We start from the raw sequence: 272340 nt of genomic DNA, 5'->3' as shown, positions 1-272340 counted from the left end.
GCGAAAATACAGAGACGCCTTGTAAAAATATCAGGCTTGTAATTAATAACTTCACGCATATTTAACATCCTCTTTATTCATGAGCACCTGCTTCCTTTGACCTGAGGGCTGCGCAGAATCAACCTGCATTTTAAACATTTGCAGTCGCGAGACTAGATGCGGGAGCCAAACATTTTAGAGATCTAAAACAGCTTGACATGATTCGTTTTGACAGTGCCATTACGTGGTCATTTATTCTCTCTGAAACACATCCTGCCAAATGATGCTCACTCTTTGTCAGTAGTCAAAGACATTTTAATATGCTTAGTGTTCGAGTCACGTAACCATCCGAGTCTTACATATAAGCCAAGTAAGCCCGAGCCCGAGCTTTACTACAAACAAGACTTTTGACCTTTGTTACATTCTTCATTCTCCTTTTATTTGTCTGCTTCTCTCTGCTGTGTGACTCTTTAAAAGAAGAAACGCCAGAAAAACAATGTAAAACACAGCAGCAGATCTATTTGTAAAGCTACACATTATTGCACATTTTTTATTCCAAGTAGACTAATTTCTCTTGACCGTTTGCCACAAAAAAATTATTCTCTAAAAAAATCAAATCAAATAAATACTGGGTTAACTATCTGGAAATAAAATAAATTGAATGCTTTGTACATGTAAAATTAAAAAAAAAGAACAAAAAATTTGACACCAAACACTTCAATAACAATAAAATCAAAATTGGCGTATTGATTAAAAAAAAGAGTGATTCAAGTGCTCCATTGTGCTTTGAAGTGCAGTTGACAGAGGCCGCTGATTACATTTGCATGTTAATCTCAATGTTTGGACACCAAACTGCAGTACCATTGGGAAAGATAAAAAAATGATGATATCTTTTTTTTTAAACGTGAAGTCATGATATTGTCATTCTATGGTAATTGCGACTTGATTAAAGAAGGAGTTTCATTCATTTTAAAGAAAATGCTTGTTCACTCTCCTGTCATGAGTTAAACAAGGAGACTGATTGCACTATTATGTGTGTGTTTAGCCAGACACAAAGCTGGTTAGCTTATCTTAGCAAGCAAGTGTAAATAAAGGGGCTGTCTTGTGTAGCCACCTTAACACATTCACTGTTTCCCTAGTTTATGTGAGCTTGATTAATTTAATCACAGTTTGAAAGTCATCGTTTGCAGATGCTAACTGATCTGAAATGACTGGAACCTGGGGGGCAAGGAAGTCAGTCCTGGCAAGAGTACTAGAAACTCCGAAAATTGACCTCTTTGATGCCATAACACACACTGTGTTTGGAGGTCAAAAGGCACTGCCTATCACTCCAAAAGCACCACACCAACAGTGAAGTTTGAAGGTGGGGACATCATGGTGTGGAGCTGTATTTCAGCATATGGCACTTCCTTCATATAATTAGAGCAAGGATGAATGGACAGATGTACAGAGACATTCTTGATAAAAGCTGCTTCCATCAACTAGGATGATGAAGATGAAATGAGAGTGGACGTTTCAGCCAGAAGACGATCCCAAACACAGCCAAGGAAACTCTCAACTGGTTTCAGATAAAAATAAAGGTGATAGAAAGGCCGGGCCAATCATCTGACCCGAATCCAGCTGACGATCTACAGAAAAAACTAAAGCTCAGAGTTCATAGAAGGGACCCATGAAAGACTGTTTGTGTGGAAGAACACCTGAGCAATGCATTCAGCAGGTTTCTCCATACAGGAGGCTTCTCAAAGCTGTCATCACCAACAAAGGCTGCAGTACTAAGTAATAAATAAATCTCAGTAAGCGTGTTCTATACTATTTCCCTTATGGACATCTATGGTTTGATTTTTTTTTTTGCATGTGTGGATTGGATGGGCTGTTATTGACGTCGCCTTTAAAATATATATTTACTTAGAAAATTGGTGACGTGTTTAATACTTTTTTTAAACCTGCTGTAACTACACATTGCATCAACACAGCTCACACCAAGCTGACTGATTCTTCTGACTCCATGTTTCTAATTGACTGGAAGAGAATAAATTAACTCAAACAGAGAAACTCTACCAACAACTAGTGTTTTGGCAACAAAATTAATGAACAACAGAGGCAAACATCGTGTGAATGCTGGCAACAGTGTCAGCCACTTTTGTGTAGGCTCTACTTAGACACATCCCATAATGATAAATTCAGCTTTATATCATAATCCAGGGCATGACGGCACACACGCTAAAGGACAGCCTATATGGAAATGTGCCTTGTCAGTTGGTTTGACTATGTGGTACTCATTTATGCCCCAGGGTTGAGCATGGTGCGGGATAATGGAATCTGAAGGGGTGTTATAGTAGGAGATTGATCTGGTATGTTGTAAAGGAGTGACTCATTAAGTCTGACATCAGCGACCCGTAAAGTTTCATGACTGTATCCTTAACCGTTGCTATACTCCCAGACTGAAGTTACACCTAGTAAAAAGCTTTGCAAAAGCAATGCTGTGTCTAGCATCGAAAAAGGTTGCTGTTGACAGCAATGGCAATAGGTCAACAATCAAGGATGTTGTTTACTTCAAACAATTATTGATCATATTATTATGCTTTTTATGAAAACTGAGATAAAGCTGAGGATAAGGTTCATCAGAGATGATCAGTTTGGAAGGATCTTTTACAAACATTACGAGATGTTATTCAGTGCCTAAATCTCTGATAGCTACAAACATGTGCCGAAGAACTCCACCAACAACCACCTTTGCTGTAGTTCCCCCTACAGTAGGTGTGCTCACTTTTTGCTATGCTCACACATATACACGCACACACACACAGCAGTGTATGAAACTGCTTAAGTCTGAAAGCAAATTCTTCACCTGTCAGACTTGATGTTTTCTCTTAGACCAGAAAGGGAGCATGTTTTTACTATCAGGTTAGTTTTTGATGCACTTGTATGTAGTTTAATTCTAAGCTACTTACCACCAAAGCACACACACCCAAACTGACAAGGTAGGAAAATCAAATACAAGCTTGACTCCAAAGGTAGCAAAACCTACTGGCAACTGTAATAAGCTCACTAATTCACATACAGAATTTCATTTGTTTATTTTGTGTATACACACCGGCATCATGTACCACTTGTAGATAAAAGAAGTGGGTGTTATTGAAAAATCCTACTAGTGGCTTGGCAAAGCTGGACTGAAAGCCAGAACAAAGGCTCCAAACATGGCGGCACAGGAACAAACACAAGTTTGATAGACACGGGGTCTACCACACCAGGTAAGATCTCAGGTGCAGGCTGCAAAGATCCCTCTGAGACAGTCTGGCACATAGAAGCAGGGTGCAAAATGCTAGCAGGCAGGGAACGCCATAACCAAGTAGCGAGCATAGTGTACAGGAACATCTGTACCGAGTATGGCCTGGAAGTACCAAGGTGTACTTGGTGACCCCCCCAGGGTGGTTGAGAATGACCAAGCTAAGATCCTGTGGGACTTCGAGATACAGACGGACAAACTGGTGATGGCTAACCAACCAGATACATTAGGAAGAAGGAGCATGAGAAGCTTTAGAGATACCAAGGGTTGAGAGAGGAGCTAGAGAAGATGTATAGGCTGGAGGCAACAGTGGTAATTAGAGTACTCAGGGCTCCTAAACTGGGCGAGTGGCTCCAGCAGATTCCAGGAACAACATCCAAGATCTCTGTCCAGAAGAGCTCAGTCCTAGGAACAGCTAAGATACTTCACAGGACCCTCCACGGGCCTCTCGTGGAGGAGCCAAGGTTAAAGACTACAGATATTTTTAATATATATCAGAACCCCATTTAGAATTACGTGTTATGCAACACAACAGTATGTCATATGAAATCAGAGTACACAGCAGGCATTGTCTTAAAAAAGACTTAACATTGCTGGAAAAGCACAATTAGCTTGCTGGGTAACTTCAATGGAATGAAACCCTGTTGTTGTTACCTGCACGTTCTCCTGCTGTGACATGTCAAAATATTTGCTGGGAGAAAGGTTTACCAGATAATTTAGACCAAAGACGAAAAAATAAATGTTTCAGGTGTCAGGATTCAGAGTTTCACGCCATTTATAGAAAACGGTTTCGGTTATTTTTGTTGTACTTCAAACACCTTTGCCTGTGAGTGCTGCAGCCTCAGCGCTTTAAACCTTATCAGACAGAAATGATTAGCTTCAAATCCAAATCAATACTCAGCAAGAATTTCATTATAATTCCGACAATCAATAATATTTCCCTGCAAACAATAATTAGCGGCGATCTGTATTATACAATTCCAGATGACTTTTTAAATAGTTAAAGCAACAACTCACAGTTTCAAAAAAACTAAGAGAAAGAATTGACTGCTCTTGCCGGCCATGATAAAACCTTGATCTTGCATGTTTTGAGGTAGCCCATGGAAGATTCCTGGCTGTTTTGGATCATTATCACAATGTGATCCTTCCAGAATTTTGCTGGTATTAATTGAATCTATCCTTCTCTCTACCATTGCCACAGGCTGCAACTCAAGCCAACAGCCCGACTGATTCAACCCCATGCTTAAACCTTGGAGAGATAATCTTTTCCTGACATTCAGCACCATTTGCTTTGAAATTTTCATAGCTTGGCCTTTCCTTATAATGTTTGTTAACAAGCCATAGCCCTAACAGGCTAATTAGGGTCTGAAAACTTATCTAAAAGCTCAACTCTCATAGGGTTCTCAAAATTGTACATGGTGTTCCTTCCTTTTTTCCTTTTTTACCCATTGAATTATTAACTTTTATCCCTTTCAGAGATTACTAGCAACAGGAAAAACTAGCTCATATCTCTGCTAGCATGAAGAGAAAAAAAAGGCAATGTTTATTGTTTTGAAGGAGACTACACTTACACAGCATTATTAAAGTTGAACGGTGTAAGACTGTAAAGGGCATCTCTAGGACTGAGGCAGCAGGTTTTGTCCTTGCTTTTCTTATCACCGTCCTTGGTACCTGCTCAGGTCTTTGAAGCCATGTAGCTGGAATTATAATGATAAATCCAAAGTGCTCTTTCTCCCCTGCACCACTTTCTTTCAGCTCTATTTGCCCAAGCTGAAGTGACAGATGTTTGAATGCGAGTGCAGATGTCTATGAGAGGAATTTAGCTATGTTAGGACTATTGAAGTCATGTGCAAACACTCTGTCACTGTGTTCACTCATTCTGAGCCCCTTCTGTAACTCCTTGGGACTCACGGGTGTTGGTTTTCCATCCTCACAGCTAGTTAATTACTGTTAATTACACTCACCTGGCATCCCAGGTGTAAATCAGTCCCTTATTAGATGGGTAGAGAGGAATGAAAAGAAGCTCTGCAAGAAGATAAAACCCACCAATGCAAACCTGACATTCTAGCAGCGGGAATTAGTCATTCCTTGGGTGCACAATCCATCTATGATGTCCAGGGCATTGCAGGAGCTATTTTTGGATGAAGTGTTGTAGCTTTTTTTTCTTTTGGTACATTCAGTTTTCTTTATCCTGCGTATTTATTTTATGCTGCATTTCTTTTTATGGTTTACAAATTTGCTACTTGTTTTTCTAATTCAGGCGCTACATCTAACAAAAAGGTGTTAATCCTTAAGCTAATAAATGGTCCGTATTTAAAGGTCAGTTCAGGTAAATGTTGCTATCTAAAAATTTAAATAGCATATGAGTATCTTATTTCCAGATTGGCTACAAGTATGTGCTAGTATAAACAACAAGCCTTCCAATTTAAATAACAAATTATGCTAGTACCTGCCATCCAGGATAACACGTTTATGCCACTCGGGGACCTCGAGCCTCACAGCTTTGGTTTGAATGTGCAGGTGGAAAGAACAAAAGTAGAAGCAATACAGGAGGAACTGCCTCTTCCATCTTATAAGCAGACATACTGTTTATTATGGCTCTATTACGTTTGAGCAGGTACTGCAAGAATTTTCCCTGTTAAATTACAACATTACATCTTTTTACTGTAAAAACAGTTACAGTACTCTGTTGTACAGTACTGTTAGCTGTTTGTTAGAGGTGGTACTCCTACTTTAGTGTTGCTACTGTACCCTCCATAAACGTTTTTTTATTGTAAAATATAACTGCACATCTTAACTCCTGTTACCTGATGCCCGGTACACACACACATGGGTATTTTTGTTAGCTTAGCTTTTCTGTGTGTTTTACACCTTTAACCCACATGGAAACATTTCAGTACAGTTAGGGATAAAAGACTTTTCTTTGTCAAGTTCTTGACATCATTATGGATGAAGACGTTTTATGGGGGGGGGTTTTTCCAAGGAAAACTTCCTGTTTAAAAGACACCCATGCATGTGTAGAAATAAATTTATACACCAATTTGTGCTTCTTGTAAGACAGATATTTCAATATTTCACTCTTTTGTTTTAGCTTTATTATCTTTTGTAAGATGAGACACCAGAACCATGGAGACTAGGTACAGATAGTATTTCAGGGTGGATGTTTCCTTTGCTGTGGAAAACAAAACACCCTGCATTTCCAATTTGATATAAGAGACACACTGGAAACAGTTCAATAAATTATAACATAAAAATCTTAGCTCCATAGAGTAATGCGGCTCCTTAAGCCCTAATTCGAAGGCAATAACTGAAAATGTGAAATATTCTTTCATTCCCTCTCGGACTAACCTCGAGTGACAGAATCTATTGGGGATATAAGCGGGCACTGTTTGGGGTGTTTATAGTGTGGAGATAAAATACAGAATTTACTGCTATGCAGAGAGGCAAGCAAACAGGGAGGTCTTTCTTTGTAGCTCAAACCTCTGTGATGCTGGCACTGTAGTGAAGACAACCTCAAAACACATCCAAGGCACAGGGGAGCTGTAATGCACTGATAGTTGTTTTGTGTGTGTGTGTGTGTGTGTGTGTGTGCGCACTGCATCGGTGTGAACTTTTTTAAACAATATTTCCTCTACAAGATCACAGAATACTACACACACTCATCATTGTGCATTTGATTCCAAGTTTCTGATCTCGCTAAGGATTTCATGGTGGCTTCTCCAGAGATCCTTTGAGAACCATTTGCTTGGAGGGCTAGTGAAAGGTGAGAACCCCATCATGCCTTTAGGGCAGTTGTGAAAAAGCTCAACGCTTATAGATTGAACAAAATGCACAACATGAAATTTCTGAATTGCTGCAAAGCTTTTCTTTTTTCTATCAGTGCAACCTCTGAAAGCTAAATTGTTGGGATGGCACTGTTCTCTTCTGTAGGTTGGAGGTCTGTATGTGGGCTATGTTAACAGAACCAGGACTATCGTGAGCCTAGCCATTTCACTTCCAGCCTACGGATAATAAATTAACACCACAGTTACGTGAGTGGGTTAGCCACATTTGCATGAGTTGCCATAGGCAGTAATATTAATAGGTTCCACTCTGCAACACCATGGAGACAAATAATTGTATTAATCTTGGATTTTGTGATATCCTCTTACAAAAGCTGAAGATATAACAGGAGATCCAACTCTCCAAAGAGAAATAATGTTGCTGCAGCAGGAAGTCTGCTCGTCATCCAGCAGCCTCTCACCCTATCATCCGCCCATTCATTATCTCGAACCCTAAATAGCATTTAAAATTATTTAATATTCACTTTACAGAGTGCCATGGCAACAGCTGTTTCTCCAGTGGCATTAATATTGCCTCTCCTCTGAAGTCACAAGCCTGACTGGAAACACAAACACCTGTGAGAATCGTGCTACGTGGGCTCCACCTAGTGGTACAAAATGGGAAATCAAAGAGCACAACAACTCTGACAGTGCCAAGATAGACTTACGATCAACTTATTGATCAATTAATCTGCTGTAATGGCCTATCTTTGAGAAACGGGAGTCTCCAATCAAGTAACTTTACAAATTGAACAATACAAATCAACTCTCGGAGCCTGGAAGCCACAGCCTATGATCTATTTTAGATAAAACTGTGAGCATAGAAACAGAGTGGTTGGAAAAACCATTACAGTCTATTGACAGTTTTCCTACAAAAAAAACAAACAAAAAAACCACACTTAGAAACTTCAGAGTTACTACATGAAAACAGCACTGTCCTCAAATTCTCCAGTCGTTCACAGTGCTTGGCACGCATGCAAAGCACTCGCACAGAACAAAGACACATGAGTGCAGTTTAAAGAACGTCTTTAATTAAATTAGGAGTCTTATCAAAATTGTTCAAGTTTTCAGGACAAACAACAGTGCAATCATTGACAGATGAGTATCTGTACACACAAGATACACAAGATACTATAGTCTAAGACAAAGGCCACAGCTTCAAGTAATGTAAACAGTAACAAGAACATATATACACACACACACAACCCTGCAAAAACAAGCGGGGCAAATTTCATACTTTTTATATTTCAGCCATCGACACAGACTAAACTATATGATGTCTAAAAGCATACAAACATTTTAACAGTAAGCACCAACTGAATGCTTTTCAGAATGTAAATGCTCCTTCTCCATTTTCATATAGGCTGGTAATGTATGAACAAAATGTTACATTAATTAATACCCTGCCATTGTGCAGTGCAACAACTCCTAAAATAACACTTTCCACATGCTGTTAAAATGCCATTTTCAGCCATTTAGGGAGTGTTATTTATTACCCTTTGAAGCCTGCATTATTCATTTTGTTCATTTTGCACTTGCCACCGTGCCCTTTGGAAGAATATTGTAGTGGTTTTACACAAACACTAATGTGTTCAATGTTCCTGGCCCATCACCACACATAAAGCACGTTTTTGCCTTTTTTTGGTCATCCACAATTCGCACTCTTTTGCCGGATTCTCCTTTCATTTTGTATCCATGGACGAGTCATCAAGACATTCCATTATCCTCTGCAACTCCTGTATGCAGGGAACAATTGACTGGCTATACAGCTGAGCCATCTTCAGTCTAGAGACAAAAAGATTAGAGCCATCTGTTAGTTAGGGTTGATCCAAAAGCATCTAGTCACACTTGCACTAATAACTTTCCTGATATATATATATATATATATATGTTTTTGCTCTAAAAATAATCTTAAATCTATAAATAAAAGCTTTTTGGCTGCCAAGTTTATTGAGAGTCTACATAGTGCCAACAGAACATTAGCAAATGTTAGCAACAATCTCAGAACACAAAGTGAAGCTCAACTCACTTTAGCTGCTAAAATGACTGACAGGCGTATGGAAGAAAGTGGAGAGGCAAACACATTTGTGATCTGTGGATCAGTGTTGAAAGGTGTGTAAACTTGCACTCAACAGGTGGCATACTTTAGTAGGATGTCCATAATGCTTTGCTTAAACTTGATATTCAAGTCAATAGTTTGTTGCCAGCCCATCAGCAGAGAGGTTGTGGAAAGCCGTTGGTGTATATAAACACCACCCACATGCATGTACAAGTATTATGTACTAACCAAACTGAGGTGTTTATAGTGCAATCCTCTGGTGTAGCGCTGCCTAAACCTCACTACAAGGAAGGGGGCGGGTGGGTGCCGTGGCATCCCGCATCAGAGCAAAATGAGTGTTACCTTCTGAGCAGCTCGCGTCCTCTGTTGGGTTCGGGGGAATAGTGCTGGAGAGCGGTGAGGCTGTGAGCCGCCAGGATGCTGTAACACTGCTCTCGAAGGGCGTTGTGGCTTGCAGTGTCCCACTGCGGCAGCTCGCTGGTGTAACGCCACGCCATCAGCGAGTGCTCCAACACAGCGTCCCAATCTTTGTTCCTGAGCAGAACTTGACCCCACTCCTGACACGAAACCTGAGGTGGAAGACGAGGAGGTGTTTAATGTGACATAAATGTACTTAAGAATAGCATAAGGAGATCTCCATTGGACACAAATAGTAGCCTTAAAGAACCAACTTTTAAAAGCCTAAAAACACAACTGTGCATGACAAAGACTCACTTTGAATGCCACCAGGTGAGGGTACGCCTTTCTGTAGCAGTGAGCGTCCCTGTTGGATCCAAATCGTGAGTAAGGTATGGACCTATAAACATTGGCCTTCTTTAGCTGCAGGTCTTCCTGTAGATACTTCAGGTCTGATGCCATGATCCTGGGCTCTTGGCTCTAGGGTACAACGGGAATGCATGCTTCGTTAAGTTATGTCAATCACAGCGTTTCTTCAAAAACACTGCCGCATTAGCTTTACTATAAGTTCAATTGTCCACTGATGAATACCTGTTCGACCAAGATGAGGGATCTAATGAGCTGCACAAGCTGCTGTTTGGAGAGCGGTGTGTGGTGCTCGTCCATCTTCTCGCACTGCTCCTCTAGCCTTCCTCTCCACGCCCCACCAACTGCCAAGTCCACTGCAAAACAAGGGAACACCAAACCAAGTTAGCCCTTAACTCCCTTTCAAGCACGTTTTGTTTTGGGTTTTGTTTGTTTTTTTTGCCATGTAGCTTCCTATAAGGTCAGATCACAAAATCAACCGCATATCAGCTCAGCAAGTATAGCTACAATTAATTTAAGTTTAACAGCGGAACTTACATGACTGCATACGCTTTGTGTTTGCGGCTGTGTTTCTTCCTCTTGGAAGTGGGGACGGGGTCGGGACCATACGTGAACTTAATATTTCCAAGTAGGACCTCCTCATTCGAGCTGTAAAAAATTGAATATTTTTAAAGTTGCTTTGTTAAAATATTTAACATAATTTTACACTCAAGATGATACGAAACTACCAGAAATACTTTTAATATATATATATATATATTTTTTAAATTTGGCGCTGTTATTAACACGTAGTGGGCGCGAGCGCCTCGATAGCTCGAGCACGGTGGCGCCTCTCTCCAAACAACAAGTTAAACATGTTAAATGAAAATCTAAAAACTCACCGGCAATTTTGGGCTGTGGAGCAGGTATTTCCACCAAGGCCCGTCGTGGCTGGCACACAGCTGCCATTGCGACCTAACTTAAGGTTTATAACACGCAGAGCTTACAACCTGCTTCGGCCTGGGGCGCTTCTGTTAGCCGAAATTTAAACCCCACGGAGTGGCGAACAATAACTTCTCCAAGCTGGTAGCAGTTTAAACTCGGCAGCCACGAGCTTGTTCCGAAGACGTCCTTGCAGTTTTTTGAGCTCTGCCTGAGTTCAACTTGCTACACAAAAAGTCCTCCTGTCAGGTAACCCTGCTGAAACGGTGACAAAAAGACGCTTGTAACTTTGGGTTCTTTCACTTGCACACTAGTACAATGCTGATTGTGAAGCGCGCGACACGAGTTACCGCGCGGGCGTGGTTTGCGGGATTCGCTGACCTGATTGGTTAGACGTCACGACATGCTCAGAACAGGCGCCCAGTATGCAAATAAAACATACTTCCCCGTCCTGCACGTACTCTTCTCTACTTCTCTTTGGTTCCCTGGGAAAACATCACGTGAACGAACTGCCAGCGGTGGCTGAACCCAGAGCCCTTTAGGTAGTAAACTGCATGGCTTGAGACCCGCGTGCATGATACATCTCTGCCATGGACGGAGACAGGAGGTGCAGTACATATAGTATATGTGAGGCAATGCTTACTTGTAGGCCTGTAAGAATCCTGCAGATTTGAACATTTGATATGGAGATAGTTTTGCATGGCGACCCCGAACGTCCATTTGGTTATTATTATTATTGGTATTTTTAAATGTCATACCTCTGCTCTTACACACAGACATATGGTTACAGAGACTATAGTCCAAACAAAATAAGGTTTTTAAGACTGACATCAATGCCGAAATTTGGTGATTTAAAAATTGGATACTCCAATATATTGGCCGATTTTCTTTTTCTTTCAAACACACAAAACACAAGTAGATTTCCCGACTGTTCTTTATCTGTAGCTATTTACCTACTGATCGCCTGGTTGTTGTTTTTGTAGTATTACAAACTTGTATTCCCAACTAGGAAGTTGCAGAGTGACCTCTGGTGGACAAATTATGCAACAATTGGGGTCAACGCTCACAATATGTTTGAAGAGTCTTTCTCCTGTCTCTTCTCTACTTTTTAATTTCCATTTATGGGTCAATACTGATAACATCAGCTGTTCTTATGGGGTTCTAATAGAGACACTTGGTTAGCAGAGATCTCTTCAATCAGGAGTGTGTATGATCGTCAGAAGTAGTTAGATACTTAATTTCTTACCTTACAGTTACAGTTACAATAACCAGATTTGTAGTTTTAAAACTAGCTAAACTATACTTGGAATGTCTTTTCGTTTTAATGCTACTAGGCTGCTTTTGACCAAAGTCAAACTGGACTAGAAGGATACTGCAGGCACATTAACCTGGGTTCTCCGCTGGAAGGTCCGTCTGTCTCAGCAGGATGAAACTATCTCTCCTCTTCTCCGAAAGTTGATTCTGTTCATCGGGACATGGCGTTTTCAGTGGGAAAAACATTTCGTCACTCATCCAAGTGACTTCTTCAGTCTCAGCTGACTGCAGGTTTCCCCAATCTTATAAACAGTACATTTGCACAATGACTGAAACTAGCACCACTGAATGAACAATGGGCTGGGAGGTCAGTTCCTTCATCATAATTATGCAAATTCTCATGACCATTGATCAACAACCACTGATCAAAGCCCACTAATCAATGGCCATGAGTACCATTCACAGAGAGTTGGGGAATGGCTGCAACCACAGCATTGTATGATGGTGAAAGATGTACCCTTAGGCCCCCTCCTCGATTCAGAGATGGTCTTTCCCTTTTCACGTAAATGGCCTCCTTGACTCCGCGCTCAAACCAGCGTTCCTCCCTGGAACAGAATCAACTTTTGGAGATTTACTTACGTGGATGATTGAGGATGCATCAACATATCACTCCTTCTTCTTTTGGCTCCTCCCCTTAAGGGTCAACACAGCAAACTATCTGCATCCATTCACCCTATCCCTAGCATCCTCTTCTGTCTGTACCAGTAGATTGTTGATGCATGTATGTCAAATTACCTGTTATATATAGCAATACGCTTTAACGCCAAATCCATAGCTCTTCAACTGATATAAAGACTGAAATATTACTGTGAAAAGACAACTTAAAATTTCCACTGTGTGACAGAAATATCAGGAAAATGAGTAGTTTTACACTAGACATTAGTTTATATAGATTCACATTTCGCTGTCAGTTTAAAAAGGTGGGTGTTTTAATATATCCCCCAATATATCACCTGTAAACTGACAGACAGTACCTTTTATGAGACAGACTTTAAAATGACTGGCTGTTGATTTTAGGATGGCAAACTTTACAAAACAAATCACAGCATGATTGCATGGTGTAGTAACTCATTCAAACCAAAAGATGCATGGAATAAGACAAGTTTTTCTGCAAAATATCTTTTAATAGGTTGGTGGGTTGCTGAAAAAAAAGCAGTGATTTCTTCTTTGTTGAGAGACACAACCACATCTTGATACACAGCGTGGTTTAGTAAATCATTCACGCACAAAACTCATTCCAAAAGCGATGGTAATAAAAAAACAAACTAAAAAATAATCGGATATAATCCACACAGTGTGCTCAATCTGAAATATGTCTTATATATATTTATTTGATAATATTTGATGTTGGGGGAAATAATATATTTCTTTTTTTAAATATATATATAACAAAATAATCTAAGTGGTAGAATACAAAGCGGTTGTGTGAATGAAGTGCAATTTTTAGTGTAACCTGTATGTTCAACACTTTTACTGAATTTTCCAGTCATCTTGTAAAATAAAACCAAAGAAAGAAAAACAAGCATCATAATGTAATTGGTTAAAATCAGCTCACTGTTACACAGTCATTTTAGAGCATGTAAATATAACTATACTGCTTCCTCACTGGACTGACAATGAAACTTTTTTTTTTTACTTACATTTCTAGAGGTACATTTTCTTTTAAAATAAATATAGTTATTGTAAAACTGCCACTCGTGAACTGATTGGACTGAAAGTGAAGTCACCTCTAGCCCTGCACAGTATCAAAGCAAATTAAACTGAATACTCGATGGCTTCTTGAAACTGCTACAGTAAATTTGATAATTAATTATGTACATTATATACACATTTTCTAAATAACTTACATAATGCACACTTAAAAGGGTATAATTTCTATTAGGTACATATCATATTACAAAGGTCTGTGACAGTATGGCTTTGTAAATATGCATTACAATATTGTCATCAGAAAAAAAAAGCAAGTGCAGTCAGAGGGCTCTTTAAGCATCTTATACATCTATTCATTATGAGTGTTATGTAACTTTAATGTTTAGTCTAACTCCTGCCTTTTGCTTTTTAAACTTTGATATGGAGACAGCTCTAAACCTTTATGAAAAATACATAACTCTTACAGCTGACTCAAAGACGACAAGACGCTTAAAGACATACTCCCGCTGACAGCAGAGGCCACACTATAAATTATAAGGAGTAGCCTCTACTTGCTAAGCAGCGTTTTAAGGGAGCGGGTGAGTGCGTTAGCAATGGCTGACATGGTACTAGAGTGGCGGACCAGGGCTTTCATGCTGTGCTCCCCTGGCGCTCCAACAGTGGCAGCCTCAGCTGCTTTGAGCAAACAGATATAGTTCATAACAACCTCATCAACCTTTGCCACGACTTCTCTCTGTTGGTGTGAGGCTGAGGCTCCGAGTCCCCTAACCAGACACATGCAAGCTTCGCAGAGACAACATAGCACCTGAAAGCTACAAGTCACGGCTAGCAGCATTTCCTCTGGACTGCTGTGGGCCTGTGCCATCCTCCGGCATGCCCGGCCTAATTCTTTTGACTCAACGGAGAGGAGCTGTTTATACTGTGATACATCCTGGTTAGGCATCTGGATGCCGCGCTCACAGCGACCTATGCTGGATCTCACTAATGCGATGAGCTCGCTGGCATCGCGGCGGGCATCAGTGAAGCCGGAAGGGAAACCGTACATGCGGTCTTTGAGGGCGTTGATTCGTGCTAGTCGGTCACTGAAGCTCATGTTATTAAGGACCTCACCATACAGCTGCTCGCCAGCAGCGTCCAGTGCGGAACCGCAGGGGAATATGGCTGAAGCAGCACCGTCATCCTCGAAATCGGGTCCACTGCGACTTCGTCTGGGCCTCTCCCATTCGATCTCATCCTCTTCGCCCTCACTCTTACGTTTAAAGAAACAGTAGCTAAAGGGCCCATTACATCTCCAGGGACTTGTGTCCAGTTTTTGAGAGCCCTTCATTTGTTTTGCATCTTTCTGCAATGGAAAAGCCACTGATGCCCTTCTACTGTCTACCCTACTGCCTGTGGACCAGCACGTGGTGTGGGAAGATACAGAGCCTTGGGAGTAGCTCTTGGAGAGCCTCTTCCTAGTTGGTCTCCGCTGGACTTTGGTGTCACCTTGCGGGGGCAGAGACAGTGACAGGGGCTGCTGGCTCCGGCTTCGGGTGGGCTTCTCAAATAGAGCTTCAACACTACCAGAACTTGCAGTTACATTGCTAGAGCTCCGTTTAAGCTCCCGGCCCCGTTGCAGGCTACTGAAGGGATCTGTGTGTGGTAGCGTCGGGGTGACAGCCTGAATGTGGTTCTGACTCTGCCGGGACTGGACGGAATGATTGGGGTCCTGTGTGCATCCTGAGTTGCTGGAACTAGTGTTGACTTGAACAGGCTGGGAAAAAGAAGGAGGTGGTGGGGGAGGTGGATTCTGGGGATTGGGTGTTGGAGATGTAATGCAAGCTCTTGGACCAGCTGATGCCTGCCTGACAAAAGCTGAAGGGTGGTCTCCCCTTCCTAGTGAGATAGTGTTGAGGTCTACTCTTTGACCACTAGGGGCAGCAGAGAAACAAAGAGACTCGTTAGGGCGGGACTGACGAACTGCATACTTTGACTTCAGGTCTGATCTGAACCATTCCTCTGTGCTGCTAGCTTGGCTTCTTGATCGAGGTGGATGACGGCTAGTGGTACCTCCCCCCTCACGGTTTCCGCCTGTAGCAAGTCCTCCGTCGCCGCTGTTACAGCCCTCTCTCTTATAGAGGGACAGAAAGTGCTCTGGGTCCAGACCACTCCTTTCTAGCTCACTTTCTAGACCAGAAAAGGAGCTCCTCCTCTCAGAAGTAGCTTTCCTGAAATCTAAAGTCTCATTCCTTCTCTGAACATGCATGTCAGGACTTCTCTTGAGTTTGGCAGGAAGTGTTGCAGAATAGTATGACCGTGCATTTTTGTTTGCTGCCTGCATGGCAGCAGCATTAGGGTTAACTAAATTTGGGCTGAGGAATGGAGATGATATAGATGAAGGCATACACGGGCAGCGAGCGATGGTGTTCCCCCTATTTTTAACCATTTCAACAAGCTGGGGGTTGCTAGTAATAAAACGCCTTGTGTCCTTTTTAACTCCTCCTCCCATGCCCGCACTCTGCAACTTCCCTCCCTGATGCATCTGGCTGACTGTTAGATAGTTAATCAGTTGCCTGTAGGCCTCGCTGCCTTCCTTCTGGTTCAGCCCTTTCAGACAGGCCTGTTGTTTAGCATGCTGATCATTCTGGAGTCGCTTATTTCCTAAGGGGTCTTTATGCTTAGATGGTGTGGCTGAGGACGGCCGGCCCGGTTCTGACCCAGGGGAAGGTTGGTGAATATTGGGCAGCATTTTCCGAAGGAGGGCAGGATCTGCATGAGGGTGGAGGTCTTTTCCCTGAGTACTCTGGGCAGGGGTGCCAAAGGGGGTTCCGGGTTTGTTATCTTCGTAGTTTAACACCCTGAGTAACGAGGAGGAGGAACTAGAAAGCGGGTGCCTTTGCAGATGGTGGTGTTTTGATTCAATGGCACCAGGGCCAAGGGGCGAATCATTTGGGGTAGCACAAACGCTACTGTTCGTGCTGCCACCAGCATCCAGTGATGAGCACAGAGAGCCCTGCAGTGAACTGTGTGCTTCTCCTTGCAGATTTGAAATCCTTTTTGCTAGATGGTATTCACACAGCCGGGCTACACTCTGTTGTCTCGAAATGGGCTGATGGTCACTCTGTATGTCTGATCCCTGGTCTGATCCCCCTGATCTAGATTTTTTGGTTGGGGATAGCAACGATGCTACAACTAGATGTTCATCTTGCTCAACAGCTGAAGCTCCATTATCTGCATCACAGCCCCCCAAGTTGACAACATCTGAGAAGCGGTCAGAGATAACGGAGGAAGGGCGGGGACTTCTATGATGGTCACGAGGGAGGCTGTTGACTCCATGGCTCTCGGCTACAGAGTTTTCTGCTAAAAAAGAATTCTGCCTTCTTTGGCTGTCCTCTCGTTCGCAGAATGAGGTGCGCTGGTCCAAGTCAAGATGGCTGCGGCTCCCAATGCTCTCTCCTCGATATCCTTCCCTTGTGCTGAAGGTATTATACTTTCCGCTGGAGTCTGCTGATTTTTTATGGTGCTTGCCTCCCGGTGTGGTGGAGCTTGGGCGCTGAAGAGTGGCTGAGAGATTAGTCTGGGGCCTTACTTCTGAGCTGTCCGGCCGTGATGATGTGGTGCTTAACTGGGGGCTCCGTCTTGGAGGAACTGCTGGAGGCTGAAGGTGTCGTGTTGGACTGCGAGGTTTCTTTTGTATTGTTCCTCCTGTACTGGGGGAGACAGGGAATTCAGTTTTTTCTTCAAGTAAAGGTTGGTATCCTTCCCTTGTGGCCACCAGAAGACGCATGTGGCTCTCACTCAGTCGGTGAGTAGCAGCTAGTTCAGAGATCTCAGTCATCTCTGAGGAGTTGGTCTCATTACCAGAGTCTGAGGATGACTCTGGACTAAAGCCATGAGATATATAAACACCTAGATGATAAGAGATCAAAGCAAAAAAGCAAGCAAATGGTAAAACATTTAAAATAGTTTGCACTGATATATGATGTAAATAGATACGTAGTGGTCAAAAAGTAAGGAAAATGGCTGAAGTAGTTTGATGTAGTAGCTAAAATTATCGTTACAAAAAATAAAATGCAAGCTAAATATACTAGAAATTGACATAGATGTCTGAAAATAGGAATATGATTGATTTTTAATTTTTAAGCAAAGGTATGGCTAACTGTCGAAATACCTAGCTAAATGTCTTGAGAGCTTGAAAAAGAAGGCAACTGTACTTCTTTAGGTTTGTGAAGATGTTTCACCTCTCATCCAAGAACCTTTCTGAGTTCTATAAAATGGTGTAGAGTCTCAGGTATTTAACCCCTAGTGGGACTTGTCCCCTTTGGAAGTAGTCCTGAGCACTGTAGATCATATGAGTCATCACATGAGCTGAGGTATGAAAAAGGGCATGAGTAATTATCATCACATGGGGGTTATGGGTGAAAGACCTTGCCCCAATCCATCATGTGGCCTATGGAGGTCACTGAGGCAACATATTGGGGTCGCTGAAGGTTGACACTCCATTATTTTTTAAGAACTAATGAAACTGTCCAGTTGTCTTCTTTTTCAAGCTCTCAAGACTACTATGCCCTGGATGACTGGGAACCTAGACTGACATAACTATTTGTTTTTGCCAACTAGTTGGGGAATATGCATTTTTCCTTAGTGACAGGTGGATGCCAAGAGGTCATTGATCAGTCTGTAGGCTTGCGTGACTAGGACTTGAGCAATAATTTTCTCAGAGACTGCCATTAACTTCCAGCAGCTCCATGTGACCGTTTGAGAATATAAATTTTTTCCTCATAATCGGTGGTTTTCAGAGGGTTGGACCAGTCTTTAGACCTTTGCGACTGGGATCTTACATGCTTGATCCCACAGTGTCATCATGGTTGTCACACATCCAAAATGGTGGGCAAGTTCATGTCACGCGGTCACTGGTCTGCAAAACCTTAATTAGCTAAATGTGTAGCCAGCAGTTGAAACTGAGCTAAAACAGAAGATGAACATATGAAACTTTTAGCAACAAGTAATAGTTACGCTTTTTAAAGTATCAGTAAACATAATTAACAGCTTAAATGGATGTTGAAGGTTAAGTGGAACTGTAACTAAAACTAGTGGATTAATGTTTGAATTACTCCACTAGCTGCTACTCAATGTTGACCAAGCTAGTAGTTATGGATAATGATTGATGCAGTTTACAAACCATAACTGCAAAATATGTAATTGTTAAGACTAAATTGTAAGCTGAAAGCAATTCATATCTAGTTTAAAATGAGTTTAAAGTCCATTTGACAGGGCTAGGGAGGGAGAATTTAAGACGAAGAAAAGTTGGTAACCACTGGCTCAGTCTAAGTAAAAGTGCTGTAAAATCAGTGCTAAATAAAGGCATAAACATTACTTTGCTGCATTAGTATTCAACAGACCTGGATTGTTACTGCTGGGTGGTGGCGGGGGAGGATTCTGTTCAGAGACCGAGAGAGCTTGCAGCGCTTGCAGTGTATTCATAACCGCATTTTCCAGTCCTCTCTCCCCTCCCCTGCTCCCTTCCCCCTCCCCATGCGTTGGAATGGCATCGATTAGTGAAACTGGAATATCGTCATTTTCACGTGTGCTTAGAGGCCTTCCCTCGGGTGCAACGCCCTCATCCAAACTGTCGCGAAAGCCTGGTGGTGGTGCTGCAATCGCAAGGTTGAGCGTCTGCAGCAGGGTGTCGTCTTCATCATCGTCAACACCATCATCGCCCTCGGGAGGAGGCAGCGACGTCAGGTCGATAATGTCGTCCGTAGAACCGGAAAGTGTGAGAAAGGTAGCTTTGCCGGCTACTGTGGGTAGGCCCTCCCCTTGGATACCATCATGTGTCTCATCACCCACTGGCGTCCCCCCAGTGGAATCTTCTTCACAAGAATCCTCGTCTGGATCGCTTGTATTGCCACGATAAACTAGTTCCCTTAGCTCCTCACTACTTTCCTCGCTTATGATGTTACTATAGACGTGCTGAAATGGCTCTCTGTCCTGTTGCTGAAAGTATGTGTTGTTGTGCAAGTAGGGCGGTCCGTGGTTGGGTACCTCCGGGCTCTCTAACAGTCTTTCATAGCGTAAGTTCTTAAATTTATTGAGGGGTGGGTTCCCCTCAAAAATAAATGACACTTTGGCGCTCCGAGGTGAGTCTTGAGTTTTGTGTCTGGTAGCCGGAGGCAGAGGAGGGGGCAACGGACTCCTTCGGTTCTCAAGGTCTCTGTCAGGGTTTGGTGGTTCGTGGAAGTAAGGAGAAATGCTGTTTTCCCTTTGCCCATTGTCTGAGTACTCAGAGTCTCTGCTGTAGATCTCTACTTGACCAGGCTCCTCATTGTCCCCAAAAGATGTGCTGTAAGGCCACTCCAGGACACGTTCCTGACCTGCAAGGAACACAAGATTTTATCACTTTACCTGTTTTATATTTGATTTTGATTCAACTGTAAAGCCCTGTTTCAGTTAAGCGCTCTATTTCAAAGCAGGTTTTTTGCAGCATTGTAAAACATCAATTTTTAAATGTGTGACCTCGCAACAAGTTTTCATAGTTTCATGTGGAGTATTTTTCCAGAGCATCAACATCTACTACTCAAGTGAAACTTTAGATATCCACCAATTTGTCCTAAACAGGTGGCTTAGAGGGACCAGGCTTTGTAATCCATATTATGTCACATACACACAGATATGGATCATACTTACTAGGGTCATCCACTCCTGTGCTATTGCAGTGGGCCATGCTGAAAATAGATCTTCTCGAGTCCACTAGGAGGCGATAGTATCCTGCTGTTAGACAAGCCAGGTTCATTGCATCACTTGACTCCATGATCAGTGTGATGGGCTGTGAAAACAAAAAAGGGAGGATGTGCAGAAAAAAAATAGTTAAGGAAAACAACAGATGCTAAAATTAATGCAAGGCAATGTTTTGGGTGGGAGGGGGACTTGTTTTCAAAGACAACTGCACTCTGCTCTCACCCTGACGTCCAGAACATGCAGCTCCAGCCGGACATTGGTCTCATCCTCAGTGAGGATCTCAATGCGATTCACATGACTGAAGTCAGCCAATAGGGCCACCAGGTTTGTGCGGGCATTGATGACGTGGCTGATGCCGTAACGTGGGCCCACTAACAGCGTCACCTCTGTCTGTTTCTCACCTTGCTGCGGATTTCAAAACAAACAAACAAATTAAAATCAGCGAAAAGCTCAAGACCTCACATTTACTCTCAAACTTTTCACAAGCCTTTCTGGATAAAATCAGCTTACCAACAGTATTGATTTGAACTCCCTCCCTCCAAAGAGTCTGAGTTCACTGAGGTACCTCAGGTAATGCACCTTGGCCTGCAAAGCGGTCAACTGTGCAGAGAGGAGCAAGTACATTAGTAAGCATCTGTAAAGGAAATCGCTTTCACCACAAGCACATGCATTTGTCTTCTAATGTCAGGATGTAAAGCACTCTTAAAACCATTTTGATCTGGCCCGCTGATTTTCCATTATATCCCATCATGTCATTTAAATCTGATAATGTTCCAAAGAGCTGCTCCACAGCAGTGCCACTCTTTACACCCTGCTTTTGTGGAGTTGTGCCTCTCCTGCAGCTGAGAGTGAGTGTGATTTAAACTCGAGATGCCAAAAATTACAGCTGCTTTCATTTTACTCCAATGTTCATTCATTCATGACCTGAGGTTTTATCCCTTCACTCTTAATTCCAAAGTGTAGTCCAGCAATATTTTACTGTGCAGTTAGCCTCACATAGAAAACGCTAATGGGAACGTCTGATCTCTGTGAATACAAATGATTAGCTAGCGCTAATCGAGCCACTTGGTCTTGCTTGGAATATGTGTATATGCACATGGACTGAAGCTTAGGTGTGTTTCAACTACATTCATCACCTACAACATAAAGCTGCATTACGTTGATTAAACTGCACAACTGAACTGGAGTAATATCAGTTATCCTGCTGATAAGTGATGTCGCCAGCATTCAGGTTCTTTGCCCACTCCTGCTTTAGAGTGGCTCTTTGTATATTATGACGTACAGACGTGTAACAAATCAAAGAAGCACAGGCACTGTGCCTGGCTTAGTGCTTTTTGAGACCCAGCCCACATTTCAACATGCTTGGGAAGTTGTACTTGAGCTTATGATGTGTTCTGGAGTGGAAAATGGGGGTCATTTCTGTGAAAAAAAAAAAAAATCATGGTGGACATAGCCTTTGCACCTTACTGTTGGTTCTTCAGGTCTCTGATGGATTAAATCAAGGGTGGTAAACATATGACCCAGGGGCTAAAATCAGCCCAGCAAAGACTCCAATCCAGGCCACTGGATAGCTTTAGGAAAATTTTTGTATTTGCTTAATTGAAGTTTTAAAGCATTTCCTGCTGATAAAGGTGGCCCGCGTCACTATTTATATTACAATAAAGTACCAGGACCTTTTCTACAATTTTACACATTTAGTTCTTGCACTTTAAGCCCAGAGCTGTCAGAGTAATTTCATTTACTACAGCATTTCTTTGTCATGTAGAAAAACTGAGACATGCTGTTAAAATTGTACTTTTTAAGTTAAACTTCTGGAAAATGGGAGTTTCACTGGTCTCACCCACTTAAGATCACAGTGGGCTCCATACAGCCCATCATGTAAAATGAGTTTGACATCCCTGGATTAAATGACGGATCCAAGACTAGACAGATGACACACTATTCTTCTAGGTATTGCCTCACTTTGTGTTTAGATAATGACAGTTGGGCCTATAATGTTAGCACAAAATGCTCCCATAGCACAAGACAGCCCTTAAATCCCCTTCCTGTAGGAGTCAAAGGTTCAGGTTTTGCTTTGATTTGTCTGTCAGATGCAAATGGTTTCATTTATTAGTTTAGAAACCTGAGAATTTGACTCTAAATATGCATCATATTTCATAGCAAATAACAGAAATGAATGATCAAGAGCTTGGCTGCAATATGAGACTTGTTTTGTGGGGTCGTAAAATGGTATGAAATATGTGTATCCTAGAGGAGAAACTTGTGCATGCATAATATTGAGTCAGAGTGAATACATGTTTGGTGCTCCAGTGAACATTTGTGGATACTCGACTATGCATGTGAGATCAGCTGTGAACACACTTTGGGATATATGTTCATCGCAATAAATGAAAAATTCCATCAGTGCAATGCTGTGGTTCATCCATGTGTTTTTAATTGAATCAATTTAGCTTTTGTTATGTATAGAAATGAGCTACAGCATGGGTTATTTCAGTGTAGGTATTGTTTTTTCATTGGATTTGGCAAGAAGAACATGCAGACTATAGGTAGCCCCATTCTTTAATTTTGCAGACTTAACATTAGTTCAAAAACAATAGCAGCTTCCACATGCATTAGCCCACCTAGAGCAACTATAGGCAGACTAGTGCAACTTAAACGGTGCACACTATGTGAGATTTGTCCATTCTATGTGTACAAGAGAAGCCATAACCTGATATGGGTTAGTATCGAAATCAGCTGATCTTCTGGGATTGTGGCTGAACTTGAGCTGGTGGTCCGTCTGAACTAATGCCATGCTCAACTTGCTGTTTCACAGCATTGTTTTGGAGCTTTTTTAGAATTTAAGAAATAATATCTACTTCCTACATCATGCATCAAATACAACATGTCCAGCGTTGGTTTACGTAGCGAGGCTCAGAAATGTGAGCCTATGGCCTATCCCATGACTCTATGGGACAATAAAGTCTACTGCAAGAACTCACAAACAAGTGTCGATGGCTTACCATGAATACACTCTATCTAACTCTGATTCAGTAACAGAATTAGCATGACAGCTGATTGTAAATCACTGGGTACCGCTGAAACTCTTGCAAGGGTCGGCTGCTGATTTGTACTTGTCAAAGTTAATATGGGTGCTGGAGAATGAGAAGACCAGCAGCTGCTTGCATCATTAAAACAGTTATTTTTTTTAAAAAAAGCTACAAAGTTCAGCCCAAGTTAGATTAGCTGTCCCTGACTGGAACATGTGCGCGCTTTTAAATTTAAATATCTTATTATGCATAAAGTTTGACAATCCATTGTTATTCACATTAGCTTTCAAGGTCTAGCTTGACAAAGGGTCTTAGGTTGACAAGGGTGAGAACCTTTACAAGGTTGAGTATGGCAGCGATGCTATTTTAGGATATTGCGTCAGAAAACAGAGCGGCAGTGTGTTTGCGTGCATGTGTGTGTGTCAGAGTCTTATTAACAAGGGCAAGGAAAGACAAAGAGAGCTGGTTACTTTTTTCCCTGGAGGCACGAGGTTCTGGTTGGTTTTGAGGATGTGTGTCAGAGCCTTCTTGATGTTTTTCTCCTTCATGCTGGACAGCACAGCGGGAGGCAGAAACAGTGACAAACCCCACTCTTTTCTGTTGAGAGAAGATTGATTTCAGCATAAAGCAGCCCTTAGAAAAAAAAATCCTTCCGCAGTGGTTAAAAAACAGCTACAAATTGGGAGACGTTGATTTTCAGACAAGCTGTTAGTAACAGAACAAAACGATGAATTGACTTTCAGGTGGAGAGCTTTGTCAAAGGGGAAAGTGTTTCCTCAACAGGACCTTAAAAATGTGAGAGAGCTATCTGCGCTGAGACCCTAATATTTACAGTGCTTTACTCAGTGCTGGAGGACAAGTTATATAAGGGCAGCCAGGCAGATTCCCTTACTTACACTGGGACTGCACAGGAACAGATGTGTCAACATTATATTGCCATATAAAAGTACAATAACAGCATTTTCTTGTAACTCTCAATTGATTAAAAAACAAACTGGTTGGACTGGTTGCCAAAGTCATGCTTCTTCTAAAGGAGACCGGTCGTGCTCATTTACAACTCTATTTTTTTGTTCTTAGACTCTACTAGGTTAGCTTTGCATGTTTCATAATTCAAAGTACTCTTCATTTTTCTCACACTGAGCCAATGTCTCCTGTTTTAGCTCCTCTCCCTTTAAGGCCACCCTGCCTCTAACCCAGGTTTCTCCTAATTGGCTTCCTAATTGATGAGCGGGGCTTCCTTAAAACTTTCATATTAGGGATATACACACTGAGTGACATTAAATAAAGTGTGAAACAGAGTGAAAGGGCAGTTAAAATCCAGCCGCAACCTGACTTCAGCCCATTTGGGCAATATGATGATGTTATTATTTGATCCTTTGGCCATCTTTAATCTGAGCATCCACCATTGAAAATAATTGTTTAACTGTTGACAAAAAACACGCAGGAAAATTACAATTTAAAAAGGTGTTTCCAGTGTTAAAATATGTCTATGTGGGTAGTAGTTACAGTAGTTACTCCATGTAACCCCGTTTCTGTGAGTATGAGCACTGATTTCTTTTACCTTTGTTGTGTCGGGTGGCCAAACTTTATTGTATCGTGGTTCCTTTGGCACTCCTTACCTTGATGCATCATCATTCTACCATAACGATGTATGTATGTCTATATACTCGTTCCCAGACCTCCTAGAACTGGCTCAATCTTGATGAAACTTGGCCTATAAACTAGTTTGGGTACCAAGATTCATAACATCAACATGGTGATTGATTAAAGTATTTATTTCACATAAAAAGTAACTGTCTCTTTTTATCTGTATTTGGATATAGAAGTTGCATGATTAAGGCAGGTTCAAGAATCTATGCCATTTTCATGCAAATCAAACGTAGCATATGCAGGTCTGTATGCATGTTACAGGTATGTTTTAATAGTCACCCCAGGGTTTAAGTTTTAAGAATTTCCTATGTGGCTTTGTCTGACATTGCTTTTACCTTTCAACACCATTAACTGAGGGTGAAAGACAGTCACAACAGATGGCAGAAATAGGGCAATCTTTCCAGACATTTGCATGTTACATTCAAAGAACCATGATTGACATAAAAGGCCACAAGTGGTCGCCGCCAACAGTAGGTTTGACCATTTATTCCTTTGCGATAAAGTACTGCCTTGCCTCTTCAGTAATTTCCATCTTAACTTCTGTGTTTACAATTATAAGTTGTTGAAAGTCGTGCCCTTTCTACCTTTAGTCACAGTGTGAACATGTAGTTTTAAGCACTGCTCAAAATCACATTTAGCAGTAATTTATTAGTAATTAAGCTCTTAAGGCTTTATGGGTAGATCATGCAACAGAAAAGATATCTATAACAATCAACATAAATAGCTGACAATATTGGTTGTACCACATACACAATGGGGTATGACTACTATTAAGTTACATCTTCCTATTGTATTTCTAATGGGTCCAAATTGTTGGTAATTGAATAGACTTCGATTACAATTCTCAACTGTAACTGTATCAAGTTTTTAGAAGAGAACTTTTTTTAGCGCAAAACTTGCCCGTACGGAAGATTTTTGCATCAGTGGTGATTATTACTTATGACGACTTAGAGGTGGGTTAATATCTCAACACTGAACTTCAGAATACTGAAAAAACATAATTTAAGACACTAGAAAATATTACCTTTTAAATTCAAGTCTCTTCAGTATAGGTGAATATTTTCTAACCCTACACAATGTGCTCACTGCTAGTCATATATCCATGTACAAAGATTATTTGAAAATATTTTTGTATTATTTGGAGTTTGATATTACCCGTATCATATTCAAACTAATAATCAGCCATGAGTTTTGATGTAAGCACATCTGAGAATGCCATAAATTTTCCCAAGTTGCCATTAACAACAGTCTGACAGTGTCAGCAAACTATTCGAGGAAACATTTCTTTCTGTTATGTGATTTTTTTTGTTTAGCCAGAAAGATGCATTCAACCAAGAAGGGAACAAGGGCAACGAATTCTATTATGCCAGATAAACTTTTGCAAAACCATCAGAAAACTTTTAGAAAAAAACTCTGTTATTTATTATTAATGATGAGCTGCAGCCTGTACAAGAGTTTAACATTACCAAACATGTTAAGAGTGTCAAAAACACACTCGTACCCACAGCTGCATTTACATGCACACTTACTGGATGTATTTGAGGGAGACCTTCTGACTCTGTCTGGTTGTCATGGTGAGGATGTACATCTGCAATGCAGCCAATCGCAGCGCAGCATCGTACTTGAGCTCCTGGCCAAACCGCTCTAAGACCACATCGTTACAACTCTGCAGCAAAGGAGAAAGCAAAGTTACGTAAGAGTCCTTAAGTTTTTCGGGGCTTGTGAAGCACATTTCATCTCTACAAAGAGCTATTTGAGCACCAGCGCATCCCCACTGAGCTGTAATAAGTTGTTCACAACCTCTGTGGCTAGAGATCCCTTCAAAGGGATGCGCTGTAGCTTCCAGTCCCAGATGAAGGACTCGGAAACACAAAATGGTGAACTCTGACAGAAAGAAAAAAAGATGATTAACTTGCCTTCTCTCAGGCTATTTCACTTGACTAATTATCAAAGGAATCCTCAGGAAGCAATTTATTATTTCAGAGGGAAGTAGTTCATACAACAGTTGATATAAAGACTTTATTTGCAAATGAGGATTTTTGTCTTGAAAAGATTAATTCTGCACAAAACTAAGTAAGTCTGTAAATCATGAAAAATCATTTCCAAACCATCTGGCAGCAGAGGATTTGGATGTATTTATATTTAACAGTCAACAAGTCTCACCTCGTGCTCGTGCTGCTACTGTTGCCACCGCTCACCTGAACATAGAGGTATTCAAACGCAACAGCGTCTCTCCGCAGCAGCTCCACCGGGTCCCTGGGAACAAAGCTGATTCTAAAGAAACACTTCATCTTGTCACAGCCGGGTCTCTGAGTCACCTGGAGTTGAAAAACACAGACAAAGAGAAGCGTGAAAATACAGTAAACAAACTATGTGTAAGTATGTGCAGAAACTTAAGTTGTTCAAAAGGTCATGTCGCATCGTTACGAGCGTTGAGAGTCATCGTACCAATCACTATCAGAGGTAATGTGTGGTTTTTCAATAAGTGCAATACCCTAAATCATGTCCCGTTTTATTGTCTTTTTTCTTTTACATGGGACAAAGACGAACATCATCCTTTAATAAAAAAAAAGACTTGAAGCTAGTTTGATTTAATAAGACTGGCTTCACGTCTTATTAAATAAGATCATAAACCCATGAAGAAAAGTCTTATTGCTGTATCCATTCAAGTGAGAAGAAGGGTCATTTTTAAAAGGAGATTCAAAGGGTCAGTCACTGGTTCCTAGGCCTGTGTTACTGGGGCCTAAGGTGTTTAGATATTCTTTTAATTTCAAAAAGAAGTAGTTAAAAAGTAGGATGAAACTCCATTTAAGTCTTCTTCCCACATTTAGGGAATGCACAGACGTCCTATTATCTTATCCTGTGTTTGTATATGTATGTAGGTATGGGTGGGCCAATCTGAACCAAGCCTTTCACAGACGTCGTCACACATAAGCTATTAACATCTATATGTTCTTAAAAACGAGTTATCATAAATCTCAGTTCTTTTGATTTTCCTGTATATTTAGTTTATTTCATCATCATAACCAATCAAATGTTAAGTTGCTTTCCATATTGTTCAAATGTCCTTCGTATGTCACCCGTTCAAAACTTCACATTTACTAAAATTCGTATTTGCATATTTCCATTTCTGGTTTTGTGTTTATATAGAAAACTAACCAAGAAATTACGTTAATAAACAATTATAAAAGAAAATAAGTTAATAATTAATAATGATTGCATGTCAGCTTAAAAGCTCAGAATCATTTTGTGACAACCTATAGGGTAGTTAACTGGTTTTTACCAGGCTTACCATCATCATTGTCAGATTTTATAAACTAATTAAAGAGTTTGTATGTAAACTCTGAAAAACACCCACTTATAAGGGGTGTCAAACCAGTGCAAAATCAAACTGCTGAAAAATGTAAATCTTCAATTAAAAGTCTTACATTTATGAATACATTTATGACCAGTGGTGAACATATATAGCAGTGGATGCAGAAACATTAGTAATGGTACGAAAGCAACGACAGTAGCAGCAGCACAGTTTTTTTTGTATATTCATAGCCATATTAGTTGTATTTAGACCACTTTGCAACCTAAAGACATGCTTGTGCAATCCAGCAGCAGTAACCTAGAAAAACCTCACTTTGCTTCCATCCTCTATTCAAGACAAAACCACAAGGCATCGTCTTTTAAATATTGATCATATTTTGTAAATGATTTAATATTGTGTAGTGTAGAAAGGGCAAGAGGTTTTTTAAAAAAAAAATCTATACACTTCAAGAGTTACCAGCTTTCTTGAACACACCTGTCCTCAGTATTGACACTCGGGTGTATTACAGTATAGAGAATGGTTTTCAGACTCTCAGAGTCTTCAGCCATTGTGTGTGCCACGTGCAGAGCTCTTCACATCTGAACTGTGTGGCATGAATATTAATATTGTCCTCCTGTGATGAACCTCATTAGAATGTACTGGGCACTGTGTGTGTGTGTGTGTGTGTGTGTGTGTGTGTGTGTGTGTGTGGTTGTGTAGGTGTAATGTGAGCTGTCGCCCCTGCTGTGCAAGTCCTGATAAATGACACTGGGGTCTAAATGCTGCTTGAATACTGAGCAGGAATGTGCATGTGTGTGTGTGTGTGTGTGTGTGTGTGTGTGTGTGTGTGCCAGTTGTTGAGTGTGAAAGACAGAAAAGAAGGAAAAGAAAGTGAAAAGAACAAGGCAACATCTCCGACCTGAGTAAGCATCTCCTGTTCGTGCAGGAGAAGCAGTTTGCTTTCAGAGCCTTCGGTCCTCTGCTCCAACACCAGGGAGAAGTGCTCGATGCATTTGATTGACAGCTTCTCTTGCAGGGTCAGAATAACTTCCTGAAAGAATAATAGAAAAACTCACAATAACGGATTTTAACTGTTGTTGAAAACCTTCCTCAGGATACCTTTAAAATAAAAAAGACTTTTAAGTACATTTAAAAGTGACCTATTACGCTTATTTCCAACTTTATATTTTAAGTCTAGAGTTCTGTTGAAGCTTTTTATTCTTCATTGATTATTAAAAAAAACCTATTGATCTTATACTGGGTCTTGGTGAGCCCATGCGACTCAAACATAAGACATGAGGGCCATAATCGGCCAGACAAAGACACCAGTCCGACCCACTGGATTGTATTACAAAATGTGACAAAGGTGATCAAAGGTTTTCATAAATGTTGGACCTTTAACTGTGTTTTCATATGTTTTACACATACTGTTAAATTTGCACTTCTTTTTCTTATATTATATTTCAGAATTTAAATGTGTTGTTAAACTTCTTCACACTGACAGAAAGAGTGGTTTCACTAATTTGGCGAGTCTGAAATAAGTCTTTTTTTATCATCCTTCCCTTTAGGACAACTATCTTCCGATTTCCTGCCTGTTTGTGAGAGTCAGCCAATCAGACGATTTAAAGCACAAGTGGGTGAGGGTTCCACACACCCAAAACTATGTGTCTTATTGAGATTGCCATATTGGAATGTCTGCTTTCTATGACATCATACATAGCCAAAAGAAGAAAAACGGTCTTAAACTGAGTGATGAAGAAAAGTCTGTAGAAAACTCTTCAACTTTCAGTACATCTGTTGTAGATTTATTGCCATGCCTGGGTTTATTGTCCCATTGCATGACCTAATTTGGCCAAGCTTTAGCTGTTGAACAGATATCCACATATTTGACTCTAAAATACTTTGGTATACAGAGACGTTCATGGCTGACTCAGTGACTGCAAGATACCCAGGTCCTGTAGTTCCAAAACAAGCTGTTGTTTGGTTATTGTTTGGTTTTCACCAGACATGATGCTGTGCATTATGGTAAACATCTCCATTATGGTCTCATCTGTCTGAAGGAAATTGCTGTCGAAGTCTTGTGCATGGTGAATCATTGCAAGGCCTGACCCTAGAGTGAATATATAGAAGTGCTCATACTTGTTGATGATTAGCATTTGATTAGTAACACTTGGCTGCTAATTACCCTCTTAATTTATTAACATATTCTGCACTGGATTACAATATAAGCATATCTAAGTGTTTAAGTAGGTCATGACTACAAAGTTCCATGTGAGGAAAGATATGTTGGCATTATGCCTGAATTTTATGCAAAACTGTTATTTTTCCTGTGTTTGTAACACAAACTAAATGACAGAAGCAACAAAGCTGTGTGGAGTGCAGGATAACTTATTCTGGTGGTAACTTTATATAAAAAGGTCAAAGCATGTTTTAGTAAGTAAGGTGTCTTGCTCCCAGCAGGCCTGTCACTCATCTGATTGCTGCTTGTTTTTGGAGCTTTGGTAGTAACACATTCGCATGAGGTGTACCTCAACAGCAGCAGTACAAACAGTAGTAGTGTGCAGAGATCAAATAGGTGAGCTCAGGTTAAAAACAAATGTAGCAGCTGTGACTGAGTTCATCAAAGAATCGTCCGCTTTGACCAGGTGCAGCACCTCATTCTGATCCCGAAAATCTCGTCTTTAGTCAGTAAATGCTGTCTCCTATTCACTTTGTACCCCAGCTTGATCATTTGGCATCACCTGGTAGCTTTATTCTACTGGTCATTTCTGTCCCACCCACTGGAGAGCGGTGAGTAAGAAAGATAAAAGGCAATTTTTGTCCAGGTTAGGATGACATCCCTTGCTGTGAGGCTGAGAAAAAAGAAAGTCATTATGCCTCTGGCTTTCTGAATACGCTCTGGGAGCTTCAGAGGATCATAGCTGAATAAGAATTAACAAGTCAAAAAATGAGAATATGCTCTTTGTCGCATTGACTGAATAAATAAAGAGCTCAAACAAATGGAAGTGAATTTCACGGTCCGCGCGTGTGTTAAGACTCACTAATTTGGACTCTTGATAACATCCCCCTACTGTAATTACAAATGCAGCAGAAGCTGCTTATTTCGTGACGTAAGACTTAAGTTATTGCACATGCATACCTTGATGGAGGTACTACTGTCAAAGCGAAAGGACTTTGTCTGCCCATTCTCCAGGTAGACTTTTAGGACATTTGGCATGAACAGAAGAGAGTTGTCCTTCATCGGGTTCTGCAAAGGAGGGACAGGATTAGTCTTTTCATTCTGTGCACGTGCAGTCGGTTCAATACATGGAAGAAATTCATAAAAGTGCCATGTCGTAGCTCATTTATGTGACTGTCTTACATCCATTGAAATCTCTGTCTAAAGTGGAAACCAGCTGGCATTGCCTATATAGGTCATACAAGCTTGTGTGCATGCGCAACTGTGTGTGTTTGTGTGGTAGGACTGACCGGAACCTGGCCATTTATAATGACCTCCTCAGCAAAGCGCACTTTGACCGGATTGGACTTGAGCATGGCTTTTTTGGCTGCACTGATGAACGCTGATTTAGGGGACTAGGAGGCAAGCGTCCAAAGAGTGATAGAGAGAAAGCAAGCAAGAGAGGAGAGGAAGGGAAGAAAGAGACAAACAGATGGAGAGAAAGAGATAAACAGGAGAATCGATGTTCAAACAAACAAAAAAAACCTGTTTTCAGTCCCAGTTTATGGACTATAAGAGCTATGTTTGACTTTTTTTTTTCCAAAATCAATCAAAAACAGCACTTTTACAGCAGACTCTTCATACTTTATTTAGCAGAAATGCAACCCAGGAGGAAATTCTGAAGTGTTAGGAAATACAGGATCATCACTTCCACTCCTTTAAACGATAAGGCTAGCACTGCGCTATATTGTTCCTGACGGTAACAAACGCCATGAAATAACTGAAATCATAACTCAACAACCTTCCTTCATGTTACATTCCACCTAGAGCACATTTCCTCCAGTGGAAGGAGGAGGAAATGTTTTCTTTAAAGAGAAAGAAATGGTGCAGTTGTTAGGAGCTATTTTCAGGGGGGGGATTGATACACAGAATACTGAATTTGTGGAGTGACTCAACATAAACAGTCTTTACAGAGGCTTTGTTATTAACCTTGGAAAAAGCAGAGAACTAATAGCTGATGGTGTTGTTATTCAAATGCCCTTGTTAACCAGAGTATTTACAGGACTTCTTCTCTATGCTGGCTGAAAGCTGAAGTTTATTCTTGCCATTAGTTAGTGGAAATAAAAAACTAGGGGCCAGATTTACTATGTTTTACAAAAGTTGCACTATTTTCTAAACCCAAGTGAGTCCCAGCACACCAAAAAAAAGACAAGCCTTTCCCCCCGCGTTAAATAGCAGTAAATTATTCTCCAAATTATTTAGATCTTGAGAAGAAACTACCAGAAATACACATAGAACAGGGTAAGTCGCAAAAATCTCTCACAAAAATTTGATTTTCTTCCACAATTCTCACTTTTTTTTTCCTCTTGGAAGACTCTTCTTTATCCTGAACTTTATAGGCCTAGTTAACTGTTAGCTTGTTAGCTGTTAGCTAGCAGAGCAACTCCTCTTCTCTACTTGGTTGTAAAATACTACCATTTTGTCAATGCTAGTGACACTTTAGACAACTAAAAACAAATCTTTTTAGAATTGCATTTTGTTAACTTTTGTCTGTTTTTGTTTTATACTTTGTCATTCCTGTGTGAAGCACTTTGTGATCTTTTTATCTAGAAAGGTGCTATATAAATAAAAATTTTACTTACTTACTTTTTCCAATTAAAACTCCCAGAAATACATGTGCAACAGGGTGAGTCGCAAAAATCTCCCACCTTTTACACACAACTTTGTCACTGTGCTCTCTTTGTAAATACCAGCAACATTTTTTAATGCCAAAGCCCAGTTTGTGCTGGTGCAAGACATTTGTAAATGTGGCCCTACTTTCTAATGAAGCGATCACAGACAAATGGGATGACTCCATTTTCTGATTACGCTGAGGTAATACACTGGAAACTTCTACTGTTAAAGACAAGGTTTGACTGACCTGGGGCCAGAAGAAAAAAGCACATCAGGCTAGTTCGCTTGTCATTCCTGTTTGAGTCAGTGATGCTGTTTCTACCAATGACAGTCAAATAAATTGCTTTAAAAGGGACAAAGCCCTTCTGGAAAAAGTCTAGAAGGCGGTACACAGTACTTGAGCCATGCTAATTTCTTTATAGTTTGCTTCCAACGAGTCAGACTAAAGTGGTCTTGGGCAATAGTTCTCCAGGCTTTCTCAAAGTCTATCAAAGTTTGTTGTGGTGGGGCGTGGCCTGCGGTGCCGTGCAGGGAAGGCAGACGCACCTGCACGGCATCTGCAATCACGCCCCACCGACTTAAATATTGTACTGGGTCCTGTGGTTGGGGTTGTTGTGGTAATGTTGAGCGGGCAGCGGGAAAGCTGCAGCTCTGTGTGCATTGTGAACAGCAACCGTGTGTGTCAATAAAAGGAGCAGGCGGTGGTGTGGCGCCGCCGGCGGGAAGAGCTGCAGGACCAGACTGAGCGCCACCTGCAGAGGATGGAGTATCTGAGACGTGCTCGCCAGACCGGCCTCACCCCCACCAGAGGCTGGTGCCCGCCAGACATCTGCCCAGCCGCCTGCGAGCTGGGGCGCACGACTGTGCCGGCCGCGCCGCATCCACCTGCCACGCCGCCGACCTCCGGACCAGCTTCGCCGGCGCCGCTGGGTTCTCAGGGGCGGCCACCTGAACTCACAACTCCCCGTCGCTTGGCCAGGGCCCCGGGACGCCGACGGTCCGGGCTGATCCCCTCTCCCGCTCGCGGTGGGGTGAGTAGGTTCGGCTGGATGGCTCCCCGGCCTCAGTCAGGCGATGGGGGTATGTGGCGTGGTCATTTACATTTGTCTTTGGACATTTTCAGAGGAATATTTTTCTTGATTTGCTTTTAAGCTACGTAACACTGACCTATGAATCACTGAAGAAACACTTAACTCAAAGTATGAAGCAATGATGTCACTACATGTAACAGACAACTTGCCAGAAACTTAGCATATCTTGGTGTCCTAAAAGAATTCAGGGTGTGTTAAAGAACAAAGTTGCTCATACCAAATAGTGACTTTGTAACTCGTTAGAAAAAAAAATACTTGCATTGATGATAGCACATGTTTGAATAAACTGGTGCAGGATCATTCAGTCTCAAATCAGCCAATTTTTAGATCCTTTCCTGCTCAAATCCAATTTGCATAAAAATTTTATGGTACAAAGTTTGATTATAGATATATATATATATATATATATATATATATATATATATATATATATATATATATGTGTGTGTGTATGTATGCTGTGAACTTTTAGCTTCATATATCAGATAGTTTCCATGATATATTTTTTTGAAAAAATGGTCAGAATCTGCAATGGTAGAATCTTTTGTTTCTGTAATACAACTTGTTATATTTGCTCAATGCATGAACTCCACGCATGAAAGTTGAACGACGGATTTTTTTTCTTTCATATTTTAACCAGCTGATGCGTAAACATTTTTATCTGTTTCAATTTACATTTTCTGACTCATTTTGTTGGTAAGAAAGAGAATTTTCAGGCTTTTATGTTTTATATTCATATTTAAGCAGTGCCTCAGATTTCAATTTGCAAAAAAGAAGAAGAAGTCCTGAAAGTGTTACCGGACCAGTCTTCAAAAATATCTTAAAGTATAAAGATTTTCTACCATGAAATCTGTATGCACGAGAGACAGTCAAATAGAAGGTTTGGTTGATTTGAGACAGAATGACCCTGCATCAAAAGAAATGGGGGGTGGCTCAAAGACCTTTGCACAGTATTGCACATACCCATTTTAGGCATTTTGCTGGATTCATTCCTGTTAATTGAAGACTATCTTCTGAGCACCCTCTTCTATGCCCTTGGCTGAATTGTAGCCAATTTTGGCAAAATTGGATGAATAAGAAATAGAATGGCTCCCTTAATTTGGCTCCACACATACACAGTGGGCAGCAGAGAGACCTTCATGGGGAAAAGAGCCACTAACAGCCAATCTTTTCTCCCGGTACCATCCAACGCTGCATTGTTTTGCATAGCAACAACACATCTGAATCAGGAACACACTAAAGTAGCACTTAAATTACTCATAATCATACTGTAATGGGTGTTTATGATTATTTACAAGAGCTGATTTCACTGTGTTGTCTTTTCACTGTTGATTTTGGTCTCTTTATGTAATTTGTTGTCAGCAATAAAAACATTGTATATCACTATCACCTCACTGTTTAAGGTGAGTTTTAGAGGCCTTCAGAAGGGTGTCTTGGGTGATTTAAAATGTTTTTTTTTTTTGGTTTTTTATTTGGTTGAACATTTTATAATTACATGAAAACATCAATAAATTTAACAAATGATGAAGAAACGCATTTTTAAAATACGAATGGATGGAAAAAGTGGTTTGTGTATGTGTCACCAAGAAAAAGGACATTTTTCTAGATTTATAAATCATCCCAACGCAATTTGACAAATGTATCTGTATATATTGGGAGATCTACTCACGGGATAAGGTTGGACAACAGTCAACATGATGGATTCTTTGCAGCTCCTGGAACAAGAAGACAGAAAACCGTAAAGTCAGCAAAATCATGAAAAAAGAAAAAAAAACAACAAAAACCCAATGATTCCACTGAACAACAACGGCAAACAAACAACAGGATCTTGATTAGCCTGGGTGAAATGGAATTGAACGCCTCGGGCAATCACTGCTTACAACAGACACTGTTAAAACCAAAAGCACACAGACACCCATTACTTTCCCCATTTAATTACAAAAAAAAGGGGTTGTACTTCCTATGAAGTGAAACACGATTTGTTTCGTCGAGCACTGTTTTCATTGAAAGAGCGAAAAGATTCTAATTTTTCTTGTTATTTATTCAGAATATGTTGAGGTGACAAGCAGAACTGAGTTAACTAACTACTGAGCAGGCGAGTGGAAAGCATTGCTAACACTTGGAAAGAAACTTCATAATTTTAAAAGCAAACTAATGATAATGACTTTCGTTTCACCAATGTTGTTGTGTTTTTGTAATTAACTTAGTTTTTTCAACCTGCCATTTAAAGGGACCCTAAACACTTTACCTGGAGCTTATTTATCTTTTTGTTTCAATTACTTTTTTTGGCAATCTAGTCCAGAGGTTGTTGCATAATGTGACATTATGTTATACTACTCTGTGTGACTCTGTCAGATGTTTACAGTATAAATTCTCCCATATTGTACTCACTTTATCCAACAATGTGATCTATCTGTATGCTGCTTCAGACACAGTCACTTTGAAAACTGCTGAGCCTTCCAATGCAGGCAGCAAAGTCTTCTGATTATAACATTCATATTCTGTCATATACTCTCACGTGCTAGCATAGGTTGTACTTTATAACCTTCAGAACTGCCTTATTTTTTTTTGTGTCATAGATTTAACACGATGCTGGAAACAGCTTTGGTCCATATTGACATAATACTGCACATCCATACCTCCATCTATACACTGGATTGAGGTCTGGTGACTGTGGAGGCCATTTGAGATTAATGAACAGGATGTTTGTAGTCCTCAATTGGTACTAAGATGCCCAAAGTTTGCCGAGAAAATAATCCCCACACCATTAAACCACCAGCAGCAGCCTGAATAGTTAACAAGAATCCGCATGGATCCATGCTTTCACGTTGTTTATGCTGAATTCTGACACTACAGCCTGAATGTTGCAGAAATTGAGATTCATTTTCCAATTTTGGTGATCTTGTACGGATTTTAGTTTCCTATTTGGGGCTGACACTGACTGGGGCCCGATGTGGTCAGAGAGTATTTTCCACTTGCGTATCTGTGTGATGTCAAATAGAGGTGATATCCATAATAAAGTCATCCAATGGAAACTGTTCTAGCTTTGAGCTCAACAGCCCCACCCACTGGCTGTTCAGACTTGTCATTTAAGAGGGGCGGCCAATCAGAAGAAAGTTCCCATCAAAGGGAAAGGCAAGGCAGCCAAAAGCAGCAGTGGATAAAGTGTCAGGGGGGCAAGTGTTCTCTAAATGTTATTTTTCACCAGTCTGGATTTTGTATCTACCTGACAAGATCGATGACTCGTTCTCTAGGAGCCGAACTGACGGGTTCGTCGTTTATCATGATGATCTCATCACCCGGCAGCAGCTTCCCCTCCGATGGACCACCTACCAACATACAAACACATGCAAACAAGCAACAGCTGATCAAAGCGCTCCATGACAGCAGCAGGCAGGCAGATGTAGTCTAGCCAGCCAAAGATTACCTGCAAATAAAATCAAGAGTAATTACAGCTAAATTGACACGGTGAATGAGTGTGTGTGTGATTTTTGCAGATGCGAAATGTGCAGCTAATCAGCAAAGACACGTGTAATAGGTGTAAGCATTAATCTACTCTCTGCAAGCACATGCGTTTCCTTCCTTGGCCAACCATTGTAAATAGAATATTCATCAGTTCAATTGTCTGCTTAGGATTCAGCACTGATCGATTATTGAGATGCCTAATCACTGTCTGCATCCGTGCAGCCAATGGAGCTGACACTTAATAAGGGTTTGTGAACTGTTTGTTTGGCAGCAATATTGCAACCTGCCAGTCAAACCAAAGTTTTAGCGGAAAAAAAGACTTCCAAACATGAATTTGTGTTCATGCTTTTTTTGCCTGTGGCTGCTTACTTGAGGCGCAAACAGCCCAACAGAGCGCACGGTTTCCTTCAGCAGCGGCCATTTGATGTGCTGATCAGAACCAATCAGATGGTGAGAAAGAACTAACAAAATAAGTCAATCTGCACACTCTCAGACGACTACACTAGCTTAGCTGGAGGGCTCATTTTCCTACTTTGTTTATAAGTTATATTATTGGCTTTCTTATCAAATCTTAGCAGAGGCAGATTTGCTTATAGTAAGTGGATCTGAGGACTATTCTCGCTTTACATCACTGGACTTCTGACTTTGCACAGGGAATGAAGTTTTTGTTACTCTAAATGCTTCATTGTGATTTTATATTTGTATCTTATTTATTATAATATTAAATCAATTATTTAGACCGCTTTAAGCTGAGACAAGTGGTAAAATCCAATCAAAACTGACTCAAATATTCCAAAATAAAAAGACAATGTTACACTTAATAGTGCACAAAACGTCAGGTCTGTCTGGCTAAGCCTAAGGAAAAAAGCACAAATAGACGAACATATCGTATTGTCTCTGATTATTTGACATGTGACTGACAGCAAGGCGGTGTCCCACAGGCATGCCGAAACAGTGAGACAGAGCCAAAACTCCCACAAGGAATAAAGCTGTACTTGTATAGTAGAGGTGTATCACTGACTACTGTGTTAGGGGTAGGCAAGTGTACAGTTAGTTTGCATAATCTAAATAAAAATATAACAGTTCCCTAAATGAATAAATAAATGTATTCATTTTAAAGATTGTCAGTTTAAGCCAATGATGACACCCACCTGGTGTAACAGAGCGGACTACCACCGGTTTCTCACTGCCTGCCACAAAGCCGAAGCCCAGGACAGGGTCCCGTCTCATCTCCACCAGACGAGGGGCAGGAGGGACCGCATCTAGGTGGACCTCCTCCAGGGAGCTGCTCTGCGATACTTGGCTGGAAAATACAGAACAGGAGGAAATTCAAGTAAAATTCCAACACTAATAAACAGTTTTCTGATTGATGTATAGTACTGTGCAAGCGATCTTGAGCAATAGTTCTCCAGGCTTTCTGAAGGTCTTTCAGAGGTTTTCTTTGGACTTTCCAACTCACTATTCCCATTTTCCAATTTGTTCCCATTTCTTTAGTTTAATCTATAAACATGTCAAAGACAACGCAGTTTGACAGACATAAAATACTATTTTTATATCTACAAAAGTATTTTCAAAAGCTATTTACTGACACTTGGTATATGTCTGCACGGTGCAAAAATTAAAAAGCGCCCTAGAAACTGAAATTTTATCTTAAAGGAAGACACTATAGACCACCCCACGTCTGATTGTTGGAGTTTTCTCTCTCTTACCTTACCATTTAAAGCACCTTGAGGTGACAGCTGTTGTGATTTGGTGCTATATACAGTAAATAAAAGTGAACTGAACTGAATTATAGCAGACATACAGCTGCTGACTGGTTTTCAGCCTCATTTAAAGGAGAAGCAAAAAATTCAATTCAGTCAAGGCTCATGGGTATTGTATTCTAGTACTAAGTGCTATTATGACATAAAGAACATTACTTCTAAATGTTCTAACAGTTAGAAGCCATGGTCATTGCCAGGGGTGCCACCAAGGTGGGTCATTGCCGGGGGGGCCAAACTCTTTTTTCAGTGATATAAACTTATATTAATAGCAGGAAATCAACTAGGCATATATTTTTTTCTTTCTCTCTTTCTTGACATATTTTTCACGTAAACTATATTTGACAACAGCATAATAAAACTGGAAATTCTGTTTTTGCTGTTCCACCCCAATATTTTTAGTGGCCTCCATCCGGGCACCCAATGGAAAAATTCTAGAGGTGCCCCTGGTCATTGCATGAGATAATAGAATAGTGCATTTATTCGAGAGACTCCAGTTAATTCTATGTTCAGCATTATTTGAAATTCCAAGTGAAAAAAAGCGATGGGGAAATTATTCTGCTACCCACGAAGCTGCCTGCTTTGCAATTATATTGAGTAAATAAAGGAAGGTTACTGTTTGTTGTTTGGGTGTAAAAAGATTGGATGGGATTATGTAAATTATGTAAATGTACCCCACAAAAAAACAAGCTTATAAATATCATTTTGTATAATATAATTTTCAATATCTCAAATTTAATTACACTATTTAAAAAGAAGAAAAAATAAAGGACGCCTTTCCTTTAACTTTGGCTTTAATTCACTTTCAGTTCAGACAATTTGCTGACCTACTTACGAAGAGTGACATAAAATAAGTTGCCAAATAGTTTCTCTTCACGATGACATAATGGGCACAATGACTATTACAGGGATCAAATCTGTCCCGCAGGATAAAGAAGGTTTTCTTGGAGAACATGAATAAATGCACATTAGAATTCAATCACTAAAATTCAGTTGTACAGAAGAAATCATTTTAGCTGAGACATAGATCCTTAAACTTGGAATGAATGATATGAGCTGTGCAGTCAGCTGCTCATAAATCAGTGCTCTGGCTCAAGTTTCAAACATTTTATGCTTAAAAGCCACTTATAGAGGAGAGTACAGGTCTTCTGTTCACTTAATCGCTCAGATTTGCAGTCTGGAGGCAATTTGTCTTTTGAAGCTGTATAAAAGTCTGCAGGCTGTTCAGGATAAGAACAGTTGGCAGATCTCTTTCATAGATGACCTAAGCCTTCCTGAATCCTTCTGAGGAGCGGGAAGCACCAGTTCCAAACTAACATAAGCAACAGGGACACACGGATACAGCTCAAGAGATAACTGAAGTGGAAAACTGTTTGGAACAGGGACAAAGTAAGGAAATGTAAGTATTGCAAAGAAGGGATCAAATGTATTTATCTTTGTTTTATTTTGGAGCAACGATAACTAATGTGGTTAGTAGATGGTTGTGAACACACATACACAGACTAGTATTACAAAAACACACGTTTAAGCTATTTATATTTTTTAAGTGGTGGACCCAAAAGTTTGAAGTTTTGACTTTGATTTTTTTTTCTTCTTATTCTTTTTAATCAGGGAATTTTTTATTTTGTTTTATTCCAATCAGTAATGTGATAGCAGAAAACAGTTCTTTAGCACAGTGCATGTTAGCTTTCTATTGCTAACAAGGACGTCCAGACAATGTTTAAGGAGCACCTTAACTACCATAATTCTATTAAAAATGCTCTTAAAACATACCAACAGCACAATCTCAATGGAGCGGTCCAGTTCAATGAGTTAATTAGGCAGAAACTCCCTGGATTTTAAGCCATAAGAAAATCCCAACTAGTGAGTTATACAAAAATGTGGCCATTAGGTTTAGTTTTTCAGTAGTTTACTCAAAGTTAGTACTTAGTCATATCCTTACTCCTTTCTCACATTTACTGTGAAATAAAAGGATTTAATTCTCTCCAAAAAGCTTGAAAATGCAAACAACCAGAAAAAAAAGAAACATTATTAAGAAACTTGCCCTGTGCGTTTAGCAGCAGTCAGCCACCACGTGCCCCCCAGGACCAACACTACTTCTAAGCGAGGGCTTTAGTGCATGTTTTGGCGCTTGGAGAGGAATCCAGTGGGAGCACAAGAACATGCAGATCCAAACAGAAACACCCTGCACCAGCCAGATCTTCTTGCTGTGAGTTGATAGTTCTCTGCTGTTGGCGGCCATATGCGGTCACCTCTATTAAATATAGGTTAATATTAAAATTTTCACATTGCCATTTTCTTTGTTTTATTGCAAGTCATTGCACTCGGGGTGAAAGCACCACTAAAATGGAAATGTACTGTATTAAATTACTTCTTGCCCGCTGAACCTCAGACGTCTGTCTCAGCTGAGACACTGAGAATGCAGACTGCCTGTTAATTAAGAGCTGATATACACTTTCAGTGGGGTTAACTCATTCTTTCCATCTCTATCCTAGCTTCCTTTCTCTTTTGCAGCTTAAAAGGCTCCCTTGGCAGCTGCTGCTTCCTGTCTGCAAATAAAGTCCAGTGCAGGGTGTCTATTGTTGCCTGGCCAGCATCCATCCCATTGTTCAGTGCCTACAATCCATACAGTAGATCACATGAATTTTCTGCCTCGTGCATACTGACATTTATTTGCAACTATATGAATACTCACAAAAATCATTTATTTTATTTTATTGTCTCAGGTGGTTTGAGACTTTTATTTAGGAACCAGTGAAATATATCTATCTATTATAGCATATCTGCAGCTTTGCCTAAATCTGCTCAGAGGATGAAACACGTTCCAAGCATCCACAGTATACCTTCATCTCTGACCAATCTGGATCAATCTGAATCTCTGCCCCACTTCTTTTATGCCATTTATTCCACATTCTCATTCCCTAACCCATTATCACATTGATCTCTACTGTTCATTCAGCACAGAAATCTCCGAGTAAATCTGTCCGTGACAGAGGATGTTCCAATCTGCGATGCCGGCTCATATTCCCCGTCAGGGTCAGCGGGGTTTAATCCCGCAGAAGGAAAGACGAAGGCATCACGGGGTCAAGGGAAAGCTGGAAACAAAAGGTCAGATCCTGGTAATGTTGCTGAAATTCCAGGTTCTTGCCTTACGGCAGCAGTGGTCATAACTGAGGTTTCTACCACTAGGCCCCAGCCTAGTGTGACACATGGCAATAGATGCTAGAGAAATAACTGAACGATTGAGCAAAAATAAAATAATGATAATTTATGAAGTTTATTTAAAAAAAACATGATTCCTGGAAGTAATGGTTGGCTCTCTTCCTTTCAAGCGCAGATTTAAGTGAGTGCATTTAAACAATAGAGTCATCTTTCATCAGATAATTTCAATAGATACCCAACAACTGGGCAAAAAAATGTAATACAGTCAAGAACAAAGCAGAGCATATTAGAGTTATATAACAGGCTTAACAGACCCAGCTAACCTAGTCTTGACTATCAGGTACCACACAGTTTAAAGGTGTATGCTGCTATAAAGACATGTGAAATTATTCATTCAGTTTTTCTGATCTGTTTAAATGATTGGGATCGATTCACTGGACATGACTTGACTTATTGATTACTAAAACAAAAGAAACATCTTGTCCAAAGAAAGCAGATTAATAGTAGAAGTTAATAGAAAATGCTATGGTTTATAAAATACACACTACCGCAAAACCAGTTCAAAAATATGACAAGTATATACTGGCTGATAGAGACAAACTCATTTGTTATTTGGATTTTTGACATTATTTATAATTATTTTGGGGAAACGCAAAGGAAAGGACAGCAGGGATGGGTGAGTGATGAGTATATCTGCAACTTGGCAGCTCATCTCAGAGCAAGCCACGACTCTTCTCTTCTCTTGACAGGCTGCGCTTCATGAAAGCAAAGTTTGCGGCGAGCTTTGACTTACTTCCAATGCCTCATACTATAAATGAATGAAGGAAAGGGCAAAAGGCCAGTGTGATCGGCAAGAAGAGGATGTGATGATTTATTCATTAAATTCATTAATTTCAGATTTTTTTTCCTATTTTAAGAGGACGAAACCAATCCAGCATTTTATTTTTGAGTTGATCACACCTGCTTTTTTATTTTACACCATGGCTAAATGCAGGAGGACTACTTATGCATCCAAATTCAAATTTTTAATAGGAAAAACAATGTCTTTCTCATTTTTTATATGCAGAAAAAACTATATATTTATAAGGTTTAGAAAAATGGATTTTTCCATTTAGAGAACCTCCTGTTCTCTAAACTAAATGATGCGTTAGACACTGAAACAAACATTATCTCTCATGGATGAATCTTTGCCTCAGTGCAGCTACCATATTGTTACAGGATAGTCACGTCTTCTTATACACATTTATGGAGACAGGCAGTGTGTCCTTAATTAAAAACAGTATAATCACTGAAATGTAATTAAGAAATAGTTTAGCTTGCTATTTATTGCTAATAGTATTTAATGGTTCTTGGGGAACAACTGTAATAATCTAAGTTTTCAAAATCCTGAAACCTAAAGCCCTCGTAACCAAAAAAAAAAAAAAAATCAAACAACCCCCCTTTGATCAATAACTTGGTGACAGTGGGAAGGAAGAACTCCCTTTTAACAGGAAGAAACCTCTGATAGAACCAGGCTCAGGTCTGCTGTCTTGGGTGATGGGAAGATGACAGTATATAAGACACACTGCGGAAGACAGCCAAAGATTCATAATAACTAATGATTAAATTGATTGTTAAACCAAACTACAGGTTGCTAGGGAAAAATGTATTGCCACGGTTGCCTGTGGTTTGTAGAGAAATCGCCAAGTTATCTGCAAACACTTGCCAACTGCTAGCTTACAGGTGGTAAATTTGTGAAGGGTATGACGCAAACAACAAACAGACTGTTCACCTTCAAAGTAAAAGCTGGGCCTTTTGAAATGTGTTGGCAGCAGTAATAAGGCACAGTTTTACTGTGAAGAAAGACTCGTGTTTTCTGTTTCTGCTTTGCTTCACACGTTTTAATTTTTTAACTATCATTCAGTGAATAGTTGACAAGTGTTTGCAGACAGTATCTTCTACACAACCACCTTTTTACCACCGATTTCAGCCAGCAACAGGCAGTAACCAATCCCTAGCCAGTTGGGAAAATATACATTCTTCCCCTAGTAAATGGAGGTTAAAAGATGGTTAAAGAGATCAGTCTCTAGGTCTGTGAGACCTAAGGGACTCGTTTCATGTTAATAGAGAAATCAGAAATCTTCACAGAATCCCACAGACTCTACACGCAGCTGAGCATGTGCATAGTGTTCTTTATGCCAGCACCTCGCTGCCAGTGAGTTGAGCATGTCCTTATGGCAGGAGGTGTCTTCCTGCATGACAAATTTGCAGAGACAACAGCCTGCATATGCACTGATGGAATGCAAATTACCTCAAACAATGGCTACTTTCATAGGCCGCTGAAACAATGCCCACCCCACTGCTTTGGGACTGTTACACTGCTTCATGCATACTGCATTTGCACTGTTGTTTATATTCCTTTTTGACAGCTATGAAAATATATAACTGTTCATATATATATATATACATTAGTGCTGTCAGTGTTTTTTTTTTCTTTCTTTGTGCTGTCAGTGTTAATCTCATTAAAATGACGTTAACGCCATAACCGCATTAATGCGGCAAATTTCCGTTAACAAGTTAACGCTAATGGTTTATATACCATAAATTCCACATACTAGTCTTTTTTCTCACAATTGTGATGTTTTTTATATTAATAATTCTGTTCACAACTCTTGGTAAACTACTCTGAAACTGTTACATTGTGATGTTGTATACCAGCACTTCCAAACTAGCCTACTACTCGTTTGGGCTCCATCACAAAGACTGCTAGTTTCATGTCATTTCTATTTAAAAGTAATATTCCCATTTCACAACATTCTAGGCCTATCCATCCATTTCCACTTATTCAATTAAACCTATCCCAACTGCCATAGGGCGAGAGGCGGGGTACACCCAGGACAGGTGAGATTCACATTCACACCTATGGGAAACATAGAATCATCTGTTAACCACATTCTAAGTCATCAAAGCAATTAGCCATATGAAGGTAACTGCACTGCAAAAACCTTAAACATTTAGAATTCACTGAACATGACTTTTTTCACACTTATGGTTCATATACTGTAGTTTTTCCATGATGCACCCACATGTGATGCACTCATGCAATGATTTATGCACAATTATTGCATGAGTGCATAATTATGCATAAACAGAATGGCACCACACATTTAAACACATGCATGCCAGTGCTTATCATCATACATACTTGGTGAGGCATTCCCGTCCCTCCCTGGCGCTGTTCATGCTGTCCCAACTGTATGGGGGCCCCTGTAGTCCTCCCCAAGAGCCTGGACCAGGAGGCGGCCAGCCTGATGTTTTGTTCTTATGGCTAAAGAAATGGAGCAAAGGAAAAGCAAGCACATTTTAAGAGATAATTAAAGCAAATAATGTGTTCCAGACTAAAAATAACTGCTCGATTAAGTATCGATTGGCTTTTGTTTTGGGTAATAAAGACAAACAGCGACCATCATCTTTAATCGAGACGGTGAAAACCTGGTAAGATGGATAGCATTACTGGATTTCAAGACTACTGTGTACCTGTTTTACCCAGATTTTACTTCATTTGGAAAATGCAAACATCATACAGCATTTAAATGAAACTAGTATACTTAAAATAAACTCTCAGAGACACTTTGTGCACCTCCAGTTTGATTTCGCTCATTCCAATTAGTAAGACTTCTTGTCTCCCAGTGTGAGATCGCACTGCTTAGTGCAATCGACCGCAGTCAAATAACAGCTCATCGACTCCGCAGATAGGCAATCGATGGCTGCACGCACGAGCGGCTCCGCGGTGGTCGCTCAGCAGAACGGTACGCACGCGGTGAGGGAACGCACTGATGTGACAGCTGATTCTCTTATTGCAGATTAAGCTAACAATGTCATTATGGGTTTCAGGAGGGTGGGAGTGCACGGAGTCAAAGGGGAAGAGATGGGAGAAGAGCCACTGTGGCACCTCAGTGGGAATTATACCAGAAAAGAAAATGATGAGAACTGGACGTATCATCCTAGTGACTCAAATATTTACAGTAAGTCTCACATGCTACAGTGACTAATCACGCACAGATCATTAAGCACCCATCCCCCTAACTCTCCACGGAAATAACAAGCAGCATCTGCAGGTGCTCATCTTTACCGTTTGATTTATTTTGTTTAGACTACTCCCTCCCTCTGCCACAAACCAGGAGAAGTTTATGCCTGTCGGAGCAAGTTGATGCATAGCTGCGGTAAGAATTAGAGGCTTAACGGCATTTCAGTGGCAAAATGCAGACTCGTATTTGAATGAACAGCTGATTCTCCAGTGCTTTCTGCACATTTAATGTTCCCGCTCTTGCTTTTGTCAAAAGTGACTGAGGCAAGCTGTTCAGTCACCATCTGACACACATTTTTAAAGCAGATGAAAATGCATACTAGATGAGGACGTCATCGCCGTACGAGTCCAGCCAATCCATTCCCATATTGTGCTGTTGATGGGTTGAATACATCAGTCAGTCATATCATAGTGTGCTGTATACGAAACAGAAAACTGTCCTTAGACTGAAAGCGTATGATGGCCTTAAATAAAGTCTAAAAGGGATGTTTCAGCTGTCTCCAGACAAATATTTTGCATTTTGCAGAGCTTAAAAAGATGATTTTGGAGTTATCCTTAGGAGCAACAGATCCATTTCAACACTTTCCGGCTTTTGAGTTCCACTCCTCTCTATTCGGTTTCCTTCCATGGATTACGCTTAGATGCTTCTGTTTCTGCTGATCTTCAGTCATCTGGAAGAAAAACATATCCACTCTCCACTTTAGAATCCAAATCAGAAGCTCTTGCACCCAGAAGACACTGGCCGTGGCGTTAACGGCTGTGCAGATCTCCAGTGTGCAGCCAGACATTCATCTGTTTGTCATTGTGCTGCTGCTGCTGCTGCTGCTGAGAGCAGCTTTGGTCCAACCTGAACTAAACTGCTGTGGCCTCGTCTCCTTTATCCCATAATCCCTCTCATCACAGAGAAAACAAATCCACGCTGTGTGTGTCTGCGAGTGTGAGCATGAGTGTTTCTGTGTGTGAGCGTGTTCAGCTGTGTATAACTATGTGAGGATGTGTGTGTGTGTGTGTGTGTGAGTGGGGGGGGAGTAAGAGGATTTTGGGAGACCAGCACCGCGTGTATGGAAACACCACTCCAGCTGAGAGCTGGATTGACAGGACAGGAAGCAGGAAGAGGAAACTGAAAGTTCACCTGGATGCCATCGCTGCTTTACTCGCCACTTTTGGTCTTTTTGCAGAAAAGGGAAAACCCCCCAGATCTTTTCCTAACTAGACAGAAATGTTTAACAATAAAACTAAAAAGATGAACGAGTTATAAAATAAATGCTAGTGTTAGCATAACAAGTTAAATGTGCTTAGGATGACAATGCTAGCATGCAACTCTTTAAAAGATAATGATTTAGCAATTTTAATTTGATTACTTAGCGTGAAACCTCTGGTAATACACAGCGGCCAAAGTACAGCCAAGACTTACGGGAACATGGTGAGTTTTAATGGCTGAAAAGCAGCGTTAGCTTTACTAAAAGTGAAATGTGTAAAAAAAACAAAAACACTACCATCATTTCTGTATTATCTGTCCTGTTGTCTTAAACATGTCAAACATACATACTGTGAATGAGTACTTGCCCCATTTCTTATTCCTTATTGTTTTGATAATGTCATATCAAACACATTTTTAATAATCATCAAAGATAACCTGAGTAAATACAAAATGCAGTTTCTTAATGCTGATTTCATTCATTTAATCCAAGCCTACGCGGGCCTGTGTAAGCCAAGTAATTGGTCTCTAAACCTAATAACTGGTCCTGCCACGCTTGGCAGGAGGAACTGCAATCAGGTGTTTGCTATAACTGGCAATGAGTCTTTTACATGACTGTGGAGGAATTTTGGCTCCCTTTTCTTTGAAGTATTGTTTTAATTCAGCCACACTGGAGCTTTTTTTGTTTTTAACATGAACGGCCTGTTTGAAGTCATGCTAAAGCATCTCATTCAGATTTAAGTAGTAATTTGATAGTCCACTCCAAAACCTTTATTTTATTGTTTGTTTATTTTTCATAAACCTTTCCAGACTGATGGATGTCAGTGACTTTGTTTTTCAGCTGTTTCTTTAGAAAGTCGCTTGATGTGTTGCTTTTTGAGATCCTTTAGCTTATTTCACTTTCATTCAACAGGGCCTGAGTGTAGCTGGTGAAACTGAACTTTGCTTACAAAAAAAAATTTGATTAATCACAAAGGGGACAATTGCTTTTCCATACAGGGTTGGTGGGTTTGGATAGCTTTTGTCCTTTAATAAATGAAGCAACAGCCCTTCCTCCTTCTACTCCTCCTAATATTGAAATTTTGTCAACACTAGCGACACCTTTTTAGTCACTGTTACAGTAACTTACATTTTACACTGTTACTTTCTAACTAACTTTGTACGTACGGACGACATGGACAGTTATAAATGATCCTTGGGTATTTGGGTATTTTTTAACACATATTCTTAATGCTATGAAAGGGAAACTCTAACCCAAACCATGAGCCTTTGTACAGCTAACCAAGCAGTTCTTAGCACCTAAAATTAACCTGTGGGTAAAAATGAAAATAAAACAATCACTAAGGAGGTGATCGAGTGGGATTATAGATACTGTCAACTGCTGCTAAATGAGTCTTTCAGATCCTTCAAAGATGAAAAATGTCAACTTGCTGGGAAAGGTAAAGCCAGAGTTACTGAAATTAGGGAGCATATATCTATCTAAAAAAACAACAACTTCAGTTACTGTATATCAGACAGTTTTATAGACATTTAAGTTTATAACCAAACTCTAACATGGAAAATAAAGCTAGCAATCTTATTCGGTCCAGCCTGGCTAAACACCTGGACCATTACTGCTCTGTATCAAAATCTGTCAAAATAATTTTTCAAAATGGAAAATTATAACCTTTTAATTCTATGTTCAATCAATAAATTACCATTCATAACTTTGTTGGCATCACAAGTTTTACAGCAGCATGTTTAAGATAACATTTTTATTATTAAACGCACTGAAATGTTTTCTATCTCTACGGATGATTCAGGCTTCTTTATTGCTTCTATCAATTCCTCATATTTCCAAAATGGAAGGGATTTCTTACTAAATAACGTCTGTGGAGAAACTTACAAACACACATAAAAATGAACCCTGGGACCAGACCGTACCTCTGTCTAAATGAAGTGGTAAAACTTAGTTTGTGTACACAAGCCCCCACTCATCCCTGTTTCCTCTTTTGAAGAGTTTTACTTCAACCTGCGGTCAATCCAATATGCATTCAAAAGAGACAGCAGGGTCCTTTGTTCATAGGTTTGCCTTTGCTGAAAAGGACAGTGTATTGACTTCAAAAAGGACTCTTTTCTTTTAAATTGATCAACTCATGTTTCTCTCCAAAACTTTATCCAAGGGATTGATTTCTCTCAGTCATTCACACCACTCCTCAAAGTCCTTTTACAAACTCCATCAAAGTCTTTCTCAGTCTTTCAAAAATGTGTACAGGCAAAAACTGTATTTAGTGAAAGAGCGTTAACCACAACTGAATGAAAAGACAATTTTCAGACTTTATCATGATAAGACCATTAAGCATGAATTAAAATTGTATTAAACTGTAACAATATTGTATTGATTAAATCATTTTAGGTTGAGTAAAATGTTTATAAATGGACCACCTTTACACTAGGCTAGAGCTAAATGCTACAATTAGCATGTTTTCTACGTCTTCCATTTGAGAATCTCTTCAGAAATATATCACTTTCTAAATTATTGTATTTGACATCAAAATGGGGAAAAAAATGTTAGTTGTGAACATATCTGTAAAAATATTCAGTAATGTCAACACACTTAATGTTAGCATGCTATTATTTAGCTCTACTAATGGTCTCTTGATCAAAAATACTAACGTCAGAAAATTTTCAGGCTTTTTTTCACTTTTAGTATGACAATGCTAATGCTAATTAATGCTAGCATTAAAAAACACAGCTGTCTGAATGCATTTAGCATTTCTGATAACCATGAGCTTTTTTTTTTTTTAAGTTTTGACTTTTTTAACACCCAATGAAAAATGTTATCTACAAAGGTTATTGAAATCCATCATGTGGGAGATTATGAATATCACATTTGGTGACAAATTTAACCAATTTATCTTAAATAAATATTTTACCAAAAAGGTTAACCCACTTTTGATGGTAAAAATAACAACTTTTATTTACATTTTTTTTTTTTTTCATATTAAGCTCCTGAATTTTATAAAATCAGTAAAGTTTAAGGCAAATTATACAGTTAGTTGCCTGATAAACAAAATCACACTAGAAAGACAAAATCTACAGATTTTAATAGAGGTAAACAATATTTTTCATCTGCTGCCTAACGTTTAGATGACTGTGAGTTTTAACTTACATCAGTTTTATCGCAAGGTAATCTGTTAAAAACTAACATGAACAACCCATGCTAACCCATGAGATGTTGCTAGCTAGAATTATAACATGAATGCCATATTTAGGAGGAGTTCTACTGGATAGAATTACAGCTACCTTTTACTCTACTGATAATATATTTTACTATTAGAAAAAAAAAAGAATACATTTAAATTTAAAATAACACTGACAATGAAAATAAAACAGTGTGTTTTATATGCATTAAAAACATCAGCCTACATATTGATATATATTAATATATCATTCAGTATCAATTTTAACACTCTTGCTAAAATGAACACTGTATTTTTGTTCTTACTGAAAACATATAATTTGTGCTGTTAGTAAATATATATGTTACTTTTATCAAAAGATGACTAGTATAGTTCAAGTCATCTGCGAGTTACAAAAAAATTGAAAAATATTAAAAGTGCCCCCACTCTTCTCTACTTAAAAGGACTTACATAGAATATTTCTTAATTAATTGTTTGTAATTTGGCATTACGTAATCAACACGATTATGGTGGTGATTATTATTTTTGAGTGCATTAGAATCCCCTTGCTTGCTTCCTGTAGTTAATCTCTGCTGCCAGTGATTTGTTATGGCCGGTCTTTCATTGACTCTCATTAAAGATATCGATCCTCTCAGTCTTTACATTAGCCTGTTTTAAACACTAAGAACAAAGAGTGATTTATTAGACTCAATCTATATCCTCGTACATATACAAAGTCACAGTATCAGTTTGTGGGACCTTATTACACCTGTATATATTTGCACACATGGTGAATAAATGTCTGTGCTTGCAAAGTAACAAAGACTGCAGTTGGTCAGATTGCTTTTTGCTGTATCATATGTCAAACCCCCACGGAAAACGGTCGAGCCAGCTGGCACGGACTTTGCTCCTCGGCCACATGCTCCAGTCAGCAAGAACGCACAGCCCCAAACACTGCGCTCAACAAATGTTTCATTTCTTATGTCCTGCAGCGATGATTTGGGCTGTTACTGTCCAGTAAAATAATCCTTAAGGGTCAGGCAGCACGTATGCTTTAAATACAGTAGTCTATCAGATTGAATTAAAATGCTTCTTTTTTTTCTCCAGTATGATTGTTGAAGAGTTCGTATAATATCGTGCAAACCAAAAATCACTAGAAAATAGCTCAAATGATTATTGACTACTTAGGCTTAGGCTTGGGGTTAGAGTTGGGCTTGTCTAAGAAATTTATGACATTCAACATTGTGTCAGAGTTTTAGGCGCTTCAAAGGTTTTGATTCTTATCCATCAAGCAATACTATCACAGAGCTCTCTGGTCAGCATCAAATTCATCCAGCAGCATGACAGCAACCCCAAACAATCAGTCATAAAAAACAATTTCACCGACAAAAAGAACAAGAAATTCTACAACAGATGGTATGGCCCCCACACAGCTCTGATCTTAACATCCTGAAGGCAGTCTGGGATTATATGAAGAGACAGAAACAGCTAAGACCAACTAAATCCACAGAATCGTAAGACATTTAAAGGCATTACTTTAAGATCAGAGATCAGCCATACTGTGATTTTCTTTTCTTTTTTGTTCTCTTCAATTCTCAATTACGTTATGCTTATGTGCCGTGTCTAAGCGGGTTCTCTGCTATTCGCTCTTACCTTATATGTGCGCGCTCTCTGCTTCGGACCACTAAACCCTGACATTATCGGTCTCTATGTGACACTCTTTGAAGGAAAATGGGGTACAAAGAAGGGTCTGAGTCACTGAGCCATTTCTACTTTGGCCTTTACTGACACACAGTTTCAGCTCTGACTTTGAATCAGCAGAATTATGATTCAAACAAGATGCTGTAACATTTCAATGATCCCGCCTCAAGAATGAGGCCATCTGAAGGACCGTCACTGCCAGTGGCCTGTCTACTTATTACTGCATGGAGTGAAAATAATTTTGTTTGACCTCCCTTTTTTGAATAGACTATAGACGCACACACACGCACAACCACAACGGGAGATATTACATTTTCAAATCCCCTCAAGATCTTTAGGTAGACTGAGTGAAACTGCACAAAAGGCAAAGCTCTCCCAAGATGCTTTAGCCTACATTATAACAATACTTACTGCAGTCAGTAGGGTAAAATCCACCTCCCCCAGCTTGAGTGGCCTTGCCAATTCCCACCACTTTACACTCTACAGAACAACTAGGGTAATTTCAGATCAAGCACACTTCTATGGGAGACTTATTTTCTTCCTTTTACAAGCTGAGCAGGATGCGTCTCAGAATACACAGATGTGTAGGTGAAGTGGTCGGGCGGAGCTTTGTGAGTTCCCTTCATCTTCAGTTCCCTCACGTTATAACATGCCAGCCGAGTCTTCAATAAAAATTGTTCATCGCAATCTTTCTTTCATAGACAGAGAATTATTTAAGTGATTTAGGAAAAAGTCTGATCGAAGGTATTTCACCTGAATGGACTTGAGATGGTATGCAAAGAGAATGTCTTTTTACTTGCTGTGATTTCGCACTACCAAACACGCAAAGGCTCCTTTGCAAAAACTTCACCATTAGCCTGAAGTAAGTGTGTGCATGTTTCGAGAACACCTTCTTTTAACTCAGCAGGAGGCTCCATTAACAACACCCTGGCTCTGGTTTAGAGGTCCTGCAGAAAAGCACGGGATGAAGGCTGGCTGTCTTTCTTCTCGTTTAAAGTTTCAGAACTAAAGAGGAGTGAGGGAAGCAGACTTAAATCCCATACAGACTGTGATAACAGCTTGTGGGTTCGTTGCGTTTTACACTGTGCGAGCGAGCACCGTGTAATAAAATCTTGGTCACAATCTGTGCCGTGTTGTGCTATAAATTTTGGAGCATGTCAGATTGTGTGATGGATGCCTGGGAAATCGAAGCTTGACAGCATCACTTAGAAAAATTGCAAACAGAGACGTATCATAATATCATCATCTTAAATCATCCTTTGGCTCAGTAAAGTCTATCAAAAGGCAACTTTTAACCATCGCACCTACATTACTATATGTATTCACATATGAGCTGTGTATCTGTGGTCATTTTGGATGATCTGTCTGTTTTTAATATCAATCAACATTAATCAAACTGTTCGACTGTTAATGAACATCAACTCAAACAACCACTCATCGCAACCAGTGTATGCAGAAGAGCATCTCTAAATGTACAACATGTCAAGCATTGAAGCAGATGGGCTTACAGCAGCAGAAGAGCACACAGCCAGAAGTGACCATATTTGGCGTGCCAAGTTTTCAGTTAATGTTAGCAAGCTAGGTTAGTATGGTGAATCAATAGAGTGTATGATTACAACTCAGAGACATAGATACCTGCTAATTAGTACTAAGCAACATACTACACCAATAAAATGGTAAAATTTCTCTCACTTCTTGGATGGTCTGTTTGTAGAATTAGCAGGCATAAACACAGAAAAAGGTCCAGGTCAGTGATTTGAATTAACTGTGAGTAATCACTCCCTGTTTCTGCTCCCACTTTTTGTTCCATTAGTTAGGCCAATTTTAAGCCTCAAACCATTTAAATGAGGTGGTTGTCATGAAGATGACCCCCCCATACTTTTGTTCTAAACAGATGAAATAGCTACAGAGATGGCAATCAGGCAGTAACCATGTAACTTTAATTTAGAAAGTGTGTATGTTGAAATACATTTGAGGCTTGAGTGGCTTTTGAAGACAGCCTCATGTGGCCATTTGAGGAACCGCAGGTAATATTTTATCCCCGATAGCTGTACCCTCGTTCGATGCGTCATATCTACCTTTAGCGAAAAGCAGAAATATTGATTTCCTGATCTAACATGCTATTGCACAATATACACTGTAAGTCTGGTGAGAGCTGTCAGTCTCATCAAAGATGATGTGTTTGCACAAGGGCTGCAATGATTCGTCGCCATAGTCGATGACGCTGACTATAAAAATTTGTCGATGTGGAATTTTATTGTCGGCACGTCACGTAAATGTGTTTTTGTAACTGCAATACACTACAGGAAGTTATGGGGGCAGTAATGCCTATATGGTCTACCAAGACTGCACGCAATACTAACGAAGCAGAGTGTAGCGAGAATGGCAAAACAGAAGGATGGAAAAAAAATGGAAATGAAAATTATAAAAACTGTTAAAAGCATTTTACAGAAAACAAACAAAGTTAAATGCAGACTGTGTAAAGCAGAGCTTTCCTTCCATGACAGCACTACTGCAGTGCACGAGTATTTAAACGCTCTGCTCATGAACCTCTCAAATGGCTGAAGTCATGACAGAGAGCATCTTTACCATGGCTACCAGCAGCTGGGAACATCATCCAAAAGATAAGAGCAAGCCTCACTCCAGAGCATGTCCACTGCAATTGTGGATTCATGAACCGAACCGTATTACCTAATATTTTGATTTATTTCATTTTTATCCTGACAGTCCCATTGAATAAAGTTAAAAATGCATTTGATTATTTTCAAATTCCCGGGTTATTATTTTCATTTGCTGTGGGATGAGATAACAGGGTGATATTCACAGGTGGGCAGGCTGGAGCCTAGAACAGGAGGTTTGCCCACCGGAAGCGGAGATGAGAGTTATTGAAATGATTGTTGACCAATCGAATAATCGAAGAAAAATTAGGCAGATTAGACGACTATCAAAATAATCGTTAGCTGCAGTCATACTTTGCACACTGCAGTCAAGCTAACATCTCATCTGAATTAACTGGATTTGCACTACTGTCAGTAAAACAGGAGCGTCCATTGATCCGGCATCGATCTGTCACTCGAAATTTCTTAATTGGCTTGCTAATACGGCTTCTCCCCTCTTAGTCTTCCTGATTATACTCATTAAAACTCCAAGTTTGCACAGTCTCAGGTCCTAGTCAGACAACTCCAGCCATTGCCTGAATGTCCTCCCGTGCCATCCTCACCCCCCTCTCCTCTCTCATTCCATTTGCTGCCTTTTTTTCCCCCATCTCTCCTACTTATTCGGTCTTCCCGCTGTTCATAAATGAAAGATTGATGAACGCTGTTAAAAGTTGCCCTAGAAGTGCTCTCACTTTATACAGCTTTACTATCTGAACACAACATGCTTCGGCTCTCAGCGCATTTTCCACACACGTGCGCACACAAACGCCTTCTTTTTGTGTGAGCGGTCGAATATTAAATCTCCATTCAGAAAGCTCCCCCAGTATCTTTCAGAGTTTGCTTAAACAAGCATAACAGAATTTAAAAAAAAAAAAATACATAGCACACAGACACACAAAACACTGCAAGAGTTTCACAAAGTTGCTAATTTTCAGCAAAGGCTTTAGAAACTCATAGAAGTTACACATATGCAAATTCAGTGAATGCAGGAAGAACTATTTTATTGACTCATCAACTCCACGGTTAATGAATTAATACATCCAGATGATCCCTGCTCACCTTCCAACCAACAACCAGCAACTTTACAACCATCCAACATCACAACCTCTCAATCAGGCCTCTCAACTATCCCCAGATAAACTGTAGCCTGATTATGCTTTTGTGCATCTTGCTTAAAACAGCCCAACCTGGATCTTATAGCCTAGACCTGTCACCTTTATGTGTTGGTTGCTACTACCTTTCATACCAGTGTCTGGAACAGGAAGCTGCTGTCACAATTTGCAGTTACACAAACAAATAAGCTATAATATGACTGTTTTGCTGTTTGTGAGCAACAACACCAGAGCTACATAAATCACCGAAAAACAATCTGCAGCAATTTTCAGTGGACTGGAAGAGGCTGGTGTTAAAGCCATTTATCAAAATGTTTTTTTACTCTAACAATAAGGTGATTTATTTCGTTTTGACCATGTCCTCTCAGGCTGCCATGACTCTAAACGACCAGATACAATCATTTGTATTTCCCCGTCAGCCAACCAAACTGCTCGGTCTGTAGCCTAGCAGCACTAAGTGCCGAGGCAGTGAGTCACTGCTCTTCTGCTGTTTTATGGTCACAGGTGACCATTGCATTTTGGGTGTCGCGCCGTGCCGCAGTGGTGCACAATAAAGCCGTCCCTCTGCAAACGAACTGTCCCCGCCGATCATAATAAATGCTGAACTTTACTTGCAGTTATCAGTTTGATTCGCGTCATTCTATCCTTTGGAGATGAAACCGGGCTCGTTACAAACCCTCATTAGTCTCACTGATGTGGAAACATGCCAACAGCCTGTGATGATGGAATCAATTAATAGCTCGCCATAAAAATGCTACTCCTTACAAAGACATCAAAGCAGGCGGGCGGGGGGAGCTGCTTCTATTCAGGCTTGCCACTCAGACAACTTCAGGACCAGGGACAGCTCCCGTCTTATTCCGCGGTGCGTACAGAATGTGAATGCTGGCCGTTCAAGTCGATGCACATACGCGTTGTATAAGCAGACAGAGATGTCAGGGTTATGTCAATATGTACACAGTCAGCTACATCAATCACAGCTGTCCAGCCCGGTGAAACCTCGGGGCACTGCAGCCTCATTTAACAATGAAGCTCGTGCTGGACAGCAGGCCACAAGTATCACCTCAGACAGCGTGACAGCAGCCTCAACAAATGCCACATTGGGTAAACTCTTTTTAAGGGCTTCACTGCTATTTGTTTGCTCATTCTTTATCTTTTCTGTGCCTTTGCAGTTTTAGTCACACCGAGGACGCCCCGTCCTCTCCCTGTGTAAAGATTAACTGCAATAAAAAACACGCGTTTATACACAGATCTTTGCTCGGGGACTGCCTTTAACTGCACTGCCAAATGTCATTTTACAGCATTTGGCAAGTGTCAGTTTGTGGAAATGTCACATTTCTACAAGGGAGTGTCCAGTTATAAGACATGAGGAGATCACTGATGAAAGCTCGAGATCCCAGTGAGGGAGTTAAGATGGAAAGGATAGGGTGGGTGAACACCCATGTGCACTTTTTAGATACTCTTATCTAGGAGGACGCCTTAGTAGCGTCCTCCTAGATAAGAGTATCGAACATAAGGCCCAAGGTCCTTAAACGACCTGGCAGAGTCTGGCCCACTGGACAGTTTTCAAAAATGTGAAGGAGGGCATAGTTTTTTAGACTTTTAACTATATTTTCACAAGTTTTGCAGCTTTTCCTGCTGATAAAGACCTCTCTCATTGTCATTAATACAATACCAAAGTAATTAATGATGAATAAACAAGGAAGGTGGAGTTCTGCTGGTCGTTTAGCCCACTTAAGATCAAAGTTGGCTGTATGTGGCCCATGCTGTAAAATGGGTTTGCCATCCTGCCCTAAGAGTTCTCTGATGACAGAGTCACACTCAGGAAAACAGTGGTTGAAGACCACAGCATGATCACAGTAATTATTGAAATTGAAACATTGTTGCCAATGAAATGATTGCTTTGAAAAATCTTCAACTGCTGGTTGAAGATGGCAGTTGGTGTACCAACTCAGAGCCATCAGTCTGCTATCAGTTGGCAATCTGTGATAATACAGCAATTAACTATAATGAATACTCGAGAATCACAAATCAGTTGCTGTCTTATTAAACAGAAGGAAGATAAGACAGGACGTGAAGCTTCAGAATCCATGTAAAGTTTCTAAAAAGGGGCTGAAAGCTCACCTGGGGTTTTCTTTACATTTTAAAAAAACATGCCCTATAATGTTCCCCCTAAGGGTCCCATAAGAATTTATATATTTTTGTGTTGTGCTAATGATTTTTTTTATTGAATTTTAATGCTTCTACTACATGTACAACACTTACACAGGAAGTACTGTAAATTAAACATGAACTTTGCTTGGTTTTAACATGCCAACCCCATACCTGTGTAAATATACATTTTGAATTCTTGTAATGTAATATAAATGTAAAAGGGCAGCTGCACTATGGGCTCTGTGTAAGCCAAAGCTTGGTTAGCTAACAGGATCATCTTAGTGTGTTGAAAATGGGAGCTGAAACAAGGATCAATAGGCAGCATTCAACAGGAGGTCATTCCTGTTTAGCAACAAGTATAGCTTTAGATGATATATTACCTCAGCATTCTGATATAGATGGCTCTCCTTTATTTGGACCAGAATGAGTGGTTAATGAATAAAGTCAGTAATCAATAATTAAAACGGTGATTAGGAAAGGCTTAGAGAATAAGTCTGAAGAACAAAAACAGAGCAACTACAAGGACAACAGAGAATAAGAGTAATGCCTTAAGTTGTATCTGGACAAGATAACGGTGATGCTTGTTCTTGTGTCTACACTGTGTCACAGCGTGGCACGCCGATAGCTCCCTCTGTATCAGCAGCAGACCCAAAACACTTTACAGCGTCGCTTTTCAACCTTTGCGGCACAGCAGTGCGTCTCTGTTGGACAACAGAGTCCACAACACAACACCTCATTGATTCTCTGTAAATGTCACGTAGAGCTCGGTGGAATCAAGGGGCAGAAAATACAAAAGGGCAGCAGAGCAAGTTAGAAATGATAGTTTTTAAAATGATATTTCTGCAGTTGGTGGATCAATGATTTCTACATTTGGCCGAAACACCCTCTGGAGTAACACTTGAACTCACCGAGGGCAAAACTAGGATGATTACAGAGATTTTATTCCACATCACAAAGCACCAGTGTTGTTTGAAGTTAGAATAATTGCCAAAGCCTTAATTTACAATAGATTCAGAGAGTAAATTGCTTTAACCTTACTGTATGTGTCAAGCTAGAGGAGAAAATCAAAACCTGTAATGAGATTCAGCATTTTGATTGCAGTTTGCACCCTTATAGCTGTCCATTAACCGAACCAAGAGTAAGAAGAAGCTTAAACACTGAGAGCCCCAGAGGTAATTATACTCACCAGTCAGCTTATTTTCACACTTTGTGACGACCAACCTTGAAATGCTTTTTAAGCCTTAGTATATCAATGTTATTCGGTTTTTGAGACTTCTAGATCATCAGTCTGATTCCTCCCAGATTGGACAATACATTTTTAAGCAAAAAATGAGTTACTATGATACAATTTAAAACTCATATATATAAATAAATTTTTAATGTTTCTTTTTACCATGTCAGAAGGTTCAAGAAATACTCCACATTTAAAACATTTGAATATTTTGGAAATTAAAAGTCAAGTGCAGCTGGTTTGCTCTTAGATTCTCAGAAAACCACACGTATGAAATAATTATGTACGTTTTTGTAATTGTAATAACTGCATAATTTCTGTAAGTACGCATTTCCTAAAATTGGTTTTAACTCTTTGTATTTGTTCTAGATCTTCTTAAAATCCATTTTCCGCCCTGTGTCAGAGCTCTTTATGCTCTTAACTGAGGCCATGCCTGTGGGGAGTTTCACTACCACTATGTTTCTGGTTGGTTGGCGGCACTCGCGTGATGCAACGCCGACCAAAGCATCGACTACCCTCCGTCTGTTTGGTTCAAGTCAATTGGAAAGGTTAGCGGGAGAGCGAGCGAGGGAGCGCATGTGAAAGAATCCATAGCTGCAGAATGTGCAAATGTACGGCGCTAAATACGATTGAGCAAAGCTGTTCGTCACCGGGTGCATTCAGTCCACGTCAAAACACACGCGGGCTGCAAAACATTATAGCCGACTAGAACATCTGCACCCAACAATGAAGCATAATTCCCCAGGCTAAAAATACCCCCGAACGCTCCCTAAATAAGATTACTCGGGAGAATGGGGATCATTAGGATGAATGAGGAACACTTATGTTCATGTCTTGCTTCTTGAATCGTAATTTCCGAAAGAAAATCTCTCTCCACTTTCGGATTGTGTTTACAGAAAAAAAAGGCAAGAAAAAAAAAAGACAGAGACAGAAAATAAAAACTGCAATCAAGTAGGTTATGTCGTAGATAATAATATGGCAGATGAATCCCATCACAGTGATGAAACCACAAGTGGTCCCATCAAAATCTGTGTTTAATAAAAATGGCAAAAATTCAACAAGTTTATACAGACAAAATAGTTGCTCCCCTATATTTAGGATCCTATGCTAAACTATGTTGAAAGATTTCTAACTCCATATACTAGGAATCTGCTGTGTAATGAGGTGTTCTGAGCTTTTCTGCTTTCATTCTTGTGTTAAATCCAGATGCTGTTGGAGTGTTACATGCTTTTCTAGTCAGCTGGGAACACAATGCCTAGAAAACCATGCGCTTGTTATTGTGCCAGGTAAATCTGTGGAACACAGGACCTGGAGAACATGACTGTCTGATGAAACTGCAACTTATATATTTCACAAATGACGATAAAGGTACAGCTACTCGATCTCTGTTTAACTCATTTCCAGTCTCCTGCTTGTACCTGACTATTTTCAGAGGACTGTTTTTTTCTTTGTTATGTCTGATGTACAAATCACTCAAACATAAAAATCCACCTAACTCAAGTGATGAACTAGTGTTGTGGCTACACACAGCAGGTGACTTAGCAATGAACCAATTTTAAATTGTATCTTTAGGCACTTTGTTACTATCAGCCTGTCACAAAACAGATGTTTTCCCATTTCTAGTTGAGTCTACAAAAAATGTCAAAGACAGCCTAGTTTGACGGGTGAGTTCCAGAGAGCTACTAGGTGAAAACTTGGTATATCTCGGCATTGTGTGCAGTGTGCCCTTAAATAAATTTGAGGGCACTGGACAAATGAGGGACAAAAGAGGAAGTGACAGGCCTAACAGCTATCTACAGCAGATGAGCAGTACCTGAAAGTCATGTACTTAAGAAATGGGAAATAATCCAGCAAAGACCTGACACAGGATCTGTGTCACATGTGACCTTTCAGTTGATCCATCTACTGTTTATACTTCATCAGTAATGTCTCAGTGGAAGGGTGGCTGTCATGAAGCCATTCTTAAGGAAGGAAAAAAGTTTTGGGGCTGCATTTTAGCCAGTGGTGCTTGGGATCTTATGAAAATGGATGGAATAATGAACACAGAAAAGTACCATCAGATATTGATCCACCAACCAGCATTTGATTGGCAATGGCTTAATTTTTCTTCCTGAAAATAATTTTAAAATGTATTAAAGCATATCTGGATAGAAAAACACACTATCTGTCATGGATCGGGCTCCCAAGAGCTTGGACGTCAACATTATTGAAGCGGTGTGGAATCATCTTGAGAGAGAACGGGGAAAAAACACCAGCCAACATCTAAAAAAGAGCTTTAAATGTCCTTCAAGAAGCCTGGACAACTACTTCTGATGACTACAGAAACTGTGTGCCTATTTTATTATGTATATGCAAAAGTCATAGAAGTGTAAGCAACAAAAAATACAATAATCTCAGTAATATCAGTTTGCGCCTTGAGGCAACTGTTTTGTGATTTGGTTTCTATATAAATAAAACTGAATTGAAGTACCAGTCTGGTCTTATGTGGAATCATTTTTCATAACAGTTGCCATTTATGGTAGTTGACCCATAAAAAGTGGTAAAAGAGGGTCTGTAATACCTTATAACACCACAGATTTTGATTGAGTGCCTCGCTAGGAGTTTGCTTTGCGGTTTGTTTCGGGTTTCACGTGTCAGCTGTTCCGAACCCAACATTATGGAGTTTTCCTCGTCTTCCAGTTTGTTGCAGGGACACGTGAAAAAATGAACTTGCGCAGTAACTTTGATACGTTTTCAACCAGCCTCACACTGACACGGTTAAAATGTTTGGTTCGGTTTTTCAATTTACCCGAAATTCAATTAGTCAATTCATTTAAAGCTAATTAGGGGAAATAGCGGTGCTCAGTCAGTAGGGAAAGGACTGTGTGCTTATACCATCACACGAGGCTGTGTGATGTGAGGGCTCATGTGTGCGAACTGTACGGCAGGCTTACAGTACATTTAGTGTGTGTGTGTGTGTGCGTGACCGTGCTGCTCTGAGAGTACACATTGGCACTTATGTATTATGTGATAGTATTTGGAGCAGAACTAATTCTTCCACTAGCCTCTTTTTTGAAAACACACGTATTAGCAAACAAACAACTGGCTGAACTCAGGGTTTGGTTTATCTTTAGCTTCTGTTTTACTCACTGACTGTAACAGGACATTTTTAAATTCCATTTAACCTTCACTGAATCGGATTCTTTGACTAAATGAATTAGCAGATGAACGAACTGAGTCAAATGACAGTATGTGACACTGACGCAGCAAACCCCTCATCATTATAGGAAACGACACGCTCAATGCAAATGCATAACAAGTTTATGTAACTTCATAAAAACATTTCCCCACTTGTACATTTGACGTTAAAGATAAATGACAAGCGCTTGTCAAGTGCACATTTTGCTGTCACGTTTGATTCATTTGTTTCCCGGTGCCTGACTGAGACAGGAATTTGAAAACGTGCAACATACAAGATGTTTTGCACTTTGCTTTTCCTGCTAGGGCCTCAGAATTGCTCAGTGCGCGGAGTAAAACCAAGCCAAAGTGATGAATTATTAACCGTCCGCGCTGAAAAAAAGGATGTGTTGTTCTGTTTTTTAAAAATGTATTTGCAAAAAGAGAATTTATGGAAAAAAAACAGAAAGATAAGTTATTAAGATTGTGATAACGGTGTGGTGTGCTGGTGTATATCTGTGTGTCTGAGGTGGGATTATTTATTGTTTTGAGTTGACGTATCTGCCTGAGCGAAGCAGCGTGGAGAGAAATCAGCCGCCAGGAAGGAGATCAGGTCCTTTAGAGATGACGACAGCTATGTGTACGGCCTGTAAACATATCAGGGCGGTAGCTTATAGATAACTGTGTTCTGTCTTTCCAGTTGAGTAATATGTTTTGGGGTTTGTTTGTTTTTTTTCCCTCGGCCACTGCTGAAGTTGAAGTTGAAGATTTGTAGATGCTGTGGGATTGTAAGTGAGGAAATATTGACTGAAAGGAAGACTGAAGGTGAGATGGGAATACTAAGCATGTGCGGAGCCAGAACGCATGGAAGCAGTAGTAGCAGTAGCCCACTGCAGTGGAACATTGTGTACAAGAGCTGTGGTGTGTGATGCTCAGAAGCTCACAACTCACAACATGACTCATGACTGCTTTAGTTTCTGGTTGTCAGAGAGGAGTGAAGCAAAAATATACTAGTCAAAGTTTTTGTTTTAAATAGCTTAAAATAGATTTTTATAGAGGAACAATGTCTGTATATACGTGATGCAAGCAGTCATTCCTGTTGCTCTCATTGACATGCAAGGACACACGCCATTATCAAGTTTAGTGGCAGCGTGGGGCACTGATGGTCACGATGTGCATACACTGGTTTTTTGTGTGTGTAGGTTCAGAGGCCACTGGCTTAAGAATAGAGTAAATGCTCAGAAGCTCAGAAGCAATTCTGAGGTGTACAAGTGAGTTCATTTATGTTTGGTAAAGGTCAGAAGGAGCTGCTCTGTGTCTTTGTGGATCTACAGGACGCATATGATGGGGTGCCAGGAGACGAACTGCGGTGCTGCACAAGGAAGTCGGGGGGATGAGTTTTGGGAGTGATTTGTGACAGAAGGATAGGAGCAAGAGTGAAAGGGATGGTTTAAAAGATCTCAGTGAGACCCGCTATGGTGGACAGGTTGGATTCACGCTGACAAAAAGACATGAAGCTGAGTTGGAGGTGGCAGAGTTGAAGACACTAAGATTTTCATTGGGAGTGAGCAGGATGGACAAGATTAGAAACAAGTACATCAGAGAGACAGCTCAGGTTGAGTCGTTTTAGAGACAAAGTTAAAGAGGATGGTTTCGTTTCCAGTGGTTTGGAGATGTGCAAACGAAGGATATATTGGACAAAGGAGCTGCCAGGAAGAAGGAAAGAGCAAGACCACAGAGAAGATTCATGGCTGTAGTGAAGGAGCACATGGCTGGTAAAACAAAGAGGGATTCTAGAGATGGAGTGAGATGGAGGCAGATGATTCAGGTGACCATGACAGGAAGCTGCTGAGAAAAGAAGAAAAAGAAGAAGAAACAAAGAACCAGTATGGACACTGAGTAAAACCAATCAGCTTAAAGATTGAGAACTATTCACACAATATGTCTGGGTTTATTATAAGGGTTAAAATGACTTACTGAGAAATGTATTTAAAAAACACATTTTCTTCTTAAAATAGTAGATCTAAAAGTGACAACACTGGGCTATGCCGTACGCATGCTTAAGTAAGGTCAAAGGTCATGACAGAGCTAGTACTGAAAAGGGTTGCCTATCATGGTCACCCCTCTCCATTTCCATGCAGTGACGTTAATGAGCTCTTTATTGATTTTAAACACAGAGCATAAGTAGAAGGCCATAGTTTCAGGTTAAGTATGCAGTTTGCTTCCAGCAGGCAGTGAAGGTGGTGTTTATAGTGTAAATCTGAAGCAGCTGTGGGACTTAATTCACTAATACAGAAACGCAATATGCTGAATGGGGAGACACTTGCAGATGGTGTGTTCAATGTCAATCCAAGGAGTAATAGAGATATTTGTGCAGTGACAAGTGTAGTTAAGTTGGTGGACAGAAAAGTAGTAAAAATTCAGTGCCATACTGTTTTAGAGAGTAGTTATTTTAATCGTAGATTGTTTGTCTTTTCAATGCAGTTTATGTCCTGGTGGATTAACAAAAGGTGGATCCCGTTTAAAGGGAGTGACGGTAAAGTAAACTGAGTTAAACTGAGTTTAAATGTATACTTTTGGTCATGTAAAAATATAGATTCTGAGATAAATAAATGAATTGGGTTGTATGGTTATTGTTATGATTAGGTAATGAAGTATACAAATGGTCGACTTGCTATATATAACAAGGTATCATTGGGATATAGGCTGATTTTATGATAATGCGGAGTGGTTTTATGCTAATTTTTTTCACAGCTACACTTAAAATAAAGCCAAGATGTGTAATCATTGGACACATTTCAGTTTAAACTGTGATGACCAATCTTTGCATATTTCTAAGTAATGTTTAACTTTGGTTAAAGGTTTATTATTCACCTAACACACCTCACTAATCACCTGAGTATTGCAAACTGGCATTAAGGAAATGAGAAGGTGGTCTCAGCACATAGGCTGGCAAAAAGGCCGTTATCCACTGATACAGCAGAGACCTATGTGCCCATGTTTCGTTAAATATCACACCAAGCATCCTTATCAAGGCTTCTATGCAGAACACATAACACATGAAAGAGCTAAAAGAGAAACAGATGCTTCTGTGTCACATCTGCAAAACGCATGACGCACACCTCTGCGCCAAAGCTCAATGAAAATGTCACTTTTTGCGTCACTGATGTTATTTTTCAGTTTCAATGTGATTTGAAAATAAAAGTGTAACTGCTTGCTCTGAAAACCATTTGTTTTTGTGAAGCAGAGACGGGGGAAATTACAATCTGAAAAAAAAAGAGAGAGTTATGCTTCATTTGCATAACTGATCGAATTTGGGGGCTCATGTCAAAGAGGAGCGGAAGCTGACGCGCATCACTACAGCCATTCAGTATTATCTGCTGTGAGAAATGAAAGGAATTATGGGAAAGAAAATGTGGTAATCACGGCATAAGAGAACATTAGTGTTCACCAGGAAATGAATCCCTGCAGAAGACACTGTTGGGAATGCAGGACTGATTAAAGCATTTCATTTCAGAGCTTGTATCTTTTATCAAATAAGCACTGACAGATAACTAATGTGTAATAGACCGGGATGGAATTAAACGTCTGAAATAGGGAAAAAAAGAAAAACACAACATCACATGTTAAGATAAACAAAAAACATCTTAAAGTAGATGTCAACACGCTGATAAACTCAGAAACAACCTCACTTTCAATTTGAAAGGTGCAGCTCACCTGCGAAGCGGACCTGTGCCTGGTTTAAATTACAAGCTGGTAAAGTACACGGATAAGTGGATGGATGGGCTGTGATATAAAGCAGACAGAGAGGTAAGAGTAAGACAGAGATATGTGGCGCAGCCCCTCACCACCCCGCCCCCACCCACCCCACGCAGTGATCACCGACCAAATCCCTTAGGAGGATTATCCAGACTCAAATCAAGAAAAACGTGCAACTTTAAGGGTTATAGGCAGAGAGTGAGAAAGGGAGAAATTGAGTGGGGGTGGTTGCCCTGTAGCTTGATGTTATTTTTCCCTTTCCAGTATTTGATTTTTTTGTGTGAGATACTGTACAGTATGTGCTCTGTGCCATCCAACAAACACCTCTGAATTTTAGGAAGCAAACACTGTAAGCTTTGTGCCTCAATCACACAGGAGCAAAAATAAGACAACAGCCTCCTCGTGACTAGGAGAAATCTGTCATTGCTCAGTGACCGGACTGAGTTTTTTGCATTCTGCCACTAAGACGACATAACAATCTTCAGCTGGAAGTCAGACACAGAAAAACTGATGAGTATTTTAACCTGCTTTGTAAATCCACTTTAGATTCATCTGCACCTTTTAAGCCAAGGACTAGACATGGTACTCAGCGTTACCTCGAATTAATAAGACAATGCTGGAGGGCAGGAGGTGGTAGAAAACAAATGATTAAAAACTGAAAGCGGCAATGCTTTCAGTGAACAGGTTAAAGAGGAAAGGACCAACTAATTTTCTCAACTTTAATTCATTCTAATAAGCACAGCCACAAGCTCACAGTGGATTGTCTTCTAAATCCTGTATGTTAAAATCAGATTATGGCAGCAAGTGGGGAATGTCTTCACTTTCTATACTTTTTTTAAGGACAATGACATAAAATCCAAATCAATAATCTCTTACTCCATGATATTTTATCTTTTTTTTAATGCCACTCTCTATGGATTAGCTTTTTAAGTGCTACACAAATAAACTTTATTATTATTTTATGATTAATATATAGCCATAAGTGTTTTTGCAACCACAGGACTCGCACCCTGCTGGTCAACAGAAACAGTTCAGGGCTGGTGTGCATTGGCTTTTTATAGCTCATTTTGAGATATAATTCCATTCAATTTTATTCATATAACACCAAATCACAACAACAGTCAGCTCAAGGTGCTTTAATCATAATTATTAATAGATTTAATAATCCATACATTGACATGTTCTATTTTATTTTTTGGGAACTTTTAAATCTGACTCAAGAACAATAATCAGGAATTCAAGATTTTCAAAATACATTTACTTAATAAGGTACAGTAAGGTTTCTTCAGTCTTTAAGTGCTTACCAAGTTTGGTTCGAAGATAAAAGAAAATAGGACACTAAGTGGGCATTCGACATATGGATGGGCAGATATATTGTCTTTAGTTACACTATATTGACAAAAGTATTCACTCAACTATCCAAATCAATGAATTCAGGTGGCCATAGGTCTATAAAATCAAGCACCTAGGTGTGCAGACTGCATCTACAAACATTTGTGAGAAAGAATGTTTCGTTCTCAGGAGCTCAGTGAATTCCAGTGTGGTGCCGTGATAAGATGCCATCTGTGCAACAACTCCTGTTGCAAAATTACCTCCCTGCTAAATATTCCACAGTCAACTGTGGGTGGTATTATAACAATGTGGAAGTGACCCTCTATGAACAACTTTGGCTGCAGTAGGAAGGAAAAACTCCCTTTTACCAGGAAGAAACCAATGGCAGAACCAGGCTTAGTGAGGGGCAACCAACAAGTTGGGGGTGAGGGGAGGAAGACCAACAATGTTCTGCAGAGTCAGTTGCTACAGACCTCCAAACTTCATGTGGCCTTCAGATTAGCTCAAGAACAGTTTGTGAAGAGCTTCATTAAATGGGCTTCCATGGCTGAGGAGCTTCAACAATCCTTACATCACCAAGTAAAGCATCAGATGCAGTGGTGTGAAGCACACCACCACTGGACTCTTGGAGTGGAGATGTGTTCTCTGGTGATGAATTTCTCCGTATTTCTCCGTCTGGCAATCCGATGGACGAATCTCTGAATGCATTGTGCCAAATGTACAGTTTGGTCAAGGGGGGATTATGGTGTGAGGTTGTTTTTCAGAAGTTGGGCACGGCCCCTTAGTTCCAGTGAAAAGAACTCTTAATGCTTCAACATACAAAGACATTTTGGACAATTTCACACTCCCAACTTTGTGGCCCCTTCCTTTTCCAGCATGACTGCTCTCCAGTCCACAAAACAAGCCTTACCAGAAGAGTTGAAATGGTTAAAGCTGCAAACCCTATGGATTAAGAATTTGATGTCACTCAAGTTCATATGTGAGCGAAGGTAGACAAGCAAATAATTTTGGCAATATAGTGGATGTTTGAAAATATGTCAGCCCACACTGTCATGAACTAAGTGGCGATACCAGTTTCTAGTCTTTATGCTAAACTAGGCTATATTTTCATGATGTTAGTTTATTTTTTGCCACAATATCTCTCAGAAAAGAAATGTTGCATATATGTTATACATATAATAAACATTTCTTTTTTTTCCCAATTTATATGTGCTTGGAGTCTGAAACACACTGCTTCAGTAATGCTGAGAGTCGGGCTCTGGGGAGGCCAATCCATGACTAATACTGTCCCACTGTGTGTTTTTCTATCCAGTTATACTTTTACCTCATAGGCAGCGTTTTGGAGTTGTTGTCATACTGAAAGCCATCGATCTCCGCCCAAGCCAGACACTTTCCATTTGTTATTACATAATGGATCAAAATCTAATTGTACTTTTCAGCAAGAAAAAGTCTGGCCCCTTGGAAGCTAAACATAAAGAAATGAGGCATGGCTCAAGACTTTTGCACAGTACCGTACAAGGCTGATACTAAATAAGAGAATATTTCATATGCAGACAACTACGTGTGGGTGAATGAGTGGAATTTTAAACACAGAAATTCCAAAGATGCAATCGAGATTGTTAATAGTTAAAGGATTATGGGTCATTTTATGTAATGGAGACCTTGAATTACTGAAAAATGAATAAACTATTAGGATGCCATGACTTGTCAGATGGCTCTCAGTACAATGGAACTATGCCCTCTGAAGAAGCAGCATGCACTGGCATAAAGCAGACGGCAATTTGGCACGGATAACTGTAATCTGATATTCAGAGCACAAACAAGCACTGCTGGCTAGTTTCACTGCCAAATTCCAACACACTAAAGCCAAGATTTTCCCACACTATAAACACTGATAAAGGTCCTGTGTTTGTCTTCACAATGCATGCATTGGATTAGATAAGACAGACTGGGTTAATGTTCCTGAAATAGAGCCAGATGTGTGACGACAAAACTCTCATTAGTTCCTAATTAGAATGAAGACAACAAACACAAACAGAAAGATCCCCGATCCCCTCACCTGCTGCAGCTGCTTTACTGCCTGTCTTACAATGAATGATTTATAACAAGCATTCAAAGGTGATGAAAGATCCACGACTCATTAAAGTTTATGGAGCAAATTTAGCTTGTGCGCCATCTGCAAACAGAACGCTCTGACACTGTATTGTGACAGCTCATGGATACACACCAGCCATCTGGGTATACGCAAAGTGCAGCACTCTCTTGATGCCCGTTAGTGTTGTGCTTTTATTAATTTCTTGCTATTTTACCTTCTGTCTACAATATATGAGCCCAATGTGTAAAAGTAGGCGTGCCGTACATTGCGACTGGCTGACAAAACAGTCGAACATAAGGAGTTGTGCAATTGGCTGCTTAGGTGAAAAACACGGGGAGGGGAAATTGAAGCTATTTATTTAAATTAGACACCATATTAGGATGAAAATGCAATCGCGTGCAAAACATGGACTCTGTAGGCAGTTGCTTCTGTATTGCATCCATCCATACAAATGCGCCAAATATATGTTTTTCATTTTAATTATAAAAGCACATTTTGAATGTGTTGAGCTCTCAGGATTTACAAGGATAGTTTAACACTGTGTTTTGGAAAAGTCTGCAGGAGCACGGTGCCTTCACTTGATTTTTGCTGTTATTGCTATAATTTAATCAGGCAGTTGTACAGCAGCATACCTTAGCTTCAAAAGCACCAGTGTACAGAGGCTTAGAGACGGCCTGGCAACCACTGGTCACTAGGGAAACGTGAGTATTCCCCAACTAGTTGTGAGGGGTTGGGGAATTGATTTCTAAAGCCCCACTCACACAAGCCTAGAAGCTGGTCAGTGATGGATTGTTAATCATCAGTTGCTAGTGATAAACGTGTATTCTTCAGCCAGCTGGCGACTGATTCCTGGAAGTTCAGCACCGAAATACTCCCAAAGATTGACTTGATGCATACTCAATCATCCAGGTAAGTAAATCCCAAATGGTTGATTCTGTTCATCTGGACGTAGCGTTTTCAGTGGGAGAAACGTATGCCAGGCCAGCAAACAGGCCAGTGGACACTCTTTCAGTGATGAGGATGTACACATAGTGAGGAATGCTGGTTTGTGCGCGGAGTCAAGGAGGCCATTTACGTGAAAAGGGAAAGACCATCTCTGAATCGAGGAGGGGGCTTAAGGGTACATTTTTTGTCATCTCACAATGCTGTGATTGCAGCCATTCCCCAACTCTCTGTGAATGGTACTCACGGCCATTGATCAGTGTTCTTTGATCAGTAGTTGTTGATCAATGGTCATGAGAATTTGCATATAAATGATCAAGGAACTGACCTCACAGCCCATTGCTCATTAAGTGGGCTAGTTTCAGTTATTGTGCAAATGTACTGTTTATAAGGTTGGGGAAACCTGCAGTCAGCTGAGATTGAAGAAGTCACATGAGTGATGAAATGTTTATCCCACCGAAAACGCTACGTCCAGATGAACAGAATCAACCTTTTGGGGTCCCAAAGATTGAATTGGTTGCTAGTAAATTGCCACTGTCTCCCATAGTTTGTATGGAAGACACAGATTTGTCTGCAAACACTTGCCAACTATATAGTGTAACAAGTGAGTTGCAGTGGCCCTGAGAGGTCAAACGCACTGCAACTTAAGAAAAATGCTGCAAAAGCACACAAAACACAGCAGTGGACATTTTTTTTAAAAAATTCCACAGTAGCTCATGAAAAAAGACGTAAAAGACAACAGAAGTGTTTTTGGGGAAACAATAACATGATGGACCAGCTGCAGAAGGGACAAGCTAACGGTAAACGTATTAAACATTTTACTACAGCATTTTATGAATCATGCAATTAAAACACCAGTTACCGTGACGTAAACCGGGAATGGCAGCCGTTCAGTGTCAAAAGGAAAAGCTGTACCTTTTAAAATATGTTAAAACATTCTCTGTTTCTGATTTGGGTTGCACTTTTTCCAATTTTACTACAGCTCAGTGGTTAGTTGGCAAATGTGTGCAGATAAATTAGCATCTATCATGCAGACTACAGGCAACCACATCTACTGAAGCAATCAAAAATGGGTTTACATCTTTACCTTGTGACCAGAGGTTGCCACAGGGTTGCTGACCAGTCTCTACACCTGTGTGATTGAAGCCTTAGTGCAAGAAATATACGAAAGGTTTAAAATCTAAGTGTCAAAGATTTAATGTTACCTTGCAATGCTTTAGAACAGTTGCTAACAGTGTGTAGTATTTCCTTTCAGACCCTTGCTAAAGAAGACTTGGCAAGTGTCTTAGCAAGTGTTTGTTTACCAAATGACTTAGCAGCATATTTATTAAAAAAACAAAAACCTAAAAACCAACTTATCCTTAAATTTATACTCCAGCTGCTCTTGATGGAAGATCTTTTCCATCATTCATGCACTTCTGATGCTAAACACAGAAAACTTAGCATGTCTTTGCATATTAGTTGAAAAGATTGGTCATAAGCCACATTTGGTGGACTTAGTGATGTGACGATACATGAATCAAGGATCATGTGTATCAGTGAGTGTGAGCGACGGACACACAGTGAGTCACATTAAGCAAGGAGTTGGCTTTCTAATGTTTCCTCACACATTAGCTCAATTCAAACTCCTTGATACCCGCAGATACTCAAATATCACTGACATCTGTAAAGACCAAAGACATATTTGCCTTAAGGTGAAACTTTTAAAACGACTTAATGCTTTTTTTCATTTCTTCTTCTTTTTTTTTTTTTAATTGATAAAAGTCATTGCATCTGCAGACACTGCAAATTCATCCTCCTGTTAGTAAGATCAAAATGTGAGGCTGCATGAGACCTTTTTCCAAACTGATTTCCCATATGAGGTCTGACTCTTCTACCTGTGAACTCCCAAATACCTGCAGCAAGTACATACATTTAAGGGGATTCAAAACCCGTGCTTCTTTTTAAAGTACTTGCCAGTCTCGTTTCAGCTCTTTCTTTGCCTCACACACCTGGCTCACCACCCTTCCTTTTTAGTAACTGTCTGTCCTCTCTTGCTTATCTCTTCCCTAATCCTTTCAAACATCCGGAGACTCCTTGTACTGTAGTCTGTGATCCTATTCCTGCTCTCATTTCCCACATTTCCCCAAACCTTTATTTTTTTTTATCACTGAGTATTAAAACGAGTCAGAGGCTACCTTGGAGAGTCCCAAATGAGGATTGCTTAGTCACTCAAACTCAAATAATAGAAAAACAGAATAAGGAGAAAAAAACACCTCTCCCAAAGACACAGCAACCTGCACTAGTTATGCCCTCTTCTTTTTAGCCTTGATACCAAGCTGTACTTCACTGTAAAGGTCCAGAAAGTTTTTTTTTTAACAAACAATAAATTGAATGCAAGGTTGATTTTTTTGGGTGCAAACTTGAATAAGAATGGAGACATGCTTTTATCAAGAAGTACTTCTTTCACAAAATCTGAAAAAAGGCTATTTGTGTGATAACCTGCAGCCACGTGAAAGCAAACATGTGAATTCCAGGTGTAAAACTCCAAATGCGCACTCACCCAGACAGCTTTGGCATCTTGGAGAAACCAAACATGTCCCAGAAGGTTTACGTCCCAAAGCTCAGGTGCTCCACATCAGTATTCTAATCCACACCCAATTCCCCTCACAGTTAAAACCAGGACAATCCAGCGTCAACCTGGATCCATGTCCGGAGTCAGCAAAAGTCTGTTGAATACCTCGCAGTTACAGGAAACAAGCGGCAGCAAGTATCACCCTTGCTGAATGCCCCATCCAGGGTAGAGTGTCTTAAGTGACGGCAGAGACAGCAAGGGTCACCCTGCACCTCTCTCCTGCTCTCTGTAGGACGAGTCAGTCCGTTCTGCAGCTTTCCACCTGGATCAGTTGGGCTGCAATGAGCCCTCTGTGTGTGCTTCCCATCTCAGCGCACGCAGAAGTGCAGTGATCGTAACCGTGGCGAGGGAGGGAGAGAGAACAGGAGAGGGAGATAAGAGGGAGGGAGAGAGAGAGCAAATGGATGATAGAGCCTCTCTGGCTCTGGTTTTGCCCCCCCCCCCCCTTCGTTCATCGGGGCTGCGCGTCTCTTTGCAGGGCAAAGGAGAGGACGCATGGGGGGTACAAGAGGAGGAAAACAAGATGAGAGATGGAGGAGGGACAGAAAGGAGAGTTAAAGTGGATTGGTTGTAAAGAGAAAACAAGTGATGGAGACAGAAGAAGGGGGGCTAGAGTGGTGATGGGCAGAGGAAAGCTGACTCTGCAGAACAGGACGCTGATGAGAGCGGGACCCCATCGCTCACGGTTTGCCCGTTAGGTTTCACAACGTGAGCTAATGCATGGGCACTCTCATCCGGAGCGCCATCACCATGACGCAGAACACAGACGGCTTCCTGGTTACTCATCAGATTAAACATTTGGCTTTCCATCAATTTTAAGGCGTGTCGCAAAATGTTTTTCAATTTAGCCTTTTTTATTAAAAGAATGCAAATTATGTGGAAAAGTTAGTCGATCATTGATTGTCTCTGACAGGAACGATAAAAGGCTCTTGTTACGTTACATCCCATCATGTGATGAAAACCTATCAAGTCAGGTCTAACAAGTGTGTGTGTGTGTGTGTGTGTGTGTGTGTGTGTGTGTGTGTGTGTGTGTTAAACGCACACAGATGGTTCAGTTTTAACAAGATGCTGCTCCTGATGGCCCCACGTCACAAGAGGTGAAAGAACAAACACAAGTGAGATAAGGACGAACTGAGCTGAATGCAAACAAGTGTGTGCGGGGGGGGGGGACTTTTTAGCATCATATGCAGTATAACATGCATGTTTTTTGTTCTTTAGTTGAAGATGATAAGGATCGGTTCTTTCAGACCGTTGTTTCTCTCTGTGCCGACTGTAGTAGGCGGAAGTCACTACGTCAGCTGGTGACCAATTTTTCATTTCTTTTTCATTTCTTCTGCTCTTCTTCATCATCTTCTATTTGGGTGCTAGTCTTTTCTTTTAATGGCTTCTTTGAATTAACTAATCAGCTTTGAGGCTGAAGTAGTTCACAAGTACTATCCTGAAATGCGCAAGAAGTGTGAAAAAGTGCTTGCTGCCTTCCTGATTTCCTATGTCTTTGTGTTTGTCACACTTTTTTATGTTTCAGATCATTACATAAATTTAAATATTAGACAAAGATAACAGAAGTAAACACAAAATGCAGTTTTTAAATCAAGGTGTTTATTATTAAGGGAAGAAAAAAATCAAAGTCTACATGGCCCTTTGTGAAAAAGTGATTGTCCCCTAAACCTAGTAAGTGGTTGGGCCACTCTTAGCAGTTACTGCCAGGTATTGCAAACACTTGCTTGCAGTTGTGAGTCTTCTACAGCACTATGGAGGAATTTTGGCCCACTCATTTTTGCAGAATTGCTGTAATTCAGCCACATTGGAGAGTTTGACCATGAACTGCCTTTTGAAGGTCATGCCACAGCATCTCAATCGGATTCAGATCAGGACTTTGACTGGGCCACTCTAAAGTATTCATTTTGTTTTTCCTTCAGCCATTCAGAGGTGATATTGCTGGTTTGTTTTGGATCATTGTCCTGCTGCTCAACCCAAGTGTGCTACAGCTTGAGGTCATGAACTGATGGCTGGACATTCTCCTTCAGACCATCACTCGATCATTACCATATTTTACTGTTAGTATGATGTTCCTTCTCTGAAATGCTCCGTTAATTTTACGTCCGATGTAATGGGACTCAAAAAATCTAAAAAAGTATTTTCCCAAAAGTCTTAGTTTTTCCAGAAAACATCTTGATAATCTCTGAGGCAAGCCTTCATGTTCCTTTTGCTAAGTAGTGGTCTTGTCTTGGAATTCTGCCATGGCTGCCATTTTTGCTCAGTCTGTTTCTTATGCTGGAGTCATGAACACTGACCTTGATGCAAGTGAGACCAGCAGTTCTGGTTTTCTGGGGGTCTTTTGTGACCTCCTGGATGAGTTGTCAATGCGCTCTTGGAGGATTTTGGTTGGCCTGTCACTCCAGGGAAGGTTCACCACTTTTCCATGTTTTCCTCATTTGTGGATAACGGCTCTCACTGTGGTTCACTGGAGCTACTCTACTCCATTTTCAGGCCGTCATATTTAAGTGATTTATTAATTGAGAACAGGTGTGGCAGTACTCAGGTCACAGTAGTGTGGCTAGAGAAATTGAACTCAGCTTTCCAAACATGTGATACTTCACAGATAATTTATGCTATAACGGGAGGGGCAGTGTACACAGGGCCATGTCGGTTTGTTTTTTTCCCCCCTAAATCATAAACACCTTCATTCAGAAACTGCATTTTGTGTTTTCCTGTGTTATCTTTGTCTAATATTTGAGTTTTTTTGATGATCTGAAACATTTAAGTGTGACACAAAAACAGGAAATCAGGAAAGGAGCAAACACTTAAACATTACTGTATTCTGAAGTGGGCTATGGTCTCGTTACATTTATATAACTATTAATAGAAATGTATCCAGAGCAATGAAAGAAAAGTCAGCAGCTCCTGTGATATTTGTAAATACTTATCATATCAAATATCAATGGGAGTCTCTATAGCTGACAGAGAAAGGACATGGATAACGATACACTGGATGGCATCTTTTGGAAGGCAAATATTCATTCAAACTTCCACAAGGCTTTTATAACAATGCCAACATTCTTGCACAATGCAAACACATACATTTTTATAGTCAAAATGGACTTCTACCCTGTAGCAATGTGCTGTTCACTGGTGTGTCTGTGAATTAGAGGCATCATATGTGTCGCCTCTCTTGCTCGGAGTGAGAAGCAGCAAAGACATAAAGCAGGCGGTTTTCATCAAGCAGCTTTGATGCAAAGACTCTTTGATAGCCTTCTCTGTCCCTTAGGCACACACTGAAGCACATGCATGCATACACATCAAACATACTTTTATGGGTGGCAAGATACAAAAGGTTTTCGTTACCCTCTCATAATTTCATACTGGTTTAGGCACAAACCCATCTCGGGCCAGGAACGACACAAATGAAAACCCTCTTTATCTGTTGGTAGATTCAATTTCCTGGATGCATTTTATTAAAAACTAGAAGCTATTTTGGGGGTATTTGGTGTTGTGTATCACTAGGTACTTTCAGATAACAATTTCAGAAATCAATCATACTAGTTTTGAAATAATGGGACTTTTTTGGTGAATAAGCAACCCAAGTGGGTTGCTGTCTCTCTAACGGTGATGGAAGTGGTGATGTGTGATTTGTCCCAATGAGACAAAAGAACAACCACTAGAGCAGGGCACAAGTTCTTAATAGGGCTTCTTTGTTTTTAACAGCATGACAGAATCTATTGTTATCCATTGCACGTGTTCTGAAATATAATGATAAGTCTCTTAAGACTTCTATAGCAGTAGACAAAGTTCCTGTCCATACAAAGGCATCCAATGAAGACAAGGCATTGCAGATAAAACATGGAGTTCAGATGTTGTTGTATGAGGTGCTGGTTGGGTGTTCTTGTCAGTTTTAGAAGTTGGAAAAACCATACTTTACAAGACAAGCTAATTGGATTGCAACTTGCAGAAGCTTGTGACAAACAATTGGTTCTTGAGTGGGAAAGCAAGACAAGTGGTACCTTTAAGCTTAAAAGATTGGTTGAAGTAATTGATGAGGGAGCTGCCTAACTTTAAATTGACAGGATTATAAAAGGCGAAGGGATTCAAGAGAATGGAAAGGAGCCAAGAGGTTCAAGGACTGAGAGAGAAGGAATGACTAAGGAAGTTTGGGAACGTGATACAACTTTGCCAAGGTCTTCAAATTTCTATTTTATCATTTTGACTTGTTCTAAGGAGATGTTGTTTTTTTTTCACTGACTTCTATTAATGAAAAGTATGTTGGTGCCTGCCATAAAAAAAGATCTTACAAAGGTAACCCTCATGAAGTTTGAAAAGGGTTAGAATACAGGGAAATTCAATTTATTCAGCAAACCTAATTTAGAGCCAAAATGATTCTGATTTTGTGCATCATCCTAAAAGGAAAAAAAGAGCAATTCAGTTCACCAAAGCTCACACTCTGGGGCAGAAACACGTTATAAATATGCAAAAGGATGAAAAAGATGGTTTATTAAATAAGTCTGCATTCTTAACTTTTTGAGTGGGGGTGTTTGAAGGTCATGCAAGACCTTTTACATCCAAACTTGTAATTTGCTTCCGCACTTCACTGATTCCACCTCCAGTGGCTTGCAGAGCCATACAACTTTCAAAGCTGTTCCATCTCAGAGGGACTCTGAGTGCAAACTTTGATAAGTGCTATATGAAAAGTAAGCTTTCTTACCTCAACAGACAAAACAAAAGAAAACTCAGTGTTTTCTTTCTGCCTTTTGCTGTCTTGAAACCAGTTATTGTTTCTTGACATCTTGTACAGTAATCAGTGTTATAAGTCTGATTATTTTAAGCTTTAAAAAAAGTAACTCAAGGGTGCCAGTTTAGCTCAGTGGGCGAGCAGGCGACCACATGCCACATGGCCAGAAATCAGCGGCCTGGATTCGAGTCCGACCCGCAGCCCTTTGCTGCATGTCTTCCCCACTCTCTCTCTCTGCTTTCCTATCTTCACTATCCAATAAAGGCAAAATGACAAAAAATAATATAAAAAAAACATAATCAAAAAGGCTTCTAACACAACTTCAGTATACCAATGCAACACTTCCCTCGATCTGTTTTGATAACAGCTAATCATGTTCACATGAACAAGGGTGTATTTAATATTGCAGACAGAAAAGCTCTTAGGATCACGAAAACAATGGAGGGTAAAATATATGTATGTGTAATGATTTTTTTCTTTTGAGAAACATACCGTGTGCAAGTCTTGAGCCAACCTTTGAAACATATGGATTTAGTATATAGAGCAAAAACAGACTTGATACAATTCTAACCAACTCCAAAGTCAATATTTGGTATGACTGTGGCTTAAAGTGAGCCAAAAAAATCCTCAGTGATGCTTCGAAACATTCAGATAATGAGCAATCAAATATAGCTAGGTATTACTGTCTATTACAGGATTATTACTGTTGAATGAGTTAATCATTCACGCCCTGAAGCCTTGTGTTGCTTCCAGTGACAGCATGCAAATACTACATGGAGATAATATCACTCATGGTCCTCTTTTCTTCACAAAGACAAATATATGACACTGCAAAAATTGTCATTTTGGTCACAAATGTCCTTACATGAACTTAAAGCTTTGCAGTGTAAAGTCTGTTAGTGACATAGACTTATTAGCATTTAACAAGACTATCAAACCACTGAACAGATGCTCTTTGAATGGGTCCTGACTTTGTCCCACCTCTCGTCCCTTATCTATAAAAACAACATGATTATCAGCTCTAATATCCTTTTGTAACTCTGCAAACAATTCCTTTGAAAAGCGACAGACAATAATCCATGGATGTTATATCAGACCAAACGCTGATATGAACAATAAAAAGCCAGTTTTTGTATGTATGTCAAATATTTTGTGTTTCCCTCGCAGTCTGAACAGAAAAGAAAATTAATTAAAGAGGGTTTAAAAATTAATTTTAATGTAACACCTGACAGACAGGATGGCGGGACTTTTTGCTCGAGGCTAACGTGTAATCTCAGCTGATTTAAAACAGCGATGCTTATTACAGTGAGGACAGATAGCAAAGCCACTGGCATCCCACTGCTGGTTTGTGTCCCATATAGATAAGAGAAGGAAAGACAGTCTGCCCGCCTCTGTCAACTAATGAATAACAATATAGCCCAAGGTCACCATTCCACTGTTAGCGACTATGAGTGTGTGAGCGAAAACTGAAAAAGGCAAAACGTGTGTGCTGCATTATTAACGCCACGCTGGCGTTCAGCACACCTTCAGTTTCGAGTTAATCATTAATCCGTGTCTGTTTGTGTGCATTTATATCTAGATATATCTTTTGTCTCCTGTAAAATACCAGAGCACATCACATCAAACAAAATAAGCTTTATAACAGTACTGCGTGATGAGATTTTCACTAGAAGTTGCTTCAGGAACAAAAAAGTCACAGAGCTGAAATGCTTTGTGCTGAAGCATATCCATCATGCTGTAAATCCAGTGATGATAGATAATGGAAGTTATGTCTCATCTTCAAGCACACTCTGGACCTTGACGACTTTGAGGCTTCCTTGAGTCTGAGCGGCGGTGTTCGTCCATTAATCACTGTCACCTTTGCAGGCTACTTACTGTTCTCTGTTCTGCAGAACACTGACAAATCCACACAGAGCTTATCATATCTGCTGAAAAGATGATTATCTACTACCTGTTTTGCTTCTTCAGTTGCATTTTGATGGTAATACTTTCTGGTTGCACTGCGTTGTTTCCGTTCATGAGGTGTGGAGCTGGAAGAGGTAAGGACCGAGGAGAAAGGGAAAGGTGTAGAGCAGGGGTGGGCAAATAATTTTCCCAAGGAGCCACATGAGAAACTGTGACTCCCCTTCGGAAAATTACTTCAGCACTCCTGGTGGATAGGAGTGGTCTTTTATCCTGACTTTCTTCTCTCACCCCAACAAATGGCAGATTGCTGCCCCTCCCTGAGCCTGGATCTGCCGGAGGTTTCTTCCTGTTAAAAGGGAGTTTTTCCTTCCCAGTGTTGCCAAAGTGCATGCTCGTAGGGGGTCATATGATTGTTGGGTTTTTCTCTGTATGTATCAAGATGATGTGTACTGCATAAGAAATGGCCAAAATAAAGTTTCAAAGCAAAAAAGTTTCAAACCAATGGGTCACAGAGGTTACGTCCATAATTTAGATACAGGTTATGAGTGCTGCTTGCTACCTTTAACTGTAGTTCTTGGATTCCTTCTGTGTTTTTTGTTTTTTAAATATATATAAATACTTTTTAATATTTCAGTGTTACCTCTCAGTATCTGATGTACTGAATTCTTTTTAATCTAACTAATCTGAATAACCTGACAGTATGAGCCTTAAAAAAATAAAACCTCATCACTTTTTCGCTCTTTAGGATCTAAACTGATTTCATATGTGGTCTCTCTGCAATCCAATAAACCGAAATCCGTTGCAGCGACAGAGAACTGTAATCCATGTGTGTGCTTCACTTTTATAAGCATTGTCTTCTTTCAAATAGATTGTCATGTCATACGGTGGTTTACGAGGTCACAGCACGGCGTGAGCCATTCAGTCCTAACATCGTAACGTTCTTCACTTTAACTATTTTGTTTGGATGTATAGCGTAATATGCAGGAACACACAGTGATTAAAACATGCTGTGACAACTACACAACATCCTAGTGATAGATGAATACAATAATACTACAAAAAAGTCAAATCATCATTTGTTAAACTGTTTTTCTTTTGACCTACTAAACACAGGCAAGATTTCCCAGCATGCAACACTGCAGAGCCAGGCGTTCCTGACCAGCTCCCTGTCATTACAAGGGATAAAGCAGACGCCACGCTTTGCATGCACACACATACACCAACTTTATGGGACTCGTCTAAACAATGAGATCATAGAATTTCATTCCCGCACCCCTTTAATCCAGCCGGCAATCTCACTGTTTCTCTCTCTTTCTTATGACACAGGCCTAATCTGATAGCGCAGACAACCCTAAAGAGAGGGAAGGGAGGGACAGTTCGAGGGAGGAGAAATGGACTAACATTATAAAACAAAGTGGGAACCAGGGAGCGTGTCACAGGCAGCGAGAGAGAAAGGTCGGGAGGATAAATGATGGATACTGGGAGAAAGGTTGTAAGACAAAGGTGTGATGCTGGAGTTGAAGATGGATTGAATGAGAAGGAGACGAGCAAAAGAGATGGGAAAGGGTCAAGTGGGGGCAAACGGGAGAAGGGATTATAAGTGAAGGCGAGAGAGAAGAAAAGATGAGGAGAGAAAAAAAGGCTTATACTTTTAATATACATAATGTAATGCAGGTCAAGATCCAGTGGGGACGTTTATTTAGAGATTTAGTGACAAGGCATGAAAGAGGGTCAACAAGCAAAGCTGGTATTTTATGCAAAGAACATCAAAAATAAATTTGTTTCAGCCACAGTATGTGGAATCAGTCCTTGTGGAGTGGAAAGTTTCATTAGATCTTGCTAGATAGGCCAGCCTTAGTTTCCAGCAGGAGAGCGCCAACGGGTTTGAGTCAGCAGTTTTATCTACATTTAAATGAAGTAAGTGCCGGTTGCTGCTATTGGTTGTTTACAGCATAGATTAATCTGTCAATTATTTTCTTGGTTAATCAATAAACTGTTTGGTTTGTAAATCATTAAAGTCACATCTGGTACCAGAAACATCTGGTTTTATCCAGTTAAAAACCCCCCGAAATGACACATTTATTATCGTGTAGAATCAACGATAAATGATAAAATAATCGAGCATAGCATTAATTAAGGCACATGCCTGGTTGATCGGGGGATCTCAGTACCAATGAGATCACCTGATGAGCATCAGCTGATGTGGCAGTATTATATGACAATACTGTTTAAAAATAATCTTGTTTTTTGCCATAACAAGTCATGGCTGAATCTCGATTTCTAGGAACCCCTGTTAACCTTATGCAGTAACCTTCCACGTAACCTGACATGAAATGGCATTACATATCGGGTCGATGCAGCCTGATATGACTGAATGACTTGGAAGGTTACGGCGTAAGGATCAAAGGGGTTTCTGGTTAGGGCGTAATTTATGATGTAGATCTAAATCACGTTTTACCGGTGTACGCTCTACCCAAGTCTGCTCGAATTATCTGGTTGTTGCGCTCATAACGTTCCAAACACATGAATTACCAACAGTGAAGTTTGCAGAGCACCCTCTATGCAACATCAACAGAAAAAAAGGGTGTTTCTCCTGTTTCCTCTTTTAATTTTTCAAGTATCAGTCATTGTAAGTGCGTGCAGCAATACATCAGCAAATTTCAGCTATCGGCTGATATATCGGTCATGCTCTAGTACTGCAATTGTATCTTTACTTACCATCCCTCACTCATCCCCCCTCCCCCTCCAAACGCCTTTGACACTTATTCCCTTCCGATGCTGACGGTGGATCAAGGAGACCAGCGCATAGGCTGCAGGCCCGGATGTACTGTCTACATTGGCTGTCTCTCACCCTTTACCTATCCCTGTTGCTTGTCATGTGTTTCTTGGTGTATTAAGAGTTTTTTCATGTGTTATGTGCAGAGGTGTTTTTTTTCTGTTCTCAAACTGATCTCCCTGTTGGAGCTCAGCCTGGGGGGACTTATGTTTTTCTCCTTATCTTTCCTCATGTTGTGCTTTTCCATGTATACCTCTCTGACCTGTCTTCCCCATGTGATGTTTTTGTGTAATGTATGTATGGTCGGAGGGTAAGGTGGCGCTGCCATTGCGTGCAATAGGTCGGCGGCCTTAACATGAATTTCCCATTCATGGGACTAATAAAGGTATCTTATCTTATCTATCTTATCTTATCTGGCACCTGTGATGAGAATTAAGCCTTTCCTCACCCCTTGTTTGCAATGACTTGCCAATTAATTTATATCTGAAAATATATTAATATGAACATTCAAAGTAATCAAAGAACAAGGATTTGATTGCAAAATAATGATGACATTGGATGAAATCTCATTGCACGCTTTCACTATCTGCATTACTGACTGTTGACCCAAAGGCTAAATCAGCAGATTAGCCGACGAGGTTTCCTAAACTGGATGAAGTGTTCAAACCAGACGACATGATTAATGAGCTTGTCAGCCTTAAGTGCCAGTACTTGCCAACAAAGATGGACAATTTAAACTAAAGCTAAACTAAACTGCACACTGACAAATGATTAATGACATTACAAATAAAACATCTACAGAAAAAAACATACCTACCATTAACACCTACTGTACATTTTTTCCTAGGCATGTGAGGACTCTGTGCTGTATATTAAAGTTTGAGTCCAACATTTTCCCAAAGTAGCCCAGTTTTTCATCCACCTGGCACATCTTATGTACCTGGAAGCTAATAGAACCTTTCTGGCGCATTACATAGGGAGCACTGATTGCTCCATGTGGGCTTAGACAAATAAAACATTTGGCTCAAGTATGCTTTCTTCCTTCTACCTCTCCATCTTCCCCCTCTTTCCCCACAACTCCTGCTGTCAGCTTACTAAACATCCCTCTTCAATAATTGGGCTTGTCATAGACATTTAGGAGATAAGGAAAACTGGGAACAGCAGAAGCCATTTGTCACCTCTCAGCATATTAGCAAGCTGCCGGCTGCGCCTGAGCTTTTAGTAGGGGTCGCTTCCACATAGGCCTGCATCGGCTGCAAAGCCCATAGAAAAAAAAAACCCATCTTCCTCTGGAGAGTACATCGATACCATGCACATATTCCCATAATGCCTGGTGTGCACGCACATAAATGGACACCCATAGTTAAGTAGACTGAAAAAATTGATTAAATGCTATTAGCTATTCTCCAAGCCTACCCTGACATTTAATTACACACACACTGACTGAGTATGAATGCTGACGAGCGATGTACTGGGTTTTTTTGTTTTTTTTTGGAGCAACATCTCTTGAGGCAGCCAGCAAAGCTAATTGTCTGAAAGCCAAACACAGTCACACACACACACACACACACACACACTGTATACAGGCTTGTATTTTTAGGGAGATCGTTCGAACACTATATTTTTTAATCAGCTATATATAGTAACACCATAGAAAGTTGCGACAGGAAAGAAAAGCCCATGACAACACAAAACAAAGCAAAGCAGTTCAGTTAAACGGAAACTAAATCATTGATTTCAGTCATTTTCAACTGGGGACGACTCATTTATTAGTTAAGAACTAATGCTTGGTGAATGTAGGGACTAAAAGTGTGCTTTCCAGGCCAAGGACCAATAATTGATGATGAGAAAAGGACTCAAGGGGTTTTTTATGTGTGTTTTCTTTCGTTTGTTTTGACATGGGCAATAATCCCAGTATTGCTAAACATAACTGGGCAATGCTCCCAGTGAAGAGACGGGAAAAAAGTGTCACTGTAAAGTTTTGGGCAGAAGAGGACATAATAAATAACAGCTTTTCCTGGAACAGAAGTCAAGCGGGCACATTGCAAAAAGAAAAATACAGCAATTTTTAAAGCAATTTTGCATGTTCAAACAAATTAGGAGTGTTAATGTGGAGAGCTAGGTTGTGACAGCACACATGACGGAACTAAAAATAAAGATTAATTAAACATCATCGTAGCCAAGAAATTAAAAATTCTCTTTCAGAGGGCAATTTATACTTGCTCACTATTCTTCATGCTGTTTAAAAATAAATAGCAGTCTCTAATACGCAGAAATACGCAGTTTTGGCAAAAAAACTTCTTCTCAGGTTTGCAAGAAGAAGCACCAGGACTTCTGGATCGCTTTTGCACAGAGGAGACCAAAGTTTAGATGTCTGGCTATAATGCAAACCACCTTTTTTGACAAAAACCAAACACCTCTTGGTAACTGCGAAGCATGGTGGTGGAGGGGTAATGATTTGGGCTTGTTTTGCAGCCACACACCTGGGTGCCGTGCACTCGTTCGGTCAACTACGATACTGTATACCATGCTTTGTATTCTAGAGTCAAATGTGATGTCAAATGTCTTCTACCTGAAAGCTAACGGCGCTTTTATATTTGCCATTCACCACGTCGTATGGTGCCATGCAATGAAACTGGTGTCATTTCTCAATTTTTGTAACTCTAAGCATTCTGTTGTTGCCGCCTGAACTAGGTTGAAGACATGAGTATGGCATTTTCTACAGTCCTGATGTGGTGGTATTTTCTGAGTGGCGACACCTAGAGTTCGGGAGAATACTGCAGTGGCTACTTGCGTCTTAATGATGAGCATAAATAGAAGTGGCAATGACATTACAGCAGCACAAGCTACGACCAATGCAGTGGCTGTAGTGGGGCCTTAAAACTTGACCAAAATTAGGGCAAAGGGCAATGATCCCAAACAGAGCAACAAATCCACAATAGAACGGCTGAGAAAGAAAAAAAATCCAAATCCAAAGGACAGACCTCTGAAGCAGAGCTAAAACTGAAGCACAATTTTATAGAAGAACTGGATTCGGCCACAACTATGTGAGAGTCTGTCAGAAAACAGTTACTTCAAGCTGTTGCTGCTAAAGGCTACTTAATCACAGGCTGTGCTTAGTTTTAATACTGCACACAGCAATGACGGTTAAGTGAAGACATAGCAGGCGATAACACGACTCTGTGTAGGTCTTTCTTTTCGACACCTTAAATGTGTAATAGGCAGACATCACAAAAACAAAAGAAAACAGAGAGCCGACAGACTTACCCAAGAAGTTCATGTGTGCTAAAAATGAGTAGATGCTGACTTTTGCTTTCATGCAGGGTTATAACGCAGTTTTCCCAGTTGAAAGTCCTTTACTTAATCATTTAAGTAATTAGTTTTTTGTTTTTTTAAGTGTGTACACATGTGTGGGAGTTGAGTTCCCTTTCAGACCACTTGAATTACAGCATCATAAAAGGTTATTATTCATCTTTTGTCCAGTGGCAGCAAAACGCATGTTGCCTACGTCAGCTTTAAAATGGATTGCAGGCTGAAGTTTCAATTAGTTTTTATTAGCATGTCCCTGAACCAGCAGCAACCAGCAGCAATAGCTTTTAAAGTGCAACTTCACTTCAGAAAAATAAGTTGGGGATTTTTTTCCCCCAACTATTTGGGCATCAAGCATCAGAGAGTGTAATCTAATAAACAGCTATTAAGGGGAATTTTAAAAACCTGATGATCCAAATCTCATCCATCTGATAAAACTTCATTTAACGGGCGCAGCTCAAAGCATATGCAACTGTGGCATATGGGTTTTAACTGTTCCTCCACATGTAGAGGCAGAAATCCTGTGACGTCCCCGCTGAATATAAATGTTCCTTAAATGGTTGAGTCGCTGCCATGTCTGCATTAAGTCATTAAGGGATTTGTGGCTTTATACATGAACTCATTTGATATTTGGGAATGATATCTCATTGTTTGGAAACAGATGACGGATTTACGGCACAAATCCCCAGTTAGCACATGGCTGGTCCGACACCACACATCCAGTTATATATCACAAATGCTGTTCTCAGTAATATCGCATTTCTTTGCTTCTCTGGAGCAAAACCAAGACCAATAAATAGCCTCAAAATTTGCATATTAACTACGGTTAAACATTAAATGATTTTCTTAATACATACTTACATTAGAATATCCATCACAAGTTCAGCCAATTTAGGATGCAACATTTGGCAGCAGGTACTTTCCAAGATATTACCTATAAGATGAAAGCTAGAAACTGACACCCAGTTTCTGTTGGTAGTCTGATTTGCAGCCCTGTAGTGTACATTTCAGGAATTGCAATACGTGAAACTCACTTTTGTGTGTATGTTTTATTCCACACATGCTGAGGGTTTGGAATAATAGAAGCCGTGTGTTTCACGATGCCTTCCAAAACCATAGCTCCGTTTCCTTTTTCCAGCCAAAAGAAATTTACATGAATTTTCCATCTGACAGGCGGAAGAAGACTTGGACGAGAACTAGACATTGAGCACCTGCCAGCAAACTAATCGGCCTATGACCGATTTGGCCTCGAGGCTCGTCCTGCCCGACCCAACCTATTCGAGCACAAACACCCTGCAGTGCGGCGGGAGGCGCAGGCTGAGCGGCCGTGTTTTAAAACCAGGGGAAGAACGGCTCGCAACTTTTCTGCCTGTGTTTGAGAACGGGAGAATTAGATTTGGCTTTCAGCAAAACAGCTGAAGTGTCTTGTTTCACTCAGATGGAAAAACTATGGTGACGACAGGAAACCACTGAATTTCATCACATTCAAATCTTATTATAGAAAGTTTGTAATACCTCAGGATCTAATTTCCTTGTTATGTACAAGTCCAATGAGATTGAAATTGCGGAACAAATGGAAAAAAGAGATCACCCAAGGGATTTTCAGGAAACGTAGGTGCACTTTCAACCTCAGATGAATAATCACAGTCAAGAAATGAACAATGCCTCTCATTTCCAATGCTTATATCCTAGTTATGCGCCTTTATAGAATTACAGGTTAAAGCTGGAGTCTTAAATGTAATTTGTTTGGGAGTACTCCACTAACTATGCACTCTCTTGCTTTTGCATATGAACTAACAGCAGCAAAGGAAAGGGAAACTGTTATCTAATTACCTGTTATATCGGGCTTAAGATTTCCTCTCCGAATGCAGAGTGTCAGGCCCAGTTCTATGAGGGTGCAAAGGCACCGATTACAGCCTTGGTTTAATATATTAGAACCTCTGCTGAAATATGAATAACAAATGTGCCGCAAAGACATGCCATTAATTATACCAAGGACACGGTCTTTTGTGAAGTGTATCATAAAATGATTGCAACCTAATAAGCAAGGGCGAACCTCTGGTGATGAAAAATTAGGCCAATGCAGAAGAGGCAAAAAAAACTGTAGTTCCTCTAATGACCACAAGGCGACAAAAGGGAATCAATCTCCATAGTCCCAGCTTTACACCATTTAAAAGCATATTTATATCCTGGTATAAAATACAGTTTTGGCCTCTATATAAAGTTTCACCCTTCGCAATAACTCTCAGTTCTGTATAACTCATCCACCTTCATCCACTGTTGGTTGGTAGCTGTCCCAACACAATCATTTGGATCAGTTCACTCTGTATGTGCAGCCTGTTCCATTTGGAGCATTTCAAGTGGCTTATCTGCGTAATATTATGGCTTGCTATTTTATACAGCACATCCTAGGCCTTTGTGCTTAATTTTTGGTCAGTGAAAATGTGATATTTTATTAAATTATTAGGCCATTTACTGCTACTACTAGTCAACAGCATTGCGCCGTACAGTCTGAATGTAGCTTGCTAACCAAGCAGGATAGCACTGGCTAATGAATTAGCACTCCACTCTGCATTCCGTATAAGCTAATTTCGAGTTACAAAACAAACAAAAGGGAAAAAAACAATATGGCGGCACCGAAAGTGCTAACCTGACGCTTTAAAATCGTTGAAGTCATGGTGGCTGTTTATTATGGCAATAGCTCTGCTTTGTGGTTGCAATGCAACGTTTTTCATCCGGATGTATTTTTATTACATTGGCAGAAGAGAAAAAGTGCAACTTTCAGAGAAAGGGATTGGTAGTAAATACAGAGGGAGGAAGAGAGTAATGAGTAGAAAAGGGTGGGCAGAAAAATCAACAGGATAAATATTATTATTATTATTATTATAAATATTAGAAGATGAAGAGACAAGAAAAGAGAGAGCCTCCGGAAAGTTCTGGAAAGCAGAGAAACAAAAAGGGATGCTAAGAAAGTGCACATATGAAACCACAGTTTTAACCTCCAAATTTATATTCAAAAAATAATTTTTAAAAAAGGCATTATTATATTTTAGAGCTTGCCACATGGATGAACATAAAGTTCCTGTATTTGCGTTTTTAATCTAGATAAAAGCAGCTGTAGATGGCTATAAACTAGGTGATAATCTGTTTTTGGCAGGCCGCGATCACTTTTAGGTGTCTGCCCTTTTGCACCGCAATAATTTTACACGCACCTTAACTGATTTTAGGTTTGGAACTGGGCCTGTAGAACCTAGCCAGACATCCGAGGCAAACCCTTTATACTGCAGTAGGGGGTAGGAGGAAAAAGCACAGCAGATTCCCTTGACTTTACTTGTCTCACTCTTTCTGCAGCTGCTGAGTCAACATTCAAATATTTGCAATATCGGTGGTCAGAAAACCACGAACAGCAGGTGGAGAGATTGAAAGAAAATCAGTTCATGCCTGTCTGTCTGCCTGACACAGCAGAGCCAAGTCTGAATCAAATTTCATTTGTCTGCTTTCTGGGCCACATGTTTCCAAGCCAATGACCTATCACCTTGTTGCTGTAATCCTTCAACAATGATGCTGCGATCTGGCGCTTCCTCAATCCTACAGTCCACTGCTGACCAGCAGCTGCATGGGTTTATCTTTATGTAGGAAAAAAAAATACACAGACTCTGCAAACTCACATCTTCTCTTCTTTTGGCTTTTCTTACAGCTGTTGTAGCTTAAAGATAAATAAATAAATAAGAGTGTTATGAAATCAAAAAATATCACTCAAATTGATTTGGCTCATATTTAAATGCGTTCATTTTGTTAACCTGGATGTTATTTAACACAACTTACCATATATTAGGTTTAATATAGCAATAACTGTGTCTACCATAGGTCACCGGTTTCATACTAGCTTCATATTAACTTCACTATTATTTTTATTTCACTATTAATTAACCTAGTTAGCCATTGCTAGTAAAAATTTACCCATACCCTTTACTTTTCATAAAACAATACTTCTAAAATATTAACATAATCTTTTTTTTTTTTAAATCAGCTATTAAGCCGTAATTTTCATCTACTTCAGTTAAGTTTTTATTAATATTAATCCTTTAATGTTTACACTTCAGCCAATCATCTATCACTGTGGTCTATTTTAACCATGCTAGCCCCACGTTTAGCTATTTAGCCACTAACTTTAGCTAACAGTTTCAAACATTTACCCATTATTGTTGTCCATTTCATAATAGCTGCTAAAAATTGTAACCATTTAGCATTACTTTGACCTAAATTTATTTAGTTACAGAAAGTTACAGCTTTTTGTTACATTTTAACCTTTTTTTAGCTTTTAGATAATTTAACCTTGTAACCTAACAGTTTTAACCATTTGATTGCTAGCCTTAGGTAACAAATTAAACGATTTATCCAGTACATTTGACTTCTTTTAACCACAGGGCCTTACTTTTAGCTAATTTAACCAATAGATTAAGATTTGTTTGACCAGTCATTACTTAAGCTTGTTCATATATAGCTATTTATTTTCACAATTTTGACTCTGCTCGACTGCTAATTAATTTCCATGCACCTAGTATTCAGCGTTACAACTGACAAAATTAGCAATTTTTTCATATTAGCTGGCCTACCAGATAATATTTTAATGTGAACCTTGACAACAAAAGTGCCTTGAGGTGCCCAAATCTAGCAGGTGAATGTCACATTGTATTACATATTCATGGAAGGATCAGAAGCAAATTTGTCCAATAAAATTTATTATCATTCCAAGTAAAAACTTCACCAGGCTGTTGAATAGACAACATTAAAACAACCTCCTTCTGAGCTTTTTTTACTCTCTACAGTAACTACATAAAACTCCTGAACTAGCATACGGTATTCATACAGTCTGCATGACCATACCATAAATGCATATTCAAGGCAAGCAACTTGTGTTCAAAATTTATGTGCAAAACCACATTTTAAGTGACCACAACCCACAAATATATGCACACATGCACACACACTTCCCAGCAACCATCTAGCTAAACCCTTCAATCCATGATGTAATCTCTAAGTGTGTTCAGTAATTACAAGGTCTCGGGTGCTTGGAGCCACCTCAGCCTTATGTAACTTAAGATTCACGTGCCGTTAATTCAGCGAGCGAGATTACAATATGGTTGTTCTAAAGCCTGCCGCGGGACGGCCCAGTATTGCATCCAGCTCCTTGCTAGTCAGCAGATGATGAAGAAAACTAAAAACATGTATAAACTCTCATTCATAAGAGAAATCAAAAGAAACTTTGAGATTGTTTGGCTAGGGATGCAAAATGGCACACTGAGCAAACTTTAAAACAATATGCATCTATGTCAAGCACATATTTAAGCTAAAGTCATGTATGCATTTTTGATGCCTCATAATTATAACAGCTATAGCTAGAATTTGATCCCTGCTTTGATCAACGTCTCTTCTTTAAAACATTTCACTGGATTAGATGTACAGATAATAGTCACCTCTGCATAAGCAGGATCAACACAGAGCTGACTTTGGCATGCAAAACAGATATAAACTTTATTCGCAGTGCACTTAATGCTCATATGCTTCAGATAAAAGCACATAGTGATGAGACGCCATCAAAAGCTCAAAGATTGAAAATGGGTCTTGAAAAATCGCAGGAGTATTCATTAAAAATCAGTGGCCCTGAGCCAGAGGCCCATAACTGGCTTCACTACCAGCCGCAATCTCTATGAAAACCTCCCCCGGAGCTTCATCAACAAAGCCTTCACTGAAGAGCTTTAACACGCTGGAGGCTGAAAAAGGATTACTTCAAATCAAAGAACAACAAAAGCATGTACGGAACAAGCGGCGTCTAGGGGCGCCAGAACTTACTGGAAAGCTGCTAACATTCCCAGTTCGTCGTCATCATCACACGGCTCCATCCTGTCAGCTGGACAGATGAAGGAAAGATCGGGTGGAGTGAGCGGAATGGATGCCCCAGCCCCACCACCACCACCTCCACCACCAACAGCCTCAGAAAAAAAAGAGCTCCTATCTCGCTCCCTGAGTCCAAGTCCTCCTCTAAAAAAAATCTACTTCCTCTGAATCTCTTTAGAAAAAAAAATCCCCAAACTCAATTTTCTGTGTGTGTGCGTGCGTGTGTGTGTGTGTGTGTGTGTGTGTGTACATGTGTTTGCATATGTGTATATCTTAGTGTGTTCCTGTGTTTTTTTTCCTCATTCCTAGCTTGGTGCCAAATGTTCCAGCTTAGTGCTGCTGTGCAGCACCGCTGGTGATGGATTTAGCCGGGGCATCTGGGCCAGGGATAAACTCCATTCACACACACACACACACACACAAATGCACGGACACCCGCACACACATCGCATGCACATGAGTGTCATGTGGCATAGCAGCGGACAATGTTGAGACCCCCCCCTCACAAAACCTCAACAGTAAGATCACAAGATGTGAGCTTTACAGTAAAGACACACACACACAGACCCACACACTACTTTTGCGCTCGCAGAGCATCCGCACAGAGCCGCTGGATCAATGCATGAACAGATGTGTGCCAACTTCAGAGCTGCCACTAAGCGCAGATATCAGCAGCTGTACTTACACATGTGCAGTGTGCGTATCTCTTAAACCCCGCTGCTCCTGGGGAAAGACGCGTGTGACATATAGTAGGCACCTCACTACATTTATGTGTTTGTGAGAGAATCAGTGGCTATGATACAATCCTCTGTGGTCAGAGCAGACGGAGGTCAGCTGTGCCTGTGGGCATGCAGCAGGCAGTGTGCGATTAACACAACAATGATGCATACAATAAGAGAAGGACAAAAAATAAGAGCAAGCTCATCCTTGCTGACTCGCTACAGAGGAGAAGCAGGGCCTGATGATAATAAAACCTGATCGTGTAAAGTGAGAAACAAGATTATTTCGGGGCACCATCAAGCGCTGTTTCTTCTTTTTCTCTTTGAGGTGGATGTATATGAAATCTCCTGTAAAGTTAACACGAGCTGATCTACAGCATGTGTGTGTGAGTCTCTGATGTTTTTTTAACAGGGCAAACTTTCTGTTTTATAATTACAGGCCAGTCCATCATTTTACACTTTATATTTCTAATACTAACATATCTCAGGGATAAAGTGTGCCGCTAAACTTCTTCATACTAATAGAAAGGGGAGTGTCACTGGAGGCCCACTTAAATTAAAAGTGTATTTGGCCCACAGCTGAGTGACTTTGACACCCCTGCTGCAGATCCTACAGATAATTCTCTATTTTCTAAATCTTGGTCAATCAGTGTTTCAGAATAGACGTAATTTTTTATTCAGTAAGATCAGAAATAAGCGATTGAGCCCTTAAACTCAGAGCTAACAACCGAAATATGTTTTCCCATAGACTTTTATAGGACAGGAAGTTATTTTGCAACCAGAGCTATCGCCATCTGGTGGTCTTCAGATGGAATGCAGGTTCAAGGAACTAATGCACTTTTTTTTTTCACTACATCCATGTTTTATGCTGTCTATGATGTTGACAGCCACCAAATACTAGGTGTCCTGTGAGCTGAAAAGCATTATATAAGTACCAGTCCATTCAAATTTCTGAAATGTTATACTTTGTAGGCTATGTGTAGACTGCAATTTTAGCTTTCAGTTTATTTAAACATAAAGTATTCATTGTATAGGATTATTGCAGAATACTATCAAATAAGCAGTGCATAAGTCCTCTCTCGCCAGATTGATGTAGAATGATGTAGTGGTCAGGATAGAATCACATTTAATGGAAAACTGGAGTTGAAATCATCATTGGACCACAGTCATGTAAATTTCGTCATTGGACATCGACTATATTACAATGCAATTTCACATGAGCCCCAGGCGGCAGACTTCAAAAAAGTATACAGGAATGACCACCTGGTCATCATGTCTCCAACTGTTTGTGTATTTAAAGAGGATAATCAAGGCACAAGTTGTTCCAGGACTTTGCCACGGCGCTAACTTTGGGCATACTTACACACTGGTAAACACTACTGGCTTTTCAATAAGTGTATAGCGCCCAAGACACAGGCTCTAGGAGAAACAACTGGTGGCTTTATATGTCAAAACCTGTTATAACAAGCACTACCTTGATAACCTAAGTGATAAATAGGAACTACAGTCCTCTACTTTATGACATCTAGCAGCCTCTTTGAAGTGTTACCAGTCTGATAATCCTGTAGATTTATAATCGCATGTCGTGATGTCCTCTGCAGTCGCACTTTGTGGCTGAGTAAATCATTCGTTTGACAGCTGAATTTGGCTTCGGTACACTGCAACATCAGTTTCTGTGTATCGCAAAATGCAAATAACTGTTAAACAAGTTGGCAGTGACAGAAAATCATCGATATGTCATTATCAAAGGACAATGAAGTCAGCTTAAGCTGCCTTTTAATGATGTGGCGGGACAGTTTTGGCACCATGATGACTGTTCTGCACATTATTCCAAGATATGATGCCATCTCTGCACATTCCAGTCCAGTGAAGACCAGCTCCGTTTGCTGCCTCTTGAGATGCCACCTGCTCCTGACTCTTGGCCAAGGATATCTATAGCCAACACTACAGGGATGTGACTACTGATTTGTATGCAGCCATGACCCTGTTGGTCTAATTTTACACCTAACATAAATATCTGCTTATGCAGTATATTGCATTGATATGAAATATCAAATATCAGCCAGCTAGCACTTTTCACTACAGATATGGCAGGATGCTTTAATTAGTAAATGAAAGTAACCCTAAACACAAACACATACAGGTGTGTATGTATGTACAAATAATACTGGAAGCATCTCCTGGTCAAAAGACCTCAGCCTTGTCCATCTGGAGGCTTTGTAGACTTTATGTAACCCTGCCTGTTTACTGAGAAAAGCGTCCCCTGAGTAAAGGCACTTTACTTTTTTATCCACTCACTGTCATGAGGTCTGTTTTATGCAATATTATGTGGATTGTCATGGGAGAGCAGATGATGGGGGAAGGTAGCGCAGCGGGAGACGCAAAGAGGACAAAATTAGAGGAAGAAGGAAGGAAGAAGGGAGATATGTGGAAGGAGGAGCGATTTAGAGATGAGTCATAAAGCAAATTACAGGATGAGTGATCTCATTTCGTCTTCAAGGGAGTAATAATTGCAAAAAATACAATAATGAAAATCCCAATTCAGAATCAAAAGTAATAACCTGTCATCACTTCTCTTCATTCACATTTCATTCATGGCGTCTTAGAAGATTTGACGCGACACAGAGCTCAGTCCTGGGTGCCATATTACTTTTTCATTTTAAAAAGAATTTAATCACACCCTCTCCAATCAGTCATAAAACACCACTAACTAACCAACACGTCAATCTGGGACAAAGAAACACCTTTTAAAACTACATGATTGGCATTTATCTTGTGTGTTATACCAAAGAAAAAAAAGAAATTACATTTTGACATAACTCTCAAATTTGTATGCAACTCACATCCAGCCGTGCTTACAAATTCATCTGCTGGTCCAGTGAGGGCACTAAATCAAAGGTCAGAATTTTAAACTCGAATGTTATGCACTGTTGGAGTGATTTGGACATCTCAGCGCTGTGATCTTGTGTTCGAAAAGTACCAAACCAGCCAGATGGAGGCAGGACGCAGTTGAATTTTAAATCGGCCTCGCATCCTTCTGCTGTATTTTTTAGTCAGTTTCATTAGATGTCTCCTTTATATTATGGCAGGACTCAGTCTGATCAATTCTGTACTTGAAAACCCGCTTGGATTTAAATCCGTCACTTCTTGCCACAGCCCGATTAAAGGAGGAAATTGAAACTTGTAAAAAGAGTAAATTTATAATGAATCTCTGCATCACAGTACCCTGAATCCCCATTTTTTCTCTTCATATTTCCTTTATATTAAGGCTGGACCGCAGCCTGGTCCCCTTCTTGTTTACATTTTGGGTTGACTCATGGTGCCACGGCAACCATAGCCAACTTTTTATGGGGAAAGAGACACCTTTAAAGCAAGAGTCCACAAAAAAATCAGATTCACACACGAGTCCTCTGGCATATAGTGATATTTATCCATCCAGGTTGTTTTGGTGTCAGTTCCTCAGTTTTAGATATATCGCCCACAGAAATGTCAGCATTGTCGTAAATGTAACGGAACCAGATGGTACTTAGGTTGAGATGCTCAAAGCAACAAAAAGAAAAAAAGAAAATGACATTTGAAAATCTCCACAAAGCTGCAAACCTCGCCGAGGGCAGTTTCACATAGGAACTATTTTCTCTCCGCTCACTACATCCAGTATTAAAAATGAGAGACTCACCACGATGATTTGACAAACATCCGTGCCAGGAATGACTGTATGAACTGTTTGGGACATATTTTCTTTTGTTCTTTGCTTAGATTTTGTATCCGTTAAAATTTGTTGTTTTACATGGGTAGGTATATTAAAGTAAACCTTCAGCCAAGTACAAGTACAAACAAATGCAGATGGAAAATACCGATGAACATTTGTACATGAATGCAGTTAACTCTCCTCATAACGCTGATCTGCTATTTCTCTTCTAATGGAAATGTCTTATTCATTTAGACAGCATGTGCCTAACATGGAGTTTAATTGGCGAGGTCGGGGTCAACAAGGACAGCAGAGTTGTGAGCTGTAATACCAAAACAATGAGCTGAAAGCTGATAAAATGGTGTTTAAAGAGTATGATCACAATATTGTGTGGGTTTGTTACTTTGAGCGATACCTTTCATGTTAAAAATAACCAAGTCACAGTCAACAGCCACTTTATGAGGTACACCAGTTCAACTGCTTATTAACACAAATATTCAACTAGGCAATCACATGGCAGCAACTCAGTGCAACTTGTCTTGTAGACATGGTCAACTGTCTGAAGTTCAAGATGAGCATCAGAATGGGAAAGAAAGGTAAGTTAGAGCAGCCAGTCTGGAACCAGCAACCATGCCATGTTCAAATCTGAGGATTTCGGAAACTGCTGATTTACACAGTCGTCTATGGGCTTTACAGAGATTGGGCCAAAAAAAGAGAAAATATCCAGCGAGCTGCAGATCTCTGGGCAGAAATGCCTTGTTGATGTCAGAGGAGAATGGCCAGACTGCTTCGAGCTGACAGGAAGACAACAACAACTTGAATAACCCCTCATTACAACCAAGTTATGCAGAAAAACATCTATGAATGCACAACACGTTGAACCCTGAAGCAGATCGCCACAACAGGTGCCACTCCTGCCAGCTAAGAACAGGGAACTGAAGGCAGAATTTGCACAGGCTTGCCAATACTGAACAACAGAGGTTAGAAAATGTATACTTTGTCTGATGCGTCTTGATTTCTGCTGTGAAATTTTGATGGTAGGGTTAGAATTTGGTGTAAACAACATGAATCCTTGTATTAACAGGTGGATGGTGGTTCATGGTATGGGGGATATTTTCTTGGCACACTTTAGGCTCCTTAGTACCAACTGAGCATTGTTGAAGCACTACAGCCTTGTTGTTAGCCATGTCCATCCCTTTATGACCAAACTGTACCCATTGTCTGATGGTTGCTTTCAGCAGGATAACACACTAAGTTATATGGTGTTTTGAACAACTCAGCTGGCCTACCCTGTCATCAGATCTCAGTCCAACAGAGAGAGCACCTTTGGGATGTGGTGGAACAGGAGGTTGTGCAGCCAACAAATCTCCAGAAACTGTGTAACACTATCATATAGCCCAAAGTCTCTAAGGAATGTTTCCAGCACTTTGCTGAATCTGTGCCACAAAGAATTAGGATGGCTCAGAAGGCAAAACATGGTGGCAGGTAATTTGTTCTATAAAAGCACTGGGTTAGGGTTATGGGCAGCTAGAGGATTATCAGTGGTTTGTAAGTTTGGTTTTGAATTGCATTGGGACAGACATTATTATAGTTTTGACCTGCTAGCAGGTCTCGTTACTGCCACGTTAAATGCTTAATTATCCATTTACTTGCCATTGTTTACATGAAACACACCTATATGTGTTAAAAACAGGGAAATATGACCGTATGCAGTGTAAGCCTGCCACCATCCTACAAACCAAAGCACAGCCTCACACTAAAGTCAGACTCGCATTTTATGTCAAAAAACCACAGAGCTTGAAAGGAGTAGAAAATGCAGTTGCTACAGTAAGATAAGGAGGAGGGCTCCAATCAGAGTGTCTCCACCCAACTGTGAAAATGTCTGTCTGCCACACACTGCGCTTGCCTGGAGAGATAGAAACAACTTCCTTCAAAATTCTCCAGAAGCATTTAAAGCTTCTGCTCAGATGAAATGAGGTGCAAAGTGCATGGGGACATGGAAACACACTGCGATATTTGAATATCTGTGCTGTGCCATACGTGGCTAAAATAGAAATACTTTACCCATCACAAGCACCGCAAGTTCAACGCATTCCACCTCTTAAAAATATATAGACATAAAAGGATGAAATGGCACTAAACACTATATCATATCTTACCTCATGGCTTAATGTGCCATCCTTTTGCGGCTCTCTGCCCGACTGTCTCCTAATCCTCAGGCTGCCACCCAGTACAGGGGCAGGTTCCAGCAAAAACAATAACCTGAACTGCAGCAAAATTACTGTGTGTTCAGGGTCAGTGGGGGTGGGGTGGAAAAGAAAAACAAGATGTTCAAAGTTGAGGAGCAGATGGGATGCAAGGAAGTGAAGGAGAAAAGTGAGCTGAGAAGAAACAGACGTGATTAGGATTGGAGGAAGCTGGGAGTCGAGGGCAGAGGGTCCAGAAGAGTGCTGATGGGGTCAGGTGATTCAACGGCAAGTGGAAATCTCTTTATCTGCTTTCTTTCCTTACATCTCTGAAGCTCTCTCCGTCTCTGATTATCATCAGGCTGCCTCTCCTTTTTTTCCCCCTCACCCTCCCTCTCTCTCTTGCTCTCGCTAAACATCTGGGGATGTGATTATTACTTTTGCTCGGAAAAAAATCCGAACAAGGGCAAAGACATTAACACAGAAACAATTGCTTATGTTTAGAAAAGGTAATCATATTGTTATATTTATGTTATATTAATACTCTCGTGTGGGTAATAATGTGCATTAGAAAGTCTCTTAACTTAATTGTTTTCAGCAATTGTCATTACTGTTACTACTTCCTCCCCTCAACCCCAACCGGTCCTGGCACATGGCCACCCCTCCCTGAGCCTGCTTCTGCTGGAGGTTTCTTCCTATTAAAAGGGAGTTTTTCCTTCCCACTGTCACCAAAGCTCTTGGGGCCATCTAATTTGGGGGGGGTTTCTCTGTATTATTATAGGATCTTCACCTTACATTAAAAAATGCCTTGTGCAACTGTTGTTGTAATTGATGCTATATAAATAAAATTGAATTGAATTGAATTTTGACATTTTTGGGGTAACTTTTTAAATGCTAAAATACCACTGATTCAATGTGAATAAGTAGCTTTACCTAAAGGAATGATTGCTGTGAAGCTGCTGAGAAGAGGCAAATGGCTTGGCTTGGCAAAAAGATTGATCTTTCTTCAGCAATATAAAACAAAAAATTTAAAAGAAGGGGTAAAACTATGGCAAGAGGAAAAGACCAGGAGTAGAACTGCAGAAATTGGACCAGCACTGCAAAGACTTAAAGCTACAGCCACACATAAACAATGACTCAGTAACATGTCTTGGCAATTTCTTAAAAGTTTTGCAACACAACAACGCAAAGACTCATTGGAATTTAATGTTCATTTTTGAATAGCAGAATTAGCAGTGTTATTACTGGGTCTTCTTTTCCTTGACACCAACTGTGAAATGTGTCAATATGTCTACTCTTCTCTTCCTCCTAAGAGTCGACATTTTATCACATTTTCATGAGAAACAGGGATCATGGGAGCTAGCTGGACCGTTTCCCAGGACCAGATTAAATGTGCATATCTAACCTTACTGCACGTTGAGATTACTTCTGACTGGATCACTTCTAATTTCGTCCCACCTTTCTACACAACTTAATTCTGATTGGATCTCGTCTCTCCAGAATATTTTCCTCTCAATTTTATTCGCTGACAAAAGTCTCCATCATCGCTTTTGTCCTTGTGCATTAGTTTATATGTAGTTATCATCTTGTTTTTGTCAGACAAAAATGAAGAAAAGTAAATGAAGAAAAGTATGATGAAATTATTATTATTAGTCAATGAAATTTAAATTGTCAGACAGCGGACTCTGCGATTATCCTGCTAAACCTCAGTGCAGCGTTCAATACTGCTGACCATAATATTTTATTACAGAGATTAGAGCATGCTGTTAGTATTAACATACTGTGCTGCACTAGTTTGAATCATGCATGTCTAACAGACTTCAATTTGTTCATGTAAATGGGGTCTTCTTCACACCATAAGGAGTTCCACAGGGTTTTGTGCTGGGACAAAGTCTTTATGTTATACATGCTTTCCTTAAATACATCCATTTTTCCTGCTATGCAGGTGATACCCAGCTTTATCAATCAATAAATCAGATGACAAGCTGGTTCTGCCAGAGGTTTCCTTCTTTTCAGAGGGATTTATAATTCTCACTGTCCATACTACTATATAAATAAAATTAAATTGAACTAAACTGAATCAATATGTTCACCTAGCAATGGGCCACTGTGATTGACAGTATTGTGGTGAAAACAAACTTTTGGCCAGAGTTTACATTTGTTATAAAATCTGTTATTATACAAAATATGTTTACAACCATATGAAAAGGAAACTTTTTCACAGGTCTTTATGCAGTCCTTTTAAAAAACTAGGTACACCCCATGATTCAATAGCTTGTAGTGCAGGGGTGGGGGAACTCCAGGCCTCAGGGGCCGGTGTCCTGCAGGTTTTAGACGCATCCTTGATCCAACACAGCTGATTTAAATGGCTAAATTACCTCCTCAGCATGTCTTGAACTCTCCAGAGGCCTGGTAATGAACTAATCATTTGATTCAGGTGTGTTGGCCCAGGGTGATATCTAAAACCCTAGGACACGGCTCCGTTGAGGCCTGGAGTTCCCCCACCCCTGTTGTAGAGCCACCTTTGGCAGCAATAACTGAAGGTAAGGATAAGAGTTTTCGGTATGACTTTATTAATCCCTTACATCATGCCTGAGGTTTGCAGGCATTTGTTCAAGCACAACTCTTTTAAGGTCCCACCACAGCATTTAAATAAGGTTGATGTCTGGACTTTAACTGGGTCATTGCAACACCTTTTTTTCTTTTTCAGTCATTTCAGTCGTTTTCTATTTGATGTTGTTCTTGGGCTCATTGTCCTGTTGCAAGACACAATTTGGGTCCGGCCTTTGCTGTCATACATATGGCCTCACATTTGTTACACATTGGTATGGAGAGGAGTTCATAGTCATAGACTGCAAGGTGACCAGGTCTTGTGGCTACAAAACAAGCCCAAATCATCACCCTTCCACCACTGTGCTTGACAGTGGGCATGAGGCGTTAGTGCTGATATGCCGTCACTTCTTGCCACAGCCCGATTAAAGGAGGAAATTGAAACTTGTAAAAAGAGTAAATTTATAATGAATCTCTGCATCACAGGTTTTCACCAAATGTGGTGCTGTGCATTATGGGTAAACATCTCCACTTTGGTTCAACCATCCAGAGGACATTAATGCAGAGGTCTTGTGAATTGTTCAGATACAACTTTAGAAACCTAATCCATGCTACCATGTTCTTTTAGAGGGAAAAGACTTTCATCCAAACAAGCAGTACTTGTTTAGTTTTTTTCTAATTGTGCTGTCATTAACTTTAACATTCAACATGCTTGTAGAATCTGAGATATACGTCTTGGGTTTTTTGCAATTTTTTTTGTGCACAGTCTGACCTTGGGGTGAATCAGCTTGGATGGAAGACTTTGGCATTGTGTTATTAAACCTGAATGCTCCAGACCAACACACTCCCAAAACCTCTGTTTTTACCAAAGTGCTCAAACTTGCTGAAGGTTAATTAAATGCATTTGATCAGCAGCAGCTGGCTGCTACTTACCTCTTAATTCCTGTGGATTCACATAATGTTGCATCTTTGATATCTATACTGAACGCCATCTCAGTGAAGGCTGGAAAATTATAAGTGGGCTCTTTTCTAGCAGCCGTTGTAGCTTGTTAGGAGACTCACACGCTGATTAGCAGGAATTCAGAGCCATGCTGCCTGAATGATTTGAGTTCATAAATATTTTTTGTTCAGTCAATGTCTTGGTTGAAAACGCCTTCAGGTCATACCACAGCATTTCCATAGGAGTGGACTGAGGTGGGCCGACAATGCCTTGTAAAATATCTCAACGCAATTAACTGTTGCCTTAACAATTACAAGGACAAGAGTTGGCAAAACAGAGCCAAATCATGATTCTCTCCCTACCATGATAATTGGTGTGAAATGCCTTTATTCTCTCATAGTGTTGTGTATTTTGGCAATAGAAGTTCAGCCTTTGTATCATCCATCCATTCATTATCCCAGAGGTGATACCAAATGTTAACATTTGTAGTCAACCTTTATGACGCCCGTCCCGTACCTACCACTTTCCAAATTGGACTGTGTCCTGTTGATTTGATATTAGCAGAACACCCACTTACTGTCTATGTATGCACTGATAAGCACCTATTTCTTTAGAAACAGTTTGCAGCTTTGTGCCATTCTGCAATGCTTCTTTACAACCCAAACTTCCGATCTCATTAATTCCAACCTTTGTCTCGACATAGATCCTCATTGTTTGTCAGGCACAGGCATTCATATACTCCTTTTCTGGAATGTGTGTATACTATTAGTTTAATCAGATGACATTTTTTTCTATAATTGCAAGTAATCAACAAATAAATCCTGGTAATTCCAGAGGGCTGTCTTACTATATGCTCAAGAACAGCGGGGCATTTCAAAGAGCTACTGTTGTCAACAAGATTTACAGTCCAATTTGGATTTCTTCCCACCTGACTGTGAAAAATATAAAGTCAAGCAGACATTTGCCATTCCTGCTCAGCTACTCGATTTGAAAGATGAAAAACAAGCTGCTGACAAAGACAGCAAAAGCGTGAATGCATTTACATTCCTCAGCTGGCTCAGAAACACTCCTCAGCCAAAGTTTAATCAGTCTTCATGCAAAGATACTGAACATTCTGCGGGGAGTTTGGGGTGATTTAAAGACACGGTGAGAGTGTCAGCCAGTGAGTAAGTTCAGGCATTTGTCTGCATGTGGAAGGCTAATTATATATACCAGGGCATGGCGGAGTGATGGAGATTGAAAAGAAGGAAGTGAAACAAGAAAGGAATAAGAAAAGTAACACTTGATGAACAACACCCTGATTTCGCTTACTTGCTAGAGACTCTCAGTAGAATTCAAGGAGAAGAGGTGATTTATGGTTTCTATCCGAAGTAATGCAGGGTTTGTTTTATCTGCTCTCGCAGTCCTGCTACTGGGAATCAGACTCCCATTATAGAACCACTCGTGATTAAAGCCAGATGAAACAGATCATGATTGCCACTGTGGACTGAAAGCGAAGACTCTCACACACACACACACACTTGTGACCGTGTGCTATTGGTGGTGATCTGAGCCTGTTCTCTTCTATGACTTTACTGTTATTTGGCCCTTGGCCTTACCAAAGAAAACTTCTTCTTTTTTTTTAAACACTCAATCAACTGGTGCAATGGTTTTATGAAAATGTCAATGAAATCCCATCCCAAGCTGAAAAAAAATACACAACCACATATTGATATTGGTGGCCTCGAGGAAAAAACATTGATTAGACCTTGTGTTTTTAATCAAAGTTCTCATATGTAAGAGTATAATTTATTTCAGTCTAATAAATAGACATTGCAAAATCACTGAATGGAGTAAAATGTGTTGACGTATCTCAGAGTGATGGCCTGAAATGGTACAGCGGTCTACGAGTCAAGGTTGACGACTTCGGTCTGGTGTGACATTTCTAAAACAAAGCCGTGGGTTCTAACCTTGGTCATCATCGTGACTTTCCATTACAACCTACAGCTACACAAATGCAGATGAAACATGCTAAAATCACATATTAGGGTACTGATATTGTCATAAAGCAAAGTTGCTAACATTTTTCAGCCCTACATCGTGTCCCATATTTAAAAACGTGATAAATCACTCCACTAGTTATGGTACAATACATACATCTCCTTATATTAGCACTACTTTCCTTAAACAGAGACAAATATGGTGAAATAGTTCAAATTGGCTCTTCTAGCTTTAACATGAAATTGCTTCTCAGTCATTTTTAACTGTTGCCTGACTAAACTGCCTGATCCATTAACTGCAGTCAAGTACTTACTCGTCGTTTCCAAGGAAAGACGTCTCTCTCCACGCCACAGTTCGCACTTTAGACAAGGCCGTGACTGAAGAAGACTTCTTTGGAAGCGAGTCCTCGAAGGGTTTGAAGCTGCTCTCAGCTGTTACTGGAGTCAAGATTTGGTCAGAGCTCACTGATGTGATGTCACTGCTAATGTCAAATGATGTCCAAGAGGATACGGTGGATAAAGAGGGGCTGATGTCCACCGTCTCCCCTCTCAATGCGTGCCTTAGATCCATGACGCTAGAATGAAGATGGAAAGCGGTGGATGGAGAGAAGCAAGAAAGAAGAGAATGAAGAGGAAAACTGGAAGACTTTGATAACGGCTGGCGAGAAGACGTATGCATCATGTACGATGTCTCAATAAGACAAAGGTTTGGAATGGATGAAAAGTGGAAATGTGGTGGAAAGCACTCCTAAATTAGATAAGAGAATAGAAAGAGATACGTCCGCGAACTCCTATTGGCCAAAAGCGTCTCACTGTCTTCTCTCTGGCTGCAGTTAAGTACTGAAGTCAATGAAGAGATGAGCAGAAAGTGAAAAGACTGGTCAAAGCGAACATTAGACAAACGAGACGAGGATACGGATGTGAAGTGAAGAAAAGAAAAGAAACTTGGGGACATAAGAAGGAGTGAGATAGCGACATAGGAGAGTGGGATGGAAAAGCAGAGGCTGGCTTTTCCAAATGGAAAAAAAGAAAAGAAAAAAGAAGCACATTCAGGTGAAAGGTGCCGGCAGCAGCACTTACAAGGTGATAGCTCACATCTCATTATGCCCCATTTCCTCCGCTAACAATTGAATCATGTGGTAAGCTGATAGAGACAAAGATGGATGGGAAATCGAATTGAGATGCTTGAACTGGTGGCTTCTGTGGCTACGTGATAGCAGCAGGCAAGAGAGTGCCGTATCAGGTTGCACTGATAAGCGGTTCATTACAAGAAGTCTGACCCAGTCCAAATACAATTAAGGTTTGCCACTGAAACCCATTAGAACTCTGATACGGGGAAGCCAGCATAGCCAGTTTCCCATAGGTGCACTAGAAGTAAAGAGTATAGCTCTGCAGGCAGTAAAGGTGTGTAATGGATCAAAGAGACGAACAAATTCTCATTTTTATTTAACTCTCGTGTTGTTGTGCAACTGTAGATTACACAAGAAGAAGAAACTTGGCTGATAAAAACATTTGTATTGCTTTACATTACCCAATATTAAGCATTTCTAGGACAAGTACTGAGAAAGCATATATACTGTCAGTTTTTTAAAGATCTATATAACAATAATAGTCTAAAAATTATTTATGTATAAAACTTTTTCATCAGAAAGACATCTAGAGCTTTAGATTAGAATAAATAAGGCTTATGTTTTCACTTGTCTAAATAATTATATGTTAATATTCTGCTTTATAACAGCAAAAACAATTATAGAGGAAACAATTTTCTTTGTATGAGATGAAGAAAGGATCAATACCACTCTGGTTCCTATAAAGAAAGGCAAATTATCAGCTAATCTAGCTACATCCATTGATTGTGTGGGTTCAGCAAAGACATCAACACTTGCTAACAATTTCCAGAGAACATAAGAGTTGCCAGATCTCATTCTTTTGATGTATGACAGTCAACTTAATTCTGTTTTCTTACTCCTCCTAGTTTGAGTGCATAATCTTAGCTATGGTGGCCATTGTAGGACAAACATGTTTTAGTCTCTTTTAGTCATCTTTGAAAAGTGTAGGCTGTTAGTCCGGTGTTTACCTCAGCTGTCAAAATGCCGGTAGAGAAGCGTCCACGTTTCACTGCTAGATGTCCTTTCCTTTGCGAAGGAAGTCTGTTTTGAGTCACACTTCTGTTTGATGACGATACTGAGGCGACTTGTTCAGGATATCTTCCTTTTCTCTCAGTATGTGGTGTGTTTTTTGCCTCTGTTAGCTGCTGTTAGCCTTTGTTAGCTAGCATTAGATTCACCTCAAAGTTTTATCCCCATAATGTTGCAAGAATGTAATCAAACTGATCAGAGAGAAATTGGAGTTGTGTTGGTTGCTCCAGAGCGATACAACTTTGACTTCACTTATTCATTTAATAATTACTTTAATAGTAATCCCACATTTGTGAGAAAAAAATGGATTTGTGGGTTGAGCACTCTTCTGTCCAACAGCGTATTCTGCTATTGACTTGTTTTTAGTGGTCAGTTGGTGTCTACAAGCATGCCGTGTTTGACTGATCTGCTTTGGCTTGTGCCAAAGTGCAACTTAAAGCTTGTGTTCCTTTTTGTGCCAAGTTTATAAAGAATATACCATACCAGTAAAGTGCTAACATGCTGCTGCTTCTTCAGCAGTCAAATATTAATGTTGCAAAAACACATTTTGATTAGTTTTTGTAACAGTGAATGCACCCTCTGTGCTGCTGTTTACTGCTGAGGTGACAGCTGCAGATTACACCTCTGAAACATTAATGGTGACTAAAGGAAATGTTGACATTGCTTTAGTTTATCAGTGGATCAAACTGAAATGTTTCACTTATATATATTTAGCACGAGGTTTTCACTTATATTTACAATCTTACACTTGCTCCCGACTAGGAGCAAGTTGCGTGTTCAGGATAAGTTACCACGGCGACTTAGTTTGGTTTCGTAACACAAAAAAAACTTTAGGTGGCTTCCTAACCCATGCATCCCCATTGAAGTAGACCCTTCAGCTACCTCCAGGGTGTATCCCGCCTGTATCTCCTGAGAGCTCAGATGTGATCCTGAATTTGACAAGCAGAAGAAAATGGATGGATGGGAATTTTTCTGCTCTTACAGACACAGTGGCCCCTGTAAGCTCACTCCAAACCCAAGACAAAAAGCCTTGCGGACTACAGTCTTCTGACCTCATTCCTAAAATCCACTGAATGATGTGGTGACATTCCTGACTTCACTATGACAAATATTTCCAACTTATCCCCACACATTAAATCAAGTGCTGTTTCAGAACAACCCAATCTAAATAACTGCCAAAAACATGGCCACCTCTTGAGACGAGCACTCAGAGCCTCATCCACATTCAGCAGACATCGATCAGACCAACAGTCCAGCTGGCCGTGGCAGTATCGTACACCATCAGTTAAACATATCTTCCCGCTACTGTAGTTATATTATTCTCTCAGTCATTTTATCACTTTGGATGAGCGTCGGTTGTGCCACACTTACACAGTACAAACGAGCACCAGGAGTTTCAATAAGGGTCGCTTTTAAGTCCTGTTGACAAAGACGGCAGAATCAAAATGTCAAGCTGTGGCAGCAACTTCCACCACCTCAATTTTAAATCATCTGCTGCGTGCTGACAAGCAAGGTCGAGGCAGCTGATAAAATTCTCCCGTCTGTGTCCAACTTTAAAGTGCTCCATCACAATCCACTTGCGTGCTTCCTGCTAATTCATCTTATAGTGAAAAAGGCACCAAGGTGTAAGAAGCGCATACACAAAACTGGCAGGGGCGCCCAGTCGTCTCGCTGCCTCGCGCTTATGTAAATAAGCTGCAAGCCTTCAGAAAACGTCTTTATTTGAACTATGAACAGAGCTGGAAGGAAACAAAAGCGTTCAAATAAAACAGAAAAATTCAGACATCCTGTGCATAGCATGTGAGAGCAAAAACAAACTGAGGTATTATTGGAGTGAACCAGTGGTGTACAAAGAAATATAACATGCTGATGAACAGGCGCTTTGCATTTATTTACATGTTCACAATTTCACGAGTAAAGCACATCGTTTCTTTTGCTGTATTAAAAATTGTACATTTGTACATAAAATTCAAAACTGAACTGGTCCAAAAAAAGCTTCAGGGTCTAGAAGAACTGTGCATTAAGACTACCCGTTAACTGAAGATGAGCTTTAGGACAAATTGCGCCCGATTCTTACTGACAGGAGGGAAGAAACGATAAAATCAGATGACTGACAGTTATCAGACATGCAAAACAAAGCAGGAAAGCAGATCACAGGACACTGAACAGACCATAAAACGTTCAAGAACCTAAAGAAATCAGTCCTGAATCAAAGTTCTTGAACAGTCGGTGAATTTGATCAGCTCAGTGAAAGCAGGAAAACATTGAGGACAGGGAGAGAGAGTCCTAATGCAGCCTCAGGGAAAAGGTTGGTGGCAGCGCTGCCACGAATAGGAAGCCATGACTTGGACGGGGCTAAGCTTAAAGACAAAAAACCCCCAAAACAAGCAAATCTGCATACAAAGCCCTTGCGAGTATCCCAAATGGGTTCATCGGGAAGGCAGACAAGCAGAGCACCGTAATGAGGCTTTGATGGTTAGTAGTTTTCTAAGATTTCAGTCTTACCAAGGGTTACAGAAAGCTGCCCTCGACATGAACCACAGCAAAGCGGCACAGGCGTGGCCTTGCGCGCGTGACATTGCCACACGCAGAGCATAGGCGAGGGTTAGTGGGGACGGTAGAAGCAAATGTTCCAAGAAAGCTAATGTTGGGCCAGAGGCGAAGAAATCGGAAATCCAGAGAAAGCTGACATTTAGTCCAGTAAACACGAGCTCAGACAGGTCAGGGCTAGACAAGCTGAGGGGGGTGGTTAGAGGTCAGGGAAGAGACGAGCAAAGGAAGAGGTGGGTGGCCCATGTTTCCTTCAGTAAACCGGCCTCGGTTGTTTCATGCTGTAGTGGGCCTCTGATGCCGACACGTATGCGGACTCTGGAAAAAAATCCTCATGGAACTCGGCCAGAAACCTGAAAGAGAGAGAGCAAAATAGAGAACAAATAAATACTCAGAATGAGCCATTTTTTCAGATGAAGATGACATGACAGGTCAGGCTTACACGACAACAGTGCAAGGATGGTGGTGGCTAGGGCTGAGTATAGACACCGACTTCTATAATCAATTCAATTCTGATTTACAAGGTCCAAATTTTGACTCAGTCAGAAATACAATTCTGGTCATTTATCAGTACATATCCATATTTGTATATCTATGTATAAAAACAAAGCTGACACTTGTGAGACTTCAGAGGTGTAAGCATCACAGCAGATGCCTTTGTGTCAAAGTAACTGAGGATAAAATATTTTTATTTTTATAGCAGATAACCTTAAAAAACACATTTCATTGCAAATACATTTCATTGCAATGTTGATCCTGTGCTAACTTGCATATGACAAATAAAACTGAAAACTATTCTGCAGTAGATCACAAACTGAAGAAAACCATGAATCAACATATGAACATTACCTGATACTGCTGAAGTGAAGCAAAGCACAGGTTTTATTAGAGACACAGCTAAGCGTTTTGCATTGTGGCATGATTTTTAAAAAGTTTACATTTCTTCGATACTGAACAGCAGAAATGAGACTTTCTTGTCCGAAGTCATTTTTGACAAAACAAAACAGCGGCCAACAGCGCTGTACACAAAGGTAGACTGGTGTACAATAAGCAAGCAAATAATGCCGAAAACAGAGATTTTAGATGGGAAACTGTTCTTGAAGTACACAGAGAGGGAGAGAGAGCTGCGCAGGAAGTGTGATTTTATCATGGTGGAAGCAAAACAGCCAAAGTAAGAGGGAATTAATGACGATGTTTATCAAACGTGAAGCGTAGTTTGGATCTTCTTTTGTTGCTGGTTCAGTGAATTTTGGTCAGAGAGTGACAAAACCTGCAGCATCAGAATCTGAGATGTCGGCTTTCAGCCCCGATGGCGTGTACGTGTCGTCGGGTGAACGATCCACGCTTTGAGTTTACGTCTTTGTGAGGAATCAGTTTACCTGCTCTCATTTGCAGTTTTAGCTGTTTGGTTGTTGTTGAAATAGTTTTGTGAGCTTTAACCTGAGATTCTGGCGTTTTTCTAGCAAAGTACATTTATATTTAAAAATCCATTCAGGACTTAATGAATTGATATCGCTTTATTCAAGCTAAAATCGTTTTGAATCTGAAGATGGATTTTTTTAAACCCACCCCTAGTCTTGGCTGACATCAGCCTGTGTTTTCCTAGATATCCCTGGCTGTGCTCCACATAAATCCCACACTCTGTCGCCTTCTGCCCTCACCTTGGAGTGGACATTTTGGAGACAAAGCCCACGCCCCACCATCAATCCCTATAACCAATCACTGTGACAGAAAGACCAAGAAGACGACTGACCGACAGCCAGAGAGGGAAAGAGTGAAAAATCCCCCCACCCCACCCCACCCTCCCATCTAATCAGTAGCGGGGAAAACTAATCTGGAATCTTCTTAGTATCCGCCACTCGGCCAAATCCTCTAAATCTTGCCATCTCATCTTAGCTCCACCGGCCTTCCTAATCTCAATGCAAACAAATTATCCTCATCAGAGCAGAACTTAAGAAACAACAAACAAACTAATGGGACATTGATGGGAAAGCGCGACAAGCAACCAAAGCAAAGCTCGACTCTTTTGTCTTAAAAACTTTAAATAAAAAGGATAAAATCGGTATTAAAAAGCAGCTATTTGTTGCTCTGAAAAGTTTGGGGCCTCTTTTGTGCCAGACATTTAGGCCTCGTCGTCATCGTTGGTGCTGGATCAGAAACGACACAGGTACATATGCCATGACGTGCCGCACACGTGCGCCTCACACTTAATCGTATTCGCGCTAGCGGAGAAAGAGAGAGTGAGAGATCAAGTGTGGCCAAATCCCAGAATGCAATGCACATCACTCTCTGCGACATCAATCAGTTTTTGCCCGCTCGGCACAATCTGCCACAAGGCTGATTAGAGATAAAAAAAAAAAAGAAAGAAAGAAAAAAAAAAATATTCCACTATGTTAGTGAGATCCTGAACACAAACTAACTGCAACATGGTGAACATATTAATTAGAAATGAAGGAAACATCAGAGAACAACACTGATCCTGGAACAGCTCTGTGCCCTTTAACACAACGATGATCCTTCAGAGAAAGACAAAGAAGCGATCAGCAGTCGAGTGAATTAAGAGAACCTTCTGCACATGTTTACCCCACTGCTGATGGCGCTGCAGGGGCGCCTTGCCAAGAGGCACTGCTAATGCTTGAGGTAATAGTCACATGCTGACAATGATGTTTGACACAAGAAAAGGGGCACAAACAAACAAAGAAAAAAAAAAAAAAATGATGCATCCCATGCTTAGACGAATGCTGTAATCCTTCCCTGCTGCACGTCCCCCTCTCCTCACCTCGTCCTGACAAACTGACCATCTCCCTGACGACCTTTTAACGACAACCATTTATAAACGCTTTCCACTTAAGTGATGGAAGAGAGGCAACGCCGGCTCTCAGAGCAGAGATCTGTTCCCGCTCCGTGCCGAGCTCGGCTCACTGGCTCCACAGCGCTGCTTGATGGCAGAAGGCGGCACTGCGTGCGTTTGATTACAGAACCAGAGGACCTAAATCCCCTCAGGTTTGGGAGCGGCTGAACTGAAGATCACTCGGGAGGATTTAAAGATTAGACTCCGGCGCTTGTGTAATGCCCACTCATCTCCCTCCCTCCAACACGTGCTCCCTCTCACTCCAGCTTTCCCCTCCATGTTCTCGTTTACTTGCTCCTCCTTTTTGTTTTTGTGATTCTCGGTTATTTTGGGCATACTGGTGATTTGTCCATCGTTTTAAACTCTTGCTTTTGTGAACCCAGCAGCACTGAGCGTGAATCAGGCTTGCTGATCTAAGTCTCCTAACTAACAACCAATTACCTGAGGAACTGTTCCAGATGTTTAATCAGGGCCCGGAGACTCCTCTCAGGCAGCTGCATTTTTCCCAGGATTTCAGGAAGCTTCACTAAAAGCCAAAAACAGGGATTATGGGAGTGTTTCACTGTGGGGAAAAGGCTATTAGCAAAAACCGTGTCTGGACTGAAACTGACCGAAGAGTCGCAAAAGGTGCTGTGACCCATACAGGTATGATGGCGGAGGAGGCTGGTCATTCAGAGGGTAGTTATCAGGAGTCAGCTTCCAACTCAAAACCTGCTGGGCAGAGCAAACAGAACAGCACAGTTTAGTGGAGTTGTGAGTGGAAATTTGTGCAATGTTTCAACCTCCTGTCAACTGGGTGGTGTATACAAATCTACAGCAGCACATTACGAGACACAAAGTGACCCTAGTGCCCTTGAGAAATTCCCACATTCCAGATAATCACGCAGTTTCGTCACCTCATTGAGCTCGTTGTTTCTGCGGCTCTCCAGGCCGTAGAAAGGGCCGCTGCGCTCTTTGCTTGGGGTCAAAGGCAACGGGGAAGAGGAGCCGCTGTGCACTGGAGTCTCTGCGGGACGGGGAAAATAAAAGGAAATAAAGATCACTGCCAGAAAGACAGATCAGCTGATTCTGTTAATTATTCAGACATTTTCACAGCACGCTATCGATGATCAACAAAAACATTCAAAGGAAACGATTAAAACTGTTAGAGCTTAGTTTTTGTTTTCATTTCATTTGGACCTGTTGTTTTTAAATTCAGTTTAGTTTCAGTTAGTTTCCAGAGTGGATTTTCTTATTTCAGCTTAGTTTGAAAATGTTTAGTTTTTATTAATTTCACTGCTAGTTTTAGTCTTTAATTATTACGGTATACGGGACACGTGTCAGAGGAATAATAATAATAATAGTAATAATAATAATATAACCACTACATTTTATTTTAGTTGGTTTTTAGAGTTCACAAAACTGTTGTTTTGTTTTTATTTTTATTTTGTTAATTTAAATGTTTTTTTACATTTAACGTGAGTTCACTGTAATAACTTCATTGGCAGAGAGCAGCCTGCTGACTTTGAAGATGGGAAGAATGTGGGCGGACAGAAGTGAGATAACACCATCTACTGGGCTAAACTGGTTACTACAAAATCAAAGTTACCACTCAAACACAATCACTGTGAGTTTACAGGAAGTGAGTTATTCTGATCTTCACCCAATCAGGAAACATGGCTACAATAAAGCCTGCAGTGAGGAGCTCATGTCTCCCGCTTCTGGAAGTGAGTGTAATTATGCAAACCTTCCCCTAAAAACATAATAAATAAATCTGCATCTCTGAGGGAAAGACAAAGTTTCCAGACTACACCAATGATCCCTTATGAGCGAGTTGTTGAACCCAACTGGGAGCTGCTTCCACAGGAGCCCGAGAGCTGAACCCTCTCATTCTACTTTTGCAAACTCTTCTTGTTGGTTTGCATTTTGTTTAAATTTCTTGAAGGCAGCTGAGTTTGTCAGTGTTGGGGAGGTTTTATCTGCACAGGCGACAAGATCAAAGGATACGGTTACAGAGAAATGCTTGGTCTCATTCTGTGGTACTTGAGCATGCCATGACCTGTGACAATACAAGCCTATTACAGCAACAGTTTAGCAGAGAGTTGCTACTATTGCCATTTTACACATAAAACCTGCTTCAGAAAGTTTAAAAGAAGAACGGAGAACCTGGTGAACACTTGTCTACTTATGTGGACGAACTAAGGATTCTAATGGGTTAAATCATGAGTCAAATTTGATTTAGACTTCTGCAGGGAATGTTGGGGAGGTGCACGTCAGGTTACGCTGTAAGGTTTCAAAGAGGTTTGCAGCTACGACAGATTTCCCACTGAAGTATAAATCTCTGCAGTACAGGCCTTTGTATATCACTAAACAGCAGAGCTTCAAATCTGCTGTCTGTAATGGTAATTCTAATAATAATGAAAATAACAGAACATAATAGCGATTTTTACAAACTTACAATCACACAGAGTACTTTCCGAGACGCGGAGCTTACTTTTGTCAAGGTTAAGGAAGAACTTGGGCTGCGATGAGGTGTCGACCACTCGCCGTTTGAGCTGCGGTGACGCCGTGGCGCTGCCTCCACCTGTATCGTGACATGTGTTGCATTTCTAAGTTCAGTTTGTGTAAACACATATAAAGCTACATCAAATCCAGGAAGAACTTAAACTCATTACCGCCGCTGCTTCCCTCAGCTGGACGGTCGCCTCCGGACGTGTTCCTGGTAGAGCGCCTCAGCGACTGCGACTGGTAGGAAATGCAGTCCATATCGGGGTGGCGCCGGCGCTTTGGGGTCGGGGCTGGAGTGGTGGGGGTGGTAGTAGAGATGTCGCTTAGGGCTGGCTGGCTGTCTGTGGACTGAGGGGTAGGCGGGTTGTGCCCCAGTGGGCTTGGGCTGCGTTCTCTTTGGGTGCTTTGGAGGCAAAGGCAAATGCAATGAAAAATAAAATAAACAGCATAGCAGTTGAACGCAATGCTTTCTGATGCGGTGCAAGGGATTCATCGCAGCACACTTACTTGCTCGAGCAGGGGGAGCCTTCATTCATGGCCAGGAAGAGCCTCGAGGAGCTGACCTTCTTAAACTGGGCTTGCTCACAGGGGTAGAGAAGGATCATGGGTAAGGTGAAGTCAAACGTAATCCTCAGGCCGTCGACCATTTCCTTACACAGCTCCTCACTTTATTAAAAAACAGGAAGGAATAAGAGATGTAACAAGTGTAAGTTGATTATACAGGCCCCACTGAAGGGAAGCTATTCGAGTGCCCTGTTTCAGGATAATTTCAACAAGATAAATGTTACTGTGGTTTACAGAGAATGGTCAGAAGAAAAGACAAATAACCACTCATGGCAACCAAGGTGCAAAAAAGATCATCTCTGCTTCTGTAGCTCATCTGCTTCAATTCCCCCTCCCCACCCCCCGCCTGTCCCGTTTGGTTCTTTTGCCATCAGAATTATTGTCTGAAGGCCCAGAAAGATACCTTCAGACTGCTTCAATTTTTAACATGTTGCATGTCCAGAGGACCACAACCGGTGCCACTCCTGTCAGCTAAGAAAAAACTGAGGCTACTGTTTGCAAGGGCTCACCAAATCTGGTTGGGGGAGGGGGATTACTGTCTGGTCCAAGTCTCCATTTCTGCGATGACCTTCAGAAGGTCAAATCTGCAGCATATCTGTGACGCCATCATATCAAAAATAACCAAATGCCATCTTTACATGACGAATTAAGGCAGTGCTGAAGGCAAAAGGGGATCAAAAATGTTCGAAGAAAGGTGTACCTAATAAAGTGGCGCATAATTTTGTATGTATTAGAGCGCGTTTCAGTTATAATTCCCATTAACCATTTTCTATTGGACACTTGGAAATGAAGACTAAGTGGTTTGCGTGCTTGGATCGCCTTATTTCCCCTCCTGTTTAAACAGCATGAATACTAACCTCTTCTCTGGAGGGATTGGCTGTGGACTGCCGCTCTGCGTGGTGCTCTGCTGACGCCTATACCGCTCGTTGGCCATGAACGCTTTGTTGATCGCAAAGTGCTTGACGTAGGACTCCAGGATGTGCACGACGTTTGTCTGACAGGGAACCATCACGAGCTGAGAGAGCAAAAAACACGAGGTCAAATACTGACACGCTTCAGTTCCATATCCTACAATTCTTTCCAAACACAAACCAGTGTCAAAACTCTTTGAGTCGTGCCCACTCGTCCTTTAGCTGCCAAGCTAAATTATGATGGATTTGTAGAACAAAAACAACCAATGAGCTGTTGACATTTTGTATATAGGCTTTAGAAAGCGGTGTGTGCCCAGGATCTGCTGTCCACACCTTCTTCCTCTTGTTGATGTAGAAGCAGTCATCTTCCAGTTTCTTCTTCAGAATATCGGGGATGTTGATGTCAACATGGACGACCTTCTCCTCACATTCCCTCTTGACATTCACGTCTGCCTCAACCCTCTGATACAAAAACAAATGTACAAATGGAGGATCAATAAAAACCAATCGCGTAGATTTTCCGTAGCTAGAAATCCCTCCCACAACCACAGTTGAATCTATTAGCCACAAATTACAGATATCAAGGTCATTTATTTCAAGTTAAGTCCGACAGTGATGTTACCTAAAGGCCTGCAATGCAACTGGTGATCTACATGCCCTTGAACCTTGAGACGTACACTGTCAACTTTTACCATTTTGTTGATGTCCTCAGAGAAGGTGCTGTCCCCGCTATTTGAAGACTCGGGGTCAGAATCGTCCCCGTCGCTGCTTTCCGAAGTTGAAATTAAGCCTAGAGAAAGAACACGCGGGGCTTAACGTGATTGCTGAGGGAGACGGGGAGCAAAAGACAAAGAGATGCAGAGAGATTTCTCACACGCGTCATCGCTGTCGTCCTCCTTTGGGAGAGTCTTCAGAGAAGATTTAGTACCAGACTGACGACGACGCCTCTTTACCCATCCCTTTCTCTTCCTATCACCGAGAAACAAAAAGAAAAGAAAAAAAAAAAACTGTCTCAGACTTTTCTACAGACAGTCATTCCGAAAGGTCAAATCCAAAACTTGCAGGCAATGAAATGAAATACACCACATGGACTTTTTAAATCAAAATTTTTCAGAACTTCATCATCAAGTAATAACTGATAATTATTCCTCCGACTCAGTGGATGATTAGAACGTGAACTTACATGCGACCTAGAGCTTTGCGAGCCAGTTTACGTTGTAATTTACGGTTTTCCTCGGTGTCCCTTAGGACATGATCCTCTGCGGCCCAACGATCCCAGCTACAAAAACAGCCATATATGCAAAGTATATAAATAATTAAAAGTGCGGGCTTTGACAGCAGTGCTACATTACTGCTTCCTACAAAAGCTGATGAAAGGACAATTTTACCTTCTGTTCCAACCATTGAAGTGAATCAGGTACTTCGGGATTCGTCTTCCATGTTCATCTGTACCTATCAAGACATCAAGGACCTGCAACATGAACACACAGTTAGCGTAATCCTGCTAAACATCTATTCATAACTTAGCAAGTACCCAACACCACCATTTTCTGGGGTAATCATTCATTTCCTGTTTTAAAAAAAGGGTACCCAGCCTTCTTAGAGTCCCTGGGGGGGGTGCTGGAAGGTGCCCCATCTGGAGACTCTGTTGTCCTGCTGGGAGACTTCAATGCTCACGTGGGTAACAACAGCGAGACCTGGAGGGGCGTGATCGGGAGGAACGGCCTCCCTGATCTGAACCCGAGCGGTGTTTTGTTATTGGACTTCTGTGCAAATCACAGTTTGGCCATAACGAACACCTTGTTCGAACATAAGAGTGTCCATAAGTGCACGTGGCACCAGGACGCTCTAGGCCGCAGGTCGATGATCGATTTTGTAATCGTATCACCAGACCTGCGACCATATGTTCTGGACACTCGGGTAAAGAGAGGGGCTGAGCTGTCAACTGATCACCACCTGGTGGTGAGTTGGATCAGGTGGCGGGGGAGGACGCTGGACAGACCCGGTGCACCTAAACGCGTAGTGAGGGTGTGCTGGGAACGTCTACCAGAGGCCCCAGTCCGCGAGATCTTCAACGCACACCTCCGGCAGAGCTTCAACAGCATTCCGAGGGAGACTGGGGACATTGAGTCCGAATGGACCATGTTCAGTGTCTCCATCGCCGAAGCTGCTGCATTGAGCTGCGGCCGCAAGGTGGTTGGTGCCTGCCGTGGTGGTAATCCCCGAACCAAATGGTGGACACCAGAGGTGAAGGGAGCCACCAGGCTGAAGAAGGAGTCCTATCGGGCTTGGTTAGCCTGTGGGACTCCGGAGGCAGCCGACAGGTATCGACAGGCCAAGCGGAATGCGGCTCGGGCAGTGGCTGAAGCAAAAACTCGGGTGTGGGAGGAGTTCGGAGAGGCCATGGAAAAAGACTTTCGGACTGCCTCGAAGAGATTCTGGCAAACCGTCAGGCATCTCAGGAGGGGAAAGCGGTGCTCTACCTGCACTGTGTATAGTGCTGGTGGAGCGCTGCTGACGTCGACTGAGAAAATTGTCAGGCGGTGGAAGGAATACTTCGAGGACCTCCTTAATCCCACTGACACGTCTTCCGAGGAGGAAGCAGAGTCTGGGGATGAGGGGAATGACCCGCCAATTTCCGGGGGCGAGGTCACTGAGGCAGTTAAACAACTCCTTGGTGGCAGAGCCCCTGGTGTTGATGAGGTCCGCCCCGAGTTCCTGAAGGCTCTGGATGTTGTAGGGCTGTCCTGGTTGACACGCCTCTACAATGTTGCGTGGAGATCAGGGGCAGTACCCCTGGATTGGCAGACCGGGGTGGTGGTCCCCATCTTTAAGAAGTGAGACCGGAGGGTGTGTTCCAACTACAGGGGGATCACACTCCTCAGCCTCCCTGGGAAAGTCTATGCCAGGGTGCTGGAAAGGAGAGTTCGTCCGCTAGTCGAACCTCGGATACAGGAGGAACAATGCGGTTTTCGTCCTGGTCGCGGAACACTGGACCAGCTCTTTATCCTCTCAAGGATACTTGAGGGTGCATGGGAGTTTGCCCAACCAGTCTACATGTGTTTTGTGGACTTGGAGAAGGCATTCGACCGTGTCCCTCGGGGTGTCCTGTGGGAGGTGTTGCCGGAGTATGGGGTGTCTGGCCCATTGCTACGGGCCATTCGATCCCTATACAACCGTTGCAAGAGTTTAGTTCGCATTGCCGGCAATAAGTCGGACTCGTTCCCGGTGGGTGATGGGCTCCGCCAGGGCTGCCCTTTGTCACCGGTTCTGTTCATAATTTTTATGGACAGGATTTCTAGGTGCAGCCAAGTGGCGGAGGGCTTTCGCTTCGGTGGCCTCAGAATCTCATCTCTGCTTTTTGCGGATGATGTGGTTCTGTTGGCTTCATCAGGTGAAGTCCTCCAGCTCGCACTGGAACGGTTCGCAGCCGAGTGTGAAGCAGCGGGAATGAGGATCAGCACCTCCAAATCTGAGGCCATGGTTCTCAGCCGGAAAAGGGTGGAGTGCCCACTCCAGGTCGGGGATGAGTTCCTGCCCCAAGTGGAGGAGTTCAAGTATCTCGGGGTCTTGTTCGTGAGTGATGGGAGAAGGGAGCCGGAGATCGACAGACGGATTGGTGCTGCGGCTGCAGTGATGCGGACGCTGCACCGGTCCGTCGTGGTGAAGAGGGAGCTGAGTGTAAAAGCGAAGCTCTCAATTTACCGGTCGATCTACGTCCCTACCCTCACCTATGGCCACGAGCTGTGGGTAGTGACCGAAAGAACGAGATCGCAGATACAAGCGGCAGAAATGAGCTTCCTCCGAAGGGTGGCTGGCCTCTCCCTTAGAGATAGGGTGAGAAGTTCGGCCATCCGGGAGGGGCTCAGAGTAGAGCCGCTGCTCCTCCACATCGAAAGGAGCCAGTTGAGGTGGTTCGGGCATCTGACAAGGATGCCTCCTGGGCGCCTCCTGGGTGAGGTGTTCCGGGCATGTCCCACCGGGAGGAGGCCCCGGGGCAGACCCAGGACACGCTGGAGAGATTATATCTCTCGGCTGGCCTGGGAACGCCTTGGTGTTCCCCCGGATAAGCTGGAGGAGGTGGCTGGGGAGAGGGAGGTCTGGGCTTCTCTGCTTAGGCTGCTGCCCCCGCGACCCGGCCTCGGATAAAGCGGATGAAGATGGAGATGGTTAATAATCAATAAAGGGTTCAAGTACAAGAAGAATAATAAGGAATTTGCATATTAGCCACTAGCAGACCAACAAACAGATTTTGTATCACTTATTTGTGGCAAGCACAGTGTACATTGTTGTGGTCTGCAGGTGGCGCAGCATTGAACACCAGCAGACTGAGCAAACTGATCAGGACATATTACATGCTGAGTATTGCAATAGCATATACTGTGATTTATCACCTCTGTTACTTATATCTTTTTTTATTCATTAAGAAAGTCATCTCACTTTAAGTATTCATTTGCAGCAAAATGAGACTGTCACCACAGCATGTTTACATGTTGTCACTGTCACCTGCCACAAATGTTGCCATAAGATGAATGGGGTCAAACTGGCAATTACACGCAATCCGTTTCTGATAAAACAGAAGATAACTTCAAAAACCACATATCTGTTGCTGTCTACATAGACAGAAATTCACATTTAACCATTACATTTGCACTCAGCACCTTCCTGATCTATAGGAATAAAACCAGAATACAACCAACCAGCAGCCAGTCGAGTCCCCTCAAGTTGTGCTCATTGACAAAGACTCTTTCAGAGTGATGGCAACATGTTGGCAATTGGTCTGCATTTCTAAGTTAGACTGCAATTATTTGCAAACCTTTAACAATCTCTGTGAGAGTGTCTGCTGTCAGTGCAAGTCATACTGTAACTGTTTGCAGAAAGGTTGCCTCTAATCAGGCGACCTTCAGATCAAAAGTGGCCCCATGCGCAACACCCTCAAGCTCTGAGCAACCGTTTAGTCACCATAAGTTGCGCTTGCAGAATGTAAAAAAAATGAAATACAATCAGCAATTACTATTATTATAGCTGTAAAGAGATTTCTGTCTTAGTTTTACTTGTGTGACTGAGCCGTTACCTTGACAAAGCTACCTCCTGTCCAGTGTTGGTTGTTTTGTTAGGGTGAGCCAATTTAATGTAAGTTAACGATATCACGGCTAACAATATCACCGGATGGTGGTGTACGAGATGAGCTCTTGTTCTTTTCCCACGGTATTTTAATTTATTTAACAAAATACTCATATCGCAGCGATACAGGAACACCAGATACCGCCACGCAAAATATCAGAATACTATCACACCCCAAGACATGATGCAAAAAGTCCATTTGCTTAGCTTCATATGCAGGTAATAACTAAGTTATGTGCAATACTCAATCTATTACAATTTAAAAAATCTCTTGCACTTGTAACTCTCTAGGTTATGACTGTTATTACTTTGCAAATCAGGATTTGACACTTGTAACATCTAGACTCAGCAGAATCTTGATGTTAATGCAATCATCATCAATCATCAAGCTATGGAAGGATTTTAGACCATAGAAAGTACATACAAGTGTAGATAAACCCTTTACCCTTGAACCTGTCATAATAAAACAGTAGTTACCCAACTTATAACTAAAGCTAAATATTTACAGGTTTATCAGGATAAAAAAAAAAAATATCCACGTAAATCAGCTACACTCTGACACTAAGAATAATAATTTAATATAATATAGTACGACAACTGCACACAACTGTTAATGCTAACTGCTAGCTAGCTCAGGTTAGCAACAGCCATGCTAGAGTGGAGTAAAGACTGTAGCTTTCCTGGAGCGTTAGCTTACCAGCTAGTCAGGCAGCACAATAGAATAGCCACCAGTCTGCTGGACAATTTTAGCCCGCTTAAAAAAAAAAAAGCCAGCAAACAACTAAACTGAAATAGCCAGACAACTGTGTGTGCAAAGTTAGCAGCCGTGCTGTCGTGGTGCGCTTGTTGGTTGGTGTGTTGACATTAATCTGCTTTGCACGGCAAGCCGCCCGGCTAATAACTCCCTTAATGCTGTTTAAAGGTGCTTCTAATGCTAACTGACTGCAACAGAAACATTTTCATGTGAAATTCCCCTTTCAGCAGCCTCCTCCACACAATCAAACCGGTAACATTACAAAACCTCAAAGTTGTGTTGACATTTTTCAAATTGTGACCCGCGAGCGACACACAGTTAATCAAACACACCCGGAAACCACGCGAAAAACACCAATTTGTGCAAGCGTATTTTCCTGTGGCCTAAGCAGCCATCGCAAGCTCAATTTAGAGCCCCACAGCTTAAAGAATCAACCCTGCTTTCCCCCCAGAATGAATTACACGTTTATACAAAGTCGAAAATCCGACCAGTCTGCATCTTTCTGTGCAAAACATTTACCTTAGCGTCATACAACACTTTAGCCTTGGTGGGGTCGGGTTCAAAGCACAGGACTCGCTCTCCTTTGTGAAATTGATATTTAATTCCCCGCGAATTCATTTGTTCATGGCGACGTGTGGGAGAGGAGGCATCGATCTGAACCCTGTAAACCCCTTAACCCTTTCGTTGCCAGACTCTTCCCTGTGAAGGCTCTCCCACCAAAACACACTGTGGAAGGATGGCGCTGTTGTGGGATGAAATGCTGCTAGTCTTCCTACTGCTGCTGATGCTTTGGCTGCTTTCAAGGACCGCTCGTAATTTCTCTAGTCGACACCGCGCGGGACCACGCGTGGGTCACGCGCGTACTTGTGGTTGTGGATAACAGGTGCAGAGGCGGCGAGTCAAATGCATTTATAAAGCCCCCTCCACGCACTTTCATTACAAACTCAAGCTGGAAACTATGGCTCTTGCACGTGAATTGCCGCAGTCTTACAACTACAATCACAAAAGTCCCGCGTGACAGTGAAGGCAGCACATAAAAGCGCAATGAAACTGCTTGAAATGCGCTTTCGGGGACACCGTACATATGGTGTAGTTTCAAAGATTCACCAGAAGATGTCAGTATTTGAACATTTTTTTTAAAATCCAAACGAAACTGAATTGCAAACTGATCGTTAAACCAAATTTGTTTGTTGTAGCTGCATCCCTCAGAAAGCTTCAGGATTAGCACATCAGTTTAAGGAAATAGGGTACAATGTATTAACTTAAACGCCTTTCTATAGGGTTCCCACTCAGCTGACTGATACACGTGACTGGGGGGCTTTAAAGCAAATGAAAAACAAAGGCAATACCTGAAAAAAACATCACTCACTTGAATAATTTCTCCAACGTACAATCGACTTTAGGAACTAAAAGTGCTACATATACGATGCACATGCTGCAGAAATCCAAATGCAAACACCTGAACTGGGCTTGAACAGTCTCCCATTAATCCAGGTGTGGACAAGCAGGTGTGGGCGGATCCAAATAGCATCTGATCTCAAGGCTGGTACTGATATCAGATCGATACTAGCGAAACTCAATACTTTGTTTGTATCTGCTAAGTTCAGTATGTGGCCCACTGAATTATATGAAATAAATGTGGGGGTTTTTTGTTGTAAAAAAAAGTGTCCAACTACTTGAAAAGGTAAAGGGTGTGTTTTATTATATTAAGCTATTATTGTGAAAAGTAAAACATACAGTGATTTAACATCTTGATGCATGCTCAATCATCCAGGTAAGTAAATCTTCAAAAGTTGATTCTATTCATCTGGACGTGACTTCTTCGAAGAAGTCACTTGGATGAGTGACAAAACGTTTCTCTCACAAAACGCTACGTCCAGATGAACAGAATCAACTTTTGGAGATACAGTGATTTAGTGATCAGAATTTACAAATTAATTTCGATCATCTCATAAATCATGATGCACTGCGTTTCCCTACATAACCTACCTTTACATGTTAAAAGTATTAATATTGCTTTGGTATCGGTATCTGCAATATTGGCCCTATAGTTGCTTGGTATTGGTCCGATACAAAAAATGTCATTGGTTTGAACTAACTGAGTTGAGGCTAAGTCCCGCACCATGCTTGAGGGCAGGAAGAGAAAGTAGGATTTTTCATTATGAAAAAAATCCCACGGATGAGATCTCAAAGATGAAAGCCATCCATGTATTAATTAAGTTCTGAACAGACTAAAACCACTTAGCATATAAAAAGCACAGATATATTATGGGCAATTTGCTAAGGTTAAATGCCCTTTTATGTACAAATTAAGCAAGCTGAGGATGGTACAGCCTTCCAGGGGTGCCGCACGTGTAGTTTTTCCTATTTGCAGTTTTAGAAAGGGCACTTAAAGTAGACTAAATGAAAACTTTGCATGTCTCAATCAGCTAAATTTCCCTTAATTGGAGCAATGTGTTATCGCTTACGTACACTAAATAGTGTATCAATCTGCAGACATCATTTAAAAACATGTGATTTATTTGTAGGTCTAGACAGATATTTACTCATGGTACATATTTAAGCAGTTGGTTTTCTCTTTCTTTTTCCTGACCTTGTAACCTTTTCACTGAGGCTTATCTCTCTCTAAGAGGCTTGAACAATGAAATGTGAACTGATCCCTGGCACAGGAAACCATGTCTCTGCTGCTAAACCTGCACTCATTTCGCTTAAAATGGTTTCAGGCAATGCTGGTCTACTACTGTAGACCAAATATGGACAGCGTGCATATAACGCTGAACATTACTGACTGATGTGCAGCGCTGCTAATTTCCGCTCATTTCCTTTGACCCTGACTGCACGTGATATATTTTGACAGATGTGTCAAATGAGTTTCGAATGAAATGCTTTCTAGGATTACATGTTTGTAACACGAGCTCACCAATTCACAGATGAAGAGCTGGAAGACAGCAAAACATTGAAAAGTCAAAGATTGGTGTAAATGTTTCAGTGATGCATAAATTACTGTGGCATTTGGCAGATGAGGGGTGTGTTCAGAGCATCGACGCACCTTCTTATTTTTGTATAAAAGTGGACACAGTCAGCCCACAGACACCCATATCTGATTATTAGTGCTAAGCAACAGACTAATAAAATACTAGAATTTCACTCTATATAACAGAAAACGTCTTGGGTGGGCTATACCACATAGAAAATTCAAGAAAAACACAGTAGGGAGATCCAGGTCATTGACTTGAAGTAGTGGAATTGAGGCCTAGCAAGCACCTACTGGCTGCAGCATCCTGTGTTGGGCCTACTTGCCAATCAAAGCCACCAAAGCCCTAAACTTTAGGCCTTGCCCGTGTGACTGCAGTAGTTATTGAAAAATTTTGGTATCGACCTGACACCAGTACCAGATACTGATACTTTTAACTTTGTGTAGGCAGCTTATGTAGGGAGGATAAGTGCGTTGCGACTTATTTGATGAGTCATTGTCATTTTGCTAACTCTGAATAAATCAACTAACAAAACAGATGACCACAAAATCACTGTGATTTGTATTTTCACTTTTACCATATGCTTGTATCGATCAGTACCAATACCAATGTTGGTATGCTTACTATAGATTTTTGGATTGTTCCGCCCACCTCTAGTCATTTTAAAACACAGTATCATAGGAGAAAACTGGAAATATTTATTTACATGGAGGCCAAAACAGTTTTTGTACCAGGCTGTAAACATGCTGTGGTAATGCTTTTTGAAGTTATGCATTTTAACATGGGAGTTTTGGGGTTTGACTCACTTTTGAAAACAGCCTCAAGTGGCCACTAGAGGAACTGCAGTCTTTGGAGCTCCCGAAATTGTTTTTTTTTTCTTGCTGTTTTTGCAGCTACAGTTAACAGTTGCCCCCAAGGCATTTCAGAAGTTGATGTTATAAGAAGTTATAAGTATACATTCACTGTACTCAGCTCTAAAAATCTTAGAAACTAATGACTACTGTAATTCTTTATTATTAAGTGTTCCTGAAAACTCCCTGAGAAGCTTTCAGTTGATCCAAAATGCTGCACCAAGAGTACAGACAGGGACTATAAAGAGAGAGCATATTTCCCTAATACTGGCTTCTCTTCATTGGCTCCCTTGTAAATCCAGAATCACATTTAAAATCCTTCTCCTCACATGAATAATCAGGGTCCATCTTATCTTAAAGACCCCATAGTACCATATCACTCCAACAGACCACTTCTCGCTCAGACTGCAGGCCTACTTGTGGTTCCTAGGATATAGTAGAATGGGAGGCAGAGCCTTCAGCTTTCAGGCCCCTCTTCTGTGGAACCAGCTCCCAGTTTGGATTTCAGTGACAGACACCCTCTCTACTTTTAAGATTCAGCTTAAACTTTTCTTTTTGACAGAGCATATGGTTATTAATAATAACTCTTGTTCTCTTCCACAATGTGTCTTTTGTCCTGTCTTCCTCTATCCCCAGCTGGTCGCGGTGGAGGTGTCTTCCTCTTAAAAGGGAGATTATCCTTGCCACTGTCGCCAAGTGCTTACTCATAGGGGATCCACTTGAGATGACTGCTGTTGTGATTTGGTGCTGTATAAATAGATTGAATTAAATATTTATGATTGTGCTTTGTGATTAGGGTTAGTGGTTAAACCTAGGGATGAGAGACTCGGGAATGCAGTAATATGGCTATCTGTCCTCACAAAGGTGCCATGTGCCCCTCCCCCTACACACAGAGTGGAGGAGACAGCAGTCACTGTAGGTCAAATGGTAGTGACATCAAACTATTCAGTGTGCTTACCAGCATCCCTGGGAGTGTACCCACCAACTTTGAAGTGGACTGGATGAAAGATTGTCGAGAAAGGTGAAGATAAATTCTCCAATCATGAAACAGATTCATGAACTATGCACAGTCTCTCCTAATTGGGACTGGAGTGTTTTTGTTCAGCCCGCGTCCCATTCTTTCCCCCCTCAGACTGTTTTTAGAAGGGTCAAATCTATCTCAGCTGTTATCAGTGTCATGTCACGCTGTTCTGTGGGTATGTGTGTGCGCATGTGTGTGTCATGCAGTGCGGCTTCATAAGCTCCTTTATCAGCCGGGAGACACCCTCCTCCCCAGACTCCCGCTGTCTCTTTTCATTTTTCCCATACTTTCACACACGCGGGGCCACACATGCTTCTGCTTTCTCTCTCTCTCTATTACACACACACACACACACACACACACACACACACACACACACACACAAACACACACTCCTTGTGCACACACAGCCAGCTTAACTCCCCCCTTTTTGGGCATCTGTGTAAACAAATGTCTCATGCACAGGTGTATAAAGAAAGGAATGGGTCTATTAATCCTGGCTCACTTATTGTTTGGCTAATAATAGCGCACAGCAGCCTTTTGCTGATAGGTCTATTATTCCCAGACAGCAAGGTGGATTAATAGGAAGCCGGGATTAATACTCATCCCCAGCTAAATCACATCTATCTCTATGCATGACCTCCTTCCTGTCTGCTGATTGTCTGTCCTTGTCTTAATTACCTCTTTTGGAAATGGGCTTTATAATTACAGAAAGTCAGCTTACCCTTATATTATTTTATTTTTTTTAAAAGTGATGTAACTCAACTAAGACTTGTCTTAAAATGGTATTTTTCTGGGTGGACTTTGGTAGAGGAGGAACACCGCTCACCAGCTGGTTATCTTGTGGAGAAAACTAGCCAAGCCAAATGTATTTATTAAACCATCACCAAACATTCAATTGACTATTAAGCAAAAAATAAAAACAAGCGAGGAGGCATTCGTCGTACATTTGCTGAACCCCACCCCCTAAGCGCACTCTCCCCCACCCCACCTTTCTAGGATTCTCGCTCCAGCTCCAGCACAGGAATAAGCAGAGGAGCACGGAGGAGGAAAGGAGGACTTTGTCCACGGTGTCTCCGCTCAGATGCATCACCGCCCGGCTCTTTTAATGGGGCAGCGCTGAACTTTAAAGTTCGGGGGGAAGCTTCTCCGAAGTGCGCTAATGTGAGTTCTGAACACAAGGAGACATGTCAGCCGCTCAAGGACTTCTAAACAGCGTCTTTTCCTGCTCGTCCCCTGCCTCCAAAGCCATAACCAAACGCAGGCTACGCCAGACCCGGAGCCTAGACCCCGCCATCATCAGACACTGCGGCACCGGGAGCGATGGAGCGGCAGCAGACGCAGGTGCGTCCGCCGAGCGCTTGGCTGTGAAGCCGGCTTTACGCACCAAGATCCCGACCCTGAAGGAACCTATAACCCCTTCCATCTCCTCTCCTTCCATACCTCTGGATGTTTCCCCGTCCTCCAACTTCCACTTTGACTATGATGTGGTTAAGCGTGCCAAAAGGAATACCGCCGGGGATTTACCGTTTATGGTGAGGGGAGCTGGTGCCGCTCCCTCAGGGAGCACCGGCACACTGTTTTCCCCGCGGAGGTGGCTACAGAAGAAAGTGCAGCCTTCCAGCTCTCACTCTTACGTCGTGTGGAAGTCAGAGGTAAACCCCCTTCCCAGGGTGACAGGTTTTTTCTTCTTTTGGTGGCCAAAAGGAACAGATTAAAACGAAATCCCGCTCTTATCTTTCAGCTCGCTAATTAGTTTTCTTACATCAATGCATATGATACATATCAGTGGGAGTTATGTGCCCTCCAACCCCATCGCTTTACTTGAAGTACATTCTTGAGCGTCTGTGAGAGAGCTCCTGGAACAATTAGGAAAAATGCTTTCAGCACACTCTAATATGGACTCAAGACAATTCCAGTGAGCGCCAGTAGAGACATAACTGCTTGGGGGGTGTGATAGGATCGATGCTTTGTTTCTAGCCTCTTAAGTTTAGTGTGTAGCCTGCTGACTTGTGTTAAATGCATAATTTAAAAAGAAAATATTTAACTTTGTAAAAGAAAAATATACCTCAAACATGCTCTATCAAAAGTATCTGAACCTTTTTGTGTTGACTGTATATTTTATTTGTAGCCTGTAGCACATTTAAACAACAGAAATTGACCCAAAGTGCTTTAGAGACAGACAATGTACATTCAAGGTTTTCAAAAACCCAGTTTTAAAATAGATGAAAAGCTAAAAGATGTGTGTTTTCTAATTGCATTATGTAATTATTGTGAAAAGTAAATATCTCAGTGACTGATTACTGATTCAGAAAGTGTTCAGAATTTCCAAATTGATATAAGCTGCTTGTTAAAGTATTGGTATCAGCAGTCCTGGCCCTGCATTTACTTGATATCAGATCGATACCAAAATTGCACAATGCTATCTGAAATTCGACCGTGACCTGAGGTGGCGAGATGTTGGAGCCTTACCTAAAAGATTTATGAGTTTTAAAAGACAGGGGATGTTTAACCCGGCCATGACATCTGCACCTGAAAGCCCTACAGTACCAAACCAGTCAGCCCATTTCAGCCTGGAAAGTGCTTTTTTTTTTCTAGTCTGGCCCAAGGGCACATGGGTAATTAAGTCAGGGGGAAGGGATAGCTCTGGTCCACCTCTCCCACCTGGATTTTTGTTTCTCCCTTGGCTGCATGGTCATTACTGTGTTTTCAGTCTTTGTGGGAGTCACACCTTATCCTGGGAAAGCAAAAGAAAATCTTACGGCACTTTGAGGATTAAATCACTCCAACAAAAGGTGCAATGAAGTGTCGATAGATTTTTCCCTCCTACTGTTGTCATCATTGGGCTGCTTTGGCTTTTGTCTTCATATAGATGTCAAACTGAGTGTGAATAAGGGGCAGGCAGTGGATGAAATCCTTACCAAAACTTCTTTTAAGTGTGTGTGTGTGTGTGTGTGGAGGGGGGGGGGGGGGGGGGGGGGGTGCATAGTTGGCATGAGTCCACCTGTACTCTGTCTGGAAAGGTATAATTTTCCTGCTTCTTTAAGAACTTAGTCTCCTTTTCTGCATATTTTGCTTGTATTTGATTGGAAGTGTGTGTGTGTGTGTGTATGTGTGGCAGTACGTGTGTGTGTGTTGATATGAGAGGCTTAAGGACACATGGCCGGGGACTTGGTTCTCACGACTGCGAGCAGTCACAGGGTCAAAAGCACGCAGCCATCAAACAGCTCCCCCATCATTTTCCATTAAAAGGAACGGCTCCAGCTCCGCTCTCTGTTTTACTTTCTTGCAGCACGCCTCTTCTTTCTTTCTCACACTCGCACGCACACACGCAGGCGTCCACACTCGCATTTTTCTCCCTCTCCTCCACTGCGAGATGTCTCGAGGTTCTCAGAGAGCGGCGTTTCCCATCACTGTAAGTCTGTTTCAGTTGCAGTTTCCACCCCCCGATTGGGGCCAACATGAGGCCATCGGTATGGAGTCATTAGTGCAATCTGGACCGAAGTTATTGCACCTCAGAGTGTTTGTAAAATTACGGAGCCAAGAAAGTGTTACTGGTCTACTGGGATGTGTCAAACACCTATGGGTGTGAAGTAAAACTCTGAAATGAAGTGTAAGCATATATTTAATAGTGGGAATCGAAAGAATTTTGTTTTTAACATTAGTTAAGATGCAATTAGTTAATTTTTTTCCAAGGTTGACGTGACCTGGGGGTGCGGGGTGTTGAACATGTTAACTTATGGGGCACGTGAATAAGGCCCTAGTCACAAAGAGTTAGAAGCCATTGGGCAACCATCTGGAAGCCACAAGGGAAAAATGTGTATTCCCCAACTGGTTGGCAAATGGTTGCAGGAGGTTGCCTGGTGATGTTGATTGCAAAGATGGTGCGGTAGAAAGCAACTTCAGATTGCCTTGGTTGGTAGCAGATTGCCACAGTGGCCTGTAGTTTGCACAGAAGATGCCAACTGGCAGTGATGGGAATAACGGCGTTACAAGTAACGGCGTTACTAACGGCGTTACTTTTTTCAGTAACGAGTAATCTAACTAATTACTATTCCTATCGTTACAACGCCGTTACAGTTACTAACAAGGTAACGCGGTCCGTTACTATTTTTCAACAAACAGACGGTTGAAGCTGTGTTCAGCTTACCGCATCTTATATCAGCTGCACGGAAGTAGCTGTAAGTAATCTGGACGCTACAGCTTTCAGCAGCTGCGCGCTCCCGCGGAGGGCAATCACGATCACTGTCTAGCACAACATCTGGAGCTCAGGGGGCAAAACAATCGCATAAGTGCTGCTGTTTGACTGAGGAAGAATAAAGTAGTCGTGGTAAGTCAATCACATGACCACTTAAAGACGAAGCAACACGGTGACATATACCAGTTTATAAATTGTGTTGATAGACCACGTAAAACCAGAGTCATGATAAACAATATATACGCGGCGTTTTTTCCTCAATAGTTTCACCACGTTAGCGCTAGCAAGCACTCTCTGCTTATGAGCAAAAAACCAAAACAAAACAGGGGACGTTTTAGGAGTGACGGCGAGAGAGAGAGAGAGAGAGAAAGAGAGAGCAGAAAAAGAGAGAGCGAGTTTTGAGATGTGAGATTTGTGATGTTTAGTGTGTTTGGAGTGTGTAGTTAATGTGTTGTCTTGTGTAGTTAGTGTGTAGTGTTGTGGATAGTTTTGTGTTGTGTGTTAGAACAATGAGGCGACTGCTGTCTCCAGGTAGAAACAGCAGTGATACACCTGCTGCTGTCAGACCTGCAGGTATCAGGCTGTGATGTTCTCCTTTGTAGTGGACAGAAATGATTTTTTTGGAGTGGCACAAATAATTTGTGTGGCATCTTATTGAAGAACAGCTGATTGTTCTTTAAATAGTTTGAAATGGTTATTTTAAAAAAGGGTAAAAGGTAAATGGCTGCAAATAACTTTGTTGTTTGCAAAACTTGTGCATAGGATTTTAAAATTGACAATTAATATTTGCATTTGAAGTTATGAAATATGATTCATTAAACATGTTTATGGTTGTTACAGTAAAAATATAACTTTTTCTACTCTGATTTTGTTTTTTGTCTGATTTTAGATCAATTGTGTTAATACAGTATGTCAAAATGAAAACATAACTGTAAATTCAGACACGTGAGGTTGTGCTAAAAAGAATGATACCAAACAAGGCAAAGTAAATAGTTTTTAAAGGTAAAATGTGGAGGGAAAATCAAGAGTAGTAAAAAATGGCCAATTATACCCTGGACCCCAGAGGGTTAAACGTTTTTTTTAAAGTAACGCAATAGTTACTTTTCAAGTAATTAATTACTTTTAGAATACTGTAACTCAGTTACTAACTCAGTTACTTTTTTGAAGAAGTAACTAGTAACTATAATTGAATTACTTTTTCAAAGTAACTTGCCCAACACTGCCAACTGGTCTGCGAACACTTGACAACTACTCTCCAAGCGCTAGTCAGGCTGTGAGAAGTGTGACACAAACTGGACACGGAGACCGCTTGCCTTCAAAATAAAAGTTGTGGCTTTTGAACAATGTTGGCTGCAGCACCGAGCAACTTCAATCCAAACTACAGGCAAGGATAGCAAGGAGGATTTTGGTGCAGCACCCACTTTGCAGCCTAGCAACAGCAAACCACCACCCACCAATATTTTGGCTTAGTGACCAGTGGTTGCCAAGGGGTCGTAGAGGCGTGTGAGACTATAATGGACAGCGTTTGAACAATGTGCGCATGATGTCGTGTTAGAAACCTGTATATTTAGAATCAATACTGAGGAGAGCAAAACTATGAAATTCGCATGATTTCGTTTCCACTCATATCAAATGTAATCATCCTGGTTTGATGAAATCAATAGCACATGGTTTTTTCCCATTCACCCATTCACCAGAGGAACTTTTGTCCAATTCAGGGAAATAGCAAAAGAATGAGTCATCAACCTGTCAATCTCAATGACCCTGGATGTTTTTAAAACAGCACTTACAACTTGTTTCACTTAAAAAATTGCAGTTTTAAAAAGATAAACAAGTAAAAAGACTGAACATGGCTTGTCTGGATGGGTTGCCAGGAGAAAGCCTCTGCTCTCTAAAAAGAACATGGCAGCACAGCTTAAGGTTGCAAAGTCTTCTGGATCAATGTTCCTTGGACATACAAGACCACAGTGGAGATGTTTGGCCATAACACACAGCACCATGTTTGCACTGAGATACTGTGTTCGGTTTTTACAAAACTCATCATAACAACTGTCAAGCACAGTGGTGGAGGTGTGATGATTTGGGCTTTGTTTCCAGCCAGGGGACCTGGCCACCCTACAGTCATTGAGTCAACCTTGAACCCGTCTGTATACCAAAGTATTGTAGAGTTTAATGTCAGGCCATCTGTCTGGTTGCTAAAACTTGGATGAAATTGGGTCATGCAGCAGAAAAATGAGCCCAAGCACAGCAGTAAATCTACAATAGTATGGCTTAAAAAGAAAAGAATCACCGTGTGCTTTGACTGTACCAGTGCACGCTTCAACCTTATTCAAATGGTGTGGCAGGACCTTAAGAGTGCTGTGCATAAACAATAAACAACATCTGCACACCTCAATAAAATGAAGCAATGCCGTAAAGAAGAGTGGATCAAAATTCTTCCATAACGATGTGAATGATACTAAAACGGCATATGGTAAAAGGTTTATTTGGTTATTCTCAGGACTGCATAGATTCCCATGAAAATCTTCTTTTTCACACACAAGTTCAAAATGAAAATATACCTTCAGTAATAAAAATAAGAAATAGTAGGCTGAGATAACCCTGACTTTTCGTCTTTCGTATGCCTCAGATAAGTTCTAAACACACTGGATCCTGATTTTGAATCACGCAATTTAGACGCTCAATCTTCAATTTTCTTTTTAATGTTTAACTGGTAAATCAGATAACCTTGAAATGACATCACTATGACATCATCAGGAGAAAGCTCTCTTGTTAATTTTGTAAAATATTATTGTATTTAGAGTTAAATACACAATAAAGAGGGGTGTGCTTTTTAGGGTGGACCTATGTTGCCGATGTACCCCTCTGTTGTGATGTCTGTTTTAAAAAAGAAGATAGGGATGGCCAGAATAGTCAAATTAAGCCTTCATAATGAGACCAGCTGGTGACATCCAGATGGTTACATCGATCTTTCATGTACAGTCTACGAGAAGAACTGTGAGGTTGCTGCTGATGCAAATGCACTGCATCAACATTATCGCATTACCTCTGATGGTTTAGCTCAACTATTTATAACGAAGCAATAGCTCCTGTATCTAACGAGGGCATATTTGCGTTGTTTTATTGTATATATTAATAACATAATAAATGTTTAAAGATAAAGGTAGACCAGCACTGCAATATCAGTGATGTAAATGCAGGTGCCAGTTCATGCATCGCTATCTATTCAAAGTTCAGACATTTGCCCAGATAGAGATCCCACTTTAAATCATTTGCACGTGTACTACTGAGTGTGTATGCATGTGAACAGGGCAACCTGCGCAGACTGGTCTCATGCTATGCCTTTTTAAGGAGGGAGATATGGACAGAGAGGAAGAATGAAAGGGTGAAACATAGACGGAGTGAAGCAAAGCCTGACAGTTATATTGGCCACGATTGCTTAACAGCTAAATTTTTCCACGGCCAGGTTGTTGATGTTGAAAGAGCGATGATGCAAAAAAAAAAAGAAAAAGAAAAATTCATCAGGCAGTACCCTCTGTGTTATTACAGTAGGAGAGGGTGGGGTGGGGGGGACGGGTCAGTGGATGTGGTCCTTCTTGTGGAGTTATGGGCTCCAAAATTGGACACCGTATCAACACATGTTCTTGCAAAATAGCATGAGTATAAAAACGGTGTAGGTTTTTATAGGCACGTTCAGACATTGGTATTTGAAAGTTTAGCATTTGAAGCATACACTGAACCTACACGAGCGCCGCTGTATTTCCAGGTACGCGCACAGACACGCACACGCGCAAAGGCTCAGAGAGGAAACAGTGGTCGGCTAATTTAATCTTGCTTGTTTATGGGGCTCCAGATTGTTGACATTGTAGATCCTATTTTTAGAACCACTTACTCTAATGCTTTACAGGAGAGACTTAGTATGAAAAGAAATGTTACTAAATGATTGATAACAGATGACTTTGAGAAACTTAGTGCTGGGTCTTTGAGGTCAATGCTTTGCCTTTTTGGTGATTAACATTCGTAACTGTAATCAAAATGTTAAATGCTCAATTACACACTGAGCTCGTAAGTAATAGCAGTGTTAGGGGGAAAGTGAAGGAAAGTGGGGTGGGGAGGGGCAGACTAATCTAAATAAAGAGACAATAAAAGGTGATTTTTGCGGTAATGTCTCACGTGTTATTAGCTTCCAAAAGTGACGATACACAATTGTGGTTGCTTACATTTGCACAAAAGTAACCACAGTTTTTGTGTTTTTGTTTCCTCACAGCATTACTGAATCCCTTGGCATGAGAACTTTAGATAAGTAGAATTCCCATTTGAATATTCTACTTCCGCTTGTGCTTGTGAATTTTAACAAAATCGGAGGCATGAAAGTTTTGTATTAGCTCTCAGATATCCAAGGTAAAAAACAAAGTTGGCATGCCTTATGATCTCCCCCAAGTGAGGAAATGGCTCCATATTAGTGTTTATTAATCTGTCATTGTATTTTATCTCTTGATTATCTTCTGGAAAAATTACTGCTGCTTGCATCTAGTTGTTACCATTCTTAAAATTCTCGAAAGGCCCACGTGTTTATGCACCATCATCAAACTATGTCAGGGTGCTGAGCGCTCAGAGAAGAAGTAGAATAACACAACGATAACCAGTCATTTGTTTGTCTTCTTAGAATAAGTCATGTTGTCTCGTTTTCTTTGCTGGTCATTTAGGGTGGCCCACATTGGTGTGGAATAAAGTGTCTCAGCAGGACGTTGCCATTAAATGCCGTACCCGTGACATTTAAAGGCCCTGGAAGATGAGACCTTGGGACTGTAGGTTTTAATTTACGTGGGATCATATCCAAGTCTCCTATGTAACCTGAATAAACATATAGGTCATTTATCCCCATCCTCTGAAAGTGACCCTAAGAAATGCATACATTAAGTTTATATCACAGATTGTATATAAAAGATGTACATGGCCCCAGTGACCTCTCTCAGTAGTTTATGCACTTAAATCTGACATATGCACTGTAGCTTTTTGGCTGTCACCATCTTGTTTTTTTGGAACCAGAAGACTTCATTTAGACGAGCAGGTGGAGTTATCAGCTACGGCATGCTCAGTATGCATACTTGGTAAGCTGTATCCATACATTGACACAGATAACTGGTCATCGTGTCACTAATCACTAAAATTGGACCCCTTGCTTTTTGGACATTTCTTTTCATTTAGAGTGCTAAATGATCAATTAACTCTAGCTAGCACGCTTGGTAAGGTAGAAGATACAGATAGCGAGAACTGCTAGTTCTAATCTAGATATCACTAGATAATGATAATCATATATTGTTCATCACAAACACAGGGAAGAGGTTTAGTTCCATGAGTTGAATTAGCTGCTAATGTTAACATGCGTGTAACTCAATTGCCTTTCTGTGAAACTTTCCATGGAAAGTAGTAAACTTATGTACATATATATATATATATATATATATATATATATGTCTGTGGGAATTGTTTTGTATCTCTTAAGCCATTCTTGATATACAGTCTTGTGAAAAAGAAGATTTTCATAGGAAACTGTTCAGTCTCGTTGAAAACTGAGTACAACCTTAAGAGGCTAAGTAGCAGCCAGCTGCTGCTAATCAAATGCACTTGATTTACTGATCATCAACGAGTGCACCTCTAAGAAAGAACAAGTTTTGGCAGTTTTCTGGTCTGGGACATTCAAGTGTATGTTAACACAAGGCCACAATTTTCCTAGGAGTGTCCCAGGAAATTCACCCCAAGGTCAGACTGAGCAATGATCAGCAAAATACAAAAGAGAAAAGTTAAAAAAGCAGTCAATCTCAGACCCTACGAGCCTACTTAGCATGGACAAGTACCAGGAGAAAGCCTTTTTTCTGTAAGAAGAGCATCGCAGCATTTTAGTTTGCAAAGTGGCAACTGAACAAACCACGAGGCTTCTGAATTTATGTCCTTTGGGCAGGCGAGACCAAAGCGATAACAAAACACAGCATATCAGTGCAAACACCTTACGCCAAGTACAGTGGTAGAAGGGTACTATGAGTTTGTTTTGTAGCAACACGACCTCAAAACCTGCAGTCACTGAGTTGTCCATGAAGTCCTCTGTATACCAAAGTATTCTAGAATCAAATGTGAGGCCATCAGTCCAACAGCTTAACCTTTACTTAAAAATCTACAACAGAAGGGCCCAGTCCAGGCCTTAACTAAATCAAAATGCTGTGGCAGGACTAAGAGAGCAAATGCCCACAAACCTCAATGAACTTGGGCAGCATTGTAAAGAAGGGTGGGCCAAAATTCCTCCACAATGATGTGAGAGACTGATAAAGTCATACAGAAAAGGATTTCTGCTACAAGCTATTGCATCATTCTGTTATTGGGTGCACTTAGTTTTTTACAGGACTGCATAGAGTGCTGTGAAAATGGACTTTTCAAAGCTGTAAAATACAATATGAAAAGGTGTTTAGGCAGATACAGAAATATCAACTCAGCTATACTTCAATTAATAGTCACCTATTAAGTATCGTAAAGCAAAAGGTAGAGCAAGAGTGAAAATGTTTCCTTTAAAGGACACAATATGTAATGTTAATAATGTTAAAAATGAAATACAACTGTTATTAGGAGCCCAACAATTTGCTGGCTACTTGGTAGAATTTCCCTTTTTACATTACTGTGATGTACTGTGATAGAATCGCCCACAAGGTATGTGAAATATCTAATTAAAAAGCCTTTGTGTTGCATGTTTTCTGAAGCATTTAAACTGCTGCACATGTTTGCCATTGCTTACGCTGTGAACCATACAAGGTGGGGAGTTGACACGGGTCATGGCTCCGAGCCAGGAGGCAGCAGTTCTTGTTCTTTTCTACCAAATGTGTTCCACGCTGTAGTGTTCATAACAACAATAACTCTTCGGGGCTTTTGCTCCAAAGCTTTAAGTAAAGAACAAGACAAGCGCTTTTTCTTTTACCCTACTGATGCAAACTGTTCAAATTACATTTGGGTTACATCCCTGAAATTCTTGTGCAGGACACTCTAGACTGAGAACTGAAGGCAATCATACCTTTGCCGTCAGCACTCCAAGACTAAGAGAACAGGCTATCCATATTCCTAAAATGATTGCTTCACCAGTGCTTGGGGTGTTCGACCCACGTGGAGGATGGCAGCCAATTTTAGCAGAATGTCATGATTCACAATAAAATACATTTGCTACATTATGATTAACAACGGCATCATCAATCATAAGGTCAGGATTAGACACAAAGAACTTCACACTTAAATGCAAGTACCCATTATTTTATTGTGTACATGCTAAACAGCATTCATTATATAAAATATGACAGTAGTGGTGTATGAACTGTAAGCTCTAACGTATAATACTGTCAGCTGTTTAGCTGCCATTATACTGTTGTTTTGGTGCTGCTACAATAATCTGTATGAAAACACACACATGTAAGTTGTTTTGTCGTGTTATTCTTTTTATCTTTATGAAATCACTATGTAATAAGATGGCAAAAATGGCTGTTCATAAACACATACAAAGAAATATTAACAATAACATGCTATATTTATTCATATTCTTCTTTGACAGCTACATATTGATTGTATGAGGTAATCAGTAACAGGCACTATAAGCATGTCACTGTTGATGAATAATTATAGATATTCATTTAACACATTTCAGTGACCCCCAAAGTGCAACTGAATTAAAAATAGTTTACCAAAATATGCTTACGAACATGGTAAATGGACTGATTCTTATATAGCGCTTTCCTACTCTACCGGAGTACTCAAAGCGCTGTATACAACATGCCACATTCACACCCATTCTCAGAAGAACTGACCCTAAACCGAGTGCTTTTGTAACGACATTCACACTACGATGAATGCATCGGAGAGCAACTTGAGGTTAGTACCTTGCCCAAGGATACTTGGCATGCAGACTGGAGAAGCCAGGGATCGAACCACCAACCTTCCGATCAGCAAGTGACCTGCTCTACCTCCTGAGCTACAGCTACCCCGCGACATCAAGGTACATGTAATGTAGATGTAATATTAACAACATTCACATACACGTAACATAATGTTGCGGTTCGCTTACGAAATCAGAACCAGAATCACTCTTATTTCCAAATTTGTACACAAACGATGAATTTGTTGTGGTGTTATGGGGCAAAACAGTAGTGGTACAGAACTGAATATAAAATTACAGTATATATAATGTATACATTTCTATCCGTTAAAAGGACTATTAATAGATGCACAGGAAAGTACTCATAATGTTGCCTTTTTAATACATATAATTTGTAAAGATCTGAGTGTTATATAAATAATTCCCTAAAGCTATATAGATGTTGATAATCTTGGGACCCTAGGCAGTTTATATAATAGGTTTAATCCCAACTGATTAAGAGGAGTTAGGGAACAGACACGCAATATGATGTATATTTACAAAAAGCTTATTTTTTCAGGTTAAATGGGATCCCAGTCTGCAGCTTCTTGTGCCCTGAATTAACTTTCATTTCTTTTCTCAAAGCCGTCAGCATGTACAGCCTTCAACTGTATTGACAAAGAATAATATCTTACAAAATTACAGTATTTTTACACCAGTTTGTTACACTCCAACCCCAATAACAATTTAAAATAATAACAAATATAGTTTATAATAGTGGCGGTTCAGCCGTCTATTTGTCCGCAGTTGATTCTTTTATAAGCTCCAGCAAACGGAGAGGTTTGAACTTGTGAACCTTACTGCCATCCATTTTTCCCTTCTTACTCCCTGATTTCCTCCCTAAGTTCCCTCCGACTGATGAAGCTGCATCGGAGGAAAAAGACTTTGATGTTTGGATATCTTTGGAATGCTCATACGAAAATTGCGCGCACACAAACGCTCGCACAGAAAAAAACTAAACAAATTTTTGCAGTATCAGTGTTTTAAGAAAGCAGTGCTATCGGTTCATAATGTGAAATGGAGTGAAGGAGTGAAACAGACGATGGTGTCACAGTCTTGCAAGAGCCTTGATCAAAACATTGAAAGTGTGATGAAATGCATGTGGATTTTTCTTGGCTCGAAACAGCAGGTCCTGGAGCGAGTCACAGCTGTGTTAAAGTTGTAGTCGGACCTCCCATCACCCTGAACTGCGATAAAAGGGCATCTTAGTCATTATCTGTATAAAATTTAAAGGTAGTTTGTACAGCGCAGTGTTTATTCACTCAATTCTAATTGGTAGAGACACTACAAAATAAACAGTGACATAAATGATTTTACGATGGATTTTTGTTTTACTTTAACCAACTGAAATCACGTTTTCACTTCGAAGACTACAATCTGTGCTTATAACAGAATAAGTTAAGATCTCCTTCAAAATAAAAGACCTGTTTCGTATTACATACATACATTCCTGGTTATAATGACCTCTGCAGCATTCTCTCCTACAGTCTCCCCTCTTGAGAGGAGGTCTGCATGTATGCATGTGGGCCTGCAAAGGGTATTAGTTTGATTATGATTCTTATTCAATTTAATGGGCCTGGTTGTCAGCATTAAACTGATGGGCCAAGATTTTTGTACACAGGGGAGTAATAGAAACCCTGTAAGTAATGTTAAACATGTCAGTTTTTGCAGCTGCAATACTTGCATCATACCATCGCATCATTCTTCTATAATGAAATTCTACTTTCTGGGCAATATGGCAGGATTAGTCTCCCTAAAAAATGGATTGCTTTTACTTCACTTTGAATTACACAGACTTACATTACTGTGGAAAAGTGACCCTTCATTTCTTGATATTTTGCCTCCAAGGACCCAGAGTTTCTTGTAATTTGAAAGTGGCCTTGATCAGTGGTTCTCCAGGCTTTCTGAAGGTCTTTCAAAGTTTTTCATTGGACATTGGCAGCTTTGTCCTTGTGCCTGATTATTTTATAGAGCAATGGGGTTTTTTTTTTCTTTCACCTTTGAATTACTCAATCATGAAACAAACACATAACTCAAGCGATGAACCAGTGTTGTGATACACAGACAACTTAGCAAAGAACCACATTTAAATTGTATCTTCAGGCACATTTTTACTACCAGCCTGTCACAAAAAACAGTTTGTTCCAATTTCTTTAGTTGAATCCGTTAAAAAAATCCCAAAGACAACACAGTTTGACAGACATATTGTTTTTGCACCAACAAGTTGATTCCCAAAGAGCTATTTGCTGAAAACTTGGCAAATCGCATCATGCTGCACAGTGTCTCCTTAAAACATCTAAGGAACATGGCTAAGTGGAGGATAAATAAAATGGCACACTTATCCTACCTCTGTAGCTGAAAGTCATTTCTTTAGGAAAAGGTGAAAAAGACCTGACACAGGACCTGAGCGATGTTCAGTTGTTGTCCCATCTACTGTTCACGGAAGCCTCATCAGAAATGGTCTCAGTGGGAAGGGTGGCTGTCAAAAAGCCATTCTTAATGTAAGGAAACAGAAAAGGATAAAGGATCCCAAATTACACAAGAACTGGACTGAAAATCAGTGGCAACAGGTCCGATGGAGTGATGAAACATTTGATTAAAACTGTCATTAATATGTCCAAAAATGATCAGGCGAGAAGTACAACAACAGTAATTGTCTACAGCCATCTGGAACAGTGGTCCCGACCTTTTTTGCGCCACGGACCAGTTTATGTCCGACAATATTTTTACGGACCGGCCTTTAAGGTGTTGCAGGTAAATACAACTAAATAAAACCAGTACCGGTAAATGGTAAATGGCCTGTATTTATATAGCGCTTTACTAGTCCCTAAGGACCCCAAAGCGCTTTACATATCCAGTCATCCACCCATTCACACACACATTCACACACTGGTGATGGTAAACTACATTGTAGCCACAGCCACCCTGGGGCGCACTGACAGTACCAAAGAAAAAGAAGATTTATTCATAACACACGGGAAAAGATCCAGGGAAACCGAGTTAACGATGAAAACGGCAATAAAATAACGATAAAAAACGATAAAACCCACGAAAACCATAAATTTCACACCCGAGCCTCAACTCTCGTGGCCTGGTACCAAACGACTCACGGACCAGGTTGGGGACCGCTGATCTAGAAAACATGGAGGAGGGTCTGTCATGGTCTTGTGTTGCATTTCAGCCAGTGGTGTTGGAGATCTTGGCTGATGGTATTATGAGCACAATAAAGTACCATCAGATTTGGATCCGGCATACAATAGCATGTAGAAAGCAAAAGCGGCAAAAGCTTCATTTTTTAGCATGACAATGATCCCAAACAGACTGCCAATATAGTAAAAGCAGGAAAAAGTGGATAGAAAAACACACATTGGAGCACTATCGATTGTGGATTAGCCTCCCCAGAGCCCAGATCTCCACATTATTGAAGCAATGCTGGATCATGTTTACAGAAAACAGAAGAAAAGGCAGCCAATATCCAAAGAAGAGCTTTGATTGTCCTTTGAGAAATCTGGAGAACTATTCCTGAAGACTACTTAAAGAATTGACACGAGAGTTCAGGCTGGTCATCGTACCAAATATTTACTTTAAAGCTCATTACAATTGTGCAAACTTTGTTTTTGAATTGTTGGTTTGCACTTCATTCAGTAAATTGCTGCACCTATTCCCCATTTTACTGGCAAAATATGAAGAAATAAGGGGTAGCTCAAGACTTTTGCACAATACTGTACAAGTTAAAAGTAAAACTTGTATGTTGAAGTGAGTCTTCAGTGTAGGGCTGGATTTATACTTTCTAAGGGGCTGTGGCTTCATTAGTTCTGCAAGACATACAGCACAGGTAGTGGTATCATCAAACTTAGTATATTTACATTTATTTTTTATACGCCACTACATGTTAGGAGGAATAATGCAAGTTTTACTGTATCATATCATATTTTTATGTCAGCTGCAGTTTATCAAATGTTAACATTTAAAGAATAAGAAGGGTTAGATTCAACTGTACATACACAAGCAAGTATATGCACAAACATGTCAGGACTGTAAGAAATTAAGTTTGAGTTTTTCAGTCGAATTTTTAAAACACAGGTCAGCTTTTTAAATCTGAGGCTTTTCTTTATTTGATAATTGAAACAATTTGGAGGTTTGAACTACTGGTTTAAGATGAGATCTGTGAAGGAGGTACATTGTTCTTTGTGTAATCAGGAAATTATCTTTTCGAACAAGCCAATTTTTCCCACTATAAAGCATGAGTACAGTTGACATATCCTTTTTTGCTCAGTAGCCTGTTTTTCTTCATTCTGCTGTAACACAATATCTTCCTTTTGCACCATAAAGTCATCAAACAAACCTAAACAGCAGATCACAACATAAGAAATACAACTTAGAAGCCAAGAGGAGATGGTATAAAATACAACGTGTTTAAGAAAATGTGAACAGAAACATGAAACCGCACCAAGCAATCTTTTTTGACAAGTTTCCACGATATTCAGTTGAAAAGAAACACACAAGGCTATGGGGTTTGTTTGGTAGTATTTTGGTTTAGCATTCTCACATCTCCTTTGGGACGTTTCTCAACAGTGAGGGAGAAGAGGGCGGCTTGAAATAGAGACGACTGAAAAGAAAACATTAATTTCCGTAGCCAGAATCTCCCTGTCTGCTGCAGATTAAAACTCTCCTTCAGTGAGAAACCAGCAGTGTTGAGTTCCTTTTTTTTGTACAGAGGATTTCGTGCATGTGTGTGGGAGAGAATCCGAAAGTAGGGTCGATGATCTAATTGCGGACTTTCAAGTCTGACGGCAGTAATGTCTGTCCCCTCTTTTACTCTGTGTGTGTATTACGGTGACCCCCATGTCCGCTAACTTTCTCTCTAATGTGGTTTGTCACGGGCCGGAGAGGAAGCACAGATAAGTCTCACATAGGCCAAGTGTGTTAAGTTTACAACTTCCCATTTATGTATTCATTTCAATCACTGTATACTCTGGTGATATGACCCTCACAGTGGATGAAAACATTTCACAACATCTCAAAACACACCCGCCCTCTGTCTAATCTTGGAACAGTTGCAGGGAGATAGACGCTGAAAGAATTTTTAACTGTAGTTTTTTTTTATGATCTCAGAGTTATTTATAGTTAGTTTAGGTTCTTGCAGAAAACTTTCTATGAGGAAAGTATTTTTATAATCAATTTATTTTAAAAAACCTTTTACTTTCATCCTGATGCAGTCACACCGACAAATGCAACTTTAGAAAATAAATCTGCGTTTCCAACAAGAAACAGTTTGATGTTATAATATAGTCATAACGGCAACTGTGCTGCATGAATCTACTTCTCTGTGGAAGACTGCTTCAAAATAAAGTGAAAGGGAGGTTGTTATGAGACTGGATAAATCCATTTTTGGATAAACTGTGGGAAAGAAAAACTCCCTGTTAAAAGGGAGTTTTTCTTTCCCACTGTCGCCAATGCGCTTGCTCATAGGGGGTCATATGGTTGTTGGGGTTTTCTCTGTTTTCTTTGTATTGTTGTAAAGTCTTTACCTTACAATATAAAGTGCCCTGAGGCAACTGTTGTAAAAATTAAATTGAACTAGTGCTGTAAGCGTTAATCTCGTTAAATGACATTAACGCCATAGCTGCATTAACGGCAAATCTCCGTTAGCGAGTTAGCGTGGATCGCCCGGTGCGTGGGGCTGCACAGCGTCAACGCGTTAGCATGGTTAGGTCGTTAACGCGTTAGAAGCATAATATATTTCACAAGGGTACACATTTTTTCTTGAGTTGTCTTTTATATAAAACATTTCCAGTTACAGATTCAGTTTAGTAAAGCCTAGCAGACCATGTTTTTCTGTCATGTCATCTGTCTGCATATAGCATAAATACCTGTCTTCTATGTGTGCATCATCCTCATAAAGCATATCAAAAGGACACTCCAAGTTCATTTCCTGTCCTGCTGCTGAAAAATGAGCCCAAAGGAATAAAATCCATTTTTTTAATTTTAAATTTGATCAAGCTCTGCTGTTTTGTTTTGCTTTTTTAAAAACCGGGAACGAGACTTGATTTGAAACTTGAGTTATGCGGAGGGCATCTTGCTTATAGCCCTCACAAGTATTTTCAGTAGAATTTGTCTTTGTTACAACTCTTATGTTCATACAAAGCCTTTTTTAACCACGGCAGCTTTGTGCATCATTTTTCCTGTCTATTTATTACAGAATAAAATCGTTTTGGTGCCATGTTTAGTCCAGATTAACTTCTGTTCTCACTCATACATGGAGGATTCAGGATTAGTATCTGTGATTGTGTGCGTTTTTATGCATTCGCGCGTGTGCACATGTGTGTTTGTGTATGTATTTTACCTTGTAGCCTTATCCAGTTTCCCCTGATCAAATAATAAATACTTGTTAAAGTAGTTTAAATAAGCCGTGGATTTAGAGAAAATGTGAATTTTGCTGGGTGTACCCCGTTCTCGTACATGTGTGTGTGAGTGTGTGCGTGAGTCTCTCTCGGTGGGGAGGTTTAGGGAATTATTTATTTGGAATTCCAGGTCAGCGCTTCATGCCGAGGCCCCGGGGCTCCTACTGAAAAAGGGCTGGCGGCTGACTGAGTGACCCCCGACTTCCTCTCTACTGCTCTTCACTTTCTCTCTCTCTCTTTTTCCCTGGTTTTATTTTTCTTCAGAGAAGCTCACTCCCATCCATTCTTTGTTTTATTGACTCACTTTTATGGACGTGCCTACAAACCCCTCTGCTTTCCAATCTGCAACCTAAGCTACATGGAGCCACTGAAGGAAACAAAGATGAGATCACACCAGATTGAGTTTAGTTTTGAGAACCAATCTGGGATGGCAGCCTGAGTTTGTTGGATAGGTCCAGTTTTGCCTTTCCAAGTACTAGAGTGACGCCATGCAGCAATTTGTTCTCTGACATAAAGATTCAGTGTCATTTTTCAAATATCTGCACATTTCGTTTGCCGTTCTCTGTTAAGTTTGTGTCTACCTTTGCTGACTCATCTGTGTCAAAAGCTAGCTGCCATAAATGACTGTGCTGACTTTTATGGTTCCCAGAGGATGACTCACTCTTCCTGATCCCCTCCTAACTTTGAATCTAGCTGTACCACCAGGGTCAAAACAAAGGAAAGTTCACTAGTTAGAAGGAATCATTTAAATCCGTAGTAGTTGTTCAACATCTTTTCTGGGAGACATTACATTTAAATATTTACATTTCTTCCAAGTTTCTGTGAAACTCTGTTTTTACATATACTAACTGCATATTAAATCATGCATGCACTCATTCGCTTAGATGTGCAAAATAAGCACCTACATTTGTCTTTTGGACCGTTTCTCTCTATTCATCTGAAAGGATACATCTTACTAACAAATCGAGGAATCTCTGTATGTCTCAGTCTGTTCTTTGCCTACTGTGTCTTCACAATCATACATTCAGTCTACCAGAGGAACCAGAGAAAGTGCAGTGTTGAGTCTAAAGACATTTGGACCCATTGGGTGGTCCAAATGTGTGGGTGATGTTGCTTGGTGACAGCATCAAAGCTGGTAATGATATTGACATGAGCAGACAAAGCACTCAAAGAAACCTGGGTAGAAATGTATGGGAGAATTCTAAAGTGCTAAAAGAGGCAGACTTCCTGGCATTGCCTCCAAGTCAAAAAGGGAAACAATTAGCAAATCATGTTTTTTGAACTGACACGTGTACACTGTTTCCACTGTGTGTGGTCGCCAGCATTTAATTTGCGGTCTTAGAAAAACATGTATTAGGATGCATCTGCAAGTCCTCTTGGGTCCTCTTGGGTCCCTGTGATGTAAATTTGGAAGCGTGAGGGTTCGCATAGATGTCCGCATAACTGCCTGTTTTTTGTAGCTACGACTAGTCAGCAGAGAATTTGCACCCAGATGCCAGATTTCAAGCAGACTTCAAAGAAGTATAACAGGAATGACTACTTGGCCATTGGGTCTCTAGTTGACCATGCCCATGTCTGCTGCTGAGTATAATTCAGGCTTAACCAGAACCCTGTCCTAACCCTGACACCAACACTGGGCTATCAGATATCAGATTGCACATTTGCAGCTTTTTATTGTATCTGATATCCCCGTGTTGGTGTTGTTCCTGCATCATTATAATTAATGTTGGTCGTGTATAAACATTGGATCTGACCGGTCATGTTGCAATGATGTCATAGCTTTGTTCATACAAAACTATATTCTGATTCAAATCATAAGGATTTCAAATTTCGGTTACTCGTGTTGGTTTGCAAGTGATATTTTTTATAGCATTTGCTACCTTCTTGCCTAATGCTAACCAAATGCTCAGACAATGTGATTGGTCACCTGCAGTACTGATCCTGGACCAACATCGTTATGACAATGTAGGAACAAAACCAACACGGAGAAATGAGACTGTGCCAGCTTTTACCTCCTACTGAAACGGAAAATTATGGCTCGCTTCCCACTTATTTAGAGGTTTCAAACTAAGGTTCCTTCATTGCTGATGAGTTGCTTCGATGACTTCGATGATATCATGAGCTAATTAAAAAAGCCTCTTAATATGACATCTGCCTTTGCTTATAAAATCTGACATGCCCTTTCCAGTTCCCAAACAAAAAAAGAAGAAAAAAAGTCACCCTCCTTTCAGCCACAACCAGTAAACCCCTGATAATAAGGGCATATTTCTAATTGTTTTTGTGATTCATTTAAGAACTGTTTGGCTTTTGGCCTGAACCTAAAACTGTGACATGCACATTGTATTGTTTACTTATGTTTTACAAGTCAATGATGGGAAAAAAACCCCCTAAAACTAATCTCTGGGTATTTTCCTTTTGTGATTTTCCCACAGTGTTGGCTATCGTCACAAAACACTGCTCACTTCACAGTCAGCCATCTTCTTTCCAGCATCTTATCGTCTCCCTGCTTTCCGCATATCTCTTGGCCACCTCAGTTATCTGCTGGGAGTACACTCAAACAATTGGCTGAACAGTTAATTCAATTGGGAACATCTTAGGGACTTTCTCTCAAGCAATGTTGATTTGTACCTCACTCGTGTCTCATAGCATAAACATTTACTCATTCTTTTTTTTTCATCCATAAAATACAGATGAGAAACATCCGTGCTGCTGATGAACTGAGCACTGAGTTTGCTGCATACATCTGCTGCAAGTTTCTCTTTGGGGTCAATAGGTCAGTAGGGTGTAAGCACTAGAAATGAAGTCATGTTGAGGCAAATACTCAAGTGACACCCACAGATCATCTTACTAACAGATCTATTATAGGCTGAACCCTTTTTTTCCTGCCCAGCTGATCAACCTCTACGTAACTCCTTATCATCCAAGGGTGCAAATCAATGGTTGCAGCGCCTGAAAAGCAAAGTGATTTAAACCAGATGACCCCCCTTCACCCCATCAAGCCACAAATCTGTCAAACGGTAGGGAAGCAAAACAGAACGAGGCAGTGGGCATTTTTTTGACACAGCCGGAGCTCTGCGGCTATAAATAGAAAAACAGCTCAGAGGAGGAATGGGTCGAGGCGCTCAAGTTCCAGGGGAGAGGCCTATTGCTTGCAGGTGTGTGTGTTGAGGATTAAGCAGCATATATCTCTAGTTAAAACACGGTGTGGATTTTCTTAAACTCAGACTTTATAATGCAGAGTTTCCGGCGAGGAAACTAATATTGCAAGTTAGTTTATCAGAAAGGCAATGTAACGGCAATGCTGACTGAGAATCTGCATCGAAATGTCCTAATGCCATCTAGTGGGCACTTTTGTTATTAAAACACAAGCCCTTCACCCCTAACCCACACACATGGCACCCAGACAAATTTTTTCAGTGTTTGCTTATGTTAAAGTCTGCTCATATAAACACTGAAAAGACATTGAAATCCTAAAAAATGCTCACTAAAAGTTAAAAGCGTCTGAGCTGTGACAGATTAAAGCAATTGAAACACTATTTATATTATAGACTCACTCCATGTGGTCCACACTTAAGGACAAACCACAGTGAAAATTTGGCTGGATCCTCTGTCAGGCTGTTTTCTGGCCTCCAGAGCCATATGTTTGAAATGCTGGTCTATAGCACAAACTTCTGTTTGTGGATATTGTGTTCTCACACACATACACACTATTGGAGTTGTAATATATTTCATATTCCTTTTTATTTAAAAAAAAAAAAAAACCTACAGCAAAGTCAAAGTCAAAGGAAGCCCATATAAATGGTGGCCCTGACAGGTCATATAGACTCCAACTTAATAAAACACCAACAAATAGAAAAACACAGAAACAGCACACAAAAAACAATGAAAGTTAAATAAAAACCATAGAAGTAGATAAAAAAGAAAATCACAGAAAATTCAACAGAAGTGTTTCTGGAGAAACAATAACATGGCGGACCAGCTGGGGAAGTGACGGAAACCAAAACATGCAAAGAACTGCACGGAGACGAAAAGGAATAGAAAAGAAAAGAATTGTTCTAATGTGTGTTTTAATCGCATGAGCCATATAATACTGTAAATACATAATGTAGATACGTGTTTGCTATTAGCTAGTTAGTAGTTGCTATTGTTACTGTTAGCTCGTTGTTTCCGGAGCAGTTCCGTCGCATTGTCGTCTCTGCAAAAACACTTCTGTAGTTTTTTCTCTTTCCATTGTGTTTTATTCAACTTCTGCTGTGTTTTTAGACTGGCGAAGGTTTGCAAATAATCATTTATTAATTCATGTTTCAGTCAATCTTAGTCAGTCTGTGCTGATGAGTAGATGTATGAGTCATCTGGTTGTAATCTGATTATATGAAAGCAAGATTGCCAAGCACCTATGTAATTCTGTAATTAAATCACCTTCCTGCTGCAACTATGTCATTATTTATGGAGCAATTTTGGATTCAAATCTCTGAGGTTGTGAGGTCTGTGGACTCGATGTAGATGGTAACTACTGTGGCAATTTCCACTGCTTTATTATAGTTCAATTACCGTATTGTAAACAGATTGCATATAATTTCTAACCTCACCCCATTTGATTGTTAACTGATAGCATACCGACTCTATCTTAAGGATACTTTCAGCTACTCCCTTGGCACAAGGGGTCACTACAACAAGTAGTGCCATGGGTTTTGATTCGGCAGTTTTATGCCAGATGCCCTTCCTGACACAACTGGCTGGAATCAAATCAGCAACGCTTGCCATGCGACTCTTAGCCACTGCGCCATCTTCTGGCTATTTTAGCACCGTCTTGATGCACCAAAGTTACTTTGAAGACAGCCTTCAAGTGGTTCCCGTCTTTTAAGCAACCATTTCAAAGGCAACAGACGCAAGTTCATTGCACACAGTTGCAGTAGTTCTGGAGAATCTATGAGTTAGCAAAGCTCTGCATAGCAGCTGCATGATACCAACACTGAAGCAGTGGATTTAAACTTGTTCTGTGCCGTAGATTTGTATCAACACGTCTCCACCTCCAGTTAATGAGAGTCCCCTGAGTTCATTATTACTCAAACAAATATTAATAAATTCAGTCAGTTAAAAAAGACTTAGCTAGAGCTTGAGCTTTAAAACAAGAAATTTCCTGTCATGGTTTGTTAGGAAAGAGGACCTGATATGTAAACACAAGCGACAGGCAGGGGGTGTAAAAGCAAGGAACTAAGTAGAGTTGAGTGTTTCAGTCTATGCATGACAGGAAACAATGGAGATTCAAAAAACGGGAATGAAGAAAGAAACAGACACACAAGGGAGTGATGGGTAACACACAACATGTAAACTCAATTAAATGATGTCAGAAAAAAAGAGCATCAGCTGAAGACTGGGGGGTTTAACCAATATCATTAGGGCAATATTTTTAAGCCCTGAACCTGCCTTTCTGAGGATATAGAGATGACATTATCATCTGATGTCATTCAGTAAAATGCTGCCACGTTTAAATTAAATGTAGAGATTTGTTTAGCCAGCAGAGGGCACCAGCAAGCTTGTAATAACCCTTTTGGTTTGTGGACAAACTTGGGGAACACTGAGCTGTCTCCTGACTGTCTCACATGCACACACACACACACACACACACACACACACACACACACAAGATGAATCACAGTAAAAATGTGGGTGGGCTGTGTTGTGGCCAGTCACAGCTGCACACATCTGTCTCTTCAGCCTCTCTGTGTCATAAGTATCTTATAAATACATTACAATAGCTGATAACAGCTGCAGGCAGAGTGTATTTCACAGCACTGGGGCCAAATAAAACCTTTAATAAATGCATTGGACAAGGAGGAAAAATCCAACGATTTGATCTGAGTTCCTGAAACACGTTAACTCCATAAGAATGTTTTACAGCCCAACATTTAAGCCTTATTTATATAGATGATGTTTTCTCAATCGGGTGTGGGCTGCGGAGCACTGATACAATCACATCCCCTGCTGTTAAAGCTATCTGAGCAATAAAACCTTCTGGTAAATGTAGGCATGTGTTGTTATTATTACACACTAGCTTAGTATGCTCATAAGGCAACTGCAGCCGAATGGAGTTGTTTGTACTGTCACCAGCACACACATTATCCACACACATCCACACACACACACACACACACACACAATCATAACAATGTGTGTTTGTACTGCTTTAGTAGAGAACAGCGTCACTTCCAAGCAGAGATCATATTCTCTCCTGCAGCGCACCTTCCCAGAACATTTTTGTGTGTGTGTTTGAGTGTGTGTGTGTGTGCATGCTCATATATGGGATATTAGTTTTTGAGGTCCAGTAGTCCCAGAAGATTCAGAAATTTTTGGCCTACCTTTTCGATTGGAATGGTAAAAACACGTTTGCTTTAAAAAAAAAAAGAAGAAGAAGAAGAAGAAATCATAGGAAGATTTTTGTAAAATGAAGTTTAACCCTGCACCTTGCTGACTTTTCCTATTTAAATAGTCCTTTATCTACTCTGAACAGTCTTTAGAAAAGCCCTACTAGCAATCACCTATATAAAAAGTTGGATGTAGCCAGAAGGCATCACCCTCTAAATTCTTGAATCATTTTCAAATCATTTTTATTATTTTTGGCCAGCGTGACCAGTGTTCTTTTGAAAGAAGCTGGAATGCTCAGTTATAAGCTAATGCTAGCTAACATAGTTAGCATGTTAAAATAATTAACCCTCTGTAGCCCAGCAGGATTCTCTTAAAACATTTCCAGATTTATGAGAATTCTAAAAGAAAGAGGAAATCTGCTAAACATTCAAAATATCTAAATATAGCTAAAAATGTTGATTATGTTAGTTTTAATAATATAATAACTTATTATTACTGATTTTCAGCAGATAAGACATGCAACCCTTCCAAGAACTAACAATAAGCTGGCTAAACAATGACAGTTAGTTATAAGCTTACATTATGCCAGCTAAGACTCAAGTTTCCTAAAAAGAACCCCACACTTTCCATCTCAAAGACAGTTTGATCACATTCACAAATCGTATGAGAGTTTATTCGCTAAGTGTCCGAGTGTGACAACGTCAGAGTCACTTAAAAGAATGTTTTCGTTTCTGTTAGCGGTGGCTAACAGCAGCTAACAGAGGCTAACCAGTGGCACTTACTGACATAATCCTCAACAACTCACCTCCATAGTGTTGTTATTGGAAAGCTTCAGTTGATGAACTTCACTCAACTTGTATCGGACATGTTTCACAAACTTTTACCTGGTGGCCATGTCCAGTTCAGCGACTTCAGGCCTAGCAGACAGCCATGGGCTACAGCTGTCCATGTTGCACATTTGTTAATCTACTTTACATTTTAACAGTATCCAAGTGGATGAATTTTGTTTTATATATTTTTTAAATAATGTATTGTACAGCAAGTTGAAAACTGTCAATAGAATTTAATAATGCCTTTTGTAATGCCTCAAGTGGCCACTCCATAAACTGCAATTTTTGGCAATACCTCTTTGGCTTGGCATTTTTCAATCCAGCAGGCTGCTGTTTGGTCTTTCTTGCATTTTATTTACCCCGTAGCAGAAAAAAAAACCTATTTAAAAAAGCAGAAGACGAAACAGAAGACTGACAAGTGATGAAAACCTCGCAAAAGTGTAAAGAACACAATAGAAAGCAAAGCAATAGCAAACCTTGCATCTGTTTTTGTCTCTCACTGTAAAATGATTAAAGTGAAGCTTAAATGCTGAAGAAATAAAAGTTAATGGAGGGACCTCAAGTAGCAGGTCAGATGTCAATTAGCATGCAGGGTTCACTTTTAAATGAATCATTGGAGGCCTCAAAACAAAGGCAGACAAATTATTTCAAAGAGCTAAACTCTAGAGCCGAGCATGAAGAGATGCTGTGCTTAATAAGAGTGTGAGGTGTGTCAGCTTGGTTTCCCACTGAGAGCTGCAATTTGCCTTAATTTGACCTAATTGGAGGAGGTTTTGCTGTTGTCAAGCTGCCAGCTTTAAGCGAGAATGCTGAAAAAGAGGACTTTTGCTAAATTACCGATATGGAACTGAGAAATGTCTAGAGAGTGAGAGATGGAGAGAAACTAAGTAGGAAAATAATAGACATGCCAAGAGAAAATAGGGGGAAAGAAGGCATGAGGTAAAAAAACAAAAACAAAACAAAACCAAAAAAAAAAAGAGAGAGAGAACCACCACAAACACACACACCTGTGTCGGATTAGCTCTGGCTAGCAGGGAGGCTGTGTGTTAATGGAGATTTAATAGGCTCTGAAATGACTTACTGCAGTCATACAGTGTGTGTTCAGACGTGCAGTGTGTGCTTCACTGTGTGTTCTTTAAAGGTTCTCTGTATGCTTTTTGGCTTCATGAAGTTAGTAAATCTTTCCATTTTGAGTTCTGTTAAACATGTAGACAGTCAGCTATTGTAAAGAAAATGTGTGGTATGCTGGCTCTAAGAAAGCTGAATGTTTAGATTTGGCTCATACCCTGTATTTACAGAATTTAGATTTTATACTGAGCCACAGGAGACTAAACCACAGGCTGTATAAAAAAGATGGACATAGCCACCATGATGTCACCCACTGGTTACAAAACTCTTAATTTGAAACCTCAAGCTAAATTTTTTTTCTCTATCTCAGCATTTTAAAGCTGGACATCAAGATTAAGCAGCAGATCTGACTGAAAAAATTAGGGATACTGCATAATCATTCATTAGCAACTTATAATATCATGTTGTTTTTAATAAAACATTAAAGCAGATGATGTGAGGTCATAGAGCTAGGGACCTGTGAGTCGTTTCCTATTGGCACCTCTAATCCAATCTTTTAGGTATTTTTTTTTTTAGATGTATTACCATATAGAACTATTGATCAAACCACAGTGTTTATATACTGTTACGTGGCAGATTTGGTTAGAATGTTTGCCTCTCATCTGGTTTGTTTTGGTAGGGATCCAAAATGAAGCCAAAGCTAAAGTGGAGTTTTAACTTTGGCTGTCTCCCAGAGCGAGGCACTCCCACAGAATATCATGTTAAAATGCCCAATATTAGAGCAGCAGTAAAGATGTTTAAAGCCTGGCTGCTTTGCCTGAAAGCTAGGTCGATGCTAACCTAAATTGCCATAATTGCTAGCTGTCTGCTAGACGAGTAATTTCACCCTACCGGACCTCTCAGACATGTTATTGGAGCTTGTGCCTTTTGGAAAAAATTGTAAAGCAATCATGTGACAGATAACATGACTTGACATGTGACTAATTTTACTTGCTTACGCTAGTGCTAATTTGCTGTGCGAAGCATCCATAAATTCCTTGTTAACCAAAATAACTTGACCTATAAGGTGACTTGTTTCTAAAAAAAACAAGATATAGTAAAAAGGTGAAGCTTAAGGCAAAACAGTACAAACCACAAACCAGTTGGTGATTTCCATCTTTTATTTACAGTCACTGTTTTAGAATTACAGCACATGCCTTTTACTTCCGAAATGTGACACATATTTCACATTTCTAGCACAGTATGCTGTCTTTAAATCATTTGCTATAACATCTGAGCATCAGCATTTGCCAGCGGACTTTCAAAGAGGATATGAAAGCATCTTAGAAGAAATATGCACACAGAACTAATTACCGTGCAGATTCTGTTCCTCTTTTGCTTTTGTTTCCATTTTATTTTTCAAGGACTTCAAACTCCAACTCTGCAGACTCTCTCCTTTCTGACTGTTCTGTCTGTTGCCACAGCAACAACTCAGTGATGTAAACACCGCCGCTGACCCTGGCTGTAGGAGTGAGAACAAAGAAAGCATCATTCTTTAACGTAAGCATTAAGCGATAGTTTATATGTTCAAAGGCTCTGACGCAGTCAGTGCAGCTTCTCAGCAATGGAAAAATCAGACACGAGGAAGATGAATGAACTAACAAATACAATCAAAACAGGAACAGAGATGTGAAGTGAAAAACACCATTTACCTTTAACGTCCTTCATATCTAATGTTATGTTATGCATAGGCATAAGGAAGTGCATATTTACATTTCCGCCAAACTACAGCACAAGCACAAGGTTATGATTTCTATTCCAGTTGTTAACATATCACTGTACCTGTGCTCTCTTTACTGGGAAAAACCCCCTAAATCATATGATAATGATTACCTTTGTACTTTCAAATTATTGTTGACCTCCCTAAATAAAAGTGAATAATTACAAGTGATTGATAATTATGTAAACTGCTTCTCTTTGACACAGTCAGCTTTTAAATGTTTGTAATTTGAATATCATATTTTATCACTATATATATTTACTAGTGCTGTCAGCCTTAATCTTGTTAAAATGACGTTAACGCCATAACCGCATTAACGCGGCAAATCTCCGTTAGCGAGTTAGCGCGGATTTCCCGGTGCGTGGGGCTGCACAGCGTCAATGCGTTAGCATAGTTAGGTCGTTAATGCATTAGCGCTGTGCAGCCCCACGCACCGGGTGATCCGCGCGTGGGGCTGCGTAATCCACTTTGTAATCCACTTCAAAATAGCAAGTTTAAGAGTATGCAGTATGAGACAATAATCAAAGTCCTGTACCTGTGGTATAATACAGAGGAGGCTAAGAAAGCATAAACCCCATGGGTACACATTTTTTCTTGAGTTCTCTTTTATATAAAACATTTCCAGTTACAGATTCAGTTTAGCCCCCATGCTTGGGGTTGCACGGCGTCAACGCAGTAACAAGCTAGCCGCGCTAACGTGTTGACACCATGCAGCCCCACGCACGGGGCGATCCGCGTTAACTCGCTAATGTAGATTTGCCACATTAATGTGGTTATGGCGTTAACGTCATTTTAACGAGATTAAGGCTGACAGCACTAATATTTATATGAATTAATGCAGTTTTTATTTTTAGCATTTTTTTTTCAATATCAAGAACAGCTCCAAATAAACAAGTGTTAAAGCTATAGATGACATCAGGTGGCATGCCATGGACATATTGGGTCAATGCAACATAAGCAACTTTACCAACAATTAGTATTAATGTTGATTTTGATGTGTTACTGAGCTGTGATTTGCTGTGCTTTGCATGTATATGGTGGTTATAATGTCTAGCAAAACAGTAACATAGAGCAATCACACCTGAACCTGAAAAATGAGAAAATAAATAAATAAATAGATAAAACTTGGTTGGTTCCAGAAACAAGTCACTCCCCATAGATGCTCATGTTAAAATACTTAATGTTAGAGTGCAAATAAATACACTTACAGTCTGGTACAAACATGGTCTTGGTCTTTAAAAAAAAATCACGACTACTTTATAAACAGAGAAATTAAACTCCCTTTGGGCCTTTTATGGTGAGTGAACTTATACTATCTTATTTGCATGTCTGTGGGATGCATACAATGTTTGCTAGCCAACCCTGCTAGCATTAGCTAATAATTTGGTACTTAAATGGCTTAATTTTTGGCTCAAGGATCCAAAACACCAATATATAAACAGCCACAAAGCCAACAGACCAACAGGTTAAGTCATGGCTATCTCTATCTCTGCTAGAGAGTATATGCCTCAGATATACAGACTTTTTAGCAATATATCATACGTACATGATAAATTCGTTGTGTGTAAAAGAAATAAGCACCAATATAAAACCACGAAAAAGTAATACAGTCAAAATATCATGTATCATCACTGAGGTTTTATCAAAATTACTGAAATCTGTTCACCAAAAGCTAAAGTTTGGCTAACAACCTGGCAAACATACTTTCCAGTCAGTGTCAGACAAGTGCTCTGTTTCCAGTTTGCACACATACAAAGGAGGAGGAAAGGAGCGTGCTTTAAGCTGCACATCAGCTGGAAAGATTGGAACATTCAATTTCTTATTTTACGGCTAAAGTGACACAACACAAGTTATAGCTAGCACAAACCCAGCATGTTTGTGTGTGTACAATGATACAAGGTGGTGGGAGTGTGGGTGGAGCCAACCGGGGAGTCGAGCTTAGATTCCAGCTGCATTCCAGAGAGAGAAAAAGAGATGGGAGATGGATCTGTCAACCCCCACCTCCTGTCTTCCTTATACTTTCCTTCGTCCTTCACCTAAACACGCATACACACAGGCACTGCCTGCTGAAGCTCAGGGTAAACCACATATCAGTAACTGTCTAGGAAATTAACCTTCTCAGAACATAAAACCTTCATGTGTCTTTGGGTGTGTGTGTCTAAAAAATCCCAAGTTTATTCTGCTCTTCCATATTTAGATGTTTCAGTGGTGAAATCCAAATCAGACAAAGTAAATGTTTAAAGTCATTGTAGACAAGTTCTATTGGAAGCATTCTTACTGGACAAATTGTTAAAGCAGCTGAACAATTTACAAGTGGAGCATACCAAAGTGCTGCCAGAATAATGTGAAGAAAATGCTGAGACTTTAAATTGCCTGTTATTGGGAGGACGGCTGGAAGGTCAACTTGCTGATGGATGAGACTGGTGATAATCTGCATTTTTATTATTGTTAATGAATCCCATGAAAAGACCAAACCCAGTGATAGATTGTTTTATAGCAAAAGCCTGATATATTTATCCCGATGTGCTTTAGAGACCTGATTCCTACTGCTGTAAATACACTCTAGAGACATACTGTATATTGATCTTTAACTGAAAATATTGCTTGAGTTACTTATGCTAAATGGTTCTGTTAACACTCTTCTTTCCATTTGATTGAGATCTGTCTTATATAAACACATTAGACACATTATATACACTGCTGTAGCCTGCCTACAAATGTTGCTACATCTGCACGCTACTTTGCAACCCACCTTGATACCAGCCATTCCCATATTTAAAAAATGCATTTATTGTGCATTATTACCATATTGCAAAGATTTACATTGTTAAAGGCTTAGTTCTACTAGAAAAAAAAAACATTCACATGACATTCACGTCTGTTTCATGCTGTGATTATCCAGCTGTGCAGAGTTTGGAAAAGAAATAGGGATGGAACTTTGACAAAAATGTCTGCCCCTTGTTTGTGTATATGCAAGTGCAACACTATGAAACACTTGATTTCTGATATAGTCCAGCACTTTCCAGTACTTCTACATACATGCAAAAGTAAAATATAAAAATGTTTTCCCTAGAAACCCAGTGCAGGAGAGTATTCATATTTACTTCAAAGGTTCAGCCAGACATAACTGATGAAAGACAGCAAATTAATATAGAAATTCTACAATGCATTGGCTGCAAAAACACACTTCTTTTCCACTGCAGGGACAGGGCTAAAGAAAACTAAGATCAGCCTATGTTACTATAGTATCACTCAACTGAAAATAGACAGCTGTTTCTATATAAAATGGAAAATTTTTGTAATGCTTTTGGAATGTTGGGAAACTCATGATAAGAAACAAAAATCAGTAGATTAAAGTCCTGTAAGATTTAAATAGCTGTGGAAATGTAATATTCATTTTGAACATTATGGAACTGTCATAATTATTATCAACACACAATTTTAATTTATTTGGTAAAACTTTCTATATAAATTATTTTTTATTTATCATAACTGGCAGTTAGTTATCATGGCAGTTCATGAAAATGAATGAATGAATGAATTTTTTTCATTTTCATGGACATAAATTGGGACTTTTTACACATCAGTAATCAATTAAAATAGAAAAAGGACCTCATATATATAAACTGATATTTAATTTGTTATGTTTTTTGTGAGAAGGCTCAATAAACACATCTGAATGACTAATTAAATAATAATAATAAAAATTATTATTATTATTATCATTATTATTAAATTATAAATTAAAACAATTCTTTCATAGGGCTTATTTTTAATGGCTAAACCAAGACATATTTTTAAAAAAATGTTTTTAAAATCATACAATGTATGGAAAAAAATTGACCTCTAAGACTTAAACTTCGGCTCAGAAAGCCAAATTCAAAATGATGTACTCCTCCACCTCATCCCCACCAACCCGACCAACCCCATCCATCATTCATTCATTCATTCATTCATTCTCTTCCGCTTGTCCTTATCAGGGTCGGGGGTTGGGGCGGCACAAATCCACAGATTAAATGTGACTATACCACACAGGACGTTATATGACGTAGCTCACTCTGCGACATATCTTCCTCACAGTAGTATCTGTGTGACCTGCGTCCTACAAACTGCACTGTCCTAAATGATTGTTCTTTTCCTGAAAAGAACAGTCCCTTTAATAGTTAACAGAAACTTATGCACCATCTGTAGGACATCTTAAATAAGCCATAGACTGCAGACAGCACAGTGGCGCACTGTTGCGACCCTAGGATGACGCCTTTCTGCGTGGACAGGCGTATCAGGTAATTCTGAAGTGGAAAGGCTGAGGGGAAAATGGATGTATTTCTTTAGGGCAGAATTTTACAACACTCCGAGCTCTCTTTGTGTGGCAAGTTTGGATCACACATAAACAAAACAGCGTAATATCTCTGATAAGGCCTGATAATTTGCTAACAGTGTAGCAGAGACACATACTTAATAGCTGCACATGTTGTATGCGGATGAATCAACAGTTTTGTCTTTCACCCATATTATCAGTAAAAGGATAAAAGCATTGCTTTCATTTGTGAACAGCGCATTCCTCGAACACTGCTGTGTTTATACAGCGGGCTAAATATTTATACCGTGAACTGAGAAGAATTGAGGCCACTCGCTCTGACTTTGGTAACCGTTTGATATGCTTCAGGCCAGGTGACTTCCATGCTACTCTGATCACACACGCCTATGTTCTGTGTATCCAGCTATGCAAATATATACTGTACAGGTCATATCAGCATGTTCTTTGGTCCCGCAATCAAGCGTAGGAATGCACACATAGTTGTAAAAAGGGAATATTGGAAAAATGTAAAGAATCCAAATACACGCAAATGCACACACTCTCATAAACACAATTGAAGGGTATGTCAAAGCAGTGTCACTTGTGCTAATTTGTCATTCACATAAGAGTTCAACTGAGTTCGAAGTCCACAGGAGGCCTCACCAAAGGGAGAAATCTGCAGCTTCTACTTTATCATCGCAGCAGACTCGATTAAGCTGGAGAAATTTGTCTTCTTGCGGCTTTAATTGCGTTTGCGGCATTGCTCTGCTTCATGCTACCTGTTGTTTTCCATTCGTCAAATGAAAGAAGCTACTGTCGGAAGATGTGGGGCAGAGTGTACTGCAAACACAGCACACAGAAGAGAGACGGATGACTTTAAACACAAAGAAAGAAGATGGTAGGCGTGACGGAGAAAGAGATATGACTCCAGGGAGGAGGGAGGGAAGTATTTCTCATCTCAACAGTCACTAAGATACCTCCTTGTTTTAGCTCCTTCACAGAAGGCTTTGGCCTATTCTGGCATAAACAAACACCTGATACCTTCAAATTTATGAGACAAATTGATTTGCATGGGAAAGTGCGGTGGTAACCAGACTGAGCTGATTATCATAGTGGTGAAAATAAGCAGAACAATACAGGCAATGGAAGCCAGGTACAGTATGTTAGTAACAGCCATTCAGCTCCTTTTTTGTCTGTGTGTCCGTGCTTCTGCACCTGGTGCTTGTATGATTAGTAATTCAAAAATCAAATGGAAACATTAAGCAAATACATTTGCAGGCAAGGATCTGATTGGATGTTAACCCCACCAACACCCAGGATATACTGCTAAGTCATTATAAGAAATACAAAACTGTTTAATTTGACTGCAGTGTGTTTTGATGTCCTGAAATGGCTCTCTACTTGCAGATTTGGAGTGCAAGATGTCAGACAAAGAAACTGTTTAGAGAAGTTTTGTTAATTTTCAGTTAATAGCTGTTTTGGAACACCTTGTTGGTGCAGAAATACTCTTTTATGGCTTACTTTTTGTAGATTCAACATGCTTTGCATGCTTTTGCAAGAGATTGCTTAGTTGCTTAGATTTTGCCTAGTTATCTGCTATGTATAAGTGGCCTTGGCTCAAGAGGTAGAGCAGTTGCTGCTAATTATGAGGCTGGAGGTTTGATCCTTGTTCCTTCATGCTAAAGTATCCTAGGTGAAAATGCCGAAATCCAAGTTGCTCTTTAATGCAACCATGTGAATGAGCCAAGTTGTGTTAAGTGCCAAGTAAGAACTGGTCCATTGTATAGATTCAAGACTTTTATCCCTTAAGTTAGTACCTTTTTTTTTTTATCCTTGAATGACACAAGGATTAGTGTCAAGTGGCATAACAGACAAAAGAACATTCCTCTGAAAATGGTCAGGTACAAGAACCGGACTGAAAATGAGTATAAAAGCTGCCAAAGTCCAGTGAGGTACTAATTATGAGGTTGGAGGTGCGAGCCTTGGTTCTTCCAGTCTGCATGCCGAAGTATCCTTGGTGAAAATGCTGAACTCCAAGCTGCTGTTTGATGCAACCATGTAAATGAGACAAGTTGTATAAAGTCCATTGAGTGCGCAAGTAGAAAAGTGCTAAGTAGGAACCTGTCCATTGTATAGATTCAAAACTTTTATCCCTTAAGTAAGTACCTTTTTTATCCTTGAATGACACATGGATTAGTGTCAAGTGGCGTAACAGACAAAAGAACATTCCTCTGAAAATTGTCAGGTATAAGGACCGGACTGAAAATGAGTATAAAAGCTGCCAAATTCCAAAGAAAAACTTTGAAAGATCCTCATAAAAGCTAAAGAACTGTTGCTCAAGACCACTTTAAAAAAATTACAAAAAGTTTAGATCTTTGGATCTTTGGAATGACGGGGGACTTGAGGAGACTCAAGAAGACTTGAGAATATATATATATATATATATATATCTATATTTATAATGTTATTCCTCTACCCCCCCCCCCTTTTTTTGCACATGTCGAGGAGCGTGTCAGGATACATTTCACTGTGTGTTATACTTGTATACTTGTATAACTATGCATGTGACAAATAAACAACCTTGAACCTTGAACCTTGAAGAATACTTAAAAGCATCAGGACAGGTTTGTTTGTGTGAATTCACATAAAACGAGTTCAAACGCTGTCCAAACATCCAGTGTTTCAGCTCTAACAGATCTCAGATATCCGTGATGGCAGAGTCATACACACAAAAGCTGGTGCACAAATACACACAAGGGCCCATCCGATGTGTTTGGATAAATGTGCAGAGAGTGAAGCTATCCTTCAGCTGGAAGAGGCTTGAACCAACACACTCACGTCACATCAGTCAGTGAACATTTTATTCTACTATTCAAGCTATTCCAAACCCTCCTCTCGGGCGTCTCTGGAGATTCACTCACCAGAGAAAATCTTCTTAACGGCTGTTAGTCAAGAGCAGGTCCGAACCTCCCACATCAGACAGAACTGTGTCAACAACAAGCGGCAAGAAGACAAAGTAAGGTTTTGCCATGGTGGCTCCCTTGACGTATTATAGCATGCGTGGGGATGCTGTTTTCTTAACGTACTGTCAGCTTCTATAAAAGAAGAATGTTTGAATTTGTGGGAAAGTTTCGAGCACCCAAAAAAGAGAAAATATGTGATATCGTAGTATTCATCGCTCACATGTGTGGTTAAGAACCACCGCCAACCCTGTGACTTTGTATCTCCAATCTCAGCCCATGTGAGCATGCTGATCTCATGTCACTCTCCCAGCTTCCCATAATGACCCAGACGCTTCTACTGTGGCGCTATGGCAACAAGTGCAGGCTATTTCTGACTTTCCTGCAGCCACCAAATACATCACACAGCACAAATTTACAGAAATGTATTCAAATACAATTACCTTGTGAAGAATCACAGCACATTATTGGGTATAAACTGCACTATTAGACAACATTAGTGCGTCCTATCATATGCTGACACATGCATATAGACAATATCACAGAAACACACACATCCCTGTTATTGTACTGTCCGACGCAGCGGGCGAGCTGAGACACCATGGCAACTGTTGTGGCAGAAAACATTAAGGAGGCGTGGGAGGTGGAGGACAGCGCGTCTGCTGGCGTCCGCATGTGTGCGTGCGTGCACGTGCGAATTAAGGTGGAGGAGCTGAAAGACAAAGTATCTGTTTGTGAGATAGCAGCCTTTATTATACAGAGAAGGATTATACTCAGCCGCACTTGAGGAACAAACAGGTTATGTTTTTGTCATGGATTTGAGCACTGCGCGAACCCTGCCAGTTAACATAAAATCATAAAAACTGAAATAATAAGAACTCCAAAGGAAAACAGAAGTGTAGAAAGTGCAGCGCACTGGCTAATCATTTGTGTCATACTTCTAGACAGATTGTGTAGGCAACTTATGTGGACATCTCACTCTGTTTCATTATGTTTTCCATTCTTCCCTGCAAACCTCAACTACATAATGCACATCAGATTTGATCAGTAATAATGTTTATTTTTTATAAGTAAAAATATCCATCATATCCTATGACCTACTTTGCTTCTCTTTCCTGTGCTGCCAGCAATGGGAAGTTAATATTGAAATGACTTACTGCAATAAGAGTAACTCTACTGTACATCTTTATTAAGGAACATTGGTTTAGGGTAAATGAAATAACATCATGTCAGTTAAACATCGGGGACACTGATCTGGCAGTTAAGTAGCAGAGGGGGTTGGTAATCAGTTTCAGCTGCTTTGGTGTTAATGAAATTAACAACAAGTCCACTAGAGAGGCAACATTGACACAACAGGAATGGTTTTACAGGTGGAGGCCCTCCTCATCTCTTCTGACTGTTTTTTCACTAGTTTTGCATTTGGCTGGGGTCAGTGTCACTGGTGGCAGCATGAGGCGATATCTGGACCCTACAAAGGTTGCACAGGTAGTCCAACCCTTCCAGGACAGTACATCAATACATGTTGTTGCCAGAAGATTTGCTGTGTCTCCCAGGACAGTCTTGAGCATGGAGAAGACTGCAGGACACTGGCAGTTACTCTAGGAGACCTGGACAGGGCCGTAGAAGGCCCTTAACCCATCAGCATGACCTGTATCTGATCCTTTGTGCAAAGAGGAACAGGATGAGATGTGTCAGGACCACTGGTGTGAATGTCAATGACCAAACAATAAGAAACAGACTTCATGAGGTTGGTCCGAGGGCATGGCCCCTTTGCTCACTGCTCATCAACATGGAGCCTGATTGGTATTTGCCATAGAATACCAGAATTGGAAACATATCCATCGAGAGACGCACAGACCCTTGGGTCCATTGTCAGACCCTACACTGGTCCAGTGGGTCCTGGGGTTCTCCTGGTGCACGACAATGTCCGGTGTCATGTGGTGAGAGTATGTAAGCATTTCCTGAAGGATGAAGGAATTGATACCATTGACTGGTCACGATGCCTGCCTGACCAAAATCCAACATTATGTTTCATAATGTCAGGGTGTACCTCAGAGCTCAGTGATGCCTGGCAGGAGCTCCAACATGACGCTATCTGTCATCTCATTAGGCGCATGTCCCGACGTTGTCAGACATGCAAACAAGCACAAGCACCATTTCGAGTTGCTGCAATGAAATTTTAGCAAAATGGACTAGCGTACCACATCATTTTTTTCCACTTTGATTTTCATGGTGTCTTTGAATTCAGCCCTCTGTAGGTTGATAATCATTTGCATCAGCATGAAATCTTTTCCCAGTACATATCGGTGCAGATATCCAGCATGATTTCTTTCCATTCACATTTGATTTGTTTTCAAAGTGTTCCTTTAATTTTTTTGACAGTGTACAGTGTAGTATGCCTCTGTTTTTCACTCCTTGCACAGGGACTATGGATGCCAATTAGGAATCTTTCCTTAAATCTTACATTGCTACACAATCTTACAAGGTCGACTGAAATCCTGATCGAGTTCCATGAACCCGCGTAACACTGAAAGGTGAACTGAATGGAAGAGTGTTCTCATCTAAAGAATGTGACACTCAGAGGAGTGAGAGCAGAGCCAAAAACAACATTAAATCACGTTGACATGGCCACTGCTGGTTCAGACAATGCAGATGCCGGTAGTACTAAAACAACCCTCGGATGAGATTCTGACAGAAATGAAATCCATAAGACTTTGAGGAAAGAAAGAAATTTCACCACCACTTAGCAGCACTCTCGATCATTTATTTTGAAGTATTATCGAAATTTAATTTCAGTGATCACCAGAGCATGAAAATTGTTTTTATAGGATGACCAGCCATTATCAGAGTCTTGCTTTAGTTACCGGTGCCTTTGCTTTTCAAAGTACAATTTGAGTTTTAATTTCTACCACAATTTTTTCTTGTAATTTTCAGTTCAGGATTCTTTGAATGCCTCTTGTAATGTCTCCAGAAGAAACTGTTATGTTTCACTCAGAAGTCAGCCCCGGGGCAATAAATTTGAAACCTCACATTGAGTTGCAGCATCTGGAATTCTCTGTACTTAATCTGTGAGTGATTCATGATTCACGATGAACAACAAATCATTACAAAAGCTCATTACGCAGAGTAAACCACCACAAACGTTCCTGTGGGGCTGTTTTACATTTGTTAACTGATCTGGGTTTTTTTTAATAGTTGCACTGCTTTATGACACATTTTAAGTGTGATGGTAAAGTACTAAGAACACATGCAGTTTTTTTGTTTTTCTTTGCTTCTGCCTGCAGCAGTTAATTTTGTTCAAGAAGCGATGATGATTGGAGGCCATATGAGTTATTTTCTGAATTTAAGTCTAAGATGCTTAAAAGGAAAGGTTAGCCTGTCAGCTATAAATGTGGGCCAGTTTAATTTAATGTGAGGAAAATGAAGTTCAAAGTAATGGAACTGCATGCAGTATCTCTGCAATATACCCTGCTATTACAGAGAACTCATATATACAATTTTTTTCTTGTGTATCTAACTGTGCAGTTTATATGTGTACTCAAAACCATCAACTTTTTTCTTTAAGTGTCTGAAAATTAAATGCACACTGGCTATCTATTTTTAAATACACTCCTGTGATTCATGATTAATATTATTATCTTCAGTACCAAGGCCCTAATCAAATTATTTTTGTGTCTGGACACAATATTTATGGTATTTTCCCAACATCAATTTCCCACCATTATTTATGCCTCTTAACACTATTTTTCATCTGTTCCCTTTCATATGTACTGATTAGTGTCCATGTACATGACTTTTAAAGGATGAAAAAAGCATTATTTTGATGTTTGAGTAGGTGGTGGTGGAGCAAATTATTCCACTGCTCATACACATCCTAGATTTTCATACTTCGTTTAAGGTATTTTTTAATATTTACTAATGAAAAACATGTTTCTTGGTTCGGTACCACCTCATCCACCTAACTACTTGGTTAGACAAGGTTATAAAAGCTACCTTGTTTGGGGCGGGGGGGCATGACTTGATTAGGGTCTTCTACTTTTGGTTGCTCCCCTTAGCCTATCATTCTGTCACAAATCATGCCTGATTCCTCTTCTCTCCCATGCATACCTCAACTTCTCAAGTCTTTCTTCCAACTGCTCCCTACTTTCACTGCAGATCACAGTTTCATCAGTCAGCCAGTACACCTCAAACAAAGTTGATTAGGATGAGACATTAAAACTGGAGTGTTAGTTTTACAAAAATACATTTTGTAGCTCTTTTCTTGGTTACCATGCTGAAATATACCCACTTTATCTGGACAAAATAGGTACTGCATACAAGAAACAGACTAATAAAAAAGTGACCACAAACAAATACATTATATATTGCTTTTTTGTGACTGCTTCATGATTTGCTATGAAACTGGGCTGTCCCTGACACTGTTTTATATCTACTGGACTTCTGTCATAGTGCTAGCTTGATCAGTTTTCTAAGGTGATTTCAGCTATTTTTGGCATTGATCCCTGATGAATGAATTTGAGGATTCAAAGATAACAAAAAATAATGTATGTATGTCTTTAAAGCACCTGACTCTCATATAGACAACCTAACCAGTATTACTTATAGATGCACAGAGAGCAAGCTGCCAACCAAGTGACACAAACAGGCTGACAGAGCAGCAGGCAGAAAGCTGGACAGATGGATGGAAGGTTGGAAGGTCACATCAAGAGAGAGACAGACACAGATAAACATGTACAGAGATGAGCTGACAGAGACAGAGAACATACTTCACCAAGAAGAAAAACTGATTTATTTTGTCAGTGTCTGGTGACGCCACTGAAAGTTGGGCAATAACAACACCCAGGCTTAGAGGAATGCATATGACTTGAACAGCACATGCACACATTCAAAAACACAGAAACCTGTGCTGAAATCCGTGTGTGCGCACTCTGATATGTAAGTGTGCTTTGATATCAAGATGTAAAAAGGATTTGCAGGAGTTTTATTTGCTTAAAGCCAAACTTAAAGTGTATAATAATCACTAATGAACATATGTTTGCTTCTCCTACTTAAATCTTTTGTGAACGGCACTATTAGAGGTCAAGCGCTGCCCTTAAATCAAAATTTCTGAGGCTGATACGCATGTAGTAAGCCACTCAGGCCATTTACTTGCTGACAGAATCAACAATGGCTGGTTTGCAAAAGAGAACATTTTAACTGGAGCAAGACCAAAAACACACTGGCCATCTGTAATTGCTTGGATATTTTTAATCTGTTTTCTAATAAAGAAGATTAACATGTAGATGTCGACACATGTGCAATCCCTGGCATGTTTGGATAATTATTCATGTGGTGTGCATCAAACCAACAACTGGAAATTTCCCAGTAAAAAACAACAACAACCCAAAAGCATCTGTTTCAAGGAGGGAATGTTGACATGTGATAGTGAGAGCCTGTGTTTGGAGAGCTTGGTGTAATAAGAGGAACTATGAGTCAAATAGCATTAAGAAAGAATACAGAGGCTTGGAATGTGTGCAAAAGCTAAATCTGAACCCACCAATTAATTTAAATCAATCACTCATCGGTAGCTACCAAAACAAATGATGTGAGATCACGCAGACCTAATTTATGTACACAGCAGATTGCTTGTCTTAAGTTCCAACCAGATGATATTGTTTCTTTGACAGTCTAATAATAATTTACAAAGAAGTTTTCATCATATTATGGTGTTTGTTTGTTTTTTCAATTTGAAGAGTGTTTAATGGGCAAAAAATCTGTAAGTGAAATCACTATCTAACCTTTATATTGTCTTTGCATTACACTAAGTATAGCACACTTTTAATTCAATTCAGTTTTATTTATATAGCACCAACTCACAACAACAGTTCCCTTCAGGGGTCTTTTATAATGTAAAGACCCTACAGTAATATGAAGGAAACACAGAAAACCCCAACCATCATATGACCCCCTATGAGCAAGCACTTTGGCGACAGTGGGAAGGAAAAACTCTCCTTTAACAGGAAGAAACCTCCAGCAGAACCAGGCTCAGGTATATTAACACCAAAATAGTTCAGGTATGTGTCTTTGAAGAAACAGTGCCAGTTGTATCCCTCTGCCTTACATCTCTGTTTTGCTGCCTGCCAGTTGAGCTAGTCCAACGTAGATGACCATACACCTCAATTAAGGCCCTTCAAATGTCCACATGCCTTTAAATCTTCAAATGCTCTTGTTCTGCCAGAGGTTTCTTCCTGTTAAAGGAGATTTTTTCCTCCCCCACTGTTGCCAAGTACTTGGAGATATGAAGCAACTGAGGTAGTGTTATATCTCTGAGGCTGTTGGGTTTACTATTGTGAACCGGAACTACATAAGAAATAACTGAATTAAATAAGTGAACTGAATTTAAAGGATCACCACTATCCCACCCAGTCCAGTCTAATGGCAAATTGTTAAAAACGTGACAAATTTGTTTCTTCAGCCCTTCGTCCTATTAACCTCTCAGCGGTGAAATGCTAATGGGGTGTTGTTGGGACACCGCTGGATACCCAACTTTGTGAATATGATAGCTCGAGAAGAAGCCAATGGAGGAAATCACATTGCAGGTCATTTCAATAGATACACCACAGGTTCATCTATGATTTTGACTATCAGTCAAGTTTTCCAAAAATCTTGCGCAATAACTGTGACCTAGGATTTTAAAATTGACACTGTGGCTGACCACCAGGTGGCTCCACTCACACCCAGGGTTAGGGGAAGTTGGGGGGGTGAAGGTTTTGGCACTTTCTATGTTCAGTTGTGTAAAGCAGTGATTAAAGTTGCAGTGGAATATTGAGATCCCTCACATACCTCCACAGCACCATAGATTAATCGCCTAGAAGGCTAAGGGATAGTGCAAGTGGCATGAGTCTGTTTTGTTTTCACGCTGTGTATTTCTTTGGAGAATGCCCACTAGAAAATGAGCATTCAAACAGGGTGTTTGTGTTGTATTTAAAACCAAATCCTGATCTTTTCTTGAAACTTACCAAGTAGTTTTGGTGCTGAAACATAATGAATAATACTAGAGCATAAAGCTAGTGAAGCTCAAACTGTGGTTTCATGTGAATATCCTGCCGTCAAAAAGAACTTTGTGTTATGTCTTTTTTCTTATTTACACCATTTTCAGGTCACTACAACTTGTCCAAGTTTGAAGATTTCCATTGCTAGAACACCACAGGTGAAAGTGTGTCTCCATAAAATCTGTTTAACTTTAGGTTAAACCATTAAACAAATCTATTTATGTGTTTACATTTTCTTGTTTAAGTTTATTTTCATTTTTTTTATGTGTTCCAGCTGTTTTCTTGTGCTCATGTAGACAAAAAAGCGTCAATGAACACAAACCAGTGGATTAAATTTTGTGATGATTGCACAAGCAGCTCTGGCACTGTGTTGTTTGATATATTCCTCATGAGAGATAACTGTAACTTCATCGCTCAGCCAACTTTTTAAATAAATCCACATAACGTTCTCTTAAAAAGGCAGCCTGGATTCATTCTTGCAACTCATTTTAAATAAATTGCACAATTGTCATAAACCCCCCAGGAATTACATCTTCCGCACTGGCTAAAAATATTCTGGGAGTGTGTATTATCTCATTTTGAATGTATCCTGTCAGGGCAAACATTTCCACGGAACAACAGTCCTGTCCTCCCAGTAGCTTTGAGCATGCTCTGATGGAGGTGGTATGGAGATGAAAGCTAAAGCAATGCACAGCTAGTACTCAGAATACTTTACATCCCTCCGTTCTCCCCCTCATTGGCCCTCAGGACAGAGTATGGTGATTTAGGACAAGTGGGTTGGTCTGTTGATAGAAGCCTCTAGATTGAATCCAGACCCATGCCGTCGTCACTTTGTGTGTGCAAGTGTGTGTGTGCAAGTGTGTGTGTGTGTGGTTTTGGTCTATGTTGAGTGATCAGTTCCCCTTAAAAACAACTTTTTGCTGTGTTTTTTTTCACTGCTGGATGAAGATCGTCTCTAGAGTTTAAATGTGGTCTGAAAACCCTTGACAAGATATAATTTGTAAGTCGTGTTTGTTTGTAAGTGACTTCTCTATTTACCTCCCGAGTGAAGGGATCCACGGTGCTGTCTTTTTCTCTTTCTGTCTCACACACACACACATTCCCCAGTTCTGAGGTCATTCCCTGGAGCCTCTTTGTGCAGCTCCTGCTGTAAATTCGTTCATGTGTGCCCAGGTTTTTACCCCCACCCGCTCCCCTTTCTCTCTCTCACACCTTCATCCTTGCAGCTGAAACTAAAGGTGAAAGATCAGCATCTGAAAGAAAGAGAGATAAAACCTTAAAAACAACGATGTAATTAACAATCAAAGTGGTGATTGTGGACTGAGTTTTTCACAATTTTTTCTTTTTTTTCTTGTGCTGTTGTGTGCGATAACTTTTTTCATTTCCTGTATATATTTTAGTTAGATTTGTAAGTATGCAGTATTATTTTAGCTGGTTTCTTTTCCTAAAGTCATGTTTGTGTTTTATTTTCAGCTAAATGTCTTTCTCAAACTTTCTTGTGTACTCACTCTAACAGTCGTGGAAAATGGCTGCCGGTCCCTTAGCCTGGTTTTGCTGGAGGTTTCTTCCTGTTAAAAGGGAGTTTTTCCTTTCCACTGTCGCCAAAGTGCTTTCTCAAAGGGAATCATTTGATTGTTGGGGTTTTCTTTTGGTTTTTTGTATCATTGCAGGGTCTTTACCCTACAATATAAAGCCCCTTGAGGAAACTGTTGTTGTGATTTGGTGTTATATAAATAAAAGTGAACTTAATTGAACTTTTAGTAAAGTAAATCACCTTAAATGACACAGCTGGTGTTGCATGATGTTTAACTGACACAAATATTTGCAAACTAATAACATAATACATGTAAAAAATGAAAAGAGAAGAAAAGTAAAGATAAATTTAAGAAATATGGAAATAAATAGTTTGTTAACATATATATAAATCACAGAATATGAAAATGTAATGATTTTCCTGCAGGACACCGGCGCCGGCCTGGAGTTGGACACTCCTGGTTTATGTGTAGGTCTCTTAAGGCCCAATCTTAGCATTTAGTCAAGCTGAGGTTTAGACTTTGGGGCATTCCAGCACCTTCATTCATTGGCCTGTTGCATGACCCAACTTCTGCCAAGTTATAGCTGTTGGGCAGAAGGCCTCACATTTTGATTCTAGAATACTTTGGTATACAGAGGAGTTCATGGTCGACTCAGTGACTGCAAGTTGCTAAAGTCCTGTGGCTACAAAACAAGTGCAAATCATCATACTTCCACCACCGTGCTTGACAGTTGTGTCTGGTATTTGCCAGTTGTGAATTTAATAATAAGTGCCAAACATTTACTTTGGTCTAGTACATTATGACATTATCATGAACTTCTACACCGAACATGGTCACTGAGGCCTGAGAAGTCTGAGATATCTGAGCTGTTGGGGTTTTTAAAATTTTGCATTACACAGTCTGACCTTTGGCTGAATTTGGTGGGATGTCCACTCTTGGGAAGATTGTGACACCATGTTAACACACACCTGAATTCTCCAGATCTGTTAAAGACCATGTTTTTTTTTTATTTTGGCTTGATTCATTAAAATTATTAGACTTCACAGAGGCATATTTATTTGTGACTAAATTTTAATCAGTTGTTATTGTATTTATAGCTGAATTCTAAAGTCCATTCAGTTTATGCAGATCAATCAAAGAATGAGGGCTGAAGGCCCTTCCTCATTTGCTTTAGTTTTTATACATAAGGTGCATGAAATATCCTCTGCTTTTAAACCCATTTTTACCCAGCATCCTCAGAATGAGGCGATGCAAATACCTCTATCATGTGACATCTATTTTGTGAGTGTTTATTAAACAGATCGAGGCCTCACAGGATTTTCTCTCTCTTATACTGGATCGTCTTAAAGCACTTTAACAGAATACTTTCCACTTAATGGAGTGATTTCACAACTCAAGCACTCAGACTTTTGGAGGGAGGGCTCTGCTCCTCCTGAAATAAACAATGTAAACATGAACTTTTGCAGTTTGCAAAGCCATAAATCATATAGAACTGGAATTATAGGACAGCCTCACGTTCTCTCTGTAAAATATTCAATTGCATATTGCATTCAATGTTTTTTTTGTTTTTTTTTTACTGTTTTGGTGTTTAATTTGCTTGATAATAAGCATACAGAATCACAACATGAGTATAAATCACTGAAAATAATCCTCGCTGTCTGTTCTCGCACCCAAAAATTTCAAGCTGTTTCTTCTCGAGATCGACTTTTAATCGCTGAGACATTACACATCAACAAAAACACACCGAGCCAAATTCAACAGTGGAAAATCCGGAGCGCACTTTGAAGGTGATATACAATCACAGGCAGCCTCATTTTCAGCATCCTTTTAACAGTTTAACGATGATACGAGGAGCGATGGTCGGCTCAGGGGGGACGTGTAGAGTCAGGCTTTGCTCTGAAGAGTCGTCAACAATTTAATCTTGTTCTAACATGCAGCAGTAAACTGAGCCCCACCAACTAACACATGTGCATACATACATTAATGTCCGTCTATTTCTGCTCTCCTCGCTTTTCTTCTTCTTCCCCTCTGCACTGCCTCTCCTTTAGCATCTATCACAGGCTCAGTGCATTTTTGTGTGTGAGCCATGGGACCACTGAAATAACATTTTACGAGATAATAGGCTCCTCCTTCAGGACCATTAAACACAACTGTGGTGCTGAAGACTGAACTTTCCTTCGTTAAGATGTGTTAGATCGTATATTTCACCTTTAAATCTTTGCCCCTGCTTTTATTCGTGTACATTATTATCAAGAATCTAGTCAGATATTTTATAAATATTCAATTTTATTTTCTTCCTGTGTGGGTTTTCAGACACATTCTGGATGAAGACACTAAACACACACCCACAAATGTACACCCAGGGCCTTCTTGCAAATCAAAGGCCTTTCTGTTTGGAGTTCCTCTCACACTATTGGGCTAAGTAGTCATTCTAAATGACTCTAAATTCACCAAAGGTGTGAATGTGTGCGTAAATTGTTGTCTTTGTGTATGTGTGACAGACTGGTAACCTGTCCAGAGTGTACCCCGCCTCTTGCCCTGTGACCCTAAGCAACTCTGAAATGGATAAGCAAAAGAAAATGGACAAATAAAAAAAAATAAAAGAGACATAAGGTAACAATGTTACTAATTCTTAGTAGTAATGCTATATATATATAAAACTAGCAATCTAACTAGTTTAGGTTAGGTGTACTAAAGTTGGATAAAGATTAAACTAAGAAAAAAGGGGAGATGATGATTTATGACTAAAATACTTGGGCAGAGTTTGACCATAGACTGTATCTAAACAATGGAAACACGGCCATAGCAACTGCTACATTTTGAAGCTGTAACATGATTTATTCATTTATTTGAGCAATAAATTGCAATATTTTCATCGAGAAGGTGGAGTGCTAATTTAGCAACTATTGCTATCTATCTTTGTTAGTTAGCCGCTTCAAAAGCTGCTATATGTCAAGCTAAATAGTGCTAAATACTACTAGCAGATTCTTTCAGCTACACCTGATAATGCCACATAGTTGATTTGTCAGATTTTTGCATCAGATGCCGTTCGTGACACAACCACAACCTTTCATGTGTTGGCAAATCTTTCAACCGCTAAGCTATGAAGACACTAAATAACAGACTAATGAAATGCTAACACCAAAAACAATAATAGGCCATATTATTTGTCCCACAGTTGCATGAAATGCTGTGGCCGAGAAGTCCAGTTCGCTGACCACACAAAGTACCTGCACTGTCAAACTGGCCATTTAAAAAAAAAAAAAAATCTCCCCTGTAACGTTATTATAGAAGAAGAAATAAGCTCCTGATTGACTCACTTTTGGAGCTGTCCTCAAGTAGCCGTTAAAGGAACTGCGGTGCTAATGTTATGGGACTTCTCCTTTGGTTTAGAGCAACTTTTGAAATATTTGTATTGCAGATTTATCAGTGAGGGAGCGCATCCAGTGTTAATTTTAGCAACCTTAACAGGGCAGTCGGAGCTTTCTTTTTTTAAACACTGAGTCACTTGTTTAGTCATTTTTGGTAAACAATTCTCATGCCAGGATTACTTACAGCTGCAGTTTAAATGACTAAAAAGTGACCATACCTTTGAATTAGAACATTTGCCTATCAAAAAGTCATTCACTTGTGTCGCTCCTTTTGTGTTCTTGGTGCTCGTCAACATTCCAAACACAAGAGATTTTACAGATAGAAATGTGCATCTACCTGCGTTATGCATGCCAGGATATGCTTCAGCTCCTCTGTGACGCTGACTCAGGACACGTCACAAAAAAAAAGACACGCAGCACAAATGATAAGGTGAAATTTCAGCAGCTACACGCACAAATAAAGTTCATTTAAAAAAAGTGCAAATATGTGAATGAAATACCACACTGCTGATTTCATTTAATCCAAAGATGATTAACTTGTTGTAAACAATAAGCACACCTCATTCAAAACCTCGTGGAGAAGATCTGATAAGCAGGAGTCTATTGTCTGCAAGAGCATGTTTTTTTAGCTGGTAACTTTATATCAGTGCAGTGTCTTGATGATTCTTGTGTGAGATACAAAGTATATTGTACACCACAGCACCTGCTTTAAGGCTGAGTCAGTCATCGGGAGTTAAGGAATCTGTTATCTGCTGATTTTAAAGTGAGTGCTCCTATGAACTCCTCGGCATTCTTTAAAAGGTACTATCTGATAAGAGAGGAATCCAGTTTCTCATTTTTCCTACTAACCCGTTCACACGTTCTGTATATAAGATTAGAGAACAGATATTTCTCAATAACAGCCTTCCCACAGAGCAGCGCAAATACGTTTTATTAACTCTTGCTAAGTATTTGTTTATGAGTGCTTTGATAAAACCACACTGTGCTCTTTTTGTTTCGCTTTACTATGATATTTATTACTAGCCTTGATAGACTGTATATAAAAGATGGAGTTAGCTGTTGGGTTCAAAAAGAAAGCCAGTGCAGAAGTGCTTTAAATGTGCAATCTTTACATGGCCAGCAGAGAGGGAGGGAGTCTTAGAAGTCTGTGGCTTCTAAGATTGTGTTTTCATTACCTTTCCAAACATGTTAGCTGTTTTAATTGATAGTTTCAAGCACTTTGCATTACTTTGTTTTTCTTTTTAGTTTTCAGTTACATTATAAAAATACTATAAAAATACAGGAATTCTATACACTAATTTACAGGGTTTTAAGGCAATTTAATGCTGTAAGTGCTGATGCCTCTGAGGGAAAAATGAATATTAATAGCACACTATTGGATATAGCTATGGTAGATTACAATACTTTTTCATAAGTGAGTGCAAAGACTCATGGGAATATGAATGTTTATTACAAATCACTGATTTAAACCTTTTGATGGTTCAATATTTTTCTCTTTTGGACTCTGATTAAGGATGTATGAGGGACTTTCCAGTGTATGTGTGACGAGAACAGTGTTAACATTCAGCTAGCATCATTTCTATTGGCTAGATTCAATTTTTTAATGGTTTAATCTGAAATTGCATCAGACCTGATAGACTCCTGTGGTTTAAAAAAACACACCAGCCTAAATTCACGGTGAATGGATGACAACCATATACAGTAAATTGGACTTGGATATGGTAAGAGCACCCATAAAGTTGTTTTTGAACTATTTTGAAGCTGCAATGCTAATTTTTTGGATGCTGCCATTTTGGTTTTTGGAAGCTAGCAGTTACCTTATACTGATGAACGTTTGGAGTGCCAAGTTATCAGCTAACGCTATCTAGCAGGGTTAGCAATCTGCACTCAAAATACTTATGGGTGCAATTTTAGTATAATCAAATACTAGAATTTCATTTACCGAAACTGAAGCACAGTCTTCTGGGATGATCTGTGGCACAAAGAAAGCCATCATATTAATTATAATGATCAGCTAAAAATACTCCAAATGCACAAACAGTGCACACACAAAGTGCAGAAATCCAGTTTAATGTCAAAATACATTTTATACTAACCTTTAAACATGTTTTTTACTGCTGTAAAGTTGGACGTTTTGATGTCTTTGGGTCTTTGGGGACTGACTCCATTTTGGAACCAGCCCCAAGTGGCCATTAGAGGAACTGCAATTGTTGCCACTCGAGCGTAATAATGTAACCCTTGGTGAGGATATGCTGTTACATTTTACAGTAGTAAACTATTTGTGGATACTGCTGCAGAAATACTACAACAGAAGCGGAGCAATCAAACAGCTGCCACTATTATACTGCAAATTGTGTTTTCCAAACAAAACAGTACTCTTGCCATAACTTTCCTGTAATTTAACAGTGAGAATTCCCCCCCTAAACACATCTGGTTTCCAAAAACTAAGTCTGGCAATGGACAAAATGCTCACACCAGTGCTTCACAACAGGACTTTATAAACAATGGATGACATCATGGTGGCTACATCTATCGTTTATGTAGAGTCTGAGGCAGTATTCCTGTAACATCATTTTACAAGTGAGCTGACAGGAAGAAATGGGTTACACACTGACGCATGTAAACAGGAGGATTCAAAGAGGCCCGACAAATGTTAATAAAGTAGACTGAGTTGGTTAAACATGTCTACCAAGTGAATTGATGGAACAATAACAGCAGATACTACAGGATGCAAGTGGAGTGGTTTTGACACAGATTGCTCAACGCTGGTTCCACATTAAGTATTTCACAAACTTATTTGAAATCCACCAGTGGGGGGTGGAGAGGGGGTTTGGTGGCAGGGCAGGGGGGCACTTGCCTTTCATGGTCTCTCTTGAAAGCATATTTGCAAAGGGGAAAGCTCATAAACAAAAATTACTACCAAGTGTTACAATGGAAGCACTCGATCACAGTTTCGGTTCTGTGGTCCATCTGTTACACTCTCGCCTCTGTGATTTATTTCTTTTAGTAATTAGGCTTGGAGTGAGCTATTTGTCAACGCTGGAAGAAATTTTGCATCTTTGACATGCCAACTTTCCCAAAAGGAGTTTGTTTTTAGCTTGGCCAACAAGTTGTTTTGTTTTGTTAGTTTTAATTTTCCAGTGAGGATGGCAGAAATGACTCTGCTGTCAGGAGATTTAAAAAAAAAAATATTGTTATTATTATCAAAAAACAGTGAAGTTTTGCTGGGGAGAATTCTGCCAGCCTGATTGCAACAGCACGTATAACTCCATATTATGAGCTATCCACAAAGAAAACCCTCCCTGTATGGGGTTTCTTCAGTCAAATCTTATAAACTGTGGAGCTCCATTTGTGGGTCACTGACATGAAAACATTTGTTCTACCCTGCTGTTGATAATCAAAAGCTTTTGCACTGCTGGTCCTCCTTCTTCAGAGTCCCGCCCATCCTTCTCTTTTCTCTCCGGCTTTAAGCATCGAGTACCCAGAAAAACGCTGAATAGACCGGAAAGAGGCGACTTTGTGATCAAAATAAAAGCACATATATGGTTCTCATGAGTTGAAAGTCAATGTACTGGTATAGTATAAGCTTGCCTGTGTAGTTATAGTGTTTTTTTCCCCTTTGATTTGGAGTTATGATTTATTTATATAGCACATAACATTATGGGCAAACTCAATGTGCTTAACACAAAAGATAAAAACATAAAAAAGCTGTGTAGGTTTACTTTACTTTAAGACAGGGATTAACATATAAACACGTTTCTCCAGTCAACAAATAAACTGCAGTTTGTTTAGTTTGTTTCTGGTAACACAGTGTACGTCTTCTATTTGTGCCGCAAGGCCAGGGTTAAGTCTTAGTTTGAAAACCTACGCCGGAAGTATCAGTCAGTAGCGTTACCAGCTTGACGTGGGTCTCTGCTCGCCGTCTCGCTTCTCTTCGCTCTGGTTCAGCATCTGTCTTCACAACAGTTCGCGGGGCGCGCAGTATGGATCCGTTACGCGTTACGCGCTATGGTGTCCCTTCTGGTACAGAGCGTTTCCTGACACGCGCTTTTCACTGCTGTGGAAACTCTTAAAAGGGCTTCTGTTGTGACTTGCCGTCTCCAAACTTCCAACATCTCTCGCTGTCTTTTAATGTGAGAAGAAGCAGAGCGCACAAGTGACCTGCGGACACATTTCCTGCGCTCCGTCCTGACGCGCACAGACACTTTTCTTTTTTTGGAGGGGGAGACTTGGGATATCATTTACTGCAGCTGCATTATTTACTATATGTGGATAATTATTCGGGACGATGGGAGACTCCGTGTTCTTCGACAGACAGAATTCCTATCTTGTAAGTACCCCCCCTCAGGTTTATTAGCCGTGGATTAATGACAGCGACTGGAGCGTGCACTGATGAGACTCGAGGGCTTACATCTTGTAGTTTCTGCGCGCATGTCTGAGAAAGATGTTCATTTCCTGCACGATGCAGTTGTGTATCGATATGAAGCCTCTCTCTCTTTCCTCTTATCTGAGATCATGCATTAAAAAAAAAAGAGTGCCACGGAGAATTACCGTTATTTTCTGTATCAGCAGCCACTCACAGCCAAGTTAAAGCCCAATTCTGCACCAGCTTTTAGAGCTTTCACCTCATAAACGTCACTCAGTCGGTGTGAATCAGAAATCTGAACCTAAGCAGAGCAAAGGGGCCTCAACATGCCAACGAAAAAAAAGAAAGAGAAAAAACTTCCTGTGATGGAACTTTTTAAGAGGCATGTGGTGCGCAGAGCGCGTACATATGCACACACGCACACAAGACCACACATGCTTCCTGGTTTTTGAAGAGCGAGTCAGAAAGACAGAAACCTGTTGCCAGCTTGCTGTGGAGAGCCACAGGTGTTGTGTTTGACATTCTACACCTCGAAGCGCCGTGGCCCAAATGAAGGCAAAACACACAGATATGGGTCAAGGCCGTGTGGAGCGGTGTGGGTTGCTGTGAGAACTGCACCTTCAAAAATGTTTCCCTCTGTGGGTTTTTTTTTTTGTTCCAATTTGTGTTTGACGTGTGTTTGACAGATTTCTGAAGATCGCCAGAAGGTCTGGTGAAGCAGCCTCTTGGGTTGCTTTGCAGAACAGGTTCATTTCAACTGGATCGGTTTTTGCTGTAGACACAGATTCCTCCATCTGCTGCCCTGTCTCATTTCAAGTGGTGAGGAATCCTCAGCTGACTGCTCCAGCGGTCCGCCTGCTCGTTTATGAGCAGTGTTTCTGTGGCTAGAAGGCCTCATAAAGCTCAGAGCGCTGATTGGAAAACAATACAATTTTCTTTGGCTCGGCTGGCATCGCGCTGTGGTCTGGATCGGTGCTTTGTAACAGGCTCGTGTGGTGTGAAAGCCATCACCACATGGCCCACAGTTACGTGTCTAAAATTCATCCAGCAGAGGCCAATGAGGCTTTGGTGCAGTGACCAGATAGTTACAGTGTCTGCCGTCTGTCTAGAGAAATGAAATCTGATGTAACTGGATTTGTATTTGTTTATTGAAATTGTGGCCTGCATCTGTGAGCCCAATAATAAATGGCTGAAAATCATACCGAAAGCCCTCAGAATGACTGCTCCGATTGGAGCAACACAAACAGCTTTTAATAATTGTAAAGCCACAATAAGGGAACAGCATCTTTAAAGTCATATTGATGGCTTAAGTTCTTGTTTGGATAAAAAAAAAACAAAAGTAGTGCCCAAAAGAATGTGATCCACAGTACAAGCATCTAACATGAGTTTCCTACCACCCTTAGGGTCAGGGCGAAGAGCTCAGTAAGTGGCATTCCTATTGAAGTTGCATTCCGACTGAATGCCACCCTGTGGATGTTTTCCGGTTGAGTACAACTGGGAGGAGATCAAAGGCAGAGCAAGAGGAAGTGAAGAAATGTTTATCCTATAGATTTGATGTCTTTTTGATTTTTGCACAGCTCTTGAATTAAGAGTAGGAGGAAGTAGCTAGGTGAATATGGACCTGGGACACTCGGCCTGAACCAATAGAAAAAAAGAGTGCAGTTGTGTCACATATGAAGAAAGAAAAAACAGTCTTTAGTTTCTTTTTCGTAAAAATCACTAATCATTCTGTTAGGTGCATGCTTGATTATGCGGTCAAACATGTGGCTCACGTTAAAAAGTAGGACATATATATATACATTTATCGACAAATGTCAATATTAGCAGGTGCTGTTGATTTGCCCTCATTTAATAGTGCAGAGGTGCATGTGTGGAACTTCCACTGTATATGCAGATAGGCTACTGCTGGTGGGCATGAAGTCAAAATAACTGGTCTATACAACACTGAATTATGTCTAATATTTGTCTCACCCTACTAGAGACGACAGATTTTTAAGCTTGATATCAATGCCGATATTTGGTGATTTAAAAATCATATATTTATCACTCTTTTCTTCTCTTTCAGACACTCAAAACATATTCAGATTTCTTAAACACTTATCATGTGTCGTTATTTAGCTACTGCTCGGGTCAGTGAATAAATACAGTGGATTTTCAAACATATGTTGAGCACAGGGAAGCTGGTCACAACATAACACTCCTAATATAGTAGAGTGTTTCCTGCGTCTTCTTTACTTAGACTCGACAGTAAACTTAAGACATGTGTCACACTAAGCTAAAGTGGTATCAAGTAAGAAAAGTTAATAATGCTAGCTAGTAAGCTTATTAAATCCATAAGGTAACTTAAAGATTGTAGCTTATGTTTAGAAATACAAATTTCTTCAGTATTTAGACTCAGTATGGTAACCTTGCACATTACCATTTTCCAAAGGCAGTTACATTCCCGTTGGTTGTCCCAAACCCAAAGATAATTCTTAAGCAGTTAAATTTCTAGTCATTTTTTAAAATAAATGTCGCTTAATCGTGTAAATCCTACATATTAACCTATGTTTTCTTCTCGGTTTTGACCGTTAGGGGCAATATGTAATCAGTAAGCCTCGACTCAGAAGAGTAGATGATAGTTTCTCATTAATTAAAAGCCATCACTGAAGGAAATGTTTGCCTGGTAAAGACTACAAATGCTAAGTGGCACTGGAATGTCAGACTTTCTTGTAAACATAGCTTCGTCTTTTGCCTCAACATTGTTGCAGTTCTTTTATTTTTATTTTTCTTGTTTCCTCACTTCAGCTTGTGCGTGAGTATGTGGGTTCACTGAGGCTGCATGGACACATCTGGCATAGTTTCTCTAGATGCTCTACACTTAATAAAAGCAAAAATAAGCAAGTTTTGGAGTTGGGCACAAGAAGTTTACCTAGCTGTTGAAGTGAAATTCATTCAGACAGGATCTCTTGATTGTAAACATATTAAGTCTTTCATTCGGAAACTTGGACATCGCTGTATTACAAAAAGCAGCCAGTAAAGGCATAAGAATTACATCCTGACAGTGCATCACAACCAAATACAAGTGAGTGTTCAGCCAGGATGTGCACTGTCGGCTCATAAATCATAAACACTTGGTGTGAGAAAGCCTTGAAAATATGACAAAGAAGTAATTCCAGATGAAATGGGACTTGTATTAATGGGGGGATTATGTCTCTTCAAGCTGCTTCTTACATGCTGCTGATAAACAAATCTGTTGTTTTTTTTGTTCATGCCAGAATAGATAAATATTTCAGATTATACCTTACCGAACTCGATAAGCACGGGAATGGAAAAGACCAAAACAAATACAGAAAGCGAGTGAGAAAGATGTGCACCAGCACCTTGCGGTTGCCAGTGCGTAAAGGTTTAATATCCCCTCAAGGCGGCCAAGCATATTTTTTTTTGTGATATCCAATGTACTCTACTCATAGAGTCCATTTTCCAATTGGAATACCACTGGGGAGAACATGTAACCGTTCTGGACTGATCACTCAGCTTTTGTCTTGGGAGGAAATTGTTTTGTAGATGTAGATTACAGGTTTTACGTGGTATTATGAGGATTATAAGAATGATACACAGGCAACCCTTTTAGTCAACATAGGCAAGATTCATCACCCGCAAAGACTCTAAAAATGTTAAGAGGAACAAATCACTCTTGATGTAATGGTTTATCAGCACTGAAAAAGGAAAAATACACAGCTGAGCTGCTTAAATACACAGTTGAGCTGCGTAAAAGCTCTCTATCTTTAAGACAGCACTGCATCTAACTTTCCCTCCGGCCCTGCTAGTTGTCTTTTAGGTGTTACTACTAAACTGCTAGATCCCATCTTATCGCTTAACATTTGTTAGTCTGGATAACAGGATAAACATGAATGTATATTAAATATTGATGTTGTAATTGTTAAAAAAATAACTAGGCTTTCTTAAGTTCTCAGTGAGTGCTTGCTAAGCTATTTGTATTGTGTTACAATTACTTGACTATTTGTTTGTGAGGTTTTATACTTCACACCTGCAGAGGTCGCCAGTTTTGCTATGCTGTGGAAAGGAAGGGACTTCCAACCAATTTTCAGCCAGTAGGAAGAGAAACATAAACCCCACATGACGCTGCTGATGCTAGCTAATGAGCTAACAGCACCATTTTTTTGGGTCATGCATTTTAAATTGTCGTCTTAACTGTTGAAGACTGATGTTTGGTCAACAAGTTATAAATGGTAGCACAATGCGGCAGCTAGCATAACATTTCAGGTTTAAAATGCATCTTTATTTCTAACAAGTGTGAAGTGTAGGAATTCACATATTACACTAATAGGCACATTACGATATCAGAAAGTTAGAAGTTATAGCATTAGTTATTTTACGCTAGTTTAAGCATGCATGTAATGTTGCAAATATTTTAACCTACAAAAACAATATCAGCTCTCACTTTTGCCATCTCCCCCATGTCGTTTTTCCGGTGTCCTTCTCCTTCAGCATGAATAATCACCTAGAACAGTTGTAGGGATGTGCTACCCATGTGAGTTCAAGTAGAACTGAAGAACTCCCGCCTAGTGTAAATACGGTACTAAAAAAAATAAAGAATAAACAAGTATGCTCATATTTTCAGCATTTAAAAGTATTGTTGATATTAGTTCAAGTGGCATCCCTACTAGGAGGTATAAATTTTAGATTTACATTACATTTTGCATAGTGTACTATTTGGAATTATATCTATATGTAGAAGCAGGAACATTAAGATACACGTCAACAATGCTAACAGCCTATGATTATGCTATTTTTTCCGTTAAGTGAGTTAGACTAGTCATTATATAACACTAAAATTATGTAAAACTGAAATTGGTAGAGGTTGTTGATATTTTTTAACCTAGTTCATTAAAAGAAACACTGGACAAATTACCATCTTGACCTTAAACTCAACAGCCGTATTATGGTGGTCCCCTAACTCGAGGACGTTTCAGTTGATTAAAGTAATTGAGATCTAACAGTCTAATGCTATTCTATCCAACAGTTAATATAATTAATTGGTTATTTCTTGTCTCACACTCTTACATGTCGTTGAACAAGTTGAATAAAAGAATCAGTGGTCACTGAATCAGCTTTTGGAGCCAAAGTGTTTGTTCAGTCCACTAGACTTCTGTCATTTATTTAGCAACCACAGTGATTTATCACATAAGCTCAAACAGGACAATCAAGTGTGTGCCACATCAGAAGGGTAGTGTCTGTTTTGGTTTATTTAACGTACTTCTATTGGGTTTGGCCCGACCAGTTCAATATTCCATGACAAGCTAAAGGACTGGTGGGTTTAACTCTGATTAAACTTTGTTAATGACTTGTGGGTTTAGCTGTGGGTCATGTGCACCATGAAGCACTACGTTGTCTGGATGTCACATCATGGCAACAGAGAAGTGAAGGAACAAGGAAGTGTCAGAACACGAGTTCGAGTGAGCTAATCTTGGACAACAGCCAGTTGTAGCGCCAATAGTTTGCCAGTAGTCCAATAATGATTGTCTTTGTCTTAAATCTTTTTTTGTATTTGGAAGTGTTAGCAAGCGATTACAAGTTTTCCTCTTTAAGGAAGCCTACAATTCAGACGAGGGGGTATTTTTAGAGTCAGAAATCTTGATATAGTGAAGAAAGATCCAGGAGGTCTTGTTTTATTTTAAGTAACTATACTGTAAGGTAGCAGCTCTTGAGTTACAAGGGCAGACAGAGCACAACACAAAGGAAGCATTGATTAAATGATTGATGAGACTCCTGCATTAGCTTTTTAATCTTAAATTCTTTGTGCAAATAAAAAAACACTCCATCTTCCTCAAACCACCCAGAAACACTTGTCAGCCTCTGAGCGGCTAACTGCTTAGACATCCTCGTTCTTCTTTTGTGTCCAGCTCCTCTCCTCATTTTCCTGTGTGCCATTGTTTTCAGAAACTTGAAATTCTTCTTTCACCTCCTCCCTCCACCTCTCCTCCTCTAATTTAGAAATGCTGGGAGCAAACATTTTTATAGCACTCTTCTTACCTGCTGATGTGTGACCTTGTTCTATCTTGGGAAGTTTGTTTGCTTTAGTCCGCTGCCACTGCCACTCCCAGTAGAAATAGCTTTGGGAGGCACAAGCCTTTAACTCTTGTGGTCAATTGCAAAATAAAGAGGCTTTTTTGCAGATTGAATGAATCTTTACATGTTATCCAAGAGCAAACAAATGGCCATCCCAGGCTCTTTAGTGACTGTTGTGAACAGCTGGGCTGGTGCATGTCTGTGGGTGTTTGGACGAATGGCATCAACTATCCATGCAGCTCCTTACTCAGCAGCAGAGTGTGTCTATTTACTTTGATCACAAGTTTTCCAAAGCACACCCGGATCCAGACAGAAAACTTAGCGGGAGTGGAGGTTTTGTTCACGGGAGTGCACTTGGTAAGAATGCACTGAGTCGTCGGCTAAATTTGCACTTTTGATTCAATAGTTTGCCAATCAAAGCTATGTGAAGGTTTGTTGACCTCTTGTAAAGTAAGTCATGCGTTGACACTGGACATGCTCATTAGCGTGGCACCTTTTGGGACTTTTGCTCGGATATGGCAAGTGTAGAACGGTTGCAGCGTGGCAGGAAAAAGAAAACCCACAAAGGCAAAAAAACAAAAAAACCCGGCTCTGTGCGTTCCATTGCTGTCACTTTTGGCTCGTCATGACAACACTGTCAGTCCCTCGTTTTTCTTCCTAGACCCATCAGGGAAAGGCACTTGTTTTATTATCAACAGTTAAAGAGAAGTCCGCCCTCCACTAAAAGTCTTGTCTTTTTATGGAGACGTCGAAGGCTGAGCGGGGGAAAGCAGAGTGGAGGAAACGCAGAGGAGAAAGTTCTGGCGAGATCTGACCCACTGTTTGGAGGCAGATGTGCTCGGAGAGGCAGGAGTCTGTCTCTGAAGCTGGATAAAATATGTGCTTTAGATGTTTTAAGGAGTTTGATTTACCACTCCTGCTTGCCTTTTTCATTAGCTGATCCAGAGGTGTGTCTTTGTTCAGCCCGACCTAAGGGACTTGGTCAGTAGGCTCCAGTAAAGGTTAGGCACGTTTCCTGGTTGTTTGCGCACAAATCCGCCAGTGTATGTTGTCCGTCATTGTGTTGCTGTGTGAAAGTGAAGAAGCATTACATCATAGTTTGGGAATTTTAAAGAATCCCAGCAGCATGTTGCTACGAGATGGCGTAATGAGCTGGAATCAAGGGAGAACTTATCCTGGGTTTCAAGTTTTGAGATGTTTTTATACACACAAAGCAGAGCTGGATTCTAAATATTAACAGATTGTGCTGCCCCACTGAGAAATCCCTACTTATGTTTTCAACACCTCAGACAGCTGTTGCTCTTCGGATAACCTAAAGGAGTCAGCTCTGCCAAAAAGCTGTTAAATCTTGCTTTGCACTTTCTAGCATAGTGAATTTGTGTCGCATAGCCATCTGATGAGAAAAGTAAATGCTTGCAGACTTGAGGTTACATGGAAAAAAGTGACCCTTGCTGCTTACATGGGGTTAAAAATACAATTTAAAGTCAATAAGTAATAAAGGTAAAACTGAGGCCACTGTTGAGTCATTCTGTCGAGCATGAAATCTTGTTTTGCTGCTTCAGTGTGTTGCTGAAGATTAAAGGGCATGGGGGGAAAGTGTGTCTGTGGGTGTTTTTACTTTAACAAGGTACATCTGCTTTTTTCTGACAAAAATGTTCACGTACTAATCGGTTCCATGCTGTATACAACATGTCCTCACAGGGGAAGTCTTAGATTAGATAAAAGAAAATTCCATGGGACAGTCATATAGTTCATTAATTAAAAAGATCAAATTATCATTCACATGATGGGCATCCGACTCAGCATCACATTTACTGATGAGAGCCAAAGTCCTGATGTCACATTTAGTCTAGCTGAGTCTTCACTACCTCAGTACAGTTGTTCACTGAGGTTTTTGTGCTACATGTTCTCTTTCAGGACACAAATAAGTCCCTACAACAGCAACTATTTCTTTTCTTTACATTTTTCCAGCATTACTAAGTGCACCTTGTTGTTTGTGGCACTGTAAAAAAATTTTTCCAAGTGGTCCAGCAACCAAAGATTGCTGATATATTTGCAGATGTATGTGAAGCTTAGGCCCCAATCACTGAAATCTAAAGATCAATTGGCGACCCCTTGGCAACCACAGGTCACTAGGATTTGCAAGTGGTTTCTGGTATTTTCAAAGATTTCAGTCTTTGAGACCTGTAAACCAGTCAGTGGCTACAGAAAAATATATTTTCCCTATTTTATGCACGGTGCTATAATTTATATTGAAGATAACAACTTGTCTGCAAACAGTTGCCAACTATTTGCAGAGCACTTTTTAACAGTTTTATGTTTTGTGCCACAGTTTTTCCAAGTTCCACCACCACTCGACCGATAATTTGCCATTACTTGCACGAGTTGGAATCTTCCATGCAAATTACCAGCAACTGCAGCAATGTGCTGAAGGCCAAAGCAACTGCTGGGAGGTGTTTAGTGCAGCATCCTCTCAGTGACCTATTTCATCAAGCAACAGCCATCATCCTTCAGCAACCATTCATCAACCAGTTGGGGAATACACATTTTTCCCTAGTGACTGGAGGTGGCCAAGGGTGTCACCACCCAATCTGACTGAACCTTGCCTAGCATGGGCTCCAGGATAGATAGTTGGCTCACAAATTTTGTAGGAACCGAAGGTGATGGCTTCCAGATGATGCTTAACATCGACCATACAGTGCCAGGTCCTCCACGGCTATGAACTCTGCAGCCAGCAATATTCACAGTCAGCCACAGTTCAGATAAAAACAGCTGAAGTACATTGACCAACTCTATTAGAGGCATTAAGAGCCTATAAAATGTAACCAGCAACAATCTTGGACATTTTGGAAATTGTGTTAATTTACCAAGTACAAGGTAGTAAAAACAGAGTGTTGAATATATGTGTATAAAAAAAGCGGCAGGTGCTGACATTGCTAGCAGTGCAAAGAAAAAGGTTTGCTTAAGTGTTTGAGACTAAGAATAGAATATGCCTTTATTGTCATTGTACATGAACACGAAATTGTGGGTGCTCCACAGCCCAAAGGTAGGTCTGATTTAGCACTGTGGTACCCAAAATGCCACGTTCTGGCTGATGTAAAAAGGTAAAACTGAGTCCTGTAACCAGGTGGTGATTCTTTTGCTTTTCTGTTCAATGCAAGTTTGGAAAAATTCTGTGTACTTGTGATAATGATGGCAATCTAGATGAGAGGGAACTAGTCAGTCATTCACCTTCCATCGGAATGAAAGAACTCAATAGTATGTGGTAATGCTAAAGCGTCAAAGCAAGATAGGATAAACAAGATAATGTATTGCTATAACACAGCACAGAATACGCAGCAGCTGCAAAGGGCTGTTTTAAAGACAGCTCATCAAGATCTTACTATAAACGAGTGTGAACAAGTAACTTCAAGGTGAAAAGCAGCCTAGCTTTACGTACAGTAAGCTGCCTCATTCTCAGTCTGTCGTGTGGTGAAAGCTGCCTGTCATATTACCGGTGTGTGAGTCTACGTGACCTGCCACCATGTGCTCATTCAATTGATCATCACCAGCTTTGTCATCAGTCAGATGCGGAGTCAGATGGACTGATAGCATCAAATCGAGAGGTGGAAATCTGGTGACATCTCAGAGATTCTCCCTAAAGGAAATCATCTTCATCTGCCAAGATGATGCCAAGAATAACACACAGATTTTTGTGACATTAATAACGCACATTTGGCGCACTGCAACTGCATGCTTGCGTGGGGTGTGGGCATCCATATGTCGCTCGGTATGCATGCGCAGGACGAACCCTTGCGATGTGCGTGTCCATGCTTTCAGCTTGTGTGCAGACTGGTTAGAAGTGCGACCCAGGAGCTCAAGGGGCTTTTTTAGTGAGTCAGGATTAGCTGCTCTCAAGGCTGCCACTGGAATGCGAGGATCAACAAGTCTGTTGTGGCAGTGCGCAGTGGAACACACGCACACGTCCATTCCGTCGTGGCACATTCACTATTTATCTTTCAGCCCATTACTCTCTATTAATATGCCTGCTTTGCTTTCCTTCCTCTTGCTTTTCACACTGGGAACATAATTGAAATTTGATTTCAGCAAACAAGCACTGGTGACATGAGCAAATGCACGGCTGTTTTTTATCTCATTTATCAATGTGTGGATATAAATGAGGATTAATGGACATTTTGCTTCCCCATCCTGGAAGTTGTAGAACATTTCATCTGTACAGCGTAAATATACATTAAGGATTCTTTAGTTTCATTCAAAAGCTTCTTTCACCACAAAAATGAAATGAAGCCATCTAAGCACGTGAGCGGAGACTTACACGCGCTGATTGATGGATTAGCGCAGAAGTAGCTCTTTTGGACTGTTTACACGGCGACTTACGCATGACTGCATCTTCAATCATTCACTCAGCGTGGCATCACTTGTTGGATCCGCAAATCCTTGTGCAAATAATTCATTTCCACACATTTCGAAACCGTCTGAAAGCTGGAGCGAACTTCTCTTCAAGACGGTTTTATTGAAAGCACAGCCTTTGTTTGTTTACCCCGTGTTGTCCCTGAAGGCGATGCAGCGGCGCTTTAGACAAATAAAATTGCCATTTTGCGGTCGGGAAAAGAAAAGAAACACTCCGCTGACAGAGAGTTGGCTGTTGCATGTGGCATTCTACAAACTAACTTCAAACTGTCTGTTTCTTGCCAGTTATATTTATTTTTCTTTTAAATTGCAGCTTTTATGAAAACAGTGGGAGGAAAAAAAAAAGGTGTTGCCACACCTGGGTCCACATTGAATAATGACTAGATCCTTGCACCAGGCCTAACCGTGAAATGTTCCATGGGGGTAAATTCAGGAGTGATGGTTTTACCAACAAAACATCCATCAGTCCATCCACCCAAATTAGTTAGTTTACGAAAAGTTAAACACATATGCCTTAAAGACAGTTTTTTCCAGTAGTCCAAGAAGACCACATTACTCAGTTACAGTAACGGTAACAGCTCTGGTCTGAGAGATTGCTGCTCTCTCTTGCAATCCTGTTTTGACTAATGTGGCCCAGACAGAATTCCCATCAATCCATCCATCCATCCAAGTCTGTAACACAGGGGCAGCAGTCTAAGCAGAGATACCCAGACCTCCTTTTCCCCAGCCACCCTGTTTAGCTGCGCAACCTTGGTTCAAATATAGAAAACGGCTGAACTGCCCGGTAAACATAAAGTACCACTGCTTATCTTGTTGATTCTGGTAATCACACCTTCTGGGCCACGTAACTTTAAAATGTGAGAGAACTGAACTATATAAAAGCACTTTTTTCTTTGTTCTCATGCTGCAACGTTGAAACCTATAATTTAGGTAAGGTGCAAGTCAAAAAGCAGCTCTAAATTTCCTAAAAATAATTTTCACACAGCCCCTTATCTGTTGCACACGTCAAAGTGTTCGCAAAGCACTGCGTGCTGTCCAGGCGGGAAGGCGATAAGTAGTTTAGCGTGTTCGTTAAACACCCCATTACCACTTATCAGTCTCTGTTTAAATTGTTCAGCACCTCGTCATTATTAACACTTCATAGCGTTGTTCACTGGCATATGCTTGTACACACTTTATAGAGAGCTGAAGGTCGGCTGCTTTGGAGAGCAGGACAGCAGCGCCGAAACACCGCTGTTCATTCTCTTTCCGCTGGGAAATCAATAATAGACCAGCTGACCCAGAGATGACCCGTGTTACACGTGCACACGTAAACACATGCACTGTCACATCCACTGTGCCGAGAGAACAAAGCATCGCCGGGCATTGACGGGAGTGGCGCTGGGTCTCCAGGAAGTTACACTTGGTTAAAACTTCCTGGAGTGAAACAAGGCTGATGGGCTTTAAGTGTTGATTTTGTTAGTTTTAAAGAGTTCTGTCCTCTTTGGCTTACTTGTCGATCAAAATGAGATCAGATATTAGTAAGTCATGGCTAATAAATACTCAAGTAGACTTGGAGGTATCTTTCAGGTCTTTTGCACTAAGTGGAAGTGGAAGTTTTTTTCTTTCCAGCCATCTGTTTTCACATTGAATTTAGCTAACTGGTGCTGGTACCATACCATGCCATACCACTTTATTTAGAAAGCACTTTTAAAAACAACACGGCTGACCAAAGTGCTGTACAGTAACACCAAATATAAAAGACAAATGCAGGCCAGAAGGTAAAAGATATAAAAGTGCAAAGAAGTTAAACAATAAACGAGTACATAAAGGGAACATAAGATCGCAGACATCTCATGCTGATTTCACAATGTAATCTTGTAAGAGGGATAGATGATGGCTATTGAAGACTTTAAAGAAAGTAAGTGAGGATATCCAATGTCAGTTAGTACTCGTTTTACCAGAGGCATGATAATGATTTAGTCCACGGCTTGATGAACTGAAAATAAACTCCATTACTCTGATGTATTTCTGAAGTCACTCTGTAGGTGAACCATCATTAAACATCACTGTTTTCACCAGGCATTAACAGCTCCATCTGGATAGCATATCATTACATAATGTATCTGACTGAAGCTTTTTCTCAGCCCCTATTATTCATCCCATAAATACACACATCCCCTGGGAGCTGAGGGTATAACAAAAGAGGAAGTAATAACACGAGGCAACACATGCGTCAATCAAGACTTTAGTGTCATTTCAGGTAACTTATATGCAATCTAAAATGTTAAACTTTTGTATTACTGATTGTTAGATTAGTTCCCCTGATTCTTCCTTGCATATGAAAAAAACTGTGTCCCAATTTTATTTAGGATGAAATGACAGCATTTAGAAAGCATCATCATATCATATTATATAACAAGGCCCCTAGTGGGATAGATGTACTGAATGACTGGTTTCTGGATAACTGATTATGTGCAGGGCTGTTCTAATAATTGGATTGGAAATAGATCCAGTGCTGCCTCAAACAGTTGTATTTGTTATGCTGCTCATCAGCAACAGTGCTGGTTACTAGAAGGAGGGCTGACATAGCATGAAGGAGGCAAACAGCAAAGATGAGCAGAATTTTGGATGTATTTTACATTTAAGGTCAATAAATTTACTGTTTGCAGTTTTGAATTACCTGCAAACGGCAGTCAAACAAGACCTTGGTCACATAGGCCTAGAGGCAGCCCCCAGGAAACCTCCAGATGCTGTAGATAAAGTGTATTTCCTTAATGATTGGCAGAAAAATGTTTTTTTAATATACAAATTGTAGGTGACCATGGTAATCCAAAGCAACAGCAAAGACGTTTTCAGAGTAGCACTCTCTTCTTCTTTGCAACCAGTTACACCTTGGAACTATAAGTAACCTCCAGTAACCACTTGTCAACAGGTTGGGGAACACATTTTTCCCTAGCATGTGATTGTATGATATGCTATCACAGACTTTCTTAAATGCTTTAGCAATTAATTTCACAGTGACTGCCGGTATTCTCTAGGAAACATTTGCAGCCGGTTGGGGAATATTCATTTTTTGCCCATGATCAGTAGTTGTCAGCAGTCTCAGCAGGGGCTTAGATTGAAAATAAGTAAAAAGATCCATCAATCATGCTTTCCTTGTCTCTTGGTAACTTGATTAAAGTGATTCCACTGCGCCTTGTCTGCCTCTCCATATATGTGTTGAGGTGCACGCACACTTGAGGCTGAAAGCAAAGAAAATACATGAAAGCAAAATGCAATATATACATATATCTTGGCTGTATTTAAAGCCATGGTATGCAGTTACAAGAATGAAAACGCTCACTAGCAGTTGAGCCATTAGTAGCCTTCGGGGCTAAAATCTGCTTTGTCTCAGCCTGGTTGTACATTTCAGTCCAGCTGTTGAATGCTTTCAATCTCCATCGGTGAGACTGCAAAGGCAGTCCAGACTGAACCGACTCTTTCTTGGAAAGAGCCCTAAAGCGTTTAAAAAAAGAGGCACTTAAGACGTTTAAATCAAAGATAAAGATAAACAATTTGTTCACACTGTCACACGTGGTAAAAATAGAAAGGAAACAAACTGAAAAAAAAAGCAGTTTTGGTCAGGCGTAATGAATGACTCACAGGAAATCGCAAGACTATTTTTACCGTTGCATGTTTCACTGCAGTTGTTACGTGTCAAGTACGTGTTGTTTAAACTAACCCCAAGCAGAACACACTTTTTTAGGGTCTTTTTCCTCCTCGTAGTGGCTGCGCGCACAATTACACTGTGTCTAAATGCTCGCATGTGTCTCATAAAGCGACCGCAGGTCTGTTTTAAGTCTGTCATCTTCATCGCCAGCATCATCCGGATTCTGAGGAGCCGAGCAGCGTGTATAATCCCTGCTCTTTAACTACCTCGCGGGATTAACGTGGCACCCACGTGGAAAATAAAGAGCCTTAGTGGAGACTTTATTCTGATCCCACTGTGTTAAATGGTTACGGTGGAAGAAACACCAAGAGGGAAAACCCAAGAGAATGTTCTGTACTTTCTTTTTTGTGTGTGTGGTTGGGTCGCGTTCTCGCCACTGGTGTATAAAATAAACAAGCCGTTTTTGTAATAGGATCAACATATAATAATATTGCTTACATGCACGGAAAAACGCTGAATTAGGAGAGCAAAGGGCATTCAGATGGAAACTGAACACTGTGCTTTTGAAATGGTTCCGGGAGAAGACAGAGTCATCTTAAATGGCAGCCGTAACCCCAGCTTCCTTAAAAAAACCCCAAAAGACCAACGGATCCAATGTGCAAATGTTTATTTGCCTGGAAGAATTCAATTAGGAAATCTTCTTGGGCAAGGAGGGGGTGAGGGCCATGGTTGCAAAACCACTCTTCAAACGAAAACTTCTAGAAGCGCGGTTGGTGAAATCAAGCTTGTTGTGAAATTAGACGAGCGGAGAAAAAAATGGCGGGCTCTTGGGAAAAAAAATTTAGAAATGGTCCTAAAGACAACATCTGTTCCAGAAATGACAGATTAATGACAAAAGCAGCTTGGAATTAGAAATTAATTGCCAGAAATTCTTTGTACAATTTCTTCTGTGCTTTGGCACATGCCTTAAAGCCTCTGGGAAACTCATAAGGCTTTCTGCATGAAGGAGAAGCTTCTCGTTTTTTGAGCGCAGTCGTCGTCACGTGCCGTCAGCACAGCAGGAAGAAAGGGGACATCGTTGTCTGGGTGTGAGTGCTGCACATTCATTTTTGCTTGTTCCTGAAATATTTTATTGAAGCCTTGGCAGCCTAGAAGGTGAGGATGAAACCTGAGTAACCATTAGTGCAAGTAGCAAAAAAATTATAATGGGAAAACAAGAGTCCTACTTCACATCTGAGGCCCCGGCACATTATGTCGTTTTGGCACAGATGCCAGTTCTAATCTCAGATTTTTTTTATAGTACATTCCAGGATTGATGGAGTGACACAGTGTTTCTCTGGGAGTGGTTTGTGTGTGTGTGTTTGGGAGCCAATTCTCACGGTGCTGGCATCGTAGAACGCTTAGATTGCAGAGTTCGATGGGAACCTAATGCCCATGGGGCCACTTACGCAACTGCTTTGATTGACAGATAAATGGCACAAACTCACATTCAGAAACACCGCGCACTTTGTATGTATCAGCTGTCACATAATGTAACAATACTCTTTAATAACTTAATGTGTTTATATCTTAACTGCATATTTGTTGAGTCACGAGAACGAGTCGAATTCTCCGCAGTTAGCTCACATAAATAGAAATAAGATATGCAAAGGGGGTATGACTTTTGGACAACCGAACACGGTTTCAGAAATATCAGCTCAGTCTCATGAAAGCTCTTTTAACTGGTGTTCCTGGGCAAGAATCCATCGTACCATCCATGGACACATTGTAAAGGTATTTATTAAAATTTTAAGGATGATGACATGTAATTGTCATGAAAACAGAGGACAATTTGTGACTGTGTGATTAGACATTTTCCTGTGAGACCAGGCTTATAATAATGTGGGTAACCACAAAACTGAGATGTAAACCTAATAGCAAAATATTAAAAAAACATAGTGGGACCAGTATTCTTTGATTTGTGAGGAGACAGGATCCAAACACTGGACAGGGTTAAAGTTCAAAACATAAAACTTAATGTCCTTACACAGGAGGAAAGAGGTCATGAGGTCATTACCCATATTGTATGTGCATGTGTTTCCTATTAGCTGTTTACCGTTAGCTTGTCACTTTCGCAGCTGTTCTATCCCCCATTAATTAGTTTGTGATATACATATTTATGAGCTTTTGCAGTATTTTTCTCTTTGCTGATTATTTTCATAAGTTGCAGTGTGTTTGACCTCTCAGGGCCACCGTGCAGTCCACACCGCTAAAATTCATGATTTTTTGATAACCTTGAAGAAGAAAGTTCAAAAACAAGATACTGAGAAACACATGAAACTATAACAAGAAAACACTAATGGGATTCTATTTAGTTGGTGATTTCATTTAATTATAATTAAAAAAATATTATGAAAATGTATTAACCTTTGTATTAAAGTGTTTCAAAAAGTTTACATCCAGTGTAAATCTCATTTACTTGTGTTTTATGACAGTTTTGTGAATATCTTTGAGATTTTGGAGCTTTGGTCCAATAAAACAAAAAGCTAATTGTGTAGGTCTTCTCTAACTCTCTGGAAACTTTCAGGATTTTAAATGTTTAACAAGTTATCAATCAAGATAAAATTATGCTATTTAGTAGCTGATTATAGAGCCACATATGGGCACAATCTGTAACAATCTGTAACAAGGTGTAAACCCCGTTAAAACAGCAGAACCTGCCTGGGTTGATGGCCCTTTTTTGATCTCCATCGTTTAAGTCTCCATCCTGTGTGTTTGAGTTATTAAAAAAACATTGTGAAAATGCTAGATGCATGAATTCAGTATGCAGCACATGACAAGGTTAAAGGATGACAGATATGAGCAGATCTAGGAAGCCAGTGAGGGATCATGTTCTTGTTACTAGACTTGTGACTGTGTTTGGTGAAGGTGTATTTGTAGAGGATGGTAAAAACTGTAAATCATTAATCTGAATAAACACTGATTGATGGGAAATTTTAATATACCAGTATCATGCAAATGAACATGAAAAGCTTTATCTTTGCAAATTGTCCTACTCCCTAATCTACACTGTAAGTGTCTGTTGACCGCAATCATCATCTTTTCGTCGCTGAAAGCCTGGACTGGTCTGTTTGGCAGTGATGAGGTTACCGCTGAGTTGTGACCTTAATTTGAGTTTCACATCACTCAGTAGAACGCATGAAGTCCTGGAGGAACTCGCAAACGCGCCTGCATGCACGCAAAGGACCGAGTACTGATTGCTCTGACCATCTCTGCTGCCATTAGGCTGTAATCACTTTGTCTCATTTGAAATGCAGCGGGCGATGCATTTTTTCTGCTTATTTGTGCTAAAACACACATGATCCTTACCCCTCAGTGCACACACACACACACACACACACACACACACACACACACACACACACACAGCAATCACTGTAATGCTCAACTCTCCACACTGGATTAGTAATGATTAACCAGCTTTATTAGCTCAGCCGGCTAGATTGGTTAAAGAGAGTGAAGGAGAATTTACCGACTCATATACAGTTGGGATTACACACATTCCTCGGCTAAGGTTCCATTTGCATCTGTGCGTGTGTGTCTGTGTGTGCAGCTAAGAAGACAAAATGCTGACAGTGAAGACAGGGTGACACTGACATAGAAAAGTTACCTGGCAGGCAAACTCCTGGGTAAAAAGAATAAAGAACATTGACTCAAATCTTGCTTAACCTTTATTGCAGACCTACTAAGAGGATTTTTAGATTTTAGTCAGAGCATCACGGTGGAAATGGTACAGCAAAAGAGGGGCAAAAAATGATGTTGAACTCTTGCTTACTCGAATTATGTCCTTGAATATGGAAGAGAAAGTGGAGAAAGGAGATAAAGTAGGATGGAGAAAGGGAAAGAGTCAAATTTTCCATTGTTTATCGTCTGGCTCCTGGACCATCCCAAGCAATTTGAAGATTTCCCAACACACACTGCAAACAAATTAATTGTTTGCAAGGCAAAGCAGAGTTGAAGACCTACTCTTAGCATTTGAGGAACAGCTGCTACCAATCTGCTGTCAAAAATGATCATGGTGTATGCTATGATTTAAGACACTGCATGCAGAACAAAGGCTTAATAAATAAAACATATTAATTACTCTATAAAAACCGCTATTTCACTTTGCACAGGTCTCATCTATAGAGATGGAAAAGGCAACATTACAGCAAAAAAGACCATAATGACAAAATAAGCACAAAGCTTACGTCATCCATCCATCCATCCATTCGCTTCCGCTTATCCTTTTCAGGGTCGCGGGGGGCGCTGGAGCCTATCCCAGCTGTCATAGGGCGAGAGGCGGGGTACACCCTGGACAGGTCGCCAGTCTGTCGCAGGGCTAACACACTTACGTCATATAACTGGGAATTGTAATTTTAACATGAATTCAGGGAAAGGGTGAATTCTCTAAAGTACTTTAATTCCTGCAAGTACAAAAACACAATTTAATACTATGGGAGTATAATATTGCTTATATAATCTAGTCTGCCAGTGATAGCTGTTGTGCACCTGAACACCCAAAACATGGCACTTCATCAAATAATGCAATGTACTGATTTTTGTACAGGGAGATAAAGTTTTGATTCTTTGGGTGTACACAGACGCATACATAGTACATCCTTGCTCTTTTGACCCAGGGTTTTGTCTCAGTGCAATAAATCAACATGAACCATGAATTTGGAATTGCAGAATGCCATTTTTGTGTTGTCAAAAAGTTTAAGCTCCGATTGTTAAAAGACAACTTTAGATGAAAAACAATGAATAGTTTAACACAAGCAATAAAATGAGAGACTATAAAATGAGCCCGATGTGTTTAATTGATTCTTAAAAGCTGTGCTAAAATGCTCACGTTTACAGAAAAGTTTTTTTACTTCTATGGACAGTTTCCCTCTTCATAAAATCTTGATTGAGATTTCAAATAGCTTATCATTTTTAGTGTGGGTTCTGCTAATTATAGTCTCTGAACTGGGCCTGCCCAGTTTTTGAGGCACCGAACAAATATTTCTTGTTGTGCGGTACAGCCCTTCCAAAAGTATGGTTTTACTTTTTTTGACTTGTAATACTTTTTTTGTCGATTGCTTACTATGGATTAACAGTTATAATGAATGTCATTTGCTTACTACCATTAATAATGAATAAAAACTCCACCCTTAGCTAAGGGCCATATAGTTTTTTTCTTTCTACAAAAAAGCAACATGGCGGTGACTCAAATGCTAAGGGTGAGATTTCAAAATGCAGTCTACAAGAAATGGATAATGCCACGAAAGGCTACATGGTGGCTAGCTAGCTAGCAAATCATGATAGAATTAGCATAAGGATGAAGTTAAAAGTCAGGTTGACAAAACAGCATTTCCCTATTTTTGTGGCCTCTTGACCAAAAATGCAGCTTGACAGAAAGCCCTCTATCACTTCATTTTCTTTTTTCTTAAACCACTCATCTACCAGTTTTTCTTCCGTATTTGTCAGAGAAAATCAAAGGTATTGGGAAAAAAAGCAAGGGGCAGGCATAAAAACACTTCCCATTTAAAAACATTAGTTTGAAAGTAGTGCAGGATGTCCATGTGCACAAATTTCATGCCATATTTACCATGAGACCAGGTTGGCCTTCCACAAGCCAATACCGCATAGACACTCATATAAATCCACACATTACCTCAACTTCTCGTTCTACTATCAACTGTGGGGTTGATACAATACCTGATTTCCTTTGCAGCTTATGTAACCATTATGCAAGAACCTAAGTCTTGAAGGTCAGGCCTCATTACTACTGCAGGCCTTTCATATTAATCTGTCTTTAAAATGTTTGAAGTTCATCCGAGGCTTTAGATGTGCTTGCCAGTGATTGGGGGCAATATTTGGAGCATGCACTCCAAGTTGCTCATTCTTGTGGCTGAGCCAGCAAGGCCTCATTAAATGCAAAGGCAGACAAAAAAAAAAAACCCAATATGAAGTGAAAGCTGATACCCATGTAAGTGCTTTTGAACCACTTTCGAAATCCATTATTTCTTTGCTAATGTGTGGTGGCAACTCACAGCTAGAAAAATGTCGATAACCATTAAAACTATAGTTTATGGCTCTTGCTTGTTTTTTGGCAGTGGATGTTATTATATTAAAAACACTGTGATTCCTATATCATATGAAATATAAATGCCAGAATAATTCCTTAAAGTGCATATAAAACTGAAAAAAGGGTTCGTAAACTAACTCAAGCTGTGCGTTTTTGGACTAGAGTGTGTTGTGTAGTTCTTCCATGATACCAAGTGCATTAAACGTTGAAAGTCAACATAAAAATTGTTTTGAAAGGTAAACTCAGCCAAGTTTTCCATTTTGGATCCTTTCAGAAAGAATTCTCTGTGGGGGAAGTGTTGGACAGATTGTCCTATGTCTGCTTTAAAAGAACAAAACTATTGTGTAACTTTGCTATTATGTGTATTTTGTTCTCTTTTGGTTTGATGGACTTGCATTTTACTAGAATCTATTACATGTCTCATTAAGTTCAACTTAATAAGAAACAATACGGTCAAATACCTGCAATGTGGATTTCATATTCGGGAAAGAATGATAAATCTTTCCCTTACATATTGTCTTTATTAGGAACACTTTGCAACTATTGCCAGAACCCAGTAAACCCAATGATGATAAAATCTGAACTTTTCTGCAGCAAATATTAACGATTAGTTTTGAACAATTTATTCTGTTGAACTTTTAATTTTAGATGATGTTTAATCATCAGTCGATGTAATGATGTGGGATTTTTTTTAGATACCAATATCTAGTCATTTAAAAGTAAAAAAATCCAATATGCTGATCTGTTTGCCAATATTTAGTTTTTCTTTCAGACACATAAAATATGGAAGAGATTTCTCTAACATTTGTTGTGTGTACTTATGTACCCATTTACTCCAAAAATGTAAACGTCATTACATGTGTTTGTCACTCATGGCCATTATAAATACCAATACCAACAGATTGCCAGATAACTAATATAAACCTGTCACTTATATAAGTCAGTCTCAATACAGATCACACTGTTAGTCAAATTACTAGTTGTCTCAAGTTTAAAGGTTACTTTTTACCTCCAAGTGAAGCTATGAGGTAAATTTTGATTCAAATTGGGGTTTTTTTTAGTCAGAAGTTCAACGTGATAAATGAATTATACAAACGAATTTTAAATAAATAACATAATAAAAATCTTAATTTTAAGAAGTCAAAAGCTTCAAGTTTTACAGAAGAACCCAAACAGAATGGAAAACTTCAGTCTGGTTAATGCCAAACAAATAAGATAAATAAATTTAAACTGATTAAAAGAAATATACAAAAAAATCAGGCAAACTTATTTCATAATACTTATGAAATGAAAAAAACAACAACTTTTTATTGTTTTAACGACCAGCCCCGAATTTCATTGACATGTTTATAAACCTGTTTTTCAAACCTTCTTTCTTTTCCAACTACATATAGACAGTTATGTCCTAAACGCAGCAGCTGACCCTGTCGTTGGACTAGACTACATGGTATGAAAATTCCATTTACTGCCATAACTTGCTGTTTTTATCACTTTAATACTCCATCGGCATGAGCCCCCATACTGGAGGCTTATATTCTACACTATGTAAACTGTGTAGTGATAATAATTCAGTAGGTATTTTCCCTCAGGCGAAATCACAAGCAACCCAAAACAGGTGGAAAAGCCCCTTAATTATGACACACAGATAATTAAGGGGCTTTTCCACCTGTTTTGGGTTGCTTGTGATTAAGTTCACATGCAAAAATGTCCGCAAACACAGTAATGGCATCGACAAGCTGGGCTGTTCGGTAATTGTGTGCAGATGTGAACTTTGGGATTCAGGTCAGCAAAAGTAATGTATTACAATGCTTGAAGTCAATCTGTAGGCTTATAAACCATCAGACTGTTGAAAAATACTCGTGCATTCCTCTAGTTCGGTGTTGTGGCACAGAAACTCTGCTCAAGGGTCATTTAAAGCCAGCCTCTAACACCGAGGCAAAAGAAAACAAACTGAAGTAGCCCACGATGTGAACATTTGTGGAATTTTCCTTTATTGTGTTTGTATTCGCTCTAAGTGATCTTACAGGCCTTTGGTGCCTTCAAGGAATATTACTGCACTTATTCCACGATAGCAGTTTATACAAACCTGCACAAATGTCCAGGATAGTTAGTACATTGGAGATGTGTGCGTGGGTGTTGTGTATTAGAGAGAGTGATTGTTAAACAGTCGGTCCACAGACGTCCACAAAGACCTTCGCACTCAAATGGACATGGCTACCCTGACGTCAATAACTGGTTTCTGAAGTGCTGTTTTGAAGCCTTAAGATGAGCGTTTTCGGCCTTGCCAACCTAATGATGTTTTGAAAGTAGATGCGACATCTGCAGACTCATTTGCAGTTAGCATACCCCAGATAACCCTCCTTTCTGACACATAGCACGACCAAGATTTAGAAAGCTGACTAATCTTTGTTCAGTATAACCGAAAATAAGTGACTAACACCATAAACTCTGCAGTGTTTCTAGAGGTCAAATCAGAAATACTATCTATAGATTTCTATTGGTATTTTGCAACCAGTGGAGCTACGTCCACCTTATATATTCTACACTACTGTGTTATTATTAGTATTATGTTTAAATGAGCAAAGGTGGGAATCACCAGGCACCCCTCAATGTAATATTATTATATAGCATATACTGCAAATCATCACCTTTTTTTAGCTGCAAATTATGTCTTCAAAGTGTATTGGTATATGTTTTGTCCAATAATATACAGTTATCTCACTTTAGTTATTTTTGTTAATTTATTTTGCCATAAATGTTGCAATAAGTCAGTCTGATATCAGTCTGTGATTGAATGGGATCAAGATAGTAACTACATACAATATGCTTTTGATAGTACAGCAATGAAATGGAACACATTTTCAAAAATCACGTGTCCGTTGCTGTTTACATTGACAAAAAATCACATTTAACAGAAATTCAAATTTAACTATTACATTTGCACTCAGCAACCTTCCTGTTCTACAGGAATATTACCGGAATACAATCAGCTGGCAACCAGCCGAGTTGAGTCACTTCAGTTGTGCTAGTTGACAAGGACTCATTCAGACTGATGGCAACATATTGGCAATCTGTTGGCAATTAGGCAGCAATTATCTACAAGCCTTTGACATTTTTGATAGTGATACAGTCAGTCCAAGTCAGACTCCAACTGTTTGCAGAAAGGTTGGCTTCTTTCAGGCGACCTGTGAAATCACCTTCGGATCAAAAGTGGTTGTGAGTGAGCAACATCCTTAAGCTCTGGGCAACCATTCAGTCACCACAAGCTGTAGTCGGTCACAGAATGTGGAAAAAAAATACAATCACCAGGCAACCATCGATTTTTATTTATTTATTTTGACTCAAGGAAGTTACTGTCCTATTTTTACTTGAGTGACTGAGATGTTAGCCAAAGTTACTTCCTAATTCAGAGCAACCTAGTGTGTCCAGTGCTGGATGGATTTTCAGTTGAACCAATTTAACCTCCTAAGAACCGAACTCTTTCATGGGATGCATTTTTTATATCTGTTTGCTATTTGGGCTGATTGGGACCTGATGAATGTAAAAACAAAGAATTACGTGATTTTTTGTTTCTGAGAAAAATGAGATCCACATATGAGGACATTCGCTTTAAATTTCGATAGGACAGTGGCAGTATAATGTCCTTGTAAATGGATATCAGGCCCTTGTAGAGCAAAATTTTGTATTTTGGTCTAGACAACCCAAAATGTGATGTCCACATATGTGGACGCCAGGTCCTTGGAGGTTAATGTAAGTTTGCTTGCGTTTTGCTCTCATTCCCAGAGTATTTTAATTTATTAAAATATTTATATTGGGTGCCCCCCCAATCCTTAGAAATGAGTGAGTTTTTAAATATAGTGGTTTATTTGTCTGTCAGTTGTGTGTTGAATCCAAAAAGACTTAACATGATAAAATAAATAAAACCACACAACTGAAATATGAACAAGGGTATGTAGAGAAACTGTCAGTCCTTAACATTCAGCCTCTTAGACTAAGGACACTGTCAGTAGCACTTGTGGACATGTGTATGCATACATTTCACTGATGACACACGGTCACAAGTCAATGGGAAGCCAATGAAAAAACAAAACAAAGCTACAGCAGTTTTTGTAATGCCACTTCCTTGAGGCCAAGAATGGTCACACTGATGCCTCTGTGGTGTTGTAGGTGGAGTTGCAGTGTTCAGATTCTGCGTGCACTCATGCATGTATCCAGGGACACACACAATTCTTATGAATGACATAATTTAAAAATTTGTTTCTCCACTGAGTCTCTGAACTCTAGTGTTGGAGCTGATGATAGCAGCCCTGGTTCTGCTTACAGTGGCCATTTAATGGAAGGGGAGTCCGTCCAATGGCGGGATAAGATCCTGTCTGGGGAAGCAACTGAATCCAGTTGAAATCTGCCATAACAACAACAACCTGGCACGTGACTACGCCCTGATTTTGCAAAGTGGTTGTTATCGTGAGACCAACAAGTGGGAGGTAGGGGATTCTCCTGTAGTAAATCGATCACAGATGACAGAATTCTCTGAGACATATTTTCTTTAAAAAAAAACAAACAAAAAAACTAAAATGAGTCACCAAAAGTACCTGTGGTCTGATCCAAGTGATGTTTGGTTGTGTTAAATACTACACTGAGCAAAGAGCAAGTCATGTTGTGTATTATTTAGTAAATTATAGGAATGTATAATGACCAAAATGATCCAGTAATGCAAAAACAATCCAGTAGAGCATCAATTATTATAACCCCAGTCTTTATGTTATGTGCCATTAAACATACCTTTACACATTCTGTATAACTTTCATGATGTATGTAATTAAAATCACATTGTGAATGCACATTTGCAGGGTTATCATAACTGTTTCACCATGGTCATGGCATCTGATCATTTACGCAGTGCATCATAGCAACAAGTGTTCCAGTGCCTGAGTGCGGGCATGCGTGTGTGTATCTTCCAGGTGCGTTACCATAGTAATATTTCTCTCACTTCCTGGCTCTTTTGAGTTCTGTATGTATGTGTTGCCAAGGAAACTGACATAGTCTATTGCCTGAGGCTTTTGCGCCATTTGTCCCATTGTCTAAAATAGAACAGAAACCACATGCTGCAGTTCAGTGTATGTCCAAATGGTATTAGTCATCTAACTGCATAGTGCCGGCCCAGTCAGCAGAGTCATTAATCTTTCCAGGGTAAAATCTGTCAGATGGGAGCACAAAGCAGCAGTAACACTGATAGCATAGCATTTGCTGAATCCAGTCCTTAACAGAAGCATTAGACTAAGGCCTGCACACTTAAAAATCTCTGGATGCTTGGTCTCATACTAATCCTTGTCTTTCTTCTTCCTTTACATAATATATTCAGTCATTTCTGCTGAAACAACAACAACAAAAAAAAGTAGTAAATAGCACCTGTTAAACTTTAAATTATCTGATTAGATCTGCCCAGCCATTCCAGCAAACAGCTATATGGAGGCTTAACAATACAAACCAGCATGACAGAAGGAGCTGGGGTAAGAGGTGGGTTGCAAAGTGGCTTGCATCAGCTGTGCGCAGGCTAAAGCTGCTCAGGATTCAGTCATGCTAGACTAAAAGATGATGCACAGGTTGTCTGGTGGGAGGCACCTGTCTCCAAACAATTGTGGTCTGACTCAGACTGACTGCTGTAACTCGAGCAAATTGCCAACACGTGTCCAGCCGCTGTTTTCGCAAGTTTGACTAAATATTAAGTATAATGGGAAGGGTGGAAATCGGTGTAATGATATCCCCTGAGCTTGACTTTTACATGCAAAAACTATGGCTATTATTTATGTCTGTTGCTCTGAAGTCCAGTTGGATGTCTGATTTGGTTAAACTTGGTGCTGGCTCTTTAAGGCCAAAATGGATCCCAACCCAGTACTTTTTGCTCTTTACGGTTGAACATTAATGTGAAAAAATAGTTTTCACGCATGTTGTATCTTTTTTTTCCCATAATTAGTAGACTTTGGTGCAGAACAGGGAGGGGTAACAACCACTGTAAACACTGAGCTTTTTTTCTTGGATTTTTGTGCCCTGAATGGACTTACTATTCTACAGATGGATATCAGATGGATGAATATCATCACCAAGGAACTGGTATTCCTTTACCTTGATGTTATTTAAGAATAGAAAACTATTACGAAACTACCACAATAATTTCAAGTTGCTATTAAGTTAAAGAAACATGCAGTCTAAATAGGTAGAATTGATGCTGGTGCACCAGTTTTGGTTGGGACATATTCAATCATTGTTGGCCAGAAGAGTGGCCAATCATGAGCCAGAGCATCAAGTTGGAATTATGGTTAAAAAGAAAGTTTTTTTAATGATGTAGATGGTAAGAAAATTCAGTGCACATTTACTATGTTTTTTTTTCTTTTGGACACATAAAACAAACAGATTTATATTTGTTATTTATAGTTATTTACTTACTCGTTTACACTCTTACAAGTATTAGCATATTATGCTGAAGTAAGCATTTCTTCTGCGATCTTGAATTCTTTGAGCAAAGTGTTGGACAGATTGTCCTGTCTGTGTGCTTTAAAAGAACAACACTATTGTGTAACTTTGCTATTTTGTGAGCATATTTTGGCTTGGTGGCGTTGCATTTTACTAGGCTCTATTGCACGTCTCATTCATGCATGTTCAGCTTAATAGGAAATAATATGGCCAAATGTGGTATTCATATTCTGCAAAGAATAATAACTCTTTCACTGACATATTCTCCTGATTAGGATCACTACATCTACTGTCATGGTTTGAAGACCAAAACTCACTAAACCCAGTGTGTGTTTTAAAGTTAAAATCTTAATTTTCTACAACGAATATTAAATGCAAATTTTGAGGGATTTTGTCTATTGAACTTTTAATTTAGAAATTTACATAAAAAAATAACTGTCTACTTGTAATTTGAAAACGGTTTTCGTAACATTTCTTATATGCAAATATTTATTTACTCATTTACACTCTGCCCGATTGGTTGTTGTGGCATTACAAACACGCGTCGTGTTGCAGAGCGCGCTCTGGTGGACAAATGATGCAACATCATTGCTCAAAACAAAGTTGAAGGGTGTTTCTTTTGTCTCTTTTTTCTTTTACTAATCGGCTGTTATAAACGTGATACCGATGCATTGGCTAATAGCACTAATATTGGCAGATAATAAAGCCCTATAATGTACTTTTACCACTATAAATGCACATACATATATTACCTTATTCAAGAGTTGAATTGTACAAGGCAACTTGGGTTTATAAGTTTGGTAACAGTGAGCTGACGGCCTGTGTGTCATTCATTCATAGTCCAGCAGTGATAGCAGGACTTGGTCTCCCTCCCTCGGCTCTTCTGTCAGCATTCCACAGTTTTCATAGCTCGACACTTAAGAGCCGAAGCTCATCCGTCTTGTTCAGAAATCCCACTGAGCAGAACCAGCTTGACCGAGGACAGGCCTCTTTTTTTTCTTTACTTTTTTTTATAATATCGTTCCAACAGCTTGTCTTTTCTTTTGTTGTATGTGTGTGTACAGGCATGTGTGCGCCATCTGAAGTGAAGCGGGCTGAAAAAGGGTTTCCTCAGTCAGCGATAAGGAATGGCCGTACACAGGCGTGCACTGACAAAAAATACGCAGAACAGCTGTGCTGGATAAAATGCTTTCTGAAAGGGGGGCAACATGCAACTCACTTCGCTCGCTCACTCGCACACAAAGTCATTTGGCTCTCCAGGTTGCCTGTATCCACATCATGTTTTCCTTCCATGGCTGAATGATGGCTCTGTTGCCTCACTGCACTGACTGGGGTCAAATAACAAGCAAGCTGACAGCAGGGAGGGAGGAATGGCTTCAGGAAAATATTGTTGATAGAGGCCCAAATATGAAAAGTTAAGTCTTCATGGTGTCTCATTTTTCTTCTACATACCATGCGTAAACATCAATCAGATGAAAATTTAAACAGAGATCTAATAAGAAAAAGAAAACATTCATTCCCGCATAAATGCAGACACATTGCACACTGTTAAGCCCTCAGTCTGGTTAAGGCATTAGGTAAATTGCAGCAATGCCCCCCCCCCGCCCACTCATTTTAACCTCTTCTTCTTCCTGACATGTCAGTAGACACACAGGAATGCATGAATAGAGATTCAGATGGCTGAAACGTTCAAAGCCAATGCTGTCTCAGAATCTCCAGTATTTAATTACGTTTCACATCAGTTCAGTTTCATCCTGATCGCAGATAAAGCCCAACCTGGAGGGTAAATATGCTCATTTTGTATCCAGGGCACATATTGTAGATCCATCAATATAGGGCCAGCTTAAGATGTCCCCAATTGCTCCTTAGAGCTAGAATAGAGGAGTGTCTTCCAAGCACGTGATGTCTTTATTCGTCTTTGCAGGCTACATCAGCAGTACAGTAGGTTTAATCAGCTTCACGTTCATTAGTTTTTAAACATTTGATGCTAAATAAACTAAGTCCCATAAGACTTAGTTAATTATTTCCATACGTAATCAGGGATCAAGACATTTTACCCAAGTAAAAAGGTTTTAGAGGTCCTTCTCCTGGAATAGATTTAAATCTTCTGTAAATCTACAAATTAGTCCACACCTCACACCTCTGCTTCTTTTCTGCAGCCTGCCGCTGCCTGGCTCTTTGCGTCTGTGAGCCTGACTTCATCACAAGTTGGCTGACCACATCAAAGAAGAACAGCTCTGTTTTGCATTGCTAAAGTGTGCTTTGTAAAGCAGGAGAGGAAAACCCAGTGAAGTGAGTGTTAGTTGGCAAGATTAGGGAGATGAAAGCAGACATGGAGCACAGCAAAATTATAGAAGATATTTTAACCATACAGTTTTATTTATATAGCACCAAATCACCAAAACAATCTCCTAAAGGCGCTTTATATTGTAGGGTAAAGAGCCAATAGTAATATAGAGAAAACTTCAACAATCAGGCAACCTCTTTTGAGCAAGCGCTTGGTGACAGGTGGAAGGAAAAACTCCCTTTTAATAGGAAGGAGGAAGGAGGGGAGGAAGTCAGGAGAAAAGGCATGCAGCCACTGAGCTGACTGCTTGATTGACCTGTATCTCCTATCATATGAAAACATACTATATGGAAAGTGAATAAAGTTAAGAACAGGATTGTCACTGGAGGGTTCAATCAACAATCGAGTTATCGGACGAGGAACCATATTCGATACACATAGATACTGACAGGATGGCATTTAACCCCCAACCGCAGCCCTAATCCTGACCATATGATAACTTAAATTGGTGCATGAAAACCGATAAAAATCAGCAATGCAATGTAAAATGACATGAAATGGTTCCATGTTCTGATACTGTTAATATTACTTTTGGTATAACTTTTGTCTCACTTGTCCTTCCCAGGGGGATTTCACCTGGAGCAGCTTGTCAGGGCGGAGCGTGCGTCTGATGCCAGTTGCCATCCAAAGCCTGTCGGAGCTGGAGAGGGCCCGGCTACAGGAAGTGGCCTTCACCCGTTTACACCAGGACTATGACTTGGGATGTCAGATAACCATGCCAAAAGGTGGGGATTGTTTTTTTTTTAACGCATACTGTAGACTTGAGTTAAACAGCATTACATCATTTTTATGTTTAAATCAGTATATCCCACCCATTCACAGCTAACAAAGTGCTTTGGATAACATCAGGGTTTCGAGAACATGACAGTTATATGACTGTTACCAAACCAAATGCATATATTATTGCCTCCAGGACTCTTCTGTGTTCCATGCGCTACAAACTGATATGCTTGACCTGGGTTTGCAGTGCATAAGGTACAGCCAATGCTCAAGTCCCTGACCACATCCCCTTGTCATCCCTCAAGTGTATTGAAGGGAAGTCGTGTATGGTCTTTGTTTGGGGAAGTTGTGACAACACGCGAATTTAGATATAAGCCTTACTTCACATAGGGATCCGTTGCTTCCTGTTCGCCTTGGTATCTGTTGACCTCCCGTCCTCATAACGACATGAAACTCCCTTTCCGCTGTGGCAGAGGCCAAGTGCAGCCACTGTAAATGCTATTTAAAAAGTCTTAGGGTGTGCACAAGAGTGATATAGTTGACCTTATTGTTCCGTGTTTTGCTCCTGTAAACCAGATAATTAAGCTTTTGCTAAACTTGGATTAATTTGTCAAATTTTCTCATTTTCCGAACACGGACAGAGCACTGCAGTGAGACTGCTGGAGTTGGTGGTTTTCCACTGGTCTCGCCCAGCCTAAAAATGTCCACATGCATCAGTTTTTAGATATCAGAGAAAACAAATATAATCCCACCCAACTTAGGAAGATAAGTTTGCAAATTTTAATACATGTAAACCCTTACTGAATTTTTAAAAGTGGACTTGTCAGTGATGCAATTTTAGCTCTGTAGTCCTGAAGTCGATCAGTCTGGAGTTCAGAAATATGCAGATATGCAGTCCTGTTAAAACTAAGTACACCCTTACTGTTTCCATAGGAATTAAGAGGAGAAGTGGCATCCAGGTGCTGCTAATTAGATGCATTTGCTTAACTCAGGGGTGTCCAACTCCAGGCCTCAAGGGCCGATGTCCTGCAGGTTTTAGATATCACCCTGGGTCAGCACACCTGAATCAAATGATTAGTTCATTACCGGGCCTCTGGAGAACTTCAAGATATGTTGAGGAGGTCATTTAGCCTTTAAATCAGCTGTGTTGGATCAAGGACACATCTAAAACCTGCAGGACACCGGCCCCTGAGGCCTGGAGTTGGACACCCCTGGCTTAACTGATCATCATCAAGCCATGTATAAAAGCAGACGTTTAGGGAGTTTTAGCATTCAAGCATGTGTTAATATAATGCCACGATCTTCCCAGGAGTGAATATCAAAGCAAATTCATCCTATGTCGCCTATTGTAGCCACGGGTTCTGAGCACCTCGCAGTCATTATGCTCATCATGAACTTCTCTGCATATTCTAGAGGCCATGTGTCCGACGGCTAAAGCTCAACTGAAATAGAATCATTCAACAGGTCAATTATCCCAAATCTACAGCAGATTCTCTGAAAAAGAAAAAGAATCAAGGTTTTGCGAGTGATCCAAGATTCTTCCACAGCGATGTGGGATACTGATAATGTACAAAAAATGATTAATTCAAGCTATTGCTGCTGAAGTTGGTTCTACAAGCTACTGGATCATGGGGTGGGCTCAGTTTTTCACAGCACTGAACGTTATTTTTCACATGGCTGCATAACATGAACGCAGCTTTCATGACCTCACCCACTAATTCGTCAAGACCCGCCTTGAAAGATTGGGCAAAGTCTTTTAACAGTTGGTCTGTTGATGTTTTTGTTACTCACGTATACAGAATGTCTTACAAACCACAAAGTATCGAGTCCCTAAATTCTACCCTGCTTTATCATCTTTTTTTAGTATCACGGGCACCACGATTACCCAATTAAGAAGTCATTCGTCTTTCAGTTTCATCAACTTGCATGTTAACTCATGCAGACGACACATGTTAAAATTGACCTTGCAATGGTAATCCCCACATTTCTCAGTTGACTCTTTTTGGGACAGCTAGCACTTTTTTTTTGCATTCTGCTGTTTTTTACAGTTACTTTAGTCTTGCAAGGTAATAATCAATAAAAATGACAGCTAAAACTTACAATATCATACGACATCAGAATTTTGCATCGGTTTCTGCTACAAGCTAAGGTGCACAAAGGGGCACAGTGAGGGTAGCATTGTGCACTATATCAGTTGAGTGGGTGCCGTAGCAGCACTATAGTGCAGTGAGTGGATTATCCGGGGCTTGCATTCCAGCTGAAGGTTAAACCTCTCCCCAGCATGATTTAATACGTACTTGTCTGTGTTGCTTATGAATTCCAGAGCCCCTGACGGCCGCCATGTGCAAGCGAGGGAAATATTTCAACTGTGTCAGATTTTGTGCGCGCACCCGAGCGCTGTTTCGGCTCCGCTATAACGTGCGTTTTGTGTCTGATATTTATCCGAGAGGCAGGGCTCGTGTTTCTAGGGTTTCTTCGAGAACGAGGAGAGGATTAAAGGGAGACAGAAGCTGGGAAGACGAGGAGGGATGGGACGAGAAAAAGGCAGCAAAGGTTCATCGTACGACTTCACAACTGGCTGCGAGCTGAGGAGGGGAGTGTGCCGTTTTCGGGGGGATTTCCGCAAGGCTTTTGGAAATCATCTGTCAAAAATCCAAACCATTTCCTCTGTCTTCCTCTCCCTTCTCACTCTTGCTGCCCCCGCTTTCAATCAGAACATCTGCTTTCTTTCTTGCGGTGTCTCACACCCCTCACTGTTTCCACCTACTTTTCTCCCAGACTTTGTGCTTCTGCTGCGCTTCAGTTTCAGGCCAGGTTAAATGGATCAGAAACCAAACCTGCTCCCTGACGTAAGCTGCCAGCACCACCATCGAGCACGTTATGTGCACTGGATGCAGTTCCCTCATCCCCGCTCCAAGTGACTCATTTGACACAGCTGTAGGGGAACGTCTGCGGTTCAAACCGAGGTTGCTAAACCAGCAGATCGAGGCTCCGCGAATTAGCCCAGAAAGATCTGACGTGTTAAAAGGACTGAGTTTTTATAGCTGAGTGACAGAACGATAACATTAAAAGTTGCTGAGGTTTCCACAAAACTGACATTCCTCACCACAAGATGAGGATCCCAAGACTTTCAAGTCTCACGTGGCGCAGCTTCCACAGTTTCCTGATCATCAGTCAGCAAATTCAGGAGCCATTCATCATGTTGACGGCCGACAAAACGGCTTCCTCTTTTCAAAGCATTCCGGTCAGATACCTGGATGGAAAGCTCACATGTGGACATTGATGTCCGTTTTAGAATGGAGATTTTTTTTATTTTTGTTAAATTAAAGCCCATCAGCTGTTTCTCTAAAGATCGCTATGAAAGTAAATGCAGTGAATGGGGGCAATGCTAAACCAGGCTAAGAATGTGTATATGCGCCCATATATGGTCCTGTGACATGTACTGGTGTCCGAGGTAAGAAAAGCCTTGCATATACTTGGTAATCTAGATAAAAACTATAAGTGATTTAATGTGTTTTCACAGTCATTTTTTTCCTGTGCTGACTACTACTGTTGCTGACCCTGTCTGACAGCTCCATTAAATGGATCTGAGTGCATGGATACCTCACCTCCCTCCCCCACCACAGAAGTTAATTCATGTCTGCATTCCTGACATAAGCTTATTAAATATAATAATCCAGATAAGAAAGAGCAGATATGGGGATCGTTTGTTTCAGGTGATTTATTTTGGCCCTTTTTTCCCTCCCCATGTGCAGATGGACAGAAGAGGAAAAAGTCGCTGAGAAGGAAGTTGGACTCGCTCGCAAAAGAGAAAAGCAAAGACAAAGGTACGCCAAGTTCTTTTAACACGCACTCTGATATTTTGCCATTTCACAGGCTTTTCTCCCTCTGCGTCTCTTTGCCTTCAGTTGTTTTTGTCATGACTGTCTCCATCCCCCCTCCCTCCCTCCACCCAACCAGTGAGACATAGGGGTCCAGTCTGTGGTCTCCACCCCTCGGGCAGGTGAATGGGGAGGTTACAAAAACAGTTTCTGTTTACTGGGCTTCGACAGTTTATATTTACCTTTAGTGGAGCGACTCCTTGTAAGGGGACTGGCTCTGAGGATCAGCCACTGTGCTGCGCTAAGCAAACTCTGCATATTTGGCAGGAAGAGCAAAAAGCTTAGTCTAAGAAGCTAAAGTGGAGAGCGAAGTGAACCGTAAAATGAAAATAGGATCTTGTTATAGAATGTGTGAGAAGACTTAATGATAAGGAAAAGTGCTACTGTTAAGGTGATATATGGACTAATTACTAGCCAATTAGTAATGACAAAACATTACATGTAATTAAAGTTTGTTAAAGTCAGCATTTTGAGTGCTTAGTCAGCTACTGCTAGCTTACTTGGTTAGCAGACAGTTAGCATAAAGCTAGCAGTAAGAAAACATGTTTATTTCCATTGTAAATTTGGACATTTTAACCTAGGAGTCACCTGAGTTTATAAAGCTTTTTAAATCAGAGACAAAACACACAGTAAATGTACTCATAACTGCTAAAGCCAGCATGGCAGTGCATAGTTAAAAGATGCAAAACAACAGCCAAAACACAAAAATGTAAATTTTTTCCAGGTTTTAGAGAGTGAGTTAGGTTGGGATGTAAATAATGCACATGCTTCGATCAACGCTATATTGCTTATAACGTCTGTCAGATGTTATAAGTAATATAGTGTTATAAGTCCGGTTGTTATCCAGTGATGCATGGTGGGGTTAGCTTTGAACTGAGCCCAGAAGGCTTGATTTACGTGTGGTTTCAAGCACAAAAGTCCTCTCTGCAAGAGAGAAACAGAGGGAAAAAAGAAAATTGTGTCTCCGGTGATGCTGCTGCAGTAATCTGATCTGTGGACATGTGATGGCCAAACATCAGCCAAAACTGCATTTGCAAATGGTTTAATAGCTGCTACAGTCTCTTTTGTTAAAAGCGGATGTTTTACCTCAGACAACATCAATCAAGTTGTCATTCAAAGGAAAAGACACGCTAATTGGTCTCAACTATGTCTCGCTGTATTGTGCCGGGAGTTGAGCATTTACTACTTCCTGAAGCTGTGAGATGACTCCTGCATGAACTTAGACCAGTTAATGTAACTGGTGATGTGAAAAACCAAGTGCTGAAAATCAAGTGTGTGTTCCTGAGACGCCAAAGGTCTGAAAATGGAAGATTTATAAAGATCTGACGTGGTTTGATGAACGAGGTTTAGCTGCTCATCACGTCTGTGTTATGGGGTTTAGAGACTGGATATAAGCACATGCGCTTGTGTGTGTTTTGGATATTTAAGCGACTGTAGAGCAAACTGTTTGTGCCACAGTGTTATTCATAAACCACAGCCTTTCACTTGTGGTTGTGGACTGCATTTTGCTTTCCCTCTCCTCTGTCTTCCTTTGCCTCTTTTCTTCACTCCGGCTCTCTCTCACACACACACCGCACAGCTGGACAAGTTTTTTTTTCTTCCTCCCCCCCCTCAGCTGTTGGCTCAGCCCTTAGGATTGTGTGTAAATGGAATATATAGCCTGCAATAGCCCAGTATGACATCATTCCTCTCTGAAGGCAGCGCTGCACGTAATTGGGCCCTCGCATGTGTGCATCCATCAGAAGTACATGAGAAGCTGATGGCTGTTTTAAACTTTGAAAACGTTAAAGACTTTTCGGTCTTGCAGTTTCGAATGAGCGAAAATCTAGTCTGACTCATTGGATGCCGACTGTCGGCGTGACCACCAAGCATTTCTCTGTGCCAGCTCTGCTTGCAGAAACGCCACAATCCGTCACAGGAAACGACATATTCCGAGAGACAGCATTACAACTGGACCATCAGAGGAGCACGTGAATGCAGGGTTGCTATTTTGCAGTTGTGTCATCACTGAATTCTGGGCTTATGTAAGACTAGGGTAAATGGAGCAAAGGGATAACAAGTAACCATTATTCATATAGAGTATGTGTCAAAGCTGAGCACCAACTGAAGTTGACCTCGTCGTGGGTGAGCGTCATCAAAGTTGTGTTATTTCCGTCAGACGCCCCTAGAATTAGTGGGCTGTCGTTGCCGGATTTACGTCGGTTGACTTTCTGTGATGTCTTATTTTGGAAAACAGATGTAGTCCTTTAGTAGTGCCGTAAAAGTTTTACTGACATAGTTAATGTGGTTTGAGATGCCTCCATTGGACGTGTGTAAAAGGCAGGCTGCAGCAGAAGTGATAAAGCTGTTAACTGTTTATGCTGGAGAGCTATTTTTGGATGTTGGTAAGGAGCTTCTTTTTCCCATTTCATGGAGTTCAGTTACCCTAACCTTTTTTTTTTGTTTTCTTTCCTGTTTTTCCCTCTCTCGTCCTCCAACATCTTTTGGCTCTTTTTCACAGAATTCATACCCCAGGCCTTTAGTATACCCCTGTCCCAGGTCATCGCCAATGACAGAGCTCACAGGCAGCGACAGGATTCTTTTCGTCAGGACCCTCCACAGCGGGAGGAGCACAAAGACTCCTCAGACCTCGTATCGTCCATTTTACAGGTCCGTCAGCTTGTCTGTATGGTTCTCCCTCTGTGTGTTCAGTCTTTTAATTCCCATCTTCAGTCTTGGGAACATTTGGGACAAATGTATTTGCACTCTAGAGAATAAGATGAACTCTTAAATCATGTGTCCTGCAGTTTGCCACCAAGCGGCCGTCCAACAAGGAGTTATCCAGCAGTAACTCGTCGCTAAGTTCCACATCGGAAACGGCTAATGAGTCAACATCACCTAACACCCCTGAAGCTGCCCCACGAGCGCGCAGGAGGGTGAGGCATTGAAATTCATCATAGCCTGAGCTGCCTGCACAGATCAAGTGGAGGTTTTTTTTTCTATTCAGCCGGGTTTGTTGATTATCCTCTAGGGAGGCATGTCAGTGGACTCCATCACAGACCTAGACGACAACCAGTCCCGCTTGCTTGAGGCGCTGCAGCTCTCTCTGCCGGCTGAAACGCCGAGTAAAAAAGAGAAGCACAGGGACAAAAGGCTGAGCCTGAATCCCATTTACCGTCAGGTGCCCCGGGTCGTCGATAGTTGCTGTCAGCACATCGAAAAATATGGTGAGCAGCTGCTTAATCGCTCATACAAATCCCCCAAAAATCAGGATCCTGTTTGAAATGTAAATAAAAACTGAACGCAGGGGTTGGAAATCTCATAAACCCATATTTTAACCACGATAGAACATATATATTGAATGTTTAAACTGAGAAAATGTACTATTTAGGGGGAAAAAAGCAACATCAATTTGACTTGGATGGCAGAAACATGTCTTAAAAAAGTAGGGACCGGACCGTGTTTTCCACTGTGTAGCATAACCTGTTCTTTTAACAACAGTCTGTAAATGTCTGGGAACTGAGGAGACCAGTTGCTGGACTTCTTGTCTGGTATGGGATTCTAGTTGTTCAGCAAACTTGGTTCTTCTTCGTCGTATGTTTTGTTTTACAATACCCTAAATGTTTTCAGCTGGACTTCAGGCAGGCCAGTTCAGCATCCAGACACTTCTACTTTGACGCCATGCTGTTGTAATAAATACAGCATATGGATCCTCTTGCTGAATTATGAATTTATTATGAATAGGGCTTCCTTGAAAAAGACGTTATCTGAATGGGAGCATATGTTGATCTAAAGCCTGTATAAGCATTTCTGCAAGTGTTCCTGAGCTCATGCTCTCCAAGACAGAATATTACCTGTTTTTAATGCAGTATCACCTGAGGGGCAGAAGTTCACGGGCATCCAGCATACAGTAACTTTTCCTTGTTCTTTTGCGTACAGAGTTTTATACAAATTCTAAGTCTTAACAATTTCACATCGAGCAACATTAACCTGAAAAACTTTCCAGAATTTATAGATGCAGCTTTACTTCTAAGAAACCCTCTCTTTTTACACCCAATGATGTTACTGGCCTGTTGCCAATTAACCTAATTAGCCGAAAAAGCTTTATTTTTCCAGCCTTTTCTTGCAACTGTCCCAACTTTTTTGAGACGTGTTGCTGCATCAAATTCAAAATGAGCTAATATTTTTCATGAAACAGTAAAATGTCTCAGTTTAAACATTTGATACGTTTTCCGTGTCCCTGCCTCTTCAGAATTGGGACTCTACATGTACCAAGCAGTGTCTGATTTCTCTTATTTCTGCACTTTTAATACTTCAGGTTTGCACACTGTGGGGATCTTTAGAGTTGGAAGCTCCAAGAAGAGAGTCCGACAGGTCAGTATTCTGTCCATATAGTAAAATATATTCCTTCATGTGGTATAACATCTCTCACAGGGCCTTAATTGGGTTGTTTTATACTCAGTAACCATATCAGTATCAGTAACCCATTGTCCTTTAAATGAAAGTATCATTTTATGACATCCACAAACAAGATGCACAGTGCCACGCTAAAAAGCCCAACAATAAATCAGAGGCCTGTTTTGTAGAAAGTGAAAGTTTCAGGTGTGAAATGTTCTTCACACTTCTCTTTCCTTAAACAAGAGTCAACACCAACAAACAAAATGTTGTTGCCAAGAATAGAACGTGTTAAAACCAGCACATTGCACTAAAATGTGCCATTTAAGCTAGCAAAGCTTGATCTACTGAATTTTCCAGCCTGACAGTATACAAATAAAGTGATCCAGCAGAGTTTATACTTATTATTCAAGCAAATATGAAGTTATTCTACAAACTCCTACACCGCTCATTATCCGTTACCTTTGACTCAAATGAACACACAGTGAAAGAATGAATAAATCGGGGTTAAACGAAATGGAGCAATCAGTGTGGGTGGCATAATTTTTATATAATATGTTGCGTGTTTTGTTGGCATGTACATGCACTTGTAGCGGTTACAGAAAACTAAAGGCACTTAGGGAGGGGAGAGGAGGTTACTCATTCACTGACTGCCTCAAAGCAAACATCTGTGACTTTCAGGTCTCCATCATAGCAGAGGTGTGGCGACTGAGATGAAACAAATGCCAGCTTTGTCATAAGAATTTTTGCTAAATGCAAAGCTTAAGGTAAAATGAGCAGATGTTCGACGCTCAGAGCACAATTAACTAGTTTGTACATCAGCTTAGTTGCATTTTGCAACCTGTTCTGCAAGTCACGTGATGCTAATGATGGCTTATCGCATGATACAATAATTTTTTTTATCAGAGTTTTTCAAATTGACAGTATCATTGTTATGGAGACCATTTAAAAAAAATAAAATATGTTGCTATTACCTGCGTATCAATATATAGAGTCTTTAAGCAATGCACAGGTTTTTTGGTGTAGGAAGTGTTTTGATTTCTATTTGTAGTCTGTCTATAGTTTGAGTGCTATTGACCAATCACATTTGAGCAGACTGTAAAAGACAAAAGGATTTATTAATTTAATTTGCTGTACATTTCGTGTAAAAACGGCCACATTAGTGAACGTGCAGACAACCCATTGTCATAGCAACAAAATAGGCTTTGTAATTTTGAAGAAGTCATCCAAAGGTCAGATGGAAGAGATTTTAATCTGTACTGGTAAAACGAGTTTGAGCTGAGAGTCGAGCAGGTCACTTGGAGGACCAGCAGGAAGTGAGTTTCTGTGGGCGTGTGCACTACCTAGAATATAATGTCCATTGTTGTGTGCAGAGGATATTTCTGAGTGCCCCTTTTCCTTTCTTTCCCCTCGGCCTGTTGTTTCTTGGTTGTCCTCCAGCTGCGAGAAGAGTTTGATCGTGGCATTGATGTGCAGCTAGACGAGGAGTACAGTGTTCACGATGTAGCTGCTCTGCTGAAGGAGTTCCTAAGGGATTTGCCGGACCCTCTCCTAACCAAGGAGCTCTACACCGCCTTTATTAACACCACATGTAAGTGTCTTTTCCCACCCCTCTCACTTTCCCTTCTGTTGTCTCCTCATTCCTAACCTCCCGTTGACACCTTTTTTCTCCTTGCGCACTGCAGTGTTGGACTCATATGAGCAGCAGAGTGTTGCTCAACTGCTGATCTACCTTCTCCCAGCATGCAATAGTGACACACTTCACCGCCTGCTGGAGTTCCTGTCCACTGTGGCTGATCATGCCCATGACCAGCAAGATAAAGACGGGCAGGAGGTGAGCACCAAGCTGAAACATCCAAATGTAGAGCCTGTGGACAGTTTAATGGCATTTTGGTTCCACCTCATTGGGAAGAAATGACCAAAGAAGTGATAGGAAGCAGTTTGCGTGGGTGGATTGTGTACAATTTCTCAGTTCCAGAAACAGCACAAGCACTACAAAAACACTGATGTAAGATTACTAAATAGCTTAGTAGTGATTATAACATCTGGGGATAATGTCAACGGTTGCATTTGCTCAAATTTTGCAATTTAGGCTGGGGACTGGACTGGGCTGACAGTCAGCTTGTTGATTACAGCTGTGAGTAAAATGGCAAAAAGAGCAACTACTCCAAGTTGGGAAAGTCTGCAAAAGTAAATATTTCGGCATCTTTCTCCAGCACACTTGACCGGTAAAGTTGCAGTGTACGTACATGTCTGTTCAGACTTGATCGTTGGGAGAAAAAAGGTCATCAAATAATTTTACCCTATTACACTTTTTGTGAACTTTTGTACCGCAAGATAGTTTCGGTACAAAATTTCACAGAAAAAACAAAAAAGTAGAGCCGATGCTCCACCATGTCAAAAGGAGTTGAAGTGGTTAAGCATCTGACTGGGATGCCTCCTGAACACCTCCCATGCCAGGTGTTTTGGGCATTTCGTACTGGGATGAGGCCCTGGGCCACACCCAGGTCTTGGTGGAGAGATTATATGTCTCAGCTGGCTTGACCTTGAAGAATGTGGAGGTAGTCCTCTTCCTTCATTATTCTTTGTGCCATGTGGCACTACCACTCGTAGCAAAACAGCTCCAGAACATGATGCTACCGCTACCATGCTTGACAGCTGTAAAGTGTTCATAGGTTTGTGAACACTTTGTCTGGTCTCACCATAAAACTTTTCTCTAGTAGGCAAATGTCAGTTGAGCTTTAAGGTGTTGGTTATGGAGCAAGGGCTCCTTTCATTATTGGCACCCTCTGAATCCATGGCGATGTAAGACGCTTCACTGTGGACAGTCACGCTGGCGTTCCAGTGGTCTCCATATCGTGGCAGGCTTGAGCTTTGGTGGTTCCTGGGTTGTTTCCTCTCATCTGATAGTGACAGTTTGGGTATTCTTCCAGATCTTGGCAAAGTGCTGACACATCCTAATATTTTCAGTTGTTTAGAAGTTGCCCATTAAGCTTTTGGACTGGACTTGTCAAAACTTCAAAAAATACAAATTTGTGGACTGTGCTTAAAATCCGACTTAGTGCCAGGAAACCAAATAATTTAAATGAATTCTAAAAATAAGTGTGGTGAAATATAGAGAAAGAGTTGTGCTAGAAACGTGTTGATGGTCACCAAAAGCACCTGGTTGAAGTGCAATTTGCTCAGAGACATTTTACAAAATATTGGTGGGTATGTGTGAATTTGATCCTGTGTGGATTAGAGAAAATCCAAGATATATGTATAACAATCCTCCCTGGAAAAAGAACAGTTCAAAGAAATCATTAAAAGCCCAAAATTACCATGACATTCATGTCTATAATGATTGTATGGAAACTTCTGAAGACATCTGTGTATGTGCACTGAGAAAGAAAGTTTATTGTCTCTGGTGATGCATACTTTCATTATCTTTTGCCGGAGAATGTGTGTGTTGCTGTGTTTACGTGTGAAAGACTGCTTTTTTGGCACACACATTTGCACAGATGGATTTTTGTTTTGTTGTCTCTGTGTGTCTATATACACAAGAGAATGAACCCAAACATCGATGCGTATGATTCTTCCTTCGTGGGTCTAGTATCTCTGTCCGCGACTCTGACAGGAAGTCAGACTGCTTCGAGCTCATCTAGGAAAATATCAGCACTCCTTGGCTGCTTTGTGGTTCTCGTCTCTTCGCTGGGAGTGGAAAAGGGAGGAAACTCAGCAAGAGATATTAAAAAAAGGAAAAAAAAAGAAAAATTTGTATTTTAAAAAGCTGTCAAAGCTTTAAATGACTTTTAATTTTAGATGTCGATTGTCCAAAAGTACATGCACTATTACACAACCCAGAGAAAGCCAGAGACAGCTGTCGTGCTGGTCTGCGCTTCGTGTTCAGAAACCCCCATGATGCTAGTTTTCATCTATCTTCAGCTTAAAGTGACAAAAAGCAGAGGGGCGGGGTTGATAAGAAACACAGCACAGAAGTTGGAAGGGAGATTTTTCCAAAGGAATGGATGAGAGATGGTAATGTGAGAGGGAGGAGAAAGTGGGGGGAAGAACTCCCAAGTCTGTGTTATTACAGAAGATCATTTCTGCAGTTCTTTTGGAATTATTAAAAAAAATCTCCTAATATGGAAGAGAAATGAGAAAATTGTCCCTGGTGTCTGCGATGCAGCCTTTGCCCTTTATCTTTTAAAAATTGTTTTTCTCTTTGAATTTCAACAACACAAAAGAAAACGGATGGAAATTAAACATTGCAAATATTGTAATTGTACCTGCATTAATACACCAGGTAAAACACACACATATGCAAACACACAGACCCATCTACTGTAATATTCTAGCTAAAACTTGGGTTTGTCTGCACTTTTGATTTGTGAGTGTTTGATGATATGAACTGGTTTGTTTACCATTTGAATGGCGCACAGCTTTGGCCTCTACTTGAAGTAGATACATGGGCAAACGCCAGCACAGGTGGAGACCCAATAGACCGGAAAAACAGGCAGGAAACAAGAACACAAGGGGGAACTCAAAGGAAACACATGGCGTGCGCGCATGGCGACTGTTGTTAATGTAGCACGTAACTCAACCCCTCGACCTCACCTCAACACCATTCCGAGTCTTCCGTGTTGTATTGATTACAACTAATCATTAATCTTCCATGTAAACGTTGATGCTGTCCATTAAGTTGTTACTCTTATAAATAGGCGTTACAAATTTTTCTGTTATTTCTCACCCTTTGAAAAACAAAAATGTCTATAATTCATGAAATCCTATTTAAAATTTATTGTTAAAAAAAAGCCTGGTTCTGCTGGAAGTTTCTTCCTGGTAAAAGGGAGTTTTTCCTTCCCACTGTCGCCAAGTGTTTGCCCAAAGGGGCTTGTTTGATAGTTGGAGTTTCTCTCTGTTTACCTTACGGGTCTTTACCTTACAGTATACAGTGCAATGAGGCAACTGTTACTGTGATTTGGCACTATATAAATATAATATAACTGAATTGTATTGAAAAATAATTTTTCATTAGTTGTGCCTACCATACCATTGCAGTTCATTTAAATTAATAGTAAAAGACTGAGCCGAGGAATTACTGAGTGCGCCGATATTAATAGGGTGGTACATTTGTGTCCCAGATCACAGGGAACAAGATGACAGCTTTAAACCTCGCCACCATCTTTGGTCCCAACCTCCTCCACAAGCAGAAGAGCACAGACAAGGAGTTCACTGTCCAGAGCTCAGCCAGGGCCGAGGAGAGCACGGCCGTCATCGCCGTGCTGGAGAAGATGATCGCCAGCTACCAAGCACTCTTCATGGTCAGTCGCTGAAGATTTCTAAAAATAAAATACTGTGCAAAAGTCTTGAGCAACTCTCCATTTCTTTCTATTTTGCTTCCAGGGAGCCAATCTTTGTTGTCATTTTTTAAAGTGGTCTTGAGCAATAGTTCCCTGGGTTTCATTTGGCTGCTTTTTCCACACATTTTCAGTTCAGCCCTTGTACTTGACAATTTTCTCAAAAGATTTATTTTTTTGGTCTTTTAGCCTTTATTGGATACAGCTAATGTATATAGGCAGGAAAAGCAGGGAGAGAGAGAGAGGGGACGACATGCAGCAAAGGGCCACGGGTCAGACTCGAACCCAGGCCTCCAACCATATGGCATATGGTTGCCTGCTCTGTAGGCTCCTCTTGTTTTTCTTTTATTTATTTTATTATTCATATTATTGTCCTGTGGATGTTATTCTAGAGCAGACAGAGGATAAAAGCCTGACTGGTGAAAGATGAGAGAAAAAAGCAGAGAAAAAGAAAAAGGGGGAGAAAAAGTCGAGGGTGAAGTAAACAGGGTGTCCAACTGCTGCTTCTGTTTAAAGGCACAATCATATGATACACAGCACCAAAAAGGCAAAGCAGAGGGGGGTACACAAACAAATATACAATTTTGCTGTGTGTATGTGCGTGAGATAGAGCAAGAGGCTGTGAGTGTCTGTGTGTGAGTGTTTGTCATAGACCGTACTTGAAAAATGAGGGTGAGAGACTGCAGTAATGCCACCCCCCTTAGAGCAGATAGGGAAAGACCCAGGAGACCCCAGCTGTCCACAACCCTGCCAGAGGCTGGCTCACCCAGCACAAGCTGAAGATGGGGCCAGAGACCCAGAGAACAAACCCTGGCAGAGCCCACACCACATATTGAAAAGGTCCAAGCCACCCCGGACCACAAACCCTCCTAAATTCCCAGTCAGGCACCACGGACCCACCAAGTGCCCAAGTCCTTGGGGGGGAGATGACATAAAAGGCAGTCAACATCCAAAGAAGAGCTTTGAATGTCCTTCAAGAAGCCTGGAGAACTATTCCTGAAGACTACTGAAGACTACGGCGTTCATACTGGTTGAAGAATAAAGGTGGTGGTCACTAAGAGAGAGGGGGTGGCTCAAGGCTTTAGCACAGGATAGTATGAAAATCTTCTCTGTTGTGTCTTGTGTGCTGATGAAAATGGAATTTGGCCTTTGGTAATGAGACAGACGAGAACGAAAAGACAAGATAAAGTAAAAATTTAGAAAAACAAAAAAGCAAAAAACTGACTGAACCAAATATGCAGACGAATCAAAAAGATCTTAAAGTTTTCATCCAGATACTTGAACCTGTTTTTCCTAAATAAAAGCCGAACATTCATGCATTAAATCCTTTATTTGCTGTCAGAAGAGGTCACAGTATTACACAGATTACTGCCTCATCAGTTGCTTTTGTTCTTTTCTGTCCCTCAAACGGGAAGACAGTTTGGGTCATTTCAGGTCCGAAACTTTGAAACTCTAATGTTTTGTAATCTGCCACGGAGGCTTACATTCCTGCAGTAAGCCAATGAGGAGCCATTAATCGCATAAAGTGAATTGGGACTGACTTGCGCAGTCTTAGTGAGTAAAAACAGATTTATAGGCAGCTCAAGTTCTATGAATGACATCTGAAAGTTGTTTTGTAACCTGCTTATGTCTGAATTTGTTAGTGAGCGACATTTACTTTCAAAGCATTTCAGGATGGGAGTCATTTGCAGACGTTAGGTTTTTGGACGGTGCTCTTCATCTTAATCCGCATGTCTGATAAGCATAAAAATCAGCTAATTAGAAGATCAGATTAAGAAGTCCACTGGAAATGAAGGTAACAAGGCACATCATTAACTTATTATCGTTTCTTCCTATCATACTGAGGCAAGCAAAAGGGAAAAATAAAGTTTTCATTACTAGAAATCCAGTACATTTTGATATCCTTGCAGTAGAAAGGACTACATTCTTTAGAAGATAAATGCAGCATCGGTGCATGGGTGGATTTTAAGTATTCAGTTATTTTGCTTACGTTGTTTTATGTAGGTTCCTCCTGATCTGCAAAACGAAGTTTTAATGAGCCTTTTGGAGACCGATCCAGATGTGGTCGACTACCTTCTGAGGAGAAAAGCATCTCAGTGAGTTACACCTATAGAGCACTTAGTCTTTCCTTCAATCTCCGACTATTTGAACCCATTTTAATTATTTTTTTCCTCCCGCAGGAGTCCAGACCTGTTACAGCCAGAGGAGCCCTTCGCCCTGAGCGAACGTCATTCGTCCAGCGACTCCAACAAGGCGTCGAGTGGTGAAGTGTCCCCTTATGATAACAACTCCCCGGTCCTGAGTGAGCGCAGAGGGGAACCAGGGAGCCCGGCCAGTGAGCAGCTCTACCGCGTCCCAGAACAGTACTCTCTGGTGGGGCAGACCGGAGCTGTCACTTGGGGTTATAAAGGTGAGAGATGCACAATGTCTGGTATTTACAGAGATAGGTGATTAGCAGGTGTTATCACACTTTGGCCTTTCTTCTTGGGTATCACCAACATGAATACTAAATGTACTGTATAACTCAGAAGTGGCAGGAATTTGACCTCTCTTGTGCCTTTTTCAGAAGAACATGCTAACATTTGGGGCACATGGCACAGTACTCTGAAATCGGCACTCAAGAATCAAACACATACAGGTAAACAATTTTCAAATCAGTCCATGCCCGCTGCAAATTTTGTTTCAAGTAGCTAATGAGCCAGAGCGCTATGCGCTTGAGACATGGTATTAGTTATTAACCATGACAGGAACAGATCTGAAGCACGTAGCACATTCTATATTATTAAATTGGCCACTTTAGTTTCCACAGTCATGCTGGCTGTTAGTTTTATCTGTGTAGCCAGGCAGCACATACGATCCTGGTTAAAAACATGAAACTAATAAACCATTGACTGTATAAAGGGATTGCCAGAGTCTCTGTGATAATACTCATTAGTTTGTGGGCTGGCATTTTGAAACACTGGGTCTATCACTGTAACCACTACAATTTTGTTACTTTTTAGAGCCAAAACTAGCCAAAGTTGGAGTTAGCGCTAAGTTATCAGCTAATCCTTGGAAGCTTGTTTAGCAACCTGAATCAACACACTACATGCACCTTGCGAAATTTTTAGCTTTAATAGAGAAAGAAAGGTGGTGCCATTATGTTTTACCCAGACTGGAGGAGGAAGAGTAGTCATAGCTTTCTATTGACTTTGTTTAGGTGAAAGATACCTCATGTGCTAGCCAAAAACTAAAAAAATACCTAAAAGTCATAAGATGCTGGAAGCAGGAAGAAAGACAAAACTGGGGACTCTAATTTTTTAATTCCACACTTTATATAATTTTTGATATTTCAATAATAACAGGTCAAATATTCAGCTGTCATTTTCAAGTTACTGTGTTTCTATAGGTTTAGCTGAAGTTTAGCCTTTGACCGCATTGGCAAGTACCTTAGCTAATGGCAGCAACTTTTTTAACACCTAAAATTCAGTAACCTCAAGGCATTTTTTTAGCATGTCAGCCCCTAGTTATAGGGCTGAGTGTTTTTTTTCTCTTTCAGTGGGCATGGTTTTCAGAGTATGACACATTATACTCCCCATCCCCCGATTCAGTTGCGATAAACTTAAAATAAGCTACAGAAACCAGAAACGTTTTTGCATAAGGCTGTACTTTCACAACCATGTCTCATCACAAAAAACCCCAAAACAGTGCTTTTAAGGCTTTGTTCTGTATTTACTGATGACTCACCATGGATACACATTTTTGTGACCGTTAAGTTACGAATGGGTAACGTACACTGAATGTGGCACATGAAAAAACTGCAAATGGAGAACATAACATTGCATTTGGGGGGATGGCGGATATGGGAATAATACTAAATAATAAAGGTTTTTAGAACCTTATAGATGTTATTACTTACTGTATATGTGGTTTTGTTAAGATTAAGGAGGAGATAGGACACATTCAGACATGTACATAAATGTGTATGTATATGTATATTCATACATATACAGATGATGATTTTAATAAGATGATTTCTTCAGTGTTTTCTGTTTGAGAATTTTAGTGATTCAATCTACCAAAAATAGGTTTATGTAGTAAATTAGTGTTTGGTTTATCATCAATAACATAAAAAATCAATTGTTAATAGAAGCCTTTCTTACATTTCTTTGTACAGTTTTATATCAGTCACTAACTGGAGATGTGTGTCTCTCTCAATATTCATTGACAATCTTACTGATGAGGTGATGCTCTCTTCTTAGGTTCCCATAGCAACATGTCAGAAGGAAGCTCCCGCAGCTCACAGGAAGGTCTCGATGGACTCCATAGTGATAGCAGGCATCAGACCGCAGTACAACGGACTCAGACAACGCCTGACATCTCCGAGTGCAGACTCCACCCACCGGTCACCAGAGTGTGCACCAACCCTCACGCGGACAAGGGGCGACCACGCCTGCAGCTGAACATAAACCCTCCTGTGACTTCGCAAAGGGGACATGGAGTTAACTCGACCCTCAGGCCTCAAGCCGGAGTGAACACAGGAGAAGGCGGCCCCCTCGAGGGACGCTCTCCTCCCCCTTATAATGCGCATCATCGACTGGCTAGCTCACAAAGTACCCTCAGCTTGCGACCGCTCAGCAGCCACACAGGAGGTCGAGCGCAGGGCAGAGCAACTCGGCTTCAACAACAGAAGCCCCGGTGGTCTCGCAGAGTCCTGAGTGGCAGGAGTGGCAGAGGGACCGGTGGCAGATATGGCAACTGCTATCCTCGGACAATGCTGACACACTGCCAGAAACTCTGGTGTGATTTCAGACAATGTACTCTGACAAAGACAATATCAAACCCCTCCAGTGACAATCACTCCTTATCCCTATCCTTTCCCTTTTATTTCTGCTGCTCTCTCATCCATTCATTCACTGATTTCCTGCTTTCTATGAACATCATGTGCTGTCCTGCAACTTAGCGCCGTGGCGTTGTTGTTTACGTGTGCTGCCTCCAACAGACTTTTACATCCAGGAGCCACTAGTATTTGTTGATCTGTACGGATGTTAAAAAAGTTGCTCAATTTCCTGGCCCATATATTATGTCAACATTTAGTTAGGAGCATTTTTTAAAAATGCCTACCCGAAATACCTCAAAAAATCCGTTCAGAATATTACCAGATTTTCTATTTTGAGCAACGTCAGTCTTCATATCTCAATGGAGAATATTAGGAAAACATTTTTTTAAGTTTTTTACATTTTAATTTCATCATTTTTACATTGGTCACCACATACTAAGATGTACGCGTTAGTAACTGCTGCTAATTACAGACTTGTTGTGTGTATACTAATGATGTAATTCAGCGGCATCTTTCTGAAAAGATCAAATGTTGAGTTGCTTTTTGATGTCAGATTACCTTTGACTGTATATATATGTATATGAATACACAAATTGTCGACAGACGTGCTTAAATATTATATGTAAAGTGTATAATTTGCCTAAAAGTATCTACCTAAATGTAAGTCAGCCCCTTAATCGGCAGTCCAGATGTTGGTGTTTGTCAGACTGCTGTTTCTGTCTTTGATATTGAATGTAAAATGCTTCACTTGCAGTAAGACGCTTAAACCTAATTATGAAGCAATCTGCTGTAAGTTTGCTTGTGCTCTCGCCACCTGCTGCACTGCAGAAACAATGTGCCAAAGTATCGCTCTCTCTCTCTCTTTAAACTAAAGGATCATTGTTGTTCAGTTGTGTTCATTCCATCCATTTGGTTATTTCTAGTAAGACTCAAGAGTTAAGTTACTGGCATTTTTATCAAGAATGTCATATTTTAGCACAAAACATAAACTGTAAATAATAGATGGAAGTAGCCACTAGCTCTGAAATCCTCCAGGTTAGCATTTTTGCCAAAACTGGACATTATGAATAAAGATGGGATCTGATTGAAACTGAGGGAAAGCACACGCTCACTGAGGTGTTATCGTTACTGACAGGTCATCAGAACAGGGACAGGGCATGACTCTAGTAAGTACCATAATTAATGAACTGGGCATCGTGTTTCATTAAGAATGACTTGAAACTAGCAAATGAGCCCATAAACTAGAAAAGTGTTTACTGAGCCCACAGATCAAAGGAGCCGAAGGGTGTTTTACCCACTGACTTCCATACAGTTTTAAATTACTTTGAATCAAGCACTATCGCCCCCTGTTGGCCATTAAAATGAAACTTGTACATTGGTTTTATATTTCAGAAGCTTTTATCAAAGTCTACGGTACTGAAACAGGAATTTGTTGTCATATTTCCATTCCTAAAACTGCTAAATTAGAATTATGTATTAATCAACATTTAAACCTTTTTGTGGATATTTATTACATTTTTTCCGATACAAAAACTGTACACGTCAGTCAGAGCTAGGTTTAAGTGTTTTCTGAGAATTTCTTAGCCATGTAGAATCAGAAGGTTGAATCTGCAAGTGTTTAATTTGATTGAAATTTGCCATCCTTACAAATATTTCACAGAGCAGATGTTGTCTTTTTATTCTCCAAAATATTCTTAAAACTTGCAATTTATTGTATTATTTGATTTGGATTTCTGCTTAAAGTGTTGCTTAGATCATAACATGATCAAAAAGTCATTGGTGCAAGCTGGATATCCCAGCTAGGTATAAACTCATTTCCTGTGTACTAGCAATGATGTGTTTTTCCAGGAATCCTAAAAAGAAATTATGATGCTTTTGTGGTCCAAGTGTTATGCTGGAAAAAAAAAGCTTTCATGTGATGCTTTCTCACTTCTGTTTGGCACTGCTGTTGCTAATTAAGGTGGAAGGCAACTTTCTGAATATCTGTTTTTATAATAATCTGCACCCACAGCCAACCTGTCCAACTCTTCTCAAATGTCGTAGTCAAGTGGGTATTTGCTGGCAAATATTTCACATTTTCTCATCTTAAGGTGTAATATTTGCTTATATGGAGCCACTTCAGCATTAAATAGGAAGGTGGACTATGAATCATTTGACATTTTATTTTCTTAAATTTTGACAAGTCAATGGAAATGAGCCTCTCACAGGTGCAAGAAATGCACGAATTGTGGAAAGGCCTATGGCGCCATCTGTTGACAGACTCTGCACGTTAGCGTGTTGCTGCTCTTACAGTTCACCATTTCCATGGGAATCCATCTATCCATCAATACTCAGTTTAAAATCAAAGCTTGTGATTATATTTTTGTGAAAACATGCAAATCTATGTCAGGAAATAAACGTGCCATAGGTCTTGCTCTTTAAAGCTGTTTCTCCATGCAGTGCTTAAGGTTCATTGTGAATTCTTCTGTATTATTTTATTTTCTGTTGAGTGTTGTAATATCAAAATACAATATAACAAGTTTTATTCAGAAAAGAGGCAGTTGTTCAGTAACCACCATGGTCTTGGCTTTCCCAGATCGAGATGTTTGTCTTGTCGATGTCACGTTGAAACTCCAAGAAACGTTGTGCTGTTGTGTTCTGTTTTTATATTTTGGCGGGGTTTACTGGGTCCAAGTTGTAATGGAATGTCTGGTATTTGCTTTTGTACTGCGAGTCCTCATCAGTATGCTACAATGGAATTAAATATGACAAAGTTTACAACTGTTGTGTATTTCTATTATATGGCATGCTGTGGTGTTACATGTTATCCATGATAGTGTTGTTCAGTTGCTTTTACTGTACAATCCATCATGTAACAGTATTTTTTATAGTATTTTACAATCTAGTCTTTTACACAGGTATACGCATGCAATGTAATATTTTATGGAAAACGTGGTTATACCATAGTTTATTGTAATATTGTATACATATATATAATACATCTGTAATACAGTGGCATACTTTCCATACTCAAAAAACACAACAAAAAACACTTTTAGTTAACTAAAATTACCAGATTTGCCTCATTACACAGCTAATCATAATAATTCTTCTTTTATGTTATATTGTTTCTATTTTACTTAATTTTTTGTAGAAATTATAACAACCAACTGCACACAAAAATGAGAGCTTTACAGATATATTAATAATGCCCAACATATCAGCTGATTTGTGTTATTTTCTATATCTGTATAAGCATTTAAAATGGCCAGTAAATGAAAAATTTAAAATCAAAGAAAAAATAAAAGGCAGCAGAGACATGCTTCAACCATGTTATGAGTGTTGATGGTGCAGAGATTGACCACTAGAAGGCACTCTGCAACTTCCCTGTTGGCAACACATGCTTGGAACTCCAGAAACACAATGACCAGCTGATCCGAGCAGAGGCGGGCAGATCAGAAGAAATATTAAGGACATCTGTTTATGTTTTGCTTATTCAAAAATATAAGTCAATATTGTGGATTTTAAAATAATTATATATTACAATGATCTCAGAAAAATTCTATATCAGTTGGGCTCAATTAAAATAAATGTTAACAAAAAATGGATTGAAAAATAAGATTTATTTATATAAAAAGATATGACAAGATATATTTAGAGAAAATAATAATTAAGAATACACAACAAAATCTTAATTCTTCATGAAAACTATTCCACTAGTTTACCCCTGTGACAGATCTATTTTTAATATTTTCCTGACTATTGTTGGACACCTTTCATAATTGAACAAATACTGGCTTTGATACTTGCAATTTAGAAACTGTACCCAACTGTACTTTCATTTCCCAGACCATTACTTGAACTCTAAATTCAAACTTTTGTCTTATAAGCCTTAAATTCTCAGTTGAAGAACTCGGTGCGCTAAATTTTATAATTAAACAACAGAACTGTACTACATTGTAGCTATACTACAATATTAAACTAATGTTAGACTAGTATTGGCATCTGACTCCACCAGTCTGTTTACCATAAATATTGTACTGTTAAGAAATTTCAGAGGAGCTGGTCCATGGGTTCATGCTTCAACGGTCGTGCTAACGCTAGCTGCAGGTCCTTCTGTGAATTTAGCTTTCAAGCCATCGCATGTGATACAGTCAACAGTTTTTAGACATATTTTGTGTTTGTCCAAGTGTTTCCTCAGATTAGATGTGCTCCAATGGCCAGCTTTGCATTTCACACTACAAATGTCGCAGAAAGTGTTGTCTGTATTGACCTTTGAAAAGTGTAACCACATCGCTTCGGCTCGCTGCTGCTGCCATTGCCTTGTGTATTTGTTGTTCTTCGACACTTTATGGTATGTTTATGTTCATTTGAAAATGGACAATGCATATTAATTAAAATAAGCACTTGAATTTATCATGTAAATGTGCCAGATTGAGCCAAACTGGCTAATTTTCATCTGGAGATGATCTTGCTATCCTCCTGTGACCCAAATGAGCTCTGGTACAAAAACTTGGCATCTATTGATTTTCTGTGGAGCAGTACTTACTAGTAGCTGGTTACCCTCAAAAGTTCCTAGTTCAGCACACAACGCAACCCCCCTCCCCACATTACATATGACACTTTACGCAGATTACAAGTTAGTTGTCTTCATGTAGCATGTATTAGCAAAGACCCGTTAGCTAATACATTATTAACATAAGAAAACATTAGCATAAGAAACAGAGGATTATTCAGAAATTTTTGAATTTTCATATTCAAATAAAACACAAGTAAAATGCTCTCAAAATGCTTCCACTAATCTTACAGAAACATGGTCCTTTGTACATTTGATTACGCATTGCCTCATAGCTTAAATTTTAGGTATCCTTTTACTAGCATATAGATACTCCAAGTAGGTATTTTAATGACTGTCCACTGGCTGCAATACAAAGTCAGTGTAGAGCCATGAATTGGTTTGGTCTTGCAATATGTCTTACAATTGCACAATGATTGCAACTCCAACTGTGCAACTGTCTCTGTGAGTTTGCTAGCGTACTGATTGTTTCTTGATTTTGCATGATAAACTGAGTTTTTCTTTTGGCTGCTCCCTTCTGGGGTCACCAAAGCAAATTATCTTCTTATATCTTATGTCCAGCAGCCTTTTCTGTCTGCATGTCCAAACCTTATGTCATACCAGGTCTCACTACCATTTTGTTAATCTTCCCTTTCACCCTTGCTGCCAGCCTTCTCTCACAAATCACCCCTGACGCTTGTGTTCACCCACTCAAATGTTGTCTCCGCTCTCTTCTTCACCCCTCTGGTGCACTGTTCATTGACTCATCAGCTTTGTCCCTCTGTGGTTACCACAGCTTTCCTTTTCACCCTTGTTCTTGGAAACATGCACCAGCACACGTCTCTATTCCTCAGGCATCCTTTCGTTCTGCAAAATTGTGTTTAGCAGTCTGGACAAAAGGTCTCCAGTAGCCATGATAAATTTGGTTTCCCTACTGTAAAATAATGCATTGTTATCTATGGTCAGAATAGGCAGTAATCACAGTTAAATGTTTCAATGTCTTTAGTAAATCACAAGTAGGCCTATAGGGTAACTTACTTTGGTTAACTGGAGACAGCAACAGTCTATTACTATTGTATGGTATACAGTGTACAATGTGGCACTGACTGAAAGTATCCAAATATACAATAAGTTCATGATTTATTAGATTAATACCCTTTCCTCTCAGTGTTTTTAAGTTTGGTGTGTGCCAGATAATACAATCACATCTTTCTTGAATGTTCACAATGTTCAAAATCTTATTGACTTACTTAGAGCATTATTTCCCTATTTCATTACATTTGTGGACTGACATGCAAATGTGGACCTGGCTATTGAGAGAAAGTTAGCAGTCTGTGTTAATGATGCTGTTCTTCATTTTCCCCCATTAAAGTGAGTGTTGGTGATTTTCAGTCATTGAAACAGCTGCCAATTATCTTCAGTTGGCAGAACAAACAGAAATCATTATTTCTAGCTTTCTAGGTTGCAATTAAGAGAAGTTCACTGAGTGTTTCGAGTCTTTGATTTGAATCTCTTATTTTCTTTTCCTCATTATCCAGCAGATACTGCATAATTGCAGCCATATGGTTATATTTTCTATAGAAAGGGTACCTTACACCATTTTTAAGGCATAGTTAAGTACTTCTTAGTAATGTGTGGATTACAGTGTAATTCACAGTGGTCCATTCAAAGATTAGCTGAAATCCATTATGCCTCTATTACCGCAAAGTGCACTTAGTAATCAGGTTTGGCTTTATGAAAGAAAAATGGAAGCTTACGTTTAAAAATTCTTATTGTGTCTTCTTCATTTGGAGAAATTTAAAACTTTATGAAGTGAAATTTGATTTAATTTGTAAAAGTGAGAAAAAAAATTTAATGTTGGGAATCTGAGTTTAAAAAAATACATGCTCAAAGAACATGATTTTGGAGGAGATCAAAGCAGCAGACGGTGTCGATTGTTAGGTGCTGAAAGATAAAAGGGGGAGAGGGAGCCATGTAAACTCCTCAACCAGCCAGCAGAAATTTAACAAAATGAACGTGAGCCAGGAAGTCTGAGAGAAAGCTGTCACACACAGCTCTCATTTGACGGCTGTGCTTCTTGTTTTAGATGCAAGGACAAACAAAAGAGAAAAAAAAGAAGAAAAAACTCTGAGTCACTCGACTGTAAATGTCAGACTGAGGCGCACGCAGGCACTTTCACAGTCTCACCTTCAAAAACTTATTACACTTGGAAATAAAAAACATGCCTGTGAGTGAAGTGCTGCATCAATAGAGGTGGTGGTCTGCAGAGCAATGAAGTGAGTCATCTCTCAAAAGGCACAGAGTATAACGGAGCCAGTCGAAGTCTGTGGCAAGACACCCGGGCGCTCTGTTGAAATCTTGGTGTAAATATGACAATAAGCGATCAGATTCAAGTGTTTTTGGCTCAGCATTCATTTGAAATTCTGTGGCTTTCGGTAGCTTTGTCCCACAAATAACCAAAAACATCCAGCCGCACATGGGAAAACGATTTCACAGCCCCCGCATGGGAACTTCTGAAACTGCAAACTGAGGCTTTTTGTTGTTTTTTTGTAGTCCGTCACTGCCCAAAATACCATTAACAGATTTTTTTTCTCCTTTTCTTTTCTTAGTCAAAAAATGAGCAAGTGTGTGCAAGTGCTTGATGTAGTTTCCAAATATTGCCACTAGAGATCAGCCAAGAGCCTCAAATAGATAAAACATCTTTTTTATGTTATGTCATCTGCTTTTCCTTCATTGCACATCGTGAAAACCTCAAGTAAGAATAACAGGACTCAAGCTAGTTGCAGGTGGTGACCAGTTATACCTTGTCACAAATTGAAAAGTAAAAGGCAAAGAAATGTGAGAATATATGTGTGATGGAAAGAGAAAGTAGAGAAGGGAAAGTTTTCCTCTGCCCTGCCTGATAGCATATTAAATCACCTAACACACCCACAGAGAAGTCAGATTAACTGATAGAAGAACATTAGACTCATTGAAAGAAGTAATGGATGAGCATCTGGGTGTTTAACTAAGTGTGCAAGGGGACAGAGACTTGGAGAGTGCCTGTAACCGACAGGTGGCCACGAGCCAGCGTTTGAAATGGAGACAGACTCAAGAAATAATGAAAATAAGTCACCGTCTCATTAGTGAGTCATCCAAAGATCTACAGTGCCCACTTTTCATTGATCCTTGACTCCATTTTACTTTCTCGCAGATTATCAGAAGTTCTGATCAACTCTGACAGAGTCTGGAAACTTTGGAAAGTAATTGGATCTCAGTTCACAATCAGATATACACTTTTAAGTCCACAACAACAGCAACAATCTGAGAACAATTTTCTTTGTTGCATTCTTCATTTTGTCAGCTACATTTTTTCTGCTTAGCTCTCCTGCTATTTATCAGAGGAACTGCGCCCTCATTCCAGCACCCCAGTTGTTCACAACACAACTGAGAGCTTTTGTTGTGGACTGTGTCCCTGTGATGCTTTGAATGAGCAAGTCATGTTTTGCTCAAGGAGCCTGTGATTAATTGCAATCACTTAAGGAGCCCAGAAGCAGTTTGTCTCAGATACTGTACTCCTAGTGTGCTTCTTTCTGTTTCCCTTTTGTCCCCTTATTGTCAGTTTCTGGAAGGGAGCCGGATTTTAAATAGAATTTTGTGGAGCATGACAACAAAACAAAGCTGCTTTATTTCAGCAGCTAATGACTTGGCCCCGAGTAACGTTCTCCAGTTGGCCAAGCTAAAAAACAATTTGCCAGAAAAGTACACATGCACAAATAGGTATGCATGAACTCATCCACACAGAGACACTTGTAATCGCCAGTACAAGGGTTCAGCCCCTACTCCTGCAGGGGATTCATGCATGCCCCAAACAAAAATGTGGATTTCGCTTTGTTTTGTCAGGTTTCCAAAGGCCGTGCAAGGGAGGTCACTTTCTTTTGGAACGCAGCAGTTTAAGAACTACATTTCTTTTGCCTATGTTTGCAGAAATACATGATGTAAAGTAAGTAACGCACACATAGACACACGGAGATCCTGAAAGGAATTTGTACCCACAAGGTCCTAATTAGCAGGCACAGTCGGTCCATTCTCATGTGTCGCTTCACAAGGTCTAAAAAAAATGGCCTGCAGATAGAAATGTTAGAAAATGTACAAAACAGGATCCCTGACCTTATTTAACCCATTGTTATTTGATCAAACTCCTGCCTACAGCGGCATAAAAGCGGAAGATAGAGCTGGAGGTGGGTTGAAAAGCGGCTTACAGATAAACAGCAAATGCAAGGAGGATAAAAGGTGACTTGAATAGCATGCCTCATATGAGATTTACTAGTTGGATGTCTACAAGGGAAATAGCTGAGCAGTCTTCGGTCTATATAGGCTTGAATATAGGCTCCTATAGCCTATATAGGTCTATATAGGCTCCTCTGTGGAGATCGTCGACAGCACCAAGTTCCTGGGCGTCCACCTGGAGAAAGACCTCGGATGGTCCCTCAACACCAGCTTCCTGCACAAGAAAGCCCAACAGCGTCTCTTCTTTCTGAGAAGACTGAGAAAGGCCCAGCTTCCACCACCGATCCTGACCACCTTCTATAGAGGAACTATTGAGAGCATCCTGAGCAGCTGTATCACTGCCTGGTTTGGGAACTGTGCCATATCGGACCGCAAGACCCTACAGCGGATAGTGGGAACAGCAGAGAAGATCATCGGAGTCTCTCTCCCCTCTATTAAGGACATCTACACCACACGCTGCATCCGCAAAGCCACCAGCATTGTGGCTGATCGGACACACCCCTCTCACACACTCTTCACACTCCTGCCATCTGGAAAAAGGTACCGAAGCATTCGGGCACACACATCCAGACTGTGCAACAGCTTCTTTCCACAAGCCATCCGTCTCCTCAACAAAAAGGGACTGGACTGATAAACACACACACACACACACACACACACACACACACACACACACACACACACACACACTCTATCACTCAGCTCAACTCAACTACCTCAAAGCAGTGAGACTGGACTTACACATCAACCTGTAAATGCTCTTTTTGCACAATATTTTTATGTTTACTGTTCCTGCACTACCTACATACCAAGTATGTTTACGGTTTCCTTTGCACTACTTACCTAGTTAGAATAGTTAGTTTTAGTTAGATAGTTAGTTTTTGTTAATTTATGTTGTAATTTATGTTAGGTCAGTCTGTCCTGTCTCTAGTTAGCTAGTTTAGTGATTTTCTGTTAATTTATGTTGTAAATTTATGTTGCATGTAGCACCTTGGCCCTGGAGGAACACTGTTTCGCCTCACTGTGTACAAACTTTATATGGCTGAAGTGACAATAAAGCCAACTTGACTTGACTTGACTTGACTTGACTTGACTTGAATGAAGACTGGCTGATCCACTTTGTACATTTGAGAGAATGAAAATGAGCATGGTGTTAGTTCACATAGGCCACAAAGTTCCAAATACCGAAATAAGCCTCATGAAATACAACATTAGGTTTTTAGGGGCATTAGATACTTACATAGAAACTCAACTGTCTTGTCAAGTCAAAAGCTGTCTTTCCTTTACACGCTGTGGTTCAAGAGAAAGTTACAAATGTGTTCAAGATCGTGCAATGAAGTGTTAAAAGCAAAAACACTAACATGCTGAAATGCTCTTAGAACCAGAAACTTCGAAGACCATCTTAGAATAATTATCCCATCAGTTCTGTTGAATTAAGGATGCAATCCTATGTTTTTTTGGTGAAGACATGATACTTAAAAAAAATGGTCATAAGTACACAAAAAATTCCTTACCCTTATAAAGATGAAGTGATAATTCTGAGTAATAGTTTTGAGGGTATAAAATTTCCCCCAAACATGTTGAACTGTAGGTTTTAACTAACTTTACTCAAATAAGAGCTCATTAAGGCACACTACAGTCACTACAATTGTTATTTACATCTGGAATAATTTACATTGTCTATATGACTTCGTTCTTGGACCTTCCTGCTTTTCCCATGTATGTAAATAGAGAACCAGAGGCAGGGAAAACAGCAGCAGGACTCCTTGCTCAGAATACTACAGTCTGTGACAGAGACACAGCATGAAAAGTGGCTTGCAAAGTGGCTTGCAGTCCACAACAACTGCAGACTGGCTAAAGCAGCTTAAATAGCATGTCTTGTATTAGATTTGCCAATTGGATGTGTGGAAGGCTATCAGCTGGTCCATCACCTGATATCTTTCCCTAACAAAGGCCTAATTTAATGTGTTATTTTGAGTGGCCCAGTGGTCAGGGTACCAGAAAACAACTTAATGTAAAATATGGTGCCTGTGCTTGTGATAATAAAGGTAATGAAGCTGTGGCACAGAGGTCTTGACATCAAAGACAACACTTACTGTGTTAAATTCATTACTAGCTTTAATGATTTCAAAGGATTTTCTCAAAACAGTTAAATACATAATTGTGCAAACCTAATGTAGCGATTTAAATTCCTGCATCTTTACACAAACCCATAAATTATTTTTTTGCCTGCAGACTGATTTTCAACCAAATGTTACAAAACTTTGTAATCTAATCTTGTAATCTAAAACCAGACACATACCCTCACTGGTTGACATGAGTATCAGTTTGTTTGGTTGCAGCAAAACCAAGCCAGAACATTATAATTAATTTTCTGAAAAATGAAGAGTCCCTGGGTGAACTCTGTGTGTCAATAAACAGTGAAAAGTTGCTGCCACAGATGGAGAGCAGCTCCTAGAGCCACAAGATATGATCTATGGACGACGACATTCAAATGGCTGTTTGCTCTGTACCGAGAGCACAGATGAGTCAAAAGAACCGTGAAAACAAATGGTAGAAAATGTCACAGCGGCTTGAAGAATGAAGAACAACATCATTTGTGTAATTTGTCCGCTGTAACTGCGCTTTGCACAAGGCTTTCCAGTGTGATTCTGGGCTCATGCGCTAGACATGCTTTATTTGTAGCAATGTGCATTCATGAGTGTGACTTGACTTCTGTAGCCATGTCATGGGAGGCTGCTGTGCAACCAACCATCATACATACACTAATCTGAATCAGGAGTGGGGAAGGCACAGCAGTGCTGTAAACATGTTCACACTAAAACAGAGTATGTATGAAATTTTAGCGATTTGAGGTTTTTGTCTATTATATATCGGTTTAATTGTCTACATTAAACCAACACATTAAGGTAGTCTAAGTAAATGCACGCATAAAGATTGTGGGTTCATATATTATATATAGTACTTCAGTGAACTCTTCTCCACTGAGGTTAAACTAAAGTGATAAGGAATAGAGGAGCAAATTCTTTAGTCTGTGTACAGCCATGAATGACTGCACACAGACTAAATACACACCACAGAAAGAAGAGTATTAATCCTCTGAACCAATCGACAGTGCTAACCTTAACGCTAACCCTGTACTATTAAAATATGCAGTCTTTGTAAAGCTAACTGACAATTAACAAAAACTATGTGCATATTTTCCAAAAATATATTTTTTGCAAGTGTCCAAATTACAGGGACAGGATTTGGGTTTGTGGCTTTGAAATCCAGTAGCCAGCACCAGTTGAAAGGGAGACAAACTAAAATCATGCTACAGGAATAAGCAGAGGAAACACATTCCTCTAAAAGTAACCAGTGGTCACTCAAGGCCTCTCCAGCTTTTTACTAGCACTATTCATGTGCAAGATGTCTTTAAGCTAAGTTTGTAAAAACTCACTGTCTGCACTACGACCAATGGCCTCACGTTATCCTGGACACAAATATTTGAAGGTTTCAGAAAAGAATCACTCCCAGGACGACGAAGATTTCATGTTGATATTAAGCTTAGGATTTGGACTTTTTCACAGTGAGTAATCCAAACCAAGCATTGACATAATAATACCTAACCCTGCGTTGGACGTGTGTGTGGATGGGCTCATTTCAAATGTTCCCTTGGTTGGAGTTTGGTCTATTTTGGCATGTTCTTTGTGCCATAGGATGTCCATTGATGTCTGTCGATTGGGAACCCTCAACAATAACTTTTATTGAGGAAAAAAGAAATCCTTATCCTCCATCTCCCCTGTGCTAATTCATTTTTATTAGTCTAACCATAGTGTTGTAGTTAGCCGCCAAGTAGCACATTGCTATATGTCAGCTAGCCCAACTTCACAAACCCTCAAAATGTCTTATGTCCAAAGAGATAACAGCACTCTTTTTTTTTGGAAACCCTTCAGTCAGAACATGGTACATCATCTTTAGATAGAAACTTGTGAGTAACTTAAAAGCTCGTGAATTCTCTTCTTCATGGATTCCTGGATGTTAAACTTTATTGCTACCCCTGTGAGAACGGCCGCACTGATCATTTTATTGGAGCTGGAAGAATGTTGACTATTTTTACCTCTCAGTGGTGCCTCGGTATGTGTTTGAATTTCAGAGCCCCAGGAAAACTTTGGACCTGGAAATGCCAGACTTAACAATCGGATACCAAAAAAACAACGACTTATATTAGCTAGTCCAAACTTATCTGATTGCAACACAAGAGGTGTGCTGGATCCTTCAAAATAAATACATTTGTTAGGTTTTTGTTACACAGCATGACTTTCAAAGCACCGTTTGTGCACGCACACACTCGCACACAGAAAAAAAATAAATCTTTGTTTTCTCAGCTGGAAAGCACTTGTCTTGCTTGTTTTCAAAAATACTGTCTGAGTGGAAGCCTAGAAACTGAATGTTACCTGCCCTCAGAAAAAAAGTACAAAAAGAGACTCTGAGAACAGCCTTGGAACATATACTGCAAAAACTTCAAAATCAATGGCAAACACACCGGCAGCGAACAAATGCGTGTTTACAGGTCACTCAGAGGCACAGCTGCAATCAATGAGCCGTCAGTTCAATTAAGTAGAAAGAAAAGACACTACGGATGTGCGGTAACAGAAAAGCAGAGGGCCAAAAAGCCAAAGGAAAGCGGGTGAAATAAACAAGCCGATGGGAGAACTTTAAAACAGATTAGAATATAAAGTGGTGAGGCTTATCCACGCTGACTGTTAAATATACATGTTAGAAATTAGAATTTTCACCAATTACTCAAAAGTGATGGTTAGTAATTGAAAAGTAAATTGTAAGACAGCTTAGGCAGCTGTCTGTCTCACACTGCACGCTCACGGCAATCCTGCAGGTTAATTGCATATCACACACAGCAAGGTCTTGGTCACAGACTGCACAATGCCAGTTCTGAGTCACGCTGTGATGCCTTCGCCGCAGCGTTAATATAAACTAGGAATGTCTGTCGCACAGCAATTCAAACATTTGACATTTCTGCACAGCCAATTCTAAAATATGTGCGCACGTCATATGGTACGCTGATATAACATGATTAAAAAGAGAAACCTCGTCATGAAATATGCATTACTTGATTCCAGATTAAATCTGATCATTGTTGATATGCGGTGACAAAGCTTATGTCATCTTACTATTTCCAACTTACTGGTTTTAAGGCTCTGGAGCATGAATTCTGTAAAAATCAATCTTAATGGTGCAGTTTTTCTTTTTTTTAATCACTGAACTTTGGATGAAATTTGCTCACCTGACAGTTTTTTCTTTTTTGATTAAAAGCTCAGAAGAGATCTAGCAAATGGATGTTGAGTTAAAGTCCTAAGACTTCCCTGTATTTGTATTTCTTATTGCTAACTACATTTTAGGTGAAAGAGACGAGTCGCTTCTCAGTGACAGGCTTCAGAACGACAGCTTATTCAACAGTGTGAGAAGTTTTGTCAGCCCAAAATTTCTACTGAAAAGCAGTTTGGTTCATGTAGCATCTCTATGGGAATACAGTAATAGTCCAAAGACTCCACCATCCAAAGACATGCAGTCAATGAGGTTAGGTTAATTGGTAACTCTAAATTACCCATAGAGCTTGAATGTGAGTGCGAATGGTTGTCTGTCTCTATGTGTTAGCCCTACAACAGACTGGCGGCCTGACAGGGTGTACCCTGCCTCTTGCCCGAAGACAGCTGGGATAGGCTCCACCCCCCGCGACCCTGACAAGGATAAGCAGAAGAGAATGAATGGATGGATGAATGTAAAATGCAGTACATCTGCTTGGTATAAACTAAATGTATACCAATCAAGTAAATTTCATTACATGAAAGTGACATGGGAAATTTTTCATGCTGAAAATCCCAATGCTAACTTGATTGTAGACATGTGTAACTTGAACAGAGTGACAGTGAGGAAGATAATAGGGAAAAAGAAAGGCCGGGATAGATTCTGCCTTACATATTTTGTATATTTTCATAGGTCAGGCATGCATGCATGCACCTGTTGGATGGTAGCAGCATGACAGAGACAGACATGAGTCTGGAGGAGCAGCAGGGAACTGCAGAAAGGGTCTGCATGAGTACACAGTCAGAAGAACATGAGCAGGAAGAGGCAGGAACTGTTAAATAATACATCAGCCAAGGCACTATGACCAATCACACACAGTTCATTAATGATCTTTGTCACGGTCACTGTTATGGCAAGCTAGCTGAAGATGTCGTTTCTTCATCGCCACAGCCTCTGTCTGGTTGGAATGATGAACTGGATGGAGAGTCTGAGTGCGGCTGCTTAATGGAGGAGGGCTCAGATGTTGAGCGTGATGAAGAGTTTGAGATGAGTGACTTAGAAAGCACTGATGAGAGTAAAAGGCTACGTTCACACTGCAGGCGAAAGCGCATCAAATCCGATTTTTTTGACCCTATGCGACCCATATCCGATCATGGTATGACAGTGTGAACGGCACAAATCCGATATTTTCAAATCCAATCTGGGTCACTTTCGTATGTGGTACTGAATCCGATACATATCCGATGTTTTAGAAAGCGACTGCTGTTTGAACGGTCATGTCGCATTAAATCCGTCTTTTACATCACTGACACAAGACAGACGCCAATTATCAGCGCCGGAGAAGCGCCCGAGAAGACATCGCGTACGCTTCCTGGCCATCCAGTGTAGATGTTAGTGAAACTGTTGGGAAGACAACGTGAACATTTTATTTGTGCTGTATAATCTGGAGATTCTGACAGAAATCTGCAACTATCCTTTGAAGCACCGCTCCTCTAAAACAGCAATAAGGATAATTATTAGGTAATTTACATTATTATGTAAATAATGAAATAACTTAAAGCAAAACTTGGGACACGTACAGTCCGAAGTCTTTATATTAAGGGCCATCAGTCAAACAATATTGTTTGGTCTGGGTCTAAACAGAGCGCGTTGTGTGTGACGTCTTCTTTTGTGCATGCGGGCCGCTTTGAGCGTTCACACTAGAGCGCGTTTGCTGTCGCATTTTATTTGTAGTGTGAACAAGCAGACAAAAAAATCGGATTTGATCAAAAATTTGGAATTGAGCATTAAGACCTGCAGTGTGAACGTAGCCAAAGTGTGAGTGACGTGGCACACACAGGACCAAATCAGCACTGTGTCAAATCACAAGCTGTTAATGTGTGCCACTGAGAAGCTTGTGGCAAATGTCTAGTCCGGCCACTAATCATAAAAAACAGGGGATAAAGGTTACACTAATGCCATGATGGCCATGACTTTACCTGGAGCTATCAGGGTTTGTTTAGGGGGAACCATGTAGTACAACCATCCCTGCATCTTATCCTGTCATTCAAAATGCATACAGCATGCCATCCCTGAAATAAATGAACTATGGACAGCACACAGTGAAGCAGTACTGCCAGCACTGAATAATGAATCACTGGTTGTTTGTGGAGACTGCCTGTGTGACAGCCCTGGCCACAATGCCACATTTGGGACTTACTCACTTCTGCACACCAAGTCAGATTTGGTGGTGGTGTGGGAGATTGTCATGGTTACAGAAGTAAAAAAAAGAGCTACTGGCTGGAAGTAGGGGGCATGGAGAGATGTCTGCAGAAGATTGAAGGTTATGCTGTCGCAGTATCTGTAATTGCCACTGACTAACACACCTCTGGACAAAAAGTCACACACACATATCCAACAAGAGTATGACCTGTGGCACATTGTAAAAGTTGTAAAAAAAGAGACTGATAAAGAGCGACAATGAATGTCAATGAATGAATCCAGGTCATAACAAACCATCTCTGCTGTTCTGCAAGCACCTGTGATGGAAAAACAGCTGAGCATCCTCCGTGCAGCTTCGGCCAGAGGTGGGTGGATCAATCCAAATATCGACAGTACTGATACCAATGCTGGTATTCGTATCGGAATGATACTAGCTTAATAGGATCGATACTTTGTTTCTATCCTCTAAGTTTAGTGTGCAGCACACTGAATTGTGTTTAAAAAAAATTGGAAATGGAATTAATAACATTAAACATGCACTATGAAACAAGTCAGAACCTTTTTGTGTTGACTGTTGTCTTTAGCCTTTAGAACATTTAAACAATAGAAGGTGATCGAAAATCCTTCAGAGACAGGGACAGTGACATTTCAGGTCTTATTTATTCTAACTAATTATTATTATGAATGTATCGATAGAATGTAGTCTTCTTGACCAACCTTTTTTTTTTTACAAACACCAATACTGAAATGTCATCACATCACGAAAGGTGGACATGAACTACAACTTCAGAAAGGACATTGTGTCTGGAGCAGTCCGCAGGTGCAAATCTTTCTCCATCCGTCCAACATTGCAAGAGCCAAAGCCTGGGACAGCAGTCACCTTGGCTCAGCATAAAGGTGTTGGAAAACCTGACAAGGCTCTCTCTGTGGCAAGACATCTGAGCAGATTTGCACCTTCAGTGTCTCACGAATATCGCTGAGGGGAAAAAAACAACAATAAATCAACAGAGGACACAAAATCACACACACATTGTTAGATAATCCCATGTTTTTATACAGCAGGTAAAATGCAATCATGCAATCAAAATACATAATTTATATATAAATGAAATTTTTTTCATATGAAGTCTGTTTCATTGTTCCAAGGTGTGTTATAAACTAGTACTACATACATATATTCTAATGTCTCCCCTCTGTGTTTCTGCAGCTTATCTTAGACTTATTAAATTTACCCACTTGGACTCTGATCTCGTGACACTTACACTAATCTCCTCAAACACTAGTAAGACTGCTGACAATGTCTTGGATACCTGTATCTCCATGGCATTAAAGGACATGGGCATTTCTCACTTTTAGTCAAGCTTAAGTTTTATTTGTCATTCATGTTAGCTTCTGCATTAATTCATTAAATGTCTTTATAAAAATATTCAAAGCCCTGGTGATGAGAAGGAGATGAGAAAGTCCGGTACATGACTTCAGTATTATCTACAAACTACCACTAGCTAGCAAACTAGTCATTAGCTTGCTAGCTAACTAGCACATGTTTAGGTTCAAATACTTTTATTAGCCAAACATCAACTATGAATTTCAATGTCAACTTAAAATTAGTGACTTTTAAAAAACTTGCATTTTCATTCAACTTTTCAAACTTCACTCTGTCCAATTTAAGACACTAATAAGCTTACATTAATCAAAGTTAGAGTTCTTGCTGTTGATGGATCATTCCAGAGTCTTGGGATAGAGTTTGTGGAGGGAGAGCAATGCCACTTCTAATCCAGCATACAACAAAGCATCTGGTAGGTCAGAGTCATGGTTAAATCCCCAATCAAGTGGTCACAGGAAGCAGCAGACTGTTGGCATTTCTGTGGAGTTATTTAATGGTTTTCGGTTCCTAGTACATACAGTGTTTCATGTCATCTTTAATAAGTATTGAAAAACTCAACGAACTGAATGTCACAGCAGAAATCTAAGACTGATCAGATCAGTTCTAATCTTCTGTAGTCTAATTTTGTTGAGCCTGTGTGAATTGTCACCTCCTTTTCCTGTTCTTAGCTACACCGAGTGTGGTCTATTGCTACTGTGGCCCCTCTGCTGCAAGGTTGTTGTGAGTTCAGAGATGCTCTTCTGCATGCCTTGGTTGCAACGAGTGGTAATTTGAGTTAATATTGTCATCAGCCGGAAGCAGTCTGGCCATTCTCCTCTGACCTCTGAGATCATTTCAATTACAAATTACATATTGAGGATTCACTGTAGAAGCTGCAAAGTTAGCTGAGTGTAAATGTGTGGTGGTTAACAGCTGTAAGATTAAATTTGAACTCTGAAAGGATTCCTGGCTCTGGCTATGAGTGGATGTTTGTAAGATGTGACGTAAAAGAAGTCAGCAAAAATTCAGCTGTACTTGTCCCAAAATAAGCTTGAATTTCTATTTATTTATTTAATTTAAGCCACTCATTAACGTCACTGTGAATTTCCCACTTGAAGGCAACAAGGTGCAGCAGTATGATGTTGAATGCTGATGTTAGCAAGCAGACATTCCTTGGAGTAATGGTATTTATAGCATGACCAAATAAATGTAAATCCACTCTTGCATTTTACTTCTCCTCTTTCAGGCAGCTCTGAAAATGTTGGTGTGCTTAAAAAACATCTGCCAATCTCCAAAATCTCAATGAGCTAACATCCATGTGCACTTTTCACAGATGAGCCCTCTAAGCACGGCTGTCAGCTGGTTTTAGCTGATTCCTCCTTTGCACTGTGCTGTCTGCAGAGCAGTGATAGTGAAAAGATACTGTCTGTTGTTACTTTCTGGCACATCATCTTAGGTGACTGTTTGACTTTAATTCAGACCCCATCCTCTGATATGGCCTTCCAAGAAGAACTCTTCTGAAGTCACTTCACCTCTCTTTCACCTGATGGCTTTTAAAGCAGGATGCAGTCATAGGCCACTGAGAGGAACTAGACTGGTGGGAGTAGCAGTATAACTGCTCTCTCTTGGTTTTGCTTGGGTTATTTGGCAGCAGAGGAGCTTTATTTCTCATGAGTACCTATTCGTAGCTCCAGGCAACAGATAGAGGAACCAGAAACTGAGTTATTTCAGAAGTGTTGCTGTTGCAGTGGTGTGTTGCCTAAGCTTTAATTTTGTTGCAGACTTGGTATAGTAAATTACATGGTTCAGCGTTCTGGCTTAAACGCCTTTACTGTATGATGGCCTTGTGGACACGTGACTCAGTTCAGTTGTGAGTTCATTTGGGAAAGCTGTTAAGCCCACATATTCCTGTAAGTTACCATTGTGTTCTGACCTTTACATTGTAAGGCATATAGCATCTGTCAGTAATTAATTCCATTTCATCCATTGATTTTCTTCCATTTATCCAATTCAGGGCTGTTGGGGGCCCTGCCTATGCTATGCAGTAACAGGGCAAGAGGTAGGGTAGACCATGGACAGGCCGCCAGACTAACATCCATGCCTACGGTCAATTTAGAATCACCAGCTATCACGCATGCTTTTGGAGTGTGGGAGGAAGCTCGAGTACACGCAGGGAACCCACACAGACGTAGTAAAGAATTAAACCTGTGAAATGTCTGAGTGTTGTTCTAACTAATAGGAATTTTTATGTAAGGTCTCTCCATTATCACCGGAAAGGTACTAAAGGGTAAAACTTCTGGACTCTTTGTAACATGAAAAATAGCCTTGCAGCTGTTTATCTTGGTAGTATTAAAATCTTTCTCTAGCATCTGTCTATATCAGGGGTCGGCAACCCTGGGCATGCATGCCAGCATGCCATCTTTAACTGATGGCACGACACGCAGTGAATTAATCTGAGAAGGTGCATTAAAAAATAAATGGCCAGACCAGCGATGCACATCACAAATTAGCTGGCATACACACATTAGTTGTGCCGCTTCTTAATGACGGTATCTTAGCTAACCCCAACAACCAGATTCAACTTCTAATTGGTTAAAAATAACTTTGCCTACCTGTGAGAGGGACGTTGCTAGCTGGCAGTTTTTTCAAGCGATGTTGAAATTTCCACATTCCGACACTTCAGATGCTTCAGGAGCTGTCTGCTCAGCGCTGCATCAGCACCGCGGAAATACAGGGATACATCCGTAGACTCGAGACAGAATTCACAATGCATTTTCGGGACTTTCAGGTGTATGGACCGATGTTTTCTTTTCTGATCAAACCAGAAAGCTTTAATGAGCAGCTGGATTTGTCTCGCATTAACTGGCTGGACACAGAGGACATCAATGCAGCTGACTGAACTGAAAAGCTCGACTCTGTGGGGGTCAAAGTTTGCAGAACTACGAACGTAGCTGGAATCCATAGCTATGCGTGTTCATGGAGCTTGCATTTTCACCTGCTGGACATCACTACCTGACAAGTTTAACTGTCTTCAGAACATTGCAGAGGCCTTATTAACAGTATTTGGCTCTACATATCTGTATGAGCAGATTTTCTCTCACATGAGTGTCCTCAGGCAGCCGTCTGAATGCTGGACACTCGGAGACCTGTGTCTCTGAGTGGGAGAGGAGAGATCACATTAACATGTGTATCTCTGTATTAACAAACATGCCATATTGGCCCAGTTTATTTTTCTTATCATTGTTGTGAGGAGACCATAAATAGCATTTGTATTTTCTGTTGTACAGTTCATTTGCTGTTATGGAGTTCTTGTTATGGATAAAAAGTGTCTTTTTTTGGTTTCAAAATAGCTGATAACTATTCGCTGATAGCTGCCAACATTTGCAAACAAATATAATTCTATAAAGTTGTTCTATATAGTGTGTAACTGTTAATATAGAGCGTTATTAAATTTATTGCTAATGCAATCATATGGCACATTGACTTCTGAGGAAATTTTAGATGGCACTCATCATTAGAAAGGTTGCCGACCCCTGGTCTATATTATGTTTACTTGTGTCATCAGCCATGTGAAAGTCAGTCAAAGATCAAAAATCAAAGTTGAGCTGTTGGCAAAAGCGCAGAACAGCCTCAGAATTGGGCTGACAGTACGGCCTGTGAAGATGTGTGAATGCTTTATTTAATCCTGGGTGCAGTAAGTGATCCTAAAACTAAAATCCAAGTATTATTTTGACGCTGAGGAAAAGTAATGTCATACATTGAAATGCAAGTACAGCATCTATCCTAGTGCATCTATGCTAGTCCTCGGATCAATGGCCAGAAAAATATTAACCATAAGCTTATAATGATGAGTGGTGGATGATTATGTTTTAGAACCATCCCTTTAGCAAAAATGAGCAATGAAAATACTTTACGTAAAACTGTATTACTGGCAAATGAATATAAATGATCAGAAGCAAAAATAAATAATCAGCAGAAAAATTAGTATGAAATTAGTTTCATCAGTTGCATTACTGCTGAAACAACAAAAATACTCATGAAAAATGAAGGTCGTGTGTTGGCAAACAATCTCTTCTGTGTCTAACAGCTGCACACGGAAGAAAAAACAAGTGGGTTTGCAATTAGAATGATATCATTGGAAAGATGTAGTTATTTTACCTGAGTGATCCTCTCTCTCTCTCTGTTATATTCTTATAGGCACTTCATATGTTTAAATTGTTATTATGCAATACCATCAGGAGGCATTAAATTGAATTGATTCTGCAGCATGACAACAAGCCCAATTATACAGCCAGACTTCTAGAGAGTAATCTTCAGCAACTAGAACTACAAGTATGATACCAGCTGTCCACTTTGTGTCTGCATGTTTTTTGTATTTTATTTTTTACTCCCACGTTCTCATGCCACATATTGAGACAGCCTTTTGACTGGCTCAGGTTGTCAAAAGGTAACAGTTCAGGAAAGTTTGACTGCTGTGTATAAAACAGGCAGTCTGGGTCAGGTACAGGTTAGCCTGTCACCAGCTTTTGCTTCAGACACTATGCCAAATGGGGAAAATTACAAGTCATCAGAAAATCATATGCTATGTATATTATGGAAACTACCACAGAAAAGGAAGACAGCCACATAAACGCCTGGGAAACTGCTTAAAACTAAATAAAGCCAGTGGAGAGTTCTCAGAGGTTTTTTGCCTTCTTTGATACAGTAGGCTGTGCAAGAGAAAGTCAACAAAAAGAAAACACAAGCAAAAACCCCAGAATGCCTCCCTATTAAAACAAAGGAAACCAGAGAGAGAACTGCAAATTAAATTAAAGGAAAAAGAAACCCAACTGTCCTTTCTGGAGATTCAGTCTTGGTTGAAAAAAGGTTTCAAAATAAAAGCTGAGGTGACCTTTTGTTTTTCATCCATCCTTAACATCTGTTTCGCATTCTTCTTTGACTTTTTAGCAAAGAGAAGTTTTCGTACAAGAATTTCTGCCTATTAATCATTTATCAGCCAGAACCAAACAAACCAAAACAAAAATTCTGGCCAGTGGTGAGAGGAGGGAAGTCAAAAATAAACTACAGTCAACTCTTAAGCTACAGCTTATCCCACTGAGCTAATCAGCCAGCACGTTAAGATCACTCCACAGCTTATATTACTCATTTTTAAACACAGTGACAGGTCAGAGGCCCGTCCAAGCACATTTGGACGAAACACACAAGACGGAAATACATGTTACATGTACTATACACTTACACTGATTACACTGAAAGCTGTCGGATCAAAACCATTTCATGACCAAATAAATTCTCAACCAAATGTCATCGAATTATAAAATATCCATTGTTTGCTTCGATATTTACTGGTTTCTAAGACAGACTCAAACAGAACAATTTTCATTGCAGTTGGGGCGCAAAACGAAATGCATGTGCACAACAAGACTGTAAGATCACCAGAGCAAATTTTAAGTTCCTGTTAAAAGACAGTTTTTCGTTCCCACTTTTGCCAAGTGATTGGTCATTGGGGATCTCTATGTAATGTTATGAGGTCTTTACCCTACAGTCCAGTGTGCCTTGTACTAGCTGTATTTTACACTGAATTTTGCATTTACCAAGGTGTTAATTTCAGATGACCTTTAAAGTGTATCAGGTTGTCTCGCAAATTTATGTGAGCATATATACCGAAGGCGCAGATTGAAAAAGCCAATCGGTGTCGCGTGTTTTTTGGTGAATGGGTCAAAATGTTTTTTTTCTCTAAGTTTTAAAACTGAAAACAAAAATAATAAGTTTCCAAACTTTAACAAATTTCCCACGTGTGGGACTAATAAAGGTTATCTTATCTTATCTTTAGCACAGCACTGTAGGTGCTTCTTTTATCTTCATAAAGTGAAAATGCTTTGGTCACCATTAAAAAAAATAAAAAATACATGATGTAGAAATATGTCTTGCTGCATGAATCCGTGCATATACACCTTTGGGTATCTCAGTGCAAACTGGTTCACTAGATTAATGTAACATATTGTAATTCTAAACTTTAAATTTTTCAGTGGTGATATCAGATACATTCTAGTGCCAGATTTCAAGGTGTGAAATACATCTGTTCAATGACAAAACTCTCCCCTGGTGACTTTTCTTCGTGCTCTTTAAAGTCCCTTTGAATGTTGCAATTGACACCCGCTGCCCTCATTCACTTATAATCAATGTGCAATCAACCTCACATCTAATTTCAGGGCTATTAAGTAGCGGGCTTCAGTAATGGTCTGCGGCAGAGATAATACACTGATTGAGACTGAGCGATCCTCATCTCCTGTGTTAGGAACCTTTGCACGCACACACAAAGTCCGTGTCTAATTACACGTTATGAAAAGACATTAGGGGAAACTTACTAAAAGCCATGAAGCATTAAATGTCAAGTTCATTAAAAATCTGCTGCCAGTATTTGGAGCATTTTGTAATAACTGTGTTATGCTTATTGGACACTCAAAGTTAGATTTAATGGTGATTGGAGTACTTCTAAATATAGATGCACAGCTACGTTTGTGTGATTTTTATATTATTGTAAAGCAACCTGGGTATATTTGGTCCCAGGGCTTTTCCATTTAAAGCAGCAGGTAATTTAAACAACCCTACATTATTCCCGATCAGTTTTGTTTGCGTTACTCATTGACATTCTGTCAAACCGAGAGGATTCTATCTTGGCCCAGCTGTGAGATATGAGTCAGCAATGCATTATTCAACGTGGTTAGCATTATTAGGGATGGTATGAAGCGACTCAAAGTACCTCCGAGATTTAAGGGCGGAGAGGCTGATGTTTTTAAAGGGTTTCTTATCGGAAGTTTAGTTCGGGAAAGTTGAATCCCCTGCGAGCTTTGTGTTTGAGTAAGAGAGGAGTAAATGCGTGAGGGATGAATAATGCAGGTCAGGAACCTATTGTTTGGTGAAGGACCTATGCAGCCCAGGGCGCTGCAAAGGAGACTTTGTGAAATATTGATTTACCACTTAAAAGTTGTTGTCTGGATGTTGCCCATCTTCTAGGATGTGAATGGAGATATAAATCAGCTTTGTCTGTTGTTGCTTTGGCAACAGTGGGAAGAAAAAACTCTAACAGGAAGAAACCTTGGGCAGAACCAGCCCGAGGGAGGGACGGTCTTCTGCCGTGACCGACTGGGGGTGACATTTACACCATTACATCAGCATCACTTTTACATGTTTTGATAACCATTATACTTGCGCTCTATACTAACATACTAAACACGGTAAGCATTGCGTCATAATTGTATAATACATTTACACGCTAAACGACTGCAAACACAGTCAAACCCATGGCTAATCACAGTCAGCCTCATCTGACCGGCCAGTCAGTCATCCCTTTTTCCATCAAGGGAATGCCAGCTTGAGTTGACCTCCTGTGGGCACGACAGTAGTCCACAGTGGGAGTACAATGTGGTGTTTCACCACATATTCACCACAGGCAATTGAGAGGGGTGCTGTCACTCACAGTGTTTCACAGTGAAGTGTCCAATCCTCAGAGAAACAGAGATAGCAGCAATGGCAGAGAACAAATACGGAAATGTTTTTTCGATAAAATGACACTACTAAAATGACAGACATTGTCAGTGACCTAGACTTTAGCATATATGTTCATAAGTACAGCCTCTCCAAATCAGTTAAACAGGTTCAACAAATTATTACTTTTTAAAAATGTCAGTCTTTATGAATGTAGGGCTACAGGACTGTTGAAGTAGTTTACATTAGCTTTAGCTAATTGTATGTGCAGAATTTGGCAAAAATTAAGAGGCATACAAAGACTGGACAAGGGTTGCTTAGGAATACATAAAGTTAAAATACCATAAAATATATAAAGGTACAACTTTGTTTTTAAAAAAATCCTAATTCCATATGAAAACACTTTAGTCTACCAATTTCTGTATTTTGTATTTGATTTTAAAAAAAGCAACACCACTCTCATTTAAACTACACATTCGAGATGTCCTGGCATGCTGCCCTTTTGGCTTTTGGCTTGAATTTATTTCAGTATTCGCCTTGCTAGAGCACTTGTGTGTGACAAAACAGCAGTTCTCATGCAGTGCTGTGATGGACTTGCCCCGCTGGGTGAGCTAACAGGCGAGCCTTTCCCACGGGTGAGCACAAATGCAAACGCCTGTGTCTGTCCAGGTCGGGGCGCAACAGAGGAGTGGTATGAAAATGACAGATGACAGGGCAGGAGGAGAGGAAATGCATGTCTGGAGTGTGGCAGTGATTGCTGAAAGGAAGTGAGACGTTGGGGGGGGGGATGAGAGGACAGGTGAAGAGAGGAGAAGTGATGGCATGGGCTATAATTACAGGATATAAGAACCTGGCTGTCACTTGTGCTCCTTTTTTTATGTGGTGCTACGCTTCTCTGCTACACCTCCTCACTTCCCTTGTCTTCTCTTAAAATGCCTTCCAGTGTCTTCGTCAGGCTTTCTACAGCTGCAAATTTTTGCAAATTGTCCACTTTTTTTGGTACTGTTCTCCTACTTTGACACATTCTGTTGTTCTCAGGCCGCACCGCGTTCAGAAATAACCATGTTATAATGCTAGCGAGCATAAAGAGACAGAGATAACAAAGCCCAGTTAGCCGCACTTGTCAAATAACTGCATGACTCGTGCTTATCTTAGCTTTGCGCCTCTATTTCTGCTACTCGACACCATCCTCCAGTGTCTTCCTCATTCGCAACTGCCAATTCCTCCCACTCGCTGCGCCGAACATATCAAGAAATATCAAGTGCCACAAAACATTAAACATTCTGGCACATGAATGCTAAATTCACTGCTGGTTTCCAGGGGGAGTGCCTGCTTTTGCTTTACTTTGGTGGGCAGGGGGGGACTTATTGACATTTTTATTGTCCCGCAGCCAGCCGGCCTAGTGTTTATGAAGTATGAGGAAATTGCACAAAAATGTAAATGCCTGCAGTAAAAAAAAACTGCTGTATGTAACTGATTAATACGCAGAGGGAAGCATGGTTCAATTTTTTACGAGAGAAAATGAGTATGACAGAGAAGCACAGAGTTGCCCGTGCCATTACACAGTGGGCATATTAATGTTTCATTGCCGAGCTGTTTGTCGTCTGTTCCCTGCTTTTTCCATCTTCTCTCCTCCATCTCCTCCATCCTCCACGTATCCTTTTAATTTTCTTTTTCTTCAAATGCCTTCCCCCCACCACCACTTGCTTACTGAAGAGAAGAAAAGGATTCCTCATGAATTACTTAGCTGTAAAGGCATAGACGCCAGAAAGGCTTGTAATCTGGTGCAGAGCTTTTCGGTCATGGCCTGTCTAACTTGCCATGGGGTTTCCAACTTTGGGATATGATCTCTTATATGATCGGTTTTTGAGTTATTTTGAGTTAAAATTGTGGCACAGCTACAGCTGTTCCAGCTACTAGTTTTATCGTCATCATACTTACATGGTATAGCTATTCCAGACCTGCATAGGATGAACCATAAGCACTTTTGTGGTCCCCGACTTTCTAATTAGAAACTGGGTCAAGAATTACAGAAACAAGCGCTTATATTCCGAGCCAAATTGAGATTTATATAGCAAATCAAAAGCAAGACTGTGTAGGTGAGCGTGTCACAAGGTTTACAGCCTGTGACAATTCAGCAGTTAATGTTGGCTTACATGGTAGAAACAGGATGCCTCTGTCTGGCAGAACTTCAATGACTCCAGCAATACATAGTCTCAGTAGTGAACAGAAAAGTTTATTGTCAAGCCATCAGACTCTGAAACTGGGTGAGAGCTGAAAGCTGGGAATCCATACATTTGGTATTTAAGGATCACAAAAGCAGGCATTATCCAAAATGTTCGACTAAACATGACGTGGATAAATCACGTAAAAGTTCAATTTGTGCAAAGAGTCATATGACTTTTACTCCTATCACATTCGTGTAAAAGTTAGAATATGCAGGTAATATTTTGATGTTGTTGTTCTTCTAGTGATGGCAATTTTGAAAAAGAGATTTGATTTAGGTCTGTCTTTTGGAGCAACTCTCAGACCAAACATTCTGGGAAGCAGTCTGGAAATATCCTTAAGCTCAAAGAAGGAGGTTAAAAGACTAAAAACCTAAAAATCGTACTTTGCAACATTTTTTTGGCAATTATATTTTGCACCTCAGAGGGTTAACTCAACAAATCATGAAAAATTAGGTTTAACTTTTTGTTCATGACAGTGCAGATTTCTGACATTTTGTGTAAATTAAGCATGTAACATGATTTTTTTCTAACAAAAAAAGTGTGAAACTTAAGTTACACTTAAGTTTGTAAATGAACCGCCCCATGATGTGTAGCTTTCTGGATTTTATTCTTATTGGGCTACATATGTATTTATTAGACAGGCTATACAGTACATAACATCAAAATTCACGTTTTATGTAACTAAAGTGTTTAATTATGTGGGCTAAGTTATAGACTATATTTATATGAAAAACGTGTATACTTACTGCATTTGAATTATTTTAACCATATGTAATCACCCGCATATGTGTTTGAAAAAAAAGGTGTTGATTTTTCCACCCCATTTGATTTCCTTGCCACCCTCATGCCACCCTAAGAAAATTTCTCTAGATCTCTAGATTCAGTGGTGCTAGTTTCAGTCATTATGCAAATGTACTGTTTAGAAGATTGGGGAAACCTGCAGTCAGCTGAGGCCACGTCCACGCTAATACGTTTTCGTTTGAAAACCCATTGTTTTCTCTCCGTTTTGGCCTCCCATCCACACTGAGACGGCGTTTTCGCTCAAGGAAAATGCATTGTTGAAATGAGCGGCAGACAGAAATGATGCAGGTCAAATCGTCTTGCGTTTCACGCGTGTGCAGTACTGGGACGTAAGCTTTTTCGGCCGTTTCAATGTGGACGCACAACTCTGTGTAAACGACTGAAAACAATAGTGTGGACGCGGAGCGTTTTCAAATCTATCCGGGCTAGTGTGGATGTAGCCTGAGACTGAAAAAGTCACTTGGATGATGATGAAACGTTTCTCCCACTGAAAACGCTGCGTCCAGATGAAAAGAATCAACTTTTTGGGATGCTGTCCTCTAGTTTCTAAAACTATGATTGGTTTAGGATGTGGTGAAAATGCAACCTTTGTTAACTCTATGCCTCAGTGGTTAACCTGGTTGATGTCAAGAGGTTCATGCTTTTTCTTATTTGGCAATTCTTCTTGCACTTCAGAATAAGTCATGTAAGATAAAGTCATTTGTGCAAAGCTTTCTGTGTTTTTCAAAGATTTTTAGTTGCACTTTTCCCATAAATGTTCTTCTTCAGCACAGGTATTGTGATAGATGTCTCCTATATTTGGCTTAAAGAGAAAGAGCAAGGGCAGTGGATGACAAAAGCCTTTGGCAGCAGATTCACGAGGACAAGGTCAGCCAATGTGAATATGAAACTCTGCAGTTACAAATCAGGTTGTTTCTTTTTTCTTGTTTTTTTGGTCCATGGGCCTGCAGAAAAACTGAATTTGTAAGGAATAAATGAAACCAGCAAATTTCAGTGGTAGAAGACTAATGGTTAGGGTATTGTTTTTTGACAGCAATGTCACAAAAGTCTCAGAATTAATGGCTTGACAGTAAAGCAGTATGCACAGCACCAAATGAATTACAACTTTTGTGGACAGCTCTATTTGTCAGTAAGAAAAAAACAGAGTGAGCAGAAGGAGTTCTCTATATTTCAAGTATAGAAGCAAAATCAATCTACTGTGTATGCAGGTATAGGAGTAATGTTGTCATCATCAAACACATCCACTGGCTTGATCGTACCTTTCAGCTTTTAAAGAAGCATCTAGGCTCACACAACTTGTGCTTTCTTTCAAAATGAGAAGCATCCATCAGGTTTCCATCTGGGTTAGGGTTTAGGTTAGTAAGTTAAACTGGAAAAGCTATTAACAAGGGAAAACAAGGTAAGAGGTTTCGGTTTAAAGAACTAAGTACTTATATCTAATATCTAATATTAATATTTAAAATAAAGTGCTAACCTCAGATAGGTTAGAGGTTAAAGATAAAATGTTACCTGCAAACTAACTTGAATTGTGCAGTTTAAGGGGAAATAATGGGATCTTCAAAGCGGATGGAGGGTCACATAGGTTTTATTTCCATTAACCTTCAAAATACTTCTTGCCATATATACAGGGACATTATTCTATAACTTGGATTATGATTGACAGTAATACCAGGGTTGATTTAAACATGTTCTCCTGCTGTTTCATTACCAAGTTTTCTAAAAAGAACCCAAAAGGCTTCAGATGATTTTCTTTTTCCATAAAAAAGTCAATTTTACCCATTTTAATCATCTGTGCTAATGTTGTGTGATTATTGCCAATAGGATACTGGCCTACTTTCTCAGTTTTGCCTGCAGTAGTCCAGTTAAATTCCTGATGTCCTCAGTGAGTGGAAATATCCAGCATGTGGTTTGTGCAGGGCGTGTCCGCCCACATCTGTGGCCTTTCACCAAGTCAGAAATGACTGCATCAGCATACGGTTCTTTCCATTTCTCTGAGAGGGAGCAACTGCCTCATTGTTTTCACCATGACCATGATAGTAAAGTACTGTTACTGTGATTATGTCAAACATTTAGTCTGTCAGTTGCTGATGGAAATCCAAAGATATCACTTGGTTGAGGTCTAGAGGCTAAAAAACACCAATTTCAAACTACATCTGTTATCAATTTGTGTCCAACACACATTTTTTTTTAAACCAGGACCTCAGTGTGCTGTGTCATTCTCTGTTTAAAGTCAGCACAGTGACTCAGAAAGAGTCTTTTGGACTCCACAGATTGTGTATTTTCCTGTAAAATAGCTTCTTTTCTGCATTGCTTCAAGCTTGTACTTAACAAAATGGTACATGCTGGGAAAACCCATCTTGGATACAACTACTGTAAATGTTTTCCAGCAGAGGGCAAACACATTATAGACATGGACAACATATTTTCCTGCATGCTTATGAATATATCACATCTTAATCAGGTGGCAGTATGTAAGGGAGTTGAAGTAGGCCGGAACAATCTGGAATGTCGTTCTGACACTGTCAATTAATGAGTTATGAACTCTTACAGGCAATTTTATACATAATAATAGAAAATGATTTTTTTCAAACTAAGACCTAGCATTGCTTCCAGCTAATATCATGAACACACTCACTCAACAAATCAGCAAGTAAGGTCATCTGGACATTGCATACATCCCCATTTTCTTTGTCACTTCTGTCATGCATGTAATGACAATAAAGTTGCAGTTGCAGCATCTTTGGCTTTAAGCTACATAGCTATTTAAAAAATTTCACAATGCAATGCTTCAAACACATAAGATGTGCCTGTCACACAATCTTTCTTTGCTAGCACAGTTGCATTAGAAAAATACCCAAATTAATTAAGTGGTGATTCTAAACAATCTGTTGTTTGCTCTGCTCACAAAAACATTTTAGGTCTATTAATGATGCTCAAAATTCTCAAAAGACTTAAAATCCTGTTCATGTGTGATGATAATTTATCACACTTGAGCCTTTAATTGTATTTGCATTGTTACTAGGCTATGTTTGTATTTTCTAAGAAACACAAACACATACAGTATGATTGAACAGCTTATGGCTAATTCTAAGATGAACAGCCATAAAAGCAATGTAAAGTAAAAAAAAAGTAAACAAATAAAAAGGAGAATGATGAAAATATTTTTGTGTCTGGTTGCTTAAAGGAGGACTATGTGTGACACTTCTCTCAACTTTGTTGTAGAAATGTTTATTGTGATTTACCATTAGGTCTTGACCAATCTTGTTTCGTGTTGCAAATACACGATAGTTATGAATAATTAATGCCATCTGTTATCTGGCAGCATGAAAGGATTAATCAAGCATGTGTCACAAGCAAGAAACATGATAGTTGGTAACCTTGAGGGGAAGAGAGACTCAAATCCTCTGTAGTAAAACTGGAAACGATGAACATTTGCCTTCAAAGTAAAAATTGGGCCTTACCACAACTTGAGCATTACTTGTAGCTTTCACTTTGTGAACAGACTCTCTTTCTGGTTTATGTTGCACTATTCAAAGTTCCACTAATGCTTGGTCAGTAGTTTGCTAGCAGACAAATCAGCATCATCTTTGCTGCGCTATGAATTTTGGGGTTTGGTGGGTCACAAAGGATACACCCGGCCCATCCTTCAAATCTGGGGAAACGGATTTGTCGGCTGCATTTGAAGGAGTCTACAAATTTGGGCAGCCTTTGTCGCGTTGCTGTGACATAATCGGCCTACAAATGCGGCCTATGAATTTGGACACCCCCTCTGGCTAGCATCAACAATTGCCAGCAACCAGTTGCAGAACAACTTTTTCCTAGCAACTGGCGGTTACTAGGGAACCACTTGGTGTCTGGGGAGCTTTAGGAACCAATTTCAGTCGATTAACATTTAATGCTAACTTTAGATTGCAAACACGTTCACAATGACTAGATTTACTTATTTATCTTTAATGGGTAGTTCCGTTAGTTCTTAGCACCAAAGTATTTTACTTTATCCTTTTGATTTTGACTGTTCCACATCTCATAGCAGTCTATCCAGCTAGTTAATTTTGACTTTCCTAGTGTGGCTAAATTAATTTTCAGACAAGCAAACTTTGCTCCAGTCCCATGAGGAGCAGGCATGTCTGTTTACATCTTTTTTGTTCTTACTGATAGTCATGCCGACCTGTGTATTTATGGTATCTCTACCAAATTTGCTGTTATAAATCTTCGCTGAAATCATGATGTTTAAGAGTTATATCAGTGATACCGCTGCAAAGAACAGACATGTTAAATTTTGTCAAATTTTTCCTCATGTTTAAGACTCTACATGTACAGACAGAAGATTACTTTTGGAAAGTTGGAGCACACGAGGACCGTTTGGCGTTAGACTTGCCAGAAAGCTGCTTAAGACAGCCACAGGCTCCTGGAAATAGAGTGGAAAAAGTGACTAAGGTGGTGTGTATCTCTGTGTGCGTGTGTTCTTGCCCCAAACAACCACAGATCTCAATCCCATTTTTGGATCAGCCACAAAAGGATTATATCCTCATGAACATCAGTGTCTGGTCTGATCACTGATAGATGGCTTCACTGAAAGATCTTGCCTTCAAGTCTTTTCATAATTTGTTTGTCATTCGTCTTTCAGAGACTGTTTTTTAACCAAATGGCTTAGTGTTGTGGGTCCACATGCTTAGGAGGAGCAGAGGTATGATACTGTGCTGGGTAACTCAGCACATGTTTTGCTTCTTCACACAAGTTCCACGTTTACCTCAAATAGGCCACCTTTTCTTTGTGGCGTGCATATGCAAACATGTCCTCGTGTCAGTGTTTCCTCTGTATCAGCAATGAAAACAGCTTGTGGTAATGTTGCATGTTACCATTAATGTCTGGAGAAACGAGTTCATGGAGCACCATCTGCCAAATACATTTACAAATCAGGGACAACTACACAAAATATAAGCTCATTAAGTCAACGCTTTTAGGACAGGCTTGCAAAATTTGCCCCTTGACTGACCTGCCATCCATATTTAAAGAGATTTTTTAGGTATTTTGAAAAAAAAATTGATTTAAATAGTAACTAACGTGTTGTGTGTGTGTTTGAGTCTTGCCAAAGAACCCCAATTGTCAACCAAAATGTGTGCATATTTGAAACACTCGTAGGATTAGAGCGTGTGTTAGCTGTAAACAAGCGGAAACAAAGACCAAATTGAGCTTTAAAGCTACACATGTTAATATTTTATAGCAACAATGGACCAGATGGCTGCGTGCAATTTGAAAGTTGACATCCACAGTGACATATCAACACAAATTTAACATCTGACTGAACATTTTGAGCTCATTTAGGACAGGGCGCTTCTCTTTTTTGCAACAGTTTCTGCTTTTGCCAGGCTCATTTCCAACTGTACCAACCTGACCACAGAGCAGAACGATAAAGTTAGCTTCACAGGTACCAAGAGTGGACAATTTGACAGTTACTAAAGAAAGAAAGCAACACAATTTTAAGTTAAATGGATATTGTTTGCTTACAAATGTCCTCTGAATGTTTGGAGTAAGTCAGAAATGATCTTTTCAGCTGCTAAAAGATTAACAGCTCTGCCATTTAAAGACTGCACACAACAGTATGAACCACAATGCATTAAAATAATTACTAATGTGTTCTATTTGCATTAGAAATGGCAAAGCATTAAATATCGATTTCAATATTTCAGTATCAATTAGCAGTAAACTTCATGTCATGAATGTTCGTAAATCACGTTAACGCGTGATAATCTAACGTTTGCGCGATTAATATATACTGGGGTTTTCAAGGTAGGGGAAGGCTACGGGTTCACCATCAGAAACTGATTAGTAATCAGTGCTGGGTGTAATGCATTCTAAAGTACTATGTAACTGTAATCACATTACATTTTTCAGTAACACAGTAATGTAATTCACATGTGTGTGTTTTCAATATTTATCTGAAGAAAATTAAGAATAACCAAAGAATAATTCAAAGCGATACAGAATCATTAACAACTTCACCACATTTTTTCTAGTATGTGTTTACTGTTAACTTGTTTTCACATTGAAATGCTCAGCAGCTTCATCAAAAGGAGTACACACCCACACACACATATGTGTGCATGTACAGAACACATTACTTACGTATTATTGTGTGTGTTATATGGTATTGAGAGGAATTTATTTTTTCTTTCTCTCTGCTCTCACTGTAGATTTCCTCCCTGGCTGCGATCCTCGCCCACGTTTTATGAAGATGTTGGAGGGAGATAAATCAAAAGGGGGAAAAATATGGAAAAAATCAACTTGATGAATCCACAACATCCCTCATTTGTAAGTTATAATGTTCAAAACCATACGAAGCCACAGAGCAATGCTGTGATCAAACCGACATATAAACTGACTGCGTTGAAAAAAAAAAAGTAGTCACGGAAATAATTTTGATTGAGACCACTGTGTCAGCTTCATGAGCCGGGGTTCTGATAAACTACAAAGTGGAATCAGGCTCAAGTTTTTCCACCAAGCAACATAATCTCCTCAAGCAGAACTTGAAGCAAATTATTAAATAAGCAAATTAAGTAATATGATTTATGCATCAATGGAAGGAGTCAGGCTAGCATTTTGTGATTACAGTAAGAGTCATGTTTCCCAAAGTGTCACTGACGACATCCTAAAGCCTTCAACCTGCAGCAGATACAGGACGTGCTACTGTCCCTGTGCAAGAAGATGACCTTACTGTTACTTCACATAAACAAAATAGATTTTGATGGAGGACTTTCTAGAATGAGACCTTTTTTTGGTTAGACATTTGTAAACTTCCTAAAAACAAGACAAACAGATGGATCAGTGATCATGATGGCAAACAGAAGGTGAAGCAGTTTGTTTGCATCAAAGTTCTCAATGTTTCCCACAGATTTGGATTCTTTTTGTGAGGTGGGTGGGATGATTATGGACGTTCTTAAATAACCAAATAAGACAGTTGATAGGTTCTAAAGAGTCGATCCAAGTGCAGGGTAAAATAGTCTCTTGGAAGATGAGCCTGGTACATGAACGGATCCAAAAGGGATCCAGGTGGGATGAACTGGGAAGTAACCAGATGTGAATTGTACCCATTCCACCATGCAAGTGTGTGCTAATCTGAACCTGGTTAGTGGATCTGTTACGGAGCCTCTGGTACATCTGGGATCGGTCCTGTCTGGAGTCACTTTGCTATCTCCGGGAACTGTGTTGGTATGTGGAATGACACATGTTTATTCATGTGATGATGTGTTTCAGATCATTTTGTGGAGTAACAAATGCAATGTAATGTGGAGTGTAATGAATAACTTTCTCTGGCAAGTAACTAAGTAATGTAATTTATTACTTTAAAAAAAAGAACAAGTATTTTGTAATACAATGCTTTTTTGAGGACTGATGCCAACACTGCTAGTTATACACCAATTAGATGAAATACTGTATATGAAGTGACTGACCTGTTTTTTTGTTGTTTTTTGTTGTTTTTGTTTTGATGTTTTGTTGATACCGTGAAGATGACTTCCCAGTTCATCCAGCCTGGATCCGTTTTGGATCCGTTCATGTACCAGGCTCATCTTGTCTTCCAAGAGACGAAGGTTTAGACGTGTGAAATCCAGACTCAACAACTCCTTCTTCCCCACTGCTATCAGACTCCTGAACAGCTGACCTACCTCAACTGCAATTTGCACATCAGGACAATTTGCACACTAAGTTCATTTTGCACATTAAGCTCCTTTGTACATCCTTTTACATTGACAACTGCATACCTCACTTGTCTTCATTTACTTATTTTGTACTTATTTATTTATCTTTCACTATTTTTTATCCTTATTTTTTTTACCTTATTTATCTTAATATCTTGTCTTATTTTTATCCTTATTTATCTTGTTCCTTCAACCCTACCTAACTTGGCATTTGTGTATGGACAGCAAAGGAAGAATTTCATTGCACAGAGAAATGCTATTTCTTCTGTACACATGACAATAAACACTTTGAATCCTTGAATGACTCGGTATGTTAGAGTGAGGTGAATAGTCAAAACAGGCAGTTCTGCTCCTTCTTCTTGGAGCTCTTCTCAGACATGACTTTAGCTTGGGTACTGAGTTTATCCAGCTTGTATGTAAAGATGTCCTCTTTCTCTTAGATTTCTTGCAGAAACTCCTCGAGAGCCATCAAAGTTTCCAGCTCTAAATCCCATTCGTCTTGCTTGACTTCCTCAATATCTTGCTTTCCTTGCAGAGACTCCTGCAAAGACCCCACAGTTCCTCTGTTTTGTAGTAGATTTACAATGATAGTACTTTATTCTCTCTGCTCCTGCATGACTTTAAGGTACAAAGCTTTGGCTATTTTCCCCTCTGGATCCAGTTCCTCTACCTTGAAGTCATGACGGACCTTGTTGGAGCAGAACTGGGCTATAAACGCATTGATTTCAGAGTGGAGTTTCTGTGTTTTGCTGCAGTTGTGTCTGAGCTTCTAGGAGCTGCTGCTGGAGCTGCTCGATCTGCTCTTGTTGTTTACTGCATTGGACCTCAAAGTTAGCCTCCTTGTCAGATTTCAGGTCTGTATGAAGCCTCTGTGGCTTGGGTAGAAGACTCCACATGTTGCTCTGAAGTAGGGTGGCTGCTTTGTTCCTGGAGGGTCTTGATCACAGCATCCCGTGTGGCAGTTGTTTGATCTTTGTCTGTAACAATCAACACAGTAAAGTTTTTCTGTGTTTCAGATGTGGGCTTTTTCCACAAGCCCCTTCCATCTTTTTAATTTTTTTGTCTTTTTGGGGTTTTTTTTACAATTGGTTGGTTTCTTGGAACAGACCAATTTACCTAATTTAAATGAAGTCTACCATTTATGCCAAAAAGAGAGGTCAAATATCTAGCCAGAAGCTTGCTGATACTACTGCAATAGATAGCTGCTACTTAAAGTTTTTGTTTGAGGTGCAACTTGATAAGGTGCATTTAACCACATATACGTATGGGGTGTATGTATACTTTTGTCCACTTAGCACTCTGAAATCTCCTTCTAGTGTTGGAGTGCTGGACAGGAGTTAGGGTAAAGGTACAAACAATCTCGTCTAGTTTTGGCCCACTTTGTCTGTAATATATAATGCGTAATAATATCACAGTGAAATTCTTCTACTTGTGCAGATTTTAGACATTCGTCCAGTCCTTGATATACTTTAAGAAGTGCCTTTAAAAGAAAAAAAAAGGTGTTTCTCCAGTGCAACAATGTGACAGAGCGCACCACAATTTATCATTTATTTACAAAAGCATGCACATTTAGTGGTTTCACGCTCTCAGTGACAAAAACACAACCAAGCTTCTTTCATTCAGCTATTGCTTGTGTTGACACTTCTGGGTTCGGCCCTGTTGACTGTCTCGCAGTTCTCACGTGGTGAGAAAACAAGTCAAACAAACTACAAACAGCAAAGTGCTGTACACCCACTGAGCGAAACCTTTAAGATTGTTTGGTGTTTGAGCTGCTCTCCAAATGAAAAGAAAAAAAAGGAAAGGGAAAGGTTTGAAAAGTCTTTAAGATTTCATGTGGCTTTTGAAAGCTTTTCATTCCCTCTCAATGCCTGATTTTTTCCGATTCATCTGACATACCTTAATGCTTTCTAAGAGCCAGAGGCTGCATTGTTCAGAGGGTGTTTGTGGTAAAAGTAGAAATATAGACTTCTACAGATGTAGAAATACAGTACGAGAATCAGAGAACATGAAATATATATAAAGAGAAGTAGATGCTCTGGTTTTGCCTTATTTGAAAAGCTCTCAACATGATCTCAATTGGGAATTTAGAAGCAGATGGTAAAGCAAAAAATAGAAATGCTATTTCATTTTATCGGAGAACACAACACCTTTATGGATCTTGGATAGAGGAACAAGGGATCGGCTGTTTAGTGCAGCTCACAAAGCAAAGGGGCTGTTATTTGATATATCATATTGAAAAGATTTTCTGTTGCTAAAAGGGAGCAGACGGAATAAAAATAACATAAATATTCTGCTTTTTAAACAAATCTAATAGAATACGTCAAGAAATTTTAAATAAGGAACTGAAAAGAAAAAAAAAGTCAGTGTACACGAGTAACCTCCCCATGTTGCACTACAACATAACATGTGTGCTGTACGTTAAAGTCAAGTAATGAGATTCGTAATTGAGGACACTCAAGACAAACGGAAAACAGATGTCGGTATACTGAGAGGCTGGGAGACCAATGATCCTCTCAACATGTCCCATGGGAAGTCATAAAGCAGAAAAAGCAGGGGGATAGTAAAGAAAAAAAATAGAACCAAACACAAATGAAACACAATTTACATGAACTACCACCCACACAAACATACATGAAAACATCAGTGATATTCTCTTTGCGTTTGACCTTAAAACCTTTTCTCTTTGCTGCTGTGGGGAACGTCCTCCAGACACTGACATTCACTCGTTGGCTGCATGACCAGTGTATCCTTGAACCGCGAATGGACGGTATGTGTGTGGGTGGAAACCTTTAGTTAGATTATGCTGCATAAATGAGCAGCCCAGATTTTTATTAACCCTTGTGGATTTATTAGATTTATCTGACTGTCTAAGGATTTTGATTAGAACTGCAGATTTCCAAGGAAATGTGCATGCATGGATATATAGGATGTACATTTGAGACCTTGAGCTAAGCAATTGTCTTTAATTCAACATAAATGGGAAATAATTAAACCACCATAGACTTGTGATGCATAAAGATTAACCTAGTAGCCCAGTTAAGGTTTTACAATTTCTGTCTGGCACTTACTGACTAAAGATGTCCAGTTGCCTTCTTCTTTCAAGCTCTTAAGACAACCTTGACCTGAATGACTGAGAACCTACACTAACACTTACTGACCCTTCCAATAGCAATGGCTATCCTAGAGTCTGTTTGTGGTCCTAGGCAAAAATTCATAGGAGGGCCACTCTAAACAGCATTGTTCTTCATTATTGGTTACCAGATGACACCAAAAACAACAGTCTTATAAAGGGTTACCCCAGAAATGGCAAAGACCACGCTTAATGATGCAAAAGACAAAGTTATGACTGTTAATACTGTTAAAGCTAGCTTTTACATTTTTTAGCTTGATAACAACTAAGTACTACATTTAAGCACTAGATTTGCAGTCTTCTCCAGTGGATGTGATGTCACTTTTATCATTCGGCACTGAATGGTGAAGATGAGAATGGTGAGCTAAACAGGTCCTTTCAAGTCTGACTCCCAGCCATTGATCTTCAGTTAAGTCATGATCGGTCAAATCATGGCTAGCAAAGCTCAACACACCAGGCTACTCTGCTTGCTACGTTAGCAAGTAGAAAATGTCAAGCAAACAAACAAAAAAGTAAGAATAAATTACATCATTCAAGCGTTTCTCCCCACAGTTAAGGCTATACTAGCAGCATTTAGTTATTCATCTTTATATTTAACCACTCACTATTGTGTTGCATTTTTCCCCTCTTTAAGCTAGTCATTAAGCTAGCTTATGTATGTTATTAGCCAACCTGAATTTGAGTTACATAATGTTTAAATATGAAAACAATAAACCATAAAAATGTTATGAATGAACACCTTTTTCATCACGCTTAATTTGATCCACATGGGATCTTAATGACAAGAGGATTATATTCCCTGCTCTATCTCCTTGCAAATCTGCATCTAAGGTATTTGCTCCAACTTTGTCACACAGTTGGCAGTTTCAGTGGGAGACAGTGGTAATACCCCCCAGGCCTGCTGGATTTAATAACTTGTCTGGTGGAAACCAGGCAACAGACTATTCATTTTCGTGGCTAAGTATTTGTGTGTATGTGTGTGGTTTTTGGTTTTTTGTGCTTTCAAATTGTATAATTGGCTTGCTTCCCTTGCATTTTGAATAGATACAAGTTTTATATGAGGTTTTCTTTATGGTACAACTAAAAAGACACCTCACAAAAATATAAATTCCCTTCAGCAGTGTGTATCCCCCAAGAGGTATTGGCGATGGCCTTGAAATGTCCTTTCTTTTCAAGCCTGTACTTGGAACAGATTGATAAAAGTATACTGTCTGACTTATGGAGTTCTTTGTCTAAAGTCTCCAATTAAAAGGCTCTAAATTACCCACCATTGTTATAATATACATCATAAAATTTTTTCTTTAGTCTAGGTCATGATTCCTGCTAATTAACCTCGTTACACTTTGAACTGTCCTATGGGACCCCGGAGCCATCTTACAAGCCACAGCCAGCCTGCTAATAACCATCAGCTTTAGAGAGAAATCCCAAAGAGGAGCCAACGTTTTGGAAGCAGCATCATCGGTTAAATGCTGACATTTGGAAAGAATAAGTAGACTCCCAATGACACACGAACAAAAAAAAACTCCCATAAAACATTGCAATCACAGTGTAGCGGAGTGGAGTGCTTTTGCGTGAAAGAGCGCCTAGAAATGATTTCTCCGTGCCCGTGAAGCTCCATTATTTTTCTTCTCATGTTAAGCCTCTTATGTGGCTTTCACTTGTAAAAACTTCTGAAATAGAAGTTTTGTCAGAACTCTGCTCGCTGAGTTCTTTGTGTGCTATTTACCGTGTACCTAAAGTTTATGAATAATTACAGGAGAAAGGCCAGATTTGACTTTTCTAAATGCAAATCAAGTTGGGGGGCCGCGAGGGGATTGTGCTGAGCCACTCAAATGAGGCGAGGGGAACAAAGAGCAACAAAGAGCAGAGGAGTCACCCATTTTATTAATTGTGTTGGTTTTAGCAGTTGCCCTTTAGAAAAGTCAGTTGGCTTAATTAAATTACTACGCACGCTTGGAGGAGGAAGCCATAGGAAATAGCCCCTTGTAAAACGGAGTGTTGCAAGCATTCAGTCCCTTATCTAATGAGAATGAGAGCCAAGAGGATGCTCAAAGGTCTTTATGTGTCCTCTGAGTCCTTCACTTACTGCTGCAATATCTGGATTTAGTTGAGGAAAGCAAAGTCTTTGGCGAAACCCCAGCACAGCTCCAATTTTCATGTGAAAGCAAGCATCCAAGACATGCACACAAGTTTCAAAACAGCAGCTCATGGCAAACAAACACAGCAAGGGCTGATGGGAGCGATATTGCCAATGCTTTCAGTTCTGCCAGGCGCGCTCTCCTATATAGTGGCCTTTAAACCCTCCGGGCCCGTCAGTGTAAAGGCATGCTTTTTCCAGGTCAGCTTGCTTGTTTGCTTCTCACAGCTGAGTCTTGCAGCCTGCTGTTAGCACAGCATGTATAGGATAATTAAAGCTGAGCCAAGGGGTCGAGGGAGTCAGCAAGAAGAAGCTGGCATGGAAGATGTTTCGACGAAGACATGCTCACCCCTTCCCCCCGACTGCACATGTTCTGATGCCCCCAGGCATTGCCAGAGGTCATGGCGACTTAGGGAAGCGGCATGTGCGTATCCAGTAATATGGCCAGTAGAAAAAGCCACAGAAGACTGGGCATGCAGAGGCAGAATGGAAATGCCAGCTTCTGTTGTGGAGTTGCATTACATTGGTGGGAAGGAAAAATGAGGAGAGAGAGGAGCAATGCCAAAAACAGACAGGACATGGAGAGGTCGGGACACAATATAACCCCTGTTTCCATGCAGCCGAGGATGCCCTCAATCATATCTAGTCCATCTGCTTGGCGTATTTGGCAACAGCCAGTGCAAACTCACACAGTCATGGATCCTGTAAATGACATGGCCAACACATATCGACCAAAGTTAGTGCACAGATTTGGGAAAATACTATGACCACAACACAACCAAGCCAAAGGGTTAGCTTGATTATTTTAGCCAGTTATTTAGGGATTTGGTGCCCAGTGTAAACTGGGATAAGTTTTAGTCTTTCATAACTTGAGAAGAGAAAGCGGATGAAAATAACCAGCCTATTGAATGACTCTGTACTTCACCATTTCAATCCACTGAGAGTAGAAATACACAGCTAATTCTGTTTTTTAAAGCTGTTGGCCATGACCTTGATGGGGTTTTTTGTGTGTTTTTTATGTGGAAGTGATCAAATTTGGATAGAAGTGTGGAGTGCAAAGTTAGCAGCTAATGCTAGCAAGTGTGTTTAACAAAAGTATTTATTAAATTCTATTGTTTCCCATACAAGCTTTACATCAGTAGGAGACCATAGTATTAACTTATCCTTGAGCAATGTATTCCAAACAATGCCTATTGTGCAGAAATTTGGGGGAACACATACAAAACATATTTGGATTCAATATTTAAATTGCAAAAAAGAGCTATTAGAATAATAAATAAAGTTGGATATAGGGAGTCCACCAACCAGTTTTTTGTAGGATCATCTATGTTAAAATTCATGGACATTATATATTCTAAAACTTTAGAAATGATATATCGAGTGATGAAAAAGAATGTTCCAATTTGTATTTTGAGTATGTTTCAACGATGAGATGGAAAATATGATTTGAGGGGGTCTTATAAGTTTGAAATACCTAAAGTGAGAACCAATGTTAAGTATAGATGTGTGTCAGTTTTGGGAGTGAAATTATCGAATGGACTTAATGATGAACTGAAGATGTGTTTTTCTTTGTAATTTTTCAGGAAGAATTTAAAAATTTGTATCATACAAGGTTATAGAAATATGGTTTGATGAATAATTTTGTGTTGATTTAATTTATTGATTGTATTGATTGAACTGTTATGTAACTTATTTATCAATGCTATTTATTTTCTTGGTTAAGGATTTGATTATTCCTGTGGGGGTAAGGGATAGGATAATTATAAGCCAAAAGGCTTCAGCCTATTCCTTTTTACTGTTTGATTGAGTGCTTTTATGTAAAATTATAATCTGTTGTTGTTGTTGACTGAAAATAAATTTCATTTCATTTCATTTCATTTCATTTCATTACTATATGCGGCAATTAATTTTTTGGCATTTTTAAGAAAATTCTGTTGTTGTTGTTTTTACTTTTGGAACCTAACACCGTTTTACTGGTGGACTAGCCTCATCACTCTTATTTTAAAAGCTTGTTTACCACTAACTAACATGGGCTACCTTTGAAAGCTGCCAAGATTTCAGAGGGTGTTATTTCCCCCAGTACTGAATGGTAAACAGTTGGAAGTAGAAAAGTGCTTCTTACTACTAATAAGTCTCATTCATTGGATCACACACGCAATCATACAAGTGCAGTTTTCTATATCCAAGTGGCTTGTCTAACAGACTGAAGAAGCCATGACGCCAGAATAAAACCTGTGACTCCAGCTCTCACTGCAGTTTAATTTTTTTCTGCAGTTCATTTAAGACACATCAATACACAACTAGTTATTGCCATGACCATGTCAATAATTCTAAAAGATATAAAAATGTAATATTCCGCACTGTGCAAAAGTCTTGCATCATCCCGAATTTCTACATAGTTTGTTCTCAACTTGTCTAGTTTCCTCAGATTTTTTAAAGGACACACGGCACAACATGCAGCATAAAAGTAAGGGGACTAACTCCCTGGAAACAAAGTCATGTCCTATTTCTTAGATAGGAAATAGGACAGCAAAAAGATGATACAGGACGTGAGAGAAGCACCTGGACTTTCAGTTGATGTATGCCAAATTACACAAGAACTGTACTGAAAATCAGTGGCAATAGGACTTATAGATGAATATGTCAGAAGAGAGACACAACAGTGAGTGTCTATAGCCATCTGTGAATAGAAGTGGGGGCTCTGTCATGATTTGCACACAGTGGTGCTGGAGATCCTGTTAAAATTGATGGAATTATGAATGCTGAAAAGTACAACAGGATTGTTATCTACAATGGAATAATGTCTGGAAAGTGTCTGATTAGGAATTTCTTCATTTTTCAGCACGACAATGATCCCAAAACCACTGCTTGGATATAGAAACACACAATGTAACACCAGCAGTCCTGGCTTGGCAGTTGTTTTTGCTTTATATACTATATTTCCATCTATGTTTGGACATGTTTCAATAAACTGCTGCATATATTTCCCACTTTCCTAACAAAATATACAGAAATAATGGGTGGCCTTTTGCACAGTACTGTGATACAAATATTTTTTAATGTTAAGATTTTATGTAATGCAGTGAGTACTTATACACTAAAGTTACCAAAAATATTCAATTGATTCTGCTTAGAAAAGCCTCCAAATTGCGATATCATAAAAAAGGAAATAAAGCTTTCCGCATGGAAAAAAAAAAGTGTAGCCAGATTGTACTTTTATACGCAAATAGGTCATGAATATTTTGTACATGGGTTAGAAGCAACCCAGTCTCTTAAATATCATCAAATTTGACTCATTTGTCCTTTAATATGATAATATGCTTACAGTGATTCCTCCCTGAGGACATTGCACTGTCTGCACTTTCTATCTTCCCTCAGCTATCATACCCTTTGACTCCTCTGATTCCTCTGCATTATATAAGGAAAGCCCTTGTGGGACTGAGCGAGGAAGTGGGTAGTTGTTGTTGATAATGGTCCCATCTGCCTGGTAGAGCATATTATGTAAAACATCCCTGTCTTTGTTCTGACAATTCTACAGAAAAAATGTGTTAACAAATATTTAATTTCCACTTACGATGCTCTGATGGCTCTTCAGTCAGCCATGCACTGAATCCCCAAATAGAAAAGCATACCTTATTGTCACTGTTTCAGTCTAGACATTATGTGGAATATTTATGAAATGACTCAGAGAGTACAGTATGGCTTCTGCATCTATGTATGCAGCAACAGTAAATAATTGGTATAATTTCATCATGCCCTGAAGGGAAAAAGAGGAATGTATGTCCTGTTTGTTTGACTTTGTTATGCTGACAGAATGGTTTGCTTTTGCTGTAAGGAAAATAAAATATATTCACATTTTTTGATGCTGATTTGTAAGTTCACACTTGCTCATCCACAGGTCCAAATAACTGGCAAATTACTCCAAGATTAAGCAGATGAAAAACCAGAAGGGTTTTCTCATTAAAAGGGAGTTTTTCCTTCCCACTGTTGCCAAGTGCATGCTCAAAAGGGGTCCTTTGATTGATTGTTCTCTCTA

The 272340-nt window shown here is 40.1% G+C and overlaps 5 protein-coding genes across 14 annotated transcripts; 2 read left to right on the top strand and 3 right to left on the bottom strand.

Annotated features, from left to right (window-relative positions):
- Positions 1-8095: 8095 nt before the first annotated feature.
- LOC102082692 (uncharacterized) lies at positions 8096-11141 on the bottom strand. The gene is made up of 6 exons (XM_005450015.4): positions 10789-11141; positions 10445-10555; positions 10133-10263; positions 9860-10021; positions 9488-9714; positions 8096-8871 (listed from the first exon to the last, which is right to left on the bottom strand). Exons 1-6 carry the CDS (start codon positions 10853-10855, stop codon positions 8769-8771), a joined length of 801 nt encoding a protein of 266 aa, XP_005450072.1. The 5' UTR covers positions 10856-11141; the 3' UTR covers positions 8096-8768.
- A 137-nt stretch (positions 11142-11278) lies between these two features.
- LOC109197090 (YLP motif-containing protein 1) lies at positions 11279-34789 on the top strand. 3 transcript variants are annotated; one of them, XR_003216435.1, is made up of 3 exons: positions 11279-11435; positions 30052-30116; positions 34007-34789. XR_003216435.1 is itself a non-coding variant. In XM_019352200.2 (3 exons), exons 1-3 carry the CDS (start codon positions 11403-11405, stop codon positions 34463-34465), a joined length of 561 nt encoding a protein of 186 aa, XP_019207745.1. In that variant the 5' UTR covers positions 11279-11402; the 3' UTR covers positions 34466-34789. The 3 variants fall into 3 exon arrangements, 2 of the variants coding, with proteins under 2 accessions (XP_019207745.1, XP_019207746.1); XM_019352200.2 differs by having other exon boundaries at positions 30052-30120; XM_019352201.2 differs by lacking the exon at positions 30052-30116.
- LOC100692958 (FERM and PDZ domain-containing protein 4) lies at positions 13246-74457 on the bottom strand. The gene is made up of 16 exons (XM_019352199.2): positions 73896-74457; positions 45977-46099; positions 39022-39173; positions 37632-37734; positions 36075-36120; positions 31952-32056; positions 31623-31730; positions 29403-29534; positions 27387-27506; positions 26718-26854; positions 24009-24135; positions 21020-21109; positions 20732-20914; positions 20459-20597; positions 19174-20145; positions 13246-17680 (listed from the first exon to the last, which is right to left on the bottom strand). Exons 1-16 carry the CDS (start codon positions 73928-73930, stop codon positions 14340-14342), a joined length of 5913 nt encoding a protein of 1970 aa, XP_019207744.1. The 5' UTR covers positions 73931-74457; the 3' UTR covers positions 13246-14339.
- Positions 74458-108485: 34028 nt separating this feature from the next.
- LOC100693414 (MSL complex subunit 3) lies at positions 108486-123533 on the bottom strand. 4 transcript variants are annotated; one of them, XM_025903161.1, is made up of 14 exons: positions 123392-123533; positions 117533-117615; positions 117328-117423; positions 117019-117113; positions 116822-116934; positions 116478-116606; positions 116091-116248; positions 115177-115335; positions 114837-115072; positions 114656-114745; positions 113079-113188; positions 112794-112893; positions 112624-112708; positions 108486-109684 (listed from the first exon to the last, which is right to left on the bottom strand). In XM_025903161.1, coding segments are annotated over exons 3-14 (1377 nt in total). In that variant the 5' UTR covers positions 117330-117423; positions 117533-117615; positions 123392-123533; the 3' UTR covers positions 108486-109584. The 4 variants fall into 4 exon arrangements, with proteins under 4 accessions (XP_025758946.1, XP_025758945.1, XP_003440909.1 ...); XM_025903160.1 differs by lacking the exon at positions 123392-123533 and adding an exon at positions 122542-122827; XM_003440861.5 differs by lacking the exon at positions 123392-123533 and adding an exon at positions 122542-122825 and having other exon boundaries at positions 116837-116934.
- Positions 123534-127876: 4343 nt separating this feature from the next.
- LOC100692684 (rho GTPase-activating protein 6) lies at positions 127877-229911 on the top strand. Of its 5 annotated transcripts, none has more exons than XM_003440940.5 (14): positions 127877-128524; positions 208584-208743; positions 212494-212565; positions 215120-215268; positions 215406-215534; positions 215630-215825; positions 216917-216972; positions 218434-218584; positions 218679-218827; positions 222117-222296; positions 224337-224428; positions 224513-224742; positions 224899-224970; positions 226574-229911. In XM_003440940.5, the coding sequence occupies exons 1-14, from the start codon at positions 128057-128059 to the stop codon at positions 227272-227274; spliced, it is 2805 nt and encodes a 934-aa protein (XP_003440988.3). In that variant the 5' UTR covers positions 127877-128056; the 3' UTR covers positions 227275-229911. The 5 variants fall into 5 exon arrangements, with proteins under 5 accessions (XP_003440988.3, XP_013124399.2, XP_013124401.2 ...); XM_013268947.3 differs by lacking the exon at positions 127877-128524 and adding an exon at positions 178529-178963; XM_005450012.4 differs by lacking the exon at positions 127877-128524 and adding an exon at positions 200896-200982.
- The last annotated feature ends 42429 nt before the right edge of the window (positions 229912-272340 follow it).

The sequence above is a fragment of the Oreochromis niloticus genome, linkage group LG23 (genome assembly GCF_001858045.2).
Source record: "Oreochromis niloticus isolate F11D_XX linkage group LG23, O_niloticus_UMD_NMBU, whole genome shotgun sequence".
In the NCBI taxonomy this organism is placed as follows: Eukaryota; Metazoa; Chordata; class Actinopteri; order Cichliformes; family Cichlidae; genus Oreochromis; species Oreochromis niloticus.
Note: the sequence above shows the minus strand (reverse complement) of the source record. Positions and strands in the feature narration are given on the sequence as shown.

What these genes read in the sequence shown, in the direction of transcription:
- LOC102082692 (XM_005450015.4), bottom strand. Translation starts at nt 10,855, where the DNA reads ATGGCAGCTGTGTGCCAGCCACGACGGGCCTTGGTGGAAATACCTGCT. An exon ending in TCCACAGCCCAAAATTGCCG is followed by an intron (nt 10,556 to 10,788) that starts GTGAGTTTTTAG and finishes AATTTTTTACAG; the next exon opens with CTCGAATGAGGAGGTCCTAC. An exon ending in CCCTCATCTTGGTCGAACAG is followed by an intron (nt 10,022 to 10,132) that starts GTATTCATCAGT and finishes GTTGTACCCTAG; the next exon opens with AGCCAAGAGCCCAGGATCAT.
- LOC100693414 (XM_025903160.1), bottom strand. Translation starts at nt 122,640, where the DNA reads ATGAATTCGCGGGGAATTAAATATCAATTTCACAAAGGAGAGCGAGTC. An exon ending in GAAACAACGAGCTCAATGAG is followed by an intron (nt 112,894 to 113,078) that starts GTGACGAAACTG and finishes TCTGCCCAGCAG; the next exon opens with GTTTTGAGTTGGAAGCTGAC. An exon ending in CATCTGGAACAGTTCCTCAG is followed by an intron (nt 109,685 to 112,623) that starts GTAATTGGTTGT and finishes TCTCTCTTTCAG; the next exon opens with GTTTCTGGCCGAGTTCCATG.
- LOC100692958 (XM_019352199.2), bottom strand. Translation starts at nt 73,930, where the DNA reads ATGTTTGGTTTCTCCAAGATGCCAAAGCTGTCTGG. An exon ending in CTGTTGTCCAACCTTATCCC is followed by an intron (nt 32,057 to 36,074) that starts GTGAGTAGATCT and finishes CTTGCCTCCTAG; the next exon opens with TCCCCTAAATCAGCGTTCAT. An exon ending in TTGAATACCTCTATGTTCAG is followed by an intron (nt 26,855 to 27,386) that starts GTGAGCGGTGGC and finishes CCTTTGCTGCAG; the next exon opens with AGTTGTAACGATGTGGTCTT.
- LOC100692684 (XM_003440940.5), top strand. Translation starts at nt 128,057, where the DNA reads ATGTCAGCCGCTCAAGGACTTCTAAACAGCGTCTTTTCCTGCTCGTCC. An exon ending in AAGATAAAGACGGGCAGGAG is followed by an intron (nt 218,828 to 222,116) that starts GTGAGCACCAAG and finishes TTTGTGTCCCAG; the next exon opens with ATCACAGGGAACAAGATGAC. An exon ending in CAAGAATCAAACACATACAG is followed by an intron (nt 224,971 to 226,573) that starts GTAAACAATTTT and finishes CTCTCTTCTTAG; the next exon opens with GTTCCCATAGCAACATGTCA.
- LOC109197090 (XM_019352200.2), top strand. Translation starts at nt 11,403, where the DNA reads ATGATACATCTCTGCCATGGACGGAGACAGGAG. An exon ending in GCCATGGACGGAGACAGGAG is followed by an intron (nt 11,436 to 30,051) that starts GTGCAGTACATA and finishes CCTTCCCTTTAG; the next exon opens with GACAACTATCTTCCGATTTC. An exon ending in ACGATTTAAAGCACAAGTGG is followed by an intron (nt 30,121 to 34,006) that starts GTGAGGGTTCCA and finishes TGTCAATAAAAG; the next exon opens with GAGCAGGCGGTGGTGTGGCG.